This window comes from Schistocerca gregaria, chromosome 3, assembly GCF_023897955.1.
Source record: "Schistocerca gregaria isolate iqSchGreg1 chromosome 3, iqSchGreg1.2, whole genome shotgun sequence".
Lineage (NCBI taxonomy): Eukaryota > Metazoa > Arthropoda > Insecta > Orthoptera > Acrididae > Schistocerca > Schistocerca gregaria.
Genome location: NC_064922.1, coordinates 587,965,361 through 588,253,718, shown reverse-complemented (window position 1 = coordinate 588,253,718; position 288,358 = coordinate 587,965,361). Strand labels below are relative to the sequence as shown.

Sequence of the window (288,358 nt, the reverse complement as noted above, 5' to 3'; positions counted from 1 at the left end):
GAGATGAAGCAGCTTGCACAGGATAGAGTAGCATGGAGAGCTGCATCAAACCAGTCTCAGGACTGAAGACAACAACAACAACATGGCAATAGTTATTGATAAACAAAAGTGTGCAGCTTAAAGCGAGATATGACCTTACATATCTGTATAATGCTGAGGTTAGACACTTACGACTATTTGTCAGCACAAATTTGAAAAATTTGTTATTATACAACGAAACTTTAACAAGGTATTGAAGAATAGGTATGATGAAATTTTGGTGCTTAAATATTGGTAATGCCATGTCACACGAAACAACAATTACTTCTTATACAAATAAAATATTTGTAATCTTCCACAAATCGTTGTTGTTGTTATGGTCTTCAGTCTTGAGACTGGTTTGATGCAGCTCTCCATGCTATTCTATCCTGTGCAAGTTTCTTCATCTCCCAGTACTTACTGCAACCTACATCCTTCTGAATCTGCTTAGTGTATTCATCTCTAGGTCTCCCTCTACGATTTTTACCCGCCACACTGCACTCCAATACTAAATTGGTAATCCCTTGATCCCTGAGAACATGTCCTACGGACCAGTCCCTCCTTCTTGTCAAGTTGTGCCACAAACTCCTCTTCTCCCCAATTCTATTCAATACCTCCTCATTAGTTATGTGATCTACCCATCTAATATTCAGCATTCTTCTGTAGCACCACATTTCGAAAGCTTCTATTCTCTTCTTGTCCAGACTATTTATTGTCCATGTTTCGTTTCCATACATGGCTACACTCCATACAAATACTTTCTTTGCCATTGCCAGTCTACATTTTATATCTTCTCTACTTCAAGCATTATCAGTTATTTTGCTCCCCAGATAGCAAAACTCCTTTACTACTTTAAGTGTCTCATTTCCTAATCTAATTCCCTTAGCATCGCCCGACTTAATTCGACTAAATTCCATTATCCTCGTTTTGCTTTTGTCGATGTTCATCTTATATCCTACTTTCAAGACACTGTCCATTCCGTTCAACGGCTCTTCCAAGTCCTTTGCTGTCTCTGACAGAATTACAATGTCTTCTCCGTGAATTTTAATACCTACTCCGAATTTTTCTGTTGTTTCCTTTACTGCTTGCTCAATATACAGATTGAATAACATCGGGGAGAGGCTAAAACCCTGTCTCTGTCCCTTCGCAACCACTGCTTCCCTTTCATGCCTGTCGACTCTTATAACTGCCATGTGGTTTCTGTACAAATTGTAAATAGCCTTTCGATCCCTGTATTTTACCCCTGCCACCTTCAGAATTTTAAAGAGAGTATTCCAGTCAACATTGTCAAACGCTTTCTCTAAGTCAACAAATGCTAGAAACGTAGGGTTGCCTTCCCTTCATCTTTCTTCTAAGATAAGTCGTAAGGTCAGTATTGACTCACGTGTTCCAATATTTCTGCAGAATCCAAACTGATCTTCCCCGAGGTCGGGTTCAAAATTTTTCCATTCGCCTGTAAAGAATTCGCGTTAGTATTTTACAGCGGTGATTTATTAAATTGATAGTTCCGTAATTTCCACATCTGTCTACACCTGCTTCCTTTGGGGTTGGAATTATTATATTCTTCTTGAAATCTGACGGTGTTTCGCCTGTCTCATACATCTTGTTCGCCAGATGGTAGAATTTTGTCAGGACTGGCTCTCTCATAGCCCTTAGTACTTCTAATGGAATGTTGTCTACTCTCGAGGCCTTGTTTCGACTCAGGTCTTTCAATCTTCTGTCAAACTCTTCACGCAGTATCGTATCTCCCATTTCATCTTCATCTACATCCTCTTCCATTTCCATAATATTGTCCTCAAGTACATCGCCCTTGTATAGACTCTCTATATACTCCTTCTACCTTTCTGCTTACCCTTCTTTGCTTAGAATTGGGTTTCCATCTCACCCCAAGTGAGATAACCCTCTACATCCTTACATTTGTCTTCTAGCCATCCCTGCTTAGCCATTTTGCACTTCCTGTCGATCTCATTTTTGAGACCTTTGTATTCCTTTTTGCCTGCTTCATTTACTGCATTTTTATATTTTCTCCTTTCATCAATTAAATTCAATATTTCTTCTGTTACCCAAGGATTTCTACTAGCCCTCGTCTTTTTACCTACTTGATCCTCTGCTGCCTACACTACTTCATCCCTGAGAGCTACCCATTCTTCTTCTACTGTATTTCTTTCCCCCATTTGTGACAATTGTTTACTTATGCTCTCCCTGAAACTCTGTACAACCTCTGGTTTAGTCAGTTCATCCAGGTCCCATCTCCTTAAATTCCCACCTTTTTGCAGTTGCTTCAGTTTAAATCTACAGTTCATAACCAATAGATTGTGGTCAGAGTTCACATCTGCTCTGGAAATGTCTTATAATTTAATATAAGTTTCCTAAATCTCTGTCTTACCATTATATAATCTATCTGATACCTTCTAGTATTTCCAGGATTCTTCCATGTGTACAACCTTGTTTTATGATTCTCGAACCAAGTGTTAGCTCTGATTAAGTTATGCTGTGTGCAAAATTGTACCAGACGGCTTCCTCTTTCATTTCTTTCCCCCAATCGATATTCACCTACTATGTTTCCTTCTCTCCCTTTTTCTACTATTGAATTCCAGTCACTCATGATTATTAAATTTTCGTCTCCCTTCACTTCCTGAATAATTTCTTTTATCTCATCATAGATTCCATCAATTTCTTTATCATCTGCAGAGCTAGTTGGCACATAAACTTGCACTACTGTAGTAGGTGTGGGCTTCGTGTCTATCTTGGCCACAATAATGCGTCCACTATGCTGTTTGTAGTAACTTACCCGCACTTGTATTTGTTTACAAATCAAGTATGCGATTTCTTTTTTCTCCCTTAAATATTACTATCATTGTATTCATACTGATTTTCTGAAATACTAGTGTTATGTAATTACTTTCACTTCAGCTTTACTGCCTATAATGGACAAAGTTGGAAGCATTCTAAAATGTCTTCCATATACATGTAAGCCCAACTAGCTGTATTCAGCAAAACCACAAAGCTAGGTATGAACCTCGGACGCTATCACTGTAGATCCCATTTTCATCATGAATGTTTATCGGAATAAATATATTTTATTTCCGTCTACGACCAAAAAATTGTTAGACCCTTACACTACGGTTTCGCTCAGCGATAATCATCTTGAGATCTGTTTTAAAATATCATCTAATGTAGTGAAGCTATAGGATCTTCATTATTGTTAGGTCCATAAACTATTGGGTTCGGTCAGAGGTGACCATCTTCAGATCTGTTTTAAAATACGTCCTAATGTAATGAAGCCATAGCATCATCGCTATGGCTTCATTTTATTAGGACATATTTTAGAACAGATCTGAATATGATAATCACTGACCGAAAGCAGTGGTCTAAGGGACTAACAGTTTTGTGATCATAAACAGAAATAAAAGATATATATTCTACACTTTCTGGGTCTCTGATCTACTCGCGACAATGTTTGCAGTTTGTGGAATGTTTATCATTCTTGAATAAATTGAAATGAAATGATAGAATGCAGGGAAGTGTCCAACAAGTCGTACCACACCTCGTCTCCAACCAATATACAACATAATATTGCTAACTAGGAAGTTAGAACAATCTACATATGAACATATACCACCTGATCCAAGCGCCGCCAATCGGCGCTGAAAGTCCAAGACAGTAGTGAAGGGAAAGTGAAAAACAAGGTAGTGGAAGTGAATTGAAACTAAAAGGAAGCTCAAAGTGATGGTGGAGAGGGAAATTTAAAAAAAAAATCTGTACGACAGAATCAGCCCACCTGTGTTTTGTACCGTAGCCCCGTCTACCCATGGCCATTTCCTCTCCAGTTAACATCAGTGTAGTATTAAAATGAATCAGTGAATCACAGAATAGTATTTTAGTTGAAATTTGACTCAAAGTTCTCAACAGAATGAGTGGAAATTCAACTTTTATTTTGTTGCATTTTTGATAGGTATGTGTGTCTGGAATTTTGGGACGAATAGGCCTTTTAATCCGCGTGATGCAGAAGTTTCTACAGTCCATTGTTCGACGCAGTGTCACGTCCACCGTGGGACGCTCTCAGCCCAGATCAGGTAAAAAACTTGTCGTGCATTGACGCACGTCACAAAATGATTTATATTGCAGTACGCATCCGAACATATTAGCCGAAAGAGCAGTGTGCACACTGATGAAGGCAGTATATCCAACTCAGCCAGATCGGTTTTTCTCGCGAAGAAGAACGATGGATTGGCTGCCCAGGACAACTGAGTTAGAGGACGGTTGATATACGGTCCTGAAATTGTAAATAACGACAACACTTTATATAATTTTTTATCTGCTATGTGGGATTACCCAGTCTGAATTTTGAAAATCTAACTTCAGGTTTGTGTTCAGCGATGTCAAAAATATATGTAATTTTATGCAAATTGAAAAAAAGACAAAATTTTCCTCTAAACTTTAAATATGTTTTAATCGGTAAATGATTTTTCGGTGTGTGTGTGTGGGTGTGTGTGAGTTGGGGCTTATGGGCGTTCAACATCGAGGTCATCAGCGACCTGACACACATTAAAAGAAACGAATGTGGACAGACCCAATAAAACTGAAAAAGACACTTAAAGAAAGCAGGAAATGAAGGAAAATACTACATAAGAAAGTAAAACCGGAGGAACTCTCTAAAATCTTTGTAAAAACATGTGACATGGCACAGAACTTTAAAACTTTAATCACATTCGTCCGAGTGTTGCCTAAAAGAGATGGCAGGTCCGCTGGCAAGTCAGCCGCGGCCCGCTGGTCAGAAAATAAAACGTGGCGCACAGTCACCTGGACGCCACAAGCACCACACATTGGAGGGTCCTCCCACGGAGCAGGAAGCCATGCGTCATAGGGCTCTGGTCTATCCGAAGCCGAGTGAGGAGAACCTCGTCCCGTCGACGGGGCTAAAAGGAAGTACACCACACACGCGTTGTAGGCTTGACTATACGGTGCTTATTGTCAGTCACTTCCAGCCACTCATCCTCCCTCCGACGCATGACTCGTGAGCTCAACAGCGAGGTGAGTGCGTGCAGGGGGATAGCACACTGAGATACTTGTGGAGCGAGACACGCCTCCTTGGCTGCGAGATCTGCCCTTTCATTCCCAGCAATGCCGACATGCCCCGGAACCCAGGAGGAGGATACAACCTTCCCCAGTCGCTGTAGTCGGAGGAGGGCATCCTGGATGGTCTGGACTATTTTACCTGCCGGATACAAACGTTGCAACGAGTGAAGGGCACTGAGTGAATCGGAACAGACAAGAAATTTAGGAGAGGAAGAATGTCTCGTCTGCTCCAGTGCCCGCAAGATCGCAGACAATTCTGCATCAAAGACAGTAAAAGTCTGAGGCAGTCGGACCTTGAGGACATGATTCGGAAAAACAACTGAGCAACCAACGGAATCCCCTTGCTTCGACTCATCCGTAAAAACAGCTACATAGTCGTGTTGCTCAGAAAAAATGACAGAAAATGCTGCATTAAAAACGGTGGCAGGAGTGCAATCTCTCTTGTACTGGAATAAATCTAAAATCACTCCGGGCCTCTTCAGTAACCATGGTGGCAGGCGGTTAAAACCCTGGAATTGGGGTTGTACAGACTCCACACCAAGCGACTCTAGCACACGTTGCACACGGATCCCAAACTGCAACGTAGCCTGGAGGCGGCGGGAAAAAAGGCGGTCCAGAGGTGGATGGGCAACAAGACGGTCAGCAGGCTAGCTGGGAGCTGCAAGAAACTTACAAGCCTGGCGCACCAGCAGGAGCTGCCGCCGGATGGTAAGTGGCGGGGTACTGTGCACCCATAGCCCAGCCGTGAACGCACAAAAGCTTGATAAAACTGAAGGAGACGCGCCCTGTCAGCTCCCCAAGACCTGTGGATGAGGCACTTGAGGATGTTCAGTGCCTTCAGCGCTCTGGCTTTCAAGTCACGTAGGTGTGGCAGCCATGAAAACCTGGAATCAAAAATTAGGCCCAGAAACCGCACTGTGTCTCTAAAGTGTAGAACAGTATCCCCCATATGCAAGGCAGGCAAAGTAAAAAGACGACGAGAACGATTAAAATGAACACAAACACACTTATCGGCAGAAAACCGAAACCCCGTCTTTGCAGCACACTCCTCTAACCGCCGCACTGTTAGCTGCAATTGACGGCTCGCAGTTGCAACACTGGAGGAGGAACAGAAAACAGCAAAGTCGTCCACAAACAATGAGCACTGTACTGGACTCCTCACTGTAGACGTTATACTGTTGATGGCTATGGCAAGGAGGGTAACGCTGGAAACACTGCCCTGGGAGACACCGTGCTCTTACTCAAAGCGATCAGACAGTGAGTTACCAACGCGGGTTCGAAAAAACCTCTGAGACAGGAAAGACCGAATGAAAATGGGGAGGCGGCCACGAAAGCCTCATTGATGCAGTTGTGTAAGAATACAGTGTCTCCAAGTAGTATCTTATGCCTTACTGATATCAAAGAAGATACCGACACAGTGATGCTGACGGAGGAAAGTCCGCTGAATAGCCGCCTCGAGGAGGGTCAGGTTGTCGATCGTGGATCGAAATTTTCGGAATCTACACTGAAAGCGGCTGAGGAGCTCTCTGGTCTCTAGCAGCCAGACCAGACGACGGTTAACCATCTGTTCCAGGTCTTTCCGACACAGCTTGTCAAGGCGATACTACGATAACTACCGGGACATGTGCGGTCCTATCCTGGTTTGAGGAGAGGGATGAGGATTGCCTCCCTCCACGAGGTGGGGAACTCTCCTGTCTGCCATATGAGATTAAAACATTCGAGGAGGATTTCCTTTGACGCCGCTGGCAGATGTCGAAGCATGGAGTACCGGATGCTGTCGTAACCTGGTGCAGTGTCAGAAGTCTCAGTAAGAGCCGATTCAAGTTCCCACATGGAGAAAGGGGAGTTGTAGGCCTCAGAACTGTTCGACCGAAAGTTCAAGTTCGCTCTCTCGACAGTCGCACGGTAGCGACGAAACGCTGGATCCTGGGTTGCAGTGGCAGTACTTTGTGCAGAATGCTCTGCCAGCGTCTGATCAATGGCTCTGGGTGTCGTTTGGAGGCATCCCTGGTTCAGGACTGGAGCTATTGGTAAACGCCTGCGCTCACTGGAACTCCTCCAGATGGCTTCCCATACTTTTGTGGAACAAGTGGAACGGTTGATGGAGTCCAGGAACTCCTGCCATGACCTTTTCTTGTTCTCTTTAATGACACGGCGTGCCCTGGCTCTCGCGATTCAAAAGGCGGTAAGAGTGACCGCTGTTGGGCTGCATTTAAATCGGCGAAGAGCCTCACGCCTGTTCCGGATGGCTGAACGGCACTGTTCTGTCCACCAAGGCACAAGGCGCCGCTTAAGAGTGCCAGAAGACTGTGGTATGGACAGGTCAGCAGCATGATGGATCACAAGCGTGATGTGATCCACCCACTCCTGTACGCTATTGTGGCGGTCAAAGACAGCCAACCGAGTGAACAGTAGCCAGTTAGCCCTGCCAATCATCCACGATGGTGGCCGCTGCTCCAGCAATGCACCATCCAGAAGATGAATGCGGGTAGGGAAGTGATCGCTGGAATGAAGGTCGTCAATGACCTCCCAGTGAATAGAGTCGGTGAGGGTTGGAGAGCAGAAAGATAGGTCAATGGCTGAGAATGACCCTGTACAGTAGAGAAATGAGTCGGAGTACCTGTGTTCAGGATGCACAACATTTGAGATGTTAGGAGGCTCTCCAAAATTCGACCTCGAGCGCAAAGAGAAGTGGAGCCCCACAGGACATGATGGGCATTGAAGTCTCCCAGGAGGAGAAATGGGCGGCGGAGTTAGTCGATAAGATCTGAGAGAGCGTCTAAGGTCAAACGGTAAGCTTCCGAGGTGAATGAATTTCAACTGCAACTGCTTGCAGGTCAGTATCCAGGGGGACAGCAGAGGAGTGGTGGTCATTATTGACAAAAACAGCGACTCCACCTTTGGCCCTTTCTCCAGTCAGGTCATCTTTGCGATAACACGTATAGCGCCTTGGTACAGGAGCATCAGATGTTTTTAAATGCGTTTCCTGTAAACATAAACACAAGGAGCGTTGCCGTGCTAGGAGGTTCAGTTCCTCCACATGTGCCCGGAATCCATTCATGTTCCACAGTATAATGGGAGCCATCTATCCCGGTGGGAGTACCTTCATTCTCTCTTTCTGCTGGGGAGGAGAGCCCACAACAGGTGGAGGCTCAGTTTTGGGTCGAGATGATTGCCCCAGTCTGATATCAACCTCCATAGCCTCAGAAGAGGAGTCGACAGAGACGTCAGAGAGAATGACATCCACATTAACAGACTGTATAACTTCAGTCTCCTTTGTCTTTGGCTTAGATGTTCTGGCCTGAGGTGGCATTGGAGCCAAAACCTCAGAAGCAGTAGGGGGTGTAGCAGCGCTGGGCAGTGCACAAGACTGGACCCAGGAAGGGGCAGGAAGTTCCATGATGTCAGCTACCACGGCCTGTTCAAAAGGCCGGGGGGAGCAGCAGGCTCCACAGGAACGGCAGCAGCACGCGTGCATTGACAAACGCAGGTGCTAGTGCTGACAGTAGCAACCTGCGTTTGTGTACAGCATCGGTTTTCGAGACTGGCTGTTTGAAAACGGAAGAGAAGGAAGCAGCGAACGTGGGCGGCTGCATGGACTTGTAAATTTTCTTCGCCTCACCGTATGGGATGTGTTTTGTAGTTTTAAGTTCCTGGATCTTCCGTTCCTCAAGGAAAACTCTGCATTCCCTATTCCACACAGCGTGATCCCCAAAGCAGTTAACACACTTAGGAGGAGAGGAGCAACCAAATCCTTCATGGGTGGCTTTACCACAATTCCCGCAAGTGGCTTTCCCTCTACAGCCGAGAGCAGTGTGTCCAAAGTGTTGGCATTTGAAACACCGCACGGGGTTGGGGTAATAAGGCCGCACGCTGACATGTAGGAGACCTGCCTTCACATGCTCTGGCAATTTGGTGCTGTTAAATGTAAGGATAAATGAGTCAGTCTTTACGAGAGTACCATCCACCCGTTTCATAACGTGTTGCACGTCGACAATTCCTTCCCAGGAACATTAAGCCTTCAGTTCGTCTTGGGGAATGTCAAGGAGATCTCTGCAAGTCACAACACCCTTGCTGTAGTTCAAGGTGCTGTGAAATGGTGCCTTCTGAAGGTTCTGGACTTGCTGGAAGCTAGATGTTTCAACCAACAAGGTGCCATTTCGCAAGCGCTTTACAGACTTTAATGTGCCAGCAATACCTTCTAGGCCCTTCTGGATATAAAATGGCGAAACTTTTTCGAAAGTCCCATGTTTTCTTTTAATTATGAGAAACACATTTTGCGAAGCAGTTTGCATTCTGTTACGAGTAACTGAATCAGGAGGACTGGCTACACGAGCCCTTTTGTTGGACTGGGTATTAGAATCCACCAGGGGTCCACCCTTTCCGCTGGAAGGAGAAGAATAAAAGTTCGTGGGTTCCATCTCGGTCCCACGAGCAGCTAGGGAACTAAAAGTCCACCTAGAGATAGCCCCGCGTGCCTAGGTAGGCCTTATACAACTGAGGTGCGGCAGGTTGCGTGCAGTATAAAATAAAAACCGTTTACCCTGTTAAATTCCACCTTCGATCCGAAGAAGTAAACATTTTGCTGGGAATAATGTACGAAACTTGCTAATATAAACTATTTTTTGTAAAGCCATAAAGAGTGACACAAATCCCGAAATATCGAACTTAGAGTTAGAGTTAGCACCATATCGTTAAATTTAAGGTTACTTCATTGTGGTTAGATATAAGTTCTCATAGCTTTAATGTTGAATCTAATGATGTTATCCAGTGCTGACTTCAAAAAACTCCTGTGGAGCTACACTGCCTGCAGTCTGCGTACTTCGAACTCCCAGGACCTTGGTCAAACCATAATCATGGGCACCATTTTGTATCTTTCTTTGTATCGAAAATCTAAAATAAAGTTCAAGAATGAACAATCGTACTGCCCAAAGAGATGCTTTGTTCTTCTTTTGATTGTCTCAAATAATTTCCAAACTTTTCCTAATTTTTGCTTATTTGAATGAGAACTTGACCTTAAACGAAGTCACAGTGTTGCCACAGAGCAGGCTTCTTAACAGGGCTCAAAAGTATCCAACTAATCTAAAGTTTTGCTCAATTTTCTAACTTTCTGTAGTATTTATCTGAAAACTTTGGTAAATGACGTATATTCATGTATTTCACATCTAAAATGTACTGGCAGCACAGACACTTACACACACTCACATACACATGCATAAACACACACACACGCACACACACACACACACACACACACACACACACACACACACACACACACACAGACACATAAATGCATGAATTACTTATGAACTTGCAGGCTAAGCAGCTCTAGTGAGTGTACAAAGCATCATTTATGTACCATGGTATAAGACACAACTCACAATGTTCTTTCCACGTCTAAAATGTCTGCAAATAGACGTCAGCAACATAAAAAATTCAATGTTTGTATCAATAGTCACAATGTTATTTGTCATATTTATAAACATATATCTTTCAAAATTATTGCTTGAAAAAGTAGTTAATTCCATTATTTAAGTCGGCTCTTAACGAAAGACACGATTTACCTTCACATTTAATATTTTTGTTTATAATTGTTCTGTGATTCTTTTCAAGTATTACAATGATACCTCCACGTCTAAAGTACACAAAGGATGTTGCCATTTAGATCTCAGACTATGTTATTTGTGATTCATAAACGTATTACTGTAATCATCTGTTTTCTTACAATTTTTTTATTAATGTTTCAGTTTAGTAACAACCATTTAAGTAAGACTCTATAATGTACCATGTTCTACACTTGAAAATATAATCGACTTTAAATAACTATCTAACATAGTTTCTTTTTTGGATTTGCAATGGACATAATAGAGATTACTTACAAAAGAAAATTCAAAGGAATTTTACAATAGTTACCAATCAGAACTATGATGCCCTAGGCTCTCTTAAACTTTATTTGTTTTAATTATCTACCTAGTTATCAAAATACACGAAGTAAAAATAAAAATTACTATTCTAACACAGCCAAAAGACAAAGGAACACGCGAAACGTGATTTAAGGGAGGAACAAGGAAGCTGTCTTGAAGAGTTTTTGTTGCGATATATGTAAAGGCAGGAGTGTGGTAGACGTAATGTTATGTTTGATAAAGGATGCAAGACTGAAAGAAAGTCAAGAAACATTCATAAAAGCATTTGAGAATGTAAATTGATGCATGTTGTTGTTGTTGTGGTCTTCAGTCCTGAGACTGGTTTGATGCAGCTCTCCATGCTACTCTATCCTGTGCAAGCTTCTTCATCTCCCAGTACCTTCTACAACCTACATCCTTCTGAATCTGCTTAGTGTATTCATCTCTTGGTCTCCCTCTACGATTTTTACCCTCCACACTGCCCTCCAATTCTAAATTGGTAATCCCTTGATGCCTCAGAACATGTCCTACCAACCGATCCCTCCTTCTGCTCAAGTTGTGGCACAAACTTCTCTTCTCCCCAATGCTATTCAATACTTCCTCATTAGTTATGTGATCTACCCATCTAATCTTCAGCATTCTTCTGTAGCACCACATTTCGAAAACTCGAAAGCTTCTATTCTCTTCTTGTCCAGACTATTTATTGTCCATGTTTCACTTCCATACGTGGCTACACTCTATACAAATACTTTCAGATATGACTTCCTGACACTTAAATCTATACTCGATGTTAACAAATTCCTCTTCTTCAGAATCGCTTTCTTTCCCATTGCTAGTCTACATTTTATATCCTCTCTACTTCGACCATTATCAGTTATTTTGCTCCCCAAATATCAAAACTCCTTTACTACTTTAAGTGTCTCATTTCCTAATCTAATTCCCTCAGCATCACCCGACTTAATTCGAATACATTCCATTATCCTCGTTTTGCTTTGTTGATGTTCATCTTATATCCTCCTTTCAAGACACTATCCATTCCATTCAACTGCTCTTCCAAGTCCTTAGCTGTCTCCGACAGAATTACGATGTAATCGGCGAACCTCAAAGTTTTTATTTCTTCTCCATGGATTTTAATACCTACCCCGAATTTTTCTTTTCTTTCCTTTACTGCTTGCTCAATATACAGATTGAATAACATCGGGGAGAGGCTACAACCCCTGTCCCTTCGCAACCACTGCTTCCCTTTCATGCCTCTCGACTCTTATAACTGCCATGTGGTTTCTGTACAAATTGTAAATAGCCTTTCGCTCCCTGTATTTTACCCCTGCCACCTTCAGAATTTTAAAGAGAGTATTCCAGTCAACATTGTCAAAAGCTTTCTCTAAGTCTACGAATGCTAAAAACGTAGGTTTGCCTTTCCTTAATCTTTCTTCTAAGATAAGTCGTAAGGTCAGTATTGCCTCCGTGCTCCAACATTTCTACGGAATCCAAACTGATCTCCCCCAAGGTCGGCTTCTACTAGTTTTTCCATTCGTCTGTAAAGAATTCGTGTTAGTATTTTGCAGCTGTGGCTTATTAAACTGATTGTTCGATAATTTTCACATCTGTCAACACCTACTTTCCTTGGGATTGGAATTATTATATTATTCTTGAAGTCTGCTGGTATTTCGCCTGTTTCATACATCGTGTTCACCAGATGGTAGAGTTTTGTCACGACTGGCTCTCCCAATGCCGTCAGTAGTTCCAATGGAATGTTGTCTACTCCGGGGGCCTTGTTTCGACTCAGGTCTTTCAATCCTCTGTCAAACTCTTCACGCAGTATCGTATCTCCCATTTCATCTTCATCCACATCCTCATCCATTTCCATAATATCGTCCTCAAGTACATCGCCCTTGTATAGACCCTCTATATACTCCTTCCACCTTTCTGCTAACCCTTCTTTGCTTAGAACTGGGTTTCCATCTGAGCTCTTGATGTTCATACAAGTGGTTCTCTTATCTCCAAAGGTCTCTTTAATTTTCCTGTAGGCAGTATCTATCTTACCCCTAGTGAGATAAGCCTCTACATCCTTACATGTGTGCTCTAGCCATCCCTGCTAAGCCATTTTGCGCTTCCTGTCGATGTCAGTTTTGAGACGTTTGTATTCCTTTTTGCCTGCTTCATTTACTGCATTTTTATATTTTCTCCTTTCATCAATTAAATTCAATATTTCTTCTGTTACCCAAGGATTTCTACTAGCCCTCGTCTTTTTACCTACTTGATTATCTGGTGCCTTCACTACTTCATCCCTCAAAGCTATCCATTCATCTTCTGCTGTATTTGTTTCCCCCATTCCTGTCAATTGTTCCCTTACGCTCTCCCTGAAACTCTGTACAACCTCTAGTTCTTTCAGTTTATCGAGGTCATATCTCCTTAAGTTCCCTCCTTTTTGCAGTTTCTTCAGTTTTAATCTACAGGTCATAACCAATAGATTGTGGTCAGAGTCCACATCTGCCCCTGGAAATGTCATACATTTTAAAACCTGGTTCCTAAATCTCTGTCTTACCATTATATAATCTATCTGATACCTTTTAGTATCTCCAGGGTTCTTCCATGAATACAACCTTCTTTCATGATTCTTAAACCAAGTGTTATTGATCCAAGGTGTTCGAAATTCTGCGAAAAATGTAAGTAAGCTGTACAGAAAGAAGAAGAATACACATAATGTACAAATAGCAAGAAGAGAGTGCTCTGATTAAACCGGTGGTAAGACGAGGATGGCTTCGTTTCTGCCTACTGTTCCATCTATACCTCAAAGAAGCAGTGACAGATTTAAAAGAAAGATTCAAAAGTGGATTAAGTAGTGTTCAAGAGCAGATTAAGTAGTACCAGTTAACAACCATTGTTTGTTGTGCCACGTTAGAGAAGCACAATAGACCTTAAAATTAAATTTTGTTGTTACTATTACAACTTTTTCCACAACTGCACCAGCTTGTCCTCAGAATTGTTTCAAATTATGACCTTGCTTCAATTAACGTGAAGAAGAACTACAAGATCTGTTGAATGTAGTGAATATTCAAATGGCTGTGGAATATGGATTCAGAGTAAGCAGAAGGAAAACGATATGAATAATAAGAAGCAGAAATGAGAAATACGACAAGGTTAAGATGCAAACTGGGAACCACAAAGTAGAGGAACCTAAGGAATTCTGCTACTGTGGAAGCAAAATAATACATGCCAGACAAAAGAAGTGGGGCATAAACAGCAACCTAGTATGTGGCAAGAATGCACTCCTGGTCAAAGCTAGTGAGCAGTATTAAACATCACATGTAATTTGAGGAAGGAGTTTACGAGAATGTTCGTTTGGTGTGCATCGTTGTATGGTAGTGAATCATGGATTGTAGCAAAACTGAAAAAGAAGAGAGTCGACGTTTTTGCGATGTGGTGCTACCGAAGAATGTTGAAAATTATCTGAAATGATAAGGTTATGAATGAGGAAGTTTATCTCAGCATTGATAAGGAAAGGAACTTACTGAAAGTACTTTACTGAGGTAAAGGATGACAGTAAATGTGTTCAGACATCAGGAAATAATTTGCACAATACTAGAGGGAGCTGTTGAGGGTAAAATATCTAGAGAAAGGCAGAATCGGAATATATTTAGCGAATAATTGAGAACATAGTGTGCAAGTCGTACTGTGAGATGAAGAATGAATAAATTCATGGCAGGCCACATGAAACTGGTCAGGAGACTGATGACTGAAAAATATCACTGACACTGTATATTTTAGTAATACACAGAGAGAATGCGGTACCTATTTTTTTTATCATCACAAGATAACCAAACATGGTAGTTATGGTGGTGACGGTGGTGGAACAAGATGGAGGTGACATGAATGCAAAGATAATAGTGGAACCAAACAGTTATGACAAGTCAGTATCTCAGAAATATAACCTTTTTCACTAAAATAAAGTTATCATTCACTGAGTTCATAACACATGCAGGTTGCTTACATAAAACACAATTATAATTCCAGATTTCTCATTGCAAACGAAAATTCAAACTTCACTGCAATATAAAAGGATTTATTTCTCATAAATGAGCAATTTCAAGCACCAAAATTACTGTCATAAATTATTATTGCTACGAAATACTTTAAAGAAATAATATACATGATTGCTGTATTGACACTACTGATAAAAACGTACAGATTAAGTAGTACTAGTTAACAACCAATGTTCGAGTGTTCTGCCATACTTGAGAAGCACAATAAGTCTTAAAATTAAATATTTTTGGCACTATAACAACTTTTTCCACAACTGCATCAGCTTGTCGTCAAAAGTGTTTCAACTTGGCCCAAAAATTGTGTCAGTTAACCCCAAAATTGTAACAACTTACTCCAAAGCTGCAACAATGTGTTCCACATTATATCAGTGTCCACACAACTACACAACTTGCCCAGTAACTGTAACAGCTTGCCTGTTAAATGCAATAACTTGCCCTACAATTGTAACAACTTGCTCTACATATGTAACAAATTGCTCATCCAAGTATGACTTGCCTGAGAAACTGTACATGTTTGCCCCATAACTGCAACAGGCTGCTTCACGGCTGTAAGAACTTGCCCCCAAAACTGTATCAACTTTCCCCACAATTCTGTCAAACTGCCCCTCCCCCCCACCCCCCAAAAAAATTGTCACATAGCCCAGCAACAGTATCAACTTGTTTGACAACTGTAATAACTTGCTCTTCAGTGTTATGAACTTGCCACAAATTTCAACCATTTAAACATAAAATGTAACAACTCACCTGACGACATTAGCAACTTGCCCCACAACCATAATAACTTTCCCTACAACCGTAACAGCTTGCTCTGCAACTGTAAGAACCTGCTGAACAACTGTAATAACTGGTCTGGCAAATGTAACATCTCGCTCTTGAAACTGAATCAGATTACCTTTAAACTAGAGCAGTTTTCCTCACAAATCGAAAAAAATCTGAAACTAGGGCAGCCACAGCTAAAGTAATTATACACGATTTATTGACCTTTATAGAGTATAACACAGATGTTACATACTGGTGTTAAAACTTTAAAAATACAAAACTGAATCACAAGTGCATTAGCTATGTTTATTAGTGCTGTTGAAGCTCATACATACCGGTTTCACAAGTTTTAAGTTGCATCTTCTGCTGTACATCTGTAGAGAAATTTTTATAATTAGTACTTAGATGATGAGGCAATGAAATTCTCTGATGTGTTCTCAACCTATTGAGTGAATAGATGTACATCTGGCTAGCAAATACTAAAAGATGGTTGCTTAAAATGCTATATCGTATGGTATAGGATGCTATTACAGAATGTTGTTAGTTGGCATGGCTAGGCAAAGGTTTCAGCCTTCTTCAATAGGTAAAACCATCATCAATGATTAATGTCTAGTCTGTAAAAATTGAGGAATGGAATTAGGAATCAGAACTGATTCTCGAATAAAAAACAGTGAAGTGGTAACTAAAATAAAAAAAAGAGATGTGGACAGTCCCATTTTTGGTGGAACAACTAACAAAAACAGGACTGACCTGTGCTAGTATCACTATTGAGTGTCTCTTGCCTGACATTAAAATATGTTCCTGTAGGTCTCCGTCTAGCAACAGTTGATGCATCCATAAGTGTTATTCAGGAAAACGTTGGGCCCTGGAATGATTGAAGAATAAAATATAAATAAATTTAAAGATGAAAAATAATAAAAATAATGTTTAAAATACACGGAATAAAACGTTTTTAACACGATTTGGGGCCATCAATGAACAAAAGGAAGAAGATGTGCTGAAGATCAAATTTACTGGAATCCATCATACTTATAGTTGTAATCGTAATGGCTGACAACATAAGCTACAAGACGGCCATTGTGTTACCAGAGCCTACACAGTGGCTGCTGTCTGGATATCGAAATGGTATTAATTTATAAAAATTCCTGTACCATTGGACTTTTCATTCAGTTTTCTGTTTTAAAAGTTTCAACACCTATATGTAAACATCTGAGGCATGCTGAATGGATGGTCAATCAGTTACGTGTAACTCTAAAAATATCCTCTACAAATGAAGCAACTCTTCCCTTGAAAAATTGTAACAACTTACTCTGCAACAGCAACATCTTGTTATCAACTCGCCCTTCAACTGTTTTTACTGCTTCAGTTTGTGCTAACATGTCCATTTGGGTGAGACAACTTGCTCCAAAACTATATAAACTTATCCTGTATCTGAAACCACTTGACTGGGATCCATAACCATTAGCTGTACAAAAATAAAAACTTGCCCCATAACTCAAAGAAAACTGAATTCACAACTGTAACAAACTGCCACTAAAACTTTAATAACTTGCTTCCTGAAATTGTATCAATTTACTCCACAACTAGAGGAATTTGCCCACAATGTCAACAATATCCTCCACAACTGTAACAACTTGGGAAGAACAAACTCACACACCCGTGCCCGAGGGAGGATTTAAACCTCCACTGGGACCAGCTGCAAAGACCATAACTGCAGCACCTTAGACCACTCGCCTAATCCAGTTCAGCTATCTGTAACAACTTGCTCCAAAATTGTAGTAACTTACCATGAAACGTTAACAACTCACCTCACAACTTTAACAAGAGAACATTCCCAGGTGTGAAAAACGATCTTAATGAAACTTGGTAAATGTGTAGAGGGGCCAAAATAATGCAGCACTTTTTTTATTGTGCTCAGTTCCAACTTTAAGGAGTAAAACAGACCACTAAGACCAATATCGCATCTTAGGTTTGTAGGAAATAACTTCAAACCGATTATACATTTAAGAGGATGGTAAAATACTGAAATGGGGTGTTCACAGCTGTGAAGTGAAATTCGTAACTATTCTATGGTTCTTTGATAGTACCATCCTTGATGACCATATCTGGGGGGGGGGGGGGGGGGAAGGGGAGATAAAATACAAACAAAGTAAATACAATTGATGACAGAGATATCAATTAAGCTAAAATGTACAATTAAAATAACCAGTTAAAGGATGGGGGTCGGAAAAGAGCCATCAGAAAGGAGAACACAATTAAAATTATTCAGTACCCTCAGGGTATAAAGCACTCTACAGTCGCTGATTAGTCTTTTTCATTAGATCGACTATCTCGTGTTTCTTCTTCAATTAAGCCTGACAGTCATCAATATATTCAACTACAGGTCATGATGGAACGCAACAAAAAAAAAAAAAAAACGAGAGACAAAGACGTCCGCAGTTCTGAGTGTCAACTGAATATCATTTGCTGGTGTAGCGCGAGTGCGCATGTTTACCTTTCGTCTTCGGCGGCAGTGCCACCTGTTGGGTCTAGCTGTGAACCTGATAATCTATTCTAAACCTCTCTCGACTGTTAAGTCCTATACTGATACATTTCCTAAGTCTTCGATGAAGCTGAGACTCCTAGTTGTTCCCTACTTAAGGAAATTGTCATGGTACTCACTATTTGGCTGGAACAGCGCGTACGTTGTTGCTCTCAGATCGCTCGCAAGCGTTAACTGTCAGTGTTCAGTGCGATTCTCCGTGTAAGGAGACCTTGCAGTCCAACTCGTTTAGAGTCAAGACGAGCCTGTGAACAAGTATTCGCATAATGACTCTGGCAATAGTCTCAGTGCGGCGCGAGTCGCCGAGCTCAAACACTTGACGATTTGCTGCAAGAGAAAGAGCAAATTTTCAGTCTGCATATATCAAAGCAGGTGGCCACACGTTGTCTTTCTGGTCAATCAGAGCCTGCTAGACTTTCTGCACCCTATCACAGGATGCATTTCTTTCTTAGGGCAGAGGTCAACGTCTGTTATCTGATATTTTGGTAAATAGCCGTTTCTTTCATGCAACTTTTACTACAGGTGGCTACAGTGAGTCACCAATGTTCTGAGTTGGGTTTCTGTGGGCATATGTCTGCAATCTCTGGCTATGTTCCTGTCGAAAAGCTTTCTAAAGGGTCATTGTTAAACGTGGGGACAAGGACAGCTTTTGCCTCAGGGGGTCTGCTCAGTGGCTCCAGCGTCTCATTTTATCTGCTAGATGTCCTGCTGTGTAGGTTTTGGACTGACATTGGGATGTGTCTTGCTGTCGTAAAATTCTCCTAGCCTCACAACTGCGTCTCGTAGCTCGAGTCTGGGAAATTACTTGCATGCAATTACTAGTGTGAGTTTAAGTCTTCAGGCTTTCCTGGCGAGATCCTGACATGTGGAAAAATCGGGTCCACTGCCGGATGTTTGTGTCGCTCTGGCACAATTTTTCGGCCATGTAACATGTTGCCTTCTTCAGGTGATACCTCAGACTGCCGTGTTGGAGGATCTTGTCCAGTATTTATGCCCAGAGGGCGCTGGGAGCTCTCTTTGCTGTCCGCGCCCGCCTGGCGCTGTTTGTAGTGTGTTGTCTCTTCCCTGGTGTTCCCTCGGACGTCCGCGCCCTACTTGGGCGCCATGTGTGGCAGTTCTCTGAGGCCTGTCCTGTGTCGGGCGTTCCGTTCACGGTCCGCGCCCGCCAGGTGCTGCTCTTGAGGCTTTTACCCCTCCCTGGTGCTCCCACAGACGTCTGCGCCCTGCTCGTCCACTATCTGTGGTCCTGGCAAGTGTCTGGGGCCGGACCCGCATGTGGGGTTCCGTTCGCTGTCCGCGCCCGCCTGGTGCTGATCCTGCGGTGTTGGAACTTCCCTGGTGCTCCGTCGGTCTCCCATGCTCGTCCACCATCTGCGGTCGTGGCGGCTGTCAGAGGCCCGTCCTGCGTCGGGAGTTGTGTTCGCGGTCCGCACCCGCCTGGTGCCCTCTGGGCATAAATACTGGACAAGATCCTCCAACACGGCAGTCTCAGGTAGCACCTGAAGAAGGCAACGAGTTACATGGCTGAAAAATTGTGCCAGAGCGACACTAACATCCGGCAGTAGACCCGATTTTTCCACATGTCACCAGTGTGAGTGTTAGTGGTTTATATTCACGAAATGCTGGCTTGTTTATTCTCTTTTCCTATCAATAATCTATACATTTTCACTCATCTATATTTGTGACATATAGATTTAACTGAAATTGTTTCAGGAATTCAATGTAAGGTGTGTTATTTGTTTGACAAATTACATATCACCACCCTTCTGTTGTAATTTTTGTACTTAAGTTAGACAGTTGACGCATTGTTTAGTCAGTCAAATAATACACTGTTTCTCAAGTCTTGAATATTGGTCAACCATTCGATCTAGTCCTTATTGTATTTAATTTTGTTGGTTTATGTGCTTTCTTTTTAACATGGTTAACTTTGTTAATGATTTAGTTGTCTCTTTTAAGTGAAGACCATAATTCGTTTTACTGATATAATTTTTTTCTTATTTATTTAAATATGTGTGTGTGTATTTTAGATTTTATATCAGCCTTCTCATCGATCTTTTAATGTTATTTTCTTAACCACTTACAATTTAAATCAGCACAAAAATGTTAAATTAGTTTATACATAGTACAAAAACACAGTTTTTACATTTTGTTGTTTGTTTTACAAAAATTATTAACCTAACAACTAACATAAGCAGCAAAATACCTCTCTACCAAATCCTACTCATGTCAAAACATTACAACTTTTTATTAATGATTTATGTAAAATACAAAAGTATTATACCTGCAAACAATGTTCATATATACACATTATTCTTAAAAAAAATATTATTCCAATGGACTATGTAGATTTAAAAAAAAATTGCATTGTTAATTATGCATGAATAAAATTTTCAAAAATTATATTCATAGACAGTAAATTAACTTAACAAAAATATAATCTTTAAGAGACAATATATATGAATAGATTTTCTTTTTAACATATTATTCAAATTAACATTATGAATACATATCACAATTGTTTATAAAAATGTTTCTCCTGAATTACTCATGAAACAAAAATTATGAAACAAAGACTGTTATACAGTTCTTTTCAGACACTTACAAATATTGTGTATAAAGATGTAAATTGCATCAATACATCGAATTCCTATGTTAATTGTTGTGCTTTTTGCAGCTTTTTTACTGTCTGACACTGATCTTTACGTAATTCGACCACTATTTTCACACGATGTCTACAAATGTTCTTGCATGAGGTTGGCGACGAATGTTTTTGCACGATGTTGAAAGCTTGTATGAGATATTTGTCGCCAAATCTTTGGGTGGGTAGTGTTGTTCTTCATCGAATTTTGCAACAGGATGTAGCCATAGTTTGGTGTGGTTCTCATAATAATGTGGACATTTTAGTGCGAAGTTTCGTGGATTACTGCCTGTAAAAACGTGTAGTTTTTCTTCTTAAGACATTGCTGAAGGTATTTATATTTTTGTACCACTTCACAGACAATCAGTTTACAATAGGACGGGTGTTTGGAAAGGTGTATCTTGAAATATTTTTGTCCATCTTCTCTGTTCAACATCAATCTTGAGACTCTTCATCTTCTGTTCTTCGAAGCACTTCCTTTCTTCAGACTCGAACCTTGTCTCTTCTCTGGCCAGAATATAGGAAATTATTGAGTACTAGTTGATATGAAGTTTTATATTCGTTAGCGTTTCATCGTTGATTCGGACGTGTAGTTCAGCATTGATTGATTGATTTTCCTTCAACTCTGTAGTTCAATATAGTATCTCAGTTAGATGGCCTTTTCACTCGTGAGCTGGCTGCTGTTTCGTTTTATTATTTTATTTTATTTATTTTTTTTTTTTTTTTTGGTGGCCCATCGTTCCCTGCAGTCCATCCGACTTCAGTATTTGTGGAATCTAAATTTTCCCAAGGCCTGGACCCAACTTCTATCTTCTGCTGCGCATCCATCCTCATTGTACTTTCTTTATCACAGCCAGGTTGCTACCGCAGTTAGATACAAGGGTTGCCTTGGTTACAAATCTCCACCCTTCTAGTACCCTTGCTGGTTCCATCGCATCATAGAAAATCGTTGATATCTTCCATTCACAATCCATATACATTTTCGGTTGTCGTCCGCCGCATCCTCGTGGGCAGTTTTGCAGGAGGTTAGAGTACAAAAACCTTTTCTTATAATCTACGTTATGCCCAATGCCTAAATTTACACTTATTAAGAAATTATTTACGTATTTTTGCGTCCTATCTCTGCATTGCAGTTTTAGTTTCTCTATTAGGTTCCAATTTGTTCCTGATGTTTTAAGCTAATGAGACTCCTTACATTTGTTATGTGTGATGTCGTGGTGTGGCATGCTAGTATGTCATGTTAGTAGATTATGTTTTATCTAGTTTACCTTTGGAAACTCTACATATCTTTTTAGTTGCTACATATATAAATTTAAGGTACTTCTCATTTCTCTGTCTCTTCTTTTCTTCACCCCCCTTTTTGTCCCACCTGCAACATACTCAGTGACTTCTTTTTATTATTTATTTATGCCTGTAAATGATTATTGATCATACATTTTAATTATGGTTTACATGATGAAGTTAAAAACTTTTATCCATCACATTCTATGCACAGTTCTTTCTGTCTATACCATTTTGTTTGAGTAGTGGAACATCGTTCCTTAGGTCTGGAAGGCTCTTGCTGTGTTTGACACTGTACAGCCCTGGCTCAAAGAGAAGTGTAGCGGTCTCAAAAGTTTATCGCAGCTTGTCTTTCATTCGGAAAATCCGCACCTATTATCAATGTCCACTATTAATTTCGGTATGATAACGAAATTGGCTTCTATCTTTTGACTTTGGCACAAAAGAGTTAACCTTGTTTATTTATTGATGTGCGTAGTATGATTTTTGACAGGACCTTTCACTTTCATCTATTTCGTTTTCAAGATCGGTAATTCTTCATTAGCATTGCATTGGTTAAATAAGTTCGAAATCCCCATTGCCTCGCTTCAGCTCTCTATGACTACATTAACTGAGATTTTTGCATACCATGACCTTCATAACTGATTGAATCTCAACCGGTTTGCTCTCTTTTTTCTCATCTACCTGCATTAAAGCATCCTCTATTGCATCATATGTGAATGATTTCAGGACTTTTACCTGTGAATTCGAACCTTGTGTTGGATATGTCTCGACCACTATCTTTCTCTCTTCTGCAACTTCTTCTTCACATTTAACTTCGTCTTCCCTCAGATCAACTACATCTTCCTTTTCTTTCTTCCTCGAAACTCCCAAATAATTGTGTCTAAATGCCCTTATTATTTCTCTGTAACTTCATCATCATACACATTCGGTCCTGTGCCTAGCTGTAATTTATTCTCAGCTTCCGTCGACATCACATTGTCCTCCTTGATTTCGTTTCTCTGTTCTCAGCCTCAAATAACTCTACAAACCTTATTACTTCTTCCCTATTCTCTTCTCCCATTGTGACTGTCTCTGGTAGTTGGTTTTCTTCGTTGTTATCCTACCAATTAATTTCTCCCCAGCATGATGTTGTTGTTTCCTACCTTCGTTTGATCCCTGCGATTCTACACTACTGGCCATTAAAATTGCTACACCACGATGTGCTACAGACGCGAAATTTAACCGACAGGTAGAAGATGTTGTGAAATGCAAATGATTAGCTTTTCAGAGGAAAGCTACGAACCGATTTCTCATACACAAGCAGCAGTTAACTGTCGTTGCTTGATGAAACGTTGTTGTGATGCCTTGTGTAAGGTGGAGAAGAGTGTACCATCACGTTTCCGACTTTGATAAAGGTCGGATTGTAGCCTATAGCGATTGCGGTTAATTGTATCGCGACATTCCTGCTCGCGTTGGTCGAGATCGTATGACTGTTAGCAGAATATGGAATCGGTGGGTTCAGGAGGGTAATACGGAAAGCCGTGCTGGATCCCAACGGCCTCGTACCACTAGCAGTCCCAATGACAGGCATCTTATCTGCATGGCTGTAACGGATCATGTAGCCACGCCTCGAGCCCTGAGTCAACAGATGGGGCGTTTGCAGGACAACAACCATTTGCACGAACAGTTCGACGACGTTTGCAGCAGCATGGACTATCAGCTCGGAGACCATGGCTGCGGTTACCCTCGAGGCTGCATCACAGACAGGAGCGCCTGCGATGGTGTACTCAACGACGAACCTGGGTGCACGAATGGCAAAACGTCATTTTTTTGTTGAATCCAGATTCTGTTTACAGCATCATGATGGTCTCATCCGTGTTTGGCGACATCGCGGTGAACGCACATTGGAAGTGTGTATTCGTCATCACCATACTGGCGTATCACCTGTCGTGATGGTATGGGGTGCCATTGGTTACACGTCTCGGTCACGCATTGACGGCACTTTGAACAGTGGACGTTACATTTCAGATGTGTTACGACCCATGGCTCTACCCTTCATTCGATCCCTGTGAAACTCTACATTTCAACAGGATAATGCACGACCGCATTTTGCAGGTCGTGTACAGGCCTTTCTGGATACAGAAAATGTTCGACTGCTGCCCTGGTCAGCACTTTCTCCAGATCTCCCGCCAATTGAAAACGCCTAGGCAACGGTGGCCGAGCAACTGGTTCGTCACAATACGCCAGTCACAACTCTTGATGAACTGTGGTATCCTGTTGAAGCTGCATGGCAGCTGTACCTGTACACTTTGCAAAAACAGACATAATGTCTTATGAGACACCAACAATCAGTGATTTTATAGTGTTACTTAAAAACCGTTTTGATTGCAAACTTTTTTTTATTCATATGACCGGTTTAGGTTCATTCAGAACCATCTTCAGATCTGATATTTCAGTTACAGGAGTAACCCGTCCAAATCCAGCAATTTTCACATGCTACGTCACGTGACGTTGCTGGGTGTGGACGGGTTACTCCTTTAACTGAAATATCAGATCTGAAGATGGTTCTGAATGAACCGAAACCGGTCATATGAATAAAAAAAAATTGCAATCAAGACGGTTTTTAAGTACCTGTACACGGCATCCAAGCTCTATTTGACTCAATGCCCAGGCGTATCAAGGCCGTTATTATGGCCAGATCTGGTTGTTCTGTGTACTGATTTCTCAGGATCTATGCACCGAAATTGCGTGAAAATGTAAGCAAATGTCCGTTCTAGTATAATATATTTGTCTAATGAATACCCGTTTATCATCTGCATTTCTTCTTGGTGGCCGGTAGTGTAATTATTACCTGCCTCAACAAAATGAATTTTTTTTATCGAAATCCACGCAACTAGTTCCTGTACAACCTGATGTTTGTGGTATCTAGATTTGTTTCGGTCCCTTCATCTTTCATCACCTTTCACCTTTTGTGGAAAGGTGTATATTCCTCTTGTTTCGTTGCTGCTACTTGCATTGGTAGGTACACTGTTCCTTTGACTTGGGCGTTCTCTTGTTAATTCGAACGTTTATCGGGATATGGTGGCTTTATCTCCGCGTCTCCCTGTTTTTGTTCGACTTGGTGATACGGGTTTCATCGTTGGTAATTTGTCTGGCTGTTTGTCTCCAATACCGTGACTCCCTCTGTAATAACTACTGCCATTCCTCGATGGGAAATCGTTGCCATTTATTCTCCCATACTCATAACCGTTTCATTGCTGGAATCTATTGTCACTTCTCGGTGCGAAGTTCTCACGCTGTTCGTTATAGCTGGCATTACTTCGTGAAGTCCTCGGAGCATTTCGCTGTGTTTCATTCACGTTTTCACGCGGGTTATGCTTTTTTCTTGCCTCATCTCAGAAAATGAGTTCTAGTTATGTCAGATTTTCTTTGAAGGCTTCCACGTCATGGCCTCCGTACTCTACCATTGACTGTTGGTATTTCAGTGGCAGATTCCTGGTACAAAATTTAATCCATCCTCCAACCCTGTATGGCACACCCAAACATTTGTTTTTCTTTGCCATTGCTTAGAAAAAATGTACAGGGCTCTTTTCTCCGGAATTCTCGAAGTATGTATTTTGTAATAGTTCATACTCCACCCTACTTTCCGCTTCACTCGACTAATAGCGTGAGAGAAACTTATCTCTTAAATCTTCATATGATCGACATGTAGTTGTTACGTTTTACATCGTTTCTGCTACTGTTCCAGACATAGGGGCACATAAAAGGTCTAGTTTGTGTGCTGTTGTCCAATGTTCTGGTAGTCCTACTCTGAACTGAACCTGCATGATGTCATTGTAATGGAATACAATGACTTTCTTCCATTGGCTCTACACGAGTGGCTGTACGCATTACGTTATAAACTTCGCGCCCTTACGTTTCCCTGTCACGTATTGCCTCAGTGTGTTGCCTGGGTAATCTTGGGCTTCATCATGTGGTCCGAATTGTTCCGGAAAGTATGATTGAGGTAACGAATGTCTTCGGATGCTGTCTTCTTTTCATAAGTCTCAAAATGTAAGTGCTGCATTGCAGGTGGTCGGCTGACGCGCAACATCTTCTCCACCTGTGACTGGAATTGTATTTCGTGAAATCTTTTTTCAGTCCTTGTGGAACTTCTAGCCTTTCTGGTGGCGTTATTGACTCAGAAGTGTTACGGATTCAAAGCTTGTATGATCTTGACCACTTCATTCTTGTACAGTTTGCAACGGTTCTTCTCTGAGTTTTTCGAATTGATTTGTTTTGGCATCTATTCTCATGATGCGAGTGTCGTACCCCTTGAGAACCACTTTCGTGATGCATTTTTGCAATACAGCATCTTCAACTATTTGTCATGCTGTGCCCGTCGCTTGGCGTGCAGTTGCATTGACCTGTTTTGTTCCCTTTGCAATTTCACTGAGAGTATCAAGCTTTGTTGTCATCACCCAACGGTTTGACATCATCACGTAACGTTTTAATTTCACCCTGAGAGTCGTCACGCAACTTTTTTATTTCGGTCTGGGTGTCATCCCGCAATGTCTGCAGGTCCACTTAGACTTTGTCGATATCTGTTCTTAATTGCGTGTGACCCATAATTAAATTTTCGAGAATATCTCGGGATTCTTTTGCCACTTACTCTCTGTGACGTAATTGTTCTTTGATCTCTATGTTTTGTTTTCTGATTTCATGCAGTTGTTTTGTTCTTTATGGATTCTGCTCACATATCTCTTGTTGCAGTTATTTTACTGTTCCTGCACTCTGCTCACATGTCTGTGCCTGCTGTTGTTTCGTCTGTTGTTTTGTCTCTCTGTTTTGTATCGTTATGGTGCGCGTTAATTGCTGGACAATTTCCGACAGATTAACGGGTCCTACTATCTCTTCTTCCAGAGTGCTTCGTTCTGAGTTTACATTTTCGTGTCTCTCCCAACTGACTGCAGTGAGCCATGCGGTGACGTATTTCGACTTGTATTGCTTGTACTCGGTTGTGAGGGAGGCCTGATTACATGCACAACGTTCCTACATAATGAAGATGTCTCTCATTCTACTGCACCTCTGTATTATGTTGGTCACCGCCTACGGCCCCTTGTTGCTCGGTATTTACGTCCCGCTGCGCTCCCCTGATCTATTTGTAGCGGCACTGTGTCGACTGTTGTTCTGCCCTGAGGTTCCCGTACGTTGTCTTGGGGGGTGTCATCTCAATTCGGTCAAGGTCACGATCTGACCTTGCGAACCTCTCTGATTCCCATCTTTACAGTTTTAACTGCTGCGACCTACTTCATGTAGTCATGCGATCATGCGACCTTACTTGATTCATGAAATTATTACCTTCACCCTTTCTCTTTAGTTCCTAGTTCATTTGACACAATAACAAAACTGTACGACCTTGGGACAGAACCAACTTATTGAACGCCGTGTCAGCCACCTGTGTACTTGCAAGAAAAACTTTAACAATGGAATTACAACTATACTGTGGGGATACTACGTATGTCTCTCAGTGCAATGCATGTTTCTGGCTCCCTATTCACTTCTCAGTAGCCACTGGTATTTACTATTGGTGAATACAACACAAAAATTTAAAACAAAATTATTTTTTTAAGATTATGTTTCTCTGGAGTACTAATTTCATATGTTCGACACCTTGCCGTGGTATTTTACCATCCTGGCAGGGTCACCGTTATTTAAAACGTGTGTGACTGGCTTTGATCTGTCTTCCTACCACAGTTGCACAAGGACGCTCTGTGAGTGTTGTAGGAATTTGGTGTTGAAACCACAGCCTGCAAAGTGGGAAGATACCATCTCATGAATGCAGAGTTCAGAAGAATGCAGCAGTACAGAGAGTGATGTAATCAGACAATGATCTTAATGTCGGTTCCACTGTACTCCCTGTACAGCAAACGTTGTAACTAGTGGACATTAGTGTACAGGTTTGGGAGTAACTGAATGTTAGCAAAAATTGAAAATCTTAGATTTTCGTTATCAAGCTTTATTTTTTGCCGAAGTATGACTTCATAATATCGTACTATAATAATTATAACACGCACAGGATGGCAAAATATTGATATGGTGTGTTCACAACTGTGAATCGAAATTCCTAACTATTCTAAGGTTCTTTGGTAGTAACATGCTTGATGGCCATGTCTGGGGTAGATAAAAAAAAAAAAAAATACAATTGGTGCCAGAGATATCACTTATGCTAAAAATGCACTATTAAAAAACCAGTTATGGATGGGGGTCAGTAAAGAACAATCAGAAAGTAGTATGCAATTAGAACATTTCAGTACCTTCAGGGTATAAAGCACTCTAAAATGGCTAATCAGTCTTTTTCATTAGATCAGGTATCTCTCGTTTCTGCTTCATTTAAGCCTGGCAATCGTGAATATGTTTAACTAAAGGTCATGGATGGTTGTACAAAAATAGGAGAGACGGAGACTACCACAGTTCTGAGTGTCAATTGAATATCACTCGCTGGCGCAACGTGAGCGCTCGTGTTTACCTTTCGTCGCCTGTCGGTGTGAGTTGTGAACTTGAGAATCTATTTTAAACCTCTCTCGACTGTTAAACCCTATTCTGATACATTTCCTACGTCTTCAGTGAATCTGAGACACCTAATTCCTCAGCTAAGTTAATTGGCATGGTACACGCTATTTGGCTGGAATAGCGCGTACTCGTCGCCTTCAAATAACTCGCAAGCGTTAACTATCAGTGTTCGGTGCAATTCTCTGTACTAGGAGACTTTCCGGCTTGACTCCTTACAAGTTAAGACGAGCCTGTGTACAGGTGTTCACATAATGAGTCTTGCAATCGTCTCAGTGCGGCGCGAGTCGCCGCGCTCAAACACTTGACGATTTGTTACAAGAGAAAGAGCAAATTTTCAGTTTGCAATTTGCCTATATCGAAGCTGGTGGTTAGCGTTACCTTTCTGACCAGTTACAGCGTTTGTACTTGTTATAATTCCCCCACCCCCTCCCACCCTAGAGTTTCTGCAGCCTATCACAAGCGTTGTTGCTTTCGTAGGGTAGGGTTTAACTTTTGCTACATGATATTGACATAAAAAGCTTTTATTTTCATGCGACTTTTTCCGCAGGTGGCTACAGTGGGTCACCAATGTTTTGATTTGGTTTTATACAGGTGTTTATCTGATATTTCCAGCCATGACCATGTCGAAAGGCTTTCGAAAGTGTCGTCGTTAAAAGCAGGGACAAGGGCGGCTTTTGCCGCCGGCAGTCTGCGCATTGGCTCTGGCGTTCCGTTGGGTCCCCTAGATGCCCTGCTGTGTGGGTTTCGGCCTGTCATTGGGACGCCTGTTGTGCATCTCTTAGCTTGGGGCTGTAAAATTACGAATGTGAGTGTTAGTGGTTTGTATTCAAGAAATGCTGTCTTGTTTACCTGCTTTGTCTGTCGACAATTTGTATATTTTCATGTAAATGTGTCAAATTATATAGATTTTTCAGGAATTTAGGCTAAAGTGTGTCATTGATACTTTACAATATAAAAAATGTGCCTTACATAAAAGTTGATATGCAATTAATGTTCTTGGAAACTGTATAATCGAATTTTGTAATAATGAGAAATTTTTCAATACACCCCGCCATCATTAATTAAATTCGAAAAATGAAAATTTTTATTAGGACTTAAATATAAGATGCTTTCAAGATACAGACATCTATGTATAATAAAGCTGGAATGTGAAATACCATTTTTGGAAACCAAGCTGTACACCCTTTATTATTTTCAACATACATTATTAAAATATCTGAACTTCCTTTCTTGGACTACCCCTTTATTTTATTTATATTTGTTTTAAATTGTTATTATAATTTTAACAATCATTTCTTTTTTGTTTTTTGGTTTCCACTTATGTATGCATATTTTGTTTAAAGAAAATATTAAGTAACTCCTTTTTGTGATACAAAATCATTACGCTAGTGATAATCAGTAAATAAATGCTTAAAACATAACATTTTCTTACACTATGTACATAAAATCAACGAACTTTCTTCACATAATTTACATGACAAAGAACACAAAAAATTACAGTAAAACAAAACTCAGAAGGATTACAAATGGTCATGGGTAACATTCCAAATATCCTGATTTGTGTCAGATATATATTAGAACGTGATAAGCCTTGGCTAAGAGAACTGATTGTGAACTGGAGACTGTAATTTGATTCTATTGTTTCTGAAGTAAAGACTGATTCAACAGAACTAGTTCTAAGTGTCCTCTCACGAAGTTCTTCCATCATCGATAATTGTATACATCTCACGATTTGTGTAAAGAAGATTGTGAAAAAACTTTTCAGGCAGCTGTTAGCACAAAAGTTGGTGGAATTCCTACTACTGTTGTAATTGCCACTGTTGCAATGGTTCATGTTATGTCAAGTAATTTCTTAAGAGGAAAACTGAAGAGGCTAACATATCTACCTTACTGATACAGAACTGTGTAACTTCTGGACCTATTGGTGCCAGATATGTAGGTGTAAGGACGCAGGAAAAAAATTTAGTTACATTTCGGAAGTAGAACCGTATATTACATGTTTCTTTTTGTAAATAGGTTATCCATGAACTGTATCCTGGGCATGTATTTCAATTGAGGGTGAGAGACAAAACTACGCCTCTGCATTGGCTAGTGTTATTTGACAGATAATGGTAAAAATATCAGATTTATTGAACCCTGAGGCCCATTATGACAGATTTCACCATGGGGTGAAAATGAAAATGATAAAACTTAAGGTGCTTTACACCCACAGTAACCAGTTTCATTCCTTATATTACTCTGCTGATTTAAATAACGACTTGTCTACTCTTTACAGGAAAACCAAGGAAACCAAGTGTCTGAATTATGAGCAGCATGCAAACTTATTGTTAAAATATGTACCGTTATTTCCTCACAAACTGAAATAATAAAGGATTATCAGTGTCATAAGGAAGAAGAGTCCCACGAAAAAGTGTATTTAATGATAATAACGTTTTGGATCTGCTATTTTCTTTTCACTATGATTTTTATTTTTATGTGTTTTTAAATATGTGCATTGTATTTCTTGAAATGAACTATCATTTCTGGGTAAGAATATATGAACATTGTTTCGAAGTAAAGTATCTATGAGGTCAAAACGAGAAGAGAGAAACAAAATTCTCTTTTTTGTGTATTTGAGTGCACGTGAGTGTATTGTAGCTCAATAAAATATGAGCTTGTAGTTGGTATGCGAATAAGGTTTTAAACTGGTCATTAACCTCTGCACATTGCTGTCGTCATTTTTTTACATTAATCAGTATGATATACCATGAATGTTAGAACTGTTCATTTCTGTGTATTCGCTTAATGTGTGCATATGCTTGTGTAGGTACGAGGGGAACATAGGCACTGTTCTATACTTCAGCACAACGCTGTTTGTATTAGAGAATACTGAACCCTGTATACTAGAAAGAAGTGTATATACGAGTATTAAACATAAGCCAGCAAATGATTCATGTTTCTGTTGGAGTGTGATATAATTGCTACGTAATGCGACATTTTATAGTACTTAAAGTCCAGTACGTGATACAGTGTAACCATTGAACAGAACTGTTGACAATTTAAAGCAATTCATTCTAGTATTTAGAGATTACACAAACCTATTCCTTTTGTAACCGTACAAGTATTTATGTTTCACCTGTCAGTATAATCTAAAATCGATGAGTATCACTGTACATAGTTGCTAATGATTATTCGTTTTATTTTTATTTTATGAACGATCAAATACTATGGCACTGTGTTCAGTATGGACTACGAATTACCGAGTGTATATTTAAGTATTGTTTGGTCAGGGATCTTTTCTTGTGCCTTCAGATGCATTTCTTTCCATGTAAGAGGTGGTTTTATCTGTTTCACGTCTTGTTTGACGTAGAGACATGCTAGGATTCATTGTTATTAGGGACACTATGAAATTCTTAATATCACTATGCATGATTAACTGATGAAACAGAGTTCTTCAGTCTGTAGGTGTCAGGGCAACGTGTTCAATACGCAATCCGACATGGCCATGTAGATAAAAATTGAGGACAGCTTTGTACATGAGTGAATTGTAGAAAAGTAGCGAATGATACTTAAATTATTTGTGAACAAAAATTAACGATCCGTGGGGCAAAGAGAGACAATGTTATGTCAGATGTAGGGATAAATGTGAAATAAATACACATGTCGAACTGACTGCGAAGTGAATGCCTCAGCATAGAAGTATGTGTGAAGTGAGCATTTAATCTGAACCTGGTGCTACTGAATAAGTGCGTACGTTTGCTGAAGCTCACGATGTAGGATGCTCATTTGAGTGAGCTTAGTGAGTTGAATTGGGTGACAAGTCTTTGAGAAAATGAGAAAGTGCACAGTGAAAGTACACTTATCTAAGCCATACTGGGATTGTGGTGTTGTCGCAAAGTTAATACATGGGCAGTCATTGGTAGCCGAAAATTCTGCCGCATTTGTGGAGCACTGACACTTACGAACTATACAATGACAGAGTTACTGCAGTTACAATCCAGCGACTGTTACGGATGTGAGCAATGACAATTACTGCAGTATATCTAATCGTCGTTCTGGTAACTCAACGCACATAACTATTGAAAGTTATAAAAGTTTCAACTGACGACTATGTAATAACATGATAAAAATGCTCTGCAGAAGTTCTTATTCATCGCTTGTTGTAACGTCCTGTGGTCAGCAGGAAAGAACTAACAATCAAGTGTCAACACACTTTATTATAACTAAAATGCCTTCTTGGCGTGCACTAATTGGTTCAAAACCCAGATAAGAGTACAAAACAGTGAAAAGAAAATAATAGCCAAAGTACTACTCTACACAATTACAAAGACATAACAGTCTACTAAATGCTACAGCGAGTGCTTACTACACTAGAGCCGGCGGAGGTATTGGCCTTAACTATCCTAGCTGTAGGTACTACTGCCGGTCTGACTGTGCTGGCGTACTCATAACGTCTATCCGGCAGAGTGATACATGTAGTCACATTAGTTTCAATTTGTGGATCTCTGTCACATGGCTTTTCACGAAGTAGTTCCATGTTTATGCCGAAAGTCTGTTGTTGTTTACATCCAATGGCGATGTTTCGATCTGAGCTCTTGAAGGAAGGTCGGAAGCCGACCTTACTTACCTGTTGTGCGGGCCCTCGAACTGATAAGGGTCCGTTACGACGCTTGTAGTTGAGGTTTATGTAAATAAACCCATCTGCGAAATCTACAGCAGCTTATAAGCTGGCAGAGACAGTTAAACTTCTGAAATAATGTTATAGGTCATCGCCTGGAAGCTGGCTCACTAACTAAAAATAAAAGTAAGGAGAAATTCCCCAATATATTGGGATCATCTTAACACTTTTTTAAATAACTAGTAATATAATGACTGTGTTAACTAGAATGTTATTTCCAGGGAAAACTAGAATAGTTTTGTTATTATGTAATACTGATACTGCCCACGTCATGTCTCATGTTTACTCTTGATGAGGTGCCTAACAATTCCATGATAAAATCTGTAAATCCAACCTGATGAATCCGATCGACGGCTATTCCAACAGCTTCTGCATTTGTGTTCCTGTCGATTTGTGAAGATCTGTGGGGCCACGAACAATGTCCTCTTCTGTTGCATGTCCATCAAACCTTACCACATCAGAGCCAGGCGTTCCTTTCAACCATACAATGTGCTCTTTGTAACAAAAATTATAAATGAAATTACAAATCAACTTTGGTCACACAAGACGGACAATCTTGCACGTTCTCTTTAATTGGTTTTTAATACTGGAAATAACATACAAATCAAATATTTTAAAATAAATCCGTTTAACAGTGATTACCAACAGATGAAAAAGTAAGTTAAAATATTCCTCTATCATAAATAAACAAACTCTAAAAGAGAAAATGTTTAAAGGAAAATTCCCAAATGTTCAAACAATTAATTTACGTTTGTTAACCATATGACCACATACTTTATCTAAGCGAATTGATAGTTTCACTAGTGATACACTACTGGCCATTAAAATTGGTACAGCAAGAAGAAATGCAGATGATAAACGGGTATTCATTGGACATATCATACTAGAATTGACATGTAATTACATTTTCACGCAATTTGGGTACATAGATCCTGAGAAATCAGTACAAATAACATTCACATCTGGCCATAATAACGGCCTTGATACGCCTGGGCATTGAGTCAAACAGAGCTTGGATGGCGTGTACAGGTACAGCTACCACAGTTCATGAAGAGTGGTGACTGGCGTATTGTGACGAGCCAGTTGCTCGGCCACCATTGACTAGACGTTTTCAATTGGTGAGAGATTTGGAGAATGTGCGGGCCAGGGCAGTAGTCGAACATATCTTGTACCCAGAAAGGCCTGCACAGTACCTGCAACACGTGGCCGTGCATTATCCTACTGAAATGAAGGTTTTCGCAGGGATCGAAAGAGGGGTAGAGCCACGGGTCGTAATACAAGTGTAACGTGCACTGTTCAAAGTGCCGTCAATGCGAGCAAGAGGTGACTGAGACGAGTAACCAATGGCACCCCATACCATCACACCAGGTGATACGCCAGTATGGCGATGACGAATACACGCTTCCAACGTGCGTTCACCGCGATGTCACCAAACACGGATGCGACCATCATGATACTGTAAACAGAACCTGGATCCAACCGAAAAAATGACTTTTTGTCATTGGTGCACCCAGGTTCGTCGTTGAGTACACCATCGCAGGCGCTCCGGTCTGTGATGTAGCTTTCAGGGTAACCGCAGCTATGGTATCCGAGCTGATAGTCCATGCTGCTGCAAACGTCGTCGAACTGTTCGTGCAGATGGTTGTTGCCTTGCAAACGTCTCCATCTGTTGACTCAGGCATCGAGACGTGGCTGCACGATCTGTTACAGCCATGCAGAAAAGATGCCTGTCATCTCTACTGTTACTGATACGAGGTCGCTGGGATGCAGCACGGCGTTCCGTATTACCCTCGTGAACCCACCGATTCCGTATTCTGCTAACAGTCATTGGATGGCAATGTCGCGGTACGATAAACCGCAATCACGATAGGCTACAATCCGAACTTTATCAAAGTCGGAAACGTGATGGTTAGCATTTCTCCTCCTTACACGAGGCATCACAACAACGTTTCACCAGGCAACGCCAGTCAACTGCTGTTTGTGTGTGAAAAAACGATTAGAAACTTTCCTCATGTCAGCACGTTATAGGTGTCGCCACCGGCGCCAACCTTGTGTGATTGCTCTTAGAAGCTAATAATTTGCATATCACAGCATCTTCTTCCTGTCGGTTAAATTTCGCATCTGTATCACGTCATCTTCGTGGTGTAGCAATTTTAATGGCCAGTAGTGTAAATGATAGGATGATGACTTTTTTTGTAGTGTTTTCCGTGACCCATTTTCGAATGAGGAGGCAAAATTTATAAATGTTAGCGTGTGCACAGCTATTTAATTAACGATTTCTACAATGCACTAAAGTATTTTAATGTATCTGCCAAATAAACTCCACACGGCAGCGCTGAAATAAATGCCTATCTATGTGACTGAATGCTCTAAGTGAGCGCCTTATGCCTGTAACTCCTAGTATTCAGGAGATCAATATACCATTGTTTTTTTAATAATGACATCGTTTGAAAATGTTCTTTTTTAGCAGACACGACATTTAAAGTCCAAAGAATGAAAAACTGATGTCATGCGATTTCTAAATAGTAATGCATATTGCTAATACGTCGATCTGTCTCCTAAGTTATTTTACTTTTTGGAGCTGATGTTTCAGCTTCAGTTGTCTTTCCACTACTCATTTATCTTCCTCTGTTGAATCATGGTAGAAGCATGATGTAAGTACTTTGTACTGGCTACTTACAAAAAATAAGTTACGAGCTAACTGCTTATCTCTGTTTCACGGAATAACATTTCCTCGATTAAATGCATTGTTTATGATATCCAGAGACCTTTTTCAAATGGTTGAAGCCGGACTGTTCAGTGAGCAAACCACTGGAGCTTCGTTTGTGCTGTTTCGTTAATCATTCTCTTAACAGAGAAAGAACCTTTCATCGATACTGAAGTCCGATTATCTTAATTACTACGTTATTTTAATGTAACAATTTTGTTAAATTTTCATGGCGGATCGTCACTGGACAACGACGGCTGGCAATCCAGACACGTTGGTTTGAGATGTGATCAGTTATTTTTCTCTTTTCGGCGAAGGGAATGAAAAACGAGCCCTCTTATTTATCAGCTCGCGAATGGTTGCTTATAAAAGGAATTAATGCCTCGTATTGACCAAAAATAAAATCGCGTCGCTGTTACATTATGCCTTCGTGACGCGACAAAAACACAAAGGCGTTTCTTAGTGTAGTTTAGCTAAGGCATTGTTCCGCCGCAGAACCTCTGTCGAGAAGACACATTTCAGTAGGTAGCGTTCTTCCATCTCATTGGTCCACATTCAAATGCGCGTTAAGAATATATGACACGCTAGCGACTACGGCTTAACACAATGATGCATAGCTCAGAGTTGCCTAACAGATAATTTGAAGACTGTGCAGGGGATAAGCATTAAGGGACAGAGCCACAAACAAATGAGTAGAAGAAAGGTGTTTAAGACGTCATTAGCAACATTTATGGAATGAAAATGGTGGACGTCGGAGGAAGTGACGAAACATTACGTAAAGCCATATTTTCTTGTGTCCTACTATTAAGAACTGAATGGAAGGCTATTAGACGATACTGGGAAGACGGCGTGAAGTAATTGGAGGTGTAAAGCTGAAGATCATGGTCGACATGAAAGTCTGCAAGAAACATTTACCAATAGCATGAACAGCGACCTGTATTGGTGAAGATATGAACAATGAGGTAACTACGGCCTATTTTTGTTTACTTATTGGTAAAAATAGCATTTTATGCAGCTTAAGCCGGGCGCAGTGCTACAGTCTTAAGGTAGACGATACGCATTCGGCGCAGCAAAGTTCAGATCCTAGTGTGAACATCCAGATTTAGGTTATTGATGCTTCCTTAAAAAATCACAAAATTATAGGAGATGGCAAAACTTTCTGCAAAGCATGATAGACGGGTTTCCTTCCTAACCTTTTAACGTTGATGAGATACAAAATGGCACCTTATTTACAAGGTGTACAACTTTGCTTCCACCGTTTTTTCTGCAACATTTGAGGCTTTAATGATACAAATTGGTTACACATGTATCATTCAAAGTATTTTATATCTCGAGCCACTACTTTCACCCATATTTCGGGCAGTGTACGAATTCCCAGTCGAAAAAAAAATGTTCATCTTTCCAAGCGATCCATGAATCGATCCAATTTGTGACTTCTTTATGAGATCGGAAGTGTTGGTCAACCAGGCCATGCGCCATTGACCTAACAGGTGATAGTCAGAAGGAGCAGTGTCTGGAGAAATTGGCGGGTGGGGTAGGACTTCCCATTTTAACGTTTCCAAGTTCGTTTGGACTTCTTTTTCAACTTGGGGTCGAGCGTTGTCGTGCTGCAAAATCCCTTTGTTGTGCCTCTCGCTGTATTGCGAGCGTTTGTCTTTTAATGCTCTGCTCAAACGCATTAATTGCATTCGATAACGAGCACCTGTGATTGTTTCACATCATAATACACGACGCCGAGCTGCTCCCACAAATGCAGAGTATGATCTTGGAGCAGTGAATATTCGGTTTGACCGTCGACGTGGAAGCGTGGCCGGGATTTCCCCATGATTTTTTGCGTTTAAGGTTATCGTAATGAACCCATTTTTCGTCCCCTGTCACAATGCGATGCAGAAATACCTTCTGTTTTTGTCTCTGAAGCAACTGTTCGCAAACACACAAACGCCGTTCAACGTCTCTTGGATTCAGCTCACACGGGACCCAAGTTCCTTCTTTCTGAATCACGGTTATAGCCTTGAGACGTTTCGAAATGGCTTGCTGTGTCACTCCCACTAGTCGTGCCAACTATTCTTGAGTTTGACACAAGTTTTCACTCAGCAGTTTCTCCAGTTCTGCATCTTCGAAAACATTCTCCCTCCCACCACTATGTGGGTCTACGACGGTAAAATCCCCGTCCTTGAAGCGTTAAAACCACTCACGACACGTTCTTTCACTAATAACATCCTTACCATATGTACTTGAGAGCGTTCGATGAGACTCAGCCGCAGTTTTCTTCATACTGAAACAAAACAGTAACACCTCCATCAAATGACGAGAATTAGGCTCGTAAACTGACATTTTCAATCAAGAACAGCTTTATGATGCAGACACAAATCGACTAATATTTGAAAGAGGTTATGTTGCCCGAGGTCTAAGCTAACTACCTGACGTCTGCGATCTGCTCCTTTCTGCTGCTACTTACCGTTGTCACCACCTATTGGCAAACGGTGGAAGCAAAGTTGTACACCTTGTATGTCGGTGAGAAGCTTTCATTCGTTCCAGAAATTTACTTGCTATTAATGAAGTTAATGTTAATACTATGTATTAAGATTGATTAACACTAAGTGATCGATTCCAAGCTGTATGCATTAGCGTACATTAAATAACCTTGTGAAATAAGAGTCGTGAAGTGACGGTAAGGCTGTTGTAACGGCACTTGAGTTTAAGGCTATATGGGCGGAAGAATTATCTGTCGTAGATAACGCCTTTCAGATGCTTATGTCAATAAGGATAAGTGTCTGATAACAAAAATTTGAACGGCAACTCAACTGCAAATCAGAAAGCACCGTGTTTTCCGGTTCAGTTCACGCACTTCACTTACCTCGCACTAATTTTCTACGAAAACAAGTAAGCGGATACAGATTTAAACAAGTGCAACATCTACTATGGACCTACAAATTAATTCACATTTATTTTAGCTTTTGCTATTAGTAAGTCAACGTTGCTTCACTTCTTGTTGATTACAACACCAACTAATGTTATACTATCATTGATTTAGTGGTTATGATATTATAGTCCTGCGACCGGAGATTGTAATAATTTTTTTCCATTTTTCGTTAAGTCCCACCACTCTTAACACCAACCTGTCCACATGTTACTTACGATTTATTCGATTTCCATGACATTATTAAACTTCTAACTCTACATACTCCGTATTTTGATCTCATTTTTCCTCCTGCTAAAGTTAAAACAGCTCCAGTCTTCTCCGAGACTGAAACGAGGGACGTTTCACCTTTTGACTCTTTAAAATGAAATACGCTCACACACTAAATTTCCGAATACTCTGAGAAGCATCCACTCTCTTATCCTCCCCGACGCCTTTTCCCTTCTCTCATCACTGGCACTTCTTGACATAAATAATTCTGAAAAATATCCTTCTAGCGATCGACTTACATATCGGTCCCTGTTTTAAACAATATTTTACAAAAATGGTCACTTTTCGACAGCGGAAATAGAAAGGTAAATCTCACATTCCTGCACCGTTTAGTATTCTTTATCATAATATAAATGATACTGAGGGATGGGAGTAACTCATCATGGTTGAATAACCATATCACAATTTTTCAAGTAAAAGAAAAGGGAGCCTAACAGAATGTTCGAACACTAATGCGTATCCTCGATGACAAATGGAAGCTGAATAAAGTTCAAACAAGCCTTAGGACAGCTATGCGAGAGGAGGAGTTCGTTGAATTGAAAATGAAGATATTGAATTCTAAATTGTTGAAAAATCCTGAGAAGATTTTGGCACCATGAAATATAAATAAATGGATTAAATGTGTCTATCGGGATCTTCCTGCCATCGGAACAGACCGGTGAGCATAGAATCTAAAACCAAACGACAACGCTCAATAGAAGAAAGTCCACAGCATCTCAAAGGATACCTGTTACGTTCGATGAGAACTGGGGACGAACTTGCACCATTCTAGAAACACTGTGTCGTAAGTCTCTTCAGTATTGGAGCATCTCCAGTGATTGGAAATAGGTACAGATGGTTCCATTCAGTAAGAGGGGCAGAAGGAAAGAGTTCTGTTGTTATCTGTGAAACAGTGACTAATAAGTTAACTATGGATCAGTATCTGTTTGTTTTGAAATCACGTTGGAAACCTTGCCGAAATTACAATGGTGTTTGTGATTTGTTTTTGGAACATTTTCCAAACATTCAACTTCCACCTCGACAAGATAATCGCAAATTAAATTTGTGATTTTGGGACAATGGACTGGTAGTGAAGCTTCCTCGTTCAGATATTCCAAAGTGTTACTACAAAAAAGAATGTTAATATTGTTGCACTATTTTTTGTGCAATCATCCATTAAATCTCAAAGAAGCTCATACCCAGTTTTACAAAAGCATTCTTTGGAGTGACGAAGGGACTTGAAAGGACAGAGTGGGCACACACAATTCTATCTACTAGGATTTTACAGTTCCCCATTTCGCTTTTGACACAGAGCTGAACTTTTTCTGGCGTGAGTGCATGGCATGGGTGGTTCAGTGGTGGGTCAACCGGGCCTTATTTTTTTAGGGGTAGTGTCAGTTTGGTAAATTCGTTGGATATGTTTCAAGAAGTGTTGGTAGAACTGGAAAATAGGCCGTTTTATGAACATCTGCAGCCTGTTCAGGAAACGTTGACATAACAACAAGATGAGCAGAACTATTTATGGTGTTACAGTCAGAGATTTCCTAAATGAAAACTTTGATGAAAAGATTCGCAAAGGGGTATTACTGAATGGCCTCCACGGTCCCCAGATACCTCAATTACGGTTTTATTGGTCTACGGTGTACTAAAAACTAAAGTTTATTTCGTCAAGGCTGGAATGTGGAGCACTGTAGGGAGCCTACCTAATGGGAATTTGAAAACCCACAAACTGAACTTCCAGAAGATTCGTTGCTGTGAAATGTAACTCGTTAGAGTCTCCTTCATAAGAGAAACAAAGCAGGTATTTGTTGTTTAATGGTCTAATGATGTAGGTATGAAGTGACAATGCGAAATAATGAAATAATAGTGAATTAAAGAAATATGATGAATGATATGAAGCAACATGATATCATGTAGTATTGTGAGAATGGAGAAAGGAAGTAATAACGAGAAATATTAGATACATTTTGTGACGTAGCAACGATTACGTACCAAAATAATTTATTGGAATAACAAAAATGAATAAACGATGAAATGACGGCTAGGTACAGGCAAATATTATTCTAGTATAGTGAACCATCTATGTGAATTAATGCAGCATTTGGAACTAAACATGTAATTCATGACACTTTGAAAAGAAGTGGAGTGACATGCTAATGTTCTGATAGATTGTTACCTAAACATTCCAGCATATTTTATTATCCCTAATATTACAAAGTACTACTTATGTTTATGGTACAACTAGCTTAGCGCTCGCTGCTTCACCTGCGTAGACTATATCACCTTCAGAAATATTTTTGTTTTTCTTTCCTCGAATTCTAGTATTGTTCACAAATAGTTGTAAGATATTTTAAACTTTTCACGTTAGTTAAGGCAGTAGACGCATGATATTCTACTAATGCACTTCTACTAACCAAAAGCGATTCTGGTAGATGATATTGGAGATCTTTGTTAATACCTCCTTTTGAATTCTTGTGGTGATGTTTTAATAAAAACTTTTGTGCAGTAATACATGTTTCTTTAGAGGTCTTCCACAAATTGTCATGGAAGTAGCTTTAAATACGCTATTTTCATCCGCTATTTTACGCCCTACGGGATTAATATCCAAAAAACACAATAAACATGTATTTTTTTATTTCTGAACGAGAATTCAAGCATAAATTTTTCTGAGATTTAGTCCAAAAACGTTTTGGTAATGAATTTTACCTCCTATTATGCCTCTTTAGGCATTGCATTTCTAAAAACACTGAACATGTATTTTTAAAATTTTAACTGAGAAACCAATTACCAATTTTCGTAGTTCTAGCTTCAAAATTGCCTTTATAGAAACATTTTTTTTTTTTTTTACAAAGGCTTCATCTCCTATTTCGCCCCCTCGAAGGAGGAACATAGAAAAATTCCTTCTTAAACGACGCCTGCAGTATAAGATGCACACTCTCTGCAAATTTAAAGTTTCTATCCTTAGTGGACTGGGCTGAGTGAGTGAGTGGGTCAGTTAGTTGGGACATTGCTTTTATATATAGATATGGTTTTACTGATGCAGAAAAACGAGATGTATTTATAATTAGTCAGCGTAATCAAATGAAGTTATCTGAGAAGAACTGAATAGCAGGTTAGGTACAGCACGTCATCTATTCCTTTTGCTGACGTGGTGGAAATATGACCATAGTTACAGTGATATTTGCGACATGTATCTGAGACGTTTTGTAAGCATAGAAACATAGAAAGATCCATCTCGACAAGATTCGAGATTTGAAGAGAGTGGTCTCATTGATGAGCTTCCTCGTTCAGGTAGGCCAATTCGCTACTGCAAAAAAAAGTGTTTTGCAATTTTTCTGTGCAATCACTGACTCACGGCTGATTTCCTTCACCATTCTTGGTACAATCCGAGCTGTTACTCCTTCAGTAATAACCTCGATGTCGGCGGGATGTTAAATCCAAGCTTCCTTCCTTCCTTTCGAGTAGGTGTAGTACATAACCAAATCCATGGAAACATTACATTACATTTCTTACAAATTCTTTTTCCCATGAAACTTTTGATACACTGATTGCAGTAATATGATTAGTATTACTGGGATCACAGTTAATTAAAAGTAATGAGTAACTGATCTTATTATAAGCCCTGTAAAGACGGATTTTGAATGAGCTAATCAGTCATATAAAAAATGTTGACAGCACCCATTAGAAATACTCTCATGCAATTTTTATAGCAATGTATTTTTATTACTGAAACTAATTACTTACCAGCTAATTAATACTAAAGTTCGAAAGCACCTACTTTTTCCATTGCAGATTGTGCTGTCATACTTACTTGGTTTCAGAGTTTAAAACTGTACTTCTGTTTCCCTGTCACAAATTATTTGAGCCATTAATTAAGTAATTGCATATATATCTTCATTAGTGATTACACATCTAAAGATTGACCTGTAGTCGTAACTGGATTATTCCCAATACGGATGTAGAAAATGGTTCCATGACATTTTAAATTATCCTAAACCAATACATGTTTTATAAACCAAATTACTGTCAGAACACACAGAGCATCAAAATTAGCAAAATCTAATATCGCCGTTTTCCAAACAAAAATGAAGTTTACGAAATCGCAATACATTTACATGACAATATAAGGGCAATGGCACCCTACAGTGTTAAGTGCAGACACAGAAAGCTCACAAGTAACATTTACGTGAAAATCTGCTCATGCTAATCACTCACATCGCACCACGTAAACATATCCGTTTTAAGGCAACACATGATAAACATCTAGTGTAAAGAGGGCGTGCACTGCCCTCGCTAAAGTCTCTGTGGATGTCTGCGATCAGACGTTACTCGAGCAACATGCATGCGAAAGTTCAGAAACGTACACCTAGGCTGAATCATTGGAAAGTCTATTCGGAGTCCGTGCTTATTAATCGAATGACACCATGCAGAGAAGTCTAAAACCAACACTCATACACCGAGTGAATCAATGTGACTGAATTAACAGATTAGTTTTCACTAGTGACTTGTGACATGGTTCATGAATTTCTCATTTAAACTGATGTGTGAATGATTTGAACGCCTTTTATGTACTGTGATAAATCAAATATTCGCCCCAATGAGTTTTGCCTCCAAAGATGTAACATAACCACTGTTTACATTACCAGAAGCCCCAACTGTCATTTGCTTATTGTGTCGAAGGTTGACTGTTGTGAAAATTTAGTCAGTACTGTATTATACTGATGACTAATAGGGTTAAAGAGCCTGCTCGTACAACTCATTTAATGTGAAAACTGGAACTAGTCATCACGGATTTAGTACCACCGATAATTGATAAAAGTCGAGTGAAAAATTATTATGTGGTGAGTATTGTTGTAACGAATCTTGAAAACCAATTTTTACAGGTTCGGAGGACGTTTCCGAAAGAGTTGCAGGTAGCTGCTCTTGCAAATGGCTTATGGATGCTGTTACCGGCACAAGCTTAATCATTCCTGCTTAGCGAGAGTTTTGCTAAGAAAGAAAGCCGCTTTAGCAAGTCCAATTAACTGTTCTATTTAACAGCATTTGCCAGCTGGTGTTGAAGACGAACATTTGTAATAAGCGCAGTGCAGTTATGTTTATATTTGTACGTGATAATTTTATATTTGGTGTGCCAATGTGTAGCAATTTTCATGGTAGTGGGAAATTCATATGCAGCAGGAAGCGATTTGCAACACTGATGGACAATATGTTGTAAAAGTTTTAAAGCACTAGATCCGATGATTACAATATATGTCTGTCGAAACCCGTCAACCAATAAAATGCTTTCTAGAGATGTTGGCTTGCGTAGTTTTCCTCAGTTATCACAATGAAAGCGCAATGGGAGTTCCACTGTTGAACAAGAGAGCGCATTAGTGGAAACTGTAGGTTGGTTTGTTGATTTGGGAGACGAGAAAAAACAGCGAGGTCATGTGGCGATACCTGTAAGACACCGCTGGCCCACGCCTCTCGCTCCAATGGATTAGGGAAAGATGGGAAAGAAAGTCGGCCGTGTCATTTCAAAGGAACCATCTCGGCATTTGCCTGATATGATTTAGGGAAATCACGGAAAACCTAAATCAGGACGTTAGGACGCCGGTTCGAACTGTCGTCCTCTTGAATGCGAGTGCAGAATACTAACCACTGCACCATAACGCTCGGTGTAAGAAGAGTATATTCAAGGCCTGTCTTTAACTGTCCGATGAAGTGACAGAAGTAGAAACTGGAACAGAAAGGTATTCAGTGTCAGAGTCAGAGTTTATAAGAGCTTCGGAAGAACTAAGGGACGTATAATGTTCCACCGGAATTTCTAAACATTTGAGGGAGTGGAAAGAAACCAACTTTTCACATTGATGTGTCGAATCTGTGAGACCGGTGACATACTATCAGAGTTTCAAAAAAAAAAAAATATAGTCCACACTACTCCGAAGATAGGAAGAGCAGATAAATGAGAGAACTGCTGCACAGGTAGCTTAACTTCATGTGCATTCGAGTTGCTGACAATGATGATATATTAAATAATGGAAAATAAACTGAGGATCTGTTAAATGAGGATCAGCTTGGGTTTGGGAGAGGTAAAGGTACCCGAGATGCAGCCCTGACGTTGTGCTTGAAAATGGAAGCAAACCAAGAACATTCAAGACACATTCGTAGGCTTTGTCGACCTGGGAAAAGCTTTAGACGATGCAAAATGGTACAAGATGTTCAAAATTCTAAGAAAAATAGGGGTAAGTTATAGGAATAGGGGGGTAATATACAGTATGTACAAGAACCAAAAGGGAACATAAAACTCGGATTAAAATCGGTGGCGAACAGGAATGTAGTCTTCTCTCCCTAATGTTCAGTTCATACACTGAAGAAGGAACGACGGAAATAAAAGGACTTTTCAAGAGTGTGGTTAAAATTAAGAGTGAAAGGTTACCTATGATAAGATTTGTTGGTGATATTGCTGTCCTCAGTGAAAGTGAAGAAGAAGTACAGCATCTGTTGAATGGAATGAACAGTGTAATGAGTACAGAAAATGGATTGGCAGTAAAGAGAAGGAAGACTAAATTAATGAGAAGTAGCAGCAAAAATGAGAATAGCAATAAACTTCATGTCAAAACTGGTGATCACGAAGTAGACAAAGTGAAGGAATTCAGCTACTTAAAAAGTAAAAGACCCATGAGAGAAGAAGCAGTGCCCATAAAAAGCTGACTTGCAAGGCCATAGAACGCATTTATGGCTAAGAGACGTCTACTAGTTTCACTTTAGAAGAAATTTAAGAAAATTATGTTTGGGGGACAGCATTGTGTAGTAGTGAATCACGGACAATGGAAAAACGGAAACAGTAAAGAATGTTAAACGTCACGTGGACTGTTAAGATGATGAATGAGCAGTTTCTCTAGAGAATCAGCACAGAAATGAACATATAGAAAATACTCACAGGAAGGGACAGAATGATAGGATGTGTGTTAAGGCTGTACATTGTACAAACTGCTGGGAAGACAAAGATGTGGCGTGCAAGTCCTACTGTGAAATGAAGTGGTTGTACGGTACAGGACTTCTTGGCAGGCTGCGTCGCAAACAGCAAAGGACTGATAACTTAAAAAAATATATACATCGCTTGAGTTCATTGGGCTTCTGTTTCCTGTGCATGTATCGTCTGCATTAATGTGAAAATTATCTGGCTCAGTGGTAAACTGGTGCATTAGTGAAGGTGATCACAGGTTTTACAGGGGTGTTTGGTTAGTAATTTATAAGTAATTATTTTAGACTGAGAGCCTTGGCATTTTTCTGTATATTTTCATACTCTGACCGTCTGTAAAAACTGTTTTTATGTTTTCATTACTTTCTGTAAGTTTCTTTTATATCTGCTTGTCGGATTACGTGTTATTTATTTGATATTCTAGCTGTGGATAAATCCAAATGCTTTGGCTATATACTTCTGTTGTTTCATAATGCAGTTGTGTTTCCTGTATCAACCTTGTTGATACTGGCACTTTTCTATAACTTTTTTGCAGCTATCTTTGTGTTTTGTTTCGTAGTGGATTTGTTTTATTTAATTATGTCTATTGTATCTTCAGTTGGTTACTTTCTGCTTAGTTTAGCATTAAATTCATCAGTCTTTCCTTTTTTTTGTTTTTGTTTTCTGTAGCAAAGTTCTCTATTATTTTGGACACTTTTCAACCAGATGTTTCCTTCTTCAGGTAAATTTATATCAATTAGGATAATCACTCAGTCATGAAAAGTGTGTGTACTATAATGATGCTGTGATGGGTTGGGCTTCAAGTAATTTAGAATTTTGGTGAGTTTCTTTTGTTGACTTATTTGTTGTCTATCTATTACTGCATCTATCTATGCTCTAACCCTCTACCTTAGTTCATCAAAAAATTGTAGAAATTTTACATGGTTAGCTTATTGTATGTGCAGTGTCTATAATTCAGTATTGAATGCTTTTCCTTTGGAAGGAAGAGACCATATTTCCTATATTAAGTGCATGACTTCAGCTTTGCTTTTTATCTCTTGCGCCTGCAATGACTTGTTTCTGTGTTAAGTATTTTTCTGTAGTGTGATCGTTGTGTTATGGAACCTTACCAAAACTGAAAAACAGAAAATGTTTCGTTATTTGCAGATTCCATGTTGAAGACAGCAAAGTAAATATGAAACTTTAACATAAATAATTGATAGCGTCATGTGAAGTATGTGAACAAATGTGTAATCACCTTAGTTCCTTATTAGTATTTTGGATCTAGCTTTTCTTAGCATAAGCGTAACTTTACATCTTATATTGCTTCAACTCTGTGATGAGTATCTTTAACTGTATAACTGACGTAAGAGTTTCATCCCTAATTTTCGCTGTTTCTATATGTAAGTTATTTAAAGCCAAAATCTCACACAATCTTCACAAAACGTTAACATGTAATAATAGCCTTCAAGAAGGGAATAAATAAAAACCGACTGAAGAAATCACAGAAAGTCCTGAAACATCTTAGAGTACAACAAATGTAATCAGACGGCGTTTTGTACAGGGCTAATTGCTCCCTAGTTTTTTAGCAATCATGGAAAAGGAGTTGCCACACCAAAAAGATAATTATTTCAGCACCAAGTTAGATAAGAATTCCCATTAGGTTAATCCGCTTCTGTCACACACTTTGTTTTGTACTATATCCGTAACGTCCTTCCATCCCATCACATAAATGTTAGCACATAATTTTTCTTCTGATTGTCAAGATCAGTTCGTTCTGCTTCAGAGAATTTCTCATAAGTACTAGGTTAAATTTACATCTACGTCCGTACCCCTCAACTTACCTAGGTGAAGGGAATTTCTTGTGTGGCGGTATTATGCCTCGTTCCCTGTTCCGCTCGCGAATAGTCTTCGAATCCCTCTTATTTTACTTTTATGGCCCTCCGCCTAGTTTTACGAAGGAGAAAGAAACATAACGCGGGGAAGCAGTAATTTTTCCACAAATTACAAAACACTTTCTTCTTTCTTACTAGGTCTTGATTTCTAGAAAGCAGCTATCTCACTTCTCCACTGTTTCCTCCTAAATTGTAATGTTCATTTGCTAACTGTTCTTGTTATTCCACATGTCGTTTATCATACTTTACTTGACTGTGCTCCGATATTATTGCTAGAAAGTTTTCGTATTAAATTTATCTCTTTATTTACAAATTTTTAATTACTATTAAAAAGAAGTATCTTATTTTTCGTAATATACTCGTATATCGGCCTGTGAACTGATATGTATAGACTAACTGGCTAACCTCAACTACAGAACGTATTTCAGCACTGGATATAAACGGGATTGACTTTAACGGTCATTTTGCACGTCGTACAGATTGTTCTAAACCATGGCTCTTCTTCAAACAAAGGTACTCGTACTTCTGCGCCTCGGCATGTAGTGTGCAGCTTTGAAGAGGTTGTGAATTAGTAAGTACTTGGAGACTGGTTAGTGCTTCATTTATATTTCGTTTCATTCTCTTATATAAGCAATTCATCCATGTTAAAGAGGCTCAAGTGCAAGGCGTTTTTGTGTGGATCATATTGGATTACTTTTCTGGTGACAGGGGCTTGGTTTTATGACGAGTAGGTTGTCATCACAAGGTTGTAATATGTGTCCAAGCTTATGAGTAATAATACATTTACTATCAGCAACAAGTTATTCTGATGATTAGTTTACTCACAGGGAGTAATTTTTGGGCGCCGCCAATAGATTAAGTAGAATCTCTTCAGAATCTTTTTGCATGCTATCGGGCATTTTGGGAACTGACTAAGGTAAGATGATGATGATTTCTGTGTCGCTGACTGTTGGCACGTTACGTGTGGTAATACTGTGTCACAAAATTTTACGATTTCATGTGAAAGACCTATTGGAACACTATTAAATGATTTTTCAGATAGTTCACCTGAAGCTAATGAGTACACTATGGGGGAAAAAGTCTCATAGCACAGGAGGTCTTTATAATCAAGAAGCTAACACATGTTAGTGGCACTTGCAACTTTCACAAAGCCATTCATTTGTGTACTCTGTATTATTTTCAGATATGAGGGTCCTTATCACCCTGATGCGATAATTATATGAATGTGTGTGCTTTGTGACTACCAAAGAGGTGTTTTTTCGAGTCAGATAGCGTTAGAAAGTTTTTTATGGCCTTCACGAGTTTCATTTTGCATATCAGTAGAATATCATGGCTAGCTCATCACTGCTTATGAGAATGGTGAAGGTATTTTGAAACACACACACACACACACACACACACACACACACACACACACACACACACATGCCCGCGCGCGCCTTTGAACTACAACTGTAAAAGGAATTTTTTCCGATTCAGTATCAGGTATCTCACAATCTCAGGCTATAAAAGCGAGACAACCACGGATATATAATGAAGAGACAAAGAAACTGGTACACGTGTCTAATATCGTGTAGGGTCCCCGAGAGTACGCAGAAGTGCAGCAACACGACGTGGCATGGAATCGACTAATGTCTGAAGTAGTGCTGCAGGGGATTGACACCATGAATTCTTCAGGGCTGTCCATAAATCCGTAAGAGTATGCGGGGGTGGATATTTCTTCTGAACAGCACGTTCCAAGGCATCTCAGATATCCTCAATAACGTCTATGTCTAAGAACTTTGGTGGCCAGTGGAAGTGGTTAAACTCAGAAATGTGTTCCTGGAGGCACTCTCCAGCAGTTCTGGACGTGTGGGGTGTCACATTGTCCTCTTGGGATTGGCCAAGTACGTCGCAATTCACAGTGGACATGAATAGACGCAGGTGATCAGACAGCATGCTTACGTAAGTGTCACCTGTCATAGTCGTATCTAGACATATCACGGGACCCATATCATTCCAACTGCACACGCCTCACACCATTACAGATCCTCCACCAGCTTGAACAGTCCCCTGCTGACATGTAGGGTCCATGGATTCATGAGGTTGTCTCCATACCTGTACACGTCCATCTGATCGATACAATTTGAAAGGAGACTCGTCCTACCAGGCAACATGTTTCCATTCATCAACAGTCCAATGTCGATGTTGAGGGGCACAGGTGAGGCTTAAAGCTTTGTATCGTGCAATCGCTAAGGGTACACGAGTGGGCCTTTGCTCCGAAAGCCCATGTAGATAATGTCTGGTTGAATGGTTCGCACGCTGACACTTGTTGATGGCCCAGCATTGAAATCTGCAGCAGTTTGCTGAAGCGTTACACTTCTGTCACTTTGAAAGGTTTTCTTCAGTCGCCATTGGTCCCGTTCTTGCAGGATATTTTTCCGGCCGCAGCGGTGTTTAAGATTTGATGCTTCACCGGATTCCTGATATTCAGGGCAAACTCGTGAAATGGTTGCATGGGATTATCCCAGCCTCATCGGCACCTCGGAAATGCTGTGTCCCATCGCTCGTGCATCGACTGTAACACCACGTTCAAATTCTCTTAAATTCTTATAACGTGCCATTGCTGCAGGAGTAACCGATTTAACAACTACGTCAGACACTTGTTGGCTTATATAGGCGTTGCCGACAGCAGGGCCGTATTCTGCCTGTTTAGATATCTCTGTATTTGAATAAGCATGCCTATATCAGTTTCTTTGGCGCTTCATTGTAGTACTACTGTGGTAAGTACGATATCTGCTTAATGACTCTGTGACTTTTCACTTGCTTCCTTACAGCACAAGAAAAATTTGCGATATTTAGAACAACAAGATATTGCACAATCAACTTCGTTTCTGCGAACATCAGTTTAGCTGTAAAAGTAATGCACATAAGGACTTGACGGTTAGGTCAGTATTGCAACCCGTTAGTCAATGCCGATGTAGTTGCTTATGTCACTCTGTTGTTGAGAATAGATACAATGTGAAAGTCTACAGTTCCGTGTTGCTTATTAACCTGTTATGAATGATGGAATGCGTAATGTGGGAACGAAAACTCTCTCAGAAAATTGCAGTGGCGAATTCTTTTCAGGAAATCGCAAGAAGATGAAAGGTAAGAAACTTCCTGAAACTTCGGCCCGAAACCAAAATATTACTCGGATAATGGCTGGGGAAAATTACCAACTACTTGGTTTAAGTTCATACTGATAGATAGCTTCAACATACGGATCTGCTAACATTTCACAATGTGAGACAATATAAAACTGCAGAATGAAGCCAGTGCCGTCAGTCCAGTGTGAGTTAAGCAATTCTAGTATAAATTTTTAGACGTGATATAATTTTCAAGTGTTTAAACCTAAGTACATTTGGAATAACGGGGTAGGTATTTGATTAATCTTTGTTTTATATGGCTGCCCATCACGGTATGTGTTTCGCAGCCAATATTCATTTACACTGTATTCTTGTTAATCCTACTCCAAAAATCTGACTTTTAAAGTGGTCGGTTGTAGCAGGATGAAATGGGAACATGTTAACGACCTCTATACCGTTCGAGTACAGGTTACTTCAAAGCAGCTGCAGTCAGCAGCGTAATTCATTGATTCAAAGGATGAAGGGACGAGTCTCAATAATCTGCTGCTGAAAGCATGGATCGTGTTCTGGTTACAGATGATAACGAGACTGAAAGCGTTCCGGCCCAGGATATAGCAATTACAGACCCGTCCACTAAAATTTGCAATTGTCCTGATGAACACCAGGTGGAGTAAAACGAAGAAACAACACCTCCAATAAAATGGTGCTTTATCGTCCTGAATCAGTGCCAAAATATACTTGGTTTCAAACCACTCTCTAAACGAGAGACTGTAAACGTCCGGGTATGCAATATGCAAGTGTATTAACAGGCTGCACAAGGGAAAAATTGCTGGGTCATAAAGAAGAACGGAAGATGGGTCAAGAACGCTTACGGAAACAAAGACAAATACTCAAAGAAAGTGTAGGGCGGTGCCCTGCATACAGTGGGATTTATTTGACAACCCGTAAGTAGACTGCAAATGCCACACACGGTGGTATGAGATCTGCTCTCGAACTTTGAAGGCGGAAAATTGTTACGTGACTTTTGAGAATGAAATGCACTAATCTTGAACTACACTGATTTTATACACAATAATCCTTTCATTATATACCATTTAATAAGAAATGTATATAGCATTTATCATTAAATAATGTACTGTCTCTTACTTTCTAACAATAAAAATTGTCAACTTTTATCAGTGTTGTCATTTTGACCCTTTATCAGAATCATCTTTACCCCACACTGGGCCGGATTACACTTTCGTATTAATTTGTAGAACTGATAAAATAATTGCTATTGTTTATACTTAGTTTTCAGTTTATTATATAAACCACAAATATCTAAAAACTGAATTAATTAAAAATGTGTAATTTAACATGATTAACTTGCCCTTGTTTCTCTAAGTCTTGATATATATTTTACAGAATATTAATAATGGAACAGTTTACATTGCAATGGTGGATGGGCAGGAATAAAAGTACCAGTTTTTCTTGAAATAACTCTTCTTTCCGTAAGGTACCGTTTCCTTATGGAGATAAATCTGTTCAAACTGGAACTCATTTGTAAACATCAAATGTGCTGCATCTAGTTATGTAGTTCTGACTAGAACACCTATATTCAATAGATGAAAACATGTAGTAATTATTTTTGTGTGAATTCTCTACTGGCCGTGCCCAGAACGAAGTCGTTCATAAAGAACATGAGTAATGCTCCGTGCTCCACACTGTAATGTTGGCCTAGAGCTATGACTAGGGCTGGCGCTTCTTTGACATTTTGTCGTCTTCGAGCAAATCCCGCAGGATGGAGACCAAGCTGTCGAACGCCTCCTGGCAAGTGGGGACGATCTGGTCCTCAGGCAGCAGGTAGCCGTACTGGCCCTCGTCCCTCAGCTCCCACGCGAAATTGTACTGGTGACCGACCACGCCCTGCACCCAGTCAATGCTAGACCCCGATGCTGGAGCTAAAACATGTCAAAACAGAAACTGTTTCAGTTCTCACAGAGGCTATGTTACCCTACATCTTATTAACAAACATTCTCAAAGTCATGATTTAGACGAAACTTGTGAATGAAGGACCCAAAATAAATAACATGACAAACATGTTGTTGATGTACATACGAGATTAGAGAAAAATGTTTAGGCATTACTGAAACAGACAGTGATCTTTAAGTAAACAAAATGTACTAACATTTCTAAGGCAGCGCTTGTTTAAGTCAATACGTTACGTCCCACATGTTTCTGGTTAGCAGATTCTGTCCCTCAAACGTATTTCTTGAATGTCTACGTAATGCTTATCTACATCTAAAATAGTCCCCTCGTTATACTTTAAATAGTCTATCCAGTCACATTAATGTGACCACCTGTAAAAGCCTGAATAAGCAACTTTTGCGGCGTGAGACGTGCAGGAAGATGGTCATTTAGGTTCTGGAAGGTACCGACAGGGATGTTGAACCATGACGAATCTAGTGCCGAGGCCATCTGGGCTGGATTTGTCGGTTGAGGATCCATGGCACTGCCCGAGCGAGGTGGTCTCATAAACTCTCGATTGGGCGTTAATACGAGGAGTTTGGTGGCAAGCGGAGTACAGCAAACTTATCCTGGTGCTATTCGAACGAAGCACGCACATTGCGAGCTGTATGACACGTCGCATGTTCCTGCTGGTAGATGCCACTGTGCCTAGGGAAACAAACTGGACTTTATTTCCAATGATAGAAACCTTCTTGATTCGATCCACAGTGCCTTCCAGAATGCCGATATCACCCAGGGAATGGAACAAAAGATTGTCCAGACCATAACGCTCCTTTCTGTGTGCAGCGAGTTTCCTTTCAGACGTTTCGAGCCGTACACGGTAGCGCCTATCTGGCCCACAGAGCGTAAAACGTGATCACCTGACAAGTACACCTGTCGCCACTCAGTGAACGTCGGGTTGCGGTATTGGCGTGAAAATTCCTGCCTTTGTCGTATATATACAGCAGTCAACCAGGGTGCATGAAACATCCCCTATTCCGGAGACCCATATGTAGCAATGTTCCCTGAACAGTCTTTGAAGAGACACTGTTGGCAGCCCCTTCGTTCATCTGCGCGCCCTGTTGTTCAACACGTGCGCGGATGTTCGCCTGAACAGTTCACGGACTTAGCCGCTACGGTAGTGCTTACACCTTTGGCCACTAAGCTAATGATCATGTGCTTTTGGACGTCAGGTAAATCGCTACGTTTCCACATTACGACAACGACCACACTGTTTTTTCGCGTCCCCCCGACACTATTTAAATGGAGTCTTCTGGTGGCGCTAAGACTTCCTGTCTGTGAGTGGTTACTGCACGTTCTCGTCGAATGTACGTGGAGGTCATATAAATGTGATTGGGGGCCGTATAGTTTCCAATTATATATCTGGAAACGGCCAGAAGTTACAAAAACGATGTCCACCGGCCGCAGTGTCATCGTCTGCTCTGCGGCCTCATGCAGTTGTGTGGAGGGGCAAGTGGTCAGCATCCGCTGTGCCTGGCATTTCTGACAGTTTCCAGATCGTGGACAGGCGACTATTCAGTCAGTAGCTCCTCTGTCTCTATTACGAGTCCGAGTTCACTCCGTACCGTTGTTCCCACCATACATACAAGAATGACAGAGAATGCTAAATGGATTAATCTGAGGTAAGAGACCCATGTCCGGAAACGACCGAGTCGAAAGTTATAAGCGAGAAGTTTTCTAATACATCCGACAGTAGAATACATACACCTGCAAACTGTTGCTCAGACTGTAAGCAGACAACTTTCAGAGGTGATAGTATGGACAAAAACAAGAAAAAATCCAGCAAATATGGGTTATATGCATACCTAAAGACTAAGAGTATCCATGTATCTTCACTATTCCGTTAATATATTTCTTCTATTGATCAAATGCCCACAGCTCTTAAGCTGGGCATTTTACAGCCCATGTTTGCAAGACAAGCTTATTCTTTTAGTTCATACTTCTTCGTCTGAAAGTCGCTTACCCTATAGCATTAGCAACAAAAGTACCGATAGATGTATTCCACTCCCATAGGTATCACAACGATTTTCGCTTGTATCTTTCGACGTGGTTGTTTCTGTACACGCGCCCTTTACCTCAAATTGATAAATTTACCTTCTCCTTCACGCCTAAAAGTTTGTAACATCATTACGGAATCATCCCATACATCAGTCTAAGCAGAGGCAAAAGAAAAAAAAGAAGAAACAGTTATTGCAACGTGAGCATGTAAAATGTAGAATTGAGCTTCGACAAAACGTTAATTTGGTGCGGTAACAGATGATTAATAACCAGTCTGTTATAATAGAGATGTTTATAGTGTAGTACAAAACACCCTTGATACGAAAAGCAGAACTAAATTAATATTCTGTGCTCAAATGGTATTACGTTAAATGAATTTGTTTGGTTCTGGACCTGATATAACAAATTTTACAAATGTCTTCCATTGATTCTTTTCCATGGGCTATATTCTGAAGACGCAGTATATGGAGCTCTCCACTCTATATATCCTACGGAAGCCTCTTCAGCTCTGCATAACTACAGAAACGGACTTGATGTCCGTTTTGATTTGAACTAGCTTAATGTAATCACGTCTTGCTCACCATATAAAATTTTTACCCCTGCCCTATACACCCCTCCATAATTAACTTCATTGTTACTGAATGCCGCAGAATGTGTTCTATCAATCGATCCCTTCTCTTGCAAAATTGTGCCTTAATGCGCTAACATTCCGAGCTCGATACACTACCTTTTTGTTATTTACTCAGTCTACTCATTTATTCAGTCTACTCATTTGTACGAGCATGTTACAAAAGCTTCTGTTCTGTTCTTGTCAATGACGGCAATCGTCCACTTTTTATTTCGCTAGCCTACATCCCTGACATTTTCTTTCAGGAAATATTTCTTAACAATTAAATTTATATTCAGTATTAATAAATTTCTCTTTTCAGAAACGCTAGGAACAGGTTATAGGTATGACTTTTTACCAAAATAATTTGCATGTACTGAAATTTTTTCTGTGCAAATCAGGATTTTCATTATTAATTATGTTGTATTAGATTTTTCTTTATGTAATTGTTCAATAGAAATAATTTTACTGAATTATATTGTCTTGGTGTGCATTGTGGAACTGATCTTTTTATATTATAGTTTGCTGGTATTGTAAGTGGTTTATGAAATATTAATTAAAATTTGTTAAAGCAAATTTAATTTCTTTTACCTTTTGTATCAATGTCTCTAAAATTGTTGATGTTTATGTACTCACCTCCATTTGTTTCTTAACAAAAATATTAATTTTTTTAAACTTAATTTGTTTTTATTTAACTTCTTAGATACCGGTATAAATATTAAGTTATTTATTCTTTAAGGGTCAAGTTTAAATTTATTAATTTATAATTTATTTATTTTAAATTGTAAAACTTTGATTTTATCGTCATTTTATGGATTTCATTAAGATATTGGGTTTAGGTTTATAATCTTCATAATAATGGTATTAATTTTATACCCTCTCTGCTTTGGTCATACAAGAACTCGTCCGCAACTTTTGGCTCTTATTATCTGATGTAATTTAGTCTGCATTGCCTGAATAGTTTGTACTACACATCAATACTTCCGTTGATGTTAATATTGTAAGCGATTTCCACGACACTATCCTTCCCCTTGAGCTAAACTTCCAAGTTTACAGTATCAGAAGCAATCTTTCTTCCCCTTAAGCTTTACCACTCTTCCGAAATATTTCCTTACCCTCTTTTACATCTTGCTATAAATTCATATGGAATGACATAGGAGTACACTACAGCCCTCACTCCCTTCTCAACTGCTCCATCACTTTCATATCATTCGACTCTTATAACTACAGTCTGGTTTCAGTAATCGTTGTAGATACCCTTTCGCTCCCTTTACTTTATTCAAGATACCTTCAAAAATTCAACAGTGTTCTTCAGACAACGTTGTCAAATACTTTCGTAAGCCCACGAATGTTATAAATGTGGATTTGCTTTTTTCATTCCGTCGTCTAAGATACACTGTCTGATCTAAAGCATTCTGAGTATCATTGAATATTAATAATGGGTTTGTCGACCTTTCACCTTTGCGATCACTTGAAATCTGCTGGGGAAACTTTGACTAAGGTGTTGAAATGTCTATGAAAGAATGGAAAAGCATTCCTCCTCAAGGGCAGAAACAAGAGAAGGTAGTAATGTTGGACGCCGTGATCTGGAGCGAAATGAACATTCTAACTTATACCAAAGGTGTTCCATTAGGTGGTATTAAGATGTTAATACAGAACTCAATATTTTACAACCACCTTCTGCAGTGTTAGACGGCCTCCGCCTGTTAGATGACTAGCCGGGTGTGATTTGGTTGTGATTGTTTCTTCGTGTTTCCAAGTCACAGTCACATTACCAGCCACCAGCTTAGGCAAATTTAGGATTCAAATGTCTTTTATGTATTTCTTATAGAGGTGACATCCAATGAGTAGTCCATATTCGAAGTCACTGCGCACCCTTGAGTGACCTATTCTCCTGTTATTGCCTCTCTACTGGAAACACAATACCCACCGCCCACTTTTATAATGGTATACCCCCTTCTTGTGATAGCCAGTAGTCATTTTGGTATTACGTAAGTGTGTCCCAATATTTCTGAACAGATATTTTATGTCGTAGAACGAGTATTGCCTCATGTGATCATATGTATATTCTGAACCCAAACTGATATTCACCGGGATCCGGTTCTAACAGTTTTTTCCCTAGTGCTGTACATAATATGTATCACTATTTTGCAGCCGTGACTTATTAAACTATTTATTCAATATTATTAACACCTATACACATCTGAATTCTTTGGAATGTTAGCTTCGTCTTGAAGTCTGTGGAAGGAAGGGAGTTAGACTGGGTTTGTTGTCCCGTCGACATCCTGGTCATTAGAGACGGAGCACAAGCTTGTATGGTGTCAAGGATGAGGAAGGAAATCGGCCGCACCCTTTCAAAGGAACCATCCCGGCATTTGCCTGGAGCAATTTAGGGAAATCACGAAAAACTTAAATCTAGATAGCCGGACGCGGATTTGAACCGTCGTCATCCTGAATGCGGGTTCATTGTGCTACCTACTGCGCCACATCACTCGGTGACATTTCCGGATGTCTCTGTCATGTAACCTTAATAGAAGGCGAGATACTGCGTCATGGTATAATCTCCCAAGGAACTTAATAATTCTGAGCCAATGATGTCTTGTTTTGACCAAGGTCTTTTAGTACTCTGGCAAATTCTTCTAGCAGATCATGTCTTCGTTTTCATATTCGTCTACTTCAGCATACCTTTCAATAACATGGTCTTCGATTCGTTTTCTTGGTATATTATTCAATTTATACTCTGAGAAAGCAGTAATGGAATTCAAGGAGAAATTTAGAAAGGAAACTACAGTTCAGGTAGAAGACATGAGAACATAGATGTTTGGTGACGACGTTAGTCTGTCAGGCACCGCAATGTAATTGGCAGATCATTTCATTAAGGCTATTTTGAATTAAAGAAGATGATAACGAGGAAATTAGATTACGGATTGAGTCACTGAAAGAATGTACATAATGTTGTTCTGTCAGAGAAACAACTAATAATGACTCGTGCAAAGAGAATGTAAAATCTGTTTCATTACATGGTGTCGATTTGATTCAGCGAGCTTAATATAGTTTGACTGTAAAAACAGTCATCGATTGCAGATTTGAAATAAAATATAATACATAGACTGGTAGTATCAATATAGTTAATTTGTAGTTGCGAGAAATGATGTTGGAGCGGGTGATCAAGACTTGAATACAGTAAGCACCTTCAAGCTAATGTAGGATGTAGGTTTCAATAGTTGGGCAGACACCACGAAGAGACTTGCACTGTAGAGACTAGGATGAAGAGTCACATCAAATTAATGAAACTAGTCTTTGGACAAAAGACTGCAACATAATCCCGTTACCGTCTACAAACGTGGAATGGAAGTGAGCAAATTTCTGAAATATCCATATTCGGTTCTCTCTGACGTACAGTTATCCCCTATAAAAAAAGGAATCGGATAGCGTCTTCGGTCCTGTGTATGGAATATATGTAGAACAGCTGCACTGATCGAAAGGTTATTGTATAGAGAGTAATGCATAGATAAATACGTAAGAATACTGTGTGGGCCGACGGGTAAAAGTATTTGGTTCCTTACTTAGTCTTATAAGTTGAAATATTGGTAGCCTGTGTGATTTTAGGATATCACAGTATTTTACAAAGGCCTGGAAAACATTTGTGGGAACAGACTGAAAACGATGCAGAAAGTACCCTTCACAGTCTTCGGTCCACAGGTTCACCATACTCCACGCCGAAACTCAAAGAAAATGTTCTAGCTCTCTAAGAATAAGATACAGAAATCAGGAAACACGACGATAAGTGAAAGTCTGCTGTCGTTTAGCAGAGGAGTATAATCTGACAAAAGTGTATACGCACAAGAATTTGTTTGAGAAATTATTAAAGCTTGTTCTTGACACAATTCAGAGACGATTTCTACTGTTGTTCAGAATTACGAAAAGTTAACTGCTCTCCTTAAAGGTGGGGAAATAATCTCATGCACTTGCCCCGCGGTTTTGTATAGTATAGAGCGGCACACGAACAGAATTTCAAAATGAAACACGGGTTTCCCAGTAAATCATTAATTAAAATAGGTTCACTTTTACAAATTTTCACGAGACATCCGCCATATTTTATTCGATAGGAAAATCGATAGCGCCAGTCGTGATTATTACGTGCCGAGGCTTCAGCGCACTGTCACGTAGCCAGATCACAGCACATTCTGCAGCTGAGCGTAACGCATCCCGTATGACTGACGGCGATCGAATAACCTTCTCCGTGCATACACAGAGGGCATTATATACTCCCATTGCGATCTGCTAGGGAATCACTCGCTCTTAACCTGCTTCCAGCATCTGCTTCAGTGCTAACCCAGAACCCTTTTTTTATTACAAAATTATTTATAATGTTGTTAGTGGAAGACCTATACTGATGCCAATTTTTCTCTAAGTAAGTCTGTACTCTCTTTGTATTGCTTAAAATTCTCAGTCTGATAACGTTTAATCTTTAACCTCCAGAATATTTCAAACGGAACTACTGGTAGATACTGGCCACATTCTAATTTTCTGTATCTATATTAAGTTACAATATCATAGTCAAAGTTGATACTGTTTCATTATTACTTACATAAAATAAAGTGCTGTTCATTTTAGCTTTGTATCTTATGCACTGAGATAATTAATCTAACTCATTTTCTTAGTTTTTGTCCCAAACGTTCGTCTTTGCTAAATAATCCAAGAAGTAGAGGAGGTAGCTTCATAAAATATCTACCGAATTTGTTTTACCATAAGTTGAACCTAATTTCAATAGTAGAACTCCCTGAAGCTCCATGAAAACTTCCACAGAATATTCTGATAACCAACTGAAACTTACTCCAAAATTCCAACTTTCTAAATTCAATATTTCGTAAAACTCAATTTTTGAAACAGCTAATTATCAGATCATGCTTAGTCATTGGTTTAGTTTAACATAATGCGTCTAAATTTTTAAACAGTATTTAAACCTTTAAATTTCCATCAAATTTTTACGCAATATCTTTGTAGGCCCTTCTCACGGCCTTTGCCACGTGATGGAAAAAAATCAATAACTCAGTCGACACTAGAAATATAGGTAAACGCTTGCTACCCCACAACTGTCTTTAAAATTCAGGTGATAAACCTTGCATGTTGTTCTCGTAGTATTAAAAGTTTGCAGCGTGAATGTTGGCTGTAAAGGATTACAGATAAAGTAATTTGAAGAGAAAAGATGCAATGATTTATGTTTTTAGATTAATTGAAATAGCAGTCAGGACACTGTGATACTTACACAGAAGATCCAGCACGCTACCGAAGGTATAGGTAGTGCCATATCTGGCTGCTAGAGCTTCGCTGGCTCTCTGAGTCATTTCGAGCTGAAAAATAAAGCAAGAAAGTTTTTATTACAAAAAACATACAACCTATGTATGCAAAGCATTGCAGTATTCTACAGTATTACTAGTACGCAGATGTAATATCGACCTTTTTTTCTGTTGTCCATCTTTCCTAAGTAACCTTAAATTTGTGGAGGTTTGCAATTAATTGAAGGCAGTTTGTTTATCGCCATACGCATTTCGCTTCTTTTATTTGGGAAACATCTTCAGTGGCCTGTAATACATAATTTTTATATATACAATAAACGTATTATGTCGTAGATGCAACTTGCTGCTGTGTTACATTTCGTCTTGTTTTGTTGTTGTTTTCTAGGTTAGAATAAACTTTTGTACCACAAATCTCGTAATGTGCAATTATCGTTCGCTGTTACTTATGATTTCCCGCGCTGTTAACTCATGCTTGTGCTCCAACTGGACGATTACTGACATTCATCCACCCACATTTGTCACATCGCATGTATCACTTGCACTTTCAATTTTTTGATCATCATATGCGTGTTTTCGGTGTGTATGTTGTCAACAGTTGTTGTATGTTCATCTGTCGTCTTCTGTTTGTGTTGTGTGTGTGGTTTGATATCTTTCATTTCTTGTGTGCTTATGTGTGTGTGTATTTCGTGTGTGAAACCGCGTCATTCTTTCTTGAGAGTGTTCTTTTTCTTCTTTTTTAAACAAATGGATATTTTTGTGTTATATAACACACAAATATATAACATTTACACACAGCAAAAAACACACACATACACAAAAATATCTACTTATTAAAAAAATAGAAAAAAGAACACCGTCTCAAGAAAGAATGACAGGATTTCACACAGGAAATACACACACGCACACACACACATACATACACAGGACATATATGTGGGGGTGGGGGGGGAGGGGGAGAGAGAGAAGTGGGGGGGGGGACGGAGATTCATTATTTGTTTATCCTGGATACACTTCGGTTTATTGTTGTTTCAGTCGCTACCACGATCAGAGAATTATTACTTATATGGATTTGGTCGTTGAGTACCTTTTCCATTTCAGTCACTCTTTGTATGTGCAAGTTTTCTTCCAATGTCACGGGCTGTTTCTTGTGATTATTCACTCTCGTAACTGTCTTGGCACATTCCATGTTGTATGGTTCGTGTCCATCATTTATCAGGAGTTCGGCGAAGGTAGAAGGATACTTTCATATTTCCAACTTCTTATATGTTCTTTACATCTAGTTTTGAAGTTTCTGCTTTTCATCCCCAGATATACTGATTTACATACTTGGCACTCTAGCTGGTATATACCAGCTCCTTGGTATTTATCTGGTTTGTCTGTTGTTTGTAAATGTGACTGGAGTGTGTGTCCAGTTCCGTAAGCTATGTGTAAACCCTGTTTCTTTAGCATATTTTCTATCTCGTGTGTTGCTTGTATGTAAGAGTAAGAGTTTTTCTGTTATTCATGTCATGAGTGTTGTTGTTTTGTGTTTCCGTGTGTCCTGTACTTTCTGTGGGATTCTTTGGTGTTTGATTATCAGCTTGTTTTCATTTTTCTTCACTTGTGTTATCAAAAAATGTCTCTGAGCACTATGTGACTTAACACCTGAGGTCGCAGGGTTCCAGACTGTAGCGCCTAGAACCGCTCGGCAACTCCGGCCGGCTTGTGTCATCAATTTTTGGTTGAGTTTTTGTACTATATGGGTGCTGTAACCATCGTTTGTGGCTTTGAGTTGTATTGTTTGTAATTCTTTTTCATAGTTTTCTCTGTTGAGCGGCTTTCTGAAGATTTCATATGTGTGTTTATTGTTGCCTCTCTTTATTGTTATATCCATGAAATTTATATGCTTTTGTATTTCTTTCTTTAAGGTGAATTGAATATTTCTGTGTATGTTTTACTTTTCGGGTTGAAAGATGGAAGTTAAAAGGTGGAACCGGTTTTGTTTAATGCCGCACCAGTTTTGAAAAATCAAGAAAACTGATAAAATGAAAAATAGTCAAAGCATTACGACATCAGAAATATTTTATGTTTCTCGATGTATTATCTGATAACTCCACCATGTTTTGAGTGCACTGATTGAGCAATGGGAATTATGTTAGGAGCTCTGCAATTTAGTTCGGAAGTTATGCGGAGCCTTTAACAGACAAAATGAAATATCATGTAATCAACATGTAACCGGAATATGTGTTGAAGAATTACGAAGACTTCAAAATTAGAGACAACATAATTCTGTCGGCAGTGCTCCTGGCACGGAAGCGTACTGACTATAAGTGTCCCGTACAGCGTTGACGGTTAACTGCGAGAATGACACGACCTTAGCTTGGCTTCATCGTTATCGTAAGGAGTTACTTCCAGTCAGCCACTCTCTTGGAATTATTACTCCTCGTAATATATCTTACAGTCAGCAGTGTATGTTGATAACGATATTCCTTACAAGTCAACACGAGAAATTTAACCGTTATTTGTTGCAACGTTTTGGCTTTTTTGTTATGGTAGTATATCAGTTTCATGGGAACGTTCACTCATAGTGCCCCACATTCTTATAACTACATCCGTATTTCCTATAGAATTATTACCAGTAGGTCACTCCGTGTCACGGCAAGTAGCTCGTACCCGTACACGAATGTGTTGGTCTGTGCAATGTCCTGTGTTAAAGAGGAGTGGAATTCGTGCCGAGTCGCGTTAAACCAGTTAGAAGACGTGTAAAAAAGAGAAAAAAAGTGAAAACTATAATGTTATTAACGATAAACATTCAGTTATTAAAGATTACTTGTGGCATTGTTATTTACGTGAAAGGCTTCAGGTTATTCGAAGCCCATCATCAATGAGATATCTTTGGTCAGTGCATTGTGCTATCTAGGAAGAAAACTGAATATGCCTCCGACGATTGAACATGGAATAAATACTTTAACAGCAATGTCCAACTGCAGAGTTGGAGGAATGTTCAACTCTCTTCCTAGGTAGCATCTTCCACGTAAATAACAGTGCCACAAGTCTGCTCCAGTAATGCTTGTCTCTAATAATGTTATAATTTTTAATTACACTCATCACTCTTCTGGCTTGTTTGACGCGACCCAACACGAATTCCACTCATGTATCAACATTCCAATCTTTTCCCAGAGTACAAATTGCAAATTGCAACTTATGTCCTCAACTATTTACTGGCTGTATTCCAGTCCCTGTCTTCCTCTGCGGGGTTCACCCTCTAAAGCTTCTTTTAGTAGTTATTCCCGGAAGTGTGAACAGATGAACAATCATCCTGTCCCTTCTTCTAGTCAGTAATTTCCATATATTCCTTTCGTCGATGTTTTTGCAGAGAACATCCTCATCTCCTACCATATTAGCCCACATAAGTTTCAACACACTTGTAGCACAACATCTAAAATGCTTCAATTGTCTTCTGTGTCGGTTTTCCCACAGTCCATCTTTCATTACCGCACAATACTGTGCCCCAGACGTACATTCTGAGAAATGTCTACATCAAGTTAAGACCTATGTTTAATACTAGTAAACGCCTTTCGACCAGGAATAAATTTCTTGGTAGTGCTAGCCTGCTTCTTATGTCCTCCTTGCTCCGTCCGTCTGGATTAATTTGCTACCTAGGTGGCAGAATGCCTTAACCTCACTATTTCGTCATCACCAACCCTGATCTTACATTTCTCGCGGTTAGCATTTCTGCTACTTCTCATTTCTTTCGACTTTCTTCGATTTGCTCCCAGTTTATATTCTGTACTCACTTGACTATTCCTTTCAATGGATCCTGCAGTTCTTCTTTATTTTGAATGAGGATAACAAAGTCATCAGCGAATCTTATTACTACTATCCTTCCACCGTGAATTTAAATCCCATTCTTGAAATTTTATTTCCGTTATTGCTTCTTCGATGTATAGATTGAACAGCAGGGGTCATCCAATTTTAATCCGAGCACTTCGTTTTTTGTTCTTCGAATCTTGTTGTTTCCTCTTGGTTCTTACACATGCCGCATATTAGCCGTATTTCCCTGTAGCTTACCCCAATGTTTCTCAAAATTTCGAACATCTTGCACCATTTCACAGTGTCGTACAATTTATACAGGTCGACAAATCCTATAAATACTATCAATGTCTTTTGATTCGTCTCCACTCTGTCTTCATTCTCAGCCACAAGGTCAGAACTGCCTCTCTGGTGCCTTTTCCTTTCCTAAAGCTAAATTGATGGTCATCTACCAGACCTTCAATTTCATTTTCAATTCTTCTGTGTCTTATTCTTGTCATCAGCTTGGATGCATGAACTGTTTAAACCATTGTGCGATAATTCTCTCAGACCTTGCTAACTTTGGAATTGTGAAGATGATGTTTTTCTGGAAGTCTAATGGTACTTCGCCAGTCTCAAATATTCTGCACAACAGCGCGAATAGTTGTTTTGTTACTATTTCTCTCAATGATTTTGGAAATGTTAGAATGTTAGAATGTTGTGCATTATTTCATCTTCAGTTCCCCAAAGCTCTTCTAAATGCTGATTCTAATACTGAATCCCCCTACCTCTTCCCTGCCTACTATATTTCTTTTTTGATAACGGTCAGTCGGCCTGAGTGGCCGAGCGGTTCTAGGCGCTACAGTCTGGAACCGATCGAACGCTACGGTCGCAGGTTCGAATCCTGCCTCGGGCATGGATGTGTGTGATATCCTTAGGTTAGTTAGGTTTAAATAGTTCTAAGTTCTAGGGGACTGATGACCTCAGAAGTTAAGTCCCATAGTGCTCAGAGCCATTTGAACCATAAGCGGTCAAGTCCCCCCTCTCACAGAGGTCTTCAAAATACTCTTTCCACATATCTGCTCTCTCTTCTGGATTTAACAGAGGAATTCCCATTGCAAACTTAATTTTACCGCTCCTGCTTTTAATTGCACCGGAGGTTGTTTTGCCTGCCCGGTCTGCTGGGCCAGTCCTTCCAACAGTTACTTATATCTCGATGACTTCAAATTATTCAGTCAGCCGTTTCGCCTTAACTTTTCAGCACTTCCTATTTATTTCATTACGTAGTGACTTGTACTTCTGCATTTCTAAAAATCTTTGAACACATTCGTACTTCCGTCTTTCGTCGATCAACTGAAGTATTTCTTCTGTTGGCCGTGTTTTCCTTGCGGTAACCTTCCTTACAACTTCTGTGATTGCTCTTTTTAGAGATATCCATTCTTTTTCAACTCATTTTCCTACTCAGCTGTTAATCATCTCAGAGAACTTCAAGTGTGTGTATTAATTCCTTAGTACTTCCGTATCCCTCATTTTTGAGCGCCGTTCCTTCCTGAATAGTGTCTCAAATTTCAGCCTGCTCTTCATAATTACTAAATTGTGCTCTCAACCAATATCTGCTCCTCCGTACGTCTTAAAATCCAATATCTGATTTCAGAATCTGCCTGACCAAGGTGTAATGTAATTGGAATCTTCCCATATCTCCCGATATTTTTCGAAGTATACCTTCTCCTTCTCGTGTCATTCTTGAACGGAGTACTGGCTATTACTAGTTGAAATTTAGCGCAGAACCCAACAAGTCTTTCTACTATCTCAGGTATCTAATTGAAGAAAGAAGAGGGGCAGGGGCATACTGAGTGACCTTTGACGACATAAAACTGAGAAGTAGTGTTGCAGACTCTGTTTTTGTATATACAAAATTAAATAATTCATAAGACGTAAAAAAGTAAACAGAAGAAAGAGAACGACGTGGAAAACCAAAGACACCAGTCATAAGCTCAAGAAGGAAGACTCACCAGCTCATCGTAATTGAAGGCCACGTTTCCAGGGACGCCGTAAGGAAACATGATCCTCTGGCCGTACGAGTGAAAGCTGCCATACAGCAACAGTGTCCCTGGTTCGTTATCCGACAGCATACCCGAGTACGTCGCCGTCTCGTACTCGGAGAAGGGCACCGGTCCAGGGTAGTTGTCTGCACAAAAGTCCTCGCTGGTGCCGAAACCTATAGTAAAATGAATCCGATCATCTCTGTGGACCAGATTACTTTCTTTTCAGTGCCTTCTGGTTTTGTTAAATGCTGATTTTTAATTCTCTTGTCAAAGTCATGTATCTGAAACATTGATCATCCGTCAGTGAACCGATAATGAAGTAGTGGAAGATGACAAAACGATATTCGGATGCATACTAAGCACAACAGTAATTACTTAGCTCTCTCCCGGCGTCAAAAAACTGTCCCCCTGCTTGTCACTGACTTATGAGAGCGACATCCTCGTACTGAATATCTATTGCAAACCGTTACTAGGTAATTACTGAACGCAATTCTCGTACCCAGTTTGACTTATACTGTGCACAACCTGCGTTATGTGCAACGGACGGCACTATTATGCCTTCGTAATCTCTAAGTCAAGGATAATAGCTGAGTGACCTGTGTGTCTGTGCTGTTCTCGAGATCTCAGGATATCAAGGCAGGCGGCAAAGGCTGAGAGGGCGGCTCGTGGCGGTCGACAGGAGCAGGTACTAGTGCTGGCTGTGATGGTGATGAATGAGTTAGTATTAGCTATTACTAGATGAAATTTGTTGCACAAATCAATTGCCTTCTGCCTCTCTGATTCCTATAACCTAACCGTACCCGTAATATAGTAGTGGGGGTCGTCATCTGAGGGAAACGGCTTGTAATGGAGGCACGTAGCAGCAAACGTTGTAAAGGATTCTAGTGTTGACAGACAGTGACTGGCAGCTGAACAGAATGATAGGTCTCATTCTGTTTATCTTAAGACACTATACATGTGGGATGTATAATATGTGCTGCTGAATACTGAATTCCGTGTTTACCGATGAGGGCATTCGGACTGACCAAGGTGTCTCTGAATTGTGAGGCTTTAATTTTATTCGTTTTGAGTAGGATAACCATTGGATTCACTTTCGATTTGTTCGTTTTTCTCACGTATGAAGTTGCACCAGCAGCAGGAGTAGTAGTAGTAGTAGTAGTAGTAGTAGTAGTGAAATTAAACAAAGGTCTGCAACAAAACGAATCATTTACTCCGCTAAAGATCGACATCTTCGATTATTTCTGCAAAGCAAGATGCTATCCTGTCCACAGCTGCTCTGGCGCGAAATTGCAGTGTCGTAAATGGTCACTGACCTGTACCAAATACCTAATCCAGTCCTCAGACACAAACCCAGAGTGTAACTAATTTACATTTATAATCCTTAAATGGCAAAAATTACATGAAATACCTACTAATACACAAACAGCAGTTGACCGGCTTTGCCTCGTGAAACGTTGTTGTGATACCTCCCGCAAGGTCGGATTGTAGCCTATCGCGATTGCGGTTTATCGTATCGCGATATTGCTGCTCGCGTTGGTCGAGATCCAAAGCAGAATGTGGAATCGGTGGGTTCAGGATGGTAATACGGAACGCCGTGCTGGTTCCCCACGACCTCGTATCACTAACAGTCGAGATGACAAGCATCTTTTCTGCATGGCTGTAACAGATCGTGCAGCCACGTCTCGATCCCTGAGTCAACAGATGGAGACGTTTGCAAGACAACAACCATCTGCACGAACAGTTCGACGACGTTTGCAGCAGCATGGACTATCAGCTCGGAGACCATAGCTGCGGTTACCCTTGAAGCTGCATCACAGACAGGAGTGCCTGCGATGGTGTACTTAACGATGAACCTGGGTGCACGAATGGCAAAACTTATTTTTTTCGGATGAATCCCGGTTCGTTTACAACATCATGATGGTCGCATCCGTGTTTGGCGACATCGCGGTGAACGCACGTTGGAAGGGTATTCGTCATCGCCACACTAGCGTATCACCCGGCGTGATGGTATGGGGTGCCATTGGTTACACGTCTTGGTCACCTCTTGTTCTAATTGACGGCACTTTGAACAGTGGACGTCACACTTCAGATGTGTTACAAGCCGTGGCGATACCCTTCATTCGATCCCTGTGAAACCCTACATTTCAGCAGGGTAATGCACGACCGCATGTTGCAGTTCCTGCATGGGCTTTCCTGGATACAGAAATTGTTCGACTGCTGCCCTGGCCGGTACATTCTCCAGATCTCTCACGAATTGAAAACGTCTGGTCAATGGTGGCCGAGCAACTGGCTCGTCAGAATACGCCAGTCACTGCTCTTGATGAACTGTGGTACCGTGTTGAAGTTGCAAGCTCTCTGTGACTCAATGCCCAGGCGTATCAAGGCCGTTATTAAGGCCAGAGGTCGTAGTTTTGGGTACATATTTCTCAAGATCTAAACACCCAAATTGTGTGAAAATGTAATCACATGTCAGCTCTAGTACACTATAATTGTCCAATGAATACCAGTTTATCATCTGCACATCCTCTTGGTGTAGCAATTTTAATGGTCAGTAGTATATATATATATATATATATATATATATATATATATATATATATATATATATATATATATATATATATTAACTGGGAAGTCAGGTAAAAAGGTCAAGAAATGCCTAATCTTGCCTATCAAAAATTACAAGCCGATAGTGTGAATAATTAATCAGGCTGCTATCACACAAGTTTAAACACCACCAGCGACAAACGAGAGATTGCGCTAAACGGACCAACCTGAATGAAACGGATTCCTACATAATACAACAAAAAGTTAACACTCCAGAGTTGGTAACCGCAAAAGCGCCAAGTTATCTCACCAAAAACTGTAATCTGGAGGTAGGAGGCAAAAGCACCACGGCTGCGTCGAGGCAGTGTGCGAGGAAAGGAACATGCTGAGGGAGGCACAACTGCCACACAGCAAGACAGCCCTCGGCCGAATCCTCCGAGTTGAACCTCTCACTACGGTGAACGCTGCTCGAATCTGACTACCGGAACCGAGAGCTTCGTCCGAAACCACAACCTCGCCCTAAGGCTGTCACCACCTGAATCAAATTCCTCGCTACGGAGGACGCCGCCCAAGTGTCCTGCTCAGAGCGCCGTGCACCTTTCCACGGCCGCGACACAACAACCAAGCTATAAGATGCTGAGAAGTGTATTAAGGCGGCACTAACGGCAAAATTTCGCCTCATCACGCAAAGTCCTACCAAGCTGTCTTTAGCACTCTGGAGCATCACTGTCAGTTCCAGCGGCGGAAAAACGTGTTCGATTACGCTGACGTCATAAGGCGTCCGTCCACTCGAAAATTACGCTCCATCTATACTATCCCGAAGCGTCAACTGACAAAAACAGTGTCAAAAAGTGAAGACTACAAGTCTGCAGCTGGCACCATGCAGTCGAGGACCGGTCAACGTCAAAAACTTGTGGTCACTCATTTACAGCCGCTGCTGTTTATGAAGGGGTTTCCAGGTAATGGCTACCGACCAGAGCATACCTTTGAAATCGGGCGTCTTCTAAGGCGTCTGCTAGGTGCCAGCCCTTGCGAGTTCGTGCCTCGGCTATTGCCCGCAACCACCCTAGAGACCAGAATTCTTCGAAAACCGTCCGCACCTCCTCCCAATTCGGGCTTTACAGCAGGAGCGAAGCCAGTTACCACCTCCAGTGTGAGGGCCAGGCCACTGTCTCCCACCGCCGACCAAAGCCGCTTCTACGCTTAGAGTGATCTCTCCGGTAGCAAATCCATCGAATGTCTCTAAATAATGTTAATGTTGTAATATCAGTGCTGATTCATGTCACAGTAATTATCAGTTGACAGTTAGCAATAGCGACGAAAACAACCCTAAATGATACAAGTAATATCAAATTCTTAATAAAATTCATCTTAGTAAAACTGTTGGTTGGTTGGTTGGTTGTTTTGGGGAAGGAGACCAGACAGCGAGGTCATCGGTCTCATCGGATTAGGGAAGGAAGTCGGCCGTGCCCTTTCAGCGGAACCATCCCGGCATTTGCCTGGAGCTATTTAGGGAAATCACGGAAAACCTAAATCAGGATGGCCGGACGCGGGATTGAACCGTCGTCCTCCCGAATGCGAGTCCAGTGAGTAAAACTGTATTCTTAAATAAAACAGACCTTTTTATGCATGCTACTGGTGTCATAAATTGGCGACTTAATGACGTGTACGTTGCTACGCTTAAGGCTGTTGGGACCCATCAGGGGTACTCCAAGAAAGAAAATCAGAGACACAATGCAGAGAGCAGCCAGAACTCTAACTTTTAGGTTACCAGAGACAAAAAGTATCAAAAGAGCCCGGGAAATTGCACACGCTCTGGGCAGCTGTCCCAGGGGAGGAGTTTGACCTCGGAGAATTGACTGGTAACTCTATTCACCACCTAGAAGTTGTTGAAAGGCGTCACAGTAGGAGAAGGAGACGGAAACGCACGTCTTAGCAGAGGCAGTAAGACTGATGCTTGCTCCTGAGAACTAAGTCATTGGATTTACACAGCTTAGAGTGCTACTACAGCAGCCTACACACACAAAAATATGACGTCTGCTTTCAGTTGAACGCTGTTGATACTGAATATGGAGTTAGTTAATGTAACATCAAGAAACATACCTACCTAGCGAGTAGTAGTAGGGGAAGAATTTGACTGTTGTTGGTCAGAGGTGCTCTGGAGGTGCAGAGCGACTCGCCAGAATGGCCGAAGCTTCTTAAGTACCGGTGGATTAGTGGGTCCTCTATAGGAAGGGAGAAATAGTGCACCGCCATGGTTCCTTAAAATCCCATGTTTTCGAATTCAGGGGGGCTCTCAGTCAGATGGCTGGGACGCCAACCCTGAGTCACTCGTGGCCAGCCTCGGTAAGCTCCGAAATGTCTGTTGTTCTTACTTGTACATCTGCTCTCAGGTTTGTACTTAACGTGCTACTGAGTCCGCTACTTCTGTCAACACCCACTCCCGTGGCTTTAGACAGTGACTTCTTTTTTGCAACCAATTGTCACCTTTGATTTTTTTTTATACTACAGTGTAGAAGTTAGTCAGATGGCAAATAAATAGTATTAATCAGACTTCTGAATTCTACGAGTTTCCTTCTGCAAGCTTCCTGTCGTGTCCCAGAGTCCGTGCTTCTCGTATGTGCCGTGCGACAATGTTTAGCGCTGATCCTAGTCATCAACCTGCCTTCACTGAGAATTTGTCTATCTGTATTTGCTCCTCAGCGCTCGAAAATTGCAGACTGACCTCAGACCCTCTGACTTCCGTCTTTCCTGCGTCAGGACACGACACTGTGTACGGATGCAATGTTTTAAGGTGTTCTCCAAGTACAGCCACTTCTGTTTGTGTTCATGATACGGTTGGTTTCTTACCCCTATTGCACGTTTTGGTGATTATTTTGAAAAGCATTGTATCACTATAGTAAATACCCAACCGAATGACAAGTGTTATTACAGCTTTTTACTTACATGGAAATTCTGATTCCTGTTCGTAAACCATCTATATCAGTTAAGCGTACCTACTGGGCATATTGAACTGGTTTTATCTGTTAGTTATAAAAATTTGTGGAAGTGAACAAGTATAGAAGTGAATACTGGCTGCGCTGATTCAAATACACTGAGGTGACAAAAGTCAAGAGACAGCGATGTGCATATATACAGATGACGGTAGTATCGCGCAAACAAGGAATAAAAAGCAGTGTACTGGCGGAGCTGTCTTTCATACCCGGGTGATACGTGTAAAAAGGTGTGCGACGTGATTATGGCCTATCGATGGAATTAACAGACTGTGATCGCGGAATGATAGTTGGAGCTAGACTCATTGGAAGTTACATTTCCAAAATCGCTGGAGAATTCAATATTCCGAGATCCGCAGCGTCAAGACTGTGTCAAGAATACCACATTTCAGGTATTGCCTGTCACTACGCACAGTGTAGTGCCGACGGCTTTCACTTAATGACCGAGACCAGCAGAGTCTGCGTAGATTATCAGACAAGCAACACAGCGTGAAATAACCGCAGAATCCAATGTGGACCGTACGACGAACTTATCCGTTAGGACAATGTGGCGAAATCTGACGTCAATGGGGTAAGGAAACAGGTGACCGACACGAGTGCCTATGGTAACAGCATGACATGGCCTGTAGCGCCCTTCCAGGGTTATGAACATATCGGTTGGACCCTAGGCGACTGTAAAATCGTGACATGGTCAGATGAGTTCCGATTTCAATTGTTAAGAGCCAGCGGCAGTGTTCAAGTGTGGCGCAGACACGTCGAAGCCATGGACGCAACAGGGGACTGTGCAAGCTGGCGGCGGCTCTATAATGGTGTGGCCTGTGTTTACATGGCATGTACTCTGTCCTAAGCTCCATCTGAACCTACATTTAGTGGAAATTGTTACGTTTGGATACTTGGAGACCATTTGCAGGCATTCGTGTGCTTCATGTTCCCAAACAATCATGGAATTTTCAGGAACGACAATGTGCCACGTCATTGGGCGACAACTATTCGCGATTGAAGAAAATTCTGGACGATTCGAGTGAGTGATTTGGCCAACCAGCTCGCCCCACATCAATTCTATCGAACATTTATGGGACATAATCGAGAGGTCGGTTCGTGCACAAATCCTCGCAGCTGCCACACTTTCGCAGTTATGGGCGGCTATAGATGCAACATGGCTCAGTCTTTCTTCAGGAGCCTTGCAACGATTTGTTGAGTGCATGCCATGCCAAGCTGCTGCAATATGTCGTGGAAAAGGAGGTCGGACACGATATTAGCAGATGTTCCATAACTTTTATCAACACAGGGTACATTTAAATTAATTTAAATCATACAAGTTGAAGAAGCTTTCACAAGCATATTCGCCGTTTCAGCTTACTGATTTTTAATGTAATATGCTGTAGCTCTGAATTTATAGGTGAGTAGTTCATAGACAGGGAAGTAGTTTATAGATAGTTTCACTCATTTATGTGAGAGTGGAATGTTCGTTCAGTCTTCTAATGCAAGCGTATTTCAGAGACCTACCTCCAACAAATCATTTGTATAAAGGTGCATGGCCAAGAAAGTAGAATTTTTGATTTGACATTATAAGCAGTATTTGAGATAAAGCTGTCCTGAGACAAGAAATAATTCCTTGATAGGAAAATCGCGCAGTTCAAAATTAATGTTTTCTTTCATGTAGAGGACCTGGCCCACTTTAAAAATGTTTTTCATATAGCTTATTTTACATGAACTGCAAAGCGACAGGTGTTAAAAAGCTAAGCAAATGTCCTATTGAAAATCATTTATTACGTTGCTTGATAGTTGCTTAGTTTTAACAAAGCTTCTAAATGTTGGGTACTGTAGCTGAACCAGTTTTTTTTTAGAAAGATCCAATGGTGTGATATATGAATGTGCAGTCCTTATTAAAAGAAAACCTGGTTCCTAAGGAAATGGTTAGACATTATTTCTACGTTTTACCACCCCACTTAACTCAGACCATTAAGCGAAAGTACGATATTGCTGTGTATGTGTTATTTCGAATTACTATGCAATATATAAAACTATTTGTTTATGATTCACCCAGTTTTTCGTGACATTTTGCTTTAAAATTTTCGCATATTCTTAGTATATGTATATGTAAAGTAAACTGTGCCCTACTGGAGTTTGACGTTCTTTGCATTGTACGTAAGTAATGTATGCAAAATACTATGTAAATTGTTTATTATGTTAAATAATTTTCTGATGACTTTTCTACTTAAAAATATTTGTATGTATAAACTGTTCATGTTGATGTAAATTTGAGAACTGTAACAAATGATCACGCTTAGAAACAATATATGAATTAGGTGTTATGTAAAAGCCAGTTTGCTTTTGTCTGAAACAAAACTGGCTTAGGGCAGTGGAAAAGATGGCAAGGGGGAATTGGCACGCTACCTAGGGCAAGCGCGGGAAGTAAGTCATGCAGCCTGTAGGCAGCAGTGATTGAGGCAAGACTTTACTGGAGCAGAAGAAGCAGAAAAATCCCTCAGATGAAGTCTGGAAACGGCTTACGGTTTACCTGTGCGTTGTTGGGCTACTGTATGTAAAACTGAACCACGCCAAGAAGAGAAATTGAACCCATACAGCAAGATACTTGCAGGATGAATTGGGAGTATTGTGGGTATTGTAGCCGCTAAATTTGTTCGCCACTCATAGGCCTACAGCCACCAGATCAGATTTTTTTTTTGTATTTTACTTTTGGTCATCATGAACCATTAATTTAAAGTGTGTTTTAGTAATCATTCTTGAACCTTGAAGAAACTGGTTCACCCTGTTATTTCATCCTAATCATACACCTATATAGGGTTCCTTCCCGGTGTTTGATTAATCCGAGTACACTGTTCTACAGACTTATGAAGTGCCAAGTTAATATAAATAGGCACCATTTAAGTTGTTTCTGTGTAAATTGTGAGAAAGTGTGTAAGTAGGCTGTTTAGGTTTTTTATATTGGTAACGCCCCGTAGCGCTCTGTATGAAAATCACTGGCTGTGCTGTGTTCAGTCAGTGGCTGGTTGGCATTGTTATAATACTCGCCATTGTAGTGTTGGGCAGCTGGATGTTAACAGCACGTAGCGTTGGGCAGTTGGAGGTGAGCCACCAACAGTGGTGGATGTGGGGGGAGAGATGGCGGAGTTTTGAAATTTGTAAGATGGGATGTCATAAACTGCTTTATACATTATGACTTTTGAACACTATTGAGGTAAATACATTGTTTGTTCTCTATCAAAATCTTTCATTTGCTATCTATGCCTATGAGTAGTTAGTGCCTTCAGTAGTTTGAATCTTTTATTTAGCTGGCAGTAGTGGCGCTCGTTGTATTGCAGTAGTTCGAGTAACGAAGACTTTTGGTGAGGTAAGTCATTTGTGAAAGGTATAGGTTAATGTTAGTCAGGGCCATTCTTTTGTAGGGATTACTGAAAGTCAGTTTAAGCACAATCGTGTATAATTTTTCCAAGGGAACGTTTCATAAGTGTTAAAGACTGTGTACATTCTTGCTTGTTAGTTGCACGATTATGTAACGACTATAAGGCTCACATACTTAGAACATTTACCAACATTGCTAATGAGATTTTAATGCAACATTTCGGTTTACTTGAATATACATTCTGTTTTCAAAGTACTTTCTGTGAGATACCAGAAGACACAGTGGTTAGTTTATGTGACAGCTACACGATTTTATCACGACGCTACTAATGAGTGACAATTTACAATGTTGCTTTTGGGGTGTATCTGTTTTATATCTGCACAGTTTTTATGTATTATTCTGGAAAGTAAAACATGTTTTAGTAGTAACTTTTTTGGTATAGCTACAATGAGACAGCCTTTTCCCTGGCACAACAATATGTTACATTATACTACTTTCTTGATCACGGTAAGGTACGTAATAACTACGATATCTATACGCAAAGCACTTCACATTCGTTTATGACGAGGTAAGTACATTAACTTCAGCAGAACTTTGCTTTTGGAGGACGATAACTACGACACTTCCACAGAATTATCTTACAGCAAGACGCATATTTAGCGCTACAGGACACGCATTTGAGAGATTAATTTTGTACTTAACCCATTTATTTTTCAATGTTTTTCAATTACAAAGAAAGTTTACCGTGATACATTTCATTCCATTGCTGTAATCTGTAACACCTGAGGATATAATTACATTAATCCTCAGGGGGTACACTTTTACTTTGTGTACCATGTGTTTGGACAGCACAAGGAGCCCTAGCTAATATGGTATTTGCTTATACAACCTTACACAACGGTACCATATTCCTCTACCACAGAATTACACAGCTATCTGATTATTTAACAAAGAAACAACATTTATTTTACTTCATCAGTGACACATGTTTACGTAATTACACAGTTGAATAACTTCACACTTATGAAACTGTATTTTGTCTGTACATTGTGAACTGTTCATATTTTTTTAGAACCATTGTGATACATGAGGGCTTTGAATCATGTATTTTGTATGAGATCATGAGTTTTAAAGTACGTTTGAGGTAGCTGACACAATTGAAATGAGCAGACAATTTTTTATTCTAGTTTTTGAAATTATTGCAGAAAGCTACAACGTTTTTTAGGTTTGGCTGTGGTGTTATGGTGTTATTATTACAACGACGATGTGTATTATGCTGTTGTGGTATGTTTATGATCCATAAGCTGCTGCTATATGAGTTATTTGATTATGCTACGTATCTGTTATGATGAAATATTGAAGAAGTGTCGACGAATAAGGTAAGGAATAATGAGTAGTGGTTAGGGTCTCTGGTTTGTGAAAAAGGTTGTTGGAAACCAAGAATCGTACTTTAAGAATTATGAAATATATGTGAATGCGTGAATGTATTACAATGCTGATGAAAATTTTTTGGACACTGTTATATCAATAGGATTTAGTTTCTACAGATTTGTAACGCAAATTCTTGACCTGTAAAATTTTTTATGAGACTGCCACTGTAGCGGAAACTCGTGTTGTAAATATTTCTGTAAGAAAGTTAAGTGACCACCTGGACGTAATGCGTCTTGGGCACCCAGCTGCGCGACAGCCACCTGGAAACAAGCCATTAGTGTGTGCCTTTCAGAGGCACAGGAAAAAAAGAGGCCATTATCCTCGCTATTGACATTCCTTTTTAGAAAGCATCACAAATACGACACGTTCAAACTTGTGAACATATGATTATACTGTGGAGCTCTTAATTTATGATATTTACTAAAATGACTAATGAGATGATGAGAAACATGTTACATCTATTGTCTTTCTAGTTGAGAGAATTTTTTTGCCTTTGGAGACCCCATTTGCCTAGTGAATGACATTTCATATGTTGCGTTATATATATATATATATATATATATATATATATATATATATATATATATATATATTTGCTCATTTTGTTTAATATCTAGTTTCTTGGTGCACTGCAGCATTGGTTAAAATAAAATTTAATACATGTACTAATATAACTATTTTCTGACTACAGACCCAGTAAAGAATAATTTTATGATGTACTTTCGTAAAAAAGGAGGAACACAAATAGACATGTCCCCTCACAGGGATTGTATAATTAATTTTTTTAACAACTTCGTAACTTTCTTGCAGAGTAAGTTTTTGTAATGCATCACCCTAGTTTTAAGATGTGACATAGGTATTAAACATGGCCACTTTTACTGTAATATTTTTTCTGCTTCAGCTTTGTCATGTTTATTTATAAATTATTACATTTGCTGCTGCTGTTTGCCAGGCATAATGTTACTTAATTTAATTTTGTATTACTCTGTTAGGCCAGTTTTACTACGGATTTATTTTTCTTGTTTGCTGTGCATTGCCTTATATTAGTTGTAATGTTGCATTTGCTATGCTAATTTAGAGTTGCTGCTGCTTGCTTTGACAGTTTCCATTTTTTTTATTGCTGTTTGTATTAATTGTTTTGTGCTGCTGCATTGCCTCATCCCTTAGTTTAGCATTTGAGCTCAGTAGATTTAAGTTAGCTTAAGAGGGGGGAGACTATATAAGAGAATGAGTGTGATGAATTGGAAGGAATGCATTGAGAAGTTATAAGAAAATGGTTTGACAAAAAAAGTATTTTGAAAGAGGATAGGAACAAAACAAGTAGGGTTTAGGGATAACAGGTTCAGCTAGGATTTTCTTGGAAATAAATGATGGGGTAAGATGATGGAAAATAAATAATGAGCTAAGAAATATGTGAACATATAAATACAGAAAGCATGCTTGGATAGGATTTTTTTTTTTTGGCTGGAGCAAATTTTGAAATAACAGGGACGATCTATGGAATGAAGTTTTGGGTTGGACTGCAGTACCAAATGTTACCCTGAAAACAAACCCTGCCTTTCCTTTTGTGTTATCCCACTATGTGTTTGTGTACCCTTGTGTATTTGTTTTCTTCCTGTGTTTGTGTACTGTTGCATAGAACTTTTTCTCTGATAATACTAAGCTACATTCACTATGATGAGGGATACTGTTATCCTCAAATATAATTTGCATTAAAATATGTTATTTACTTTGTAAAGATGTTTAGCAATTATTTGTACTGTTTTGTTTTAATGCTCACATGTGAAGTTGATGTTTCAAAAGTTATTCTGATCTTTTATGTATTTACTTAGGTCACAATTCCTGTAACACTGATGTATATGTTTATTTCTAATCTTTCGTAAAGTCCCTATTTCTACAAATGTTATCTGTATTGTTATGTTCTTTAATGATGTATTTTGTACATTTGTTATTGTATTCTTATGTTATAAAATTGTAATTGACACCAGTTCATCAAATTAAGTAACTTGTAAGTTACATTTCACTGCACACGTTTCTGTTGGTCATAGTATATGGACAACATGTGAGAAGTAGGGACTGTTAGTGTTTGCACGTGTGTTAATAATTCAGCAATGGACTGGATAACAGCATTGCTCGTTCTAAGGACATTTAAAAAAAAAAATATTGTGAGTGCACAAGTGGTGGTTTATGGACTTGCTGTATTCTCCACAAGACTCTTCGATGGTGATTGTGCACCTGCACAGTCATAACAGATGGCTGCTAGACATCTCTACAAGGACTACAGTGGGTCTGCATCTTTGATGGCCCACCAATACCATTACTTCTACATTGACTATAGTTGGTCTGCATCTCTGGTGGTCCACCAATACCGTAATCTCTACCGGGACTACAGTCGGTCTGTTCTGTGATGACCTACCTACCAATAGTCTTCAAAACTTTGACTGACTCTGCTGTGGGTTTGCTCTGTTGTGGCCAATTACCTGTCTGCATGTCAAGAGTCAGCACTGTCTGTCCGTTGGAAGGACAACACTGGTTCTTCAAGACAGCATGGAAATCCACTACTTCCATGTGCATTTTCTTTTACTGCTCAGACTTTGAGAAAAAAATCTGCAATTTTACTGTGATAAATGATCAGGACTGTCTTTATGGACTGTGAGAAAATTTTAGCTTTTGACCAACATTGTATCGATAAGTGTGTGCATTCGATTCCTTTGTTATTGTAATCATAATTGTGCATTTTTTTTTCAAATCTGTATTGGCCAGTGCCCAAAACAACTTTTAAATTTTTTGTGGGGAGCATGGGGGCTATGTAAGTAGGCTGTTTAGGTTTTTTATATTGGTAACGCCATGTAGCGCTCTGTATGAAAATCACTGGCTGTGCTGTGTGCAGTCAGTGGCTGGTTGGCATTGTTGTAATACTCGCCATTGTAGTGTTGGGCAGCTGGATGTTAACAGCACGTAGCGTTGCGCAGTTGGAGGGGAGCCGCCAGCAGTGGTGGATGTAGGGAGAGAGATGGCGGAGTTTTGATATTTGTAAGACGGGATGTCATAAAGTGCTATATACATTATGACTTTTGAACACTATTGAGGTAAATACATTGTTTGTTCTCTATCAAAATCTTTCATTTGCTAACTATGCCTATCAGTAGTTAGTGCCTTCAGTAGTTTGACTCTTTTATTTAGCTGGCAGTAGCGGCGTTCGCTGTATTGCAGTAGTTCGAGTAACGAAGATTTTTGTGAGGTAAGTGATTTGTGAAAGGTATAGGTTAATGTTAGTCAGGGCCATTCTTTTGTAGGGATTTTTGAAAGTCAGATTGCGTTGTGCTAAAAATATTGTGTGTCAGTTTAAGCACAGTCATGTATAATTTTTCAAAGGGGACGTTTCAAGTGTTCTTAACTTCTGCAAAGCGTTATAGTAAAAGTTTGCCTATGAAAAATTTAGCCAGAGTGAAGCAAAGTTACTATATTCATACAGCCGTGATGTATATTCCTACACAGGGGAGACATTTTACTTGAAAGTCGCTTTCCCTGTGTCGGCTGACAAATATGGTAACGCAGTGCCTGTGTTATTCCGACTTACGATGCGAAGTTCCTTCACACATGCATGCATGAGCAGGAACTTCGACGTCTGTAGCTGTTATGAAAGACATGAAATGTATTCGCAGTCGCGATTATTGTTTACTATCAGCTGCATAACGAAGTAACGACAATGAATATTTATGCCGGATAGGGACTCGAACCCTGTTTTCTCTCTTTTCGCGAGTGGTTGCCTTCCCATATGACTATCCGAGCACGACCCGCAATGGCATCCTAACTCCCATGTGCCCACAACCTGTACTTGTATATCCATTTTGTATATTCACGTACTGGTAAGCCATTTTACTTGAAAGGCGCTACCTGGTGTGGGGGGATAAATAGGATATTGCAATACCTGTGTTACTCCGAATTACGATGCAGTAGCACAATCATTGCATTATCGTATTTATCAACTAACAACGGTCAAGTGACTTTCATCACTTCCGCGAAAATAATGGTAAACCATGTATTTGAACCGAACCACTGCGCTACAATATTGGGTTCAGCATCAGTATTAAGTTACTTATTTTGATTTTCACAGTGCTCGATTTTTTTTACTATATAGAGGAAATGTCATGTACAAGCGGATTTCATTAGTTCCCAGACTGTGAAACGTGTGAGGACTGCACAAAGCAGAGAAAGATTATTACTGCAGCTTGCCTTTGACAGGATCGGTTGAATAAAAGTACGATACCTAACTGGAGTCTTGCGACATTCATGAGTTACCTAACATTTTGATCTGTATTTGCACAAGCATTTGCTGCGATTGTTATGTATTCCAGTTTATATTTCGCACACGCTTAAAAGGGGAAATGGTGAACAACGTACTGTAATTTATTGTAACAGTCATCGATAACACAGGGTGTAGCGGCTATAACACCAGATGTTTTTGTATGTGATACCTTCACACGTCAACGCATCATTGTGTTAGTTGCTTTTCTCTGTGTCGAAGAGTCTTCCCCCAGATATGTTACAAACTTTACGACTTGACATTTTCTGCGGGGCTGCAGCTGCACCACTAGGTGGATTAAGCCTGTTACTACAGATGTACCGGTTTTGTGTAAAAATGTCCACAGTTCAGTACCTGACCTGCCGCCCAGGGGACAATAAACATCAGAAGCTTGTACTTGCCATATGTAAGCAACCTAAAAACATACACTATTATTCTATAAGTGAGGTAAATACTGAGGAAATGTTGTTCAGAACACCATCCTCAGTCATCAACAGAAGTATCTGCATTTGTACCTGCGGCACCCTGTAGCTAACAGTAGCAGCTGCTGTATGTGCACAAGAGACATTCATTCTATCCGTGACTACTTTTCAAGAAAAAATTTTAAAAATCATTTTATTCGTGACGGGCCCATTGGATGTATCGGCGCTGCCTCAGACTCTGAATGGATGGTGGAGCAACTTTTTGTAACATTTCTGGACCATTTTATTAGGCAAGCTAGACCAACAAAAGAAGCTCCTTTGCTACTACCGCTGGACAACATTCATCCCATTTGGGTACAGAAGCTCTTAATAAATGTAAGAACACAGGTGTACTACTTCTGTCATCTCCTCCCCACTGTTCTCACAAATTACAGCCCCTTGATGTAAGCGTTTATAGTCCTTTCAAGAAGATCTGCTCCAGGGGAATCGACACCTGGTTGAAAGAAAATCCAAGAAAGACACTAACAATTTATAATCTCCCTTCATGTACAAACAAAGGACTTCTCACCATTTTCATACCAGAAAAAATCACTTCAGGATTCTCTGCAACAGGCGTATTCCCATTTGAGCCAGAAAAATTCCAAGAAAGTAATTTTTCTACATATTTTGTGACCAATAGGACAGTTCCAGGAGAAAAACTCTCAAATTCTCTCGCAAGCTCCTAGAATGTGGCGAATGCTGTTACTTCTGTTCCAAGTACTTCAGCGGGGAAACATTTTTCCCTTGGACATATTCGCTCTTTCCATAAAGCTTGACCAAGGAAAGAGAGAAACCGTCGAATAAGGAAGAGGAAATTTCCTCTCCTAACAGACACATCCGAAAAACAGGCACTAGAAAAAGAAAGAGAGGAGAGGAATTACTAGATGGGACAGAAGAATGGAAAGAAAAAAAATACGTGATAATGAATCATTAACTAGCAGAAAAAATTGCCGTTTCATCCACCTTCCAAAAAAGAAGAAGAATAGAATTATAGTTTGATCTGTGGAGATGTTTATAGAAAGGGAGAGGAATGGACACAGCGTACTAAATGCAAATTGTGGTCTCATTGGTCGTATGCGAATAATGATCCTGTCTACGTTTGTGCAGACTGTGGACACAAGTAAGACACTTCTGTCATGTCAGATATTTCAAACTGAGTAGTCTCTTGTAAGTAAAATTTTAGTATGTCGCAACGTGCCCCGTGGCGGCGTAAATTAAAACGCGTGTCAACCTTTCCCCTATACTTTATTGCAGTCACTCTATTGGTCTAATCGGACATTCTATTTGTGACTTTTACGTGTAAAAGTATGAGGACTCTCAATACTATTTTCAAATTTAATCAGTTTGCAATAAGAAAATAATAAAAATTTGTATCTCTTTTTTGTTGCAACATGCGTCTGTCTTCCCTATATACTGGGTGTTTCCGTAGGAGCGTGTAAAAATTTAAGAGGACGTAGAGGATGCTCCAATGTACAATTTGAGGTAGGGAACCTGGAGTCCCAGAAACCAGCTTAAGAAAATAATAGGAATAAAATCACATTGCTATGTTCTTTTTTACTTACAATTAACTGCAAATCCCATCACTCACACAATGAACGTACTATATGTACTGTAACTTACAAAATGTGATGAAACTGATGGCCATCACCCTCAAGGCAAGCGTGGCAAGATTATGATGCACCCTCACAAATATCCGTGGTGTGTTTAGAATCAAATGACAGACAGCTACAAATCTGGCAGCTAATTCTGTCTCCTGTCCCCTGGGGTCTTGAGCTATCCCTATAGGAACTAATCAATGAGATTCAGGTCATGTGACCTCGGATGCCATGGAATAGGTCTCCCCCTTCCAGTCCAACGACCAGGAAATATAGCACTGAGATGTTTGCAGACATCCATACAGAAGTGAGGCGGTGCACCGTCATATTGTATCCACATTCTTTCACTAACAGCCAAGGGTACGTTCTCCAAAAACTCAGGCAGAACTCTTTGCACTAACCTCAAGTAGAGGTGGCCATTCAGACGGGCAAGTAGACTTCCTAGCCAGCAGTTCCTTGCAGGAACTAAAGAATGTACATGTAAATAAACAGCACAGTACTTGTAAACTTGTACGCAGGTGAGTTGTAATTAAGCTGGAAAACAGTAATGCTAAACAGCGGTAGACAAATTTACCTCCATATATCCTTAAGCTGCCTTCTACGACCCCACGTTCCCTACCTCAAACTGTTCAGTGGAGCATTCTCTATGTCCTGTTACATTATTGCACCCTCTTACGGAAACACGCTGTATACCGTAGAGGCTTTTTACTAACAGATATTTCGTTGTGTTTAAGACAATGAACTTAATATCCACTCGACCATAAAAATTAATGTATGCTTTTCATAGTTTTGCTTCATTGCATGAAACGGATACAGGCTTGCTTCTAGACCAGCACTCCATCTATTTCTGACACCGTTTGAGCCAATTTAAGATTGTGCTTCATCTATAATGAACGTGATCTTGGTCAGATGGTTAATTGTAACCGTTACCCCCATCTTCCCTGTGGTTCAAATGGCTCTGAGCACTATGGGACTTAACATCTGAGGTCGTCAGCCCCTAGACTTAGAACTACTTAAACCTGACTAACCTAAGGACGTCACACACGTCCAGGCCCGAAACAGGATTCGAACCTGCGACCGTAGCAGTCACGCGGTTCCGACTGAAGCGCATAGAGCTGCTCGGCCACCGCGGCCTGCTTGTGTCTTCCCTGTGACTTGTATTATGATGACACAGAGGATTGACACAGAAGAATGAGACAATTACCCATGTGTCAAAACCAGTCATATCTGTGGACGTAATACAAGCGGTGTATAGGTTTCAAGATACCGCTACCAGCCACAAAATTTGTAGACTACTAAATTATTTATATAGCGACATGTTTCGAGTTAACCTCATCACCAGGCTTTACTGGCATTTAAAAAATGCCTAATTGTATACAGATATTGAAGTTTGATTCATAACTATTGTGACCTTCCTGTGGATAAACAGAACGATAACCTACACTCCTGGAAATGGAAAAAAGAACACATTGACACCGGTGTGTCAGACCCACCATACTTGCTCCGGACACTGTGAGAGGGCTGTACAAGCAATGATCACACTCACGGCACAGCGGACACACCAGGAACCGCGGTGTTGGCCGTCGAATGGCGCTAGCTGCGCAGCATTTGTGCACCGCCGCCGTCAGTGTCAGCCAGTTTGCCGTGGCATACGGAACTCCATCGCAGTCTTTAACACTGGTAGCATGCCGCGACAGCGTGGACGTGAACCGTATGTGCAGTTGACGGACTTTGAGCGAGGGCGTATAGTGGGCATGCGGGAGGCCGTGTGGACGTACCACCGAATTGCTCAACACGTGGGGCGTGAGGTCTCCACAGTACATCGATGGTGTCGCCAGTGGTCGGCCGAAGGTGCACGTGCCCGTCGACATGGGACCGGACCGCAGCGACGCACGGATGCACGCCAAGTCCGTAGTATCCTACGCAGTGCCGTAGGGGACCGCACAGCCACTTCCCAGCAAATTAGGGACACTGTTGCTCCTGGGGTATCGGCGAGGACCATTCGCAACCGTCTCCATGAAGCTGGGCTACCGTCCCGCACACCGGTAGGCCGTCTTCCGCTCACGCCACAACATCGTGCAGCCCGCCTCCTGTGGTGAATGGAGGGACGAATGGAGACGTGTCGTCTCAGCGATGAGAGTCGCTTCTGCCTTGGTGCCAATGAAGGTCGTATGCGTGTTTGGCGCCGTGCAGGTGAGCGCCACAATCAGGGCTGCATACGACCGAGGCACACAGGGCCAACACCTGGCATCATGGTGTGGGGAGCGATCTCCTACACTGGCCGTACACCTCTGTCGAGGGGACACTGAATAGTGCACGGTACATCCAAACCGTCATCGAACCCATCGTTCTACCATTCCTAGACCGGCAAGGGAACTTGCTGTTCCAACAGGACAATGCACGTCCGCATGTATCCCATGCCACTCAACGTGCTCTAGAAGGTGTAAGTCAACTACCCTGGCCAGCAAGATCTCCGGATCTGTCCCCCATTGAGCATGTTTGGGACTGGATGAAGGGTCGTCTCACGCGGTCTGCACGTCCAGCACGAACGCTGGTCCAACTAAGGCGCCAGGTGGAAATGGCATGGCAAGCCGTTCCACAGGACTACATCCAGCATCTCTACAATCGTCTCCATGGGAGAATAGCAGCCTGCATTGCTGCGAAAGGTGGATATACACTGTACTAATGCCGACATTGTGCATGCTCTGTTGCCTGTGTCTATGTGCCTGTGGTTCTGTCAGTGTGATCATGTGATGTATCTAACCCCAGGAATGTGTCAATAAAGTTTCCCCTTCCTGGGAGAATGAATTCACGGTGTCCTTATTTCAATTTCCAGGAGTGTAGTATGAGGCGATGTGGCTTTGTATGTTGGTCTATTTGTTCACATGAAAATTTTTAAAAACCAGTGACTCATCTCGTTCAAGTGGTGTAGCATCCTTCTTGTGATGTGATGAGGTATCATTGTTTCCACGGTTTTCTTGGGTTTCTTCATCACTGTTCACAAACTCGCAACGGTGGCTTTGTAACAAGATAACACAAAACATATCAGCACTGCAGGAAACAAGACCGAGGTCAAAACAAGGTACTTTTGATTTGACTATCGATATGTCGATCCTGGTGCTGTCCATTCTCCAGCTGTTTTCCGAAGTAGGCAGTACTCTGATGTCTTTTTGTATTGCAACACTGTCTCCTGTTTTATTTACATGTTTCGCTATAGGTGACTTATTAGGTTCGTCCAGTCTGAAACAGTCGGTAACTACTTTAAAACGACCTTTAAAATTTCTTCCCGTTTAGCCAATATAGTATTTGTTGCAATAAATACATGTAATTTTATACATTCCTGATTATCTAAGTTTCTCTGAAGGTTGTATGATGTCATGGACCAGCTCGTTTCTTAAGCTGTTGCAAAAGTGATTCTGATATCCACATTTTTAAACGGCTTAGCTAGTTTGTCTAAGATGACTCTTTAATATGGTAGTGTTATATACTCAAATTTTTGTATGCTGTCGGAGGGAACGTGTTTGTTTGGTTTTGTTTTTAGTTACGCATTGTGAGAGTGCATATATTTCCTATTCATGATAGCCGTTTATTTAATAATGTTTATGTATGTCTCATAGTCAGCAGCATTGAATCGGAATTCCTGCGCTGTGATCCCACTGAGAGGATTTCCCATTGCTAGGAGTACCTCTTGTTTGTAGATTTGCCACTGAATGTGAAATAACTATGGGGGAGGACAAGCTCCAGCATTTCTGTTAGTACGACTGATTTGGCTGTGGACGTAGTTTACGTTTTAATAAGCTTTGTTTGATTATATTTACGGGTTCTTTGATTGGTATGCTGCTGTATCAACTTATGGAGTATGTCAAGGGAGATGTGGTTTGCATTGGGTGGAATCTAAAAATCTTTGATAGCACGTGAGATTTCTTGTGTATGATTATTATGAAAGAACTCATGTATTTTACCTACATATTCACATTTGTCAATGATAATACTGTAGGGTCATTTTCAGATTTCACTGTCAGTGTAAAATTTCGAAATTAATCGCAGTACAAGGTAACTCAAGCTAGATATTTATTATTTCTATAGTTCCATGATATTTGATTTCATTACTTATTTTTCGTTTCTTGCGTACCTAGTCTTTCGCGTTACCTTCTAGCGGTTCCAAATTATTGCAGATTACACAGTTTGACTTAAAGGAACATATTATTTGAAGGTTTTAATAACCACGGTAGTCCAATTTGGTCTTACCGAAATTTTAAGGACGTTTTTAAGTTCTCCCACGTTGGTGATGCGATTTCATTTGTACATGTGTTTCAATTTTTCGACAGTCATTTCAGTCCAGTTTTTTGTTTAATGCAGTGTCGGATTGTGTCACTTGCCGGTGGTTGGACTATCTGTACCACACGTTTCAATTCACGCTGCAAGACAGTACGAATACCGAGTTGAAGTAGATGGCAAATTAAACCTTGCTAGTATCACGTGACAACGTTTTTCCAAGATGACAAACGGTCGTAATTCTTACCTGTAAAATTGAAGTCGTAGTTGAGGTTCAGGTCGACACCTGTACAGTTGTGATATGGCTGAATGTTCTTTCTCCATAGACGATCCTGTAAACAGATGAACCGAATATTTTACAGAGTGCTACCTTCTACCAGAATTATAGCCTCTTAGCAGTAGTAGAGCAGTCAAGTACGTTATAATTATTTCTAGCGTATCTTCATAACATCAACAACAATGAACAGAAAAAGAATAAGTTTCTCACGATCCTTAGTAGCTATGTATCTCATTAAGTCATTTACTGGGTACATTTCACACAGTGTTTTTAGATGTATATATGTAAAATTTTCACAAATCTGCTAAAAGGAGATACTACATAAAATATTAAAAGCTGAGCAGGATCTGAATTCAGAGAGACACGATGTGTCACATTTCAAAAGCTTTTATTCTCTGCTTCTCTGAAGTTTTTACAGCAAAATTTGAAACCTTTACTCATTATGATATTAATTCCGTTTAATGTTAAAAATTTTGATGTCATGTCGATAACAAAAGAAAAAAAACATAAGATTAGATTTGAACACAGTGCACTAAATTTCTAAAATCGTGCTATTAGCTACTGCTCTACAAGCACACTTCCTTTTATGGCGCTAGTAGCCTGATGAAATCGTTTCGAACTTTGACCGCCATTTCATTTGCAGCTATTGAGTGTTGGGACGTAAACTAAAATAGGTACCTCTCTACTTTCATCCTCCTATCACCGTGCCACGTTTGAACTTGGTGACAGTGGCGGTATTCAATTGTGAGAGTTTTGGGTGATTACATATTCCCGCATACTGTCGGTTTGAACATTGGGACAGGTACAGACACGAAAAAAAAGAAAAGAAAAACAAATCTAATAGGCTTTAACCTACACCTATGCTTCTATTTTGCCAAATGGTTACCGGTTGCGATAACACGTACCATCATCAGTCTGTCCTAAGCTCAAAATTACACAGTGCTCGATTAAAATATACTTTAGATAATATTTACGAAATATTTTTTCATTTGATAGCTAAACTATGGCACAAACTGCACTTTTAAAATACAGGCACCCCCTACCTACGGCGCGTAATCAGTAAGCGCATACCCAAGCAAATCTGTGAATGTACGAGTAAGTGAATGTCAATTCCGTAGAAGCGAACAGCCACTACAAGTAATGAGGAAGCACTTTCTTCAATGTAAGGAGTTTTTAAAACCTTTTAGTGACTAATAAACATTTTATTTATCTTCTGAACTACTGTTTTCTATGATGTTTTATTATCTACATACACATCTAACTGTTTAAGCAATTTTGATGAATGAGCAACAGCGTTGACGGTCTGCCTATATTTTAATGATTCACATTGAACCATATTTACATACAGAAAAACATTTTATCAATCCTTCCGGAAGTGTATTTCAGTTGTACAATGTGGTGATTGCGGCCTGTGATGACATCTGTAGTCATGGGGCGAAACAAAGGGTGTGACAGTAGATTATACAAATAAAAATCTCTGTGTAGACTGATGTTTACATCTGCATCTACATCTGTAATTCACAAGCCACTTTATTGTGTGACGCAGACAGTAATTCTTTGGCCACTGCTACACCCCCCCCCCCCCCCAACACTGCATCCATCCAGTAGCGAATTAGCGAATAGTGTTCACGGAGATTTTTGGTAATCCTTTGTATGCTCTTTAGTTATTCATATTTTACGTTCATTGTCTGTTCACGAGATATACGTATGACGAAGAAATGTGTTACTTAATTCTTACTGGAAAGTAGGTCCACGGAATTTTAACTTGAAACCACAGTGTGATGCACAGTGCCTCTTGTAAAGTCTACCATGAGAGTTGGGTGAAAATCTTCGTGAAACTTTTGCGCTTACTGAATATACCTGAAACGAAGCCACTGCTCTTCTCTACTGCTTCTGTCAGTCGTCCTAGTCTTATGAGAATATTCAGGTACCTTGCAACGAGAATTTTGTAAGGTACCTCCTTCGTGGATGGAGGATTCTCCTAATGAAACTCTGCCTGACATCTAACTTACCTACCATTACTTTTTGCGGTCGTTCCACATGAAATCTCTCCATATGATTTCCCCACTTATTGTTCCGATACCGTGTAAGCATAAAATAATGTGTATTTGGGGGTATTCATGCGTGATACGTTACATTGTCTTATGCTGAGAGTCATCTGCTAATCAATTACCAGGCAATATCCCTCTGCAGGTCTTCCTGCATTTCGCTACAATTGTCTAGAGTTGAGACCTAAATGCATACATAAGCATCATCCGCGAACAGCCTCAACGTGTTTCCGATGTTACACTCTAAGTCATTCGTACATAAAGCGTGAATTACCTAAAACCTGCTCCGCAAATATTGCTGAAATGGAAAGGGCTATTGATGAGCGATTTTCACAAAATGGATTGGTAGTCAGCCAATAAACAGATTGTAATAATACGTAGAACGTTCATTTTTTGTGGAACCTTCAGTTTTTTAAGTGGAGCAACGCCTCCCAATATTATCAAACTAAAAATAGGGTAAATTAAAATATCAGTGGTGTTTGTTGCAGGATTACGCGGCGATAGTATTTTGAGAAGTTCTCACAATGACACTTGTACAATATCTTTAGTGCTACACACTAAAGAACAACGCAAGTGCATACACTAGTTATGTCGACTGTGGCCGCTAAAGGGGCAACTAACTGTTCAAAACGATCACCGGCAGTAGTGATACATGCGTTCAGTCTGGTATGGAACTACTGCTGCAAACCTGATCAACTGCTAGCGTTTCAGCAGACATTCCGGATCAAGCTGCTGTAATGCGTAGTTGCATATCACCGGATGTAGCTGATATGTCATTGTAGACAGCATCTTTCATCTTTCCCCACAGAAAAGAAAAGTCTATAGGTGTCAAATCTAGGGAAAAGAGCCGGCCGATCCGACGATATAGAAAAAATTCTTGAAGACATGCTATAGTAATTCGTGCGCCGTGGGATGCATATACAACATGTTGGTCCCACAAGTCCTCCTAATCTACAGAGCAACGTCTTCTAGCAATCGTAGAAGATGGTCTGTTAGGAGGCTGCGATAGTTGTGCGTGGTCAGTGTTCCGTCTGTGAAATACGGGCCTATGACCTGATGTTTCACTATCCCACATCACACGTTTACACTCCATGGATACTGAGGTTCCACCCGAGAAAACCAACTGGTATAGTCAACAGACCAATAGCATAAGTTTCTGTGGTTTATCTGGCCATGATTGGTAAATGTGGCTTCATCACTAAACAAAATACGTGGTAATCTAGAGTAGCCGGTCTTAAGGCCCATGTAGATAAGTTAACATGATTTTCATAATCGTTTTCATATAGCTCTTGCTGGAGAGCGATGTGATAGGGATGGAAAATATGTCGACGGAGAATGCGCAGGAGGAGACTTACCTGACTCACGCCACTTCCACGTGTGATTGCGTGGGAGGTAATGTGCGGATCAACTGCAACAGCAGCAAGAAAACTAATTTCCCTCTCTTCCGTCGTCACGTATTTCCTTCTGTTACTTTGTCTATGTGTTACACTACCGCTTTCACGTAACTGGTTGAAAAGGTTGATATATAATTGCCGTGATGGTTGACGTCTATTGGGATATCTTTCTGCATTCACCGTGCCAGAACAAACTGCATTCTTCCACACAGTCCATACGCTATGAGCAGGCCGGATTTTTCTCCATTCCTCCACCCAGTCGTCCACTCACGACCAACTGCAAGAACTGTCACTCACTAACTGACTGGCAGAACACAGTATACACAAGGAGCACACAAGCACACTGTATGCAAACGAAACAATAGCATCGTACCTAGCAACTACCCAGTTTGAATGGCGTACACAACTGTCGGTGTGGAAACTTTTGAAATACTATATCTTGTGAAAGATTCCCACCAGAATCCTGCAACAAACGTCACTGACAATCTAATTTACCTTACTTCTAAATTATTAATGTCAATAAGCATTGTTAATTTCAAGAAAGCTCACGTTTGCTTGAAATATACATTTTCAAAGTATTGTTAAGATTGTGTTTTGGCTAACCATTCGACTCCCTGACTACCAACACATTCTGTGAAAACCGCACATCAGAAACATTTTCCATTTCCGCAATATTTGCGGTGCAAGTTTTAGGTGATTCATCCCGCATGCTGAATGATGACGATCCTGTAATACCCTCTTGGGCTGTGTCTGAAGGTACCTTTAGGTCCGAAGATATCTCTCCGGTAACATTCATGTGATGTGTTTTATTTTCTACGAATACTCAATCTATTGGCTATGCTCGTCTCATATTGAGGACTCACTAGTTTTGTTCATTCCGCGACGCTGCCGACCTGTATCGAATGCCTTCGGAAAACCAACTAGCACTTCAAGCTGGGCGCGTTTGTCTAGTGCCTTTTTTATCTCGTGGATGAATAGAGCGATCAGGGTTTTACACGATCATTGTTTGCGAGATTCATGTTGATTCACACAGTGGAGATTTTCAGTCTTTAGAAAGGTCATCAAAAACAAGACTGACCTGGGCATTTTTATAATCTTGTTTTCCCAGTGACCTACGTTAGACTGCAGTTACAAGACGAGCAAATCCTTCGCATATTCCATGTAGAATCGTATACCATCAGGTTCAGACTCTTTTCTTCTGTAAAGTGATTTTTATTATTTTTTTGTCTCACACTTGAGAGGATTGAAAGCAGTAAAAATAGCACGATATTCCTCATCGAAACAATTTGGGGCAAGGGACTTTAATGTTTCGACTTTATCTCTCTCATCCTTCGTATCTGTGTCATGGCGTTGGTCGGGTTACTGATTTAAACGTAGACATAAACATTTAAAGATTTTTTATCAGATGTAGTTAGAATTTCGTTTTGAATTTATTGAACGCTCCACACATTGTTCTTCTTACGCAAATTTCGTCTTCGTTCAGTTTTTGATTGTATGTGAGATTTCAGTTTCGTCTAAATCTGCTGAGAAGCTGTTTTTGTATCTGGATGGAACTTTCCAACACCATTTAGCAACCACTACAGTTCTGTTGAATCCTCACAATTTTCCTCGACACATACATGTCTATGGAGTGTTGTATAATATCTAGTACTTAAATAATGAGAATTAGATAGTGAGATAACCAAGAAATAAAGATATATATTAAAGCATCACAACAATAGCAACACTGCTGAGATCATATCCCATATTTTGTCAAAATACGTGATTTATTCAATTTGAAAACACAACATGTTTCAGAAAGAAAATTATAAAATTCTATAAACAGTGGAACCACGAATCATTATTTTCCATTATTTCACATAAGCATCATACACGTAATGGATATCCGTTTATTCTGCCTATGTAGTAATCTGTGTCCTTAAAGTGTTACGCTAATAGGCCTAGTCAAAAACAAGCGGTAAAACTGCACTAACAGACATGTACGACCCTCCGCTATGCATGCCATGGTATAAAAATCGTAATTACTGGTGGCGCTTCACATTTGTATGTGTATGTCATAGTAAAGTCTAAAAGCATTGTTTATAGGTCTTGATAACGAGAGCTTGTTTTTCGCGATACAAGTTGTATCGTAAAATTAAACGAGTCACACATTTGGACAACTGGTGCTTCATAATCTCAGTGTTGATGACTTGTTCCACGTACACAACGGGCTTCACAGTGGATGAAACCAGAATCATTTCAGTGGAAACGTAAACTTCGATATTCCAACAAAGACTTGCAAATCTACATTGATTGCGTAAGGACAAAGCTCATTTACGAATACGTCATAAAAGACACTCAAAAGAAAAATTATATTACAAGCAGTTACTCACTGTCGTCCAGGTATAGTTGTACCCATCAGGATTGCTGGAGGGCAAGATGTTGAACGTGACACGGGTGATGACGTCCCTGACGTCTGAGTCGTCTGTGGTTAAGATCTCGTTGATGAACCAGTTCATGCAGGCGGTGGCGATCCACTCATTTCCGTGCATACCTGTGAAGTTAAAGTTAATTCAACGCTGAAAGGAGGCACACCAGCGGCTAAATTTTTTAATCCCAACAATACTGCCACAGAGACCTCATGTTCTCACTCCTTTGGGAATTATATTAACGGACAAAAAAAGTAAAGCGCTGAAAGACGTTTCGGATGTCAATGTAACATCTTAAACGCACACACCATTAACTGGTATATAACTGATTACAACTGCGATTCTCTTTGAAAGGTAAAACGACCATCAGAGTGTACTGATGTTGTTCGAGTTTATTGTTGTTAAAAGTAGGATATACAAGTGGAGTGAAAAGCGTCATATGTTGATTACATTAAGTCGTATGGCATTAATGGCTTGGAGATTCCGATTGGCAGGTTTAGTTACCTAATTGGAAAGATTTCTCCTATCTTTCGCGCCCGCAGATAGATTTCCATCGCAAAATGTGAGAGGTGTATGGGCAAGTGTGGCTGTTAAGTGTAGGTGACTGTAGTGTGTGTTCGTGGAGTGTAGTGTCGTATCGTGTTGTCGTCTCTAAAACGACGATGAGATAAGGAAGAGGGTGAAAATGGTAGCCACCTTATAGCTTACACCTCTCTAATAACATCAAGGGGCCCGCCCAGCTTAACGTCTCCATCTGACAGATGGATCACCATCAACAGTGTCGCATGGCCTCATTTCACGAAACACTATCGAGAGGATTGGCATTTAATCCACGACATCGGCGCAAAGCTAATAGTCAGAGATTTTACGCTAACAACCCTCTGTCCCTCCACCGTAAAGACAATGGGAAAATGGTCAAAAGCACGCGACGTAACACGGCGGCCACTCGTTGAAGTATGAACCACACCAGACGGTGTTTGACATCGATGGTCTGACGTTAACCGGTATAAAAACTTGGCACCGCCATTCACATACGTAGAGTGACCATTGATAAAGACACGGAGATGCTGCATGCTCGTTTGTGACAGTGTTACAGCAACCGACAGAGTTTGATGGGGCCTCATTGTGCGTCTCCATGTGGCCTGATAGTCGAATCGTGCAGTATCCTGACCTGTGGAGCATTTGGCTGTGACACTGCCCAGGCGTTGGACTTTATGGGAATGTGAGAACAGGCGTGTTGTCGTCAAGGTTCCAGTCGCCCATATCTGACCACCAGAAGGGGAGATCGCCGTATTGTGCATCAGGAGCGTAGTTAATCCATCGTATAGGTGCCTGCCATCCAACAGCAACTGTACCTTTGGTTGGAGACACCAACCGGACTATGGAATTATCTTTCCAAATGTAGGCTACCGTTAACACTGTAAGGTGTCAGGCAAATGCCACACCTTCCACGAAAACCCTGACATGATAAGAAAATCCAGTAGTATGTCACATAGCTCCGAATAAATCGTGACATTAAATTAACCAAAGTAATACGAGTAACGAGAGAGCAAATGGAATACCACAGACTAACACAAGAATGCCTAAATGCATGTCATACCTTCCCACCGTGAGACAGACGAAGTTCCGAGGGGAGAAACGAGAACAGAAGCCAAGAGCAGAACCGTGTTAACCGAGAAGGCCCTACGATAAGGGACGGACATCCACGTTTCCAGCTAACCGCTAGGACCACCCCAGACGCAAGTTTTAGCGTGAGACTTCTTCGCGTCTCTGTTACGTCAGGACCACCCCCCAGCCCATGTTAAAAGCTAGAGCCCTCCAGAAGAACAGTATAGATCTTACGATAACGCTAAAAGGACCACACCAGCTGCAAGTTTTAGCGTGAGACCTTTTCACGTCTCTGTTAGTTGCAAACTTTAAAAACATTGCCCCACCACGAAAAGTAGAACGTTTCTCATTGGATCGACAGAACTTTTGTAGGCGGAGCTTAAGGTTAACATTGAGACCCTGGTAGATCAGATGAAAACACAGCCAGATGGTTTTTTTTAAACCAACTTCGGTAAATTGTAGTAAGGAGAAGTTACGAGAGAGTTGCTTCCGAGACGGCGAGGTGAGCGGAGCTGTGCTGCTCGTCGCCCCTTGACGAACACCGACAAGGTAATGAACGCACGCGATGCCGCATAACAGCGCATAAAGCTTCACTCAGAACTGCAGAAGACTCATCTGTTACACCCCCTTTTTGCTTAATACTAGTGTCGATCGTCAATTAAAGCTCATGGTGTTCACATTTGCCACTTGAAGAAAAAATCTGAAACGCGATGATTTCTCTGTTATATAATTATTAAGAAGCCACATCAGCCACTGTAATTGACGACAAGTTAGATAAGTAATTAAAGATAATTGAAGGTCACGGTAGACCATTTTGACAGTTTTCTCTTTTGTGAAACAATTTAAACGTAGGTTATAGATGTGATATGGCATAGGTCATCCTTCGATCGATTGTAGAACTTGGAAACCCATTCAAGGAATTTTCGTTCACATTTTTGTTGAACGCAGTTGGTTTTTACCATCCTGTATTAAAACATTTCCTTTTATCAACAGTGCAATTTATAAACGATGTTTTGTGAGTAGAATAAAATTTCCAATGGTAAACTTAACTGCTTTTTCGACGTCATTTTACCAGCTAACTAAAAATAGGAAAGCCTTGAACCCCTTCCACTAAATTTAGTTAGTATTAAGATTCTTTTACAGGGAGTGCAGTGGATCTGACGCTGAAATCATTAAGTATTTCGTTATATCATCTCTAGTCTAACTGAACTCTTCTCAATTCTACATGTCATGTGTGGTCTGGCGTCTCCGTACCAGCAACAGGTCCCAGGTTCAAACTAGTCAGTTCCCTAAAAGAACACGCTCAGAGCGTCGTTGCGCGAAAGTGGTAGGGAGACACGATATAGAACAAACAGACACCACGCAGAATGTTAGAACACCATAACACAAAAGGTTGCATTAGGAGTGGTGTCGTGACTGAGAAGCAGGTACTGGTGATGAATGGTGTCGGTTTATACTTAGCGATGAATAGTGGTTCTATACTACCCTGGATGACCATCGTCGGCTAGTACTTTAGCGACCTGGGGAGAAGTCACACTTTTCCAATATATTGGAGAGACACAAAGTTTTTGCTCCTGGTGTCATGGTTTGAGGATCCGTCTGAGGTGATTTAAGGACATGGATGGCAGCGATTGAGGAAACACTGATGGCACAATGGTATGCCACTGTTACCCTCCATCCTCATGGTTATCTCTTGTGTGGCAGTATTGTGCTGCTATTTTTCAGTAGGAAAATGCTCGTCCAGACATAGACAGTGTCTGTATGAACTGTATGCGTGATTTTGAGGTACACCTGTGGTCTGCAGGATCCCCACATCCGTTCCCAGTAGAACATGTCTGGGGACAGCTCGGATGTCAACTCTTCCCAGTGCCACTGTGCAGAATATGAGGAACATCACTTTGGACCAGTTTGTCTCAAGAGAGGATACGATGGCCTTATGAAAACTTTTCAAACCGAATGAGTGCTTGTATACTGTAAAAAGGTGGTGCAACGTTATACTGATAAGTGGTCTCATTCTACCAAGTTATTTGTAAATAAGGATTTGAGCACAGTTTTCACCGTGGTTTAGGGGAAGCGTCTTTGGTTCACAATCAAAATGTCATTGGTCCCGAGTTCGAACCCTGCCACCGCTTATAATTTAAATAAAAATCGCCACCAATGGCGGACGAAAAGTTCCGGCATAAGATGTCACCTTCATTCTGCCAACTCTCTTGTTAAAGACGGTAGAAGAACTAGTAAAGTGTCAGGGCATTCTTGTCCTTGGCGAACAAAATTGCCCCTTATGGCAGAAGAGTCGGTAATGATCAACGGCATCAGGATGAAGAAGGAAATGGAATTAAAAACACATAGCATTAAAAACATAATCTGTATCAACAGGACATGTAGCATGTAATCGACAAATTGTAATGATGACCTCTCCATCGGCAAAAGATTCGACTAGTCACCCATCCGGATCTCCGGGAGGGGACTGCCGAAGGGGAGCTAACTATGAGGAAAAGCTTGAATAACCAACGGAGTGATAACGTTGTACGAGTCAGGGAGCTGAACGTGGTAGCCAAGCCAGAAAATCTCAAAAGGGAAATGCTAAGGCTTAGCCTAGGTAGAGTAGGGGTGAATGGAGTCATATGGAAAGAAGACTAGAATTTCTGATCAGGTGAGAAAAGGGTAGTTTTAAAAAAGGAAGTAAGATCGTGTTTAACGTACCGTCGACATCGAGGTCATTAGAAGCGGAGCACAAGCTCGTATTGCGTCATTGATAGGGAAGGAAATCGGCCGTGTCCTTTCGAACGAACCATGGCGGCATTTGCCTGGAGCGATTTTGGGGACATCAGTGAAAGTCAAAATCAGGCTACCCGGACGCGGGTTTGAGCCGTTATCCTCCAGAATGTTGGTCCAGTGTACTAACCCCTGCGGTACCTCGCTCGATGGTAGTATCAACAACAAAAAAATGGTTCAAATAGGTCTGAGAACTACTTAAACCTAACTAACCTAGGGACATTACACTCATCCATGCCCGAGGCAGGATTCGAACCTGCGACCGTAGCGGTCGCGAGGTTCCAGACTGTAGCGCCTAGAACCGCTCGGCCACTCCGGCCGGCGTAGTGTCAACAGCAGTGGAAAGTGATATAACCGGAATAAGATTTGTGATGGATAGGAACGTAAGGCAGAGAATGTGTTACTGTGAACAGTTCAGTAATAGGGTGGTTCTCATCAGAATCGACGTCAAACCAACATGGACAACGATAGTTAAGGTATACATGCCGAAGTCGCAAGCCGAAATCAAAGAAATAGAGAAAATACATGACGATGTTGAACAGGTAACTCAGCACGTAAAGGAAGATGAAAATTAATAATCATGGGGGGAATTCGGTTGTAGGGAAAGGAGAGGAAGAAAGTGCTGCGGGAGAATATGGGCTTGGTAGTAGGAATGAGAGAGGAGAAAAACTAACTGAGTTCTGCAAAAATATCGGATGGAAATATCGAATACTCTGTTGAAGAAACAGCAGAGGAGGAGGTACACTTGGAAAAGTCCGGGAGATACATGAAGATTTCATTTAGATTATATCATTGTCAGGTAGTGATACCGAAATCAGATACTGGGATGTAAGGCGTTTCCTGGAGCAGAAGAATGAAAAGATACGCTTGATGTTCTCTGACATTGCAATAAGAAACAGTTCATTAGTCAGTTCAATGGAAGAGGAATGGACATCTCTAAAAAGGGTAATCACAGAGTTGGAAAGAAAATCGTAGGTACAAACAAGGTAACTGCGAAGAAACCATGGGTATCAGAAGAAATACTTGAGTAGACGAAAGAAGAAATTACAAAATTGATCCAGAAAATAAAGGATAGAAAAATACGAGTCTCTTAGGAATGAATGAAATAGTAAGTTCAGGGAAGCTAAGGCGAAATGGCTTCATGAGAAATGTGAAGAAAACTGAACTGAAATGATTGTCGGAAGGACTGAACCGCATATAAAATAATGAAAACAACCTTCAGTGATTCCAAAGGAATGATAGTAACATTAAGAGTGCAATGGGAACAGTGCTGTTAAATGTAGCGGAGAGAACAAGTAAGTAGAAAAAGTACTTTAAAGACCTCTATGAGCACAAAGACTGGTTTGATTACGTGATATAAGAAGAAAGACGAGTCAACATAGAAGGAATAAGTGATACAGTATTACAATCAGATTTTAAAAGAGCTTCGGAAAACTAAAGATCGAATGGAGCAGTAGAGATAGATAACACTCGATCAGAATTTCTAAAATCATTGGCGGAATGGCAACAAAATGACTGTTCACTATGGCATGTAGAATGTATGAGTCTAGGGTTATACCAATTAATCTTCGGGAAAACATCATCCACACAATTCTGAAAGTTGCATCTGCTGACAAATGCGCGAATTATCATCTTAACAACTCTTGCATACAAGTTCTAAATAGAAAAGAAAAGTGAGCATCTGTTAGATGGCGATCAGTTTGGCTCTAGGAAATGGAAGGGTACTAGAGAGGCAATTATAACGTTACAATTGATAATAGAATCGAGACTAAAGAAAAATCAAAACACATTTATAGGATTTGTCGAATTGGAAAAAGCGTTTGACAATATCAAACGGAGCGAGATCTTCGAAGTTATGAGAAAAATAGAAGTAAGCTACAGGCAAAGACGGGGAATATACAAAATGTACACGAACTGTCCAGTCTATACATCGAAGAGTCAAGGACGGAAATGAATGAAAGGTTTCAGAGTGGAATTAATATTCAAGGTGAAAGGATAGCAAGGATAAGATTGGCTGATGACACTGCTATCCTGAGTGAAAAAGGAGGAGAATTACAGGAAACGCTGAATGGATTGATCAATATAATGTGTACAGAATATAGATTGAGAGTAAATCGAAGAAAGATGAAAATAATAAGAAGTTACAGAAATGAGAAAACCGATAAACTTAACGTCAGGATTGGTGATCAATAAATGGATGAAGTAAGGAATTCTGATAACGGGGTAGCAGAATGGCCAATGATGGCCAGATCAGGGAGGACATCAGAGGCAGACTAGCACTAGCGGAAAAGGCATTCTTGGACGGAAGGAGCCTGTTAGCATCAAACATAGGCCTTAATTTGAGGAACAAGTTTCTGTGAATGTACATTTGGAGATCAACAGTGTATGGTGGTAAAATATAGACTGTGGGAAAACCGGAGCAGCTGCGCGGGATTAGCCGAGCGGTCTGAGGCGCTGCAGTCATGGACTGTGCGGCTGGTCCCGGCGGAGGTTCGAGTCCTCCCTCCGGCATGGGTGTATGTGTTTGTCCTTAGGGTAATTTAGGTTAAGTAGTGTGTAAGCTTAGGGACTGATGACCTTAGCAGTTAAGTCCCATAAGGTTTCACACACATTTGAACTTTTTTTTCCTTTTTTTAGGATCAGTAAGGAAAGGATATGGATAACACTGACAGGAAGAAAGGACAGGTTAGTAGGACATCTGCTATATCCATCTAATAGCTGAGGAAATAAGTCGCAAGCACCCTCAGATGAAGAGGCTGGCAACTGACGAACAACTGTATGAAGCAGAACCACGTCCTCACTATCGGACGCTCGGAGAAGGGAAAAGGTCGCCAGGAGTCATGAGTCATGGAACACCTTCGATGGTAGGGGATTAGTACCTCAAAAATCACATGTGACAGTGTATCGAAATGGCCAACAGGACACGCTACATGTAGGTAGTGTCATGTACGAGATGGTTATACGGAATGAAACAAATCTCCTGAATCATCAGTTCTCATACCCGAACCCACTCGCAAATTAAATGCATTCATTTCTTCCCATATAGTGCCCTGCACACGAATTACTGACTGGTAGTCTATGATTCTGTTTCTCAAGGGTGTAACTATGTGAACAGAAGCAATACATAGCTCCGAAGAAGAGAACCTCCAACGAGAGACGTGAATTCAGAAACTTAGGAGGCTGACAGTAAATTATAAAAATCTGACTTCCTGAATTGTATATGAAACAGTTTCTACATGTTTATTGCTGTGTTTAAAACTCCTTCCCTATAAGCTAAACAGTACTACTTTACTATAAAAGAAACAGTGGCGTACAAAATACGTAGGGTTGAAAGAAGCGAATTGGATATACTAAAAACGTAGCAGACGTTCTACAATAGTGAGTTTATAAACGCTCATGGCAGATTGCACATACAAATTTTTAAACACGAAATTTCACATTAATTCCATCTAGTACAACATACCATCATCATTGTGATATACGCGGAAACTTTGTCTATGTTGCCGAATATGTGTCTTTCTTTGAGAGAAGTTCTTTCCACTGCAAAAAGTCAACAAAATTAGCGTGCCAAATTACGAAAAAACAATCTCGAAGGAAATATCTACTTAGGTCATTATTCCCAGGTGTAAGAAAAAGTTTACGTTCTTTGAGGTATTGAACATGAAAGTTTGTAGAAGAAACGAATGCTTGAGGATAATGAGTGAATAGTTGTAGACCCACCCAAGGCACCCAGCACGAGAAATTGCGTCAAAGCTACACAAGAAATTATATTGAAAGAAATTCACTGACTCACCCTTATTTTATTATAAAGCAGTTGCAGACATTTGTCTGCCATCTCTTTAGCGCTTCTCTCTTCAAATAGTTAACTTGTACCGCTCTATATTTGTCGAAGGTGATATTGGTGCAACTTTCACGCTCATTTACTCTTAATGAAAAAGTGCATTTCTCACTGTCGACAAATCTCAAAATCAGACAAGTAAGATCTCTATGTTGGCCATGACCACGATGAGTTACGTATTGCAAATGGATCAGTATGCTATAAACTAGGTTAAAATATTGGCTATAAAGTATAATGTGGTATACGTACCTCCTTCAAGCATTACTAGCCTGTTGTCCTCTGCAAATTTGATCTCCATACCTAATTGCAGACCATTGTATGCTGTCCCAAGTTCAATAAACCTCGCAGTTCCAGGGTACTTTTCCTCTAGTGATGGCAGCCATTCGTAGATCTATAAACGAGAATGAATGTATTAACTACAAGCTATACTCTAGTGAACAAAAAAAAAGTGAAATGATCGTATTGCAGTGATATCGGCGGTGAGTCTCCATCTGGAGAACTTCGGAGCCGGAGTTGCAAGTCTCTACAGTTGGGACCACACTGGACGACTTACGCGTCGATGATGAGGACAACGCAACAACCAGTTCACGACCAAAGGAAAATACTAATGAACATTTCATGCATTGCGTTCGCCATACTTAGGAAGCTTCTGAGTTACCGCACAGTCTTCAAACCCTACTGTGAGCTACCAAAAGAAACTAGCTAGGACTAAACACGTACTTTTTTTAAAAAAAATGTTACAGTTGTTTGTTTCCTATGAACTTCCATTTTCAGTACATATAAAATGAATTTTAATTACATTTTATTTTGGAAGCTACGAAATAATAAATATGAAATTCTAAAAATGCAGTTTAGGTCAATTCATCGTCTTAGTAAGATTTCTTATTCTGTGCAGTAATGTCTGAAACTCGGAATGACATTTCGATTGCTGCTTAGACTTAGAACTGCTTAAACCTAACTAACCTAAGGGCAGCACTTACATCCATGCCCGAGGCAGGATTCGAACCTGCGACCGTAGCAGCAGCGTGGTTCCAGACTGAAGCGCCTAGAACCGCTCGGTCACAGCGGCCGGCTAGTTGCCGGTTTATATGGAATGTTGATGAATGACGTTGTATACATATTTGGGGGGCGGTGAAGTAGCCACTAAAATGAAAACTGAGTTTTCACCAAACCATCTTAATTGACCGAAGCTTGCCGTTAATACGTTTTGAACCTACTTGATATAAGGAGTCAAATTACATATTTTTAAGTAATGTACAGGCATTATGAGCATTTTTGAAGGTTCACGTAGTGGCCACTTTTCCCTACCTTAGTGGATAACCTGACTAACGTGACCAGTTCCTGACCACATTACGGTTCAGGTCGTTGGTATAAATACGATGTTGTATTTTGTTTTCTTCTGCCAGCTAGTTGCTAATCACCAAAGGTTATTCAACTAAATCCATAAAATCGTTTTTCCATTTCAAAATTATTATTAACGATTTCTTGTTCGTTTTTTTCACTGAATAAATTCCTTAAGCTTTCCATGATTATTGGACCACCTACTGCATCTCAGTTTTTTGCTATAGCTCTTCTTTTCTTTTATAAAATGTTTTGCTGATTTAGAAAAAGACATCATTATTTCAATCGCACTTTCCATCGCAACAGGCTCGCATGTTTGTTCCTGTGATTTCTAGACATATCAGCATAATGTTCAGGCCCTAGTGCCTAAAATAATACCGGACGGCTGGAGGAGACGATTTTCAATCGGATCTTTGTACACGTATAACAGAACGGAAATGGTTTGAAATATAAGTAATTAATTAATTCAAAATCACCATAACGAGTATAATACTAATGATAGCTTTCTATATAAGCGGATTTAGAAGTCCATCTGTAGCAATGCGTCTGACATATGGAAGTAATTAACCGTCATTGAGTTAAGCGGATACAAAATAAATTGCAGGGAAAGTAGTCAACTTGGCGACGAGTAGTGTGGTCTCCCTTTCACTGGACGACATGCTGGCATTATTGGTTCACAAATGAAACCATAAAACAAAAACAAAACAGCAAGGGACTATACCATGTATTTCTTTATGTATAAGAGAGCTAGAAATAATTATATAAATGACTTATCTTACATTAGAGAACTGAAAGTCAGGAAAGTTACTCCTAAACAATAACGGAACAAGCTCCGTTTTTCAGACTCACTGACGAGACTGAAGGTATATACACATTCGCTCATCAACTTCACGAAGGCTTCAGGACACTGTGAATACAAAATACGGGAGGTGTAAATGAGCTCTCTTGAGTCACAGATATGCTGACACGAGCGTAGGTGGCTAAGAGAGGCCTCGCAGACTGGACAAGCGAGATTCAAATCTCAGTCTGGCCATTTAGGTTTTGGTTTTCTATTTATCTATTATGGCACTAAAGGAAAATGCATTTGAACTGGAGGCGACGAATTGTTCTCCCCCCCCCCCCCCCCCTTATCGGAACCCATATCATGATCCTTCACGAATGACAACGACATCTTCGGCGAATTGTCAAATCTTAATTCTGCTTGATTAGGGATGTATTTCATTAATAATATTTCGTCTTCAGTCACTATGCCTTTATTTTCTAATTACTGTTCTAATACTGTGACTGAAAAGGAAATACTATTAGTACAATATATTCCTAAAGTAGAAGCTAGAGTCACGGATAGCCAACGACTTATTACCTACAGGAAACGTGTTCGTAGTTGCGAATATGAAGCGCCGTCGGCAGTATATTGGAATGATGATTGTGAAAATTTGTGCTGAACCAGCACCGGATTTCCGAATTACGTGAGTGGTCGCCTTCACCGCTTTGGCCGTCCGATCATGATTCAGGGCCACAGCCAAACCTTCATATGTCGTCGTCCATGTGTCACATTCTGCATTCTTATTATACGTAGATTCCTGTCCAGAAAGGACGTGTTTATTGATGTGTCCATGGCAAATAAACACGAAATAAAAGTGCCTGTGTTATTTAGAATTACGATACAATATTCCTTTGGTCATGCATGCCCACGTGCTATTTCGTATTCGGACATAATATCCATTAATACCTGAATCCCCCTTATTGTTTGTACAAGTAGATACAACTTTAAAAATCTCATCATCTTCAAATGCTTAGAAATTAATAATTGCTCGTAAATTTTTGTACAGGAGAAAGTTAACTGGTAGTATGTACAAATGTAGGGCTGCGAAGCTTTCATTTTTTTTGTAATGTAGGAAACTGGTACAGGTAATAACTTTTATAAGATTCAAAGAACAGTTTTGCAAACGCGTCGCGCTGTTAGTGATGGAAACTACTCAACAGTAGGCTAGAGTTTGGCATTCGGAGAGAATTCGACAGGCGCTGTGCAGATGTCGGTCTGTGCGTGGCTTGGAGAAGAGAGAATGTAACAATAAATTTTAAGTAATAAGTACGATCATATAAGGCTCTGACCCGTTATCAGCTGTAAGTAGGGCTCGCGTCCAGCAACCCTCATGAAGAAGAAGAAACACCATTTGCAACCACAACTGGAGTGGGCTTGATAGAATTACGTTCAAGAGAAAGGCCATACTATCGGTTGATTGTGATTAACTGGCACTTATTCATAGAAAGCCCAATGTGGACAGTAATTAACGTATGGCAGCGAAACTTGGTTGAAATGCTAATACCTTAATGCAGAACCGATTAACGCTGGAAAAAATGGGTTCTAATTTTGACCACCAGGTGTAAATCTGGCGCTGTGCAGCATCTCGTCGACGTCTGAACAAATTGTGTAAGTGGTCGTTAATAATAAACTGTACACTATGCTTTTCTCACTTCTTTGACTTTGTCTGCCAGCGTCCCGTTCGTAATCCATTAGATATGGAAACGTTTCTAAAGCTGTTTATTGCATTCACAGCGCCACAGATATGTGTCTGGTGGTGAAAACTGGTAGTAACATTTTGCAGCGTCAATCGATTCCTCATTACCACATCAGAATATCTACCAAGTTTCACTGGCACAGAATAATTACAGCCCGTACTGGACTGGACTGGAACCGCGCATAGTGTGGAAGTAGCGAACTACAACAGGAAGTGGGCGTGCTGGTTGGTCGCTTCCCGGCTGTCATACGCAACCAGCTAAATGGCACGCTCGATGCACTGTTTGTGAAACCGTGCAGGGCCCACCTTGTTTAACCTTGGCCGATAGAAGGAGTAAATGAATTTGGTGAGCATCTTCGTGAAACATTTGTCTACACCATTTTCATGTCGTGGTATGTACAAATGTGGCTGTGCGAGCTTGTTTGGCTCCTTGTTTCTGCAAGTTTAGGTGAGGACCGTTGAAGATATTTTTTACCGTCGTTGTGTGACAGTGTAAATCTGAGAACAGGAAATTTTGCCACCTTCTTTGTTGCTGAAAGGTTTTGTGATATAATTATTTATTTTTATGTTTAAAGACTCTTTCAATTTACTCTCGCTTATATACGCGAAGAAGGGTGTCGAGTTCCTACCCTAGACATTGAGATTGTTGTTGTTATTGAAATTCTAAGTTCTGTGGATCTTTGGAAATCAGTTATTCTGTGTTTAACTGAAGCTTCTTGATGGCTTTTGCAAAGTTCTTGGATCATAAAAAGCAACTAGTTGTCCTATTTAAGCTGTAAATTGCTATTTTATTCTTTTATTAACCTGTCTCAAGCTCAATTGATTCTTTTTATTGGTATAATTATCACACTGTAGAATTCTATGCATTAGCGGTGTTTCCGGTTGTTTATATTTTGTTAATCATTAGGGCTTAGGAATATCCAGAGAAATTTCTCTGGTACTCACTAAAAATTGCTACATAATGAGCGACTCGGTGATTTTAGTACAGCCTATGGATGCTAGAACTTACACCAACTTCTGAGGGTGAGTAGGAGGGGGGGGGGGGGGGATGGGGGGCGTTAGACGGGGGTGTTGGCACCTCCAGTACTGGTGATAGTCGTCGACTTATTGCTGGTTGTATTATCAGGTCATTGTAAACGACTTGACTGCTTTTTCAGATTCTTTGTCTTAAAGTACAATTTTTGGCAGTTATTGGCGTTTTAATTTAAACCACTACAGTCGTGGTCTAAGTAAACACACATTTTCTGTCTTCATGTGAATAATTTTTGTATGGTCACCGGGTAGTTCCACTCCCAGCTCCGCTCTCCTAACGTTTCTGTTTCCTAATTAATTTCCGGAGTATCGCATGATGAAATTCGACTAAATTCCATTACCATTGAGTTACTTTTATTGACGATCATCTCGTATTGTTCCAAGACACTATTCATACTGTTCAACATTTTTCCAGATCCTACCGCGTCTGTGACAAAATTACAGTGTCATCAGCAAATTTTAAATTTTTATTTCTTCTTCCTCATCTGTAATTCCCTTTGCAAATTGCTTCTTGGCAGGCACGCAGGTTCGTCAACGAAGTACAACACTTCGCTTTAATACCACAGTTATTATTGATACCAACGCACAGCCAGAACAGAGCTGACTTCGTAGGCGGAAAGTGGAGCTATTTATACAAACATAGAATATTCCAGAATATACAGAAATTAGATATTTCACGGACCATTCAGAAATATCAAATACTAAGTAAGAAGCCATTACTGCTTATTTAATTTACAGATTCAAGAACACTGGGGACAGGATACAACACTGTCCCACTCTATTCTCAGCCACTAGTGCCATTTCATATTCTTCGACTCTTATAACTGCTGTTTGGTTTTTATGCAAGTTGTGGATGACTTTCGCATGCTGTGTCGTGTCCTTGCTACCTTCCAATTTTCATACAGCGTAGTTCGATCAGCATATTTGAAAAGCTTTCTTTAAGTCCACAAACGCTATAAACGTAGGTTTGAAGTTCTTCATATTGTCTTCTAACCCGTATAGTAAGTATTGCCTTGTATGTACCTGCAGTTCTCTGGGACCCAAACTGACTTTCCTCAAGGACGGCTTCTATTAATTTTTCCATTCTAATCTGAAATGTATGCAGTGCATTTCTACATGCACAGTCCTGGTAGAAAAGGGTTTCTATTGCTCCACGTTAAAACAGGTGGCGATCTTTATCACAGCAGACCGTTCATTTGTCCGTATACCTCTGTGAAGACGATGTGACGACGATGTGACAGGTGTGGAATTATCGTCTCTGCGATACGGCACCCTAGGCACAAGAATTATTGTGTAGTGTTCGATGTGCTACTGTGAAGTGGGTGCTACAATGAAGAACAAATCAGAAGGCAGGGTCGCCAACGAAGTGCAACACTTAGCACTGATCTCACAGTTATTACTGGTACCAACGTAAAGGCCGGCCGTTGTGGCGGAGCGGTTCTGGGCGCTTCAGTCTGGGACCGCGCGACTGCTACGGTCGCAGATTCGAATCCTGCCTCGGGCATGGATGTGTGTGATGTCCTTAGGTTAGTTAGGTTTAAGTAGTTCTAAGTTCTAGGGGACTGATAACCTCAGAACTTAAGTCCCATAGTGCTCAGACCTATTTGAACCATTTTGTTGTTGTTGATACTACCATCGGGTGAGGTACCGCAGGGGTTAGCACACTGGACCAGCATTTTGGAGGATAACGGCTCAAACCCGCGTCCGGGCAGCCTGATTTTGACTTTCACTGATGTCTCCAAAATCCAGAACAGAGCTGACTTTGTAGGCGGAGAGGGCAGTTATTTATACAAACATAAAATATTCCAGAATTCACAAATATTAGATATTTCGAGGACCATCCAGAAATATGAAATACTAAGTAACAAATAACTGCTGGTATCGGGACTGAGAAGGCGCACGCCAGCCAGCAGTGCTGGTCACTAAGCCACTGTGCATGCAGTGGCACAGCTCTCCCTCCTGGTGAAACAGCGATCCGCTGTTCCAAGTTGTCAGTGGAGCCCCTTGATTTACATCTTGGCAGTCCTCTGTACGGCAGTGCTGATGAATCGTCAGTTTCTGGTCGAGTTGTTACACCCTCGTCACTAATGTGAGCACCGAAGATGGATCCTCCCATTCAAGATTCAGGATCGTCGAGTAGGTTTTCTGTTTCCTTGAACTTCCCGTAATTGATCTGCGACTCTGGACTGTAGTAGGGATTCATAGAGAGGACGTGGACGACTTCTCTACTTTTTCGTCTTCTTGATGTTCACAGTCCCCGACTTTATATATGGCGACTGACAAGCTCCGAAGAATACCATACGGTCCGAAGTGGCGCTTTAGTTACTTTTCCGATAGTGCCACTTTCGGCACCAGCGTAAAAATCAATACCAAGTCTCCCGGTCTGTATCACAGATCTACATATATATCTAGTTGCTCATACAAATGTGCGCAACCATCGTTCATCCCTGTCATCTATGGCCCGTGTACACTACAACTGCCTCGATGCCGGTCTTGGATAACTCCATTTTGTCAAGCACGCTATACTTATCCACAGCGATACGCGAAAACTTAACAAACTTAGCCGTTTCGGGACTGCTTGCACCCATGGTCCGAAAGCCAATAATCACGCCCTTTTGGACGTCAGATAAATCGCTTCGTCTCAACATTACGACAACGACTGTGCTGATTCCCGCGTCCCCCGAAACACTTTATATACCATCCACTGCTGGTGCTACCACCTTTCGTCTGTGAATGGCTACTGCACATTAATGTCTAACATAGACAGTGGTCACATTTAAGTGTTTTTATTGTCTGGTTTAAACGTCGGACAGTACAATACATGGGAAACGAGCACTGCTGGCAAAAATACCACCTTGTCATCTTGATCGGGTCCGATCTGTTACGAAGTTGTTACGGTGGCATAAATTCCAAGTCAGATATCTAACTGTATAGTGTGGATAACTGTGTTGGTTATTTACGTGGTAAAGTTTTATGTTTGTGTTGTGGGTGAAGAAGACGGTAAAATGCACTACTAGCTTCCACTTACTCCTCTAAATAAGCACAAATGACAGCCTCAGGATTTCAGTGAAAGGACGCTGTGCAGAAGCTCTGAATTTACCATTCCCAGATCAGGGAGGGAAATTTTACGCCAGTCAGCTCATTGCTCCTTTTCATCTTTTCATCATTTATCCTTCTGCACCCCCCCCCCCCCAACACCGTCAAGCGCACACAGACACATCCACACCCATACACCCCCTCCCCCCCCCCCCCCCCCCCCCACACACACACACCACATACATACCCTTTGTTGACAAAGCAGAACGGATGAAACTTTCTTTCACAATCCCGGTTCGAAGCAGCTACCTCAAGTTTAGTGCCACCACAACCGTTAATAATCTCTACCATGCAAATAGATCATTGGTATGAAGCGTAACTCATATATTTTCAGTTGTTAAATTTAAAGCTGTCCATGATAAACCCTCAGAAAATAAAGGACACACTGTGCCGAATTTTTATGAACTTGTCAGAAGTAGGCTGAAGGATTTTTTAAAGAATTGCTCACCTCCTCAATGGTGTGATATTCATCTAAGGCAAAGTCCTCTCTCGTAGCTTTTGCTCGCCTCTGGTTGTCTATCAGTCTGAAAAGCGTGAGAAGTAATGTAATAATCAACGATGGTTTGAAATTCAAAGTAATTTGCCAGAGGTAATCAGACCAATTGACTATGATGTCTGCTCTTGTTTCAGAAACAGCTTACGTTGCCATTTGTGTACATCAAAATAACATTAAATCAATGTCAAACTTAAGTGTTTTCTGTTGCACTGCTATTTTCGAGAAAAGCTGGTCTTTTCATGTTCTGGTAAAAAAATTCTTTAAGGATCCACATAAAAAATACAAACTATACCACTAATCAAACATGACAGCACATCTTATGCGTATTTTTTCTGCTTTTGCTTGTACTATTTCTATACCGCCTGGCGGTGCTTGGCGTGGAATACCTTGTGTAACGGTGTCACTTCGCACTTTTCCTGTTCCATTCAGTGAAAGTACACAAGCAGTACGATTGCTTCTGGGCCTCCATGTGAATTCTAATCATCTGTATACATCTCGAGAAAATAACCTAAAGCGTTCTGACATTTCTATAAGCAACAGTGTCATGAGAGTATAGTCTCGTGGGCGTTTCCACGTTTTCCGCTAGAATGACATGGTGTGTTCTACTTGGTGACAAAGCTGGTCTGATATTTTCTATCATATTTTGTTCATTACGCAAAACTGCGGTAGTGTATCGGACACCCTCTAAAAGTCAAGCAACCTGACTGCAGAGCGTTAATAAGTACACTGTACGATCTGTTTGGCTTTCACATGTGTCGTAAGATGAAAAAAAAACCATTTTCTCATAACTGTAGATGATTTTGCTACATTGTACAGTGGTATGGGAGGATACTGCGCTTGGAAGAATTTCAAAGGTTTGACAGAGATGTCACTGGTTTCCCAGGTATATCTGACGATGGAATTAGTAGTCCGAATCGAGGCTATATCTCCTATAAGTAACCTACGTACACCTTTACATACATAAGACAGGCTGTATGTACGTAGGTCCAGGATCGTCTCCTAAATCAATGGAACTATTTCATCCTGGTTTGGTATATATACTGCTTGCTATATGAGAATCAGTACTGTGGGGTTTAGAGCCTCATAGGTGCCAGAGGAGTAAAGATAGAGTTGTGCAGATAGTATCAGCATTCCTCTCAGGGCTACATGTGTTTAGACACAGAGAGTGTGTTAGAGGAGGAGATGGATGTAGAGAGGGAGGTGAACAGGTGGACAGAGAGAGGAGGAAGAAGGAGTTGGACAGAGGGAAGGAGAGGAAGAAACAGACAGAAAGGGTTGGGGGAAGGTGGATAGATAGAGAGTGAGAGTGTGGACATGAACAGAGAGAGGGAGAGAGGAGGAGGTGACAGACAGAGATAGTAGGGAGGAGGAGATCGATAGAAAGGGTTGAGGATGAAATGGTCGTAGAGAGGGGTAGGATGAGATGGACAGAGGTAGGGGACATGGATACAGAGAAAAGAGGAGGTGGACATGGACAGAGAGAAGGCGTAGGGAAGACAGCTGAGGTGGAGAAGATGGGCGGACACGTGTTACACTTAATAAATGGACCGTGAGAACACTTGCCATGCCGACAATACAGTCGACATAGCGTAAGGGAAGTCCAGGCAGTTGGGAAAGTTTGGTAAGCTTTCAACTACAATGAGCTATTGACTAGAAAATCAAGAAGATATCCGTTGACATAACACCACCTGCACTGAGGCGTTTCCATGGAAACATCAACAGAATACCAGCTGCACAGTAGCGTTTCCATAGAAATGTTCACTAGTTCGGCTCACCTGATGTCTCGAGGCAGGCTCGTGAGGCAGTAGCGCCATGCACACTGCATCCATCCTTATTCATCTTACGTCAACGCTACAACAGGATTACGCCTAAGGTAATAACAAACCAGATAAATTTCACTTATTAGGTTCCAACGCAGTATTCCTGTACGAACACAAATGTCGTTCATTCATCGCAGCTGTTCAAGCTACACATGTAACTGTATTTACAGGAACAAGCGACAACATACACCAACAGTTATCCTTTGACACAATTCCAGCAACATTGAGGCACTGAGACGTGCACAAATTCAGGTAACGTAACTGGTTGAAGCAGGGGTACAAGTGGCTGCACACTGGCTCCTACTTTCTGGCTTCTTATCACGCCAACGCGACTACTACAGAGACGTTTCACGCTATTTCATTAACAATTACAGACTGAAATAAATAACAACTCCACATCTCCTGCACAGAGAGGTTGTAGAGGAAGAGCTGGACATACAGATGGGGGAGGAGGAGATGTTTGCGTTATATACGTCGACTGTCACAAGCGCAAACTCGCGGGGAAAAAGTTTATCATCAATAAATTTCAGCATCACGAAGTCCTCATTCTTTGTTAATAAATTTTTATTGATTAATTTTTTATTTATCAGATGACAGTGATAAAGTTACCACTCTTTAGCCTTTAGTATGGAAGTAAAAGAAATGCAACCATTGACTTTTATGATGACGGAAAACGAGGGAATACAGACACGATGCAATCGAGTTCTGTTTACTCCGCACAGTCATGATAGTAGTAATGATGCCTGGTAACTATATGGAAAATTAATTTGGGCGAGGCAGCCATTTCAGGCGAGGTTACATGAAAATGGATGCCGGAGGTATAAGAATTAATAGGGCTGATGTCGAAATTAGTGGGTTATAGGATTTGAGAGAGGATGGCGTGGAGCGTTTATTCAGAATGAAGTAAGTGAGGTGGGTTAGCTACATTTAGCAGGATGGGCAGATTCCACTGATTTTCTGACGGCCTGGTAGAGGGAGGCAGAATGGCCTGGAAGTGTATTTGGAGTGTTTCGAGATGGAAAGAAGGTGGGGTGTGCTTACATAGGCGTGGCAGCAGGTCACGGTTCTCAAGAACGTGCCTCACAGTGGGGTGTTAGGACTTACGTAGGATGTAGGACTGGCGAAGGTGTAGGAGTTTGATATGATGTAACTTTATAAGCTGCTAAAGCATACAAATCGGAGAACGTATTTGGTTGCAGGAACAAAGAGGAATGTTTGTCATTCAGGAATTGGGATGGATTCCTAAATAATGGGAGGAGCGGAACACAAATTCAATCCCTTTTTTTCTCTATTTTCTTTCCGCAATTACGGCTACGTGCACGCAGCATCGATGCTACCCTCTTCAGTCGTTGATTAATACAATTAAAAAGCTAAATAATACACATGTGTGGGAATGAAAACGATGATGTGGGATTGCTAAGTTGACATGCTGTAAGAATACTGGTGCTGTGAGCCTTGGTAACATTTTCAATGTGTGAATTTAGATGCGGATGAGAGTCGAGTGGAAATGGTTGGAGAACGAACGTGGGACGAGTACAGATGGACTAGAGACGAGATGTCAACAGGAATCAACACACGCAGGGAAACAGCGGGTTCGAGAATTCACTGGAAAAACGAGCATCCAGGTTAGGTTACAGTTGATACAGTTCTCAACTTCTCTATCTCTGCCCATCTGGTCCTCCCCTCTCTAGATCTATCTCTTTCGCTTTCCTTTCTGTGTCCATCTCCTTTTCCTCTCTCTCCCCAGCCACCTCATACGCTTTCCTTTCTCTGTCCATCCCCTCTTCTCCCTCTATCTGTCTGTCTCCCCTTTCCCCCATATCTCTTGAACTATGAATCGTACAATGATACACTGAAGAGCCAAAGAAACTGGTATACCTGGCTAATATTGCATAGGGGCTCCGCGAGCACGCAGAAGTGCCACAACACGACGTAGCATGGACACGACTATTGTCTCAAGCAGTGCTGGAGGAAATTCACACCATGAGTCCTGCAGGGCTGTCCATATATCCGTAAGAGTACGATGGGGTCGAGATCTCATCTGAACAGCACGTTGCAAGGCATCCCAGATATGCTCAATAATATTCATTTCTGGAGGGTTTGGTGAGCAGCAGAAGTGTTTAAACTCAGAAGAGTGTTCCTGGAGCCACTCTGTAGCAATTCTGGACGTGTGTAGTATCGCATTGTCCTGCTGTAATTGCCTAAGTCCCTCGGAATGCCCAATGGACATAAATGGATGCAGGTGATCAGACAGGATGCTTATGAACGTTTAACCTGTCAGAATCGTATCTAGACGTATCAGGGGCGAAATAACACTCCAGGTGCACACTCCCCACACGATTAAAGTATCTCTACCAGTTTCAACAGTCCTCTGCTGACATGCAGGGGCCATGGATTCATAAAGTTGTCTCCGCACTCGTACACGTCCATCCGTTCGATGCAGTTCGAAACGAGACTCGTCCGACCAGGCAACATGTTTCCAGTCATCAACAGCCCAATGTCGGTGTTGATGGGCCCAGGTGAGGCATAAAACATTGCGTCGTGCAGTCATGAAGGGTACACGAATGGTGCTTTGGCTCAGAAAGCCCATATCGATGATGTTTCTTTTAATGGTTCGCATGCTGACACTTACTGATGGCCCAGCATTGAAATCTGCTGTAATTTGCGGAAGGGTTGCACTTCTGCCACGTTGAACGATTCCCTTCACTCGGCGTTGGTTCCGTTCTTGCAGGATATTTTTCTGGCCGCAGCGACGTAGGAGATTTGATGTTTTAGCAGACTCCTGATACTCACGGTACACTCGTGAAATGGTCGTACGGGAAAATCCCCACTTCATCGGTACCTCAGAGATTCTGTGTCCTATCTCTAGTGCACCGATTATAACACCACATTCAAACGCAATTAAATCTTGATAACCTGCCATTGTAGCAGCAGTAACCAGATCTAACAACTGCCCCAGACATCTGTTGACTTGTATGGTCGTTTCCGACCGCAGCGCCGTATTCTGCCTGTTTACATTTCTCTGTATTTCACCAGCCATGCCTATACTAGTTTCTTTGGCCTTCCGGTGTATAATTCAGCAGGTATATTCAGCACCACATTTGGATACTGTTTGCAAGATGTCTTGCGAATTGAGTTAGTAGCAAAGACGCTGTAAAGGTAAACGCCATGAAGTCGTACGTGATGCTACAGTTTTTCTGCATAACTGGAGAAAACGTAGTAAGCGATCATCTTTCCTTTCATTATTTTGTGGATCTTTTCAGGAAGGAAAAGTTTCATGTCAAGGTTGGAAATTATGTATAGAGTTTGTTAAAAGTCAATAAGTGCTCTCGTTTTCAAGTACTAGTTGAGTAAAGTGTGGATATTCATGCACCGTGGTTAGCCCTTCTTTCTCACCCCTACCCCATTCATACGTAGGTGGTTCTTACCATCACAGTCATTATTTCCTGAAACTAAGTGGTATGGTTACCAAATTTGGTTGAAGTACTTCCAGTGGTTTCGGAGGTCATGTGGAAATATATACATTTTATAGTATTTATGAATATTTCTTTTTGTGATCCGATTTTCATAAAATATAACCTATACGGTGCTCCTAGCTTCACAGTAAGTACTAGTTAAAACTTCATAAAAATCCGTCTAGTAGTATTTGAGATTAGTGTGTTCAGAGAGACAGAAAAGATATCTGGAAGCGTGTTACTTTAAATTGTGGACAACCGCAGCTAAATTCCGACATTTTGAATGAATTTATCCGCACTGGTTGCAGAATACCTTCTATTATTAAATGTCACCACCGGATTCGCGTCAGTTGAAGACGCATCGTCAGCTGTTCTGTACAAATAATAAGAAAACGTTTTTTACAAATAGTCCTTAACCATGCCAATGGTGGAAAGAAAGAGGGACACCGAAAGGTTGTATTATAGAGCTGTGCTTGAAGCGCAGTCACAAAGTTTCCTTTCAACAACTCATCGCCGAATGGTAATTGTCTTAGAACCACTCCCCATTATTCAAATCAAGTTATAAACAAACAACGCGCTGTAGGAGGTAGTTCATACTTAATATGAAGGGGACAGCAGAACCTGTAAAAATAAAATCTGGATAAAAACTGAAGAGGCCAAACGAAGGTGTAGATAATAATGTACCTAGACAATTTCAAAGAATAAACCCAGTAAACGAGAAAGGCCGTCTGAGTTATTGGCCATTTTAACGAACGACGCTCTTGGGTTGTCGTCTGCGTTGTACTTTTTATCCGATGTAGGAGTGCGGCGGAGGTCATTTAATTTATAGTTCTGGACCTCCATTTCTCTATGGTGTATTTTATACACCTTCCTCCACGTCCCTGTTTTTAGCTGTTTGATCTTCTGTCAACTGAAATTGACGTTTAGTTGTTTTAAACTCCTCTCTTTGTTTCTTCGTCTTTCACAGTTTTGACATGGGAGCGAATGACCCCAGTGCTTTTTCTCGCCTTAAAATATAAGAAAGAAGAAAACAAACAAACCGCAACACAAGCAGCAAGGTGGTTGAGCGGCATCAGGTAAGGCACTACTGACGCCTCTGGAATGGGGAAAACGTTTACAGGTGGTGTCAGAGGCGGCGGGAACAACTCCGACGCTACAGCTGGCGCGAGGGAGTTGTGGGGGGAGGAACATGTGCTGAAGTACTTAAAAATATGCAAAAAAATACTGGAAGTGGACAAAGTGCAGCATATTAATAATCCATGAGTCATAAAGTAAATTTCCTCTTCGACGAATATAGTTTATAAAAATACTTAACGTGGATAGCTAAAATTTAAAATATTAATAAAGCCCGAGTGTTAGTGCAAATGCCCTCTTTGACAGCTACAGTGCCACGTTAGCGGTGAAACGCAAAGGATAATGTGGTAACCTAAAGGCTTTTGATAGTAAAATAGTGGGCTATAAGAGTAATGCCTGTCTAGACAGCACAAAAAAATTCCACTAACATACAGTTTAACAAGCAATGCCTAACAGAGAAAATTATTCCAAATTGTGTCAAGTGTTTTTTCGTAAAAATAGTTGTGATACAATAAATGGTATGAGGAATATTACGCTGTTTTGCTTTAGAAATGAAATACGTTCTCTATATTCCAAAAAATACCTATATATAGCTCATTTGCTTGTATCTAGGGTATTGAATGGACAGCAGTTTGAGTGCATTTAAGAGCATTTTGATGTATATCTGGACACTATTTCACCAAAAACCAGGATAAAAAATTACGAAAACTTCGTGACCTGAAACGGCGTAGTTTTTGTAATTCAGTAACAAACAGTGATTTTATGTTTTTTTTTCAGAAACATGTAACTTAACGAATATCGCCTTCGATCAGAAAGGGAAAAAGTTATTTTATAAGTGCTTATCATACAATATAGCATAGAAATTATAGCAACAACCGTTCGGTCAGTTAATCTCCCTTACTCTTCCTGGTTTGGACGGAAAATTAATGACGATGGCCCAGTGGAATGAACTGGCTATAGGAGTAAACAAGGTAGGTGAAAATAACTCTAGTAGTTCATGTATTCCTAGATACCCATCTTGTATAGGATCTACAAAGAACATTACCACAAACAGAATTAATAAAAAAAACTTCAGAACAAAAATAAGATTGCAACACAGGTGGAAAAATCCAAACCAGCCGTGGTTATATATGAAGAGCAATAAGTCACTAAAGTGCAACATACATTTCACTGAGGCAAATCAGATTGAAAAAAGAGGTATAATCCATCTGCCAAATCTGTAGCACGTACTAAAGAACGATCTCTTAGTCCCTATCTACACTCCTGGAAATTGAAATAAGAACACCGTGAATTCATTGTCCCTGGAAGGGGAAACTTTATTGACAGATTCCTGGGGTCAGATACATCACATGATCACACTGACAGAACCACAGGCACATAGACACAGGCAACAGAGCATGCACAATGTCGGGACTAGTACAGTGTATATCCACCTTTCGCAGCAATGCAGGCTGCTATTCTCCCATGGACACGATCGTAGAGTTGCTGGATGTAGTCCTGTGGAACGGCTTACCATGCCATTTCCACCTGGCGCCTCAGTTGGACCAGCGTTCGTGCTGGACGTGCAGACCGCGTGAGACGACGCTTCATCCAGTCCCAAACATGCTCAATGGGGGACAGATCCGGAGATCTTGCTGGCCAGGGTAGTTGACTTACACCTTCTAGAGCACGTTCGGTGGCACGAGATACATGCGGACGTGCATTGTCCTGTTGGAACAGCAAGTTCCCTTGCCGGTCTAGGAATGGTAGAACGATGGGTTCGATGACGGTTTGGATGTACCGTGCACTATTCAGTGTCCCCTCGACGATCACCAGAGGTGTACGGCCAGTGTAGGAGATCGCTCCCCACACCATGATGCCGGGTGTTGGCTCTGTGTGCCTCGGTCGTATGCAGTCCTGATTGTGGCGCTCACCTGCACGGCGCCAAACACGCATACGACCATCATTGGCACCAAGGCAGAAGCGACTCTCATCGCTGAAGACTACACGTCTCCATTCGTCCCTCCATTCACGCCTGTCGCGACACCACTGGAGGCGGGCTGCACGATGTTGGGGCGTAGCGGAAGACGGCCTAACGGTGTGCGGGACCGTAGCCTAGCTTCATGGAGACGGTTGCGAATGGTCCTCACCGATACCCCAGGAGCAACAGTGTCCCTAATTTGCTGGGAAGTGGCGGTGCGGTCCCCTACGGCACTGCATAGGATCCTAGGGTCTTGGCGTGCATCCGTGCGTCGCTGCGGTCCGGTCCCAGGTCGACGGGCACGTGCACCTTCCGCCGACCACTGGCGACAACATCGATGTACTGTGGAGACCTCAGGCCCCACGTGCTGAGCAATTCGGCGGTACGTCCACCTGGCCTCCCGCATGCCCACTATACGCCCTCGCTCAAAGTCCGTCAACTACACATACGGTTCACGTCCACGCTGTCGCGGCATGCTACCAGTGTTAAAGACTGCGATGGAGTTCCGTATGCCACGGCAAACTGGCTGACACTGACGGCGGCGGTGCACAAATGCTGCGCAGCTAGCGCCATTCGACGGCCAACACCGCGGTTCCTGGTGTGTCCGCTGTGCCGTGCGTGTGATCATTGCTTGTACAGCCCTCTCGCAGTGTCCGGATCAAGTATGGTGGGTCTGACACACCGGTGTCAATGTGTTCTTTTTTCCATTTCCAGGAGTGTATTATTCCGGTGATCCACTATGCTCCTAGACTTTGAAGTGTTGTGCAGCTGCGTAAAGAAGTTAAGCTGATTGATCAATTGTTAATACCAGGAACGGACCCTGTTTTCATCAAGAGAATTTATTGGCAGAATATTTGAATAGGAATTTTAAAAGCCAGTGAATTTCAATATTTCGAAGAAAGAGGAGCTGTTTAGTTAACTTTCTGACTTGTTTGCCCTAGAGGGCACATTTCTAGTTTCCTTTGTCATATATAATACATATTCAAGCATTCCTGCAGACCAATCATATCAGATAATCAGTGAAAATCTCAGGGAGCATAGCGGAAGATCTTTTGACGAAAGTCGGGAAGTTTCTCGCTTACTGAAAAAGATTTTAGGTCCTGAAAAACTGGGTTTGACAATGGCCTCACCTGTGTCTTACTGCCTTGCCAAATTTTTTATGATTTTTTCCAACACAATATGGTGTCGAACTAAAGCAAATTTCCTAGTCACATTCGAATGTGTTACTTTTTTGCGTGAGTTAAACAAACTGCATGATAGGATCCAATTCACTATGAAACAAAGCAATTATGAGACCCTCGCATTTTCTCATATATCTGCCAAAACCGATGGCTGTTCGGTTAGTTACGATATTTTTAGGAAGCTGATCGCCTCTGACATCGTTATACACAAGACATCTAACCACACATTACAATTCAAAAAGGTGGCATTCAGGCCTTACCTCCACAGACTACACAGTGTCCCAGTGTCCCATGAAACTCATGATGAGGACTTCAAAGTTATACGCTTCATAGAATACACAAATGGATATGACACTGGTTTTATTAGTAAAATTAACAACAGTATGTTACAGAAGTTGAATGAAAAGTTTAATACAGCTCCATGGTCGCAGGTTAGAATCCTGCCTCGGGCATGGATGTGTGTGATGTCCTTAGGTTAGTTAGGTTTAAGTAGTTCTAAGTCTACGGGACTGATGACGTCAGATGTTAAGACCCATACTGCTTAGAGCCATTTGAACCATTTTAATACAGCACACGCCCCACTGACTTCCTGGAACTTTGACCTCCATTACCTCAGCATACAGCAGATCATTTGCTGATAATAAGTTCCATAGGATACCATTGTGTAGTAACATTTGCAACAGAATCGGCAAATGTCTGACTGCGGAAAATATAACTCCGGCATTGTACTTCGCAAAGAATAATGGCCAAAAATTCAGGCACAGGAAGACTGCAACACGTGATAAATCTAAGCGATCAGGGATGTATAGTATGACTTGTGATGACTGTAATGTTAAATATATAGGTCAGACGGAACGGAACTTCGTAACCAGGTTCAGAGAGCTCATCAACGATTCCATATCAAAATCGTCACTAAAAGCGAAACTGGTCACATTGCCACCGACAACCGAAAGAACAAGCAGGTACTACATTTCGAAACCAAAGGCAGAAGAAGTCGAGATTTACCGTGCTTGCAAAGGATTCCCTGAATCGCAGACAAATCAGTGACACAGGAGCCTTTTAGCAAATTTTGACGGTCGAAATAGACAGGCATCTCTCCTAAGGCCCACTATTTTATTACCACAAGCGTTTAGCTTCCCCGGATAGCCTTTGCCTTCGTTCACTAATATGGCGTTGTACATGTGAAAGCAGGAATTTGTACTATCACTCGTGCTTTATTAATATTTTACATTTTAACTATCCACATTCAATAACTTTATAAATTGTACTTGCCAAAGAGTAAATTTACAGTATTATTCTGATTTTATAAATATTTTGCATTTTAATTGTCCACTTCCTATATTTTTTATTAATAGGACTTGGTATTTTTACGTATTTTTTAAGTAGTTTAGCACATATACAAATCCCCACCCCCCTTTCATTCACGGCCTCTATAGCTGCAGTTTTGTTCCTGTTGCCCCCGACGGCAGCAGTAAACATCCTTCCCATTGTATGGCGGACAGTTGTGCCTTGTGTGCTGCCGTGCAACCCCCTTCCTGCTGGTGATGCGGTAAGGCTCGTCTCGTTTACTGGTTTCAGGCTTTGACGTTATCTTGATGCATTACTAGTTTACAGCTTGGCTTGGCCCTTTGAGATTTCATCGAAATATAATTTTTATAGGTTCTGCTACCCCTCCTTTTTAAATAAGGACGACCGCTTTTGGGGTGCTGTTTGTTTACAACATGACACGAATGATGGGGTGTGGCTCCAAGGTAATTAACTTTCGGCGATAACTGATTAGAAAGAATCTGTTGGCAACTCTTAGAGGACAGCTTTATAATATTACCTTTCAGTAGACTTTTTTTTCTATAGACCATGTTAAGAATTCTTTGTAAAAAAATGTTTCCTTATTATATGAACAGATCACTTGATGATACGTCTTTAGTTGACGTAAAACTGGTCGTGACCTTTTACAAAATGCGTCCTACAGTTAATACGAACCATTTCATTCAAAACGGAAGTTCCAGTACAATTTAAAATCACGTTATCTCTTTCCCCGTGATCTGATTCTGGTGATGTAAATCCTGTACGGTGCCACAGATTACGCTAAAACCCCTTAAATATTCGTTTAGTAATTTCGGAGATCAGCGTGTAGAAAGTCAAACTGAAAGGGAAGTCGGTTTTACAGATTTATTATTACTATACGTTTAAAGAATTTTACCAACTGAGAGTTGTAAATGGCTCGTTTTACATTGAAACTTACTCCTGCACGTTGTAAATGAGGACGGACGCCTCGATAGAATTCGCTTGAAGCCATGTCATGAAGCTGTCTTGCATCTTTGGCGCCACCATGATATCCGCTGCCGCGTTGACGGCTCTGGCATCCTTCCAGAAGCGAATCTGGAAAAGAATTAAAAGTTGTTTGTCAATATGATGTCTCAGCTTTTAAGGTGGAAATTGTCGTTAACGCAGAAGGGAATCAAATAATCATACACATAAATTAATTGCTATATTAAACATACATTATACTGAACTTTCAAATGAAAGTGATATAAAACCATTATCGTGGACAATAACTAACTGAAAGATTCACTGCAAAGTTGTGCACAAAGGCAAATGAGCGTTTTTGTGCTAACATTGAAATGTACGAAAATTTCACTCACGTTAAACATCTTCATCACATCATTTACGAACATTTCCGATGTTAATGTGCTCCATAAATTTATTTATCTCATGTGTTATTTTAGTGAATCAGCCAGAGATACACACAAACACACATACACCCACGCATGAATGTATGCATGCATGACACCACATTCGCCAGATTATGAGTAATCCATTTACAGTGACTGTGTATTTAACTGTGTGATGCAAGAGAAATGTATTTATTGTAATTTGTACATAAATCTACTAGATTCAGGTCTAGACAAGTAATCCTTCGAATGTTGTAGCCATATTAGTGTGAAACCAATAGCGACCTGTGAGTCACTTGATGTACTGCAACAACCTGTAGACTAAGTAATTTTCCTTTTTCTCTTTCGTTGGAGAGTGCATGAAGTACTCACACCAGTGTATTAACGAAAATAGTAAATTGAGTGAGTTAAAATGTTGTGGTGAGACTTGGAACTCAGTGGAAATAATGTGTAAAAACGATATTGATATACATCTTCATAACGGATTACAATTTTTTGAAATATTATGTGTATCTGTTGATGTACGCTGATGTGAACAGAATGTGACATTGTGATCTTCCATTAATGATACTGGAAGCAGTTGATAAGGCGCTGCCATGCTCTTAAGATACTGTCATTCCTCCAAAGGGTACACCAAATACATAAAATAGACTTGAAAACTATTGTAATATAATTGAAATGATGTAATTTCTTTCGTCACAGCAAGTTATTAAAAGCAACTGGATTGAGTAGAGCACTTAGAGGAGCGGTTCCCAGTCTTTCTTTGGCTTTTATCCCTGAGTGCAATTATGTATTAGCTATTACCCGCGCCCCACCTGCCGACTGTTGCCTCCCCCCTCCACCACATTATCACCCCTCCCCTCCCCACCACATTATCACCAAGTTTAGCACTTAACTAAGATGTAGTATGAAAGACTTTCCTTGGGACACTTTTATTTTTAAAATGATGAAACGTGTGAAAGGTGAATGATACTTTGCACGCGCGCGCGTGTGTGTTGAAAGGTCTCTGTTGGATTCCTTTCATGTTAATTTCTTAAATCTGTTGTCATTTACGGTATAAATTCCTCTTCTAAATTTACTGTAGCGTTTCTGACTATCTGCGAGGAGACTGAGTACTGGAACGTGTTACTTTTACACATAAACAAGAACGATCTGTCACACTAATACACTTTAAAACACAGTTTACATGCAATTCATGTCACACAGTCTCATACGGAACCTACATCCGCTTTCTTTTATGTACTGTATATGATAAGATACTGTCATCCCCCTTCTCTTCTGTGTGAGAGTATGAATGAGCAAATGTATTTCTAGTTGCATGCTTGAGGGTAGCAGACAAGCCTGTCTGCTAGAGAACAGTAGGACCAACGTCGGAACAGGTAGCAATGCTTTCTAAAAGCAAAGAGGTTTCTATCCTTAGTATGGTTCTGTCCGTCCCTTGTCATGTTGGTATAGGAAGCTGCCCCTCTGGCTACTTCCGTTTTGTATACGGAGGCACTCTTGGTAGGAGCGCAGGTCAGTCTGTCCGCGGCGAGCGTCTGAAGTGGTAAGATCTCCAACTAAGCGCGTGTCTGGTAAGTCCGCAGGACAATGGATTTCTTAAGTTCAGCCTAACTGAAAATTTAATCACCTTTATTTAAGGTTTTAGCTCTAAAATATCTAATGTTATCTTAAATTGCAAAGCAGTGTATTTCGAGTGTCGACTTCAGAATATCTTCCAGTAGTTGCTTTGTCACTACTTTGTGAGTAAAGTGGAACCACGTGTTGATCAGTAACTGTTACTAAGATCATCAATCTCAAATGCGAATGTTCGTGAGATTATAACGTCTGGTCTTGACAATATTTTTCAATATAGCAACTTTTCTTTATGTTCAACCCACGTAGGGTGTACTTTGTGAGACCAGTACCACGTGCTTATACAATTGTTTGACCCATCAGGTTAATAGTAAGACGATAGTAACCTGTTCGAGGTTTTTCTTTTGTAAATTGCTTTTCGATCTAATTTATTTTAATTATCAGAATTATTGTGAAGCTACACTCTTTGTGTAAACCAAGTTGACCATGTGAAGCATGTGGTGTAATCATCAAAGTAGCCCTCAGCTATTCTTTTCGGGAAGATTTCACAGAGAGTTAGTATGAATTTTGTATACCAATGTGGGGTAATTACATGACGGACAGGATTGCGCTACGAACGTAACTTCTTTGGGTGAAACTTGAATCGGTTGGTTGTGGTTAATTTCGTCTTGCATATGTTTCAACGTTCTTCGTGTGTTATTTTATTATTGAAGTGATATTTTTAGTTTTTTTTCTTTCCTTGTGCAATTAGGATTTAGGTTGGTTCAAATGTGAAGATGAAAGGTTTCTTTGTGAACGAGTGAAATGCTGTTTATGGTTTTTCGGTGTAAACTGAAAAGAGTCGCTCCTGTGAGAAGCAAGATATATGTTGAATTAATGCAAAACTCAGGGGAATATCCGATCTGTGGGTATTATGGGTCTGGCAAACCCAGGTCCCCAGCTGTTAGTAGCCTTGTTTCCGATTTTCTGCTTTCAGTGCTACTATCTATCTATTACTATTCTATATCTGTCAGTATAAATGAGGATCTCTTACCATAGTATGCGTGCTGTATGAATATTTTAAGATAAGAGAACTCTGAGAAAGGAATGAGTAAATTTAGACTCTTAAAGGAATGAGTAAGTTTAGAATCTTGAAAACAGGATGCGATAATACGATTGTTTAACCATTGGCTTCCCAATGTGCAATGATATGTTAATATTGATGATATATGTCTTTTTTGTTCTTTATAGCTGAGTATGTAAAGTGCTGCCTGTGGATTTCGTCAGTATATTGATTCCCTTCAAGGTGAAAGAAGAATTGTGGTTTGTATAATTTACGTGGCCCTGAAATATTATTGTGGTAGTCAAATACGAGCAGTTTTCAGCAAATGGAGAATGGAACAGAAATATGGATCCTTTCTGTAGTCTTGATTGATGTTGAGCCAGAGCCTGAAAAATTATTCTGCGTTAATACTTGTCCTAGAAACGAAGTTTATGTCCTTGCTGATTCTGCGAGCATTACAGCTTACTGTTTTCTCTGGTGTGGGATGCACTGCAGCCTATATGAGTTCAACTGAAGAAATTTCCCTCTTGAAGGTAGAGGAAGATTAAATAATCTTGATTATGGGACCGAAGGAAAGCTTGGTTTAATTTAATAAGGATGAAGCAATACATTTGTCATTTAAACTACAGGAGGATTCGGATCTTTTGTGTCTGTTGTAAGTTCAATATGTTGAGATGAAACTGTTTTACAGAATAGAGGTGACCACAATTGTGCCATTCATGAGAAATGAATCCAGAATAACCACCACAGGCGAAATAACTGATTTGAAAGCGAAAGGTAACTTAAAGAATGAACGAAATGGGAGCAATATGGGTAAGAAAATGTAGTTTAACCTGTATAATTAAAATATCTTTACCCTTTTCAGAGTCATCTGCGTGATTAATTCTTGTGATAACGTAATTTTAGATGAAATTTTCTTACTGTTTATTTGTGAGTATATGAGTATGATAAATGTATAATTGCGAGTCTCTTATCAGGTGTGTCAGCTGGTATATATGTTTTGGCGTGTAAATAACCATTGTTTTCTTTTACTGTGTGTTTCAGGAAAGCTTCTCCATATTTATCATGTGACAAGACATATGCCGCGAGCGTCAGGAAGAGGACGAATTAGAACAATGTTGTAGTGGTATAAACACTGTGTTGAAGTAGCATTGAAGTAGCTTGTTGGATTAACTAGTAGTGGATTGAAGTAAAATTTTGAGTAATGCATGTTTATGGGTAGTTAGTTTGTAGAATAGACAACAGGTGTGCATGTGTGTGTGTAAGTAACATGTGAACCCGATGCTGTCCTAACCTATACTTGCGCAAGGCATAATCCTATTCACTTAAGTGAATTAATAAGTAGCATTTGATTTATTAAAACGTAAGTGAACCACATTAGTGATGTGGATTTAGATTTTATATTGTCAGTTCATTTAATTTTTATTTTTATACTGTAAGTCATTTCACTTTTATTTTTTATATTGTCAAGTCATTTAACTTTTATTTTTATATTGTCGATTCATCTAACTTTCTTATTTAAAAAAAATTAAGTCTCACTTTTGTTCCAAAAAAAATTGTGAAAGACAATACTAAGTGGTATTATGTATGACATTTTGTAGTCACATAACTATGATGATCAATTTCTGTAAATGCAGTTGAGAACCTGAAAGCGAACCGGCTAAACTCTTACGAGACACTGGGAGCAGCGAGGAGGAGTAGTTGTAAATAGGCGGGTCTCCCAGCAGGACACGCTGTCAACCGGGCCACTTCGGGAGCGTGGTCGACAACAAAAGAAGGGTACGCGGCAAACACTTTCCCTTGCACCTGGAGCTAATGGCCGGCTGCACCAGTGCGACCCTCCGTGGAGGCGATGACCTGAGATGGCCGAGCGGTCCACCGCGCGGAAATCCATCTGCTGGCAACGCACCACACGCACGCGACCGTGGCGAGACGGGCGGGGTGAAACGACAGAAGACAGGGGATAAAGGGGCGTGGAGTCTTTTGACAGGTAGTGTCCAGAGAAAAAGGCAGACTTCAACGACGCCTATCAACATTTCCTGACGGGTGCCCACTGTCAAGCGACAGTAAATTATGGTTCGATGTTTTCTGGTCGCTAAGGGTGGCACAAAGAAGAGCCATTAAGTGTCATCCTTGCCCAGGAATATCAAACCGGCGAGCCAATTGAGGATAACTCAAGAATGTAAAACACAAGGGGCGTGGAGCCTTCTGACACATACTGTCCAGAGAAACTGGCAGACTTCAACGACGCTTATCAACATATCCTGGTGGATGCCCACTGTCAAGCGACAGTAAATCATAGTTCGATGTTCTCTCGTGGCTAAGGGTGGCACAAAGAAGAGCCTTTAAGTGTCATCCTTGCCCAGGAATATCAACCTGGCGTGTCAAACGAGGATACCGCACGAATTTGACAACACAAACATGGAACCAAATCGAGATGTAGGTGACACGGACCACCAAGAGAAAGTGCATGAGAGGGCAGAGAAGGCGGGATTGCACGCAACAGATGGACAAAAATAAAAATCCCTACTGACAGCTGCGGCGACGGACCCCCCCTCCCCTTATATTGTGCCTCGGAACAGTGGAACTACTGAGTGTGTCAGTGAACAGTGATTATACGGTTCTTAGTCCAATGCACACACGTGTGTTCTGTCAGAGAAATTTTGACTCGTGTGTTTTGCAGGGGTTCGATTTATTGGTGTTTATTAGACTGACGCTTGTATTTTGCAGGTGTTCTACTTTTTTTTTTAGACTTTGACTCTTGTATTTTGCAGGTGTTTTATTTATTGGTGTTTTTTTAGACGTTGACTACTGTACTTTCAGAGCTGTTTTATTTCTCAATTTTTGTTTTCGTGTGTTGTATTAGATTTGTGATATTTTGTTTCGTAAATTCATTCCTGTGGCATTGGTTCGTTTATATTCATGTTCATTGGACAGTGATCGATTAGCCTTTGCATGGGGCATATTTATAGTGAGGAACCTCTTAAGGGTAACAATCACATAATTAATTGTAGTTTCAGTATAATGACATAGTGATCACTGTTTGATAACTAACTGAAATATAGTAGAGTGATTAAATTAGTGCCACAAGGTTATTTTAATTGTACAAATTATTAGTTTAATAAGATATAGAATTTTTTGCGATAACCACTTTGTAAAAGATGTTTTTTCTCTTTTTTTTCCTTTTGCGGACTGTGCATTGTAATGTTCTGCTTTATAATACTGATGTTATTTTCATGTTTCTTTTTAATTGCTGTTGCACCTTTGCTATTTTCATAAATTTTACTTGTTAATAAACAGTCATAAAATTTCCTGTGATCAGTTGGCTCTTGCAATGAGAAAATACTGGTGAACTCCATAAGGGTAACAACCAGAAATTGTTTTCATATTAATGACACAGGAACCATTGTTTTTACTTGCTGACAGAATTAGGTCTACACTATCTTTTCAATAGGTGTCACAGATTGTTATTTTTCTCTTTGAAATTAGTAGATTCTAAAGATGTGTTGAAATTGTTGTGTTTTAGCAAGTAGCTGGTGACCTTTTGCCTTTTCTTTACATTTTTGGTTTAAGTTGGGTGTGAGAAGCCTGCTTTGGAGTGTCCTAGCATGGCCAGAAAATTCCCTGCACAGTCTTTTCCCGGAGCGTTGGGGTCATGAAAGGTCTCTGTTGGATTCCTTTCATGTTAATTTCTTAAAACTGTTGTCATTTACGGCATAAATTCCTCTTCTAAATTTACTGTTGCGTTTATGATTATCTGCGAGGAGACTGAGTAGTGGAACGTGTTACTTTTACACATAAACAAGAACGATCTGTCACACTAATACACTTTAAAACACAGTTTATATGCAATTCATGTCACACAGTCTCATACGGAACCTACATCCACTTTCTTTTATGTACTGTATATGATAAGATGCTGTCATCCCCCTTCCCTTCTGTGTGAGAGTATGAATGAGTAAATGTATTTCTATTTGCATGCTTGAGGGTAGCAGACAAGCCTTTCTGCTAGAGAATAGTAGGACCAACGTCGGAACAGGTAGCTATGCTTTCTAAAAGCAAAGAGGTTTCTATCCTTAGTATGGTTCTGTCCGTCCGTTGTCATGTTGGTATAGGAAGCTGCCCCTCTGGCTACTTCCGTTTTGTATACGGAGGCACTCTTGGTAGGAGCGCAGGTCAGTCTGTCCGCGGCGAGCGTCTGAAGTGGTAAGGTCTCCAACTAAGCTCGTGTCTGGTAAGTCCACAGGACAATGGATTTCTTAAGTTCCGCCTAACTGAAAATTTAATCACCTTTATTTCAGGTTTTAGCTCTAAAATATCTAATGTTATCTTAAATTGCAAAGCAGTGTATTTCGAGTGTCGACTTCAGAATATCTTCCAGTAGTTGCTTTGTCACTACTTTGTGAGTAAAGTGGAATCATGTGTTGATCAGTAACTGTTACTAAGATCATCAATCTTAAATGCGAATGTTCGTGAGATTATAACGTCTGGTCTTGACAATATTTTTCAATATAGCAACTTTTCTTTATGTTCAACCCACGTGGGGTGTACTTTGTGATACGAGTGCCACGTGCTTATACAATTGTTTGACCCATCAGGTTAATAGTAAGACGATAGTAACCAGTTCAAGGTTTTTCTTTTGTAAATTGCTTTTCGATCTAATTTATTTTAATTATCAGAATTATTGTGGAGCTACACTCTTTGTGTAAACCAAGTTGACCATGTGAAGCATGTGGTGTAATCATCAAAGTAGCCCTCAGCTATTCTTTTCGGGAAGATTTCACCGAGAGTTAGTATGAATTTTGTATACCAGTGTGTGGTAATTACATGACGGACAGGATTGCGCTACGAACGTAACTTCTTTGGGTGAAAATTGAAGTGGTTGGTTGTGGTTAATTTCCTCTTGCATATGTTTCAACGTTCTTCGTGTGTTATTTTATTATTGAAGTGATATTTTTAGTTTTTTTTCTTTCCTTGTGCAATTAGGATTTAGGTTGGTTCAAATGTGAAGATGAAAGGTTTCTTTGTGAACGAGTGAAATGCTGTTTATGGTTTTTCGGTGTAAACTGAAAAGAGTCGCTCCTGTGAGAAGCAAGATATATGTTGAATTAATGCAAAACTCAGGGGAATATCCGATCTGTGGGTATTATGGGTCTGGCAAACCCAGGTCCCCAGCTGTTAGTAGCCTTGTTTCCGATTTTCTGCTTTCAGTGCTACTATCTATCTATTACTATTCTATATCTGTCAGTATAAATGAGGATCTCTTACCATAGTATGCGTGCTGTATGAATATTTTAAGATAAGAGAACTCTGAGAAAGGAATGAGTAAATTTAGACTCTTAAAGGAATGAGTAAGTTTAGAATCTTGAAAACAGGATGCGATAATACGATTGTTTAACCATTGGCTTCCCAATGTGCAATGATATGTTAATATTGATGATATATGTCTTTTTTGTTCTTTATAGCTGAGTATGTAAAGTGCTGCCTGTGGATTTCGTCAGTATATTGATTCCCTTCAAGGTGAAAGAAGAATTGTGGTTTGTATAATTTACGTGGCCCTGAAATATTATTGTGGTAGTCAAATACGAGCAGTTTTCAGCAAATGGAGAATGGAACAGAAATATGGATCCTTTCTGTAGTCTTGATCGATGTTGAGCCAGAGCCTGAAAAATTATTCTGCGTTAATACTTGTCCTAGAAACGAAGTTTATGTCCTTGCTGATTCTGCGAGCATTACAGCTTACTGTTTTCGCTGGTGTGGGATGCACTGCAGCCCATATGAGTTGAACTGAAGAAATTTCCCTCTTGAAGGTAGAGGAAGATTAAATAATCTTGATTATGGGACCGAAGGAAAGCTTGGTTTAATGTAATAAGGATGAAGCAATACATTTGTCATTTAAACTACAGGAGGATTCGGATCTTTTGTGTCTGTTGTAAGTTCAATATGTTGAGATGAAACTGTTTTACAGAATAGAGTTGACCACAATTTTGCCATTCATGAGAAATGAATCCAGAATAACCACCACTGGCGAAATAACTGATTTGAAAGCGAAAGGTAACTTAAAGAATGAACGAAATGGGAGCAATATGGGTAAGAAAATGTAGTTTAACCTGTATAATTAAAATATCTTTACCCTTTTCAGAGTCATCTGTGTGATTAATTCTTGTGATAACGTAATTTTAGATGAAATTTTCTTACTGTTTGTTTGTGAATATATGAGTATGATAAATGTATAATTGCGAGTCTCTTATCAGGTGTGTCAGCTGGTATATATGTTTTGGCGTGTAAATAACCATTGTTTTTTTTTACTGTGTGTTTCAGGAAAGCTTCTCCATATTTATCATGTGACAAGACATATGCCGCGAGCGTCAGGAAGAGGACGAATTAGAACAATGTTGTAGTGGTATAAACACTGTGTTGAAGTAGCATTGAAGTAGCTTGTTGGATTGACTAGTAGTGGATCGAAGTAAAATTTTGAGTAATGCATGTTTATGGGTAGTTAGTTTGTAGAATAGACAACAGGTGTGCATGTGTGTGTGTAAATAACATGTGAACCCGATGCTGTCCTGACCTATACTTGCGCAAGGCATAATCCTATTCACTTAAGTGAATTAATAAGTAGCATTTGATTTATTAAAACGTAAGTGAACCACATTAGTGATGTGGATTAAGATTTTATATTGTCAGTTCATTCAATTTTTTATACTGTAAGTCATTTCACTTTTATTTTTTATATTGTCAAGTCATTTAACTTTTATTTTTATATTGTCGATTCATCTAACTTTTTTATTTAAAAAAAATTAAGTCTCACTTTTGTTCCAAAAAAATTGTGAAAGACAATACTAAGTGGTATTATGTATGACATTTTGTAGTCACATAACTATGATGGTCAATTTCCGTAAATGCAGTTGAGAACCTGAAAGCGAACCGGCTAAACTCTTACGAGACACTGGGAGCAGCGAGGAGGAGTAATTGTAAATAGGCGGGTCTCCCAGCAGGACACGCTGTCAACCGGGCCACTTCGGGAGCGTGGTCGACAACAAAAGAAGGGTACGCGGCAAACACTTTCCCTTGCACCTGGAGCTAATGGCCGGCTGCACCAGTGCGACCCTCCATGGAGGCGATGACCTGAGATGGCCGAGCGGTCCACCGCGCGGAAATCCATCTGCTGGCAACGCACCACACGCACGCGACCGTGGCGAGACGGGCGGGGTGAAACGACAGAAGACAGGGGATAAAGGGGCGTGGAGCCTTTTGGCAGGTAGTGTCCAGAGAAAAAGGCAGACTTCAACGACGCCTATCAACATTTCCTGACGGGTGCCCACTGTCAAGCGACAGTAAATCATGGTTCGATGTTTTCTAGTCACTAAGGGTGGCACAAAGAAGAGCCATTAAGTGTCATCCTTGCCCAGGAATATCAAACCGGCGAGCCAATTGAGGATAACTCAAGAATGTAAAACACAAGGGGCGTGGAGCCTTCTGACACATACTGTCCAGAGAAACTGGCAGACTTCAATGACGCTTATCAACATATCCTGGTGGATGCCCACTGTCAAGCGACAGTAAATCATAGTTCGATGTTCTCTCGTGGCTAAGGGTGGCACAAAGAAGAGCCTTTAAGTGTCATCCTTGCCCAGGAATATCAACCTGGCGTGTCAAACGAGGATACCGCACGAATCTGACAACACAAACATGGAACCAAATCGAGATGTAGGTGACACGGACCACCAAGAGAAAGTGCATGAGAGGGCAGAGAAGGCGGGATTGCACGCAACAGAAGGACAAAAATAAAAATCCCTACCGACAGCTGCGGCGACGGACCCCCCCTCCCCTTATATTGTGCCTCGGAACAGTGGAACTACTGAGTGTGTCAGTGAACAGTGATTATACGGTTCTTAGTCCAATGCACACACGTGTGTTCTGTCAGAGAAATTTTGACTCTTGTGTCTTGCAGGGGTTCGATTTATTGGTGTTTATTAGACTGACTCTTGTATTTTGCAGGTGTTCTACTTTTTTTTTAGACTTTGACTCTTGTATTTTGCAGGTGTTTTATTTATTGGTGTTTTTTTAGACGTTGACTACTGTACTTTCAGAGCTGTTTTATTTCTCAATTTTTGTTTTTGTGTGTTGTATTAGATTTGTGATATTTTGTTTCGTAAATTCATTCCTGTGGCATTGGTTCGTTTATATTCATGTTCATTGGACAGTGATCGATTAGGCTTTGCATGGGGCATATTTATAGTGAGGAACCCCTTAAGGGTAACAATCACATAATTAATTGTAGTTTCAGTATAATGACATAGTGATCACTGTTTGATAACTAACTGAAATATAGTAGAGTGATTAAATTAGTGCCACACAGTTATTTTAATTGTACAAATTATTAGTTTAATAAGATATAGAATTTTTTTGCGATAACCACTTTGTAATAGATGTTTTTTCTCTTTTTTTTCCTTTTGCGGATTGTGCATTGTAATGTTCTGCTTTATAATACTGATGTTACTTTCATGTTTCTTTTTAATTGCTGTTGCACCTTTGCTATTTTCATAAATTTTACTTGTTAATAAACAGTCATAAAATTTCCTGTGATCAGTTGGCTCTTGCAATGAGAAAATACTGGTGAACTCCATAAGGGTAACAACCAGAAATTGTTTTCATATTAATGACACAGGAACCATTGTTTTTACTTGCTGACAGAATTAGGTCTACACTATCTTTTCAATAGGTGTCACAGATTGTTATTTTTCTCTTTGAAATTAGTAGATTCTAAAGATGTGTTGAAATTGTTGTGTTTTAGCAAGTAGCTGGTGACCTTTTGCTTTTCTTTACATTTTTGGTTTAAGTTGGGTGTGAGAAGCCTGCTTGGGAGTGTCCTAGCATGGCCAGAAAATTCCCTGCACAGTCTTTTCCCGGAGCGTTGGGGTCATGAAAGGTCTCTGTTGGATTCCTTTCATGTTAATTTCTTAAAACTGTTGTCATTTACGGCATAAATTCCTCTTCTAAATTTACTGTTGCGTTTCTGACTATCTGCGAGGAGACTGAGTAGTGGAACGTGTTACATAAACAAGAACGATCTGTCACACTAATACACTTTAAAACACAGTTTATATGCAATTCATGTACACAGTCTCATACGGAACCTACATCCGCTTTCTTTTATGTACTATATATGGTAAGATGCTGTCATCCCCCTTCCCTTCTGTGTGAGAGTATGAATGAGTAAATGTATTTCTAGTTGCATGCTTGAGGGTAGCAGACAAGCCTGTCTGCTAGAGAACAGTAGGACCAACGTCGGAACAGGTAGCTATGCTTTCTAAAAGCAAAGAGGTCTCTATCCTTAGTATGGTTCTGTCCGTCCCTTGTTATGTTGGATAAGAAGCTGCCCCTCTGGCCACTTCCGTTTTGTATACTGAGGCACCCTTGGTAGGAGCGCAGGTCAGTCTGTCCGCGGCGAGCGTCTGAAGTGGTAAGATCTCCGGCTAAGCGCGTGTCTGGTAAGTCCGCAGGACAATGGATTTCTTAAGTTCAGCCTACTTGAAAATTTAATCACCTTTATTTCAGGTTTTAGCTCTAAAATATCTAATGTTATCTTAAATTGCAACGAAGTGTATTTCGAGTGTCAACTTCAGAATATCTTCCAGTAGTTGCTTTGTCACTACTTTGTGAGTAAAGTGGAACCACGTGTTGATCAGTAACTGTAACTAAGATCATCAATCTTAAATGCGAATGTTCGTGAGATTATAACGTCTGGTCTTGACAAAATTTTTCAATATAGCAACTTTTCTTTATGTTCAACCCACGTAGGGTGTACTTTGTGAGACCAGTGCCACGTGCTTATACAATTGTTTGACCCATCAGGTTAATAGTAAGACGATAGTAACCTGTTCGAGGTTTTTCTTTTGTAAATTGCTTTTCGATCTAATTTATTTTAATTATCAGAATTATTGTGGAGCTACACTCTTTGTGTAAACCAAGTTGACCATGTGAAGCATGTGGTGTAATCATCAAAGTAGCCCTCAGCTATTCTTTTCGGGAAGATTTCACAGAGAGTTAGTATGAATTTTGTATACCAATGTGTGGTAATTACATGACGGACAGGATTGCGCTACGAACGTAACTTCTTTGGGTGAAACTTGAATCGGTTGGTTGTGGTTAATTTCGTCTTGCATATGTTTCAACGTTCTTCGTGTGTTATTTTGTGAATGTAGTGTTGTATGCAGTCTCCCAATCTTGGCTCCATATTTGATGTGTTCCATAAGATTACGAACTCACATTTTCACAATCCTAAATAAGGCACCAGCTTAGTTGTGACTTAAGTTTAACATGCTGAAATTTCAATGATCAATGTTAAAATAAATTTCTAAATATAAACTGTTTTATTTCTTTTTCTTTAAATTCTCTTTTTTATATATGTATCACCGGTTTTCGTATGACTATTAAAAGATTATAATTAATGTTAATTTGGTTGGAAATTTGGTAAGCTAGGCTGAATACCTGGTGAAACAGTTGCTCAGTAATGCAAGGTTAACTTCCTCAGATAGCTCACAGCTTTTAAACCGCTTTTACTGTCTATGAGCCCCGCTTTCACATCAGATTAATGCAACAATATTACAGTGTGTGTGTGTGTGTGTGTGTGTGTGTGTGTGTGTGTGTGTGTGTTTTAGTAAGGATGATGAAGTAGGTTATGATGCATCGCAAGTTCCACCACCCACAACTCCTTCTCAGACAAGAAAGCTCTACCCACAGTGAGGACAGATACTAGGTACAAAACATACTTGCCGTGAATTACTCCTCACCATTGCGGCACTTGCGTGACTTCCGTAGTTACTGCTGTGTCGTTCTGTTAGTTAATTTATTTATCTGTTTCGAAGCGAGTAACGAAGCAATTTCTGAATGACTGAATGTACTGTCTACAACTTGAAGACATTTGCTACGTGTGTGTCTCACTTTTATCAGCAATGTACGAAAGAAAGCACAACATATTTGTGTAGTAGGTGGACTATCTGAGGAATCTGTAACCTCTGCCGGATTAATGCCCCTAATTGAGAAAAGGTAATTACTGATAATTTATATAAACAATGTTATCCCTCAGAAAATTTCAGTTCACCCCTCAGGGGTTGATTAGCCCCAGGTTGAGAACTACTGACTTAGACCCATGCTTTGCGACCTTTTTCTTATTTTGAGTATTTTGTTATCGGGATTGAGTTAGTGGCTTTTTAAATTCGTGTAGTTTTCACGTGACAGTGCCACAGGACTGGTCTGGTACTCAAATGTGTATCACCGTTCGATTGACGAGGGGAGAGGGGGCACTGGGTTGTAGGCTCACAGGTTTTACTGTCTCTCTCCCTCTCCTGCTCCCTCCTCTCCCAAACAGAACTAGGTGTAACCATCACTTATAACAAAAGCAAATGCCTACGTTTTTAAAAACGAAAATAATAATAATAAAATTATTTTAATGCACTGTTGTCCAAAATTAAAGGAACAAACGGAAATTTTGTAGGCTGCCTTTAATAGTAAAGTAGAAACTGTGTAAATAACACAGAAAGTAAGCTGCAACGTGCATAGCGGTATATAAAAATGTTCTTAGTTTTTCCATCTTAGCGACTTTGCACACACATTCCGGCAACTGATTGCTGTGCTCCGTATGGGGTATGACCACCTGTGGCGGCAATACAGGCCTCACAACGACGACACATGCTGTGGATTATGTCACGAATCTCACAGTGAGGCAATAATGACCATTCTTCCTGCTGAGCAGTTCGCATGTCTTGGAGAGTGGTTGGTGGAGGCTGACGTGATGCAGTTCGTCTCTACAGTGCATTTCAGATATGCTCTGTGGGATTCAAATCGGAAGAATGAGCAGGCCACGTCATGCGTGAAGTATCTTCTGTTTCCAGCAAAACATCAACCACAAATGCACTGTGGGGTCAAGTATTATTGTCCATCCGTACCAAGTCTGGACACACAGCACCTCGCAACAGCCGCACGTGAGGTCCCAAGATCTCGTCGCCGTACCTGACAGCAGTTAAACCTTGCCGATTCACCACTGCAGTTTCACGAAGAACTGTTCGAGTGGTCAACATAATCCCTGCACACACCGTTAGGAATCCTCCTCGATATCGGTCTGTTTCCACAACGTTTGGGTCCCGAAATCATGTTCCACGTTCCCTCCAGAGGCGAATCCGTTGAGAATCATCCTTCAGACCAATTCGGGACTCAACTGTGAGAAGAAGGTTGACCCACTCTGGACGTTCCCTTCTGAGAAGATTCACAGAGGTACACATACAGCAAGTCTCCGACACTAAAAGCCACTCCGTCAAAGCCTTCTTTATTTCGTTTGCTTTCAGACAACACGGCCAACGGCTGTTCTGAGGTAAGATGACAGTTGCCGTGCAGTACTAACGCGGTACCGTCATGCACTTACAGACAAATAACAGATCTCTCTTTCTGATGTCGCACGTGGTCGGCCCTGTCCTGGTCTTTCAGATACAGTTTCGTTCTCCACAAACTGTTGTCACATCCGAGAAACAACAGAATGATTCTCATTAAGCCATCGGGCCACATCAGTTTGCGACTTACATTCTTCCTACGGCTCTCCACTGTAGAGATCTTTGTGCCACAGTGCACCGTCTGTGACAGTGTACACAGCGGTTATGGATGTGGGACTACCCGACAAATACTACCGGGTTTGATGGATGCCCTGACGTCATGGCTGGAGTGGTTGCCTGTTGACCGGAATGCCACCTTCTGTGCAGAACACAATCCTATGGACTTCTGTTGATACTGTGTGTGATTATATCGTGAACTATGGCTGGCAGAGCGGGTTAATGACGAGAATGCTGTCGGCTTCAGAAGTTCGGGAAGTCTGTCTTGCCTTACTGAACCTGCTGCATCTTAGAGGTTCTCGCTATGGATTCAGGAACTTTGTGGGCTTTTCTTTTGACACCAGGAACCGCTAACCAGTGAATGTTTGCCTTCTCCTGGCTGTAATGTCCACTGTACGCTGCAAGCCCGGCCAGGCAATCAACTGAAAAGCATCCTGTGTCAGACGCGGCTCGTAATTTGAGGAATTTCTTGCTAGGTACCTTTGAGACTTTTTGTTTTCGTTTCACTATATTCTGCAAAAGCAGGCAAATTTAGAAATTTATGTATGTAAAAATATAAGCAGTTTTACTCATATGGTTTAGCGTTGTTCATGACCCCACGCCACCCTCTTTTATTTAAGTTTGTAAGCGCAAACGTTGTCAGTATAGAAACAGTAGCCACACTGAGCAGGTCGCGTATATATGCACAGTTATAGCTTTTGTATTTTGTGAAGTTCGTTATTTGGCTTCTCTGCTACTGTTTATTTGAGAAACCGTCCAAAGTACAGAATCTGTTTAATTCGTAAGAAGTTGAACTGCAAGGGTTGAAACTACTTTATTAAACATTTTACTTAAACTGCTGAGCGAAATTGAATGCAAGTGAACCTACTTTCTCTTTGCTTATTCTTATCATGTCAACGCTGACTCACAATATTCTAGAGCAACGCAATCTGACTGCTCAAAAAGAGGATAACCTCACTTCAAATAATTAATTCAAAAGAATGGCTCTGACTAAAGAGAAATCCTAACAATAACCCATACATTTCATTAAGCACTTACCTCAGAAAAATCTTCATTACGCGAACTACTGCAGTCGGCGAGCGTCAATACTGCCAGCTAAATAAAAGATTCTGACTGCTAAAGCCACTCACTACTAATAGTCATGTGGTTGGCAAAGGAAATGTTTTGTTACAAACCAAATAATGTATTCTTTTACCTTAATAATGTGACATCCACTTCAGACACAAACATAAATCGTAATTGACATATAGTACAAAGGCGTATAATCATGAGTAATATTCAGTCTCCAAGTCGAACATGTACACGTTGTTAGCCGACGCTAACACTTCACACCTCTACCCTTCATCAATGCTGACTTTTCACATCTAACATCCATCACTGCTGGCAACTCACCTCCAACTGCCCAAGAATACCTCCACCACTGCTGGCGACTAACTTCCAACTGCTCAACACTACTGGCGATTAACTTCCAGCAACGAGTCCAAACAGCCACAGAGTCTCTTACAAAGAAAGCGCAGTCAGAGATCCAATGCAAAGTGCTACACAGCGCTGCCAACACAGAAGCCGCTCACTTACATAGTCTGAAGCTGGTGCTGGAAAGCTCAGAAGCGAGATAAGTTGGCTCCTCTCTGATCACAGATTCTCGCAGTGTTAGCTCCCGTCACATAGCTTGAAGCTTTCGCCAGCGAACGAGGTAATCCAGGAGACGTTCCAAGCCTATCCCTATCGTTTCGCTGCTGTGATAGGTCGGTTCCTGCCGACATTGAGAATGACCCTTCACACTTTGTCCAGTGGGAGCTTTATTCAGATGTTGCAGGCAGCAGTGAAAGTTTTTCAGGCGAAGTGGTCCAACAGCATTCCCTATTTCTCTGACACACAACTTTTAAGATTTTGGATCTCGCTAAAAATGATCCTGCCAAGTTTCGTAGGTCGCGTGTCAGCCTGCACGTTCCTTCCTTTCACGAAGAGGAGGAGATTAGTATTTAATTTCCCGCCGACAACAAGGTCAGTAGAGAATGCTCGGATTAAGGAAAAATGGAGAAGGAAAGCAGTCGTGTCCTTTCGAAGGAACCATCATGGCATTTTCCAAAAGCGATTTAGAGAAATCAAGGAAAACGTATATCAGGATGGTGGGACGAGACCTTGAATCGTCGATCTCCCGAGTTGGAATTCAGCGAGCTACCACTGCGCTACTCCGCTCGGTCGTTCGTTCACAGAACGGGAGAATATTGTTTTGGCAGCTCCAGTGTTTGGTAAGTGACGGTACGATTTAGAGTGGACAAAGAGCGGAACTTCAGTGAGGAATGTAATCCGCGCACTACTGTTGTCGTCGCAGTGGTTGGCTCTGAGCGCTGTGGGACTCAACTGCTGTGGTCGTCAGTCCCCTAGGACTTAGAACTACTTAAACCTAACTAAATCTAAGGACATCACACACGTCCATGCCCGAGGCAGGATTCGAACCTGCGACCGTAGCAGTCGCACGGTTCCGGACTGCGCGCCTAGAACCGCGAGACCACCGCGGCCGGCTGTCGTCGCAGTGCCGGTGCGATGCAGAACGCTATCTCACCATGCGACACTATTACGTATTGTCAGCCGGCCCACATCCCCACCGCGACCTCGAGGCACGGAAATAAATGTCCTAAAGTACTCGAAGAGGTCTTTAATTAAACCTACTCAGCGTTTATTAGCTGTGTAGTAGCGATTTCAAAACGGAAATACTTACGGAAACAATGAATCGTGTTTGATCTCGAAATGTTTCATCTATTTTATCAATATCACGTACAAATTTGTAGCCTCAGCCGTTTTCACACCGAGACACTGGTCAAGCATCCGGAGGGACGATGCATCGAGCCCGCTTCTGGACATCGTGTCAGGTGTCAGGCAAATCCAACACCTTCCATGAAAACCCTGACATGAAAAGCAAATCCAGTAGTATGTCACATAGTTCCGAATACATCGTGACATTAAATTAACGAAAGTAACACGAGTAACGAGTGAGCAAATGGAATACCACAGACTAACACAAGAATGCCTAATTGCATCTCGTACCTTCCCACCGTGAGACCGACGCAATTCCGAGGGGAGAACGAGAACAGAAGCCGAGAGCAGAACCGTGTTAAGATAGAAGGCCCTACGATAAGGGACGGACTGGACACCCACGTCGGCAGCCTACCGCTAATACTACAACCCGCAAGTTTTAGTGTGAGACTTTTTCGCGTCTCTGTTACGTCAAGGACCACCCCCCCCCCCCCCCCCAGCCCATGTTAAAAGCCAGAGCCCTCCAGAAAAACAGTATAGATCTTACGATAACACAAAAAGGGCCACTACCACCCGCAAGTTTTAGTGTGAGACGTTTTCGCGTGTCTCTTACATTAGGACCACCCTCCAGCCCATGTTAAAAGATAGAGCCCTCCAGAAGAACAGTAGAGATCTTACGATAATGCTAAAAGGACCACACCAGCTGCAGGTTTTAGCGTGAGACTTTTTAGCGTCTCTGTTACGTTGCAAACTTTAAAAACATTTCCCCACCACAAAAATTATAACGTTTCTCATTGCATAGACAGAATTTTTGTAGGCAGAGCTTAAGTTTAACATTGAGACCCTGATTGGTCAGATGAAAACACAGCCAGATAGTTTTTTAAAATCAACTTCGGTAAATTGTAGTAAGGAGAAGTTAGGAGTAGAGTTGCTTCCGAGATGGCGAGGTGAGCGGAGCTGTGCTGCCCGCCGCTGCCCTGACGCTGCCTAAACACCGACAAGATAATGAACGCACGCGATACCGCATTTTTGAGCGCATAAAGCTTCACTCAGAACTGCAGAAGTCTCATCTGTTACACCCCCTTTTAGCGTAATACTAGTGTCGATCGTAAATTAAAGCTCATGGTGTTCACATTTGCCACTTGAAGAAAAAATCTGAAACGCGATGATTTCTCTGTTATATAATTATTAAGAAGCCACATCAGCCACTGTAATTTACGACAAGTTAGATAAGTAATTAAAGATAATTGAGGGTCACTGTAGACCATTTTGACAGTTTTCTCTCTTGTGAAACTTAAATTAATCCTAGATTATAGATGTGATACGGCATAGGTCATCCTTCGATCGATTGTAGAACTTGGAAACCCATTCAGGGAATATTCATTCACATTTTTGTTGAACGCAGATGGTTTTTACCATCCTGTATTAAAACATTTCCTTTTATCAATAGTGCAATTTATAAACGATGTTTTGTGAGTAGAATAAAATTTCCAATGGTAAACTTAACTGCTTTTTCGACGTCATTTTACCAGCTAACTAAAAATAGGAAAGCCTTGAACCCTGTCCACTATATTTAGTTAGTATTAAGATTCTTTTACAGGGAGTGCGGTGGAGCTGACGCTGAGATCATTTAGTATTTGGTTATATCATCGCTAGTCTCACTGAACTCTTCTGATGTCTACATGTCATGTGTGGTCTGGCGTCTCCTTACCAGCAACAGGTCCCAGGTTCAAACTAGTTAATTCCCTAAAAAACACGCTCAGAGCGTCGTTGCGCGAAAGTGGTAGGGAGACACGATATACAACAAACAGACACCACCCTGAATGTTTAGAATCGTGATTCAGGTTTTCAGTGATTTCCCTTAACCACTTCAGTCAAATGTCGGCATGGTTCCTTTGAAAGGACACGGCCGATTTCCTGCCCCATCGTTTACTAATCCGAGCTTGCGCTCCCTCTCTAATAACGTCGTTGTCGACGGGCGTTAAACACTAACCCCCTCCTCTTCCGCCAATATTCATGCTGGCTCGAAATGGTTCAAATGGCTCAGAGCACTATGGGAATTAACATCTCGGTCATCAGTCCCCTAGAACATAGAACTACGTAAACCTAAGTAACCTAGGGACATCACACGCATCCATGTCCGAGGCAGGATTCGAACCTGGGACCGTAGCGGTCGCGCGGTTCCAGACTGAAGCGCCTAGAACCGATCGGCCACACCAGCTTTGCAAGTCATTCCACGGTGATGACAAGAGTGAGATGTTTAATGTTCATGGCTATATGGCGTTCTGGTTTTCGCTATTTACAAGACTCCGATTGTTTTTAGTTAAGCAAGAGCCCATGAGAAATATTATAATAGGTGAGTTCAAGTTTACAGGGGACATCTAGGAATCGATATTAACAGTTTTCATTAGTCCCCAAGATGAAACGAAATTATAGTTATTTTAGTCCACACAGCCAGATTACCGTATTATCTAATGTGGCAGTCTGTTATAACAATCAATGAGTCAGGATATAAACTATGAGCAAAATGCGACAGCAGTGGGGAGCTGTATACAGATTCCATGACGCGCTCACTTAAGTGAACCTTTTCCTGTTACTTTTGTTTCTCTATGTCTTAAACGGCCTGAAAATTAAAAAGCTCATTCATCAGGTGTTTTTTGCTTTTGCCGACACAGCATCACCAGCAATTGTAATTGATATGAGTTTATGACACTTTTAGTTCCTTTGGATTTTATATCCTGAAACACAGTTTTGGTTAAAGACGACATATTCGAGTCATTACACACAGCGTCCTTTTTTCCTTTCTTACTACACGTTGACAAAGACCCTACCAAGGTCGAAAGTGCGTAATCTGTATCACTAAATGATTAGATCGGGTCGTGTTATCTAACAGCTACTGGGGAAAACAAAAATTTGACTTTCAGCCTTTCGTATAGTCAGCAAATTTAAAAATTTAAAGTGCTGCTGTGATCTATTTATTAAGATAAAGGGTCGATATAGTAAGACACGTATTACGCTCTGTGTACAGGGTTTCTGAAATTCCCTTTACAGACTTCCAGGACAGGACAGAAGAAAGAATACATAACACTCTGAATAGGAACACACGTCCGGAAGCACACTGTAACCGTGCTACAGCCGTTTGAAAACATGTTTGCTAGGCTGGTACGCAACAGGGTAGTCATGCTGGGGTGTGGTTATCTCGGATCGTCTGGTGTCACTGGACATGTCTGCCAATGTTAGAGGTACGTGGTTGAGTACATACTTCCAGAATACATCGACGTGATCCTTCCGAATGGCGAAGCTCATGCTAATAGATGAACTGCTCGTCGCCTTTATCAAAATCGTTCTCCATAGCATTCGACTACATCACATACCCTTTTAGCCACAATTATGCAACGGCTTCGAGCAAAGCTAACTTCACTGTCAGCAGGCTTGACTTTAGTGCTTTAAGTAGACGCCACACATACGAAATGGAAGAGGCCGTACTGCATCACGTTGAAGAGAAGCCGTCAACGAGCACACGAGCAATTCCTTTGGCTATTAGTGAGTGAAATTTCCGAACGCCCTGTTTGTCTGGATACTCATCGTGGCAAGTTCACCAGATTATATTCATCGACTAGTTGAGAATGAGGGTACTTACGAATATCCAATGAACTTCATATAAAATTTCTAACTTTTGCAAAACTTTTTCTCGCTGACACCCCTCCTTAAAAATATTAGAAAAGGAAAAAGGTTTATCACTCCGTGAGATAAGGAGCATTTCGCTCTCATTTAAGTATATACTGAAAGAGTCAGCCTGCAGGAATTGCGAAACGAGCCCTGTCGTCCTGTACCGGATGCTACAAAGGGCATAGGTTCACCACGAGGTGGGGAAACCCACAGGCGTCTATTGTCTATTGAGGCCAAAGCGGTGTAGTGTGCGAGTGAGACAGACGAGAACCTACGTCATAGGGAAACCCAGTAGAAGGCTTTTGTGGCCAAGGAGACGTAGCGGTGTTAAATATACCGAACCTATGATCGGCCATAAAGGGAAACATTTATGAGAAGTATTTAATTTTGTAGTAATGAAGGGAATCAAGCCACAGTAATTTTAATCTGCCATCCTCTATAAAATTTCATGGTGATCCCAATAAAACTCGAATATTGATCAAGTCTATAATAGTTTGGGATTTACTGTTAAAGTGAAATTAACAAGTTTTGTAACAAAGACCTGAATGCTAAAGTCTCAACGCTTTGGTCGATCTTAACGATCGACATTTCATATACAAGCGCATCAGTAAAATGACAGATGGTGTAAATATCAACTCCGTAACTTTATATGTTTAAAAGATATAGTACATTTAAATTACCAGTATTTTCAATTAAGCATCGGATCATCATTCCCTCCACATAAAACACATTGAACGATGACGGCATGCCACCTTATTTAATCATTAGGCAATGGAATATTTGGTGTAATGTTTAGTGCATAATAGTTACTGTTGTTCTTTATTTATCGGAAAGCACATTGGTGCAAGGCTATTGGTTGTGACATTCAAAGCTAAGGAGGAAATTGTATTGGTTTTATGTAAGAGAAAGTAACGTTTATTGTGTAATGGATATTATTGTTACTTTGTTTAGCACGTGGTCAAGCTTTAATTATTTAAATACGTTGAAATGTAAAATAATGTAGAATAAGCTGTGGCCGATGAGATGGACGGCTTCAGGAAAGGGAACTGCCCTACTCAGCTGAGCGACCATGTTCGGCACGCGGGGGACGCGGCCCGAGACGGGCGCAGGAACGCTTCGGCTGGACACACCGAAGGTTCCAGTCCGTATTGAGACGCGAAAGAGGACAGTCGGTCTTTAGGAGGCAGGAAGTGACACGACTGGAAAAATTTCGCGTTGTGTGTGTATCGCGGGACTTAGTCTCTGAGCGGGAAGGAGCCGCGCGCCTGGTGTGCACTCTAACTTTTCGCATAGATAACAACGTGGAGTATCGAACTTGTATTTTGCGATGAGATTGTGAATGATCGAACTGTATGAAATGGATATGCGCCCAAGTGTAACAGTAACTCTAAATACTACCACCTTCTCTGTAAGTTTACTTTCTGAATAAACATTATTCTAACCAGATCGCAACTGTGTGGCCTACATCATTTATGGGTCGTTAATTTAGTTCCCGATATTATTTTTACTGTTCATATACGTTATGTTCACTTTGTGTTTCGCAAACTTGCCATCAGCCCCACAATTTAACCAAAGGGTCACAAGTGTCTAATTTAGGGTGTGTAATACCACACGTGCGGTTCGGTTCCTAGACGAGTTTGAGCCAAGAATTTTCGACGAAGGGGAATCCAATGTGAGCCCGAACATCTCTGAGATGTTAGCTCGCAACTCACTACATTTTCGCTGCTAGTGCAGTAAAACTGCAGCACCAGTCATGACGTTTTAATTTATTGCGTCTTTACAAGTAACTGTATTTGTAAGCGTTTTGCAAACAGATATTACATGTATTATTGAATATAACTGCAAAATTGGATCAACTGTCTGCATCGAGCATAATCCATGGAATCGTGCGAAAGTGTACAGATGTCTGCGAGCCGTGTAACTGAGGCGTAACATGGGGACCAGCACGGTATTCACCTAGCGGGATGTGGAAAACCGCCTAAAAATCACAACCATGCTGGCCGGCATATCGGATCTCGCTGTTAATCCGCCGTGCGGATTGGATCCGGGGCCGACGCGCCTAGCTGAGTCCAGGAAGCAGCACGTTAGCGCTCTCAGCTACCATGGCGAGTGTCATTTCATTCTATATACACTCCTGGAAATTGAAATAAGAACACCGTGAATTCATTGTCCCAGGAAGGGGAAACTTTATTGACACATTCCTGGGGTCAGATACATCACATGATCACACTGACAGAACCACAGGCACATATACACAGGCAACAGAGCATGCACAATGTCGGCACTAGTACAGTGTATATCCACCTTTCGCAGCAATGCAGGATGCTATTCTCCCATGGAGACGATCGTAGAGATGCTGGATGTAGTCCTGTGGAACGGCTTGCCATGCCATTTCCACCTGGAGTCTCAGTTGGACCAGCGTTCGTGCTGGACGTGCAGACCGCGTGAGACGACGCTTCATCCAGTCCCAAACAAGTTCAATAGGGGACAGACCCGGAGATCTTGCTGGCCAGGGTAGTTGACTTACACCTTCTAGAGCACGTTGGGTGGCACGGGATACATGCGGATGTGCATTGTCTTGTTGGAACAGCAAGTTCCCTTGCCGGTCTAGGAATGGTAGAACGATGGGTTCGATGACGGTTTGGATGTACCGTGCACTATTCAGTGTCCCCTCGACGATCACCAGAGGTGTACGGCCAGTGTAGGAGATCGCTCCCCACACCATGATGCCGGGTGTTGGCCCTGTGTACCTCGGTCGTATGCAGTCCTGATTGTGGCGCTCTCCTGCACGGCGCCAAACACGCATACGACCATCATTGGCACCAAGGCAGAAGCGACTCTCATCGCTGAAGACGACACGTCTCCATTCGTCCCTCCATTCACGCCTGTCGCGACACCACTGGAGGCGGGCTGCACGATGTTGGGGCGTGAGCGGAAGACGGCCTAACGGTGTGCGGGACCGTAGCTCAGCTTCATGGAGACGGTTGCGAATGGTCCTCACCGATACCCCAGGAGCAACAGTGTCCCTAATTTGCTGGGAAGTGGCGGTGCGGTCCCCTACGGCACTCCGTAGGATCCTACGGTCTTGGCGTGCATCCGTACGTCGCTGCGGTCCGGTCCCAGGTCGACAGGCACGTGCACCTTCCGCCGACCACTGGCGACAACATCGATGTACTGTGGAGACCTCACGCCCCACGTGTTGAGCAATTCAGCAGTACGTCCACCCGGCCTCCCGCATGCCCACTATACGCCCTCGCTCAAAGTCCGTAAACTGCACATATGGTTCACGTCCACGCTGTCGCGGCACGATACCAGTGTTAAAGACTGCGATGGAGCTCCGTATGCCACGGCAAACTGGCTGACACTGACGGCGGCGGTGCACAAATGCTGCGCAGCTAGCGCTATTCGACGGCCAACACCGCGGTTCCTGGTGTGTCCGCTGTGCCGTGCGTGTGATCATTGCTTGTACAGCCCTCTCGCAGTGTCCGGAGCAAGTATGGTGGGTCTGACACACCGGTGTCAATGTGTTCTTTTTTCCATTTCTAGGAGTGTAGTTAGTTGAATTTGCTTGGGCCAGACTTCCGATGACACCCGTTCAAGTTCTTCGTCGATACTTTTTTATTACAGAGGTTAGCGAACCCTCTGATCGAACACACTGAGCCACTGTGCCGGCAACATTTGGCTCTTAGAGCACAACTGATTGGCGGAACCAAACTTCCATATGTCGTCAACCATGTGTCTACAGCGTGTACTTGTATTCCATTATGTATATTTTCGTACAGGGCAGACATATTATTGGAACGTCGCTTGCCCGGTGTCGGCGGATAAACTCCATACTGCAGTACCTGTGTTATCCCCAATTACGATGCATCAGTCGTGCTCGTGTAGTCAAATGGTAAGGCAACCGCTCGTGGCCGTCGGGAAATCCTTGTTTGAGTCCCTATCGTGTACAAGTTTTCATTGCCATCATTCCATTATAAAGTCGATGGTATTCCAATTCGCAATTGTGAATACAAAAAAAATGGTTCAAATGGGTCTGAGCACCATGGGACTCAACTTCTGAGGTCATCAGACCCCTAGAACTTAGAACTACTTAAACCTAACTAAATCTAAGGACATCACACACATCCATGCCGAGGCAGGATTCGAACCTGCGACCGTATTTGCCGCGTGGTTCCAGACTGTAGCGCCCAGAGCTGCTCGGCCATCCCAGCCGGCTGTGAATACATTTCATGTCTTCAATAATGGCTGTATTTGCTGCAGCGTCTGTTCTTTAGACATGCTTGCATGTCCAAAGGATCTTTGCATTGTACTTCGGAATAACACACCGTTGCTGCAATATCCTATGGATCATTAGTCATTCTTACGTAGTCTCGCTTAACGACTCTAGTTTCGTCTGCTAAAGGTCTGGATTCAAATCGTACCACAGGCAACAATATTTACCAAGCACGAACAGACTATCTCACACCCGGTAACGCCAACTGAACAACGTAGAATTTCACCGTGGTTCCAAACCCGCATTAAACATAATGCCCTTTCGCCACCGCCCATAAGAGATTTCTTGCACAGCAAGCCATGATATAATCAGAAGTCGTGGCAAGCAGAAACTTCCACCAATAAGCATTATCACACAAGAAAATTTATTTCAGTAATGAACCGATCGCCTAAGGCGACGGTGCACTTGTTTCTTATTGGATCTCAAGTATTGACGTTGAAATATTGATACGGGACTGGGGTCCGAATTCGTAGGATTTAACTCCTTCGGGACGATAGAGTTCCACTGTTTCGTGGTCTCCCCATGATTCCAAACCCTCAGTACGTCTGCGAAATTCGTTTATCTGTTTTATGTCCCTTGTCTGGCACAAAAAATTTCAACGTGTTATTTGAAGCTGTAACTCAGACGTAAACTAAACTACAAATTGTAAGAGGTCCATAATTGTGGAATTTGTTGCTAGCGCACTCGAGTAGATGTAATTTCGATGGATTGTTCACCCGCTGCCTCCGATATGTAAGCTATAAGAGAATCTCAGACCAGAGAGCAGTGTTGAGTGCGGTAGGAACTGTGTAGCAGTAGGAGTAGGTAGTTGCGAGCGAGCAGTCTGGTGTATCGTGTTGATTGGGCCGGTCGTGGGGAGCCATGGCGGTGCTGAGCGTTGTAGTATAAGGTAAAAGCAGCCTCTCGCATATGTACTGTTGTTATATCAAGTCCCATGTAAAGTTTTTTTTAAAAAAGTCTCTTAATAATAATCTTCGTTATAAAATTTTACTTTTCGCAATCATTCATCTCAATTTGAAGAATTTACTATTTTCTCCAATCCATGGTCATCCCGATTATTATAAAGAAAAATCAGATGTTTCTTTTTATACATGACAAATCTATCGGCCAGTATTGCACTCTGCTGTGCCTGAAAATTTTCTTATAGGAGCAGATACATACGCGATATCCGGTGACCTTATTGAGGTAAGAATTTTTAATTTATTCAGTATGATCTTCAGGGCCATGACGCAGCACTGCTGACATCCAAAATTTACCAGTCTAAATTCACAGTCACTTATTGAAAGGTTAGATATGAGCCACAATTTTATTGAGAGATTAGTCACATTCTATTACTGGTAGGTTATGGAATTTATTTCTTGGGAGGTTACGCTGAATGTGAATGATATAAATAATTATATTTTCACTGTAGGGAGGTTTCGGAATTTTTCTGTTGGGAGGTTACAAAAAGGAAAAAAATTAGTTTTTATGTAATTTCGTACGTTGTCAACAATAACGATAAGTGTCTGTTTCGATTTCGTGTCAGATTTTCATCACATCATATCATGTCCAAATATGCCACTCACAGCTATCGGTAAAAATGATTTCTGTACTTAACGTCATGTATTGCCAACAAAAATGATAAATGCGGGGGCAACTCCTAGTCAGCACAGAACATTTCTTCAGCATATTTGCGTTTTAGAGGTTCGCACATCTCGCTATTGGTGAAGTAAGCCGATTTATTACGACTGTTAGTGGCTAGGAAACGACGGCGATAGGTGACGGGTTTCAATCCTCGCAAGGGAAAACATTTTTGTCTCAGTTGGTCATCTCATTGCTAGTGTAAATATTCTATAACATAATGATTGGGCTTCCTTAACAAACAGAGTAGGCGAGTGCGATTCTCCGTCCAACAGAAACTGTACGTCAAGTCATATCAAATACGAAAACTTTGTTACTTTTGATTGATATCACATTTAAGACCTTTCATGGTTCCTTGACAGGAATAATACTTGTCGGATAGCAGTTCCGGTCCAGTACAAAAATTTTAGTTATGTAATTTCCAGAGGATGCTTGCATTTTGTAATACCATTTCTTGAAATAAATTTGTGTTTACCAGCTCTAAGGACTGTGTCACCTCAAATAACGTGTCTTCTAATATTTGTGTGATCGTTTTATCTATTTGATTATCCTTAAAGAACGGTGTTCTCTAGTGGTTTCTTGTAGCATCTATTTTGTCCAAACGACTTTACTGAAAAGACGTTAAGACACCTGCAACAAAGTTATGGAATATGGGTTGCATGCAAATCAGGTGTAACACAATTCAGGTCGTTCGTATACTTTTGAGCACGATACTGCAAGACGTTGCAGTGTAATACTGCATGGTTGAGAGAACAAAGTGTCAGTCCTTTCGAACCTGGCCGAGCGCGGCTGCTGGAACCCAGCGTGGAGTTGGATATGAACCTCCTGAAGGCATCGACTCGAAGCTCGCTTGACAGGCCTGTGATGCGGACGAATGGTAGCCGATCTTCCTCGATAAGAAACGCTCCCTCCCCTGACAGATTCATACACCATACACGTGTTGGTACAGGTTTCTCCTTCTTACACGAATAGTGACACGATCTGACATACAACCACCATTCAAATGAGTTTTCTATATGAACTCTTTCCTGATGCAGCATACGGAATGTAGAAGGTGTTAGTTCCGTCTACATTTCGCGGTGGGGTTGAGATACTAACCATTTGCATATTCAAACGTGTAGCGGAATGTACGCTAACATGGCGTTTGTTGCACACCTATTTCGTGGTGTTGCAGTTTTAGTGGTCAGCAGTGGATTTGTATTGATTTAGTTCGAACTTATTGTTTCCGTACAAAACAAGAGATATTATAAAAGTTATGAAACTGTATTTTATTTGTGTAGGTACTGCAATTGTGCGCAATTTAATCGCTCCCTGAGGGTAAAATATCCTTTCATTATGAAAGTGGTCTCTACCCACGAGATAAGGAAATACTGCTGGTTTTGGCGTGTAGAGTCTTACTGTGTGAGGAGAGCATCGCACCCGTTTCGTTATTGTCCAAGTCAGTCCTTCAACAAACGGTTACTGTGGTACGAACCGGTAAAAACTGCATTGAAAACATTAATTAATTTTTTTTTTTGACCGTTTGTATGCAATCTGATGACTGGACGCTCCAACCGTAGTAAGGCAAAATAAATCATCGTTTCTTTTATTTTGGTAAGAGAGATGTCAGTATTACTTATTTTTGCTTCTCGTGTTTGAAAAGGACAACACATATGATTATCGCAATCTTACAAGTGTATCTGTAAGCACTGCGAACTGAATTTATGATATAATTTTCCCTTTTCTCGTACGGAGTGCATTCTGTTCAACAACAATTTCATTTACTAATTATTGTTGCGTTATCTTTTCTATTGTGTTAGTGGAAATGTGATGTTTCAAAATATATAAATTTAATGTGGCAACTAACTGAGAACCAGTTTTGCTATTATGTATGTGTCATTATCATTTAAGTCCGAAAACCACAAAGTATTGTCATGAATGCTTCGATGAAAAGGTTGCTCCTTTATGATAATTAGAGAACGTTTCGTGTACAATATGTAAAAGGTGAACTAAGTTTTCAAAAGAGAAAAGCAGTTTCGATCTCATATAAATATAGGGAGCTAGTACATGATCCACCAACTTGTTCTTTGTCAGAGAAGAAAAGTTTCACAACACAAGACATTGATAACAAATTGGTTAAAGCACAAACTAAATAATTGTGAAACTGAGATTGGGTATTTATTTTAAATATAACATATTCATGAGTACAGTTTTTAAAAGGTGAGTTGTTGTGGTCGCCGCTTGTGTTGTAAGTGTTTCCTCTGGAGTTCTCGGAAGAAAGAATCGAACTGTAGTCGACACCGATAGTAAATGAAATTATCAGTATTCCAGTGCGCCAGGTACGGTGTTTGATTGTACAGTAGGGTTCTTAGGAATTATAATATCCTTCAATGAGATAAATGTAGGTTTTCACGCTACATTTAGTTGTTTTATAACTTGTAATCAAAGTGAATAGTATTTAGATTCTGTACTTAGGAAGTAGTTCCATTGAACATTAAGTGTTTCTCCTTCACAAGCCGATAAACCTTCACTCTACGACTGTCCAATGATAATTTAACGTAAACTTTATAGCATAACTGCTTGTTGCGTTAAACGGCACATTAATCTGAACAATATAATTAAATTCAGTCATTGAATATTTCGTAATTATTATAGTTATATTAAGCAAGGTTAGACATCCCGACTTACATTTCAGTCCCAATGCTGTTACAAGGACAGCAGCCAAAAACAAAATGGAACATTCCGCTAGGGTGGTGAAGCAATACTCACGTCGGGATGATACTTGACGAGTCCTCTAAGGAACTCCAGCTGGTCCTTATCCGCTGGCAGCAGCCGGTAAACTCGGTAGCCGTCGTAGCGCACCATCTCCCCGGCAACCAGCACCACAACAGCCACCAGGAACATTAAAATTCGAGGATCCATCCTGAAACTGAAACCCAGAGGCATAGCTCTCATGTCCTGGACCATTACTGTTGTACTCATAAGAGCCAATAAAGTGAGAATAAATGTCTACAGTGCGTTCTTAACAAACTGAATGTCTGTACGCGAATTGTGTCTGAAAAGCGGATCCCTTCCATTCACGGTCAGTGCACAAAAATTTAAGCTGATCTGCAAGAGAGATCAACCATTCGAATCTGAGTCGGATGAAAAGTTTCGATTACTGAAGAGCGTCATTTCATTGCCTACGCTGGTGGAGGCTATGGTTACTTTCTTGGTTTCCTAGAAGGCTCGACAGTATAAACGAATCAGGATATACATTCTTCAGCAAAGCTTAACCATCATTTGGCCATCATTCACCTCCTACAGAAGCGTACAGGCCTCTTCTACTCTTCTCCATGCATCAAGGCCTTCAGCTGCTGCCATAGCACGTAGCTCTTGCATGTTTTCCAGTAGTACTCCAGCCGTCCACTGTATGCCCCATTGCGTCGTGCATCGTGTATTCATGTATCAAATAAGCTGCAAAATGAGTTAAGAGATGGTCACATGTTCCTCTTACATATTTCCTACGTTACTGGACTCGCTGCTTTAGTAATACTTAGCAGGCCTCCTCAGAGCTAGCAAATAAATGTTCTTAATTGTAAAAACTATTTCATTCCACCATGGCGTTGTGGTATAGCAATCTTCTATTGCTACTATTTAAAAACAGTCGTTGGTTGCAGATTGTTTTACATTAACTTAAGAACGAAGCGTTTCGGCCGGATAGGGCATTATCAGGTTATCTGAAAATTGAAGCAAACGACTACATTAAAATAAGTTCGGCGTGGTCCTATTCTGGATTACTATAAAAGCAAATAAGCTTCAAAAATCGAAAGAATAAAATTATACAGAAAAACGTAATGTAACTCACGTTGAAATATCAGAAACTGTCTATCAAAAAACATCCGCCAATAAGGCATGCTGCCGCATAATACATACTGAAAGGCAACCTATATGGAAAAATATTAAAAATAAATGAAATAAAATCAACGGGATCAGACATTAGTAGAGAGCGAAGAAGAAACCAAGAAATGCCCAGAGGTTCGGTCGTATTCGCATAGAGTATACATACTAGCTCGTGCAAAAAATTGGGCTGACGTCAGGTTTACAGTGTGATAATAGTGTTAATTGTAATAGTTAAGGATAAATTAAGAAATAAATTAGAGATAATTGAATAAATGGGAATATACAGTACCTGCAGGACATGCCAGATCGAAAGCTATGCACAGAGACATAGAAAATCCTTATGCTCAAAAGCGGTTTAACAGGATAATGAAGTAGAAAAGTTATTTTCGTTTAACGTAAGTTACATTACGTTTGTCTGCGTAATTTAATTCGATCGGATGTTGAAGCTTATTTGCTTTTGTAGTAATCCAGAGTAGAACCACGCCGATTTCATTGTAATACAGAGATTCCCTTAAATTTTCAGCTAACTTGATGACGCCCTATCCGAGAGAAACGCGTAGTTCTTAAGTTAATAAAAACATTCTGCAACCTACGAGTGTTTTTTAAAACAGTATATACGTTCCATTCACCCGTAATGACACCATGATCTTTAAGGTTACTGTGGGGAACCCGGAAAAGAGGAAAATCAAATCGTTTGACATGTGCTGCTTTGGAAGGATGCTGAACTTGAGATAGCCTGATAAGATAAGAAATGTGAAGATTCTCTGCAGATCCTAAGAGGAAAGAAAGTTGTAGAAAGCTTTGCTAAGAACAAGGAGCGAGATGACAGGACATCGTCGAATAACTTTCATTGTACGAAAGACAGCTTTAGAGGGTAAAAACTGTAGGAGAAGATGGACGTTGGAATATATCCAACAAGTAACTAAGGACGGTGGGTGCAAGTACTGCCCTGAAACGAGGAGATTTTGTAGTCTGCAGAGGATGCTGTCTTTTATCGCCTAGTAACGTCAACAGAAGGTCGAAACAAATAGCAAAACGATTTACAAAAGATACGTGACTGAGGCGAAAAACGACAACCAAGTCTAAACAATGAAAAGTGTGCGGTCATCCACATGAATGCTAAAAGGAATTCTTTAATCTTCGGTTACACGATAAAACAATCGAATATAAAAGCCGTAAATTCAACTAAATACGTAGGAATTACAACTACGAGCAACAAAAACTGGAAAGAACGCAAATAAAATGTTAGAGGGAAGGCGAAGGGAAGACTGCGATTTATTGTTTAATAGGTTAACGGAGTGCTTCGAGAAAGTTCAAATAGGAGCAGTACGTTTTGTGTTATTGAGAAGTAGGGGAGGACGCCCAACAACTGCGAACACGCATGGAAACTTGCCGAAAATGTAAAATAAAGTAATGGGCTATCGGCGATTACAGGTGCGTGAAAAAAAAATGGTACACTTTGCGACAAGAATTAACTGTAGTAAAGATATCTACAACATAGGCGTAGTACTGGTTTAAATTATCTGAAGGCCAACAAGAAAAGAACTTCACAGTATGTTTGGAATTCAATTGACTTTACATGATGTTGAATGAGACAGTGAATGAAATCTAGGTCCACAAATTCCCATAGAAAGGACACTATCTCGAGAAGTTAATGAGTTTCTACGTAAGCTGTTTCACAGAGGAAGACTGCACTGTACTTCCTTCTCTAGATTGTCGCACAGTTGACAAAATGGTAGATACCGAAATAGACGACAGAGGGATGGCGAAACAATTAAAATCGCTCAAAAGAGGAAAGGCCGCTGGTCCTGATGGGATACCAGTTCGATTTTACACAGAGTACGCGAAGGAACTTGCCCCCCTTCTTGCAACGGTGTACCGTAGGTCTCTAGAAGAGCGAAGCGTTCCAAAGGATTGGAAAAGGGCACAGGTCATCCCCGTTTTCAAGAAGGGACGTCGAACAGATGTGCAGAACTATAGACCTATATCTCTAACGTCGATCAGTTGTAGAATTTTGGAACACGTATTATGTTCGAGTATAATGTCTTTTCTCGAGACTAGAAATCTACTCTGTAGGAATCAGCATAGGTTTCGAAAAAGATGGTCGTGTGAAACCCAGCTCGCTCTCTTCGTCCACGAGACTCAGAGGGCCATAGACACGGGTTCACAGGTAGATGCCGTGTTTCTTGACCTCCGCAAGGCGTTCGATACTGTTCCCCACAGTCGTTTAATGAACAAAGTAAGAGCATATGGACTATCAGACCAATTGTGTGATTGGATGGAAGAGTTCCTAAATAACAGAACTCAGCATGACATTCTCAATGGAGTGAAGTCTTCCGAAGTAAGAGTGATTTCAGGTGTGCCACAGGGGAGTGTCATAGGACCGTTGCTATTCACAATATACAGGTACATAAATGACCTTGTGGATGACATCGGAAGTTCACTGAGGCTTTTTGCAGATGATGCTGTGGTGTATCGAGAGGTTGCAACAATGGAACATTGTACTGAAATGCAGGAGGATCTGCAGCGAATTGACGCATGGTGGACGGAATGGCAATTGAATCTCAATGTAGACAAGTGTAATGTGCTGCGAATACATAGAAAGATAGATCCCTTATCATTTAGCTACAAAATAGCAGGTCAGCAATTGGAAGCAGTTAATTCCATAAATTATCTGGGAGTACACATTAGGAGTGATTTAAAATGGAATGATCATATAAAGTTGATCGTCCGTAAAGCAGATGCCAGACTGAGATTCATTGGAAGAATCCTAAGGAAATGCAATCCGAAAACAAAGGTAGTAGGTTACAGTACGCTTGTTCGCCCACTGCTTGAATACTGCTCAGCATTGTGGGATCCGCACCAGATAGGGTTGATAGAAGAGATAGAGAAGATCCAACGGAGAGCAGCGCGCTTCGTTACAGGATCATTTAGTAATCGCGAAAGCGTTACGGAGATGATAGATAAACTCCAGTGGAAGACTCTGCAGGAGAGACGCTCAGTAGCTCGGTACGGGCTTTTGTTAAAGTTTCGAGAACATACCTTCACCGAAGATTCAAGCAGTATATTGCTCCCTCCTACGTATATCTCGCGAAGAGACCATGAGGATAAAATCTGAGAGATTAGAGCACACACAGAAGCATACCGACAATCCTTCTTTCCACGTACAATACGAGACTGGAATAGAAGTGAGAACCGATAGAGGTACTCAGGGTACCTTCCGCCACACACCGTCAGGTGGCTTGCGGAATATGGATGTAGATGTAGAGGTAGAACATATCGTTCCATTGCCAGTTTGAAACCTACTGATCTGGTCCTGCCATGAGGCTTTCTAGGTTCTTAACAACGGAGCTACTGTGAGAAGTGAATCAGAAAGTAAGACTTGAGACACTTGTTTCATATGTCGGAGTACAGGGATCAACCTCCAGCCAGATATTCTTTAAATGGCTTATTCACCACCACATCAAACATTTGTAAATGCGAAGTCAGGCCTTCTGGAATGACGATGAGATCTGTGTTTAAGTTCAGAATTTCTGCCTTCATTGCTGGTGCGATATGTTCCTTGAAAGTATCAAGGATTAACATCCTACGATTCTTTAGAAGAGCACCTGGAGTCCTGCTCCAGACTGTGCGAAGGCAACTCCTTGCTTATCCATCCTTTTCCGTTGTAACGGAATATGTCAGCAACCAGCAGCTTTTCCTTTGGTATAGGTTTACGGCTGAGGAAGACATCGACAAGCACACACATTACACATCACGCTGATTCATGATTTCTCACTGCCAATAGTACGGACCAGTATACCGTCGGCGCCTGTTCCTTCGACTGTTGTGCTGGGTGGCATATCGAAGTAAAAGAGAGTCTCGCCAGAATTTCAGATTTGCTCTAAGGAGTAAGCCAGCTTCTTTCTCAGTTTTATAACGTGTCACCTATTTATTTACATATGAAGGTGGAAGACGCTAAACAAGGAACGTTCTATACTTCGACGTTGCAACACAAATCCATTGCGATTCATCATTCATATACCACCACACAGAGCTGGATTTCAATTTTACGACGTGTTCCCGTGCCAATCATGAGCTGTGTTTCGTATGACATCGCATAGAAGTGTCATTCCTTCTCTACGTTTCTACCGAGCAAATGCCGTTACTTCCATTTCAGTATTTGCGGTATGGCCACTTTGTGGGCCACTGAAAGCTTTCCTATTCCACCTCTCATTTTTAGATGTCCATTGGCCTGCCCTGCAAACCAATTTGATTTGGCAGGCCCGTATTGTTCATACAACATGCCTGTAGTGGAGCGCAGCCTAAAAGACTTTTCTTCCCATATCTCCACTCTTGTCAGAACCAGGCAGTTATAAACTGCACCCTGTTGATACTCATAAAATCTGCTATTTCTGTGCCAAATTTGCTTGAAATCGATCCAGGGGTTTGGGAGGATATCCTCTACACATACACATACACTGCACTTCATATATATTACAGATAACAGACACAAAGCTTTCTCTCCGATATACACTGGGGACGTATTATAATAGTAATTATTATAAATATTTATTATAATGAATATTGCATAAGAATCAATCACAATCCCTTCAAGATGTTCCTCTAGGTATTTCGATCTTATGAGCCCTCTTCTTTTGCACCAAATCTCCTCATTGTCATCTGTACATTTGGTAGCCAAGTAGTCCTTAGCCAACATTTTCTTCTTTCCTCAGTTTCCTCTCCATTGCCCGTTCTGAAATTAGTTTTTCCTTTATTACTCTAGTGGTTCTTAAATGTTCTATGTTGGAAATTCATTCTGACCTTCTCCTAAAATCCATTTCTAACACTTTCAGACTGTTTATATGTCTCTGATTAGTTACATTCTCTCTAATAGTCAACTTCAATATGAGTCTCTTTGCTGCACTTGTTCTAGTGAAGTATGGCGTTCAGATCAACTCATGCACCTAAAATCTCTGACGTTGTTGTTGTTGTTGTTGTTGTCTTCAGTCCTGAGACTGGTTTGATGCAGCTCTCCATGCTACTCTATCCTGTGCAAGCTGCTTCATCTCCCAGTACCTACTGCAACCTACATCCTTCTGAATCTGCTTAGTGTACTCATTTCTCGGTCTCCCTCTACGATTTTTACCCTCCACGCTGCCCTCCAATGCTAAATTTGTGATCCCTTGATGCCTCAAAACATGTCCTACCAACCGATCCCTTCTTCTAGTCAAGTTGTGCCACAAACTTCTCTTCTCCCCAATCCTATTCAATACCTCCTCATTAGCTACGTGATCTATCCACCTTATCTTCAGTATTCTTCTGTAGCACCACATTTCGAAAGCTTCTATTCTCTTCTTGTCCAAACTAGTTATCGTCCATGTTTCACTTCCATACATGGCTACACTCCAAACAAATACTTTCAGAAACGACTTCCTGATACATAAATCTATATTCGATGTTAACAAATTTCTCTTCTTCAGAAACGCTTTCCTTGCCATTGCCAGTCTACATTTTATATCCTCTCTACTTCGACCATCATCAGTTATTTTACTTCCTAAATAGCAAAACTCCTTTACTACTTTAAGCGTCTCATTTCCTAATCTAATTCCCTCAGCATCACCCGATTTAATTTGACTACATTCCATTATCCTCGTTTTGCTTTTGTTAATGTTCATCTTATATCCTCCTTTCAAGACACTGTCCATTCCGTTCAACTGCTCTTCCAAGTCCTTTGCCGTCTCTGACAGAATTACAATGTCATCGGCGAACCTCAAAGTTTTTACTTCGTCTCCATGAATTTTAATACCTACTCCAAATTTTTCTTTTGTTTCCTTTACTGCTTGCTCAATATACAGATTGAATAACATCGGGGAGAGGCTACAACCCTGTCTCACTCCTTTCCCAACCACTGCTTCCCTTTCATGCCCCTCGACTCTTATTACTGCCATCTGGTTTCTGTACAAATTATAAATAGCCTTTCGCTCCCTGTATTTTACCCCTGCCACCTTTAGAATTTGAAAAAGAGTATTCCAGTCAACATTGTCAAAAGCTTTCTCTAAGTCTACAAATGCTAGAAACGTAGGTTTGCCTTTTCTTAATCTTTCTTCTAAGATAAGTCGTAAGGTCAGTATTGCCTCACGTGTTCCAACATTTCGACGGAATCCAAACTGATCCTCCCCGAGGTCTGCATCTACCAGTTTTTTCCATTCGTCTGTAAAGAATTCGCGTTAGTATTTTGCAGCCGTGGCTTATTAAACTGATAGTTCGGTAATTTTCACATCTGTCAACACCTGCTTTCTTTGGGATTGGAATTATTATATTCTTCTTGAAGTCTGAGGGTATTTCGCCTGTCTCATACATCTTGCTCACCAGCTGGTAGAGTTTTGTCATGACTGGCTCTCCCAAGGCCGTCAGTAGTTCTAACGGAATGTTGTCTACTCCGGGGGCCTTGTTTCGACTCAGGTCTTTCAGTGCTCTGTCAAACTCTTCACGCAGTATCGTATCTCCCATTTCGTCTTCATCTACATCCTCTTCTATTTCCATAATATTGTCCTCAAGTACATCGCCCTTGTATAAGCCTTCTATATACTCCTTCCACCTTTCTGCCTTCCCTTCTTTGCTTAGAACTGGGCTGCCATCTGAGCTCTTGATATTCATACACGTGGTTCTCTTCTCTCCAAAGGTCTCTTTAATTTTCCTGTAGGCAGTATCTATCTTACCCCTAGTGAGATAAGCTTCTAGATCCTTACATTTGTCCTCTAGCCATCCCTGTTTAGCCATTTTGCACTTCCTGTCGATCTCATTTTTGAGACGTTTGTATTCCTTTTTGCCTGCTTCGTTTACTGCATTTTTATATTTTCTCCTTTCATCAATTAAATTCAATATTTCTTCTGTTACCCAAGGATTTCTAGCAGCCCTCGTCTTTGTACCTACTTTATCCTCTGCTGCCTTCACTACTACATCCCTCAGAGCTACCCATTCTTCTTCTACTGTATTTCTTTCCCCTATTCCTGTCAATTGTTCCCTTATGCTCTCTCTGAAACTCTGTACAACCTCTGGTTCTTTCAGTTTATCCAGGTCCCATCTCCTTAATTTCTCACATTTTTGCAGTTTCTTCAGTTTTAATCTACAGGTCATAACCAATAGATTGTGGTCAGAGTCCACATCTGCCCCTGGAAATGTCTTACAACTTAAAACCTGGTTCCTAAATCTCTGTCTTACCATTATATAATCTATCTGATACCTCTTAGTATCTCCAGGGTTCTTCCACGTATACAACCTTCTTTCATGATTCTTAAACCAAGTGTTAGCTATGATTAAGTTGTGCTCTGTGCAAAATTCTACTAGGCGGCTTCCTCTTTCATTTCTTAGCCCCAATCCATATTCACCTACTATGTTTCCTTCTCTCCCTTTTCCTACACTCGAATTCCAGTCACCCATTACTATTAAATTTTCGTCTCCCTTCACTATCTGAATAATTTCTTTTATTTCATCGTACATTTCTTCAATTTCTTCATCATCTGCAGAGCTAGTTGGCATATAAACTTGTACTACTGTAGTAGGTGTGGGCTTCGTATCTATCTTGACCACAATAATGCGTTCACTATGCTGTTTGTAGTAGCTTACCCGCATTCCTATTTTCCTATTCATTATTAAACCTACTCCTGCATTACCCCTATTTGATTTTGTGTTTATAACCCTGTAGTCACCTGACCAGAAGTCTTGTTCCTCCTGCCACCGAACCTCACTAATTCCCACTATATCTAACTTTAACCTATCCATTTCCCTTTTTAAATTTTCTAACCTACCTGCCCGATTAAGGGATCTGACATTCCACGCTCCGATCCGTAGAATGCCAGTTTTCTTTCTCCTGATGACGTTGGAGTCCCGATTTCCCTTATTGCACGAAGCCTGTAACTTTCATAAACTGCCAGAATCCTATCACAGTGGTAGTATCCAACATGCTTTCATCGTCACAGCAATAGGACAGGCTAAAGGAGGGTAACTGTAGAAACACTACATATTGCTATTCAATGCGTCACTTAAAACACACATAGGTAGTGTACATCCTGAGACGTTTTCAGTATATATAAATGATCTAGTAGAAGGCGTCGGATGCTCTGTAAGACTATTTCCGGATGATACAGTTGTTTATACCAAAGTAGCAACGCCAGAAGATAGTAAGAATTTTGCAGAATGACCTGCAGAGAATTGATTAATGGTGCAAAGTCTGGCAGTTGACCCTGAACGTAAATAAACGTAACATATTGCGCACACGTAGGAAAAGAAATCCACTAATGTACAGCTACACTACTGTTGACCAACAGCTAGAGACAACGTCTGCCGTAAAATATCTAGGCGTAACTATCCGGAGCGACATTGAGTAGAATGACCATGCTAAACAGATAGTGGGAAAAGCATACACAAGACTCAGATTCATAGGAAGAATCTTAAGGAAATGTAACTCATCCACGAAAGAAGTGGCTGATAAGGAACTTGTTCGCCCGATTCTTGAGTATTGTTCATGTATCTGGGATCCCTATCAGGTAGGACTGATAAAGGAGATAGAGAACATCCAACGAAGAGCGGCGCGTTTCGTCACGGGATCGTCTCGCTGGCGAGATGCTAAACGAACACCACTGGCAGACGTTGCAAGAGAAAACGTTTTGCATCACACAGAGGTTTACTTCTGAAATTTCGGGACACACCATTAGGTGGCTTGTGGAGTACGATGTAGATGTAGATGAATGTGTATACTAGCAGCAATCTACTGTGACTTGCGTAGGCGCTAACCTTAGGTGAACAACAACATTAGTATCGTTCTTGCAATCCCTAGGTAACACTACTCTAAAGTCAGATTGTTTGGCCGTTATTTTTCGTTCACTATCCGTAAAACCACAACATTCACTCAACTACCAATACTCTCATTTGCAGTCATACTCCCACATGACAAAAACACAACACACATCATCTCTTCCACCCACCTTGAGCGTTATTGACTCCCTGGTTTTGCAGTGGCAGTACCTCAGAGCGGGGGCGGCAGTAAAACATACCAGACGGATAACTCGATATGTTTCAAGTGATAGCCGAGACAATGGCACGCAGGTGACATTTCCGCCTACTTCGCAGCAGAGGGCATCAAACACTCGACGCAGGCAGACTCACACCTGCAGGAAAGCTGCGGCGCTGATTCAGCATTGGTCGAATCTACGCGTCAGGTAATGGGCATGATAAACAAACGTCTCTTATTTCGCTGAGCCACTTCTTTGCAGAATCTATCACTCTGTTATTGTTCCTCTTCCATCCAGTGATTCTACTCAAACATCAATGTCGTCCAGTTATGCTCAACGTAGATCGAAATAATGTAACATAATAATAATAATAACAATAATAATAGCAATACCTATTCGCCCTTATCTCATTTGTACGGTGATACGGGCAAGTTAATCACAGGGATATATTGGAATATGATAACATGGAAACTAGTTTTAAACAAGTACAAAAACTGTGGACCTGTGTAGCTGGTGTATAACTGGTGCCAGAGGATTCGGTGACCCTTCACTGCAGACATGATTCCATTCAATGATTCAATTGTTACGTAGAGAAAAACCTTACTACAATACTGTTGTAGGTATGTGCCAGCAGGTTGCATGGAATCATTGCAATAAGACGGATCGACATGCAGACGTGACAGAAAGGTGCTATTAGGTTTGAACTTGCCCGTGACCACACCATGACCGAAGTAGTTCGAGTTGTTTGCACATCAGCGCAGACCCTCCAATACGTCTGCAATGTATGATGTACTAGTCGCTGCTACGCAACAAGCGTAAGGACGGTTGTCGTGAGACGGACAAGAGCCGTAGAGCAGCGTCTCGCTATGTCACTGACAATAGGTTTCAAACCCAACAGGAATTCCTGCTGTTATCTCTACCATTTTCCGAGCGAACATGCCGAAGGAAACAGCATGACATCGACACTCGGAATAAACGTGTGAGGAAGTGCCATTACTTATAGTGGCCTACAAAGTTGATCGATCATTGACTGAAGACCTCTCGCTATCGTTCATGGACTCCATGTTGCCAAACAACGATAGAATTGTCACTGGGCAACAGTGGTTCGTGATTTGCTTGAACAACACTCTGGGAACCTCGGGCGTATGATTTGACCTCCGAGAACGCCAGACATGAATGCAATCAAACATTTATGGGACATAAATCTAGAGTTCAGTTCGTGTACAACTTTACAACTACCTGTAGCGGCAACACTTTCACAATCATGGATGATTAAAGGTAGTTTTTATCACCTCAGCGAATATCAAGAGTCACTCCCAAGCACACGCCTCCGACTGTTACGAAAGCCACTTACAAGTCAATGGGCCACTCAAAAGCTTCCCAGCTGCGCTACAAACAAGATATCTCTGGAGACAGATATTAAGACTTCAGCACTCCTTGGAAAATACATTCTTATCTATATCAGAATTCACGTTTGAAAATCTTTACAGGAAAAGAAAAATCTTTCCGTATATCTACCAGCAAAAGATAGCCTGCTTACTGCAATGATAAATGGGCAACTTTCGATGTAGTTATTGGCAACTGAAGAGTATGAGAACTAATGTAGCTTCTTTACAGGCTTCATTTTCTATAAACGCCCACTCTGTACAGTTAACGCGTTATCATAATAGACAGCGTAATACAACGTAATACCTTCATAAATAAAGACTGTGTTCGAGAAGGGCAGTAGATTAGAGTTTAACCCCGGGTCGTCGATGAGACTATTTGAGACAAAACATAATGTGTGAATGTTGGAGACGAGGAATAATGTTCGACAAACCCTCTTTAAAGAAACCAAGATAGTTGCCTAAGCCAAATTACAAAACAAAGCTCAGAAACTTAATTTAGGATTGGAGACGAGATTTAAAGTGAATACTTAAGGAGGTAAGAGCACTTGTTCCTCTTCGCTATTGTGAAATATAATTCCTCTACTGAACAAGTGCTCATAGCTCTTAAGGTATGCATTTTAGAGACCATGTAAACTAGAAATTCTTTTTCTTAATTTAGACTATACCACCACCTCTGAAATTTCCCTACATAAAATCTTAGCAACAACTGTACTACTCCCAGAGGTATTATAACGATTTTCGCTTATAACTTCCGACTCGTTCGTTTCTGGGTTACGATCCGTTACCTCAGACTGATATATTAAACAAAAATTACCACATTAAACTTGCTAGAGAAATTTGTTGTTTGTTATTTCTGTAAAAGTAATAGTTGGCGCGTGGCTAGCGAGAGAATATGAAAATCTCACCCTTGATTTTTGAAGACATTGGGGGTTGCATAAAATCCATTGGTAAGGGCAGCTGTATCTTCCTCTGTATGGGAGCCAGCACCTAAAGCTTCGACTCTCTCTAATGTCTTTGGATGATGTTCCCCGACGAGTGTTCCTACCCTCATCTTGTTCCTCAAGACATCTTCTACATCCCCTCGCAATATGTCTGTGTAATTTTGAAACACCTTATATATATTAAATATATAAAGCCTATGTGCACCAAAATGTACATTAAACTATCACGTAAAAACATGAAATAAATCGACCTGGAACTTTTCGAGATTTTTTGCTGACAACGTTATCCAATATGTGTGTTTGTGTTTGTTTGTGTGTGTGTGCTGCAGATGAGATGTACTGCTTCAGCTGTTCAATTGTTTCTGGATTCTGGCGGTACACCTGGTCTTTCAAGTGTCCCCACAGAAGGGTTCGTGTCTGGCGAATAGGGAGGCCAATCCACGCAACCTCCAGTATGTTTCGGATAGCCCAAAGCAATCACACGATCATCGAAATATTCGTTCAGGAAATTAAAGACGTCGGCCGTGCGATGTGGCCGGGCACCATCTTGCATAAACCACGAGGTGTTCGCAGTGTCGTCTAAGGCAGTTTGTACCGCCACAAATTCACGAAGAATGTCCAGATAGCGTGATGCAGGAACCGTTTCGGAACTCAAAAATGGGCCAATGATTCCTTTAGAAGAAATGGCGGCCCAGACCAGTACTTTTTGAGGATGCAGGGACGATGGGACTGCAACATGGGGCTTTTCGGTTCCCCATATGCGCCAGTTCTGTTTATTGACGAAGCCGTCCAGGTAAAAATAAGCTTCGTCAGTAAACCAAATGCTGCCCACATGCATATCGCCGTCATCAATCCTGTGCACTATATCGTTAGCGAATGTCTCTCGTGCAGCAATAGTAGCTACGCTGAGGGGTTGCCGCGTTTGAATTTTGTATGGATAGAGGTGTAAACTCTAGCGCATGAGACGATACGTGGACGTTGGCGTCATTTGGACCGCAGCTGCAACACGGCGAACGGAAACCCGAGGCCGCTGTTGGATCAACTGCTGCACTAGCTGCGCGTTGCCCTCTGTGGTTGCCGAACGCGGTAGCCCTACCTTTCCAGCATGTTCATCCGTCACGTTCTCAGCACGTTGAAATTTTTCAAACAGATCCTTTATTGTATCGCTTTTCATTCCTTTGGTTACATTAAACCTCTGTTGAAAACTTCGTCTTGTTGCAACAACACTGTGTTCTAGGCGGTGGAATTCCAGCAACAGAAAAATCCTCTGTTCTAAGGAATAAACCATGTTGTCCACAGCACACTTGCACGTTGTGAACAGCACACGCTTACAGCAGAAAGACGACGTACAGAATGGCGCACCCACAGACTGCGTTGTCTTCTATATCTTTCACATCACTTGCAGCGCCATCTGTTGTTGAAAATTGTAACTACTGTAATTTCGAAAGTTTGTCCGCCTGAAAATGTACTGTTGTCCCAAGCATATTGCAACAAACGGTGTATTTCTATCGCTGCTCGTTTAGTTTTTATTGCCGTTTCAAATATACCGGTCATTTTGGAAACACCCTGTATAATGCAATCGACTAGCCACACTTCTCCAAACCACAATTCAAATCATGAGAATCATCTCCTTGAACATGTACGATGAGAGTGTTGTAATTATACGTTACTTTCTTTTTAATTGTAGTTTTCGTGCTATATACACATGACATGCACATTTCAGTTTTACGTTTTTCCATAATGTACTATGTCTTATGCTATTCGTTTTGTAAATTGCAATTTAACCCTGTAATTTAACATGTCCGTTGCATAACGCGAAAGCTGAACCCTCGATTTGCCGTTGACTACCCCATGTTATCGCAAAAGTTTCTGCTTGTGTTGATGGTATCATTGTTTCTGACAAATGGCTTCCTTCACACTAGCGTCCCTACTGGATGATAGTAATGGTCTCTCAGCAATGGTCCAGTAAGCCTGAAACTTGTTCGAAATTAACTATTAATAGAACAAAGACGCATTTCCTTGTTTTCATATTTGCACAACGCAAAACGAGTTACCTATTATGGAGACAGGAAAGTCTTCCGGCCACTCTCTAACGTTAACATTTCCAAATCCGATAGTAAACATGTGGACCTCGTAGAGGTACAGGATAAAGCCAAAAGGGAAATAAAAACAATCAACGACTTAGGTACTACTTTCGGTTCAACCCTAAAATGATAAAACACATAATATCCAATGGTAGCTACTCATCACAGTACCTGAGGACATCTTACATTTATTATCCACATTTGCAATACTTACCTGAGATCACAAGTAAACATTCCTCAATACGGCATGAAACAATAAATGCTAAACTTAATCTGTATGAATTGTGAAACTTCCTGGCAGATTAAAAGTGTGTGCCCGACCGAGACTCGAACTCGGGACCTTTGCCTTTCGCGGGCAAGTGCTCTACCAACTGAGCTACCGAATCACGACTCACGCCCGGTACTCACAGCTTTACTTCTGCCAGTATCCGTCTCCTACCTTCCAAACTTTACAGAAGCTCTTCTGCGAAACATGCAGAACTAGCACTCCTGAAAGAAAGGATACTGTGGAGACATGGCTTAACCACAGCCTGGGGGATGTTTCCAGAATGAGATTTTCACTCTGCAGCGGAGTGTGCGCTGATATGAAACTTCCTGGCAGATTAAAACTGTGTGCCCGACCGAGACTCGAACTCGGGACCTTTGCCTTTTGCGGGCAAGTGCTCTACCAACTGAGCTACCGAAGCACGACTCACGCTCGGTACTCACAGCTTTACTTCTGCCAGTATCCGTCTCCTACCTACCAAATTTTACAGAAGCTCTTCTGCGAAACATGCAGAACTAGCGCTCCTGAAAGAAAGGATACTGTGGAGACATGGCTTAGCCACAGCCTGGGGGATGTTTCCAGAATGAGATTTTCGCTCTGCAGCCGAGTGTGCGCTGATATGAAACTTCCTGGCAGATTAAAACTGTGTGCCCGACCGAGATTCGAACTCGGGACCTTTGCTTTTCGCGGGCAAGTGCTCTACCAACTGAGCTACCGAAGCACGACTCACGCACGGTACTCACAGCTTTACAGGTAATCATTCGACTTAACATTAATTGATAGAGTTGTTAGTTGTTCTCCTGCGGGGTATCGTACCAAATTCTGACCAACTGGTGCGTTAGGTAGTCAAAATCCCTAGCACTGCCCACAAAGTTCCTGACGTTCTGAATTCGGGAGAAATCCAATCACCTCGGTCATCAAGGTAGGGTTTGGCAAGCACGAGGAGAAGCAGTAGAAACTCTAGTCGCGTGTAGACAGGCATAATTTTGCTGAAATGTAAGTCCGAGATTTCTTGCCATAAAGGGCATCAAAACAAGGCGTAGAACATCGTCGACGTAACTCTGTGATATAAGTTTGCCATGGTTGAGAACTGTTATGACATTGAAATGGCGCTCCTCCCCACATCAACACACCTGGCTGTCAGGCTGTGAGTCGTTAGAAGCCTCTTCGGCCTGGAATCTCATGACTGAAGCAGAACTGTCTTCAGTAGTGAGTCCCACTTGGAAGTGAGCCCCGATGACCAGTGAAGATATGTCTGGACACGGCTCAGACAGGGTGGAATACCAATATGTCAGTCGCCTGCCATACGGACCGACAATCAAATGTCATGGATAGGGGTGTCATTTCATTTCATCGTCATCTGCGGCACCCTTACAGTTGGGTGGTACGTTGACGGATATTATACGACCCATTTTGTGGCCCTCCATGGCAAACCATCCTCGGCTTACACTGTAGCAAGATAATGAACGCCCACACAAAGCAAGAGTTTCAACTGCTGCTCTTAGTGCTTACCAAACACTACCATGGCCAAAAATTCCCCGGATCTCCCCCAGTTGAGAACTTTTGGAGCATTATGAGTAGGACCGCCCAAACAGCTCAGGTTTTTCACCATCTAACTTGCAATTTGGACAGAATCTGACACGATATTCCTCAGGAGGACATCTAGCAACTCTATCAACCAGTACCGCGCCGAATAACTGGTTGCACAAGGTCCAGGGGTGGACTACCACATTATTGAGTTTCTCAGTTTGCGAACCTCGTTCCTTGAATAAATAATCCATTTCTTAAATTAAAATCACTTTTTTTCAATAAAAGTGCATCAAGTCTTCCGATTTTCGTCCCAAGCGGGCAATTTCTTCGTGGTGGGTGTTTTTTGTCTTAGAGCGTGTATTTAGACAGCTGCCGTGATGTGTTCCTGAAATGTATTGAGCTATGCTGACCCAGTTTTTATCCCACTGTGTAGCACCTCTATGTTACCTTTGTACGTGTGACCTCCATCCATACCCGTACAGAAGGAGTGGTATCTCACATGAATAAACTACAATCACGTTCACGCACAGCCAGCCTAGCCAATATATCTCTGCCTGTTTGACTAATATGCAGTTCGTTACAGTTAATGCAAGTGACTTTATAAACTTCATTATTATTTAATAAGTCGGTTTATCCTTAACTGTAGTATAATTTGAACCGTGGTGTCTCTTACATATAACAAATTTTTGTACTTATAGTTTTAGAGTTATGACTCTTACTGTAGAGTGGGCATATAGGTAGGGAAAGATCCATGTTGTTTCATTTGCAGAATGTTGTCAATTCGGAGCTATCGTCATTGCTGGACTCACAAGTTAATAGTGTCTATATCTAACTGGAAATCCTTTTTTCAGATTGGTATAGATGTATATTACTCAAACTGCACATGCAGACTCTATTAGTTTTGAAAGCAAAAACTGATTCTCAAACATAATTTAAGTGGGATGAAAAGATAGGCCTAGGTAGCTCAGTACATTTGAAGGATACATTGCGGCAGTTGTTTGAAAAAAATTGTGGTCAAAAATTGGTTTATATTTGGTGTTCACGATCTTAAGAACGGCGGCTTCTCAGTTAAGAATTATTTAATCAACTTCAACGTAGGTGCTGTTAACGCTATTCTACAGAGTTTATATATCTATTTCTGCTGCTCGATAACGTTTGCCTAAAATTCAACACTCAGAAGTAATGGATCTTAACTCAAGGGAAATGTAAAACGCTGTGAAATTTATCATCAAACAAACTTTCTGTTTCCTCTTCGGAAGCATAAACCATTAGAGAATCAGTTACTAGTGGTATACCAGTCTCACCTTAGGTGCTTTATATCAGATCTCAAAGGTGTCCTCGAATATTTGCACTCATCTAGCATGATGCAGACACCTAATAGATGCCAAGCAAGAAGTGGTAACAAAACACTACACAGGTGGCCAATAGAAACAGTTCATGTGAGTAATGGACCACTCAGGAACTATATTTGGGGAACAGGAGGCAGAACAGTAAAACAGGCAGTTTATGTACAACAGACAGCTGATTTAGAACTGCCACGAACTGCAATTAATACAATCGCTACAAGTTAAAACGTTATACTGGGTGACTCATGAGGTACTCACATACACTCCTGGAAATGGAAAAAAGAACACATTGACACCGGTGTGTCAGACCCACCATACTTGCTCCGGACACTGCGAGAGGGCTGTACAAGCAATGATCACACGCACGGCACAGCGGACACACCAGGAACCCCGGTGTTGGCCGTCGAATGGCGCTAGCTGCGCAGCATTTGTGCACCGCCGCCGTCAGGTCAGCCAGTTTGCCGTGGAATACGGAGCTCCATCGCAGTCTTTAACACTGGCAGCATGCCGCGACAGCGTGGACGTGAACCGTATGTGCAGTTGACGGACTTTGAGCGAGGGCATATACTGAGCACGCGGGAGGCCGGGTGGACGTACCGCCGAATTGCTCAACACGTGGGGCGTGAGGTCTCCACAGTACATCGATGTTGTCGCCAGTGGTCGGCGGAAGGTGCACGTGCCCGTCGACCTGGGACCGGACCGCAGCGACGCACGGATGCATGCCAAGACCGTAGGATCCTACGCAGTGCCGTAGGGGACCGCACCGCCACTTCCCAGCAAATTAGGGACACTGTTGCTCCTGGGGTATCGGCGAGGACCATTCGCAACCGTCTCCATGATGCTTGGCTACGGTCCCGCACACCGTCAGGCCGTCTTCCGCTCACGCCCCAACATCGTGCAGCCCGCCTCCAGTGGTGTCGCGACAGGCGTGAATGGAGGGACGAATGGAGACGTGTCGTCTTCAGCGATGAGAGTCGCTTATGCCTTGGTGCCAATGATGGTCGTATGCGTGTTTGGCGCCGTGCAGGTGAGCGCCACAATCAGGACTGCATACGACCAAGGCACACAGGACCAACACCCGGCATCATGGTGTGGGGAGCGATCTCCTACACTGGCCGTACACCTCTGGTGATCGTCGAGGGGACACTGAATAGTGCACGGTACATCCAAACCGTCATCGAACCCATCGTTCTACCATTCCTAGACCGGCAAGGGAACTTGCTGTTCCAACAGGACAATGCACGTCCGCATGTATCCCGTGCCACCCAACGTTCTCTAGAAGGTGTAAGTCAACTACCCTGGCCAGCAAGATCTCCGGATCTGTCCCCCATTGAGCATGTTTGGGACTGGATGAAGCGTCGTCTCACGCGGTCTGCACGTCCAGTACGAACGCTGGTCCAACTGAGGCGCTAGGTGGAAATGGCATGGCAAGCCGTTCCACAGGACTACATCCAGCATCTCTACGATCGTCTCCATGGGAGAACAGCAGCCTGCATTGCTGCGAAAGGTGGATATACACTGTACTAGTGGCGACATTGTGCATGCTCTGTTGCCTGTGTCTATGTGCCTGTGGTTCTGTCAGTGTGATCATGTGATGTATCTGACCCCAGGAATGTGTCAATAAAGTTTCCCCTTCCTGGGACAATGAATTCACGGTGTTCTTATTTCAATTTCCAGGAGTGTAGTTTGCGATGTGATTATACGTGTGAAAATAAACTGAAAAGTGCTACGAGCATGTGTCCGTTTTTCGACCTTTACGGAAATGGAGTGTACTGAAGACTACACACATCCATGAATGAATATGAGGACACGTGTGACTATTACTTACCGAAATGCTGTGTAGGCGGTGTGGTGGACGGAGTAGTGATGGGACAGCTGACTGATCAGTCCTACAAAGGATGTTCAAAAAGTCGCTCATCCATCTCAAAGCACAATGTCAGTGAGTTGGGAGGGTGTATTGTGTTGCACATCTAACATAATCTCGCAGGGTTTTAATGCACACAACAGCGTCGGTGATGCGAGAGTTCTTCATGTGTATCCAGCTTCGTAACATACACATCTCCATTTTAGGAGCCCCAAACACAGAACACTAATGGGGTTAGTTCGCGTGATCTGGCAGGCCAGTTAATGGGTACCCCACGACAAATTTAACATTGAGAAAATATATTATTCAGAAACTGGGTGATCCATCATGTTTCAGGTACATCTTCCGTCATTGCTATAATGACACATCTTCCAAAAATGCAGGTAGGTCTCCTGTCAGGAAATATGCGTATGCTGTGGCAGTCATACCCTGTCACCAGGTCATCAATCATACCATACTAGACGTTCACTGAGAACCTGACTTCGAATCTTGTTTTCGTAATGTCGTGTCAGTTCTCCATCGCCCTTGTATGACAATTGCAAGTTTCAAGACACCACCGGGTTTCAGTTTAGCCTCATCTGTATGTAAAGATTACCCACGCCGTCTCTGTGTGCAGCCAACCATTCGCAGAACTCAATCGGTGTTGATCCATTGTAGACACGGGATTGTGGCTGGTCCAATATTTACCGAAGAAGAACACCAAACAGCCGTAGGGTTTGATAAGCTGTGAAAATAAAATAAAATCATTTCTCAAAACATACGGCTGTTTGGGGATTTTTGTTGATATATAAAACTGCACAAATTAGTTTTCTGCTTCTGAGTCATCTGGATGCAGATGTTACACAGGCTGCACATGGAATGGGTAAAAGCCCTCAGATTGGAACGTACGCCACACTCGTGTTTTTTGAATATCGAACTGACAGCTGATGCAGCGCGTATTGGCAATTGGACTCCGTTGTACCATTGCAATAATGAAGTTTCTTTCGTCACATGACTTGGTAGCCTCACGTTCTCATGTTATGTGTACACTGTGTAGTGTTCTGGATTCACGTGATGTTGGAATGGCTTGGGAAAATCCTTGGGACAAGGGGTTCGTCTATGAAGGAAACGTCTGTGGTATTCTGTCACAGCTGCACAGGCTCTGCTACTGCAATACTTCTACATTAACAACATGTCTGCATATGCTGTATGAGTAAATGCTCGTGGCGTGTTGGTATTAACGGACACAAAGCACTTGCTCAGTGGAACAACAGTCAAGCACGAGAGGCACACGGCCTCGCTATTTCTCACTGATCCAATCCAGGTTTGCAGGTTTGCACACTGGTTATGCTTGCAGCTGTTGCCTTGTTGCGACGTCACAATCCTGCCATCTGCTGGATGATCCTCACATCTCTAGTAGGATGGATCAGTTATCTGTTCTACTCTTATACTGTCCACCACAGCACCTACACAGCATTTCGGTAAGTATTTTTCTCACTTGCTTTCAAATCCATTCATGGCTGTGTGTAGTCTACAACCTGCTCCAGTTCCGTAACGATACAAAATCGGACACATGTTCGTAGGTCTTTTTGAGTATATTTTCACATGTAGAATCACCTCACAAATTACACAATGCGGTCAAAAGTATCCGGACACTCCCAAAAACATACGTTTTTAATATTAGGTGCATTGTGCTTCCACCTACTGGCAATTACTACATACCAGCGACCTCAGTAGTCATTAGACAACGTGAGAGAGCAGAATGGGGCGCTCCGCGGAACTCACGGACTTCGAACATGGTCCGGTGACCGAGTGTCACTTGTGACATACGTATGTATGCGAGATTTCCACACTCGTAAACATCCCTATGTCCACTGTTTCCGATGTGCCCTGTTGACTGACAAAGGCCCACTGACAGTTGAAGAGATACGTAATGTGTAATAGGCAGACATCTATCCTGACCATCACACAGGAATTCCAAAATGCATCGGGATCCACTGCAAGTACTATGACAGTTAGGTTCGAGATGAGGAAACTTGGATTTCATAGTCGAGTGGGCGCTCATAAGCTACACATCACGCCAGTAAATGCCAAACGACACCTCGCTCGGTGAAAGGAGTGTAAACATTTGACGATTGAACAGTCGAAAAACGTTGTGTGGAGTGACGAATCACGGTAAACAATGTGGGGATCCAATGGCAGTGTGTGGGTATGGCGAATGCCTGGTGAACGTCATCTGCCATCGTGTATAGTGCCAACAGTGAAATTCGGAGGCGATGGTGTTATGGTGTGGTCGTGTTTTTCGTGGATGGGGTTTGCACTCTTTCTTGTTTAGCGTGGCACTATCACAGCACAGGCCTATATTGATGTTTTGAGCACCTTCTTGCTTCCCACTGTTAAAGAGATATTCGGGGATGGTAACTGCATCTTTCAACACTATCGAGCACCTTTTCGTAACGCACGGCCTGTGGCGGAGTGGTTACACGAAAATAGCATCCCTGTAATGGAGTGGCCTGCGCAGAGATTGACCTCAATCCTATAGAACACCTTTCGGATTCTTTGGAACGCCGTTTTCGTGCCGGGCCTCAGCGACGACATCGATACTTCTCCTCAGTGCACCACTCCGTGAAGAATGGGCGGCCATTCCCCAAGAAACCTTCCCGTACTTGTTTGAACGTATGTCTGAGAGAGTGAAAGCTGTCATCAAGGCTGAGTGTGGGCCAACACCATACTGAATTCCTGCATTACCGATTGAGGGCGCCACGAGCTTGTAAGAAATTTTCAGCCATGTGTCACATACTTTTGATCACACGATCTATGTGACATTCCTCCTGAATCAAGCCTTATATCATGAGAAATGGCAGGTTCGTTTGGAATGTTTGTCATAATGAGTGTCTCTGTTACCACCAGATGTGTATTGTAAGTAATGGAAGACAATGACATAGAGAGAGAGAAACAGAGAGAGAAATTAGCTTTGATAGCTGACGTGATGAATAGAGAAAGAAATTTATTTGAGATAATTCCTGGTGTGTCTGAGAATAGAGAATGATTCTGAGGTTATCTAATAGAGAAACAGCATATCTGGATAAAACGTCGCGTGGATATAGTTCTTATTTGCCGGCAGCGCTAGTCGAGAAATAATTGTGGTGTAAAGATTACATTTTATTCAGCTATATGTGCGTTCTGGTATCCAGGGCGAACTGTCGGTCATGAATCGAACATATTAATTACTATTATTTTGTCACCCTCCACTTTTACTTCGAAGCATTTTGTAGGAAGAGCAAAGTGTAAGTTTGATAGCTAAAGCACTGTTTGAATGAGTGTTCATCGAATACTTTAATGTAAAGAAAGATCATAGTCTCACGTTAGTACGATTCACTTCTGTGTTATTAAAAGGACCACCTTACCATTGAAATTTGGAGAAACCTCTTTATTCGTTTGCAAACAATTCATTAAATTTATCCTCAAATTCTTACATAGCAGTAAGGGGCTAACGCTATTACGTGAACAGTTAGCTGCATTTTTGGAAAGATAACAAAATTATACTTTAGCAAAGCAACTTAAAGTAAATGATAAAGAAGTTATCCACGCAGCGATTTCTTTCAGAATCACTCAGTTCGGCACTTCATGTTCTTCCGACTGAGCAACACACAGCAGAGGTAAGTTACCTGTTGTAGGAAAGAAACTATAGCAGTACCTAAACGAACCTTGCGAGATGGAATTAGGAAAGTGTAGTCATTTGTAAAATTCTCACATGATTCAGTAGGTGCATGTCTCTAAGAATGCACAGTTCCAAAAACACAGCAATTAGCTAGTGTGTTATGATTATTTGATGAGGAAGCTGTTGTGTGCACTATTGATGGTCATTCCTTGTATTAAGTTTGATTTGTAGATAGTCATCCCATATTTCTGAAGTAATCTACATAGTTAACGTACTTGTTCAAAAGTACCTTAGCAAAGTTATTTTAGATCAGTCCACATGGACGACACTGTAATCGGTCCTTAAAAGTGACGCTAGCGTTAGAGGTCATTCACTTCCCCTGCAGTCTAATATAGTCTCGGTATGGGAAACAGTGGTTGTAGCCTCTTCGCAGAAGAGCACTGCCTTAACAGTACTAGACGCTAAAATGTTCGCGTCTGACTTCAGCAGTTAATGAATCTCCGTTAATTAATATGACACCTAGCATATCTTAATTGAGTACAACAACGATAAAGGTAAATTGTACACTCACTGCTCCGGGACCTACCATTACATACCGGTTCGCAAGACTTCAGGATGAAAGTAGCTTTCACATGGTGTATCACTGCCAAGTAACATAACTCGGTGAAACTAAGGCCTTACATCGAAAGAACTGCTACTGTATAGCAAGAAAGGTAACTGAAATAAATACGAAGTGGGAAGAACAGAAGTACCACTTTTATACAAAGACAATAATTACAAACAAATCACCGCATTTCTTGACGATCCGCTTGATGTTTCACAAGGCGGTACGTGGTTCTTAATAGGGTATGTCATCACCACGCGCAGCTGTGTGATCCCATGCTGGAGACACTGTTGGTGAACAGCTCTTGTGGCCGAGTTTTCCACACCTCCACCAGTGCGGTAGACAAGTGCTGGATAATCGTTGATGCATATGGACGTGCAGCAATACGTTCATTGCAAGGTATCGGTGTCCGAGCCCCACTATCAGATGTATCTGAAATCTAGCACTAGCAGGACGCCATTTCCGTGCCCTAACAGCTAGTAGGCAAACACCTACCATACGTGTACCGTCGAATAACATTCCAAATTTTGACTGCGAAGAACTCCAACTTTCCGTCATAGCCACAAAGGAGGATGTTATCTGACGGCCAGCTTAAGGTAGATGATTGTCTACGAGTTGTTAGGGCATTGACAAGACGTCCTACAACTGCTGGAGTTCAGATACACCTGATGACGGGGCTAAGACACAGAAACCGTGGTCATATAAAGCGACTTCTGTCGTGCAAGACTTTGGTCAAAAAACATTTTACAAATTTGGAGGATTTATTTACCATGAAAATGTTGCAGAACAGTTGTGAATGTCTCACAGATAAAAACATTTGCTGCAGTATATCTCCCCAACGCATCCTCTACGTGGTCGATGGGATTTAAGTCGAGTGAAAGGGCACCCCAATCCATTCCTCGAATACTCCACCGTCTGAGCTTTTCAAAGTTATCCATAAAAATGAACTCAGGGTTGAATACAACCATGAAAAGACGGCCATGGGGACCAGACAGCATACCGTGTTCAAAGATTTTTAGGTCAGTATGCCCATGCAACATTACGCCTCCCCACATGGACCTCCAAAGCGACCATTTTCGACCATTTTGCTGGGCCCATTATATACCGTCGTATGGTGGGAGGTGGAAACAGGAACTGCATCTAGGAACATTTCCGAACAAGATCGTTTTGTTGGTCCAGGTCTTATGTTGTCAGGAGTCATAATGTTGCATGGGTGTACTGACATCCAAGTCTTTGGACAGTTACACTCACCTGTCAACGTTATGGTGAGACTGTAGTCCTTCCCTGTGTCATTTGACCCTAATTTTAATTCTTTTCATGACAATGCGAGACCTTATCGAACAGCGAAGATGGAGGAGCTCTTGGAACGAGAGGGTATTCGGCGAACGGATTCGCTCTCCCGTTCCCCCGACATAAATCACATCGAGCAAGTGTGGAATGTGTTGAAGTGGGTATATTGCATCCACCGCCATCCGGCAGCTGTCGACCAACCTGACTGAGGAATGGAGCGCCTTCCCAGAAGAACGCCTTACCAACCATGGGAGCGTGTCGAAGAGCATACATTGCCGTCCGTGGTGAACAATCATTCTATTAAGTTCCATGTTCCACGATTTGTCATGACCAGAGGACGGCAAAGAATCACGGTGTCTTAAGAGTGGTTATTGTATTTGCATAAAAAGTCATTACTATTCGTCTTTTTCCATATTCCTTCCTGTTACTTTCTGTATTTTACTGTTGAAATTCTTTCTCTACGTCCATATTTCGTCGACCTATGTTAGTTGGTAGTGATACATCATGCGAAGATTTTTTCGTCTTTTAGTGTATTTTTACGCATTCAAAATGCAATTTTCAGACTTCGGAGGTGAAAGAAGTTACAGCTATGTGTCACTTAAACAGTATATACATACGAAGACTATTCGTAAGGTATGGTCTGATCGGTTGCGAAATGGAAACCACAATGAAAATGAAAAATTTTTTCTTTGCAACAGTTCGCTATGTCGTCTAGCTACTTTTCAATACAGTCAGTTCTTCGATTTTGACGTTTGTCGCAGCGTTGTACGAACTTCCCTACACCCTCGTCATTTGCAAAGCTTCGTTGTTATTTCACAGTTGTTTCCATTTCTCGACCCATCGGACCGTACTTTACGTAGAGCCCTTGTATATCAGCGACGTACCTCCCTTCGTTTATGTCGAACGCTGCGTTGCCGATATCTTAAGAACAATATCTGTTACAACGGCCAGGACGAGACTACGCCTTAATATGACGTTTGTGACATTAATAACTTGGCAGGAAACACTGACCCGTATCTTTTGTCTCCGATAAGATTTGTGATAATTGGAGCGGCTTGGTAGCGTCGGTATTATCGACCAGGCAGGGATAACATTTAATACACAGCTACTATTTGACTTGATATCAATACGAACACTTCAAAACAGGTACTAACGGAAACTTCACTCAGATTCTGCGTTTCTACACCGATGATTGGCGTGAAATTGTTGCCCAACGCTGAACAAATAAACACATGTTTCAGAATATTTCTACTGCGAAAGGGTATATTCGAGTGAAAACTTGATGCCCCACAGTCAGAAACATGAGAGTGCACAAATAATAAAGTTTTTAAAACTGTACATAATCTCTGACTTGGAGATTGGGTGTAAAGTCTCCCAATACTGCATCCATAGCCTCCATACGTCACGACATGGAATCAAGAATGACTTGAAGTAATGATGACGAGCCTTTGTCCGCACTTCTAGCAGATGTATGTTGTAAGGCACTGGGGCAACGAAGGGTTGTAGGCCACAGAAAAGAGAGACATGAGATTCTCGCTTTCGAGAAAGCTGATCGGACAGGTCGGCACAATTCTGTTTAAATATCGTTTGCGTCAGCTGTGTGTCGAACTATGAAACACGTCTTATGCTTGTGTCTGCTCATCTTGGAAAACAAAAATATCCTCTGCAAGAACAGCATGGATTAAGTAAAAATAAATTTTCTTAAAATGCCCTTGTTCTGTTCTTCCGTGAGACGTGAGATCGAGGAGACCGTAGACAACGTCGATCACGTTGATGCTATGTTCCTTGACTTGAGAAAGCGTTCATTATACTTCTGCTGCGTTGTCTAGGGAAAAATATCAGATTATGGAAAATCGAACCGGTTTCGTTATTTCCTTACCTCCTTCTTAACGTAATGAAGTCGTCAGAAACAAAAACAGCATAATGAGTACCCGAAGGGAGTGGATACGGTGCTCTCAGATTTCAAGTTGTACGTAGAAGATACAGTGAATCGAAAGCTTCGTGAAGTAGTTTGCTGACGATGTTTTAGTATATTGGAAAGGAGTAAATTGTACTGATGTGCAAACTAAGCTGGAAATGGTTGACAGGGTTTTGCGGTTGCACTATTGTCAAGCATTGCTGGAAACAGTATCAGTCACACCTGTCCGAAATGGCCTAAAGTGGAGTGAACACATAAAACTGCTTTATAGTCAAGTTGTTCAAAAACCTGGGCGTAAAGCTGCGAAGCGATATGAGGTGGAACGAACATGTCAGAATTGTGCTAGGGAAGGCGAACGGTCGACTTCGGTTTATTGATAGAATTTTAGGAAAGAGTGGTTCACCTGTAAAGGAGATCGCATATAGGACGCTCATGCGACCTATTCGTGAGTATCGCCCGAGTGTTTGGGATCCATGACAGATCGGACTGAAGGAAGACATCGAAGCAATTCAGCAGCGGGGTGCTAGATCTGATATCGGATGTTGGAGCAACACGTAAGTGCTACTGAGATGCTTCAGGTACTCAAATGGAGACACCTGGAGGGAAGGCGAGGTTCTTTTCGACAAACACTGTTGGTGGGTTAAACGAAAGGTTTCGAATGCTAGGCATATTTTTCGATTTAACAAAGCCGTTTGTTCGTGTTGATCACAAAACATTGCTCCAGGAGCTGGACCATTACGAAATATGAGGAGTAGCCATAACTGGTTCACATCTTACTTTAACAACACACAGCAGGAGGTCATTAATCACAGTGTTAAAATTGGCTGTGATGTGGTGTCTGAGTAGGGTATGATCAAATGTGAGTTGTCCCAGGGATCAGTGTTGGGGCCACTCCTGTTCCTTATTTATATAAATGATATGCCCTCTAGTATTACGAGTAACTCTAAAATATTTCTGTTTACTGATGACACTAACGTGGTAGTAAAGGATGTTGTGTGCAACATTGGCTTGGTTTCAAATAGTGTATTTCATGGCTTGTAGAAAATAAACTAGCGCTAAATCACAGTAACGCACGGTTTTTACAGTTTCTAACACACAATTCAAGAAAACCCGACGTTTTAATTTCACAGAATGGGTAAATGATTAGTGAAACCGAAGAGTTCAGATTTCTAGGTATTCAGATAGATTGTAAACTGTAGTGGAAAGCCCACGTTCGAGATCTTGTTCAAAGGCTTAATGCTGCCATTTTTACTACTCGAACGGTATCTGAAGTAAGCGATCGTTCAACACGAAAATTAGTCTACTTTGCTTATTTTCATTCGCTTATGTCGTATGGTATTATATTTTGAGACAACTCTTCTCATTCTAAAGGGATATTTTTGGCTCAGAAATGGGAGGTTCTAGTAATAAGTGGTGTACGTTCATCCACCTCTTCTCAACCCCTGCTCACGAGTCTGGATATTTTGACATTGGCCTCTCAATATATGTATATTCCTTACTGACATTTCTTGTTAACAATATTAGCTTACTCTCAAGAATAAGCAGCTTTCACTGAGTTAATACTCGGTAGAAATCAAACCTGCATTTGGATCGGACTTCCTTAACTCTTGTGCAGAAAGGTGTACAGTATACTGCTGCATCCATTTTCAATAAGCTACCACAAGAATTAAAAAATCTCATCAGTGATCCACGCGCTTTCAAATCGAAGCTGAAGAGTTTCCTCATGTGTCACTCCTTCTATTCTGTTGAGGAGTTCCTCGAAAACATAAGCTGATTCTTATGTTATATTGTTGATTGCGTTTACTTAAACTTATGGCTTCACTTTTTAGGGATACAGTAACTCATAGTTCCAGAAAGGCAAGTAATCGGCCAGGTTGCAATTAACAAGATAATTATTATCTCAGTGCCAGTAATGTCTACTGTATCTGTGATATAAAATGTAAATCATTATGAAACATCAACACATCAGACTTACAGAACTCAGTCAGTTGGGAGAAACGTATGGGATAATCGCTTTCTGTTCTAATTAAGATACAATGAAGTTGTATAACGCAGTGCTCTTCAATTTCATCTGTTAGAAAAAGTACCTGAAGCAAAGTTCGGAATAACATGTGAAATGGTTATTATCCACCTGTATAACAAATGTGTGTAACGAAAGGCAGTAACTTTCAAGGTAATTAAGACAATCTGTAGAATTATAAAACCCAAAACACGTCAACAAACCGTAAAAAGATACTTTCTGTGTAAAAAACAGAAATGATGTTTATACTAGTAAAAATCGTTGTCGGTTTTATACAATTGATGCAAATTTATGTTATAACATCGTTATTTGATGGAACGTTGCGTCTGAAACTAGTAAGAGCAACTGACACAATTTTGTACGTATGTCAGATTAACTTCATTTGATAATTTTTAGCTCTAGTTAGTAAAACGTGTACTGTTAACAATGGAGCAGTTGTTCAGAAGCCTTTCTTTATAAGAGCGAGAGTGGGCTCTCTACAGGAGCACTGTTTATCAGACGTTTTGTGACATACTACTTGTGTGACTTTTAGCAATAAAAAATAAAAGGACGTATCACTTATTTAATCCATGTAGGTAGTAGGGCAAGAAAGACACCAGGATAATTTGTTAGTTCAGGTAGTCTACATCAGAGGCAGGTATACATTCAGGGCCAGACCTACTGTTCTCTTTTGATTGACAGGTCCTCAACCTATTGTTCCATTTCAGTGTACGGTATTCCGTTTAAACAATTTAGATGATGTGTGTAATATTGTTCATTTAAGCAATTTATGGGATAAAAGGCAGTGTTTGGAATATAGTTTATTTATTTATTTGTTTAAAGAATTTGGTGGGAAATCGATTGCAGTCCACGGGATATGGTTTAAACAATTTCTGGTAGACAAGTCAATGTATGGTATATTATTTAAATAAACAGTTTTGGGATGCAAGGTGATGATTTATTTAAATGGGATTTGTCGGGAAACTGTCAGTAGTGTATGGGACAGTGTTTATTGAAACAATTTGCGGCCGACGAGACGGTATGGAAGTTTTAGCAATTGTAGCCCTTTTTTATTCTGATAACGCATGGAAGCGCTGAGTGGGATTAGTTTATATTTCCTGCCGGAGTCAGGGACCTTAAGGCTCTTATTTTTTATTTTTCTCTCGTTTCGAAGCACTCTGGTGTCTAAGCACAGAGGGGAAAATCAGAACAATTACATATCTAAACGTTCATGACATAATTCGAAATCCATCGCCCCTTTCTGCAGACGGACAAATTCCTAGACTCTTAGCAACAAATTATTTTTCACAGATCAAGAAACATACAGCAATCGTATTACATTGATAGTTAAACCCCGCAAAATTGGTGTACAGATAATAAATGGAATGAAGTGCAGTGTGGTGGCCACAGTTTTGGGTCTCCGGTGGGTGTATCTATCGTCACGGCGTCGTCACGAAGGTCAAAACCACACAATGTCCTAATTACAGATTATATTACCAAATACCACGGACCTCACACTGGCCTACTTCGAGCTCGCGGCCCCCGAAACAAAGCATCAAGTGATGACATTCTGATGATCGACAAATTCCAGGCCCGCTTCCTATCTCCGTCTTTCTCAAGAGGCCACTACCTGTCTGTCTGTGTGAACCAATGGCTTGAAATATGCAGGCACAGGTTTTCATTTCTCAGACTACTGTGTTCCTTTTGGCATTTGACGAATGGTCCATCTGATAGGAGTGACCTGGGAGGGATAGAGTGCTCCCAGAACTGCGTGTGAAACACAACACAACCGCGCGTTGGCCACCACCATCTTCACGCAGAGCTTCAGAAGGGGCATGCCGTTTACAGCTCAGGTGGCAACCGGCTTTCTAGAAGTCACCGGCCTTGAAACAGATACAGCGAACTGTGATAACCTGAGCCAGCTGCTGGGTTCAGCAGGTTCTTCACTGGTTTGCTAAGCCACCAGCCACTGCAGAAAATGCGGCAACTATTTGTACACAGAAAAATAAACGAAGTGAAAATTAATTCTATTTTGAAGGGTCCAGCGACACCACTCAGGTTACTCGGCCTTCATGCTGGAAAAACAGTAGGGCTACCAGCTTGGAAGTGAGTGACACCTACGCACCAGCCCAAACAATAAAGTCATGTTGTTACTTCAAAGCGCCACTTGTTTAAAACATCCCAATTAGTTAACACGTCCTGCTTGCTAATATTCAGTTTCCGCAGAGCACCTGGATCAAAAGGTACAACGTCTTCTGTTTCAGAAATCTACTGTTGTCGCTGAGGATAGTTTTGTCACATTTTAAATCTCCTCTTCGCATCACAGGACGCAGGCATTCGAATGTTGTAGCATTTTGAGAAAGCCTGTCAAAGTTTTTACACATTGTGTAATATCCAGGATTCTGCCGGACAATGTTTTGCAATTTGTTGTTCACTTCGTCAGACAGTTAGCTATAATCTCGCTCCAACTCACTCTGCACATGTTGCATAACATCGAAGGCGTCATTCAATCGAGTACCAGCAGCTTTCAGTAGTATGATGGCTTTTGATACTATTGAAAAGTTGGCGTTGATTTATCCCAAGTGTCCAGATAAGGTATCAAGGACCTCTTTCACATTTTTGACAGCACTTGAGTAATCACTAAATCTCTAAGAAAAATTTTCTTTATTTTGGGGTGGATGGTGCAGTATTAAACCAAGAGCCCCATCGTGTAAGAAGAGGAGAGGCAGTAAAGGCGGTTGCTGCTTTAATTTATGTTCCAGTAGCTGAGCTTTCATATCGATATTCTTGCCACAGGAAATCTGCATGTCCACATCAGCAATTTGATCGTACCTCTTCTCCAACTCTGTGTAACGTACGTGCAAGGCAAGTGATATACACCATAGTGGGGTATAGAACCTGAAGCCCTTTTGTTGCCTTAGCAACGTATAATGCACTGTCTGTCGGCAGCAAAAAATTGTCTCTGTTCTCTCCATCTGGCTGTAGTAGCTTCATATATATGTCAAAAAAATAGCCATTGTCGAGTTGTTTGCTCTCTCAAGAGCTTCACACGTTAGGAGGAATACTTCTCCAAGCCTGCCACTTTCAGAACAACAACAACAACATATTCAACGTAACGCCCATCTACATCGGTGATTGATGACTTCCTCACAGTAAATGGATACGTATTCTTCCGCAATGTCAATTCATCAGGAAATTAATGTGTTGTGAACTCCTCCAAGAACTGACTGAAGCGTGGAATCTTCAGCTGCTCCAATGGGATGCTGCAAAACACCACTGTCTCAGAGAAGCCCTTGAGCAATCATCATTGATAAAATCCACTACAGTTGACAAAATTATTTGTTTGTAAAAATCACAACGTGGTTTCTGGACATATGTTCCATCTTCAGGTGAATTTTAAAATCTGAGTCCATAATGGATGCTAAAAAGCTAAAATAAATAATTTTTGGATAACGGATCTCAACATTTATAATGGATAATTGTTGTGTATGTCCCATCAAAACAAATGTTTGACTTGAGGAATGATTGCACAGTTGACGACTGTCCTGCCTGCACAAATAAAAGCGTCTAGTTGGCTGTCATTTTCAGCACTTCTCTTCACACAGTAGATGTATTTGGCACTATTCCAATGTCGCTGCACGTTAAGCGTTTTTCTGCATTAACTTTAACTTCAAATAGTCCACAAAATAATATTTCCCCGTCAGAGCTGAAGTACGTCTCTCCAAAATCACTAACAAAATCTAACTCCCTCATAGTGTTGGAGGCCTTTAGTTACGGCGTGTTGAACCGGACTGAGTTTGTGTTCAAACTGAATAGTGCGACCATACGTGCGATATCTGGCGTCAGAAACCGCCTTTACTGTCTTCGAGAGCGTTTTGTCGACCGTGTACAGCAATGCCATACTTCAGCGACCCGGCTAGTATGTTAAGCTGCTTGTTTAATATAGTCCTAATAAAGCTTTGGGTTGCGTTTATTTGTAGCAACATCAACTAAAACAGTGAGATGTAAGCAACACTGTCATATTTTTATAAGATACGACTAATATATACATCTTTGGCTGAAGTTGGTTGAAATGTGGCTTGTGCGGCACCGCGACAAGTAAGGTCGCAGACCAGCGCTTCCGCTTTGGGAATATCGAATATCTTTTTCACACAGTCTTGTTTGCTAAACAATGATTATGTAATAACACATTTCTCACATTTGGGGCATCGCCAGATTATTTAGTAAATTTGCAAACAGACATTCTTCAAAAAAACGTGCGAACTATGGAGAGACCCTCAAACACACTAACATCAACACACAAGAAGTTAAGAAACAGGACCATGCCTACAGATCTTTACAAATGTGGCGTCATTTCTATACGCAGCAGTAATTTTCTCATATATATACATGGTGGTCCATTAATCGTGACCGGGCCAGATATCTCACGAAATAAGCGTCAAATGAAAACAACTACAAAAAACGAAACTTGTATAGCTTGAAGAGGCAAATCACGTGGCGCTATGCTTGGCCCGCTAGATGGCGCTACCGTAGCTGAAACGGATATCAACCGCTTGTTTTTAAATAGGAACCCCCATTTTTTATTACATGTTCGTGTAATACGTAATGAAATATGAATGTTTTAGTTGGACCACTTTTTTCCCTTTGTGATAGATGGCGCTGTAATAGTCACAAAGATATGGCTCACAATTTTAGACGAACAGTTAGTAACAGGTAGGTTTTTTAAATTAAAATACAGAACGTAGGTACATTTGAACATTTTGTTTTGGTTGTTCCTTTGTGAAATTATCATTTCTAAGAAAGCATGCTGTTACATGGTGATTACCTGTAAATACCACATTAATGCAATAAATGCTCAAAATGATCTCCGTCAACCTCAATGCATTTGGCAATACGTGTAACGACATTCCTCTCAACAGTGAGTAGTTCGCCTTCCGTAATGTTCGCACACGCATTGACAATGCGCTTGAACATGTTGTCAGGCGTTGTCGGTGGATCACGATAGCAAATATCCTTCAACTTTCCTCACAGGAAGAAATCCGGGGCGTCAGATCCGGTGAACGTGCGGGCCATGGTATGGTGCTTCGATCACCAATCCACCTGTCATGAAATATACTATTCAATAACGCTTCAAGCTCACGCGAGCTATGTGCCGGACATCCATTATGTTGGAAGTACATCGCTATTCTGTCACGCTGTGAAACGTCTTATAGTAACATCAGTAGAACATTATGAAGAAAATCAGCATACATTGCATCATTTAGATTGCTATAGATAAAATGGGGGCCAATTATCCTTCCTCCCATAATGCCGCACCAAACATTAACCTGCCAAGGTCGTTGACTTCTCGCAGCCATTGTGGATTTTCGTGAATAGAAATATGGTATGGGTGCAGTCGATGTTGATGTAGCATTCTCAACAACGACGTTTCTGAGATACCCGATTCTCGGGCAATTTGTCTGCTACTGATGTGCGGATTAGCCGCGACAGCGGCTAAAACATCTACTTGGGCATCAAAATTGGTTGCAGGTCGTGGTTGACGTTTCATATGTGCCTGAACGCTTTCTGTTTCCTAAAATAACGTAACTATCCGACGAACGGTCCGGACACTTGGATGATGTCGTCCAGGATACCGAGCAGCATACATAGCACACGCCCATTGGGCATTTTGATCACAATAGCCATACATCAATACGATATCGAGCTTTTCCGCAATTGGTAAACGGTCCAATTTAACACGGGTAATGTATCACGAAGAAAATACCGTCCGAGCAGGCGGAATGTTACGTGATACCACGTACTTATACGTTTGTGACTATTACAGCGCCATCTATCACAAATCGAAAAAAGTGGTCCAACTAAAACATTCGTATTTCTTTACTTATTACACGAATTTGTAATAGAAATGGGGGTTCCTATTTTAAAAAACGCAGTTGATATCCGTTTGACCCAAGGTAGCACCATCTAGCGGATCAACCATAGCGCCATCTGGTTTCCCCCTTTAAGCTAGACGAGTTTCGTTCATTGTAGTTTTTCCGTTTGATGCTTATTTCGTGAGATATTTGGCCCGGTCACTATCAATGGACCACTGTGTGTGTGTTGACACGTCTGTTTTGAGACACTACTGCTTTGTTTACTGATGGTGCCACTTTTGTACAGATTTGTAAGCATGGTCCAATTTCTGCGCTTCTACGTCTGATTAAAGTGATTGAGTTAGTTTAAGGTCGAATTTTTGCAAGAATGGAGTTACTTAAAATTTTCAGGAATAAAGGGGACCAGAAGTCACGTGAGTGTTACATTCTGCTGCACCGGTCAGTGGTATAGTACCGTCTACATCTACATCTACATCTAGATTTATACTCCGCAAGTCACCCAACGGTGTGTGGCGGAGGGCATTTTACGTGCCACAGTCATTACCTCCTTTTCCTGTTCCAGTCGCGTATGGTTCGCGGGAAGAACGACTGTCTGAAAGCCTCCATACGCCCTCGAATCTCTCTAATTTTACATTCGTGATCTCCTCAGGAATATAAGTAGGGGGAAGCAATATATTCGATACCTCATCCAGAAACGCACCCTCTAGAAACCTGGCGAGCAAGCTACACCGCGATCCAGAGCGCCTCTCTTGCAGAGTCTGCCACTTGAGTTTGCTAAACATCTCCGTAACGCTAGCACGCTTACCAAATAACCCTGTGACGGAACGCGCCTCTCTTCTTTGGATCTTCTCTAGCTCTTCCGTCAACCTGATCTGGTACGGATCCCACACTGATAAGCAATACTCAAGTATAGGTCGAACGAGTGTTTTGTAAGCCACCTCCTTTGTTGATGGACTACATTTTCTAAGGATTCTCCCAATGAATCTCAACCTGGCACCCGCCTTACCAACAATTAATTTTATATTATCATTCTACTTCAAATCGTTCCGCGCGCATACTCCCAGATATTTTACAGAAGTAACTGCTACCAGTGTTTGTTCCGCTATCATATAATCATACAATAAAGGATCCTTCTTTCTATCCGTGACGCAAACACGTCGCCGGAGGGTCGAGTTCATCACCGACATAGGAGGATATGACAAGAAGCAGCTGGCCCGAGCGTCAACTTCGAGATCAGTAATTGGATCAGTTACGCCAGCTAAGTAACACCAGTATATTCCACGGACCTACTGGGAGGAAGAAGCGGAAACACCAGTGGCAGGAAGCCGTATTTAAGGACCGGCAGCCAACCCATCATGATCGACTGTCGTGAGGCGTTGGAATGACACAGTGCCGCGACCAGTTCCGAGTCGTCACTGGCATCACACCAGACAGCAAGTGTATGAGCACTACTGCAACGATCTCACTCAATACGTTATCTTATAGTAATCAGAGAATCAAGTACGAATGACATGAATGCCATTGGTCCTACTCCTAGACTACCCCTAGGCTAGGCTGGTGGAGTATTATGGTGTAAAGGAGTGGATTTGTTGTATGGCATCAATTGTAATGACGGTATCAGTCACACTCATTACAAGTCTTCAGCAATCTTCAGTTTGGATGCATTGGCTTAATCAAATTGTTTCAGTGTCATATAACTGCCTCGTCAAAACCCTGAAAGGTGTTGTTGTATCCGGAGTGCTTCTTACAAAGCGTCAGGATAGTAATGGAGACACGTCGGTTCGCAGTTGTCTTACACTTTCCAGCTGGGCTCACTTACACTCACAGACAGAAGTGTTGACGTCGCACTCTTTGTGACCGACTAACCAAGTAAAAATGTTTACACCAAGTGGCTCGCTGGTGCCGATACTTCCGTTCGCATAATAAATGACAGGATGTAAGTACTTCACGAAAATTTCCTCTCTCCTTTACCCATACTATATTGCTGCGGAACAATTACAGAGGGAATGAAAGGACAGACAAGGAAACTACTGCATGTTAAAAAAAAATATTATATGAAACAATACCTTTGGTGTAATATTCAAGTGACTCCAAGATCAAAGATATGCATTGTTGTACGGTATAATATAGATTGCTGTGTTCATCCCCGATTATAATAATTTCACAGTCGCTGGGCACAAAGCTTCCTAACTGAATCTAGCCTGATCTTTCACTGTGACAATTTTGTAAAGTTATGTCGGTAAGTGAACGTAAATTCTCGAAAAATTTATTCTATTTAAAAGACTTAAGTTATTTCCCCCCTAATATTACTTTTTAGGTTCTGAGCTGTAGACAAATTCAAAACCACTACTGCAGCTTGCCTTAAAGTCACAGAAGTGGTATTCAGGAAAAGAGATTTGAAGCCAAACCCGATTTACATAAAATCAAATTTTGCGCATTTTAGTGCTGCATCGATGAAGTGGGCAGCCACATGTAACTGTTGGAATCTCTGACTGTTATTGAAGCGTCCGAAAAATCTTTGGAATCATGCTACAGAGAAGTGAATGTTGCAGCAAAATACGAATAAAGTTATCGGGAAACATGCTGTTTCGAGTTTATAGAGGTGACACAAAAAATTGCAAAAATATAAAAGACTTTCAACATAATCGGACGTTGTCCAAACTTTCTTCACTTACGTATGTATGCACGTCATTTCTCCTGGCGTAGAGTGGTTATTTTTGTGTACACAACTGTCGTATCTGATAAACGCATGAGCTAAAGTGAAGAAAATTGGGGAAACTGGTTATTGTCCACAGCTCTAGAAGAACTGCTCAGTTTTATTGTTTTGTTGCCTCACTGTGCGTGTTTAGTGACATGATACAGCATGAATGCAAAAATATTTTGCGATTAAGTAGTGCACGAAAATCTGGGTTCTAATAATTAATGATAGTTTGATTTTGTAATTTCAAGGGTGATTTGACTGTTTAGGCTTTCTCTACATACAAACTTCTTTTTTTAAATCTTACCTGGTTAGCGCATGAAAAACTGAAACCTAGTAATATTTCTTGTTTCATTTTTCGAATTTGTAGAATGACTTGATTGTTTAGGATTTGTTCCATAAGCACTCCTTTTCAAAAATTAAAAGTAAATCTATTTTTTGTATCTCCTTAGGTCTTACTTCTCCCTTTTTTACGAGTGCACAGCGCCATTCTTTGGGGATTTTCTCATTTTGCCAGTTGCCCTGCAATATTTGTTGAGTGGTTTGGACCACAACATCACCATCTATCTCAACTTGTCCGAATTTATTTCGGCTTCTCCTGGTGTCTTGTTAGTCGACTATCTGACTGTATGTTTGACTTTTCCCTGTGTACCAGTGCTAAGACGTGATACGCAAACATTTGCACAGATTTATCAAAAGTTATTTGATACGTTGCGGTTTCACAGTTTGGTCAGATCTGGAATTAATTAGCAAGGACCTAATAAGTTTCTATATTTGTTTCACTGTGCCATCTGTACTTGTTGATATCAACCATTCTGGCTTCTCCTTTGTGGCTTTCTAATATCAGGTCACCTCCTTTGTCTGTGGATGTGGAAAGGTCAACAGCCAGTACTCGACTCTCGCAGGAGCTTCTGCAGGTGAATTACTATTACCCTTTTATCTTGGTGTGTGATGGAAATATGCTTGATGTTTCAGAAAAAAAGAGCTTTGTTGAGGGTAACTAGAATCACATCACTTGTGATTTAGTCACAGTAGAAACTCTAATACTCGTAATTTAATTAATTTTGTTTCAGTAGTTAACACAGGCAGTCCGTTTACTTTGGAGATTTCGCGTGGACTTCAAATCCAACAACTTGCGAACAGGACGTAGACTTGCCGAGAAATCGGCCAGTGGAATAATTTCATTTCATTTATTGCATATTTAAAAACCTACTGCCTATTTTAGAAAGCAGGTCGTACATTGTATAATTTTACGTGTTAAAGTATATTGTTCCATATTTATAACAAAATTTGTATTGAGTACTAAAACAAGGGTATCAATAACTAGTTAATACTGGTATAAAATGGACGATATTTGAGCAAAAGAAAACATAAACATTCTGAAGCTTCCTCGCAGATTAAATCTGTGATCCGGATCGAGAGTCCAACTCGGGACCTATGCCTCTACGCTAGCACGGCTCACGACCTTGTCTGTTACCTCACAAGCTTCACAGAAGCTCTTCTGCAGACCTTGCAGAACTAGCACTCCTTGAAGAAAGGGTATTGCGGAGACACTGATTATCCATAGCCTGGGAGGTGTTTCCAGAATGAAATTTTCATTCAAGAAACAATTTGATTATTTAAGAAGAAGGTAATAGATTCAGGAGAGGATTTTAAAAGAAGAAGGAGTACCACTATCTGATTGTTCCAGGTAGGAGGGCATTGGAACAACTTTTAACCAGTCCCAGATGGAGCAGCAATTTGCTTAGATGTAAATACACATTGTATTTCATTATGTTATTCACAGTTTTTCATTATATAGATAATAAATTAGTATATATTTCTCACATTTATTTTACTATTATAGGGCAATTTTTAGTAATGCATTAGGGAAAAAGATCTGTTACGGGAAATTTACAAAAATGGTTCAAATGGCTCTGAGCACTATGCGACTTAACATCTGTGGTCATCAGTCGCCTATATATTTCTCACATTTATTTTACTATTATAGGGCAATTTCTAGTAATGCATTAGGGAAAATGATTTGTTACGGGAAATTTACAAAAATGGTTCAAATGGCTCAGAGCACTATGCGACTTAACATCTGTGGTCATCAGTCGCCTAGAACTTAGAACTAATTAAACCTAACCAACCTAAGGACATCACACACATCCATGACTGAGGTAGAATACGAACCTGCGACCGTAGCAGTCGCGCGGTTGCGGACTGAGCGCCTAGAACCGCGAGACCACCGCGGCCGGCGGAAATTTACAGCTTAGATGGAATTTGACAATAGTATTATATTCCACAATAATTAGTGGCAGTGACATGGCTTTCCTGTGGGAGGGGTGCCTCGGGAGTTCGTCGAGCCTTGTCTTCCTCGGACGTTTCAGCTCAGAATATTTCCGTAATATAAGCAATTATTTATATGTTACTTATCTATAGTTACACTCCTTATACATTTTATATCATTGGCTAATGATCTATACATACTTTTATTTCTTCATTGTTCTATTATTTACTTTTACATTGTTCTCCGTATCCATGTCGTCTTGCTCTGAGTTGGTGAGACACCTGTGTCAGTGGCTGTGTTGTTGTCAGAATCATTCCACGTGTTGTGTTCTCTTGTAAGGCGATTCCCTGTTCTCCATGTCATGTAAGGTTGTACCTGTCTATATACTGTATGGAGTGCTTGTGAATTCTTCTCTGTGATGGTGATTAGTTCTAACTATTCATCCTGCAGTGTTATCCTTTGTCGTATGCCATTATCGTGATGTTGTGGTAGTATCTATCTAAATATGTTTCAATGTTTTGTGATGTGTTCCACTGAGCCAGTTCCTCAACATGTACACTCTTTGACTTAAAACTCGACCGGGGGCCGGCCGCTGCAGAGGCCGACTCCGCGCCGATCGCGACATGGGACAAATAAACTGGCCAACACGTTATTTCTCCAAGTCCGGCTATCTGCACAATCTGGCAACACTGTAGACTGCGGCACTTCCTGGAGGAAGTCTTCCACTGTTTACGCCCGTGGTATAGCGGTACCGTCTGTTGTTTCTGTCTACAATGTCGGTGGATCGCAACTAGCTGGCGCAAAAATATTTTGCAGCCTCTTCCAACTGAATGCTGAAGACGTGAATGTAATGATAATGCAGATTCAACCTATTTCACTTTCTACGTCACCGATAACAAACTTTTATCCAGTAGCCACTTTGCGGCAGATTTCTTGCAGAGTGTCCTCTCGACGCCGCATGCGGTAAAGCTCCGGGATCCACCTGCTGACTACAGGCAGCGGCCGTGGCGACAGCAGCGGCGCTGCGCTCCCCCGTTCTTTACCGAAAGCGCCTGCTACCGCACACCGCTTTTGATAATTTAAAACGTTTTATTCTTATTAAACGTTGCTCCACAGAAAATTTCTACGATTTCCATTCTTTCTCGAAGGTAACAGAGACTGACGCCCTGATTAGAAGATGGGGACTGTGTTACATTAATCGGCAAGAGCTGCGTGTGGTCCGAAATTAATTTTATAGACTTAGAACGAAATTAAACCACCTCACTACATTCGATGAATTTAAAAATGCTTCATACCTCTTTCTTTTCCTTTCAAAGTCAGTTATTTGGAGTTCCATGTATGGACTCATGAAGTATTTAACGTTGGTCGGAAGTGATTGTTAAGGTCATCAGATATAAACCAGAAAATGTTATCGATTTTGAGGGTTCATCGAATGGAAAGGAATTGCTAACGCCGGTGTCTACAGTTAAATACTATTGCAAAATTTAGAAGAGAGGAACTATATTTATCAACATGTTCACTTCATAAACAACCTCCTGACACGTTAGACCCATATGACGAACAGAGCTCAAATTCGAATCGTTGACAGTAGGTTTGAATCTTTTCAGAAACTATTTTGCAGTGAAGCACCTTGACATTTGCAAAGCAGACATCCATGATATTAACATAATTTACTAAGTCGAAATTGCAAGAAGATTTATGTGTAAAGGCATTCTTCAGATTTAGCAGTCTGCAACCCCATTAGTTAAAATGAAAATAAAACGTTATGGTCAGCGGCCGTCACCGAAATTGGAACTGCCATTTCATATAGCACCAGCATCACAACGCATAATGGAATCGCTGAGCTAACGACATTCTGGCGGCAACAGGCGGACTATAGTCATTGCGATATTGCCTGAGCCTCAAAATGCCACATTAAACACACAAACAGATGTTACTTATGTGAAGAATGCCGTTCTTGGAGTCCATAAATTAAATATACTTTCTAAGTGTCTCATCTTACATTGGATTATATCGTATGAGTCTTCGATGTGAAAAACGAATTCCAAGTGAATTTAGCGACGTAATGCCAGGCTACACCGGGAAATAAATGCACTCTCACAGTGTTGACAAATACTTGTTACGACGCTGCCAATTCTCAGCCCTCTTACGAAACAGTTCTTTAGAGGAATGCTTGTCATGATTGTCCGATAGGGTCCTTCAAGGGGAGACGCGCGCCCACGTTTGGTTTTTATGCGGCGTTCTCCCCTGATAGTTTCTTACGTTGGCTTGTGGGCTATGTATATATTTGAGGCATTCAATTATCATTAACCCAGAATGAATTAAGTTTCAGCTTCCGGCGTGGAAGAAGGCTGTTGACGCCGACTTTATATCATTGCAACGCGGGAAAAGCAAAACGGATGATTCAGTGTTTCTCTTTCAGCATAAAGCATGTGAGATAATTCTCCGTAACGTTCATAATCATCTCAAAATACAAAATAATTGAAAATACATCGAAAGCTTATTTGAATTGAATATAATGTAAGATATCAAACACTTTGCACCTCGATGTCAAATGTGTAAACGTGCAATCTTTTATAGAATACACGTAGAATGTCATGATTACCGCGATAATGAAGAAATATGTTAGTATGGATGGAAGCAAGAAGAGAAACAATCAACAAATATTCGATTCCGCATGGCATTCATTTCATCTGAGATTTAAGAAGAGGTAAAGCGGGATATTACTTTCGTTAACACGAAAGATATGCCACGCACATGGACAACGAGGAAGTGTGTGTCTTCATAAGTTTCCTCCTTGAAATGTGTATGCTATACTAAGTAGCCTGATCATTGTTTCCGTGATGTTATCCTCTTGTTTGTCCCCTAAACGATGAACAGATTTCAAACAGATTTCTGCATGAAAGTAGTTGTTCGAACCCTTCCTGAGTTATTTCTTGTGTATTTGCGTTCATGATGCAGTGCGCTGTGCTGTGACAAATAACTGAAAAAAGATATTATTTTATTTTGTCAGTCTTCACTTCTCCACCGAATTGTAAGTGGTTCTCTTTAGAAAACGCGTAGTAGCGTCACAAGGGCAAATGTCGCTGTGCAGTCGCAGTGGAATCGAGAGAGTAGGGTGTGGTTGCACTGATTGAGCATGGCAGCTACTCGGCATCAGAACCTGGAGAAAAGTGTGGAGTACCGGCAAGAACAGCTAGACGCTAGTGGGAAGGATACAGGGAGAGGGGCTACATAGGGCGGAAAAGAGAAAGTGGACGGCTCTGTGTGTCTACCGCAGCAGATGATCAACGTGTTTTGGCGAATGTACGTGCTAATCCATTCCTCAGTAGTCATGCCCTGAAAGAGCTATCTCAGTTTCCCGGCAGCGGAAAGACTGTTACGAGGAGACTAAAAGACGAAGGATTATACTGTCGGAGAGCTGCTATAAAGCAGCAATTAACCGATTATCAGAGGGCTGACCGCATGGCTTTTTCAGCAGAATATATCGACTTTGACTGAAGTAGAGTAATCTTTTCGCATGATAAAATATTTTCTTCCTGTAACGACGCCCCTGTTCAAGTGAGACACGAAATTTTCTCCATAAAGTTATCAGTTTATGCTGTTAGTGACTTTACATTTGCAGTAGGCACAAAATAATAAATATAAACAGTTCCCTATATCATGATTTTAATAATTCATCCCTCATCTGATGAATAAATGTGACCCTTGAATTTGTGAATATTTGCATTAACACGCAAATGTTTTTAGCGTTTGGTATACCGCCTACGAGGACAATGCTTCCAGCCATTACATATTCTCTTCTTAGGCTTCTCTCCACAATTAATTCTTATACGACTCTGCGATTCATTACTATCTCCTTCTACCTTGTTTTGGCCATTATCCGCTACATTCAGTATCCTGTGACCATACTTTATTTTTTCAGATTCCATCTTTCACTTCCAAACAAAAGAGTACTTCACATCATCCATTTTGCAGTGTGTTTCTATATTTCTATCACTTGTATGTTTACTTCAAAGAATATTATTCGTAGACATAAATGGTTTGCTATCGCTGTTCTTCGCTTTACTTTTATTAAGCATCTATTTGTCTCTCATTCAGGTCCTGAAGTGCTGTACTTTTAATGCCATCAGTTTTTATTGCTGTGTTCATATGTTTATTACTTTTTCTCGTTGCCATTACCATTTGTTGTTGTTCTCACATTCCAGTGTTATTCTTTTCTCGATTTTCTAATAATACCTGCAAAATGCTGTTCATTCTGTTTCTAAATCTGAAACTATTAGGAAATTGTTAACAAATGTGATGCAGCGTATCTTTTCACAATTGAATTTAACTGTTAATGTTTCCTGTTCCGTTGCTTGTATTGCTTCTGTAATATATACATATACACACGGTGTTAAGGAATGTGGTATTCCATACTTTGCGAGTCGGTAGTATGGAGTAAAAGAAGACAACCTGCATATTGTAAGAGCTACACTCACTTCTTCCGTGCATGAGAAGTGTTTTATGTAGAACAACAAATGTGTTTCACAGTAGTAAAGGTGAAGAAGTGCTCAATGTTCTGAAGATACTGATTTCAGACTCATTTCTCTTGTTCAGTACATATGTTTGTCGCGTTTTTGTCCATCCTACCAGCTCTCGAAATGTGGATTACTTGCTTTTAATACCCTGTATCCGAAGCAGATATGTAAACAAAGGACGTCCATACTCATTTCCAGACTTTATATTCCTATGTTATTCGATTTGTATTGTTATTGGGCTCTAATGTATTAAAAAATTGGAACCAATCAACTCAGTCCAGGCCAGTGTTTTATAATAGTAAAGTTATACCTTCCATTTCGAACCATTCGTATATCAATGAAGGAATTATTTCTTTATCGGTTCATTTCTTCTCTTTTACCTAGCAGCACATAGAAACCGGTAACTGATTTAGTTATTCTTATTTTGTTGCCGAGTAGGCCTGCTCCAATAAACCGATCTATATTTCCTTTTATTAAAATTGTACGATATTCATATGTTTCTTGGAGGCATGCTGTACTTTTCACTGTTGAATGCCTTGGCTGATTTTTCTTTTAAAGTTAAGCACAAGATAAAATATACTTTACAGTACTTTACTAACATTACAGTCGTGATCTATAACATATCCACCAAGATATACACTCTTTTTCTCCAGGTCACTTCTCGTAACTTAGAATATAACTGCTCAGTAATGTCCACATGTAAAATTAAAATGTGTTCAACGTTTCGTAAGTGTATTTCCTCGCCTCCTGGCATGGGTTAATGATAACACACCTGTCAAACAGGAGAGGCGAGGTCTGTATCACCTAATCCCAGGTCGTTCGCGCTCGTTTATGCCAGCCACGTTGACATTGGAAGTGAATGATGATGGGGCTAGGAATCGGAGAGTGAACGTACTGGTGACGTAGTTTGTGGTTTTTGGTGTCTCAATCTAAAGTCGTTCACCCTAGTGTGCTTTCTGTCAGGAAATATCGTCCTCGGAAAGTGGACAGGATGGTTTTCTCTTCCTTTGAAATTGTGAGATAGCCGCATCAGCACGTTTCCAAGATAGTACACAGTTGTTCACGAGATTTATTTCTCGTAAATCTTTTTCTTTATTCCTCTTTTAAATTCAATTTTGATATCAGGTGACAACTGCCTGCATTGCCTTGATTGAAAGTTATATGACAAAGAAACAAATTGTTTTCATGTTTAATATTCCGTAGGCGCATGCAAATATATGAATTGGGGTTACGATTTACAGATTTTATGATTTTACTCATAACAGCAACGCTGCATACACGAATTGTTCTTGAGCAATGAGCATTATATACAGATATGTACTCGTAGTGGTATTTAGTTCTCACTAATATGAAGGGATGACTTATTTCACTAACATTCATGAAATCAGCTGTTTATCTCAACTGTAGGCGTTTACTCCGAGCGCGGGCCGCGTTGACACGAGGTGTGAACAGGCGACGTTAGCGGCCACGGTCTCCTTCAGGAAAGGCAACACATTGAGCGAACGAGCACGTGTGAAGTACACAGTTGTTCACGAGATTTTTTTATCTTTATTCCTGCTTTACATTCAATTTTGGTATCAGCTGACAACTGCCTGCATTGCCTTGTTAAAAATTTATATGACAAAGAAACAAATTGTTTTCATGTTTAATATTCCGTAGGCGCATGCAAATATATGAATTGGGTTAGGATTTATAGATTTTATGATCTTAGTTATAACAGCAACGCAGCATACACGAATTGTTTTTGAGCAATGAGGATTACATAAAGAAATGTACTCGTAGTGGTATTTAGTTCTCACTAATATGAAGGGATGACTTATTTCACTAACATTCATGAAATCAGCTCTTTATCTCAACTGTAGGCGTTTACTCCGAGCGCGGGCCGCGTTGACACCAGTTGTGAACTGGCGACGTCAGCGGCCACGGTGTCCTTCAGTAAATGCAACAAATTGAAAGAACGAGAACGTGTAAAGTCCGTAGAGAATATCTCGCTATAAAACAGATTTCTTTCTTATATATATCTTTGTCAGTGGAGTGATAGAAAAAAAATTGTACAGTGAAGGCTAGCAATCGTTTTGAATAAGGGAAGCAGATTAGCTTTACAACCATGCAACAGAGCCCAACAGTTAAACAAACTGCTGCACTGTATTGAACAACTTACACCCCACCTCATCATTACCAAAGCATAGGAGGACGGCATATTCTGAAAGAAGTCCTACCTGCGTCTTATAACTGACGCTTTAAACTATATTCTGATCCCCGTCGCAACACCCTCCCCTTGTCAATGTAGGTTTCTGTCAACAGCTATCAGCAAAGAATTTTTCATTGTGGAATCCTCCGAATAATTTATAAACCTGTAGCTTAGACTACACAGCCAATGCAGTTGTCGAATTTTTTCACAGTATGGAAATTCATAATATTAGTCAGAAGTTTTTAATTTCTAAGTTAATCGATGATCATTTCTTTACAGGACCATAGCCCGATTCATAATAGCAGAGCCGTCAAGAACTGGTTCCAAGGTCAGCAGAGAATAAAACTTCTTCCTTTCGTGCCAAAATCACCCAACTTTAACCCCACTGAAAACATGTTGTTCAAAAGTGGCTCTGAGAACTATGGGGTTTAACATCTGAGGTCATCAATCCACTAGAACTTAGAACTACTTAAATCTAACTAAACTAAGGATATCACAAACATCCATGCCCGAGGCAGGATTCCAACCTGCGACCGTAGCGGTCGCGTGGTTCCAGACTGAAGCGCCTCGAACCGCTCGGCCACCACAGCCAGCGGAAATATGTAGGCTGAGGTTACGTGGTCGTTACCATCTAGGTCAAGGGATTCAGAAACTCTGTAGGAAAATATGGAGAATACGTGGTGGGAGATAAACGATCATCACAATGTCTCGACGAATTTAGCCTTATCATTTCCCCGACGCCTTCGAGCAATCATAGACAACGAGGGAGGATGGGTAGAGTATTGAAAGAAAAATAAAAGGCAAACCATTTGCGAGGTACTAAAGTGTTCCGGAAACCTACTAATGCTAAATGGTCCATGTGTATTCTCATTAAATGTGTCACTGCGTGATTCTTACACATAACAACTACTAATTAAATTCTTTACTCAAAGAAATGAATAAACAAATGTACGCGCAACGGATAAATGTTTAATTTTGTAGTATTAACCCCAAATTTGGTACACTGTTAATAACCCGACTGTGTTTAAAGAAAATACGTAAGTAACAGGAATCGTAACTGGCCCTGCATAATAACTCCTCCGTTCTGAAAGCTATTTCTTTTCATTCTGTCTTACTTCCATCTCTTAAAACATAATAACGGTATTACCAGTAACATACAGGATAAAATTTCCTAACAGCTGTTCTTGTAACAGCACATATAAAGATATTTTACTTGTTATGGTTTCTCACCCACGGGAAGGAATGGAGGATAGCCCACAATGCTTGATTCATAATGTTACAACAACACACTGAAACCTTCCCGTCTAATATTGGATGAACGTTTGCTTGCTGACTGAACGCTGCGTCTCTTAAAATCTTTTAACTGCTGCTCTGTCAAGACTACCTGCTGATTATTACGACGAAACATAAAATGTGTTGTCGCCGTGGCCCTCAGTCGTTACCTGAAATTATTAAGACTGATTCTTACCTTTAATTATTTATACTGGATCGCCATCTGACTGCTACAGCAAACTGTGGAATGAATATACTTACTTCTCTTTAACATAATTATAAGCTGCTGGTGGAGTTTCATAATACTTTGTGACTGGAATTCTTTAAGTTGAAGTTAATTTAGATTTGATAAAAGCTGAAGCTCAGTTTAGACTTTTCTTTTAAGATAACAATAAATTCCGTAAAGCATTTACGTGAATGATTTTGGGATAGAAAATTCTTAATGCATTTAATCTGGTAGAAGTTAACTATATTCTGAGAACGATCTTGACAAACAATTACAAGGGGTATAGTTCTTTACAAAAATTCTTAAAAAGTAGCGTTGCGCTACATACCTAATTTTCCATCAAAATTACATAACTATATTCTGAGAACGATCTTGACAAACAATTACAAGGGGCATAGTTCTTTACAAAAATTCTTAAAAACTAGCATTGCGCTACATATAGCGAGTGGCTGGCGAGCACACCGCTTCTTTCAAAGTGTTAATTCATACCTCGCTTACAGCGACCTCCTCTCATGTCTCGCTAGCTACGACTGCCTCGTCTCACATCTTACTCGCAACTGCTCGCTTCCAACGCTCAATGCTACAAAAGTGCGGTCTCGCAGCCAACAATGGTTTTTGGTGCAGACAATCCCTGCTACCATTACAGATGTATTACTGCGCGCTGTTTCCCGCTCTTTCTCAAAATGTATCTATGCGCGGTTTCCCGCTCTTTCTCAATAATACACAATGCAATTTAATTAACAAAACAATTTAAATAAGAAACAGTTCAGATAATTACATGCTAAAACAGTTTAAATACGCCTATTACATAATTACATATGCCGCTACTCGGCTTTCTTAAAATTTTACTACGTTGTTGAGTCATATGGACTCAACATAAGTATAAAATTTGATTATAGAAAATAGTTTGAACAAAGTGTATACACAAATGCTGTCATACGAAATGATTTGTCTATCTCTAATAAAGAGAATATGTAAATAGAAAGGGTTTTAGTAGGAATTGTACATCAAGTAAAATTTGGTTCCCTTAAATTTAACAACAAGAATAAGAGTAAATGTGAAAATCAATATACAGATCATATGAAGCAATTGAAAGTTTACATTATGAAACATTTAATTCAAATTGGCATCTCTTAGTACCACAATTAAGGAAGGTACAAAAGGAATTGGATAGCATGGTCAAAGCACTGGCAACTGTCTGTGAATGCACTCAAAAGTCTGTTCCTTTCCCTCACATAGCACAACACCAGGTTTCGCCATGTGGTTCCATCATCGCCTTGCTCCATAGTCTTAGTGTACCCAAACACTAAGTACGTCGTCGAATAGCCTGAGTTGCCGCAGCCACATCAGGATTAAGTTCCATCTCCAATGGTCCATTAAGGTTGGTGGTGTGCATCTTGGTATGCAAACACCTATTGTCGTACATCATACTGTGGTGTGTATCTAGGTATGCAGGCACCAATTGACATACATCGGGCTGTGGTGTGCATCTAGGTATGCAAACACCTCGTCGAGAACATCATTGGTTGAAGTCACGTGTTTCACAATTCACTGATTCTGTGTTCAATAACCATGGGGATGCACAGGAATTAAGGTACGGGTAAAATTGTTTTGGCAATGGGTTCACGGACATTGTTGGTACCATAATTTGACTACCAAATAATTTTCCCTATGACAAAATATGTTGTGTCGTAATTTGTAACAATATGTAGTTTTAATTTAAGAATTCTTCCAGAAAATTATTCCCGTATATAAAAGACATAAAAGTTCCTACTTATTCAGTATTTGATAGTATACAGATTTGTTATAGACAAGTACATTATTACTTATTCTGTATTTACATATCTTAGTTTCTTACATCATTAATTATAAATTTTGTTGACAATGCATTTCTTGACTTACTGTCCTAAAATTTTATCTTCCATTCAGGGGTGTAGTCGTCAGTTATGAGCCGTCAAATGTCAGGTCATAATATACAATAAAATTACTGTCATAAAATTATTTAAAGTATTCTTTTGCAGCTGAAAATTAAGGTAAACATTATTCTGGTTAGACATTGTAATGTGTGGTCCCCATCCATAGTGTTGCAATGTGTCAAATGCTAGCAAAATTATTTCTTAACATTATACATTTCTTATATACTAACATAACATACACATTCTTCTTCTGCATCTGTGTCAACTCTCTGCATAACCTGTTATAAACATTTTCGTTCTGTTTAAAGGAAATACTGGGTAATCATTATTGCTATTGCATCTGTTAAATGTGTCTTCGTTAATTACGCACATAGGTGAACCTGAATCAATTATCGCTAAAATATTGTGCGACTGTAAATTTATCTCTATTATTGGGTGATATAAAGTTTTCTGTAGGATTGGTTTTTCCTGTAACAATGAGTCTCTCACGTCGTCAAATGTAATGGCATTTTCGGTCGTTATGTTTTCTCTGTGTGATTTCATAGTATCGACATTAAGAGATTCATTGCAGGTTTTCTCTAGTCATAATTCTTCCGATATGTGATTTTCAGCTTGGGAGTTTGGTATGTGTTCTATCAACTGTACAGTTCTGCCGTTTTGATTATTAGCAGTGTCTGGTGGATGAAATCTGGTGTCTGGTACATTCATACGGTAACGCAGCTGTTGGGCCCTGTTGTAGTTTCCGTTAAAATTGTCATTGTGGAACGTCCTCGGCGGTCTGTGTTCGTTTTCTTTTCTCCTGTCGTTATAACTGTGACTGTACGGCAGCCCACCTGCACCCCGTAGAAACGTTTGTTTTTGTTCATTTTGCGGTCGACCCGCGTAATTGCCTTCCCGGGTCGCATTATCTGAGCGATGATTCATATGGAAATTTGACCTATTCGGTTGCGTGTTAAGTCTCGGATTCTGTTGCTGTCCTGAATATAAATTTACCGTGTCAGTATAATGTTTTTCATTACTCCTGTTTTCGTTGTCATTTTCGCTGCGAAAGCGTTTACTCGGATTGTTATTACCAAATCGTGTTTGTTCAAAAGTAGCTGAGTTTGTTTGTTTTCCGTTCTGTCGTGAAAATTTTTTGTTAACAAATGCGTAGTCTGCCTGGTGTGCTTCTAATAGTTGTAAGATGTCTCTAAAAGCGGATACATTGTCCTTTTGTTGCCCTGTCAGTAATGACACTTTCAAAGCTCTGGGCAGTTTTGAAATGCAAAGCTGTATTAATGCCGATTGACTGTATGGCTCGTTGAGGTACTGGTTCTGTTCCACCATGTACTCGAAAAATTGTGTGATTGTTGGAAAGGTAGAATTTTCAAAGTTTGGCAAACTAAGTAGCCGATCTTTGATGCTGTTTTGTGTAGTGTCAGACCAATATGCTGATAAAAATGCTTCCTCAAATGCTTCTACGGAAAAACATTGTCTAGCAATTGGTCGCATTCGTCGTGCCGGTTCTCCTTCAAGAAAACTGACAATAAATTCTAACTTATGTTGTACTGACCATGATGGTGGAAGTGCTCCCCTGAACTGTTGGATAAAATCCAACGGATGTATTTGCGCCCTGTCGTTTTTAAATGTTTTAAACTTTCTAACTGAAAGAAAATGTTTGTGATCAAAACTGTCATGTCTGTGTGTGGAAGTGTTGTCGTATTGTCTTGAATATGGATTCGGGTGTCTTTCTTCCTGGGTAAAATCTCTTACTCTCTGAAGTCTACCAACATTATATGTATTATGGATCTGAGGCATTTCGTAACGGTGTGTGTTCTGTTGAAAATGATTATGTGCGGCGGTTTCTTGTGCGTCCGCTATCTCTTGCTGTAGAGAATTTATTTGCTGATGCAATGAATCATTACGCGATTTTAGATCTGTGATAGTTTGTTGTATATTTGTCAATGGCGTGTTATTACTATTAGAGTTCTGTTGCACTGGGACTGGTGCAGTGTCGTCTGATCTCTCGTCATTGTTAGTATCTAAAAGATCTATTCTTGTAGTGAGTTCATTGATCTTTTCTGTCAGTTCGTTTCGTAATTTACGGTTGCTTTTGGTGACTTTCTTAAAATCTGCCTTTAAATTTTCTGTGTCATGGTTAATTTCTATGTGTTCTATTTTGTCAGTTAGTGTCTGAACGTCCTCTGTTAATTTATCTTTAACATTCTGGATTTCAGTGTCTGTAGAAGTTTTCACATCGATTGTCTGTGTTTGGATTTCTGTAAGCCTGTCTTGTATTTGATTATTTTTTTCTTTGACCGTTTCGATTTCTTCCGAGATCGACTGTATGTGATTGTCTACATATGTTTTGCCCTGGGCAAACACTTTCTTTTTGTCGTCCTGACGCTGTTTAGTGATTGTTTGTAGTAATTCTTTTCGTTCTTTATCCTGCGATCGCACCAGTTTACGGTGACGTATCAAACAGTTTTCTGTGTGATTGTTAAAACGTTCATCAATCTGAGCGTTTTGTTTAGCAAAGTTTTCTGTCATTGTTTCCCGTATACTAACTGCAAATGTTGCTTGGTTATCGGATATTTCTTGAATTTTGTCGCGTAATTCTTGTGTTGATTGTGAACATTTTTCAACGACTGTTTGAATTTCTACTTTGATTTCGTGTTTTAGATTTTGGTACATGTTGTCTAATTTCTGATCTGTGTGTGCGTGTTCTGCCTTAATTTCGTTTTTTAGATCTTGTGACCTTTTTTCTAATTCTTGTGACCCTCTGTTAAAGTTTTGATTCATGTCTTGTCTCATTTGTAGCAAAAATGCCATTATTGGACCCGTTTCGGATTGACTTCTGTGTGTATTTGTATTCGTTGTTAAAGGCTGTAGATCTGTGTTCATTTGAACATCCTCAGATGATTGTGACTGCGTCACGTTTTCCGTAATTTCGGAATTTTGGTCATGAGAACTGTTGGATCTGCTACGCAGGTTGTGTAGCTGTGTACCGTTTGAATCTAAATCAGTGCTTAACGGAGTCTCTCTGTCTGACTGCATTGTAGTGGTTTCGTTACTGAAACTGTTATGTCTACTATGCGGAATTTGTGACTGTGTACCGTCTGTTGCATTTAATGCCAAATTATTTTGCACTACCGTTTCATTGTCTGTGGGCATTTCTGAAGTTACTTGTTCGTTAAACACTTCCATATTGTTACAGTTATTAAATGTCTGTTCACCTAACGTTTCAGAATCAGGGTTTTCACACGTATTATTACTGCCTATTCCAGAAAAGAATCTCTCGTCAGTATTTTGTACAGTTTTATCAGTTTGAGAACGAGTAATTATTCTGCGGGACATTGTCTATAATCATCACACGCAACAAAAAGTTTTATCAGTTTGAGAACGAGTAATTATTCTGCGGGACATTGTCTATAATCATCACACGCAACAAAAAGTTTTATCAGTTTGAGAACGAGTAATTATTCTGCGGGACATTGTCTATAATCATCACACGCAACAAAATATATCACTGTTCAAAGCGGATTCAACAGTGAACAAACACTTTTCAACGCCGAATCAATAAAGCAAACAGAATTGCCGATGACCTGTGAATAAAAGTTATACACTTTAGAATATGCGTTGCGCCACTTAACAGTAACTTATTCACACTATTATCAAAGCCAGTATATTCATATCCACAGTAGATTCACTAAAATGTCGTACTGAATGGATATCGCCAAGTGAAACCTTCCCGTCTAATATTGGATGAACGTTTGCTTGCTGACTGAACGCTGCGTCTCTTAAAATCTTTTAACTGCTGCTCTGTCAAGACTACCTGCTGATTATTACGACGAAACATAAAATGTGTTGTCGCCGTGGCCCTCAGTCGTTACCTGAAATTATTAAGACTGATTCTTACCTTTAATTATTTATACTGGATCGCCATCTGACTGCTACAGCAAACTGTGGAATGAATATACTTACTTCTCTTTAACATAATTATAAGCTGCTGGTGGAGTTTCATAATACTTTGTGACTGGAATTCTTTAAGTTGAAGTTAATTTAGATTTGATAAAAGCTGAAGCTCAGTTTAGACTTTTCTTTTAAGATAACAATAAATTCCGTAAAGCATTTACGTGAATGATTTTGGGATAGAAAATTCTTAATGCATTTAATCTGGTAGAAGTTAACTATATTCTGAGAACGATCTTGACAAACAATTACAAGGGGTATAGTTCTTTACAAAAATTCTTAAAAAGTAGCGTTGCGCTACATACCTAATTTTCCATCAAAATTACATAACTATATTCTGAGAACGATCTTGACAAACAATTACAAGGGGCATAGTTCTTTACAAAAATTCTTAAAAACTAGCATTGCGCTACATATAGCGAGTGGCTGGCGAGCACACCGCTTCTTTCAAAGTGTTAATTCATACCTCGCTTACAGCGACCTCCTCTCATGTCTCGCTAGCTACGACTGCCTCGTCTCACATCTTACTCGCAACTGCTCGCTTCCAACGCTCAATGCTACAAAAGTGCGGTCTCGCAGCCAACAATGGTTTTTGGTGCAGACAATCCCTGCTACCATTACAGATGTATTACTGCGCGCTGTTTCCCGCTCTTTCTCAAAATGTATCTATGCGCGGTTTCCCGCTCTTTCTCAATAATACACAATGCAATTTAATTAACAAAACAATTTAAATAAGAAACAGTTCAGATAATTACATGCTAAAACAGTTTAAATACGCCTATTACATAATTACAACACTATCACTCTTATTACCTTTGGGCAAAGCAATAATCGTATCTCCACGCGGATCAGTACTAGAAAAATTCTAACTTCTCCAATCATACCTCTCACTTATTGACGTGCCTCGATGTTAACTAAGTCTCGCGTGGCTGGAAAGTTCACGCGGTCGCGATTCCGAAATTTACGTACCCCTCATATTTGTGCGCGGCACGTTATTTCAACTGAAAAAATGCCCTCCACAAGTTACCTAGACCGATTTCCTAATTATATGTCGGCACCACTAAATAATATACCATCCAAAGCCTCCCCTCCAAAAGATACATAAAAACACACAATGAACTTTTCACAGTACTTAAAGTTCGTGTATAGCGTGGATAACATGGCAACACGAATTACTATTATGCGATTTCCCCGTTTCTTAATTCAGGAAAGCTATCTCACTGATTCCCACGTATCTTTCAAATACCGTTGTTCTAAAAATCAGCTTCACACGTAAATTTCTATTGACTCATTCCACAAAAAGTGACTTTTTATTCTTTCATATTGAATTAGCAACTTTGCCTTTATCCACGAATTTCAGAAACTCGTCAAATTACAAATTAAAACACACACAAGGTGCAAATGCCTCCTTTGAAAACTAATTCTTTCAAATCAAAATTAGGAGCATTACTTTCTACCATGAGTTTCTGATAGCAGCTTGATTAGTTAAAGCCACGAGATAATATTTTCCTACACTTCCAGATCAGATTTTGAAACAAACTAACCAGATCATCAATTTAAATTGACCATTACTAAAAAGAATTATGGTAAATCAACACATTTCTACCTATAAACTAATGGTTCCTAGCACTCAGTCATCCACTCTTCATCATTTTCTTCGTCAGCCCCATATGGTGAGTGCCAGGTCTTTAGACTATAATAGCTCGTCACATGTATCCTATTTGTGTCGTACCTGCTTTACAATTGAATTCTAACACTTTACTGTTCACCGAATTACTCAATCGCAATATCAAATTCCGTTAACTTAAAAGTTATTCTTCGCGGTCGTGACATAGTATTCTCACATTTGCCTATCTTTTACCTGTCTATAAACAATTTGGTTCCCTCAAAACTATTGTACTAAATTAAATATACTCTGAAAGAGAATGTTACCACGTAAGGTGGAACATTAGAGCCTTAAATAACTCATTTCCTTTCCCTTTGCGGAGAGCATTTTGCTCCGCCACTTCCTCAGTCCATCCGGCTGCTTCAGTTGTCCCCAGGCAAGTGCCTTTCTCTTACCACGCTACAGCTCTCCCCCTGCCTACGGCGAGGGTGGTGTGCACCCTGGCCAATCAAGGCTGCAGAATTTCAAGCAATTGAAACTCCCGGCTGTCTTCTTTCCAGCACACAATGAAATCTGTCCGCGCTTTTGTACTCAACGAGATTAACGTAAGAATACAGGCAAACCTATCCCCCTTCTCTCCAATGTCAGAGACAGACCTTTACCTCAGAAAACTCTCATGTCACTGCATATCGATACATCATTGCCTTCCCACGATTCTAATAATTTCGTTTCAATATTCACTCCCATTCTATCCACAATGCATACTATTTACCTTGCTGGCAACCCAATCGTGGACTATTTAGGATAAGATAAGCGGAAAAAGTGGGTTTTCATACATTATACCAAAATAATAAACTCATCCAGTTGCTCTGATCCATTTCTTAAACACATCAGGTTGGTTCAATAAAAATCAACAGCTCAGATCGAGCGTCTGATAACAGATACCTGATACCTGACGTAGCAAGATATTCTAGCAACTACATGTGGATAGTAATTCCCGTGCGAATAGGCTGATATTTTTGAAGTACAGCTCCTTTGGGCTATCAGGAAGTAAATTCGGAGGAATATGGACAAATTCAGGGCGCTGCGTTGACGGTGCCCACGCTCGATATGATGAGCCTTCTGCTCTTAGTGTTATTTTGTTTCTTTCGTTTTGAGGTGTTCCACGAAATAAAGTTCTCATCCGCTAAACGATTTTCGCTTCTATTCGAAACGCTTCTTGAGTAGTCCCGCAGTGAACATTACCTAGAGATGCTACTTGTAGTTTTTGAAGCAAAGGCATATGTTAAAGGATAACGAACTGTAGTCGAATTGAACCAGATGATACTGAAGGAATTACATTATGTCATGCGATAGCGAGAGTGGTAGCCATTGTTTGCTATGTGGGAAGCAAGAAAACTGAGGCCGTCAGTAGTAAAATGTATGTAAAATTCAATAACAATAAATCCTATTTGATGGGGTATGGATGCTAATATCATATATATCTGACGCTTAGGAAACCTCATCTGAAAGTATATGACAGGCTTCCTGCTATTATGTTATGTCGCTTGCTTTCAGTAGACATATAGATAAGCAATGGTAGAACTTTCTCGCCATCCGAATCACATAAATGAGAATAACAGTCAGAGGGTTATTACTAAATTGTAGCAACATGGCCACACCACATATCTAAAATTTGGAGAGCAGACACTCTCGGGATAGATTGGATGTCTGGAACCGATCACGAAATAATTAGGCTGCGAAAACACGTTCTTCTTGCTGTCAGCACGGTCCAGACTGCAATGTTGTAGGAATCCTTTGGCAACCCTGTTGGCATGACAATGATTTGCAGCTGTGGGACTGATTTATCCTGCCAAATTCGCCTGACATTTTCTTGTCATCTGTATGAAATACTGTGAATATTCCCTCTGATGATATCTTATCGAGTTAGTAATATTTTGTGAGCACAAGGTCATTTCATGCAGAATCTATCCTTTGTCTCATCCTTCACATTGTGAGTTATCAGTTATCTACTGCAGCCGCGATTATGGCAATGAGAGAGTTTATGCTGGAATTCCTTGGCATTATAGTTGTAAAGTAGTGACTTTATAAAAAGATAGTGGCCTCCGAAAGCATTCCAGGTTAGCTGCAAATGATGAGTCTTATCAATTCCTTTCTGTAAGTTTTAAATCAGGTGCTAATTGTCACATGTAAGTGTGTCCTAGCAAACTGGCAGGAGTTGCCATGATCGTAGACCTTGCTAATCTTAAGTCACATCAAAATTACTGATAAAATTACTGAACAGATTCGAAGCATCTATGAGAGTCACGAATTTTACTTTCTTCATCAACTCGGTCTGAAATAAGAGGGCAAAAAATTACTGGGACAATGACCAAGTTTGTTTGTATGCATTATCTATGGTAGATCTGGAGGTGAAAACGTTCGAAAATGCACAACTGGACTTTTGCGAACTTGTGTTTTATTTTTGCATCAATATTGTTGTGAACCCACCATCTGGTACCAGCGCTTTACATTAGCATCCATGATATCTAATCATTTTGATAGTACACCTGATAATATAAATGAGTAGAACACAAGACAGAACGTAGATAATGTCCGTTTGACGTCAACAGTGTAACATTTTACTTTTTTGAATAGGACAATCATTTGAGGTTTAGTTAAAATAAAGTTAGGCTGCAAGAGAATTCTCTTGTATTTTTCAGTGTGTGGTCTGTTGTCGGTTTGAAGGCCTTCAATTACATCGGCAACTTAGTGCAGCTCCACCGAGGGCTGTCTGGAGTGGAGTGGAGATAGCAATGTGAAAGTGGCGAGCTGTCGAAGACGATCTTCATATTATTAGTGTGATCGGGACATCGTATATTCTAGAAGACGTTTAACACCTTCGCGGTCAGTCACCTAATTTCAGAATTCATGTTAAGTAATCCTGCTAAATTGTCTTTTTATTTTGATGAGTCATCTGGTTAGTCGTCACGTTCAAGTGCCATCTACAATGCAAATTTAATATTACGATCCTAGAAACTAATCTGCAATGTTTTGTATTTCATAATCAGAACTATCTACATTAACCGTCATCAGAACAAGGTCAGGGAGCAGAAAGCAGCAGTACCTTGGGGACCTTGGGGACCTGCTTGAGTTGTGTTCTAAGGAAAGGGTAGTTGCTGGTTCACATCATATTACACTAGCGAGAAGTACCGAATTTTCCTTTTTCTCTGCTAACATCCAGAACTAAATTCAGTTACAAAATGCTAACAAGATATTTGCATAGTGCCAGCTCAACGATCAACTTATTTTTATAGATTTTTATTTTACACCCATTCTCGTTCTGCATTGAAATAAACTTCATTCATTACTTGCTTGTTCTTGTTGCGATTATTGTTCTCATTCTCTCACTCGCAAAAGTATTCACATCCCTATTTGGTATCGATGCACATGGAGAGTGGCTATGAGAGAAGGGAATAATGAATGTTACGTCATGCAGGATACACTCGTTTACTTCGACATTTCGTGGTCAACGCTTCAGGGGAAGTGAGATACGTGAAGATGTCAATAGGAGGTCAGATACGCTGGCACAATTTCGCAACTACTCCTGTTGATTTAACATAGTTACCAGATGAACTGGTGCTGCGAAATCAAAAATGTAGCACAGACTATGCCACAGAAGCAGAGAGCTGCTAATTTCGGACTATGACCGTGAATTACTCTTGGGTCAGCTGCTGGTTAGAGTGTTAGATCTGCAAATGAAAGGCTTTGTTTGATGCCTTGTGATGATGCTGTCTGAATAAATTATGCGAGTGGATAAAAAACGGTTTAGTTTGGAGACCTAACCCTCGAGGAGGGGGGTGGGTGGGGGGGGGGGGGAGGCATAGCGGTCTGCATCATGAATACACAAAAAATAACTCAGGAAGGGTTAGAACAACTACTTTCATGCAGAGACTTGCATTTGGAATCTGTTCATCTTTTAGGGGACGAACAAGAGGATAACATCACGGAAACAATGATCAGGCTACTTAGTATAGCATACACATTTCAAGGAGGAAACTTATGAAGACACACACTTCCTCGTTGTCCATGTGCGTGGCATATCTTTCGTGTTAACGAAAGTAATATCCCGCTTTACCTCTTCTTAAATCTTAGATGAAATGAATGCCATGCGGAATCGAATATTTGTTGATTGCTTCTCTTCTTGCTTCCATCCATACTAACGTATTTCTTCATTCTCGTGGTAATTATGACATTCTACGTGTATGCTATAAAAGATTGCACGTGGACACATTCGACATCGAGGTGCAAAGTGTTTGATATCTTACATTATATTCAATTCAAATAAGCTTTCGATGTATTTTTAATTATTTTGTATTTTGAGATGATTATGAACGTTACGGAGAATTATCTCACATGCTTTATGCTGAAAGAGAGACACTGAATCATCCGTTTTGCTTTTCCCGCGTTGCAATGATATAAAGTCGGCGTCAACAGCCTTCTTCCACGCCGGAAGCTGAAACTTAATTCATTCTGGGTTAATGATAATTGAATGCCTCAAATATATACATAGCCCACAAGCCAACGTAAGAAACTATCAGGGGAGAACGCCGCATAAAAACCAAACGTGGGTGCGCGTCTCCTCTTGAAGGACCCTATCGGACAATCATGACAAGCATTTCGCTAAAGAGCTGTCTCGTAAGAGGGCTGAGAATTGGCAGCGTCGTAGCAAGTATTTGTCAACACTGTGAGAGTGCATTTACTTCCCGGTGTAGCGTGGCATTACGTCGTTAAATTCACTTGGAATTCGTTTTTCACATCGAAGACTCATACGATATAATCCAATGTAAGATGAGACACTTAGAAAGTATATTTAATTTCTGGACTCCAAGAACGGCATTCTTCACATAAGTAACATCTGTTTGTGTGTTTAATGTTGCATTTTGAGGCTCAGGCACTATCGCAATGACTATAGTCCGCCTGTTGCCGCCAGAGTGTCGTTAGCTCAGCGATTCCATTATGCGTTGTGATGCTGGTGCTATATGAAATGGCAGTTCCAATTTCGGTGAAGGCCGCTGACCATAACGTTTTATTTTCATTTTAACTAATGGGGTTGCAGACTGCTAAATCTGAAGAATGCCTTTACACATAAATCTTCGTGCAATTTCGACTTAGTAAATTATGTTAATATCATGGATGTCTGCTTTGCAAATGTCAAGGTGCTTCACTGCAAAATAGTTTCTGAAAAGATTCAAACCTACTGTCAACGATTCGAAATTTGATCTCTGTTCGTCATATGGGTCTAACATGTCAGGAGGTTGTTTATGAAGTGAACATGTGGATAAATATAGTTCCTCTCTTCTAAACTTTGCAATAGCATTTAATTGTAGACACCGGCGTTAGCAATTCCTTTCCATTCGATGAACCCTCAAAATCGATAACTTTTTCTGGATTATATCTGATGACCTTAACAATCACCTCCGACCAACGTAAAATACTTCATAAGTCCTTACATGGAACTCCAAATGTGCAGTGTTCCTGCACATCTAAAGAGCATGCATTGGAAGGTATTAACACAGTTTATCGCATAGACTTGCCATAAGGAATGAAACAAAAACTATAATACACTTTACACCACAGACGCTCACTCTGGATTCACGAAAACATCCGAATATTGGCCAAAAGTTGCACAAATAACTGACTTTGAAAGGAAAAGAAAGAGGTATGAAGCATTTTTAAATTCATCGAATGTAGTGAGGTGGTTTAATTTCGTTCTAAGTCTATAAAATCAATTTCGGACCATACGCAGCTCTTGCCGATTAATGTAACACAGTCCCCATCTACTAATCAGGGCGTCAGTCTCTGTTGCTTTCGAGAAAGAATGGAAATCGTAGAAATTTTCTGTGGAGCAACGTTTAATAACAATAAAACGTTTTAAATTATCAAAGCGGTGTGCGGTAGCAGGCGCTTTCGGTAAAGAACGGGGGAGTGCAGCGCCGCTGCTGTCGCCACGGCCGCTGCCTGTAGTCAGCAAGTGGATCCCGGAGCTTTACCGCATGCGGCGTCGAGTGAGGACACTCTGCAAGAAATCTGCCGCAAAGTGGCTACTGGATAAAAGTTTGTTATCGGTGACGTAGAAAGTGAAAGAGGTTGAATCAGCACTATCATTACATTCACGTCTTCAGCATTCAGTTGGAAGAGGCTGCAAAATATTTTTGCGCCAGCTAGTTGCGATCCACTGACATTGTAGACAGAAGCAACACACGGTTCCGCTTTACCACGGGCGTAAACAGTGGATGGCTTCTCTTATATGGGACAAGACTTCCTTCAGTAAGTGCCGCAGTCTACAGTGTTCCAGATTGTGCAGATAGCCGGACTTGGAGAAATAGCGTGTTGGCCAGTTTATTTGTCTCGTGTCGCGATCGGCGCGGAGTCGGCCTCTGCAGCGGCCGGCCGCCTTTCGAGTTTTATGTCAATGAGTGTACATATGTCTGTGCCAGTTAGTCCAAAACGATGGAGATATTGTGGGTACATTCCATGCCCTGTATTAAATTGTACCTTTCCTCGCTTCGAATCCATGTATTTAATCCTCATTCGTTCTTGGGTGTACAGGAAGAATGTGTGGCCGCGTGGGATTATCTGGGCGGTCTAAGCCGCTGCAGTCATGGACTGTGCGGCTGGTCCCGACGGAGGTGCGATCCTCTCTCTGGCATGGGTGTGTGTGTTTGTCGTTAGGATAATCTAGAGAAAGTAGTGTGTAAGCTTAGGGACTGATGACCTTAGCAGTTAATTCCCATAAGATTTCACACACATTTGTTCATTTTGAAGCATGTGTGTACTCTGCCCTCCTAGTCTGTTATGCCCTATTCGGTCTCCCAGGTGTCATTTCGCCATCCATTAAGTTGTTTCTCGTCGGTTATTTGTTGACTTGTAATTTCCTGTTCTTCGTCCTGTCTTTCATTTTTCATACAGTACGCTGCAAGTCTGAAATCCGCGGTAATGTCTATTGGGAACACACCTAAGACGACGGATAATGCCTCTGTAGATATTATTCCAAACACTCTTCATATTCTTAAAAGGATGATCCTCTCTCCATGTCGTACTATGGGTTTTCGCGGTGTGAGGCAGCAACGATGGGCCCATGAGCTGGCTCCAAAGCTCAGAATGAAGTGAAACAATGAGATATGGTACGTTCGTAGCATCTGTAGTGGTAGTCTAAACTATGCACTCTTGAGCCCGGCTAGTTTATGCACCAGTTTCGTCGCTTTGTCAGACCAGAGTTTTTCGTTGTCTTTAAATGAAACTTCTACATATACTCTGAGGCATCTTGTCGTAAATTTTTGTTGTATGATGTCATTGTCGAGTCTGATTGTTAGGTTTCATTTTAGTGCTCTCTTTAGCAGTAGGTATACAATTTTGTAGGCTATCATTTGAAGTTTGTTGTTGTTGCACCAGTTATTTACTTTTTCGAGTACCTGTGTTGCCTTTAGTTCAAGATTTGCTCTTGAATTGGCCGATGTAATTACCAGTAAGTTGTCTCCGTGTATAACAACTTCTGTCACTCTGTTGTTCTCATAGAGAGTGTTTCGAAGAGGCTCTATAGCGATGTGCCAGAATATGGGACCTGTGGGCAGCCTCTTGAAATTATTTTCACGACCCTCTAACGACCTGCAGGCTAGTCTGCAACCCTATTCTTGAAATAGTCAAGTAGACTGTAATATAACGATATGGGTATCTGCTTTTCCCCTGAATGTTGCAAATCATACAGGCCACCAGCGGTTTTCAAAGATGCCGGTTATATCGATTAGCACTGCAACTACATATTCGTCTTGTGTCGTTTGTATTATCTGCTATACATTGTCAATCCCATCATCTATAGATTTCTGTGGTCTAAACCTGAAATGGTGGGGGCTAAGGCTGAAGAGCTGTCTGTGCGACTAAAGTCTCTCCTGAAACTTAGCCAATGTGCGTTTCAAGCAAATTGATCTGTATGTCTTTGGATTCGTCAGATCTCTGTTCTCAGTCTTCTTGACAATTACTGCCTCTGTCGATTCACATATTGTGAGTATATTGGGCAGCTGTAAGGCGTCGTTCAATAATTTATTCAAAAATGGTGTGATCTGCGGTGCCATATTCCGACTGCGTTATGGGTGGATTACACCGGGGCCTGCGGCTTTTTGGGTTTGAGTTTGTTAATTATCTGGCACCTTCCTCCTGAGCGAAGGGTATGACTACATTGCCAGTAATGTAGTTAATTTTTATTAGTCGGCTGAGACTGATATATTGGTGTTCGCCCTGAGTTGGGTCATCGTCAGGGAGAAGCTTTCGTAGAAGACATTCTGCAGAACTTCTGCAGCCTCGCGTAGTGGAGCTATCTGGGCATCTCAGTGTGAAAAGTACAAGTGTTGATTTTAGTTTGTATAGTTCTCGCTACGTATTATTTTCCAACTGAAACCGCACAAACTTGTCGCAATGGTCCTGTCTTGTCTAGTTAAGTTCGATTTTATACCTGTTTTAAACGTCGCGACAGATTTTAAGTCTAATTTCCCGTTCTTGTGCCGTTTTTGATAGTGTTGTCTTTTGTCTCGTGAGTCTTTCTGGAACGCAGTCAATGTTGTGGGCCACGGTGTTACCTGTCCGCGTTTATCATTTGCTACTGGTATGATAGCTGATTGGACTTTTTGCCATTTTTTGTGTCAGTGTGTAAATTCTGCAATCAGTATTGCCGTGTGTGGTAGAGATATGTGTATTATCGATCTCCTTTCTCACAGTTTGCCAGTTTGCCTTGTGGTAGCAGCAACCGTGGATACTGTGTTGCATGTGTTTGTGTCAGTAGTGGTTTGCTACGTTTGTGACAATTACCTTGTGATCGCTATGTATGACTTTGTCAAAGACATGCCAGTTTACAATATGTGTGACTGGTTCCTGTGCACATACACAGATGATCGGTCTGCCCTCTGGCGTCCGAGGAAGCTGAGTGAAGGGAGTGTGGAGGCGAGGCAGGGCTGGATATAGTGGACCGGACGTGCCGGGTTTTTCCCAGCATGATCATGTAGTCATAGTTGAGCCAGCTGAAGAAGAAACAATTGCGGCTACGTTGTATCAGGTATAAGATGGATAATATATTCTCAGGAAACTGCATTGCAGACCTTACAAATGTCAAACTATAAAACAGATACACCATAAAAATCAAGGTGATGAGAAAAGCTCACTTCAATATTTAAAATAATTCTACCATTGTTTTTAGTAATGAATATTACATTTGGCAACAGAAATTAATAAAATAAAAATCACTGGGCTGATCACATCAAATAAAAAAGTAAACGAAAGCTGACCACATAAACTATAACAGCATACACCACATTTCGAACCCTGCATATATGTCAAAAGTTACAGACGATTTTATAAAATACAGACACTCAAATCTGTCACAGCCATAAATTCTCCACAGGCTGCACGTGGAATGAAGACAGAATAAGCTACATGGTTCCTCGCCTAATTAAGTGGTTCAAATGGCGCCGAGCACTATGGGACTTAACATCCGACGTCATCAGTCCTTTACACTAACAACTACTTAAACCTAAGTAACCTAAGGACTTCACATACATCCGTGCCCTAGGCAGGATTCGAGCCTGCGACCGTAGCAGCGGTTCCGGAATGAAGCGCCTAGAACCGCTCGGCCACAGCGGCCGGCCCTCACCTAATCGTCTTAGGTAATGACTACCTACAGTTAACTATTAATAATACTTTAAATGATTGTATATGTAAGCGTCCATTAATAACAGTGTAATAGACTATTATTGAAGTGTGAATTACCTTCGGTTTTAATAGTGGTCATTGTTTCAATGTTTAACGCGGATTCAGTAGCATGTGGTGTCACTGTAAATACTTAAGGGCTACCAGTGATTTGCACGGGGTTCTTTCGTCTTTGGCTTTCAGTCTTCTGTCTGGAGAGTCTATAATCTTTTGCGAGTATTATTGTGACAACACGTGTGCTGGGTGGCAGTGGAAATAGTGTAGGTGGGGAGACTGCTACACTAGTAATACACTTTAATTTTCCTTTTATGCTGAAATTTACTTAGAATAATTTCATGAGTGAAAACTTCACATATTCTTATTGGACTTTGGGTATCACTGGCTCATTGTTTGACTCTCCACTGGACTGATTTCGTTGAGCAGGTCCTGCAGTTCGTCCTAATATTTATCGAGAACAGCGATGTTATCGGCAAATCTTATCACTCACAGCCCCTCTCAGTACATTTTAATCCCTGTCCTCAACATCTCTTTTATTCCCGACGTTGCTCCTCCGATGGACAGGGTGAAAAGTAGTGGAGATAGCTGCTTTGTCTTACGTCCTCTTTATTCTGAACTGCCACACGAACGTAATCTTTATTTGTGTCACTTGATACAGCTGAGTACTAACTATTTTGTATCAGTTAAGATTGAGACTCGTGTGTAATTTACTTATGACAATTTCTACAGTGATTATTCAGGGTAACTAATTTTTATTTTATGCGATGACTAGCTGAATACCCAGCTTTGCCCGAGTATGCATTTATTCCAATCTTCTGTTAGTCGGTCTTCTCCTTACCCCTCTCTCTGCTCACCTCCTCCTCCCACCTCACTTACCATCTTCTCTCACAACTCTCCAACCCTACTCTTAGCCCATGGCGCCCATACCCAGGGGAAAGGTGAGGCCGCAGGAGTCAATCCCTAGCTCTCAGGGAAAGGAAAAATATAGAATCAAGGATTTGTCTTTCAGGAAAGTGATTAAAATGTCGGTATTAAGTACGTTTTTGACAAAATCGGAATTAGTCACTTACAAGTCACTATTCGTCTTTCAAAGGTAAGAACTCAGTACACCCTGGGTCTACCTCCTCCACTACAAACTGTCATATGGACGCCTTGGCCTCTCTCTCTATGCCCATCTGCTCCTGAGCTGTCTGTCTGTCTGTCTGATCCTTGCCCCTCTGTCCACTTCCTCCTCAACCCTCTATCTCGCCCTGCCCCCTCTACCTCCTCCTCGCTCCTCTAAGTCATTTCGTCTTCCTCCTTCTCTCTGTCGATCTCTAGCCTCCCCCTCTTCTCTCTGTCCATTCCCCCCCAATCCCTCTCTCTACGTCCATCTCCTCCTTTCCCCCCTCCCTCCATTTCCCCTCCCTTCTCTCTGACCATATCCTCCTCCTTTTAAGATGTGTCTATCTCCTCCTTCCCCTTTCTGTTCGTCCATCTTCTCCTCTCCCCTTCACTCACCCCATTTTAACCCTCACCCTAAAAGGAGGCTGCTGGTTTGTACACTCACTGTATTTCTTTGCAGATATTAAGCAATATGTGTACCATCTTTTTTTGAAACTGATCCTGGGGTTTAGGAGGAGTTTTGTACCCATGGCAAAGTCCACATAAGCACATTCATATATAAAACTAAACTAAAACTGAACTCCATCCAAACAGGCCTCATAAGGCCCAGTGGTACAGACCAACTGCCGTGGCATCTTCAACCGATAGGCGTCACTGAATGCAGATATGGAGAGGCATGGAACCAGCACACCTCTCTCTGGCCATTGCCAGCTTTCGTGACTCTAGCCGCTATCGACAGACCCAGGTGGTCGCCCATCCAAGTTCTAGCCACGCCTGGCAGTGCTTAACTTCAGTGTTCTAACGGGAACTATTGTTACCACTGCAGTAAGGCCGTTGGAACATGTCACATCCATTTACATATTTCATACATATACCTACACATATTTTACCTGTATATCCAGCGAATTTGAGCCTGCACTTTCATTGTCATGCAGCTTAATATTTACGTCACGTCACCTGTACTGTGTGTCGTACAAGGGTATAATTGCGCAGATACAGCCAGCGAGATGTGTGGATAGTGTCTGAGAAATCCGTTGTGAATGGAGTTGGAAGTAAAGACGTAGTGGAGATAGGAGTAAGGATGTAACAAATGAAAACGTCATGCATGATGCGGAAGTTTTTCACGCATCTTTGTGTCTATGACATCATATCTCCTGAACTATTCATTGTACAATGGCATCTCTTTTTCAATAAATTCAGTGGCATGCGTGAACGTTATATGCAAAGTGCGTTGCATATAGAGTTACTGGTAATAAAGTAATAAATCAGAAGGTCTTCTTTGAGGTGGCACATCCGCTACACAAACAGAGAGTGTAGTGGGGGACGATATCTTATTTCCTTTCAGCATTTGGTGGGGATGTCAGCGAGATAGTGTCTTGTAAGTGTTCGAAAATACATGCCAACTTAGTTGCAAGACTAAGTGCTTTCATTCTCAAGTAATGGATGTACATAGTTTGGCTATCTGTGCTTCCTGAGCTACGTTCCTTTTCACTCCCACACCTTTGAGAGGTATATGGTTCTTATCCCAATATGGTTCTTTCCAACAGTAAGTGATATGTCTACCAAGTTTGGATGAAGTCATTCAGGTGGTTATGGAGGAGATGTGAGATATACATACATACACTTTTTGAATATGTATGGATTAATATTGGAGCCCTGAGCATTCGCTTTAGGACTTCATGAGTAATGGGGTTCTAAACGAAATTGACATGCACGTATACGATTTTTGTTATCTTCTGCATTAAGTTATTTATCATCTGTCTTTATTTCATGTGAATCCGCAGATATGTATGGTCGCCATCCATAAATGTGTGAAGTGTTCGCAGTGAACAATAATTACCATGTTTCTAAAACAGTACTAATACCATAGGCTTTGTCTGTGAAGTTTATTTATTAAGAGATTATTTCGCTATTCTGCCTCTACATATAATTGAAATTCAAGGTGAAAGATTTCAGTTATACGTTTCGCAGATGACATTGCTCTCCTAAGTGAAAGTGAAGAATAACTATAGGATCTACTGAAGGGAATGGACAAACTAATAAGTACGGAATATGGATTGAGAGTAAATCGAAGTAAGACGAAAGTAATGAGAAGTAGCAGAAATGAGATCACCGATAAACTTGACATCAGGATTGATGTCTCGAAGGAGATTATTTAAGGAATTCTCCTATCTGGGCAGTAAAATAACTCATGACGGTCGGAGCAACGAGGACATTAAAAGCAGACTTTTTTTGGTTAATCTCTCTTCTGACTGGTTTGGTGTGACCTGCCACGAATTCCTCTCCTGTGCCTATCTCTTCATCGCAGAGTAGCGATTGCAACCTACGTCCTCAATTATTTGCTGGATGCATTGCAGTCTCTGTCTTCCTATACAGTTTTTGCCCTCTACAGCTCCCTCTAGTACCATCGAAGTCATTCCCTAATGTCTTAACAGATGACCTATCATCCTGTCCCTTCTCCTTATCAGTGGTTTCCATAATTACTTTCCTCTCCGATTCTGCGCGGAACCTCCCCATTCCTTACCTTACCTTCCACCTAATTTTCAACCTTCGTCTGTAGCACCACACCTCAAATGCTTCGATTCTCTTCTATTCCGGTTTTCCCATAGTACAGGGTTCACTACCATACCATGCTGTACTCCATTCTCAGAAATTTCTTCTCCAAATTAAGGCCTGTGTTTGATGCTAGTAAATTTCTCTTAGCCAGGCATGCCATTTTTGCAATTGCTAGTTTGCCTTTGATGTCCTCCTTGCTCCGTCCGTCATTGGTTATCTTACTGCCTAGGTAGCAGAATTCCTTAACTTCATCTACTTCGTGACCATCAATCCTGATGTTAAATTTCTTGCTGTGGTCATTTCTGTTGCTTCTCATTACTTTCGTCTTTCTTCGCTTTGATCTCAGTCCGTTTTCTCTACTCATTAGATTGTTAATTACATTCATCAGATCATGGAAATATTTTTCACCTTCACTCAGAAGAGCAATGTTATCAGCGAATCGTATAATTGATATTCTACTTCTGAATCTTTCTTTCATTTCCATCATTGCTTCCTCTATGTACAGACCGAACAATAGGGGTGAAAGACTACATCCTGGTCTAACACCCATTTAATCCGAGCACTTCGTTCTTGGTCGTCCACTCCTTTTATTCCCTCTTAGCTTTTGTACATATTGTATGTTCCCCGTCCCTCCCTATAGCGTACCCCTATTTTTCTCAGAATTTCGAACATTTTGCGCCACTTTACATCGTCGAACGCTTTTTCCAGTTCGACAAATTCTGTGAATCTGCCTTGGTTTTTCTTTAGTCTTGCTTCCATTATCAACCGCAACGCCAGAATTGCCTCTTTCGTGCCTTTACCTTTTCTAAAGCCAAACTGATCATCATCTAGCGCATCCTAAATTTTCCTTTCAATACTTCTGAACATTATCTTGTCACCTACTTGATGAATGAGCTGTTAAGCTGATTGTGCAACAATTCTCGCACTTGTCAGCTCTTGCCGTCTTGGAATTATGTGGATTATGCTTCTCCGAAAGTCAGATTCATACATTCTGTACACCAACGTGAACAGTCGTTTGGTTGCCACTTCACCCAAAGATTTTAGAAATTCTGATGGAATGTTATATGTCCCTTCTGCCTTATTTGATATTAAGTCCTCCAAAGCACTTTTAAATTCTGATACTAATACTGGATCCCCTATCTCTTCTAAATCGACTCCTGTTTCTGCTTCTATCACATCGGACACATCTTCCCTCTCATAGAGGCTTTCACTGTTTTCTATCCGCCTATCCGTTGTCCCCTCTGCGTTTATCAGTGGTATTCCCGTTGCACTCTTAATGTTACCATCCTTGCTTTTAATGCCACCAAATGTGTTTCTTTGTTTTCTATATGCTGAGTCTGTCCTTCCGACAATAATTTCTTTCTCAATTTCTTCACATTTTTTAAGCAGTCGTTTCGTCTTGGCTTTTCTGCGCTTCCTATTTATTTCATACCTCAGTGACTGGTATTTATGTATTGCTGAATTTCCAGAAACATTTTTGTACTTCGTTCTTTTGTCGGTCAGCTGAAGTATTTCTTCTGTTAGCCATGGTTTCTTCGCAGTTACATTATTTGTAACTATGTTTTTCTTTCCAACTTTTGTGATGGCCTTCTTTAGAGATGACAATTCCTCTTCAGCTCCACTGCCTACTGATCTATTCATTATTGCTGTATCAATACCTTAGAGAACTTCAAGTGTATGTCGTCATTCTTTAGTACTTCTGTATCACCCTTCTTTGCATATTGCTTCTCCCTGACTAGTGTCTTAAACTTCAGCCTGCTCTTCATGACTACTATTTTGTGATCTGAGTGGATGTCTGATCCTGGGTGCGCCTTACAATCTAGTATCTGATTTCGGAATCTCTGTCTGACCATGATGTAATCTATCTGAAATCTTCCCGTATCACTCGGTCTTTTCCAAGCATACCGCTCCTCTTGTGATTCTTGAACACAGTTATCGCTGATACTAGCTGAAATTTATTACAGAACTCAATTAATCTGTCTCCTCTCTTATTCCTTCTCCCAAGTCCATATTCTGTGGTAACTTTTTCTTCTACTTTTTCCCGCAAACTGCCTTCTAGTCCCCCATGACTATTAGATTTTCTCCTCTCTTTATGTACCGTATTATCATTTCAATAACCTCATACACTTTCTCTATCTCTTCATCTTCAGCTTGCGATGTCGGCATGTATACCTGAAGTATCGTTGTCGGTGTTGCTTTCCTCTCGATTCTGTTAAGAACAACCCTATCACTGAACTGTTCACAGTAACGCGTGCTCTGCTCTACCTTCCTGTTCATAAACAATCCTACTGCCGTTATATCATTTTCTGCTGCTGTTGGTATTATCCTACACTCAACTGACCAGAAATCCTTGACGTCTGTCCATTTCACTTCACTGACCCCTTCTGTATGTGGACTAAGCCTCTGCACGAGGGCTGGAACTTTAATAGTGGCAACTATTTATTTACAACTCGTAAAAATAGATACGTGTTTCAAAGTTTTATTGATCTTCAGAGTAGTCTCCAGCAGTGTGTATAACCCGTTGCCAGTGATGTGGAAGTCGTAGGATACTCTTAGCAGTGCTAGTTGTGTTGACAGTTCGTGTGGTGCTGTTTATTGCCCGACGAATTAGTAGCAGTTCAGAAGCGAATGACTTGAAGTGTTTCCTTCAGTTTAGAAATCGAGTTGAACTTACGAGGGCTTAAGTCAGGTGGGCGCAGTAGGTGGTATAGCACTTAGCAGCCCCATCAGTCAAACAAATCACTAAGAGCTTGCACTGTACGTGCTTGACCATTGTCCTGAAAAATGATGGTCAGGTCCTGCAGAAAGTGTCATCACTTCTGTCTCTATGCTCTTCATTTTTGGAACACAACCTACGACCAGCAGCACAATGCCTCACACCACGACTACCTCCACTAATATAAGCCATCCGACCGCCAACCCCACACAGGAATTGGTGAGAAAAGGACCCAGCCTGTGCTGGATAGGATGGATGTAAGTCTTTATTTTCAGTCTTTATTTAAACAATTTGAAGCAGTACTGCCAAAAGTGTGTTCACTGACCTAGTACACAGTACCGCCACCAGAGGGAGCCATCGTTACTCCCATGATGTAATCCAAGATGGCGGTCTGGAGGGGGGAAAATGGTGGGAAAAGGACTCTGCCTGTTCTGGACCACTGGAGAGAGGAGGGAGTGTTATTTATTAAGAAACAACGAATTTAGGGACAGATTTCATAAAGTATATTTATTACACTGATACAAAACACTGATCCTTACATGCTTGAGGTCGCAGTAAGTAGTCTACAGACCTGAAAACTACTCACAAATAATTCAGAACACTGATGTGCACAGACGCAAACAACTCTGGGGAACACATGTTGCATAATCCAGTGTTCAGCACTGTACTCTGAGTGTCTTAACGTAATGTTCAGCCTTTTGTTGGCACTTAACCTAATGTTCTGTTACGTGGTTTTCCATGTCGATTCCATTTCCTTAAACTATTGTACCGCCTTTGATACCAAATTAAGTAATGAGTTATATCCTCCTACCATTTTCTGGTACACTTTTCGAATTTCGCATGCTTTTGAACGCCGTATCTAGAGCATTCTTGTTTGTCACCCACCCATTTAAACTATTGTACTGCGTCATACATAAAAATTATGCAAAGTAACTTTGTGTCCTGTACATAACCTGTGTTCTGCTCCATGTCACCCACTCACACACACCCTCCCCTTAAATATTGCACAACTAACATCATGTTGATATAAAAAAATTATGGAAATTAATTAAATCGATATTCTTCACATGTAAGGGATAGTTTTTTTTTAATTTGCAGCATCCTATTGGTCAGTGAAATCGATGGAATAAGGTTTAAACAAAAGGTCGCTAGTAAAAAACCAATCCCAGCGTCCCCTGTCCACTAGAGCACACAGGATGCTACCGCACATGCTCCCAGGAGTCAGGATCGCGGGCGGCCCCTGCGTAGTGACGACGCAGCCGTTAGCTGCCGAACCATGTACAGGTGTCAGTTCAAGCCCCACAAGGATGAGGTGGCGGCTTCCCTGTCATACGTGACACCCAAGAAATTCCTGTCAAAATACGTGTTCACCTGGGCACCGTTGCTGGAGCGATGATGCAGAACTGTGGGTCCAGGCTATAAAACCTATTCCAATGCTTCCCAGAATAACATATGGTGCAATGTTCCTAGAGATCCTAAAGGGGCATGGAAGCTCCTTCTGCTGTTCACCCATGTTTACCTGCCTAGCATGGCTGATGCATCACTGAAAAATTTTCATCCTGCTGTCAACATACGTCTCGGAAGCATTAAAGTTCCTCACTGATAAGAGCCTTCATGATGTCTGTGCATGCTCGCGAAAACACTGTTAATAATAAAAGCGTTCTTGTGGTTTGGAAATACAGCACTGTCTAAGCACAGATGGGGGATACCAGAACAATTGCACAAACAGAATTCGCAGCACTGTCCTACAGAAGAGACCTGCTCCCTAAATAAATTGTTCCACGATAAATTAAGTACACTCCTTACTCTCTCCAGCAGCCGAGAACAGGCTGAGTCCTTTTCCCACGATTTTCCCCCTCCAGACCGCCATCTTGGATTACGTCATGGGAGGGTCGATGGCACCATCTGGTGGCGGTACTGTGTAGTAGGTCAGTTGGACTCTGGACCTCATCGTGAACACACTTCATGGGGGTACTGCCTCAAATTGTTTAAATAAAGACTGAAAATAAAGACTTATGTATATTCTATCAAGTGCAAGCTGAGCCCTTTTCCCGCCAATTCCTAGTAGGATGTAGTGGTCAGATGACTTAATTTAGTGGAGGTAGCACAAGTGACCTCTTATCCCGCCAGTATCATAGGTTAGTGGAGGTAGTCATGGTGTGTTGCATTGTCCTACTGGAATCTGAACTGTCTGCCAATTTCTGGGGGGGGGGACAGGAGGGGGAGAGGATGGGTTTAGGTTAATTAATCCATCAATTCAATTAAGTAGTCAATCAAATTTATAAGAGTGAGAGGGGCTGTTCCAATAACTCAGACCTGGAAGTGTACCTGTAGCAGCAAGGGGAGAGGTGAGGGTGGGGTTGGGCGATGGGGCAGTGGGGCCTGGGGAACAATAGGTTAAGTGCCTGTCGATCAAAAGGAAGGATTCCTTTAGCAGAACAATAGGTTAATGACCTGTCAACCAAAGGAGAACGTTAGGTTAAGTATCTGTCAATCATAGAAGAACAATAGATTTGCCTCTGAATGCATACCTGAGCCTGATGTAGGCAACCCACACTAAGAAACTGGTCCACTACTGCCATAGGATTGTCACTATCATTAGGTCGTTAAACTACCGGTTTGGGACAGTCATGAGCACCTTCAGATCTTTTTTAAAATACGCCCTAATGTAATGTAGCCCCGTCATCATCACTATGGCTTCATTTTATTAGGCCATATTGTAAAACGGATCTGAAGATGATAACTGCTGACTGAAACCAGTGATCCAGGGACCCAACAATTTTGTGATCATAGACGAAAATAAAAGAAATGTATTCTATACTTTCTTGATCACTGCAACCATGTTGCAGCTTGTGACATGTTTATCAGGCTTGAATAAATCGAAATGAAATGAAAGAAGACAGGAAAGTGTGTGACAAGTCATGCTATATACCACATAGAAATAAGAGAAACAAAATATCGGTAACTATAGTATTAAACAATCTAAGTCATACCAGATACCACCTATAATAAGATAAACAGAATATCGGCAACTATAGTGTAAAACAATATACATATGGACATATACCACCTGATCCACAGTTAAAATCTTTACTACTAGTCGGTGCAGAAAGTCCAAGACGGTAGTGAAGGGAAACTTTTAAAGAGAAGGTGGTGTTGATGTGAAATTAAAAGAAAATGCGAGGAAATGGTGGAGGGGGAAATTTAAAAAAATAGAATGATAGAACCAACCCTTTTGTGTTTTGTAGGCACCCCCCTTCACCCATAACCATTTCCTCTCCACTCAATGTCATTGTAGTATTAAAATGAATCAGTTAACCACAGCACAGTATTTTAGTTGAAATTTAAGGCCAGGTTCTCATTCAGAATGATCGAAAATTCAAATTTTATTTTGTTTCATTTCTTGAAAAGTTTTGTTTTGTTAGAAGCGGTGTCACATCAGCCATGGGACACTCTCAGACAGAGATGCCTGGGTGAAGTAGGAAACTTGTCATGTCTTGACACATGTTCACAAGACGATTTATATTACAGTATATACTCGCCGAAAAAGCTGACGAACAATATGTGCACCCTGCCGAATGCAGCATATCCAGCTCAGCCTGATCGGCTTTTCTCGCCAAGAAGAAATTCGAGTTAGACGAAGGGTTGATATATGCTCTTGAAGTTGTAGGCTAAACATAAGTAATGAAAACCTTTTCCTTACCACATGTTGATCAAAATATAATTTTTGGTCTGGCATATTTGATTAGCCATTTTAAGTTTTGAAAATCTTACTTCAGATTTGTGTTCATATGGTATCAAAAACATATGATAACACGTAATTTTATGCAAATTGAACTAATAATACATACAAAAGTTTTCCCTAAACTTTAAGTAAGTTTTTCTCGAGTGACGCTATTTTATACAGAATAAATAAAAATGGCTCTACCTATTAACTTCCCTGTTTTGCCGCAAAAAGTAAACACTTTTCTTGGGAACTTGTACCTATAGCTAATATATAAAATTTGCTAAAGCTAACTATTTCTTGTAAGCCCATAAAGAGTGAAAGAAATCCCCAAAAATCTAACTCAGAGCTAGAGTTAACACCACATCATTAAATTTAAGGTTACTTCATTGTGATTAGGTATAAGCTCCTATAAATTTAATGTAGTATCGACTGATGTTATCCATTTTTTATTTCAAATAATTCCTGAGGAGCCACACTCATTTTGTTTCTTTGTTTGTATTGAAAATCTAAAATGCCCATACAGATCCTTTGCATGTCTTCTCATTGTCTCAAAAACAATTCTCAAACTCTATCAAATTTTTGCTCATTTGAATGAGATCCTGGCCTTAATCGTAATCACGTGTAGCCACAGGGCTTAAACGTATCCAAATAATCTATTTTTTTGTTCCATTTTCTAATTTTTAAAACCATTTTTCAGAAAACTTGTGTAAAGGGAGGAAGTTGTAGTATTTTGCATCTCAAATGTGCTGGCAATACACTCACACACACACACACACACACACACACACACACACACACACACACACATACATGAAATATTTATGAACTTGCAGTTTAAGTAACTCTACTTATTGTCCAAAGTACAGTTTCTGTACCATACATGGCATAAGACACACCTGAGTATTAAATTACTCATTTTCAATATGTGAATTGTTGCAGGACTGCTGTCAATTTTCACAGTGTACTTTCGAAGTCTAAAATTTCGGATAAAACACGTTAGCAATGCCGATAATTCAATGTTTTTGTCAAGTGTCACAATGTTATTACTGCCAAACTAAATCTATTCTACGTACAATGCGTTCTATGATGTTTCTCAAGTGTCACAATGTTCTTTCCACGACTGAAATGTCTGCAAATACACGTCATAAACATAAAAAATTCTGTTTTTGAATCAAGAGTCACAATGTTATTGTCCACATTCAGAAACCCAGAGCCTTCAATATTTTTGCATAAAACGTCACTATGGACTATAAAAATAAGTGTCTCAAAGCTATTTCCACATGCAAACACCTGCGGCCAAAGCTTGGCATGCTAAAAAGACAGCTGATATTTCAAGTTATGCCTAAATCAGGTTATGTAAAAAAACTATCTGACAGATTATAAATACAGAAAACTTAAGTTGTCTGAAATAATACTATAAGGAAACAAGCACACAATACTTGAAAAATGTAATTAATTCGATTATTTAGGTCTACTCTTAATGAAAGACAGTATATATCCACACATTTAACATTTATGCATATAATTGTTCTGTGATGCTTGTCAAGTGTTAGAATGGTATCTCCGCATTTTCAGTATGGAAAGAGTGTTGCCATTTCAATCTTGGTCTGTGTTATTGGTGGTTCTTAAACTAATTGTAAAAGTGTTGTTTATACATAACAGTTTAGTAACAACCATTTTATATGGGCTAGGGCAATATACGGCATTATACACTTGAAAATACAATTTTTGTAAATAACTGTCTAACATTGCTTTTTTTATTTGCACTAGACATAGCAGAGTTATGTTGGAAAGGGAAAATCCAAGGAAGTTTGCAACATTTACCAGTCAGAACTATGGTGCCCAGGCTCTCTTAAACTTTATTACTTTTAAGTATCTACCCAGTCACACCAAAATATACTCAAATTACACGAGGTAAAAAATAAAAATTAACGTTCACACACAGCCAAAAGACAAAGGAATGCGCGAAACACGATTTATGGAAGGTAGGAAGAATCTGTCTTGAGGTGATTTTATTACGATGTATGTAAAGGCAGCAGTGAGGCAGTCCTGACGCTGCGTTTGATAAAGGAAGCAAGACACAAGGAAAGTTAAGAAACATTCATCAAAGTTATCCACCTGCAAAAGCATTTGACAATATAAAACGGTGCAAGGTGTCCGAAATTTCGCGAAAAATGTGAGTAAGCTATAGGAAAAGATAAAGAGTACATAATATGTACAAAGACTACGAAGACTGTCCTCTGATTAAAATGAGGGTAGACAAGGACAATATCTTTTCCATCTACTGTTCAACCTGTACCTCAAGGAAGCAACAACTGATTTAAAAGAAAGACACAAGAGTGGATTAAATTTCTGGGTAAAAGGACAACAATGGTAAGATTCGCTTATGACTTTGCTATAATACGAAAGGGGAATTACAAGATCTGTTGAATGTGGTGAAGAGTCAAGTGAGTACAGAATGAGTACAGAATATGGATTGAGAGTAAACCGAAGAAAAACGAAAGGATCGAGAAGTAGTCGAAATGAGAAAAACGAGAATTCTGGCATCCAAATTGGGGACCACAAAGTAGGGGTAGCTAAGGAATTCTGCTATCATGGTAGCAAAATAAGCCATGCCAGGCAAAGGAAATGGGACATAAAAACCAAACTAGCACATGGAAAGAGCGAATGCACGGTCTAATTAAGTCGAGTAGAATCAAGCACAGGCTTTAACTTGAGGAAGAAATTTCAGAGAATGTACGTTTGGAGCACAGTATTGTATTGTAGCAAATCATGGACTCTGGGAAATCTGGAACAGGAATCGAAGTGTTTGTGATGTGGTGCTACCAAAGAACGTGAAAATTACTTAAAGGTAAGATGATGGATGAGCAAGTTTTCCTCAAAAGCGCAAGGAAAGGTACATGTTGAAAAAACTGACAGTAAAGAGGTTCAGGTTGAGTGCACATATGTTAAGACATCTGGAAATAACTTGTAAATCAGTAGAGGGAGCTTTAGACGGAAAGAATCTCTAGAGGAGGGCAAAAGTTGTAATATATCCACAAAATAATTGAGGATATAGTGTGCAAATCATACTCTGAGATGGAGAAGGGAGAAATTCATGGCAGGCTGCATGAAAGTGGTCAGATTACTGATGACTGAAAAAAAAAGTTATCATTTATAGAGTTCATAACACATGCAGGCTGCTTACACAAAAGACAAGTATAATTACAGGTTTCTCACTGCAAACGAAAATTCACACTTCTGTGGATTATAAAATGACGTTATTTTTGGAAAACGTATAATTTGGAACATGATAACTACTGTTATAAATCAGTACTGCTATGCAATATTCCTACCCCCATGGACCATGGACCTACCCGCTGGTGGGGAGGCTTGCGTGCCTCAGCAATACAGATGGCCGTACCATAGGTGCAACCACAACGGAGGGGTGTCTGTTGAGAGGCCAGACGAATGTGTGGTTCCTGAAGAGGGGCAGGAACCTTTTCGGTAGTTGCAGGGGCAACAGTCTGGATCATCTGGCTTTGTAACAATAACCAAAAGGGCCTTGCTGTGCTGGTACTGCGAATGGCTGAAAGCAATTGGAAACTACAGCCGTAATTTTTCCCGAGGGCATGCAGCTTTACTATATGGTTAAATGATGATGGCGTCTTCTTGGGTAAAATATTCCTGAGGTAAAATAGTTCCCTACTCCGATCTCCGGGCAGTGCCTACGCAAGAGGGCAGTGTTATCAGAAGAAAGAAAACTGGCGTTCTACGGATTGGAGCATGGAATGTCAGATCCCTTAATCGAGCAGGTAGGTTAGAAAATTTAAAAAGGAAAATGGGTTGGTTAAAGTTAGATATAGTGGGAATTAGTGAAGTTCGGTGACAGGAGGAGCAAGCGTTTTGGTCAGGTGAATACCGGGTTATAAATACAAAATCAAGTAGGGGTAATGCAGGAGTAGGCATAATAATGAATAAAAAATAGGAGTGCGATAAGCTACTACAAACAGCATAGTGAACGCATTATTGTGGCCAAGACAGACACGAAGCCCACGCCTACTACAGTAGTACAAGTTTATATGCCAATTAGCTCTGGATATGATGAAGAAATTGAAGAAATGTATGATGAGATAAAAGAAATTATTCAGATAGTGAAGGAAGACGAAAATTTAATAGTCATGGATGACTGGAATTCGAGTGTAGGAAAAGGGAGAGAAGGAAACATAGTAGGTGAATATGGATTGGAGCTAAGAAATGAAAGAGGGAGACGCCTGGTAGAATTTTGCACAGAACATAACTTAATCATAGCTAACACTTGGTTCAAGAATCATAAAAAAAGGTTATATACATGGAAGTACCCTGGAGATACTAAAAGGCATCAGATAGATTATATAAAGGTAAGACAGAGATGTAAGAACCAGGTTTTAAATTGTAAGACATTTCCAGGGGCAGATGTGGACTCTGACCACTATCTATTGGTAATGGACTGCAGATTAAAATTGAAGAAACTGCAAAAAGGTGGGAATTTAAGAAGATGAGACCTGGATAAAATGACTAAACCAGAGGTTGTGCAGAGTTTCAGGGAGAGCATAAGGCAACAATTGACAGGAATGGGGGAAAGAAATACAGTAGAAGAAGATTGGCAGCTTTGAGGAACGAAATAGTGAAGGCAGCAGAGGATCAAGTAGGTAAAAAGGTGAGGGCTAATAGAAATCCTTGGGTAACAGAAGAGATACTGAATTTAATTGATGAAAGAAGAAAATACAAAAATTCAGTAAGTGAAGTAGGAAAAAAGGAATACAAACGTCTCAAAAATGAGATCGACGGGAAGTGCAAAATGGCCAAGCAGGAATGGCTAGACGACAAATGTAAGGATGCAGAGGCTTACCTCACTAGGGGTAAGACAGATACTACCTACAGGAAAATTAAAGAGACCTTTGGAGAAAAGAGAGCCACTTGTATGAATATTAAGAGCTCAGATGGAAACCCAGTCCTAACCAAAGAAAGGAAAGCATAAACGTGGAAGGAGTACATAGAGGGTCTATACAAGGGCGATGTACTTGAGGACAATATTATAGAAATGAAAGAGAATGTAGATGTAGATTAAATGGGATATACGATATTGCGTGAAGAGTTTGACAGAGCACCGAAAGACCTGAACCGAAACAAGGACCTGGGAGTAGACAACATTCCATTAGAACTACTGACAGCCTTGGGAGAGCCATTCCTGACAAAACTGGTGAGCAAGATGTATGAGACAGGCGAAGTGCCCTCAGACTTCAAGAAGAATATAATAATTCCAATCTCAAAGAAAGCAGGCGTTGGCAGATGTGAAAATTACCGAACTATCAGTTTAATAAGTCACAGCTGCGAAATACTAACGTAAATTCTTTATAGACGAATGGAAAAACTGGTAGAAGCCGACCTCGGAAAGATCAGTTTGGATTCCGTAGAAATATTGGAACGCGTGAGGCAATACTGACCTTACTTCTTTTCTTAGAAGAAACATTACGGAAAGGCAAACCTACGTGTCTAGCATTTGTAGACTTGGAGAAAGCTTTTGAAAATGTTGACTGGAATACTCTCATTCAAATTCTAAAGGCGGCTGGGTTAAAATACCGGGGGCGAAAGGCTATTTACAATTTGTACAGAAACCAGATGGCAGCTATAAGAGTCGAGGGGCATGAAAGGGAAGCAGTGATTGGGAAGGAAGTAAGACAGGGTTATAGCCTCTCCCCGATGTTATTCAATCTGTATATTGAGCAAGCAGTAAAGGAAACAAAAGAAAAATTCGGATTAGGTATTAAAATGCATGGAGAAGAAATAAAAACTTTGAGGCTCGCCGATGACATTGTAATTCTGTCAGAGACAGCAAAGGACTTGGAAGAGCAGTTGAACAGGATGGACAGTGACTTTAAAGGAGGATATGAGATGAACATCAACAAAAGCAAAACGAGGATAATAGAATCTAGACGAATTAAGTGGGGTGATGCTGAGGGAATTAGGTTAGGAAATGAGACACTTAAAGTAGTAAAGGAGTTTTGCCACTTAGGGGAGCAAAATAACTGATGATGGTCGAAGTAGAGAAGATACAAAATGTAGTCTGGCAATGGCAAGGAAAGCGTTTCTGAAGAAGATAAATGTGATAACATCGAGTATAGATTTAACTGTCAGGAAGTCTTTTCTGAAAGCATTTGTATGGAGTGTAGCTATGTATGGAAGTGAAACATGGACAATAAATATTTTGGACAGGAAGAGAATAGAAGCTTTCGAAATGTGGTGCTACAAAAGAATGCTGAAGATTAGATGGGTAGATCACATAACTAATGAGGAGGTATTGAATAGAATTGGGGAATTTGTGGAACAACTTGACGAGAAGATGGGACCGGTTGGTAGGACATGTTCTGAGGCATCAAGGGATCACAAATTTAGCATTGGAGGGCAGCGTTGAGGGTAAAAATTGTAGAGGGAGACGAAGAGATGAATAGACTAAGCAGATTCAGAAGCATGTAGGTTGCAGTAGGTACTGCACAGTATAGGGTAGCATGGAGAGCTGCATCAAACCAGTCTCAGGACTGAAGACCACAACAAAAACATATGCAATATTTAAAAAATAATACACATGGATTGTGTATTGATGCTGCTGATAAAAATGTACAGATTAGTCAGTACTTGTTACAACCAAATTTCAATTGCTCTGCCACACTTGAGAAGCATAACAGACTTTAAAATTAAATATTGTTGATAGTATACCAACTTTTTCCACAGCTGCATCCACCTGTCTTTAGAACTGTATCAACTTGGAGTGAAAAGTGTATCAATTAACCCCCAAAATTGTGACAACTTACTTCCAAACTATAACAATGTGCTCGGCAACGTATCAGTGTCCTGTCCGCTATAACAACTTGCCCTATAACGCTAAAAACATGTCTTGCAAATGTAATAACTTGCCCTATAAGTCTAACTTGCTCCACAATTGTAACAACTTGCCCAGTGAAACCACAACTTGTCCTGAGAAACTGTGACAGCTCGCCCCATAACTGTAACAGGCGGCTTCAAAACTGTAAGAACTTATCGCCAAAACTGTATCAGTTTTCCCCATAATTCTGTTAAATTTCCCCCAAAAATGTATAAAATAATCTTGCAGCTGTATCAGCTTGTTTCGCAACTCTAGCAACTTGCTCTGCAACTGTATATTTTGCCCAAGAATAGCAACAATTTGAACATAAAATTAAACAACATCTGACAACTAGTATTGGAGCACCACCAGTGATTGGAAAAAGGCGCAGATCTTACCATTCAGTATGAACAGCAGAAGGAAGGAGTTCTTTTGTTATCTGAAACACAATGGATACTAAGATAACTATGGAACACGATCTGTTTCTTTTTCTTTGCAGTCATGTTGGAAACACTGCCGTTATTACCATGGCCTTTGTGATTTCAAACATTCAACCTCCATCTCGCAAATTGGTTTTTAGATGTTAAGAGAGTGGTAGTGAAGCTTCCTCGTTCAGGTAGACCAAAGTGTTACCATAGAAAGGAATGTTAATATTGTTGCCCAGTGTTTTGTGCAATCAGCCATTTAATCTCAAAGAAGCTGGTACTGAGTTTTTGGAGTGACGACTACTTTTAAAAAGAATGACAGAGTGAGAAGACACAATTGTATGTACTGGGTTTCTGAAAATCCTAATTTGGCTATTAAGACCGAATTGAGCTTTCCTGGAGTGATTTCACTGGCTGGATTGTTCAGTGGTGGGTCAACAGAGCCTTATTTTTTAACGCTAATGTTAATTCGGTAAATTAATTAGACATGCTCAAGAAGTGTTGTTATACCTGGAAAATATACCGCTTTTGAATATATGCAGCCCGTTAAGGAAACGTTGACATTGCAACAAGATGATCAAAACTGTCTTGTCCTGTTACTGTCACAGATATTCTAAATGGAAACCCTGAAGAATTGATTGGCAAAGGGGTACTATTGAATGGCCTCCGCAATCTCCAGATATCACACCCATGATTTTCTCAGATTGTGATGTACTAAAAGTTGAGGTTTATTTCATCAAGGTTCGTATGTGGACCATTTTAAGCAGCCAATCAAGTGAGAATTAGAAAACCTACAGACTTAACTTCCAGAAGATTCGTTACTATGGAATGTAAGTCCTTACAGTCTCTTTCAGAAGAGAAACAATGCCGGTATTTCTTATTTAATGTGCTAATAATATAATTATGCAGCTACAATGTGAAATAATGAAATAATAATGGATTCAAGAAATATGATGAAATATATGAAGCAATGTAATATGATGTAGTAGTGTGGGAGTGGAATAAGGAAGTAATAACAAGAAATATTAGACATTTTGTAAAGTGTCAACGATTATTCACGAAAATAATTTGTTGAGATGACAAACGTGAATAAAAGGTGAAGTAACAGTTATGTACAGGCAAATGTGCTCTATTGTGGTAAGCCATCAATGTGAATTAATGCAACATTTGGAACAACACATGTAATTCATGGCACTTTGAAAAGAAATTGAGTGAAATATTAATGCTCTGATTGGTTGTTACCTAAACATTGCTACATATTTTATTTTCCCTAATATTAGAATTTACTATTTATGTTTATGGTACAACTAGTTTAGGAATCGCTGCTTCACATGTGTAGACTTCTCATCTTAAGAGATATTTTTGTTTCTCTTTCATCGAATTTTTGTGCTGTTCACACATAATTGTAAGACCTTCCAAACATTTCACGTTAGGTAAGGCTACAGGAGCGTGGTCTTCTCTAAATGCACTTCTAACAAAAAGCGTTTCTGGTATCTGATGTCAGAGGTCTGTATTACTACTGCCTTTTGAGTTCTTGTGGTGATATTTTCATACACATTTTAATGGAGTAATACATATTTCTTTAGAGGTCTGACACAAAATTTGATGGAGTTGTATTTATAATTTATAATTTATAATTAATCTATAATTATAATTAATTAGCGTAATCAAACGAAGTTGTCTGAGAAAAACTGAATAGCAGGTCAGCTACAAAACAGCAACTATTTGTTTCGTTGACGCGTTGACGAGTTGGAAACATGACCAGAGTTACAGTGAAATTTGCGATATGTTTCTGGGACGTTTCTAAACATCTAGTCTCCATCTAGACAAGATTAGAGTTTTGAAGAGAGTGGTTTCATAGTGGAGCTTCCTCGTTCAGGTAGGCCAATTGGTTACTACAAAAAAAGTAAAACAAAGCAAAAGGATCTTAATTTTGTTGCAGTTTTAGTCTGTACAATCACTCACTCTCACAGAACCATATTCCAAGTTTTACAAAAGCATCCTTGGGAGCTACAAAAACTCTTTTAAGATGAATGGGAAATTGAACAGACACAATTTTGTCTACTGCGAGTCTATCAAACTCCATTTGGCTACTGAGACAGAGCCGAGCTCTCCTGGCTTGAGAGTATGGCTTGGGTGTTTCATGGTAGCTAATTGGGCAGTTGAACGGAATGGACAGTGTCTTGAAAGGAGGATATAAGATGAACATCAACAAAAGCAAAACGAGGATAATGGAATGTAGTCAAATTGAATCGGGTGATGCTGAGGGAATTAGATTAGGAAATGGGACACTTAAAGTAGTAAAGGAGTTTTGATATTTAGGCAGTAAAATAACTTGTTTGGACAAAAAGAGAATAGAAGCTTTCGAAATGTGGTGTTACAGAAGAATGCTGAAGATAAGGTGGATACATCATGTAACTAATGAGGAGGTATTGAATAGAATTGGGGAGAAGAGAAGTTTGTGGCACAACTTGACTAGAAGAAGGGATCGGTTGGTAGGACATGTTTTGAGGCATCAAGGGACCACAAATTTAGCATTGGAGGGCAGCGTGGAGGGTAAAAATCGTAGAGGGTGACCAAGAGATGAATATACTAAGCAGATTCAGAAGGATGTAGGTTGCCGTAGGTACTGGGAGATGAAGAAGCTTGCACAGGACAGAGTAGCATGGAGAGCTGCATCAAACCAGTCTCAGGACTGAAGACCACAACAACAACAATAACAACAATTGGGCCATATTTTTAATGGTGATGTCAGTTCTGCAAACTGGTCAGATATGTTTCGAGGGGTGTTATTGGAACTGGAAAACAGTCCGTTTTTTGAACAACTGGAGCTGGTTAAGGAAACGTTGATACAGCAACAAGATGGGCGACACCACATTATTGCGTTATTGTTAGATCTTTTGAATGAAAAATCTGATGAATGGATTGGGAACGGGGTTACTACTGAATGGCCTCCACAGTCCTCAGATACCACACTCAGGGTTTTTTGGGTCTGCGACGTGCCAAAAACTGATATTCATTTCGTCAAGATTGGTGATGTGGAGCATTTTAGGAGATGAATCCAATCAGAATTTTAAAACCAACAGATTACAATACAAGAAGATTTGCGATAAAATTTGTAATCCATTTTGAAAAGACGTCATGTTTGCTTGAAACAGCAAGGTTATTACTGTGAGCATCTTTTGTGGGTTCAGTGAACTCTAAATATAGTTGTGTGTGGATAGTAAATTTGTTGAGTATTACTGCACCAAACGCATTTTTGACATCTGACTTACAGTCCACCATAAATTTACAATGTACAAAACTTAAAGACAGTTAATTTACACTTAATGTGAGATGTAAGGAATAGCGTATGTAGAACTATTAATTTGCTGCCCTGTCATTAATGTTTTTGTTTTATTTTGAAGTCAGCTATACACATTAAATAGGAGTACGGAGAGAGACAGGTCAACAGTTAGCACACTGGATCCACATTCAGGAGGACTAAGATGCAAACCTGCGTCCAACCATTCAGATCTATGTTTCCCATGATTTTGCTCAATAACCAAGTCCATCCAACATTATTTACACAATATTTCTTGCTAAGTCTTTATTCCCATGAAACCCTTGATCCGCTGATTGCAATATCATAACTAGTATAACAGGGAACATAAATAATTAAAAGTAACGAATAACTTATTATAAGTCTGTAAAGGTAGATTCTGAATGAGCTAATCAGTCACATCAGACATGTTGACAATAACCATTAGAAAGACTAGCATCCAGTTCCTATAGCAAAGTATTTTTATTACTGAAACTAATTACTAACCAGATAATAATGTTGAAGTTCGAAAGCACCTATGTTTCCCATCGCAGATTATGCTGTTATACTTACTAGATTTCAGAGGTAACTATTGCACTTTTGTTGTCCTCTCACTAACTATTTGAGCCATAAATAATTCAATCAGTTGTTCTGAAAGGGGCATGAGTCCACAAGAATCACTTTTCAGGAAATCGATTAAAACTGTTTCTTTTTAAAAAGTCTTTGATTAATATTTCTTTAAGAATTTTTCATCAAACATCTATTGTATATCTAAGCTGAAAGTAATTATCTTTTTTTGTTTTCAGAAAAAACAACTTTAAAGTAAGTGACCTTATGCCATTTAAAAAGAAACGAAATTTGCATAATAGTACTTTCTAAGAAAATGTGTGTTTATTTAATGTTGAATTTGAATATGTTAACATTGTATCAAAAAATCATTACTTATTTGGATTATCAATAAAAAGTAAGAAAATATGTGCATTTTAAAGTTATATTTTATATTCAGTCATCACTGAGTTCTGTGTCTTGTGTCGGCGATTCACATATTTCTTCATAAAAGGGGAGATACTCCTGTGGAATGTACTTTTCCACCTTTTTAATATCTTCAACTTACTTATGGTAGATTGGGCACTTGTTATGGGAAGCCTCCTCTGTTGGTAAGGAAAAGTTTCCCGCTTTAGCCAGAGTAAAGTGTTGTACTTTTAACCCATCAACATGTTCATAAGCTTTTAACACACCAGGACTTACTTCTTACACTGCAACATGAAATACTTTTATACATTAAAATGAGTTTTGTCCTTTTATGGCACCCTATTTCACAAAAATTCTGTCAAATTGGCTGTCGTTTTGTAAAATTTATTGTTCTGCTGACCATTATGTTGAAAGGTTATTTTGTATTAGATTATAATTTTAAGAAGATGTAGTCTACATAGAAGTTAGGTCAGAAATTTACCTGCAATTGTGTCCTGTAGATCTGTCTGAAATGACTTTCCCAGAATAGCTGACGTGTTTATTTCCCTCTAGTTTGTACCTTTTAATCATATTCTGTTTATGTTCTTCTAGGTTTTGCGGCCATTTTTGCGTTTTCGAGGTGATTCATTAATATCACTGTCCATGTTTGCACGCAAAACAACACTCAACCAGCTGCTTGAAGCGTTTACTAAAATGGTCACCATATATCAGCAGCGTAGTTGTCTGGAAAGTGGCATGAGTCCCAGACTAATGCCCTTTCCAAAACATTCCACAAACTCATTGTCTTCCACTGCCTATGTTATGCGTTGCACTGATGCCGCTTTCACACAAAACGACGTATTTATCTCTATAGATACCGATTCCAAGCATAACTCAGTATGGCAAAAAATGTAACTGGTGCCTTTTTCAAAATAAATGATTCAAATAAGAAACTGTATATATCTTAATTATTGGTTACAAATCTAAAGACTGCAACTAGTCGTAAACAGAGTATACCCAATAAGGATGTAGAAAACGATTCCATGATCTTTTACGTTATTCTAAGCCACTACATGTTATGTAAACCATATTGCTATCGCAACATACAAAGCATCAGAATCAGCAATTTCTAACGTAGCCGTTTTCCAAACCAAAATGCAGTTTCCGAGATCGCAGAACGTTCACATGACATGATAATGGCAACAGTAACCGAAATCTTAAGTACAGAATCTGAAAGCTCGCAAGTAACATTTATGTGAAAATCTGTTGAGGATAATCACTCATCTGCTCATGCTCATCTCTCACATCGCACCATTTAAACAGATCCGTTTTATGGCAACACATTATAAACATCTATGTGTAAATAGGACGCGCACTGCTCTTGCTAACGTCTCTGTGGATGTCTGCGACCAGACGTTAGGCCAGCAACATCTACGCTAAAGTTCGGAAACTACACCTACTCTGAGTCATGTTAAAGTCTATTCCGAGTCAGTGTTCATCTATTAATCGAGTGACATCACTCAGAGAAGTCTAAAACCTTCACTCATACTCGGAGTGTCTCCATGTGACTGAACTAACAGCCGCGCGGAGTGGCCGCGCTGTTTCAGGCGTCTTGTCATGGACTGCGCAGCCCCTCCCACCGGAGGTTGGAGTCCATCCTCGGGCATGGGTGGGTGTGTTGTTCTTAAAGTTAGTTTAAGTAGCATATAAGTCTAGGGAACGATGACCTAAGCAGTTTGGCCTCCTAGGAATTCACACACATTTGAACTGAATTGGCAGATTAGTTTTCGCTAATGACTTGACATAGTTCGTGAATTTATCATTGAAACTTATGTGTGAACGATTTGAACGGCTGTTAGTTCTGTAACGACGCAAATATTCGTCCCATTGAGTTGCGCCTCCAAAAATGTGATACAGCCACTGTTGACATAAACAGAAACTCCAACTGTCGCTTGTTCATTGTGTCGAATATTGACTGTTATCGTGATATTCTATCAGTACTGCTGCTATACTGAAGACTGATAGAGTAAAAGGACCACCTTGTATAACTTGCTTAATATGAAAACTGGAACAGGCCATCATGAATTTAATAGATACAATAATTGTGAAAAATTCAAGGTAAAAAACTGTTGTGTGGTGAGCATTGTTGTAACAAATCTTGAGAATCCATTTTTACAGACTACGAGGACAGATTGAAGGTTGCAGGTAGTGTACTGTGCCACCTTCTAGATACCATTAGGTCGTAGGAGACATACTGTATGAACGAGCTCTATAAGCACTTCATTACGTAGGTAAAATGCAGCGTTGGCCAATGTAGCTCACTCTCGTAATACTACAATAAGTTGTACTGACAAGTCTTGCCTACTCTCAACGACGTAATCTGTGTGACTTAAACTAATCGTCCATAATTCAGCCTCTCACGCTATAAATGAGACTCAGCTCGCTACGACGTCACTATGTACGAAAGGATAGACACAATAATACTTTTCGTGATATATATATGTTAATTACAACAACACATCTGTTACTAAGTTCGGAAGATAAACTACCACCAAAGCTGGTATCAATAAAGGTGCGAATCTACATGGAGTAGGAATGATGTATTTACTCCACCAATAACAGAACCTGCAGTAAGCTTACTCTCTGTACTCTGACAGCACAACTAAACTTCCTCAACAATGTAGGCACAAGAAACGATAGCTTTCATATATAACTGATGAATATGTCATACAGATTCGTTGCCGTCCATAATTCAGCCTCTCACGCTATGAGACTCAGCTTGCTATAAAATGTGCGAATCTACATGGAGTAGGAATGATGTAAATGATGTATTTACTCCTCCAATAACAGCAACCTGCAGTAAGCTTACTCTCTGTACTCTGACATCACAACTAAACTTCCTCAACAACGTAGGCACGAGAAACGATAGCTTTCATATATAACTGACGAATATATCATACAGATTCGTTGCTCCTCTAATAAAGCTTCAACGAATAATCGTATATACACTCAATCGATGTGAACGCAATAATCGTAAATTTTTACGTAAATCAGAGAATACATTCACAAGACAAAGATAAAATTTTATACTGGTTATACCTTGTTGTCAATCAACGATAACCTCTACAAGTAGCACATTGCTACAACAATGTCCTTGGCTCTATTGAAATCTTATCTTAATAAACTATTTCGTTTATCTCAACCTTACAGAATTAAATGGAATAACTTTTAATTTATTATTAATCACTTTTCCCTAACAGTCAAACTTGCTTTCCCTGTGTAAAAATTAATTATCTTTCATTTCGTTACAAGTCTTTCACTGAAAAATGCTATTCTTTCTTTTTGATTTCTTTGAACTTTGCTCTTACCAATATTCCAGTCTTTTATTTTATTGGCCTTTGGAGTTGCTTTATTCTGAAAAGATATATTCCAGGTATTAGTATGCTTTAATATAAGCCTTTGATTATTTTTCTTCTAATAGTTTATGGATAAAGGACTAGTCGGCTGCTAACTTTTTTCGTTTAAAACCGTTTTTTTTCCTGCATTTAAATCGTCTACGGGGAGAAGCACGCATTTTATTTTTCGATTCAAAACTACCCTAAGTGGAAATGTGATTAAAAAGATAAAAGAAAAGACTTAAGTGCCACCCCCACTTTTTAGCTATGTGAATTTCAAGTAATCAGGCAAAGCTCAACCACTTCAGACGTTGACTTCCGCGACCCACTAATATTTAAAACTCAAAACACAGCATTCGATGAACTCTTTTAGATGTTTCTTGATTTGTCGTTTAGGGACTAGAGGAAAAGCCACAAAATTCTCAATAAACTTCTTACTGTTCCTCAATAAATAACTATTACGGGGGACAAATGTTCTCTTTAATATGGACAATACATTCAGTGGATCAACGAGGTTTCCGGATTTTGCTATATTGCGGCGCTCACACCGAAGTCACCCACTAAATCCTAACCAAATATCGCTAAGTCACTATCCGCCAGTGCTTCCGTACACCTTTACAACCACAATAAGGCAGTGCAATGCTACCATCCCTTGGTGTGTGCTTTAATCCTCAACCAAAAAATTATTAACCGACTTCGGGTGTACATCTCCTCACACGCACCACGCAACGGAAAATCTCAAAACAGACAGTTCGTCTACCATTGCATGGCTATTAAACAGCACAACGGACCATTAATCACAACAAGCAGAATCTAATCTCACACCTCAATAAATCGGAGCTTTTCCTGTACCTGGTGAATCTACACTCTACAAAAATGGGCGAAATAATCATTTCATACACAAGCCGACAATCTTCTCAAAATGCCTTTCTAAACGACTTACAACCGCTTTGAACACTTTTGCGTTCTATCTCCATTGCAGACTAATTCACGTGTCGTACATGTAAGCCGATCTCATCATACTCTAAAGATAATCTCTCTCGAGGCTCACTACTTGAACGATACTCGGATATTATTACTGAAATTCTAAAAGGAAAGCCGAGAACCATTCTCTAAGAACAAACATATAACACTATTTCTCTCTTTAACAATAAGTGCTTCTTCCTTGCAGTCGCCGCAAACGTTTTTAGTGGCCAGCTGCACCGTAGTTTTCTTTGCTGCACGCCGCGATTCAGCAATCGGCTGGGCGTTGCAGACTCGCTGAGTTGACGTGACACAGCTCTTCTCGACCATCAAGTGCCACATATCTACAACATTTAACACAAAAATTCTTCTAGCATATAAAAATCGATGATAACTTAAGCCGATACAAACAAGTGATACACTTTCTACGTCCTGAAGACGGTTTGGCGCATTGCAGTACGTACTCTTGCAAGGTCTTATGGATGCTATTATCTGCACAAGCTCTAGCATTCCTGCTTCGAGAGACTTTTACTAAGAAAGAAAGTCACTTCAGCAAGCCCAGTTAACTGTTACATGAAGGGTTTATTTCAATAGTGGTACAAGTCCATTACCTCCACTTTTCTGCCGATAATGCTTCTGAAATTAATGATCCAAACAAACAGAAGAATAGGTTCATCTCTAGCAAGAACCCATATGCTTGGATATTTCTGGTATCTCAACTGCAGATTTTTCATCTCTCATTTAACGTTGGGGCTCTGTATCTCAAGATGAACAAAAATGGACTTGTACCACTGTTAAAATAAGCCCTTCATATGTACCTGCATTTACCAGTTGGTGTTGAAGACGAACAATTGTAATCGGCCCAGTGTAGTTATGTTTGTATTTGTACGTGATACTTTTATATTTGGTATGCCAATGTGTAGCGATTGTCATGGTAGTGGGAAGTTGATGTATAGTTGAAGTGACATGCAACATTGATGGACCACATGTTGTAAAAAATTTAAAGCGCAAGATACGGTGATTATAGCATAGGTCTGTCGAAACCGGCCATCTAATATAATGCTTTTCTACCTGTGTTGGTTTGCGAAGTTTTCTTCAGTAATCACAACAAAAGTACAATGACAGTTCCTCTGTAGAACACAGACTACAGGGTACATTGATGGAAAGAGTAGGTTGATTGGTTGATTTGGGAGAGGGTACCAAATAGCGAGGTCATCAGTCTGATCGGATTAGTGAAGAAGGGGGAAGGAAGCCGACCGTGTCTTTTCAAAGGAACCATCCCAGCAATTGCCTGAAATGATTTAGGGAAGGATGTCCGGGTGCAGGTTTGAACCGTCGTCCTCTCGAATGCGAGTCCAGGGTGCTAACGACTGTGCCATCTCGCTCTGTGTGGAAAGCGCACATTCAAGGCGTGTGTGAGTGGCAGGGCTTGTATGATGAAGTGATAGAAGAAGAAACTGAAACAAAAGGGGGATTAAATGTCAGAGTCAGAATTTATAAGACCTTTGGAAGACTTGATGTCAAATAGGGAATGAGGGACCTATAATGTTCCATACGAATTTCTGAAACAATGAAGGAAGAGAAAATGAAATGACTATTATGGCTGGTGTGTCGATTCTGTGGAACTGGTAACATACTATCGGAGTTTCGTGAAAAATATCTACTCCAAAGATAGAAAGAGCAGAGAAATGCGAGAACTGCTACACAGTCAGCTTAATTGCTCATGCATTTAAGTTGCTGACAATGATGATATACTAAATAATGGAAAGTAAATTGAGGATATGTCAAATGGCTATCAGCTTGGGCTTGGGAAACGTAAAGGTACCCGAGATGCAGGCAAGACGTTGTGCTTTATAATGGAAAGAAGCCAAGGAAATCCAAGACACGTTCGTAGATTTTGTCGACCTGGAAAAAGCGATGGACAATGTAAAATGGTGCAAGGTGTTCAAAATTCTGAGAAAAATAGGGGTTAGCTTTAAGGAAAGACGGGTAATATACAGTATGTACAAGAAACAAAAGGGAACAATAGAACTTGGATTAAAATGGGTGTCGAACAGGAATGTAGTCTTCTGTCCCTACCGTTCAATTTGTGTGCTGAAGAAACAACGACGGAAGTGAAAGAAGTTTTCAAGAGTGAGATTAAAATTCAGAGTGAAAGATTACCTAAGAGAAGATTCGTTGACGATATTGCTTTCCTCAGTGAAAGTGAAGAATTACAGGATCTGTTGAATGGAATGAATAGCGTAATGAGTGCAGAAAATGGATTGAGAGTAAGGTAAAGAAATACTACATTAATGAGAAGTAGCAAAAATAAGAATAGCAAGTGGCTTAACACCAAAATTAGTGATCACAAGGTAGACAAAGTGAAACAAGAAGACCCACGACCCACGACAGAAGAAGCAATGGACAATAAAAGCAGACTAGCAAAGGCATAGAAGGAATTTCTTGCCAAGAGAAGTCTTCTAGTGTCACTTTAAGATGAAATTTCTGAAAATTATGTTTGGACACAGCATTGTGTATTAGTGAATCGAAGGCAGTGGGAAAACAAAACCAGTATACAATCAAAGTGTTTGAGATGTGGTGCCACAAAAAAATGTTGAAAGTGATGTGGACTGTTAAGATGACGAATGAGCAGTTTCTCCACAGAATCAGCACAGAAAGGAAGATATAGAAAATACTTGCAGGAGGGACCGGGATGATAGAGTATGTGTTAAGGCAATACATGGTAGAAACTGCAGGACAACAGAGAGTGGAATACATCCAAGAGAGAATGGATAATGTAGGGCGCAAGTCTACTGTCAAATGAGAGGTTGTACAGGAGAGGAATTCTGGGCATGCTGCATCACAGAAGGCCAAAGACTGATCATTCATTTTTTTAAAAAAAAAAGATCATTTCATTTCTTTGGGCTTCTGTTTCCTGTGTATATATATTGTCTGCAGTTATGTGAAAATCTGTCTAGTTAAATGGTATGTTCGTGCATTAGTGAAGTTGATCACAGATGTTAGGGGGTTTTGTTTGGTTTGTAAATTATAAGTAATGGTCTTAGGTTGAGAGCTTTGGGATTTTTCCACGTCATTTTTTTAGTGTGAGCATTTGTGGAAGTTTTTTCTATGTTTTCATTACCTTCTCTAAGTTTCTTTGGTATGTGTTTGTCGGATCACTTCTCTAACGTTTTTTACAGCTATCTGTGTATTTTCTGTTTTGGTGGATTTGCTTTCTTTAATTATGTCTTTTGTATCATCAGAGGGTAACTTTCTGGTTACTTTATCACTGAATTAATGGGTTTTCGGTATTTCTTTCCAGTTTTTAGGTATCTGTCTCTGTTGTACTGTTCTATAGTGTTTTGGGCACTTTTCAACCAAATGTTTTCTTCTTCAAATAAATTTATACCCAATAGTGCCATCACTCATTCACAGAAGGTGTGTGTTATTATAATGCTACTGTAATTGTTTGCACTTCAAGTAATTTAGAATTTTTGTGGGTTTCTTTTGTTGACGTATTTGTCGTATATCTATTACTGCATCTATGTATCCTCTAACCCTTCACATAGGTTCATCCAAAATTGTATTGAATACTCGTTTTTGGAAGAGAGAGACCAGATTTCCTACATTAAACGCGTGATTTTCGTTTTACATTTTCTGTTGTGCTCCAACGACTTGTTGTTTACAGTTATAATTAGGAAACTGGTGATTATATTACACGCCAAACATAGTTACATTTCGTATTGAGAATTTTTTTTTGTAGTGTGATCCTTGTGTTCTGAAACTTGTTAAGGAAGTTGAGTCTAAATTCTACCAAAACTGAAAACGTGTCATTGTTTGCAGATGCCAAGTTGTAGAATGTAAAGTAAATATCAAACTGTTAACACCCATAATTGGTAGCGTCATGTGAAATATGTGAACTAATGTATACTCACCCGAGTTCTTGATTAGTATTTCAGTCCTTGTTCTCTCTCTCTCTCTCTCTCTCTCTCTCTCTCTCTCTCTCTCTCTCTCTCTCTTTTAAGTATTCGCTAACTACACGTCTTATATTGTTTCAGTTCTGTGAAATGTATCTTTAACAGAATATGTTAACTAACCTAAGAGGTTGATGTCTAATTTTCGCTCCTTTTATATGCAAGCCAGAAGTTCACACAGTCTACACTAGACGTTAACCTGCCATAATAGCTTTCAGGAAGAGACTAAATGAAAGCCGACTGAAGATATCACAAAGATTCTGAAACATCTTTGAGTACAACAAATGTAATGAAATGGTGTTTTGTACAGGGCAGAATTTCTCTCTAGTTTTTAGCAAGTATGGAAAAGAAGAGGAGCTGCAACATCCAAAAGATGATTATTTCAGCACCAAGTGAAGTAAAAGTCCACATTAGGTTAATCCTATTCTGTCACACACTTTGTTTTGTATTATATCAGTAACATCCTTCCATAGCATCACACAGTTGTAACCAGATGATTTTTTTTCTGATTTTCAACATTAATTTGTTCAGCTTCTGAGAATTGTTGCTAAGAAGTAAATTACATTTGTTTCTACATCCGTACTCCTGAACTTACCTAGTGGCGTTTGGCGGAGGGTACTTCTTGTATGGCAGTATTTTCCCTTGCTGTTCCGCCCGCGAATAGTCTTCGAATCTCTCTTATTTTTCTTTTATGGTCTTTCTCCAAGCTGTACGAAGGAGAAAGAAACATAAAGCAACCAATGAGCAATTTTTTCCGCAAATTACCAAACATTTTCATCTTTCTTACTAGATCGTGATCTATCTCACTTCTCCACTGTTCCCTCCAAAATTTCTATGTTCAGCTGTTGACTGTTATGTTTGCTTTCCCACATTTCTTTTATCATACTTTACTTCACTGTGCACCGATACTATTAACTAGAAAGTCTTCCTATCACATTTATCTTTTTATTTATAAAATTTTGAATATGATTTTACTTAATATCAATATGAAGTATCTTATTTTTTGTAATATATCTATGCAGGAAATTAATATCATTGAAAGTTTTTATCATTACAATTTCCAATTTTTGCAGTAGCTCCAAAAGCATCTCACAGTTCTGCTGCGATGTTTCACTAGTAAGGGTGCCTGATTGATGGCTCTTGCATTTCTTCAGCACCCATTTTACCCTTTTGAAGCTATGCTTGATGAAGCATACTGTTATGATGAAATTAGCTTTGTTTGGAAAAGAGCCATGGTTTTGAACAGTCTGTGCAACATGAAAATTGATTGGTTGATATCGTCTATTTATATCAGTTCACATGCTGATATATTTCCGCATCTTCACATGCAGTGGTGCAGGCTTGAAGAGGTTGCGAATTAATCAATACTTGCAGACCGGTTAATGCTTCATTTAAATTTCGTTTCATTCTCTTACATAAGAAATTCATCCACGTTAAAGAGGCACATGTGCGAGGCTGTTTTGTATGCATCATATTGGATTACTTTTCTGGTGTCAGGCATTTGGTTTTGTAAAGAGTATTGTGAGTCGGTTTGTAATCACAAGGTTGTAATATGTGTCCAAGCTTATGAGGAACAATAAATTTAGTATCAACAAAAAGTTATTCTGATGATTAGATTATCCACAGGAAGTTATTTTTGGACGCCATCAATAGAGTGAAGTAGAATCTTTTTCCATGCTATCTGGTTTTTTGGAACTGACTAAGATAAGAGGGTGATGGTTCCTGTGTAGCTGACTGTTAGCACGTTACGTGTGGTAGTACTGTGCCACAAAATGTTAAGATTCCATGTTAATGAGATATTGGAACACTATTAAATGGTTTTTCTGATAGTTCACCTTGAACTGATGAATACAAGATGGGGGAAACAGTCTCATAGCACAAGAGATGGTTATAAGCAAGAAGCTAATACATGTTAGTGGCACTTGAGACTTCCACGAAGCTATTCACTTTGTATTTTGTATTATTTTCAGATACCAGGGCCCTTACAATTCCGATGCGATAATTGTATGAAAGTGCATGCCTTTGACTACCATAGAGGTGTTGATTAAAATCAGATGGCGTTAGTACGTTTTTCATGGCCATTACATGTCTCATATTGCAGATCACTAGACTACCACAGCTTGGTGATTATTTTCAAACATACACACACATCTTTGAACTACAAATCTAAAAGAACTTTTGTCTGGCTCAGAATTAGGTCTGTCACAAACTTATGCTATGAGAGAAACAGCAGGACAACCACAAATATAGTACTGTTGTGATAAATACATATGTATCATGGCTCCAAAACATTTTTCCTTGCTTCCTTATAGCATAGGAAAAATTTTTGATATTTGGTGCAACATTGTATTGGACAACCGAATTTGTTTCTGACACCATCAGTTTAGCTTTAAACGGAATGCAAATAAAGATGTGAGAGTTAGGCCACTATTGAAACATGTTAATCAAAGCCTCTGCGGTTGTTTACGCCACTCTGTTGTTGAGAAAAGATAGAGTATGTGTGTGTGCAGCTCCTTGTTGTTTATTAACCTGTTCTGAATAATGGAATGCGTAGTCTGCGAATGCGAGCTATCTCAGAGAATTGCACTGATGAATTCTTCTCAGGAAATCGCCAGAAGATGAACAGTAAGAAACTTCCAGAATCGTCGCTCCGAAACCAAGTTATTACTTTGCTAGTATCCCGAAAAGGATTCGTCTATGGAACATTCGGCTATGAAACATTTCAATCTCCTTCTCAAACTTATTAACTAAGAACAATATGTAATTATGGTTGAAAAGTGGGGAGCCATGGGTAAGTTAGAGAGTGGAACAAAATTATCAACGACTTGGTTTAAGTTCTTGCTGTTAGATAGACTCACCATACGGATCTGCTAACATTTCACAAGGTGAGACGCACAAAGTAAAACTGGTGCCGTCAGTTCAGTGTGGGTTACGTAATTCTAGTGCACATTTCGAGATGTGTTATAATTATCAAGTTTTTCAGCACAAGTGCTTGCAGTATAATGGGGTAGGCATTTGGTTAATCTTTGTTTTATGCGAGGTCACTCCAAAAGAAATGCACACTATTTTTTTAAATTCATCTTTTATGCTACATGTTTGAAAGTTTTACAGTGTGTAGATACAACCTTTAGGAACAATATTTTCATTTCTCCACATAATTTACATCCGTCTCAACTGTTTTATCCCACCTTGTAACCAGCGCCTTGATACCCGCACGATAAGATTCTGGACCCACCTGTTGGAACCACTGTTTGGCATAGTGCACAAGGGCGTCATCATCTTCAAACCTTGTTCCACGAAGAGAGTCTTTCAGTTTCCCAAAGAGATGATAGTTAATGGAGCCAGGTCAGAACTGTAAGGTGGGTGTTTCAGTGTTGTCCATCAGAGTGAGCCACTGTCAGCATCCTGGGAACCCACCTGGCACAAAACTTTTTTAACGCCAACACTTTCACTAACCTGCAAACACTTCATTCCCTTATCCCAACGTTGCGTGGCAATTCGTTAAGTGTGATGCGTCTCTCAGCAGTCACCAATTCGTTAATTCTCCTCACATTGTCTGGAGTGTGTGCAATATGAGACTTGCCTCTGCAAGGATAGTCCTCAATACTGCCATGCCCGCTTGCATCACTTAACCTGCTTGCCCACCGACTAACTGTACTGCGATCAACAGCAGCATCTCCATACACATTTTTCGACCTCTTGTGGATGTTTCCCACTATCTCTTTCTTACAGCAAAGGAACTCTATGACAACATGTTGCTTCTGATGAACGTCAAGTGTAGCAGCCATCTTGAAGACATGCTGTGACGGCGCAACTCATGGGAACAGGTTGAACTAAGTTCGAAAGCAAGCGGGAAGGATGTATCTACACACTGTAAAACTTTCACACATGCTGAATGAAAACTGTATTTTTACAATAATAGTGTGTATTTCTTTTGGAGTGGCCCCCGTATGTATACCTATCATGATATGTGTTTCACAGCCAGTATTCATTTGTAACCTGTTCTTGTTAATCCTACTCCAAATATAAGACTTTTGACATATTCGACTGTGACAAGATGAAATGGGCCAGTTGACGACCTGTTTCTCGTTCAAGTACAGTTTATTTCAGAACAGGTACGGTCGGTAATGTAATTAATGGGTTCAAAGGATGTAGGATCGATCCTTATGACCCTTTTGAATTAATATACTGCAGCAAAAAACACGGATCGTTTTCTGGTTACAGACAGCGAGACTGAAAGCGCTCCCGCTCAGGATGTAGTACTTACAGACCTGTCCACTAGAATTTCTAATAAATGTCCTGATGAACACCAGATAGCGTAAAATGGTGAAACAGCATCTTCAATAAAATGGTGCTTTATCGTCCTGAATCAGTGCCCAAATATACTTGGTTTGAACCCACTGTCTAAACGAGAAAACGTAAACGTCCTGCCATGCAATATGCAAATGTATTAACAGGACCGTCAATGAAAACGATGTTAAGTGATGACCAAGCTCAGAACCATTGGACAAGAAAGTTTATGGAAACAGAGGAGAACGTTTTAAGAAACTACAGGATGGTGCCATACATACGATGAGATGTACATGACAATTTGCAAGTAGACTGTAAATGTCGCAGATGGTGGGTTGACGTCTGCCGTCGAACACTGAAGATGGAAAATTTTTATGTAACTTTTGATAAAGAAATACAGTAGTCTTGAGTTACATTAGCTTACCTACAACATTTAATAAGAAATACGTATAGCATTTTCGTTAATTACTGTACTGTCTCCAACTCTCTAACGATAAAAATTTTCAACATTTATCAAAATTGGCTATGAGCACTATGGGACTTAACATCTATGGGACATTCGCTCACAGCTGCAATCGGCGCTGACTTCGGTCGCGCAGCTTGAGGCTGTTGCCAATGGGCACCACTGTGGGGAGCCGGACTCGGGTATCACGGGGATGTCAACCTCGTTCCGTCTGTCCCCAGATCGGTCTGCCGCTGTAGTTGCCCCGGTTGCTGCCCGCAGTGGGGCTGAGCCCTCGCCTGTGGTTGATTGGGAGGTCGTTCCAAGGCGTGGCAGGCAGCGAAAGGCGTCCCCGGAGGCTGATCAGAAAGCCTCCCCGGTGCGTCTGACAAACCGGTTTCAGGCACTGTCTCTGGTTGAGCCAGATGCAGCTGCCTGTCCTGTTTCAGAGGATCATTCTCAGCCTTCAAGGTCCGGGCAATCGCAGAGGGTGGGCTTACTGGTAGTTGGGAGCTCCAATGTTAGGCGCGTAATGGGGCCCCTTAGGGATACGGAGGCTAAGGAGGGGAAGAAATCCAGTGTGCACTCCGTGTGCATTCCGGGAGGAGTCATTCCTGATGTGGAAAGGGTCCTTCCGGATGCCATGAAGAGCACAGGGTGCAGCCAGCTGCAGGTGGTAGCACATGTCGGCACTAATGACGTGTGTCGCTTTGGATCTGAGGAAATTCTCTCTGGATTCCAGCGGCTATCTCATTTGGTGAAGGCTGCCGGTCTTGCTTACGAGATGAAGGCAGAGCTCACCATCTGCAGCATCGTTGACAGAACCGACTGCGGACCTTTGGTGCAGAGCCGGGTGGAGGGTCTGAATCAGAGGCTCAGACGGTTTTGCGACCGTATTGGCTGCAGATTCATTGACTTGCGCCATAGGGCGGTGGGGTTTCGGGTTCCGCTGAATAGGTCAGGAGTTCACTACACTCAGCTGGCGGCTACACGGGTAGCGGAGGCTGTGTGGCGTGGACTGGACGGTTTTTTAGGTTAGAAGGCCTCGGGAAAGTGCGGGATGGGCTGCAATGTCAAAGGGTGCTGGGCAATTACAGGACGTGCTTGGATCAAGGAACAGTCGGAATTATAGTTGTAAATTGTTGTAGTTGCGCTGGAAAAGTCCCTGAGCTTCAAGCGCTAATAGAAAGCACAGAAGCTGATATCGTTATAGGTACAGAAAGCTGGCTAAAGCCTGAAATAAGTTCTGCAGAAATTTTTACGAAGTCTCCGACGATGTTCAGGAAAGATAGATTAGGCAGAATTGGTGGTGGAGTGTTTGTGTCTGTCAGTAGTTGTTTATCTTGTAGTGAAGTCGAAGTAGATACTCTGTGCGAATTGGTGTGGGTGGAGGTTATACTTAACAGCCGAATTAAGTTAATAATTGGCTCCTTCTACCGACCCCCAGACTCCGATGATACAGCTGCGGAACAGTTCAGAGAAAGTTTGAGTCTCGGAACAAATAAATACCCCACTCATACGGTTATAGTTGGTGGGGACTTCAACCTACCCTCGGTATGTTGGCAAAAATACTTGTTCAAAACCGGTGGTAGGCAGAAAACGTCTTCCGAGATTGTCCTAAATGCATTCTCCGAAAATTATTTCGAGCAGTTAGTCCACGAACCCACGCGAATTGTAAATGGTTGCGAAAACTCACTTGACCTCTTGGCCACAAACAATCCAGAGCTGATAGAGAGCATCATGACTGATACAGGGATTAGAGATCACAAGGTCATTGTAGCTAGGCTCAAAACCATTTCTTCCAAATCCATCAGAAACAAACGCAAAATAATTTTATTTAAAAAAGCGGATAAAGTGCCACTAGAATCCTTCCTAAAAGACAATTTCCATTCCTTCCGAACTGACTATGCGAATGTAGACGAGATGTGGCTCAAATTCAAAGATATAGTAGCAACAGCAATTGAGAGATTCATACCTCATAAATTGGTAAGAGATGGAACGGATCCCCCGTGGTACACAAAAAACGTCCGAACGCTGTTGCAGAGGCAACGGAAAAAGCATGCGAAGTTCAGAAGAACGCGAAATCCCGAAGATGGGCTAAAATTTACAGATGCGCGAAATTTGGCACGTACTTCGATGCGAGATGCCTTTAATAGGTTCCACAACGAAACATTGTCTCGAAATTTGGTAGAAAATCCGAAGAAATTCTGGTCGTATGTAAAGTACACAAGCGGCAAGACGCAGTCAATACCTTCGCTGCGCAGTGCCGATGGTACTGTTACCTACGACTGTGCCGCTAAAGCGGAGTTATTGAACGCAATTTTCCGAAATTCCTTCACCAGGGAAGACGAATGGAATATTCCAGAATTTGAAACACGAACATCTGCTAGCATGAGGTTCTTAGAAGTAGATACCTTAGGGGTTGCGAAGCAACTCAAATCGCTTAATACGGGCAAGTCTTCAGGTCCAGATTGTATACCGATTAGGTTCCTTTCAGATTACGCTGATACTATAGCTCCCTACTTAGCACTCATATACAACCGCTCGCTCAGCGATAGATCTGTACCTACAGATTGGAAAATTGCGCAGGTCGCACCAGTGTTCAAGACGGGTAGTAGGAGCAATCCATTTAACTACAGACCTATATCATTGACGTCGGTTTGCAGTAGGGTTTTGGAGCATATACTGTATTCAAACATTATGAATCACCTCGAAGGGAACGATCTATTGACACGTAATCAGCATGGCTTCAGAAAACATCGCTCTTGTGCAACGCAGCTAGCTCTTTATTCGCACGAAGTAATGGCCGCTATCGACAGGGGATCTCAAGTTGATTCCGTATTTCTAGATTTCCGGAAAGCTTTTGACACCGTTCCTCACAAGCGACTTCTAATCAAGCTACGGAGCTATGGGGTATCGTCTCAGTTGTGCGACTGGATTCGTGATTTCCTGTCAGGAAGGTCGCAGTTCGTAGTAATAGACGGCAAATCATCGAGTAAAACTGAAGTGATGTCAGGTGTTCCCCAGGGAAGCGTCCTGGGACCTCTACTGCTCCTGATATATATAAATGACCTGGGTGACAATCTGAGCAGTTCTCTTAGACTGTTCGCAGATGATGCTGTAATTTACCGTCTAGTAAGGTCATCCGAAGACCAGTATCAGCTGCAAAGCGATTTAGAAAAGATTGCTGTATGGTGTGTCAGGTGGCAGTTGACGCTAAATAACGAAAAGTGTGAGATGATCCACATGAGTTCCAAAAGAAATCCGTTGGAATTCGATTACTCGATAAATAGTACAATTCTCAAGGCTGTCAATTCAACTAGGTACCTGGGTGTTAAAATTACGAACAACTTCAGTTGGAAGGACCACATAGATAATATTGTCGGGAAGGCGAGCCAAAGGTTGCGTTTCATTGGCAGGACACTTAGAAGATGCAACAAGTCCACTAAAGAGACAGCTTACACTACACTCGTTCGTCCTCTGTTAGAATATTGCTGCGCGGTGTGGGATCCTTACCAGGTGGGATTGACGGAGGACATCGAAAGGGTGCAAAAAAGGGCAGCTCGTTTTGTATTATCGCGTTATAGAGGGGAGAGTGTGGCAGATATGATACACGAGTTGGGATGGAAGTCATTACAGAATAGACGTTTTTCGTCGCGGCGAGAACTTTTTACGAAATTTCAGTCACCAACTCTCTCTTCCGAATGCGAAAATATTTTGTTGAGCCCAACCTACATAGGTAAGAATGATCATCAAAATAAAATAAGAGAAATCAGAGCTCGAACAGAAAGGTTTAGGTGTTCGTTTTTCCCCCTCGCTGTTCGGGAGTGGAATAGTAGAGAGATAGTATGATTGTGGTTCGATGAACCCTCTGCCAAGCACTTAAATGTGAATTGCAGAGTAGTCATGTAGATGTAGATGTAGATCAGTGCCCTAGAACTTGAAACTACTTGAACCTAACTAACCTAAGGACATCACACAACACCCAGTCATCACGAGGCAGAGAAAACTTTTATCAGTGTCGTCATTTTGACCCTTGGTCAGAATCATGTATTCCCAGTTGGATAAACTACAAATATCTTAAAAAACTAACCTGATTAAAAACGTGTGACTTAACATGATCAACTTAGCCTTGTTTTCCTAAGTCGTGACATATATTTTACAAAATATTAATACTATAACAGTTTACGTAGCAATGGTGGATGAGCGGGAAGTAAAGTTTTTCTTGACCTCTTCCGTTTTTTTCCAAAAAAGGTTCAAACATTAACTCATGTGGAAACATCATATGTGTAGCATATAGTTATGCAGTTCTGAATCGAACACCTATATTCAATAGATAAAGACTTACAGCAATTACTTTTGTATAAGTTCTCTACTGGTCGTGTCCAAAGCGAGGTCGTTCATAAAGAAAATGAGCTAATGCTCCGTGCGCCACACTGTAGTGTTGGGCTAGAGCTATGACTGAGCGTGGCGCTTCTTTGACGTTTTGTCGTCTTCGAGCAAATCCCGCAGGATGGAGAGCAAGCTGTCGAACGCCTCCTGGCAAGTGGGGACGATCTGGTCCTCAGGCAGCAGGTAGCCGTACTGTCCCTCGTCCCTCAGCTCCCACGCAATGTTGTAGTCGTCACCTTCCTCGCCCTGCATCCAGTCGATGCTGGACCTCGATGCTGGAGCTGAAACATATCAAAATAAAAATTGTTTCATTTCTTACAGGGACTATGTTTACGTACATCTTGTTAAAGCCATCATTCAGACAGAAATTGTGACTCAAGAATCCCAAACGTGAATTAGATGATACACATGTTGGTGATATACAAACCAAATTAGAGAAAAAATGTTTAGGCATCACAGAAACAGGCGACGATCTTTAAGTAAACAAAATTTACTTAGTTTCTCAACCTATTGATTGTTTAAGTCAGTATGTTACGTCCCGTTTGTTTCTGGTGAGCAGATTCTAACCCTGAAACGTATTTCTTGAAGGACTACGAAATGCGTATGCACAGCTATAATAGTCACCACGTTATATTCTAAATACACTGTCCAGTCACATTAATGTGACCACTTGTCAAAAGTCTGCAGCTCGAGGCGTGCACGAAGAAGGCCATTGAGGTTCTAGAAGATATCGACAGGGATGTTGAACAATGACGACTCCAGTACCTAGGTCAGCTGGGCTAGGTTTTTCAGTAGAGAATCCATGGCACGGGAAGCCTGATCGAGGTAGTCTCAAAAATTCTCGATTTGATCTTAATCCGAGGAGTTTGGTGGCCAGGAGAGTACAGTAAACACATCCTGGTGCTATTCAAACAAAGGACGCACACTGAGAGATGTGTGAAAGATCGCATGATCCTGCTGGTAGATGTCATTCTGCCAAGGAAAACCAAACTGGGCATAATCTCCAAAAAATAGAAACCTTCGAGTTTTCATCCGCGATGCCTTTCAGAATGTCATTATCACCTAGAGAATGCCACAAAACATCCCCGAGACCATAACACTCGCCCTGGTTCCATGGAATTCCCATTCAGACGTTTTAGGCCATACATGCCAGCGCCTACCGGCCCCAGGGAGCATATAACGTGAGTCATTAGTAAAGCCCACCGGTCGCCACTCAGTGGACGTCAGGTTGCGGTATTGGCGTGAAAATTCCAGTCTTTGTCGCTCATTAACAGCAGTCAGTATCGGTGCATGAACCAGGCACCTATTGCAGCGACCCATATGCTGCAAAGTTCCCTGAACTGTCTTTGAGGTGGCACTGTTGGCAGCCCCTTGGTTCATCTGGGTGGCCAGTTGTTCAACAGTTGCACGATTGTTCACTTGAACTGCTTACAGACCTAACGGCTTCGGCAATACTGCTACCCTTGGCCCCTAAATTAATGATCATGTCCTTTTGGACGTCAGATAACACGCTACGTTTCCGCATTATGACAACGTCTCTACTGTTTTTCCGTGTCCCCCTGAGACCATTTATACACCGTATACTGCTAGTGCTATAACGCTCTGTCTGTGAGTGGTTACTGCACGTTGTTGTCGAATGTATGTGGAGATGACACTAAGGTAATTGGACCGTATGGTTTCCTATTAGATATCTGGGAACGGGTAGGACTTAGAAAAACGATGCCCACCAGCTGCCTTGTCATCATCTGCTTCCCTGTCTCATGCAGATCTGGTATAGAGGGGCAAGCGGCCAACACACAGCTCTGCCTGCCGTTTTGGAGACTTACCAAACCGTGGAGAAATGACTATTCACTCTAGTAGCTCCTCTGTCTTCATTACGAGGATGAGTACAACCCATACCACTCCTCCTACCATGCCTACACAGATTACAGAAGATGGGAAATTTATTAATTTCTGGTAAGGGACCCGAGTCCGGAAACGACCGAGTCGAAAGTTACAAGCTAAAAGTGTCTTAATACATCTGACAACAAGGCATACGTCAACTATAAGAGCACCCATTTTTCTTCGCTATTGGGGCAACACATTTCTTCTACTCAACAACTGCCTACAGCTCTTAAGTTACATATTTTACAGCCCATGTTTACAAGACAATCTTATTCTTTTGGTTCATACTACTTCCTATGAAAGTCACTTACTCTACAGCCTTAGCAACAAAAGTACCAGTAGATGTATTCCACTCTCGTAGGTAACAGAACGATTTTCGCTCGTAACTTTCGAGGCGGTTGTTTTCGTACCAGGTCTCCTTACCTCAAATTGATACATTTACCCTTCTCCACCATGCATGAAATTTTACATCATCACAGAATCATCCCATATATTGCTCGAAGGAGACGCAAAAGAAAAAAAGGGCTATTGTCAACATTTATATGTACTACAGGTTAGATTTGTGCTTAGAGAAAATGTTAGTTTGGAGTGGTAAGAGATAATTAATAACGAGACCGTTACAGCAGAGATGATTACAGTATAGTATATAAAGCACTTGAGAGGAAAATAGAACCAAATCCAAGACTGTACTTGAAAGGTATCACATTAAATGAATTTCTTTGGTTCTGGACCTGATACGACAAATTTTATTTGGCTTCTGCTGAGGCTTTTTCATGGCCTACACTCTGAAGGCTGATTAGATGGAAATCTCCACTCTGTATATCCAACGGAAACTTTTTCAGCTCTGCATAACTACTGAAACCCACATCCATTTGAATTAGCTTAATGTTCTCAAGCCTTCGTCTCCATATAAATTTTTTAACCCTGCCTGCATACACCCATCCATAAAAACTTCATTGTTACTGGATGTCTCAAAATATGTCCTGTCAACTGATCACTTCTCGTAGCAGAATTGTGCCTTAATGCACTATCATTCCGAGTTACATACTCTGTCTCTTTATTATTTACTCACTCTACTTATTAAACCTTAAGTTTCATCTGTATCAGTTTGTTTCAAAAGCTTCTGTTCTGTTCCTGTCTACGACGCTAATCGTTCACGCTTTATTTCGATATAAGGCTGCATCACTGACATTGGTTTTCAAGATATAGTTCTAACAATTAAATTTATATTCAGTGTTAATAAATTTCTCTTTACAGAAACTCTAAGAACAGATTCAAGATGTAACTTTTTAGTAAAGTATTTTGCCTACACTGAAAATTTTTCTGTCCAAATCAGGACATCTTCCTTATTAATTATATTGTATTAGATTTTTCTTTATTTAGTTATTTAATAGCAATAATTTCCTGTGTTATATAATCTTGGTGCATTTTGTGGATTTGATTTTTTATATTATAGTTTGCTGGTATTGTAAGTGGTTTGTGAAATATTAATTTAAACTTGTTAAAGTAAATTTCATTTGTTGTACCTTTTGTACTAATTTTTATAAAAATTTTGGTATTTATTTACTTACCTCATCCTACATTGATTTTCGAAGAATTTTTGTAGATTTTTATTGACTTATTTGTATAAATTAAATGTTAGCCGTTTTGTAAGTAGTTCCTTTAGAAAAAATTAATGTTTTTTAAATTAAATTTGTTTTTATTTAAGATTTATATAAGTATTAACTTATTTATACTTTAAGGTATGAGCTTTAAAGTTATTAATCCATCATGTGTTTATTTTAAAATGTAATAGTAGGCTATAAACCAGCTTTCTTTAAGATTATATTTTAGTTCAGTGTCTTAAAATTTGAATTTATAGTCATTTTAGGGGTTTTATAAATACATTGGGTTTAGTTTTATAATCTTTGTAATAATGGTATTCCTTTTATACCCTCTCTGCTTTGGTCATACCTAAACGTTTCTACAACTTTTAGTGTCTCATTCTCTAAAATAATTGCATCTGCTTTACCTGAATTGTTGTACTTCAAATCAATACCCTTGTTTTCTTTTGTTGATGTAAATATTGTAAGCACTTTCCACACCACATTAACCATCCCCTTGAACTAAACTTCCAAGTCCATAGTTATCTATAAGAGATTTACAATATCAGAATCAATCTTTCTTCCCCTCACACTTTTCCACTGTTTCGAACTCTTTCCTTGCCCTTTGTTACCACTTGCTCAAAATTCATATGGAGCGACTTAGGGGTACACTTCGGCCCTCACACCTTTCTCTACTGCCCTATCCTTTTTATCTCATTCGACTCTTATAACTGCAGTGTGGTATCAATAAACGTTGTAGTTACCCTTTCGCTCTCTTTACTTTATTCCTGATACCTTCAGAAATACAAGGGTGTTTTTCAATCAGCTTTGTCAAATATTTCCATAAGCCCAGTAATGTTATAAATGTGGGTTTTTCCTTTTTCAATCCGTCTTCTAAGATACACTGTCTGATCTAAAGTATCCAGAGTGTCAGTGGATACCAATAAGTGGTGTGTCCACCTTTTGCCTTTTTCGATCGCTTGAACTCTGCTGTGGACACTTTCACTAAGGTGTCTGAATGTCCATGAAAGAACGGCAACCCATTCCTCCTCAGGGACTGAATCAAGAGGTGGTAGTAATGTTGGACGCCGGGATCTGTAGCGAAATGAAGCTTCCACCTCATACCAAACGTTTTCCCTTAGGTGGTGTCGTCATCTTCTATAACCAACTTCTGCAATGCTCGATGACCCCTGTCTGTCACAAGATGATGTCTAACTGGTCGTGATTATGTTGTGATTTTTTCTTCGTGTTTCCACATCACCAGCAATAAATCTGGGAAAATTTAGGATTAAAATGAGTTTTATGTATTCGTTACTGAGGTGACATCCAGTGAGTAGCCTACATTCGAAGTCACTGAGCAATCTGGAGTGACCTATTCTGCTGTTATTACCTCTCCACTATAAACACAATACGCATCGCCCACTTATATAATGGAGCACACCCTTCTTGTGATATCTAGTAGTCAGTTCCGGACTGTGTAAGGGTGTAATATATTTCTGAAAAGGTACTTTATGCCGTAGGGCAAGCATTGCCTCACATGATCATAGATTTATCCTGAACGTATCTCACCAAGATCAGCTTCTAACAGATTTTCCATACTACTGTAAATAATATGTATAACTTTATTGCTGCTGTGACCTATTAATCTAGTAGTTCAATATCATCAACACCTCTAAACATCCGATTTCTTTGGAATATTAAATTCTCCTTGAAGTCTGAGAAAGGAAGGAAGGAAGGAAGATTGGATTTATCGTCCTGTCGACATTAAGGTCATTAGCGAAGGAGCACAAGGTGGGATGGTGTCAAGTAAATCGGCCGTACCCCTAGAAAAGAACCATCCCGGCATTTGCTTGGAGCGATTCACGGAAATCACGGAAAACTTAAATCTGGATTACCAGACGCAGGTTTGAACCGTCGTCCTCAAGAATGCGAGTCCATTGTGCTACCCGCTGAGCCACATCACTCAGTGAAGTCTCAGGATATCTAAACTGTGTCATGTAACTTACATAGAAGATGGGATAGTGTATAATTGTATTTTCTCCTAAGGAACTTAACAATTCTGAGCGAATGTTGTATTGTTTTGACTAAGATCATTTCATACTCTGGTAAATTCTTTTATCAGTTTACGTGCCCTTTTCACATTTGCTACTTCCTGATGCCCTTCCATAATATGGTCTTCCAATTCGTTCCTTTGGTGTGTTATGCAGTTTATAGTTTGAGGAAGCAGTAAAGGAATTCAAGGAGAAATTTAGAAAGGGAACTGCAGTTCAGGGAGAAGAAATGAGAACATAGAAGTTTGCTAACAACGTTATTCTGTTAGGCACCGCAAAGTAATTGGCAGACCATTTGATTAAGGATAATGAAGTGTATTCGAATTCAATCAGGTGATAACAAGGGAATTATATTACGAAATGAGTCACTAAAAGAAGATAAGTAATGTTATTCGGTCAGGGAAACAACTAATAATGGCTCATTTAAAGAGAATATAAAATCTGTACCATTCCATAGAGTCGGTCTGATTGGTCCAGCAAGCTTATTATAAGTTGACTGTAAAAGCTATCATAGGTTGCAGATTTGTAATAAAATATAAAATTTAGACTCGCAGTTTCAATATAGTGGATTTGGTAACTGTGAGAAATAGTGTTGGTGAGGCAGTGGGTGATCAGGGCTTGAATACAGCAAGCAGCTTCAAGCTGATGCGGGATATAGGTTCCAGTAATTCTGCAGACACGAAGGGACTTGCACTGTACAAACCAGCAAGAAGAGTCGCATCAAACTAAGCAAACTAGTCTTTCGAGAAAAGACTACAACATAATCCTGCTTCCCACAAAGGTTCTTTGGATGCTTTGGAAGCGAGCAAAGGGATTTGTATCTCAAATCTGTGAAACATCCAGATTCGGGTATCCCTGACATGCACATATCCCTATGCACAAAAAGGGATTGGATAGCTGCATTGATAGAAAGGTTATTGTACAGAGGGATTAACGCAAAGAAAAGTACGTAAGAACACTATGTGGGGTCACGGGTATAGATATCTTAGTTTTATACGTTGAAATATTGATAGCCTGTGCGATTTTAGGATATCAGTATCTTTTACAGGTACCTGAAAACAATTTGTGCAAACAGACTGAAAGCGATGGAGAACGTACTGTTCACAGTCTTCAGCCCACAGGCCCCACCATTCACTTCATTGAAACTGAAATAAAATGTTCGGTCTTTACTTAAGGCAGAGAAGGCGGCAACCACCACGATAAATAACAATCTGCTGTCGTTTAGCTGAGCAGTATAATATGACAAAAGTTCGTTCGCACAATAATTAGATTAGAAAATTATTAAATCTTGTTCTTGACACAGTTCAGAGACGATTTCTACTCTTGTTCGTAATTACTTCAAGTTAATTGCTTGCATTAAAAGTGGAGAAAAATCTCAGATACTTGCACGCGGTTTTGTATAATATAAGCCAGCCGGGGTGGCCGTGCGGTTCTAGGCGCTTCAGTCCGGAACCGCGGGGCTTCTATGGCCGCAGGTTCGAATCCTGCCACGGGCATGGCTGTGTGTGATGTGCTTAGGTTAATTAGGTTTAAGTTCTAGGGGACTAATGACCTAAGATGTTAAGTCCCATAGTGCTCAGAGCCATTTGAACCATTTCTGTATAATATAGCGGGCGGCACACGAAACAGAACATCGAAAATGAGACACGGGTTTCCCAGTAAATCATTACTCCAATTAGGTTCCCTTTTACACACTTTTCACTTCTGCCCACTTTAACGAGACATACGCTATATCTCATTCGATCGAAAAATGGATAGAGTCAGTCGCCATTAATACGTTCCGAGGCTTAAGCGGACTGTAACTGAGCCAATCACAGCGCATTCTGCAGGAGAGCGTAACGCATCTGGTATGACTGATGGCGATCGAATACCCTCCTCAGTGCGTACACAGCGGGCATTATATACTCGTGTAGCGGTCGGCTAGGGAAGCACTTGCTCTTTGACTAGCTCCCTGCATCTGCTTCAGTGCTAACCCAGCACCCTTTTTTATTACAAAGTTATTAGGACGTTGTTAGTTGAAGACCTACTATAACGATTCCAATTTTTCTCTACGTAAATATGTACTCTATTTATATCGTATAAAATTTTTATCATGATATCTTTTAATCTTTAATCCCCCAGAAAATTTCAAACAGAACCAAGGGTAGATAGTTGCCACTTTCTAATTCTCTGTATCTTTATTAAATTACAGTATTATAGAGAAAGTCGATACTGTTTCGTTATTACTTATGTAAAATAAAGTGCTATCATTTTAGCTCTGTATCTTATGTACTGAGGTAATTTAATCCAGCTTATTTTTCTAGTTTGTGTTAGCAAAAACTGGTTTTTGCTCTATAATTCAAGAAGTAAAGTAGGTATCTTAATAGAAACATCTACCATATGTTTTTATCATGAGCTGGACCTAATTTCAAATGTAGGGCTCCCTCACTTCTGTGTTATGACGTTTTAGATCTCGAAACAAATGGAATAATTGGAAAAGTAAAATGTAAAATTCCACAGTACTTACTTGTAAACAGCTGAACCAACTTTTCAAAATTACAAGTTCAATATAACATCCCTTTTAAAATGTCGTAAAACTGTTTTTTTAAAATAACTGATCATCAGATCATGCCTACACTCGAAACTTTTGATAATTGGTTTCGTTTTGCATAATAAGTACAAGTTTTTTTAACGATGTTTAAACATTTAATTTTACATCAGATTATTACGCAATTTCATTGTTCGCTCCACTCACGGCATGCGCTAATCTCTGCCGTCTTCACCTTGGCCGAGTGATGGAGAAAAATAATAACTCAGTCGCCACTAGACATATCGGTAAATGCTTGCAACCCCAAAATTGTCTTTAGAATTCAGGTGATAAACCTTGCATGTTGTTCCCGTAGTACTAAACATTTGCAGCATGAATGATGGCTGCGAAGAGCTACAGATCGACTAAGTAGTTTGAAGGGAAAATGGTGCAACGATTGAACTTCTCACATTAATTGAAATAGCGGGCAGGACACTACGATACTTACACAGAAGATCCAACACGCTACCAACGGTGTAGTTAGTGCCATATCTGGCTGCCAGAGCTTTGCTGGCTCTCTGAGTAATTTCGAGCTGAAAAAGAATGCAAGAAAATTTTAATTACACAAAACCATATCCTGCAGCCTCCGTTTGCAAAATCATTTCAGTATTATATGGCAGTACTCATACACAGATGTAACGACGGGCTCTGAAACTTTAGTAGCTGTGATTCCAAAATATATTTATTCTATATGCAAAACGATTTCCTTTCTGTTTGTGCATTATTGATCCTGATTTTCATTCTGTTTTATCGTTCATACAGGAAGATGAAGACATGTATCTTGAGAAGTATGTGTCAGTTATTCTCTTTAGAATACAAACAATCATGTGATTTAGTCAGGTAATGATTTTAACATCTGTAAGATAAAGAAGAGGTAAAATTAGTTGGAGACTGAAAGGGAGGAGTGATTATTCAGTTTTCGATCTTCATTAACATTAAGATACCCATCATTAATGTGAAGTGTCATTCATGTACAAAAATTAAAGTGAATTCTACACACAACTAAAGAAAGAAACAATCAGAGCACAAAGCTCGTAATAGAAACCATACCCTCCCTCAAAGTTGATGCTGTCAGCAAAGCTGGAAGTCCAAATACTCTCCTACATAATGGCAAGAAAAGTTAGTTGTTCTAACAGGGAATCTATATATGAAGTAATGACTCTTTATATTAATACTTCGAAAATTTTCTGTTTAATAAATTGGGAGTGTAGAGTTTGCATGGGAACTTCCTGGAACACTTGAGAAACTGACGCAAATTGTGTACTGTTTTATCCTAGACACTCTTTCCTTAGCAAGTAAAGACTGTTGTTCGTGTAAACGTCTTATCGAACTGAAATAGTAACGGATTTGTTATTAGAGTAACAAAGAGTCTGAGAGCGTGAAATGGATCATTTTAGAAATGGAATAATGAACTGCTACGCGCGCAAGATATGTTTCGTATCTCGCTAGTCGACTGTATCCAGGACGTAGGTAAGAATAAGGAAGGGTATGTATCATGACGTCAGAAACTAGAAGCCGACGTCCGCCATCTTATCCCCGCCCCCACCTCCGCAAACATTACCTTCAGGTATTTTTATTCCTTCCAGAACAGAAATCACAGGTGCGCTGAGTTCACACACAGTCAGGAGAAATTTACGAACAGAAATGCACGACGTTGAACCCACCTCATTATGCCTTTAGTTGGTGAATGTTTCGTCATACTGTGTGTATAAGACAGATTTCCCAGATCAAAGCAAATGAATATTGAATGAATAAAATCTTAGCTGCCTGCTGCAATATGCTTCATTGGCTGTTCGATTTGGCAGCAAAGATTCTCCTGCTAACCAATTCATACTGCTTTCTTTATCACAGATTTTCTGGACTTTAGACATTTGAAACGTTTAATCTCGTAAAACGTCTGTTTTCTCACATGTAGTTCACTTTAAATCGATAGATGCTCTTTCTGCTTATTCAAAGTTTGAATCTGAGTTACGTATTTTAGCATTCTTACATACTATTACAATTCTATCAAACATGTAGCTGTCCGCAGTGTCTACAGATGGCTTTGTTGTTTTAGACCTCAAACCCCTATCACCCCTATCCTCAGACAACCAACCAATGTACCAAATGAAGATACAGTAACCTAAACTCTGTCTCGATTCTTATTAAACTTTTCATCCCTTTTCATTAATAAAGCACTTTGCTTTATTATTCATATTTGTTTTCACACATCCCTTTAACTGGTTATGTATACTTCGTAAGTTATGACAATTTTTCACCTTTTCGTCACATTTTTTAATATATGTGTATTCAGTGCACCGTTAATGTAGAAAACTGCGACGAATTCTGCGTAGTAATAGTGGTGTGTAATCGTTCCTTTACCTCTGATTATGGCTTTAAGGTGAGCAAAAGTCTAAGACAATCAGGATCCTATTCACGCCCAGGATGCCATCGGTGCTCCCCATTTCTGTGAGCGAATGTGTGAAAGTTCTCTAAATTTTTGCGAAGCTGCTGGCTGAGGCGGAACAAGGCTACCAGCCCTGTCCTCACCTAGTGGGATGCGGGATGCCTCCTGAAAGACACATACAGGCTGACCAACCACATCGACCCTCGTCGTTAATCCGCCGGCCAAACTGGAACCGCGACTGGCGCGCCTCCCGGTCACGGTTATCGCAGTTGGTATGTATAATCGTGCCTTATTCTTTTAGAGGATGACCTTTTAGAATATTGCGTGAGTAAAACTAAAAACAGTCAAAGCTCTACGATATCGGAAATATCTTACGCTCCTCGATGTATTATCTGGTAATCCCACCATGTTTTGAGCGTACTGACCGTGCAATTGGAATTACGTTAGGCGCTCTGCAATTTAGTTCAGAAATTAGTTACTTGTCATCTACTTGAATCCATGAGCTATTTAAACTGATTGTGCGTTTATTCTCGATATAATCAGCTCATGCTAACTTCGCATTTGTGTGGCTGATGTTTTCCGAAAGTCTGATGGTACGTCGCCAGTCTCATACATTCTACACAACAACGTGAACAATTGCTTTGTTGACACTTCTATCAGTGATTTTAGAAATGTTAGAATGTTATCTATCCCTTCAGCCTTATTTAGTCTTCAGTTGCCCAAAGCTCTTCTAAATTCTGATTCTAATACTAGATCTCCTTTCCTCTTGCCCGTCTACTACTGCTTTTTTTTTAATTTATTTATTTACTTAAAGTCAAGTCCTCCCCCTCACAGAGGTCTTCGAAGTACTCTTTCCACCTGTCTGCTCTCTCCTCTGCACTTGACAGAGTAATTCCCATTGCACAGTTAATGTTACCGCCCTTGCTTTTAATTGCACCGGAGGTTGTTTTGACAGTCAGTCTTTCCGACAACCATTTCTGTCTCGATCACTTCAAATTGTACCCTTGTCCGGTTCTCAGCTACGCTACAGATCAGTTTGCAAACAAAAACTTTATTTATGAAAATATACAGTACAATCACCAACAAACTTTACATATTCACATACACCTTTTCCTTTAACCCAAATAAATACAGATTCGTTTACAGATACTTTCCTTCTGTTACGAGTATATAATGACAAAGAGGAAGGAGAAACATATGCTGATTTACCAAAATCCTTATTAGCCAATTCAGAAATATGGTAAGTGCGAAAAGCCATAATGTCTCTGTCAACAAAACTTTCAAGTCCAGGAACATTTGGTACTCCTGTACCACCACGAACAATGGCTCCGGTAAAGTGCCAAGTGACGTAAAACACAGTTCTGGCAGTAATAAGAGTGGCATGACGTTTAGCTTTCAGCTGAACGCTGTTGATATTGAACATGGAGTTCGTTAATGTGAAATCAAGAAGCACACTTACGTAGCGAGTAGGAGTAGGGGAGGAATCTGTGGTTGGTCAAAGGCGCGCTGGGGGTGCAGAGCGACTTGCCAGACTTTTTAAGCGCGGGTAGATTAAGCGGTCGACTGTAGGAAGGGAGAAATAGTGCGCCTCCACGATTCGTTAAAAACCCATGTTTTTGTATTCAGGGGGTTATCAGTCAGTTCACTGGGGCCCGGACTCCGTGTCATTCGTGGCCAGCCTCGGTAAGCTCCGAAGTGTCTGTTTTTCTCACTTGGAGTGCTGGTCTCAAGTTTGTACTTAACGTGCTGCTGTGTTCGCTACTTCTGCTACCAGCCACCCCTGTGGCTTCAGTCATTGACTTCTTCTGTGCAACCAGTTGCGTCCTTTGCCTTTTCTAACGTTTAGAATTAGCTTTCAGTGTAGTAGTTAGTCTGAACGCAAATAAATAGTGTTAATCAGACCTCTGAATTCCACGAGTCTCCTGCTGCACGCGTCCTGTGGAGCCATGGAATCCCAGCCTCTCGTTTGTGCCCTGTGACAGTGTTTAGCGCTGATACAAGTCATCAACTTGACTTCACTGGGAATTTGTCTTTCTGCATTTCCTCCTCAACGCTCGGAAATTGCAGACAGCTCAAACCCTCTGACTTCCGTCTATCCTGTGTCATTACACGACACTGGTACGGATGCAATGTTTTAAGGAGTTCTCCAAGTACATCCGCTTCTCTTTGCGTTCATGTTACGGTTGATCGTCGAGTCCTTTCTTACCCTTTTGTAGTTTTTGTGATTATTTTGAAAGTGATTGTATCACTACAGTAAATACCGATCCTTGTGACAAGTGATATTACAGCTTTTTGTTTACATGGAACTTCTGACTCCTGATCGTAACGCACCTACGATAGTTAAGCGTACCTTACCGGGCATGTTAATTTTGTTTTATCGGCTAGTGGTAAGAAATTATGGAAGTGAACAAGTTATAAAATACTGGATGCTCCGATTCAAATACACTATGGTGGTAAAAGTCGTGGGACAGCGATACCCACATATAGACATGGCGATAGCAACGCGCACGCTAGGTATAAAAGGGCACCGAACTGGCGGAGCTGTCTTTTGTACTCAGGTGGTAAATGTGAAACGTGTCCGACGTGATTATGGCCGATTTACGGGATTAGTAGACTGTGATCGCGGAATGGTAGTTGGAGCTACACTCATGGGACATTCCATTTCGAAAATCGATAGGGGATAAAATATTCCGATATCGACAGCATCAAGAGAGTGCCGAGAATACATTTAAGGTATTACCGGTCACCACAGACAATTCAGTGGCCGACAGCTTTCTCTTAATGGCAGAGAGCAGCACGGTCTGCGTACAGTTGTCAGTGCTAACATACAGGCAACAGTGAGTGAAATAACCGCAGAAATCAATGTGGAACGTACGACAAACTTACCCGTTAGGATAGTGTGGCGAAATCTGGCGTTATCGGGCTATGGCCACAGACGACTGACACAAGTGCCTATGCTAACATCACGACGTCGCCTCCAACGCCTCTCCAACGCTTGTGAACATATCGTTTGGACCCTAGACGACTGGAAAATCGTGGCCTGATCAGATGAGTTCCTATTTTATTTGGTAAGAGCTAAAGGTAGAGATCAAGTTGGTGCAGACGACTCAAAGCTATGGATTCAAGTTAACAACAACACACTGTCCAAGCTGGTGGCGGCTCTATAATGGTGTAGCCTGTGTTTACACGGCATGTACCTGATCCTATGGTCCAACTGAACCGATCATTCACTGGACATGACTAAGTTCGGATACTTGGAGACCATTTGCAGCCGTTCATGGTCTTCATGTTCCAAAGAACGATTGAGTTTTTATAAATGACAATGTGCCATGTCACCGGTCTGCAAATGTTCGCGATTCGATTGAAGACAATTCTGGTTGATTCGAGTGAGTGATTTGGCCACCCAGGTCGCACCATATGAATCCCATCAAAAATTTATGGTGCATAATCGAAAGGTCGGTTCGTGCGCAAAAACTTGCAGCGGCAACACTTTCCCAGTTATGGACGACTATAGATGCAACCTGGCTCAATGTTTCTTCATGGAATTGGCAACGATTTGTTGTTAGGCCACCGTACATTAAGTTTCAGTCGCGTATTTTAGAGTGAATTGTTCATTCAGCCTTCTAACACAAGCATATTTCAGAGAACTACCTCTGGTCTATAATTTGTGTAAAGGTACATGGTCAAGAAAGCCTAATTCTCGATTTTACGCTATAAGCAGCATGTGAGGTAAAGCTACCTTGACACAACAAACAGTACCTCGATAGTAAAGTCACAGCGGTTGTGCTGAGTGTTCAAAATTAATGTTTTCTTTCATGTAGAGGAACTGCCCAGTCTCAAAAAACTTTTGGATCTAGTTTATTTTACATGACCGCGAAGTGACAGGTGTTAAAACGCTAAGCAACTGTCCTAGTCAAAATCATTTTTTGTGTTGCTAAAAAGTTGCTTAGTTTTAAGAAAGAATTTAAATATTGGCTACTGTAACTGCACCAGTTTTTAGAGAGGTTCAGTGCTGCGATATATGAATGTGGAGTCCTTATTAAAAGAAAATCTGGTTCCTAAAATAAAACTGGTCGGACATTATTTCTACGTTTTTACATCCCAGTCAACACCGACCGTTAAGGAAAAGTATGATACTGCAGTGTCTGTGTCATTGTCATCTCGTATTACGATCCGAAGTTCCTTCGGACATGCATCCACTGCGGCGAGTACAGCCGTTATGAACGATACTACATATATTCACACTTGCGAATAGAGACTACCATCTGCTGTATAATGTAGTGAAGACAATGAAAATTGGTGCTGAATGGGGACTGTAACCCGGATTCCCGCTAATCCTGAGCGGGTGCCTTACAATTTGTCTATCCGAGCACGACCCACAACCACACCCAAACTTCTGTGTGTCCACAATCTGTACTTGCTCATCCATTGTATATATTCACGTTTTGGGAAGCTATTTTGCTTGAAAGTCGCTTGCTCGGTGTCGGCGGATAAATAGGATACTGCAATGCCTGTGTTATGTCGAATTATGAAGCAGTCAGGCAGCATTGCATTATCGTATTTATCAACCAACAACGGACGAGTGACTTTCATCACTTCCGCGAAAACGATAATGAACCATGTATTTCAACCGAACCACTGCGCTACAATTTGGGTACAGCATCAATATTAAGCTACGTATTTTAATTTCCACAGTGTTCAGTAATCTTGCTATACGGAGATAATGACATGTAAAGTGTACTTCGTTAGTTCCCGGAGTGTGAAACATGTGAAGACTGCACAAAGCAGAGAAAAATTACTACTATTGCAGACAGATGTCTTGCAACATTCATTAGTTACCAGACATTTTGGCCTGCATTTGCACAAGCATTTCCTGCGATTATTATGTATTCCAGTTTATTTTTCGCGAGCTCTTAAAAGGGGGAAATGGCGGAAATCATACAGTACTGTGTTGTAGTATTCATCGGTAACACAGGATGTAGGTGCTACAACACCATATATTTTTATATGTGCTACCTTGTTACGTCCATACATTAGTGTGTTAGTTGTTTTTTCTTCCCCCACTTATGCTACAAATTTTACGACTTGACGTTTTCTTCAGAGCTGTAGCTGCACAACTAGGTGGATTACGCCTTTTAGTACAGACTTACCGGTTTCTGTCCACACCTCAATAACCGACCTGGTGCCCGGGGACAAATAATTGTCAGTAGCTTGCACTTGCATTATCTATTTGAAACTAGTAACCAATCTAAATCATACATTATAGTCCGCAAATGAGTTAAATACTGAGGTAATATTGTTCAGAACACCGTCCTTAGGCATCAATAGAAATATTTGCAGAAAGAGCATTTTATCCGTGCAGGCCCATTGGATGCGTCGGCATTGCCGCAGAATCTGGATGGATTGTGGAGCAATCTTTAGTAACATTTCCCTACCATTTAATTAGGAAAGACAGGCCAACAATTTCTGATACTGCTGGACAACCATTCGTCCCATCTCGGTACAGAAGCTCTTAATAAATTTATGAGCTGTGGTGTAGTGCTTCTGTATTCTCCTCCCCACTACAGCAAGTTGATCTAAGCGTTTATGGTTCTTTCAAGAAGATGTGCTCTAGAGTAATCAATGCCTGGTTGAAAGTAAATACCGGAAACACACTAACAATGTATGATTTGCCTTCCATTATAAACAAAGAACTTCTCAACACTTTCACACCACCAAACATCACTTCAATATTCTCAGCAACAGCCATATTCCAATCTGACCCAGACAAATTACAAGAAAGTTATTTTTCTGCATCTTTTGTGACCGAAAGGCCAGTTCCAGAAGAAAAACTCTCAGTTTCTCTGGTTAACTCCTAGAATGTGACGAATGCTGTTAATTCTGTTCCAGGTACTTTAGCGGAGAAACATTTTTCCCCTGAACACATTCGTCCTTTCCCTAAAGCTGGACCAAGGGAAGAGAGCAACAGAGGAAGAAAGAAGAGGATGTGTGCTATATTAACATACACACCTGAAAAGCAGGCTCTAGAAAGAGAAAGGGAGGAGAGAAATCACAAGACGGCACCGAAACATGGAAAGAGGAGAGAAGGAAGCAGCAACTAGCAAGGAAAAGAAAATTGCAGCTTCATCCGTCTTCCGAAGAAGAAGAAGAAGAAGAAGAAGAAGAAGAAGAAGAAAATTACTATTTGATCTGTGGTGATGTTTAGGTATAAAGGGAGAGGAATGGATACAGTGTACTAAATGCAAATTGTGGTCTCATTTGTCATGTGCGAATAACGATCCATTCTACTTGTGTGCAAGCTGTTGACACATTTAAGTCACTTCCGTCATGTCAGATATTTCAAACTGAGTAGGCTCTTTTCAGTAAAATTTTGGTATGTTGCAAAGTGCCCCATTGGTCGGGTAAATTGAAACACTTGTCAAGCCGTTATAATGATCTAATCGGATACTTTATTTGTGTTCTCTGTGTAAAAGTATGTAGTTTCCCATTTCCATTTCCAAATTTAAACAGTTTATAGTAAAAAATAAAAAAAATAATAAATTTTTTGCTGTAGCGTTCCCCTATCTCGTCCACGTACTGGGTGAGGATGTCTGCAACCATCTCTGTGCTGTATTTCCTGGTCGCTGGATTGGAACGGAAGGTCCTATTCCGTGGCTTGGGAGGTCACCCGACCTGTATCCCATTCGTAAATTTCTATGGGGATGTCTCAAGACCTCAAAGGATACGAAGATGGAATTAGTTGACAGGATCGTAACAGTCTGCGATGTGATTCGAAACACAGCATGGATATTTGTCAGGGTTGGTCAGAATCTTGTTCGCCGATGTTATGCTTGCCTGAGCTTGATGGCCGTCAATTTCAGGACATTTTGTAAGATACATTACAGATGGTAAGTTCATTGCGTCAGTGATAGTATTTGTAGTTAACTGTAACCGATGTAAGTGAAACAGAACACAGTGATTTGATTTTGTTCCTATTATCTCCTTAAGCTGACTTCTCTGAACCCAGGTTCTCTGCCTCAAATTGTTCAGCGGAGCATCCTCTATGTCCTGTTACATTTTTGCTTGCTCTTACGGAAGCACCCTGTATAAATTAGAGGCTTATTACCAACAGAGAATTCGTAGTGTTTAAGGCAATGAACTCGAACATAAAAGTTAATGTATGTTTTTGATAGTTTTCCTTCACTACACCAGACGGATGCAAGCGTGTTTCTAGACCAGAATTCCATCGATTTCTGACACCACCTTAGTCAATTTGAGATTGTGCTTCACATATAAAGAACTTGATCTTGGTCGGATGGTTAATTGTAAATGTTCTCCCTGTCTTCCATGTGACTCGTACTATAGTTACAGAAACAACTGACACGAAAGAATGAGATGATGACCCATGTGTCGAAACGAGTTTTATTTGGGCATGTAATAAAAGCGTTGAATATGTTTGCAGATACCGCAACTAGCCAAAAAATTATTCATTTAGTCACGTGTTTTGAGTGATCCCTCATCATCAGGGTATATCGGAATTACAAAAACGCGGAAGTGTATACAGATATTAAAGTTTGTTTACAGAACGGTTGTGATCATCCCATAGCGATGCAGGAAGATAACCTAGTATCAGACGATGTCACTTTGTAAATTGTTTACATGAAATTTTTTATAAAAAAGTCACTCACTTTCTGTGTGACTGTGTAGCATCTTTCTTGTGATGTGCTAAGGTATTGCTATTTCTATGGCTTTCTTGGATTTCTTCACCACTGCGCACGAAGTTCAAAAGGGTGACTTTATAACACGATAACACAAAAGAAATCAGCACTGCAAGAAACAAGATGGTGGTCAAAACAAGACTAGTTTCGACTTGACTACCGATATGTCGATCCTGGAGTTGCCCATTCTCCAGCTCTTTTCCAAGGTATGCAGTACTCTGTGGTCGTTGTCTATCGCAACACTGTGTACTGTTTCATTTACATGTTTTGCTATAGATGTCTTATTAGGTTTGCCCAATCTTAAATAGTCAGTAAGTTCTTTCAATCGGCTTTTAAAATTTCTTTCTGTTTGGCCAATATAGCATTTGTTGCAATGAATATATGTAATTTTATAAATTCCTGATTAGCTCAGTACTCTGTTGGTTGTATAATGTCATGGACCAGCTTATTTCGTAGGTTGTTGTTGGTGGCATAAGTGAAACTGATATCTCTGTTTTTAAACAGCTGAGCTAGTTTGTTTGAGATGACTCCTAAACAGGGTACAGTTTTATACTTAGATTATTATAAGCTATGGGAGGGAGACGCGTTAGTTTGTTTGGTTTCGTTTTTAGTTACGCATTGTGAAAGTGCATATATTTCCTGTTCAAGGTAGCTGTTACTGTGCAATGTATTTCATAGTGTCTCTTTATGTCCCAAAGTCAGTAGCACTGAATGGGAATTCCTGTGCTCTATTTAAGAAGGATCTGAAAAGAGCTTGTTATGTGAGTTTGGTTGTGTCGAAGATTTGTTAATGACAGTGTCTCTTGTGAACATTTACGTTTACCGTCTAAAAATTTATTTTATTATCTTTTTGGTGTTCTGTGACGAAATGGAAGTTACTGTCTAAGTTATTGAACCTGTTTAACAGAGTTACTATTTCTTCATTGGCACCATTATAGACAATTAGTGTGTCATCTACTTGTGTGCAGAAGTGCATAGTTTCCTGGGTGATTATGTCCTTGTTGTTCAAAAGTTCATTTTCGAAATTATTGACGAAAATTTCTGCAATGATCCCACTGAGAAGACATCTCATTGCTAGGCCTACCTCCTGTTTGTACATTTTGCCACTGAAAAGAGAAATAACTTTGGGAGAGAACAAGCTTTAGCTATTCTATTGGTCCAACTGTTTTGTCTGTGGATATAGTTTGCCACGATAATAAATATTGTTGGATTATATCCATGGATTCTTTAACTGGTAAGCTGCTGTATAAATTAGCCATGTCAAGGGAAATGAGCTTTGCATTGGATGGAATCTGAAACTCTTTGCTACTTTGAATTGCTTGGTAGCTATGTATCACAGAGAAAGAGGTTTGAAATTTGCATTGGTTTTTCAAAACTGAGTGTAACTTTCTCATAACTTTAGAGCCTGGATTGTTCATAACATTGACAAATCGGTCTGACAGGGACATTATCTTTAGAGATCTTTGGTTGGGCCTGCAGCTTTGGAGCTGTTGTGTTCGTGAGTGTTAGTCTCTGAGTTTCCTACGTTGTTAATAAGATATATGTTTTATTCAGCCACTTCAGTAGTTTACTGTTGAACTTAGGTGTGGTGGCATGTGAGATTCCCTGTGTATTATGAAGTATTATGAAAGAAGTCATGTGTCTTATCTAATTCAGTTTGTCAAAGATAACTACTGAAGAGCCTTCATTAGATTTCACTGCCACTGCAAAATTTCGATATTAATCGTAGTGTATGATAACTCAAGTTAGATATTTCTTATTTCTGTAGTTGCATATTTCATTCTATTATTTATTTTTCGTTCCTTATGTAGTTCATGTGTTTTCGTTTTTCAACAGTCATTTCAGTCCAATTTTTTGTGTAGTACAATGTCAGGTTGTGCCAGTATTTGGTGGTCGGACTGTCTGTACGACATATTTCAAAACACCCTGCAAGATAGTACGAATACCGAGTTAAAGAAGACAGAAAATGAAACCTTGCTGCAACAAAACTCAGTCGCTGTCTCTTTGCAAGAAACTGCCATTATAGTAACACGTGACAACGTTTTTCCAAGATGCCAAACTGTCGTAAATTCTTACTTGTAAAATTGAAGTCGTAGTTGAGGTTCAGGTCGACACCTGTAGAGTTCTGATAGGGCTGAATGTTCTTTCTCCACAGACGATCCTGTAAATAGATGAAATCTTCGTAGGGTACCTAATATTTTGTAGAGCACTCACGGGGCGAAAAAAATTGTGCGACAAGAGATTATAACAAATAAAATTTTCTATGCACAGTGATGTCTACATCTGCATCTACATCCGTAATTCACAAGCCACTTTATAGTGTGGCGCAGACGGTACTTTTTTGTCCACTGCCACGCCCCCCACCCCGACCCCTCCCCATCCCGTCCCAATCCAGTCACTAATAGTGTGCACGAAGAAATATTGTTGGTAATCCTGTGAATGCGCTTTAGGTATTCTAATTTTACGTTCATTGTCTGTTCGCGAGATATACGTATGACGTAGAAATGTGTTACTTGTTTCTTATTGGAATGTAGGTCCATGGAATTTTAAGTTGAAACCGGAGTTTGATGCACAGTACCTCTTGTAAAGTCTACCATGGATGTTGGGTGAACATCTCCGTGACGCTTTTGCGCTTATTGAATGTACCTGAAACAAGCCGCTGCTCTTCTCTACTGCTTCTGTCAATCGTCCTAGCCTGACGAGAATATTCGGGTACCTAAAAACGATAGTTTTGTAAGGTACCTCCTTCGTGAGAGTACCATACTTCCTGAAGATTCTCCTAATAAATCTCAGTCTGACATCTAACTTTTCAACAGTTACTTTTATGTGGTCGATCCACATTAAATCTCTCCATGAGATTACTCTACTGCTTGTTCCGTAGTAGCATAACCCAATATTTCGGGAATGGAAAGTACTATTTATGTGCGATATCTACATAATGGATTAGTAGTGAGAGGGTAGCTTTTTAGCCAACAAACAGACTGTAATAATACCTAGAAAGCGAATTTTGGTGCATACATAAACTTTTCAAATGGAACAACACCTACCGATGTTAACAAACTAAAAGTAAAGTAAATTAGAGCGTCAGCTGTCCTTCTTGGAAGATTCTGGTGCCAATCGTTTATGGGATAACAGTATTTTGAAAAGTTCCCACAATGACACTTTTACAATACCTGTGTAGTACGCACAAAAGAACAACAGAAGTGCACACACTAGTTAGCTGCACTCTGACCGCTAAAGGGACAACTAACCATCATGATATTGTTCGAAATGACCACCGTCAGTGCTAATACACGATTTCAGTCTGGTATGGACTGCTGCACATGTGCTAGCGATGCAATGGAGATTTAGGATGCAGTAAAGCGTCGTTGCATATCATCGGGTGTAGTTGGAATGTCCTTGTAGACATCTTCTTTCAGCTCTCCCCACAGAAAAGGAACATCTACTGGTGTCAAATCCGGGGAAGAGGGTCGGCCAAGCTACAGGTCTTCTGCGTCAAATCCAACGATTTGTAAACAAATCGTGAAGACATACTGTACTAATTCGTTTATGATGGGATGGACAACCATCATGTCGGTCCCCCTATGTCCTCCTAATCGCAACGTCTTCTAGCAACCGTGGAAGTTGGTCTGTTAGGAGGCTGCGATAGTTGTAAACGGTCAGTGTTACGTATATGAAATACGGGCGTATGAGCTGATGTTTCACTATCACACACCATACGTTTACACTTCATGGACGCTGGAATTCCACCTGAATAAGCCAAATGGTATTATCAACAGACCAATAGTACATGTTTCGCCGGTTATCTGGTCATGATTGGTAAATGTGGCTTCATCACTAAACGAGATAAATGATAATCTAGAGTGTCCTGTCTTAATGCCCATGTACAAAACTTAACATGATTCTCATAATAGTTTCCATATATGGAGAGAGATGTGATAAGGATGGAAATTATGTCGATGGAGAATGCGTAGGACATTTGACAGACGCCTACCACTTCCTCGTGCGATTGAGCGTGAGCTAATGTGTGGATCAACTGCAACCGCAGCAAGAAAATTAATTTCCCTCTCCTTTATCGTCATGTGTTTCCTTCTGCTATCTTATCTAGATGTTACACTACCACTTTCACGTAGCCGGTTGAAAAGACTGATAACTGCCGAAACGGTTGAAGTCTGTTGGGGTATCTTGCGGCGTATACCACACAAGGGGAAACTGCATTCTTCCTACACTGTCCATACGCCATGAGAATGCCTGGTTTTTCTCCATTCGTACACCCCATCGTCCACTCACGACCTACTGCATGGATTGTCACACACTAACTGACTCGCAAATAGCAATACCCTCAAGTAACACACATGCACACTGTAAGCAAACAAAATAAGAACATCGTGCCTAGCAACTACTTAGTCTGAATGGCACAAACAAATGTCTGTATAGAAGCATTTCGAAATAAGATATCTAGTAAAAGACTCGCACTAGAATCTTCCAACAAACACCACTGATATTCTAATTTTCGCTACATTTAGGTTGTTAACGTAAATAAGCACTGTTCCATTTAAGAGAGTGCGCGTTTGCATAAAAAATACACTTTCTAAGTACTATTACAGTCTGTTTATTGCTAACAACACGAGCTCCTGACTACCGATACATTGTGTGAAAACTGCACATGAATAGCACTTTCCATTTCCTCATTATTTACGGTGCAAGTTTTAGGTGATTCACCCTCTATAGTGACTAGTGACGTCCCTATAACATTCCCATGGGATATCTCCGAAGTTACTTTTAGGTTAGAAGATTTATCTCCATTAAGATTCATGTGCTTTGCTATATTCTGTAAGAACTCTCAATCTACTAGCAAAGCTCGTCTGATATTCCGCACGCACTTATTGTGTTCATTAAGCGACATTGACAAAGTGTATCGAATTCCTCCTGGAAAGCAACTAATACTTCAAACTCGGCACTGTGGTCTCGCTCTTCTGAATCTCGTGGATGAACAGAGCGATCTGGCTTTTACACGACCATTGTTTGAGAAATTCATGTTGATTCACAAAGAGGATACCTTCAGTCTCTAGAAAGGTCATAACATGCAAGCATAACACAGACTAACACCAGCGATATAGGCCCATATTTTTGTGCGTTTGTTCGACGACCTTCCTCGAAAACATGAATCATCTGGGAATTTTTCTAATCGCAAGTACAGCTCTGTTTTTTTCAGTGACTTACGTTAGAGTGGTGTGGCAAGAAGAGCAAGTTCTTCGCATATTCAGTTAGGTGGCGCATCAGGTGTAGACGCTTTTCTTCTGTTGAGTGATTTTTAACTGTTTTGCTATCTGACAGTCACTTTGTCCGAGGACTGAAAGCAGTAAACAAAGTACCATCATCATCAGCGAAACAGTTTCGGGCTCGGGAACGTAGTATTTCGACATTATCTTTCTCATCCTCCGTATCGACGTCATGGGATTGATCCGTTTACTGATTTAAACTTAGACGAAAGCATTTAAAGATTTTCTATCGCACGTAGTTAGAACTAAGTTTTGAATTCATTGAACGCTTCACTCATTGTTCTCCTTAAGTAATTTTGGTTTCGTTCAGTTTTTGATCGTGTGAAATTTCATCTACGTCGAAATCGGCTAAGAAGCTGTTTTTTCATTCAGATTGACCTTACTAACACGATTATCGAACTACAGCAGTTCTTTCGAATCCCTCACAGTTCTGCTCGACACATACGTGTCTAAGGAGTGTTGTGTAGTACGTAGTAGTATAATGAGTTTGAGATAGTGAGATAAGCAAGAAACAAACACATACAATAAAACATCTCAATATTCAGGAGCACTATCAAGATTATGTCGCACCTTTAGTCTATATATATATGATTTAGTCAATTTGAAAACACAACATGTTTCTGAAAGATGTTACCCCTCATCAAGTTCAATAAACAAGAAAAACAAGAATCATCATTTGCCTTTATTTCACATACTAACATACATGTAATGGATATACGTTTATTATGCCCACGTACTAATGTGTTGTCGCGTCCCAAGCGTGGGTTTTGCGAGGGATTGAGCGACACGGTTCGTAAACGGGAATTAGCCGGTTGACCTAATTGAGAGGGAGACTTTTGATCTGGCTAAGATGTTAAATTCCCTGGTGTGAAGGTACAAGGCTAGGATGTTGGTAGAAGTAAACTCGTATGGACGTTATAAAAGTTCTAATTTATTCATAAAGAATACAGATCACCCTAACTGCGTAGTGATTGTACCTACAGAATAGCCAAGCCCATTACAGAGACGGTGACTGACTTCCACCGTTCTGGCTGCCTGATAGAACTTTCCAGCACTTTGCTGCCCACACTAGCACCCTACGTCAGAGTCCCGCGGTCGCTGCCTAAACGCTCATCGGCGACTATCTCCAACTGTCTGCCTGCAGCCCGCCCTCAGCCCAAGTCGGCTGCTACTCACGCTGACTACCGTCGCTGCCTAAACCCGAGAGAGAGAGAGATCCCCGGAGCGGCGTGCCTCCGAGTTTTGTTAGCTCTTCCCCTTCGACCCCGCCAGCGCTTGGCATGACGTAGCGTCGAGTGCAACTTTTCCTTATTAGGGATTGTTTTAGTATTAACTTCAGTACTTTTCTTCAGAAGCTGGGTGGAGGGGTAGAGGGGCCTCTCCCTATATGGTCACGCACTGCGTCCTGAGCCCTGCATTGGCTCCTCATGACGTAGTGCGGTCCCCACCTAGGGCCCTCTTTCTTTCTCTCTCCGCTCCCAGACTTCTCCCTCTAGCCAAGAGTGTTGATACTGCAAGTTATTGTTTATTAAGGGACCTGCCCAGAGCGCCCTGTTTATCTTAATAGCTGAGTCTGCTTCCTTGCTTATCACGCGCAGCTGCCTGGCCGCTTGGACCGCCGCCTCGGCTATTTGGCTGCGTCGTTATCTTTTGTGACCCCTCTGACACGCCTGGCGTCCCCTGTTAACTCTATCTCCCCGTATGATTTCTGGTGTATCGTCTGAGAACAACTGCATTTAGACTTGGCTTTTCTGCGGTTACAACACCTCCCCCGCCAGGGAAATTGGCGTTACTCCTCAGAGTAGCGTCAATTGTGACTCTTTTTTTTCCATTACATGCTTTACAGATTTGTTTATTACATTAGCATCTGATATGTTATATTTTTCATTTTCATTTAGTAATGTCAAATTCATTAAACACACAATAATACAATTACATTATACATGCCTAACATTCAGTTATGTCAAAGCATTTGCATTAAAATCAAAAGACACTTTCATTGATACATACATTCACATTTCAATTAGAATTACATTTCAAATACAGTTACATTTCAATTACATATTTCAAATACAGTTACATCTCAATTACACATTTCAAATACAGTTATTTAACGTCTGTTTCTGAAAGCGACCGTATCACCTTGGTCTTTTCCACATCTTTCATAAATTACTATCTCTTCAGTTTCTTTATTACTGTGTCTTCTAGCTGAACTAGTCTCTGGGTATTGGTTCACTATGGTATTTCTTATACATACTTTTCCACAACAATCACTGTCTTCAAAATATTTCCATATACTTTTAAAACAGTCTTTACAACATTTACAGTTTTTACAACAGCATGTTATTATGATCAGAATAACTATTGATATGGCTACATACGTAGTTATGGAGTAATGTGTGAAGTACCTGGAGTACTTCATTTCCTCCTCTTGTCTCTCTACCATCTTCTGGACATCATCCAGTCTTTTTCCTGCGACTTTCAAGTCGTCTAACTGTGTTATTACCTGGTCCAATGGCAAATCTAATGCTAACGTTGAGACATTCCTTTTTTCCTTGTTTACCACGCAACAATCGAATTCTAGATTGATCTGCGGAACTATGTCTTTCTTCGTCACATTACTCTGGATCACTCTATCTGTTTGTATGAACACTCTAGTGCCATACCCCTTACATTTACTGTAAAAACTAATTTTTCCTACCCCTTTTATTACTAGGTCCTTTGGTGGTTCCCTTCCACACAATACTGTTAAGCCTTCTTCCTTCGGTGCTACATATAGCCATTCGTTACTGTTTAGATGAGTCCAAAGGCTCTGATTCAGTGCGACTATTTTTCGCACACAATCTTCCGGAATTTCTCTTACCGGTTGCAACAATTTGGCTTCGCACTCTTCGTGGTCGAATGTTGACAGCAAGGCGAATGCTTGTTTGCACAGTCTCCTATTTTTACTTAGCTCCTTGCATTTTAGTTCCTCCGCAGAAAGTTTCGCGTACTGCCTTTTGGATTCATCTATTAGTAAGAATTCTTTCTCTGGCTGTATGTACACATATTTACCTATCATGTTTGGAATATCTTTTGGTAGTGGGAGTACTCTATACAAATTGAAATTGTTATTATTTATTAATGGAATATTAATTACATATCCTAGTATGCTACCCGAGATGAAAACATCTAAATCAATTATTCTTAACAATAGATAACCTGAGGACTCCGTAAGAGGAACAGGAAACTTTACATCTTTTAGTTCTTCCCGTATTAAACTTAGGTATTTTACAATTTGGACTGGATTAATTATATGAGGCTGTAGTATTCCCTTCTGAGCATTTACAATGGCATTTATCATTTGTTCGTATTCCTCTTCGATCTGACCAAACACTGCCGATAGTTGTAATACTTGCTCTGTTACTGTGGCGAAGGACGCTACACGTTTAAACCCTATATCGGTTTCCTTCACGTATTCCTTCATGAATCGTTCTAGTCTTTGCATACCTGTCTTCAGAACGTGCTCATTTGACTCTAGTGTATATACCGTCCTGTTTACTCCCGCCAATGTGGCTCTTACCACTGCCACCTGTTCCTTTGTTAGCCTCAACAACCCTTCTGAGTTTTTCTCCATAGCGTCTATTCTTTCCTTATAGTATGCTGCATCTGCTTCGTCCAACGTCCCGAACAGTATTTTACTTACCTGCCCGACGAAGTTGAATACTCCTCTCTTCCTTCTGGTCTCGTGTTTCGTTAGCTGCTGTACTAAAAGTTGCAATCCTGTGATTTTTTCCACATGATGGGTTACTTGTTGGTCTAGTACCCTGCATTCTATTAAGCCTACATTTAATTGTGTTAGTGTTTCTCGGCACCTTTGTACCGCTGCCCTACCATACCTCTCTGCATTCTGAAACCTTTCTGTTATTATATCTAGATTTACGTATGTGACTATTCTCCATGTGGTACTGTATATTTCTACCTGTCCTCTATTATCGTAATATAGTCCTGATGAACTCGGAAATGGCGTCACTTGGTACTCATTTGTTGCATGCTCTGATGCAGTGATGTAGTATGCTGTTATCACTATGACGAATTTCACGACCTGCCACTTGAGTGCCATACCTGAAATATAAAAGAATTGTTTCAGCCTGTTGGCATGTACTTTTGTTTCCTTATTTCTTTTAACTTTTATTACTACGTTAGGACCTTCCACTTTTACTACTTCAAATGGACCTCTCCATTGTGAATCTAATTTCCGAGATCTACCCCGTCTCACCGACTCATCGTGCAGTAATACTTTATCTCCTACCTTGAAGTTTTTTGGATTTTGTTTCGTGTCATACTGTTCCTTACTGATTTTCTTACTTCTTATAATCGAGTCTCTGGCCACTCTGTGGGCTTCCTGCATTCTCGCTCTTAGTTTATTTACATACATTTCATAATTGTAACTTACCTGCTGTGTTTCTTGCTGCAGTACTCCTGGTATGTTAACCTTTCTTCCGTATAGTAATTCAAATGGTGTGTATCCTGTGCTGCTGTGTGGTGTAGTGTTGAACACAAAAATTGCATACGGTACCCATTTGTCCCAAGAACTTTGATCTCCTGTTACAAAGTGTCTGAGATACTCTACAATAGTTCTATGACTTCTTTCTAGTGCACCATTTGATTCAGGGTGGTACGCTGTAGTATTTATACGCTTTACCTTCAACAATTTACATACACTTTTAAATACATCACTCAGAAAGTTAGACCCTTGATCTGTTAATAATACTGATGGAATTCCATACCTTAATACTACGTTTTCCACAAATGCCTCAGCTACTGTTTCGGCATCTTGTTTGTCAATTGGGATTGCTAAGGTAAATTTACTCAGATCGTCTTGGAATGTTAACATGTACCTTTTTCCTGTATTAGATACATATAGTGGACCCACTATATCCATCGCACACTTTCCGAATACTGTTTCTGCTGTGTCTGTAATTTCTAAGGGCATCCTAGTTTTCATTTGCGTGTTTTTATTCTTTTGACACGATGGGCAATTCCTAATGCAATTTTCAATGTCACGCTTCATTCCGCGCCACTGCTTGTATGCTTTAATTCTTTCGAGTGTCCTGTGCATTCCTTGGTGACCTCCCAAGGGATTGTCATGCATTTCCTTTAGTATATTTTCTTTTTCTTCGGGACTAATTTCCTCACCACTATCCGTTTCCTGTTCTATTTCACTCGACACTTGTGCTTGCCGCACGTTTACGGAACTTTCTTCCCCATTTGCTTTTGCTGCCGAGATCTCTGTCTCCACCTTCTGCTTCGCATCTATCTCTTCCTTCCCTTCATGCCTTATTCTACTCAGCGCATCCGCATTACTATTTAACTTTCCTGGCTTGTATATTACTTCATAATCATACTCCTCGAGTTTCAATCTCCACTTCAGGAGTCTCGAACTCGGATCTTTGACACTAAATATCCACGTTAGTGGCTTATGGTCTGTCACTACAGTGAACTTTCTGCCATATACATATGGTCTGAACTGTTTTACTGCGTAAACTATAGCCAACAACTCTTTTTCCGTTGTGCTAATAATTTAGTTCGGCTTTGTTCAATGCTCTGGATGCATATGCGATGGGCAAGTCTTCGCCAATCTTCTTACCTTGCGATAACACTGCACCCAAGGCTGCGTTACTCGCATCCGTTGTAATGATGAACGGTTTCATAAAGTCAGGGTACTGAAGTAACGGAGGGTTTATTAATTTCTCTTTTAGTTCTTCGAACGCATTGTTCTGACGTTCGCTCCATCGGTACTCCACTCCCTTTTTTAAGAGCTCATGGAGAGGTTTCGCAATCTTGCTGAAGTTAGCAATGAAACGGCGGTAGTAACCTATCAATCCGAGAAACCCTTTTAGTTCCTTAGTTGTCTTTGGCTGTGGGAAGAACTTCACCTTCTCCACCTTCGCCATATCTGGTGATATTCCTTTGTCAGTGATGCAATGACCTAGGAAGATTACTTCCTTCCTCAGGAATTCACACTTGTCTGGTTGCAGCTTCAAATTGTGCTCTCGCAACCTGTCAAATATTTCCCGGAGCTTTTCGTTATGCTCCTGCAGGTTTTTCCCATAGCATACTATGTCGTCTAGATATACAAAGCATTTCACTCCTTGTAAACCTGCCAAGACTGTATTCATCAGTCTCTGAAATCATCCTGGGGCTCCCTTCAGTCCCATCGGCATTCGTTTGTATTCGTAATGCTGATAGTTTGAGCTAAATGCCGTTTTCTCTCTGTCCTTCTCGTCCGTCAATATTTGATGGTACCCGCTTGCGAGGTCAAGCGTCGAGAAGTACTTAGCTTGCCCTAACTGATCCAGTATCTCGGAGATATTCGGTAGTGGAAATGCATCGCCTACAGTGATATCATTTAATCGTCTGTAGTCCACTACGATTCTCCATTTCTGTTTGCCACTAGCGTCTAGCTTCTTTGGAACTAACAGTAACGGTGCGTTCCAAGCGCTCTTACTCTCGACAATTATGTCATCTCTTAGCATCTGCTCTATTTGCTCCCTTAGCACTTCCTTTTGCGCTTCCGGGATCCTGTACGGTCTAGCGTTTACTACCTTTCCCGCGTGTTCCGGTGCAATCGGTATTCTGTGCTTCACTGCGGAAGTATAGGACAGGTTGTCCCCTGGTAGATGAAATACATCTCCGTATTCCGCGCAAACCTCTGCTAGAGCGCTTTTCTCTTCAGCGTTCAAATGATCCATTCTTAATTGCCTTCGCAACACACAAGTACGACTTTCTGTCTTTCCTATGACATTAGTACAACATTTTACTTCGCGTATTTTCCCTACTTTTTCTAATTCTTCCGTCATTAACCTGACGTTTCCTAACTGCACTCTGTCTTCTGACAAGTTTAATGCACTTACTATGCATTTCCCATTTCGCACTTTTACTAACGCTTCAGGTACATGTACCCCTTGTGCAATCTCCTGCCTAGGAATAATCATTTCCTTTTCGATTCCCCCTTTTACATTTCCTTCCACCTTTAATAACATTATTTTTTCCTCTCGGGGTCCTATTTCCCCGCCTACTTCTGAATCTTGTTCGTTCTCATGTCCCTTTGGCTCTTCCTCTACTACTAAGGGTATATCTCGCCCTTTTAGTCTCACTATTTTACCTGCATAGTCTAACTTAACTCTATGCTCTGTCAAGAAATTTCTGCCTATCAGTCCGTCGTACGGAATATCTAATCCTCTCCCGTACACGTGAAATTTTTGCACTACTTGCTCAGAACCGACCACACTTAAGTGTACCTGTACCGTACCTATTGTGCTGACGGCCT

At 40.6% G+C, this 288,358-nt stretch overlaps 1 protein-coding gene and 1 non-coding gene across 2 annotated transcripts; both read right to left on the bottom strand.

Annotated features, from left to right (window-relative positions):
• Nucleotides 1–52,168: 52,168 nt before the first annotated feature.
• Nucleotides 52,169–179,279, bottom strand: LOC126354530 (zinc carboxypeptidase-like). The gene is made up of 10 exons (XM_050004258.1): nucleotides 179,210–179,279; nucleotides 153,268–153,427; nucleotides 122,546–122,682; nucleotides 110,766–110,841; nucleotides 102,579–102,720; nucleotides 94,073–94,233; nucleotides 88,229–88,313; nucleotides 66,974–67,179; nucleotides 61,160–61,244; nucleotides 52,169–53,218 (listed from the first exon to the last, which is right to left on the bottom strand). Exons 2-10 carry the CDS (start codon nucleotides 153,418–153,420, stop codon nucleotides 53,007–53,009), a joined length of 1,257 nt encoding a protein of 418 aa, XP_049860215.1. The 5' UTR covers nucleotides 153,421–153,427; nucleotides 179,210–179,279; the 3' UTR covers nucleotides 52,169–53,006.
• Trnal-caa (transfer RNA leucine (anticodon CAA)) lies at nucleotides 168,399–168,473 on the bottom strand. Its single transcript has one exon. It is a non-coding gene; the product is annotated as a tRNA-Leu (tRNA).
• Nucleotides 179,280–288,358: the final 109,079 nt, after the last annotated feature.

What these genes read in the sequence shown, in the direction of transcription:
- LOC126354530 (XM_050004258.1), bottom strand. Translation starts at nt 153,420, where the DNA reads ATGGATCCTCGAATTTTAATGTTCCTGGTGGCTGTTGTGGTGCTGGTT. An exon ending in AATATCACACCATTGAGGAG is followed by an intron (nt 102,721 to 110,765) that starts GTGAGCAATTCT and finishes TCTCGTTTATAG; the next exon opens with ATCTACGAATGGCTGCCATC. An exon ending in TAGCGTGCTGGATCTTCTGT is followed by an intron (nt 53,219 to 61,159) that starts GTAAGTATCACA and finishes GACATGTTTTAG; the next exon opens with CTCCAGCATCGGGGTCTAGC.